The sequence below is a fragment of the Notamacropus eugenii genome, chromosome 1, assembly GCF_028372415.1.
Source record: "Notamacropus eugenii isolate mMacEug1 chromosome 1, mMacEug1.pri_v2, whole genome shotgun sequence".
Taxonomy (NCBI): Eukaryota; Metazoa; Chordata; class Mammalia; order Diprotodontia; family Macropodidae; genus Notamacropus; species Notamacropus eugenii.
This window is the reverse complement of record NC_092872.1, coordinates 345,479,155-345,767,512: the sequence shown is the minus strand read 5'-3', so window position 1 is coordinate 345,767,512 and position 288,358 is coordinate 345,479,155. Positions and strand designations below refer to the sequence as shown.

Below are 288,358 nucleotides of genomic sequence, written 5' to 3'. Positions count from 1 at the left end.
ACTAATACTGATGGGGAGAAGGAATAAAAGTGTTTGGCAAAAGAGCCAGTGACCCAGAGCACATACAGGAGCAAAGGTGATAGAATAACAGAGCATTATTATGGGGGAACAAATGCTTCTCTCTTTTGCTAGAGCCCTACTCAAGGTGACACTTTAAGTCACAGATGCTATGCACATCCCTGGAAGGATGGTGGTTCACTGGAGCAGGGCATATCTTGACTCTTTGTGAGATGCAAGTCTTTTTGGTATCCTTTGGTATCTGTAAATAAAACTAGGTTTTGAAGCTTACATGTAAGAGGTCCTCAAAGTATATGGAGGACTTTCATGTCAGGAAGAAGTCTGTGACATAAGAGTTACATATGGATAAAAAAAACACAGTAAAACATTAAAAATAAATAGAATAAATATATTTTAAAAAACACCAAGTTGGGCTTTGTTTTATTTTGTTTTACTAAAGATGTTGGTTCAATTCCCACAAATGCTCTCCCCCTCCCTTTTTTTACCACATGTAGATTTGAAAAGTAAGGACAAATTTGCAGTGTAAGGACAATGAGCTGACTGAATTACAACGTGTTTCTTATCGCCTCCTTGCGCAGAAAAGCCATCATCATACCTAGACCCACAGCACTTTGAATAGCCAGTCTAGGTACAAGGAACTTTAACATAGGAGATCTTAGGAAGCTCGGGGACACTTCGTCTTTCCTTTTTAACTCTTCTTTTTTCAGTACATCTAATGAACTCTCCTGAGTATTACTTCTGAATTTGTGTCTTCCTTTCCTCTTGTAAATAAACTCTTGAAAATTCACTCTGTGGTCTGGCATGGTGGAGATGAGAGTGAGAAGGGAAAGAAAGCAGCCCTGGGCATCCACTCAGGGGAATGGCAGTAGAAGGCAGAGAGTAATTAAGGGCGATATTTGGCAGATTCCAGAGCGCTTAGTAAATTCAGGGGTCAGAAATGACAGAGAACTTGGATGGGTATTCTTTATGGGATTTGGGGGCCAAAGAAATTTAGTAAAAGAGTCCAAAATAAAATAGTTTGGGGACTGAAGACAGATTAGGGCCAAAGGATTGGGATCAGTTAATCCTAAGGAACAGGGCTGTATTCTGTACCTTATGTGATTTACCCAATAAATAGTCATTGAATGGGAAAAGTATGTGTCACAAGCAGAAAGGCTTTAGGTGCTGGCCAAGAGTGGCCTCAGATATAGGGGCATGGGATATAAAAGTCTGCAGAAAAGGGAAGGGATTAGTAGCAGGTTCAGAACACAAATAGTTTGCTCCAAGTACGTCTCAGAAAGGTCCAAAATTAGAGAGGGTTTTGTTTGTTTGTTTGTTTTTACAATCACAGACTGCCATGAGAAAAAGAGATGAACTCTGGGCCTGGAGTCAGGAAGACCTGAGTTCAAATCTGGTCTCAGACACTTATCAGCTGTGTGACCCTGGGCAAGTCACTAAACCCTGTTTGCTTCAGTTTCCTCATCTGTAAAATAAAGGTAATAATAGCAGCTACCTCCCAATGTTGTTGTGAGGATCCAATGAGACAATAATTATAAAGTGTTTAACACAGTTTCTGGCACAAAATAAATGCTCCATAAAAAGCTATTATTATTATCATTATTTTTATACTTAGCTCCAGAGGGCAGAGCTAGGAACAATGAATAGAAGACAGATTTATGGTTGATGTGAAGGAAAAACTTAATAATTTTTCCAAAAGTGAAATGGGCCACCTAAGGAGGTAGTAAGTTCCCACTCACTGTATTATTGTTCGTCTTTACTTGAAGAGGACCAGTCGTGTCACAAGGCTGGGGTCCAGGTACAATGTGTTTAACTGTGACTGATCAGGCCAATACAAATTTGGAAGTCTCTAGGACAAGTTAGGCACAAACAGTCCATTTGAACATTTCAGGCAAATATATCTCTAGATTTGTGCATCTCAGGTTTCCTTTGTGCTACTATGATTTTGCTTTGACCATAGAGCACAGCGCTCTTTTTTATAAGGGCATGCCATGCTGGGCAGTCCTGTGCCAGCATCTCCCATGTCTCACAATTGATATTGTCAGAGAGACCTTGAGAATGTCCTTGTATCACTTCTTCTGACCTCTGTGTGAGCATTTACCTTGTGAGAGCTCTCTATAAAATAGTCTTTCAGGTAAACATACATTTGGCATTCCAACAATGTGGCCAGCCCATTAGAGGTACCTCTCTGCAGTACAGTTTGACTGCTTGGCAGTTCAGTTCAAGAGAAGACCTCAGTGTCTGGTAGCTTATCATACTGGGTGATCATCAGAATCTTCCTAAGACAGGAAAAATGAAAGCAGGTCAGTTTCCTGGCATGGCACTGGTAGATTGTCCAGGTTTCACAGACATTCAACAATGAGTTCTACACAAGAGCTCTGTAGGCCTTCAGTTTGATAGACAGCCAAATACCTCTTCTCTCCCACACTTTCTTTCTAAGTCTTTGTAACAGTAAGCACCCCAGCATACACAGGGGAGCCTGCTATCACAGGTTCTTAGATCTGCATTTATAAAAGGAAAGGCAACTTTTGAAGGGTTAACAATAATTTTAATCAAGCACATTTATCATTCAGTTATTTCAGAGGGGAAAGTCAGCACCCTGAACTTCAGAGAAAATACAGAGAAATCAAAATCAGAAGACAATGCTTCCAAACTAACAGTAAGCAATACATATATCACAATTCAACAGACATGTCCAACTGTCTGACCATAGTTACCAGAGTGGGAAGCACCAATATCTGGGTTTTCAAAGGGGGAAAGGGGAGTGAGGGGAGGGAGGGGGGCTCCTTAGCAGCTTCCCAGAGTGGCTTCCCATAGTCTCCTCTGGCACACGAAGCTTCTTCCAAAAACTAAGCTCCAAAGTAAAACCTCATCCTCAGACTATTTATACACTTTTCAGAGCCAGAGGGCATGACCCTCTGACCCACTGCCTCAATAGAAAAAACAAAAGGCACTTGGGACCCTCCTACAAAACAACTCCCCTAATAAGCTTCCCTCAATGGGCAGGCCCATGAATGGGTGGGAAAGGTCCTCCTTAATCACATTATTCAGAAGCATTACACTTCTTGATTATACTGAAACAAAAACAACAAAAGATCGTACTTTGCTTGGCCTCACAGCCTTCCAAACACTGAAATAACTGGCAATATGTTCATCAGCTTCAGCATCTGCACACATCCCTGGAAAGTATACTGCCAAGCTAAGTGAATTTATCCATAGCATTCAAAATGTCTCCATTTGCTATAACTGATGGTTCCATGTGTGGATGGTGCAGTGTTGGCTGGTGGAGAATCTCTGCTTCCTTGGTGCTGATTGTAAGACCAAAATTAGCAGAAGCCATGGAGAATGGATCCATACTCTGTTACATCTCAGCCTCAGCAGCTGCATTGAATACACAATTGTCTGTGAACAAAAAGTCTCACACCAACCCTCCTTCTGATGAGGGCTGGAAGTGGGGTATGAGACCCCCACAAGGACTGCAGTACCAGAAGCAGGTCGCCTGAAGAAGAAATCACAGACTCAAGCGTTGTTGAGGTCAAGGCAAAGATTTATTACGGTTTTCAGCAGGCAAGGGTTCTTAGGGAACCTGCAAGCTTAGAGGGGTACCAGGAAAGTTTATATATGATATTCTATAGTGAAGCATGACCCAAATATGCTAAGTAGGTGTTTTGGGGTGGGATTAGGGAATGGTTAAGGAGTGGTCAGTTCTTAAAGGAACATGCACTTTTGGTATCTACTGAGCAGGTATTTTACCCAAAATTCATAGGGAAATAGCCCAAGGTGGAGCCACCTGGAGGTGTGGTTTTAGGCCTGAAACATCACTAAGCTAACCAACTGTCAGGGCTGGCTGAGAAATACCAGTCTAACAAGAATATCTTGTTAGACAAGATAAATGTAAGAGAGTCTACGTATGTCTAAATCTAGGATGCATATGATTGGTTAGTGAGTAGTAAATGTCATTATGACCCAGTGCACAGCCAGTTCAGCCAGTACACAGCTGGTTCAAACTAATAAGTTCTATAGGTGCAGCTGGCTACTATATCAGGAAGGGAGATAACAGTTGTTGCTAGGGCAGGCTGTGTCCTTGGACTAGGGAGAAACTGCCTGAGAGGGTATTTTGAGGCTAGGGAGAAATGTGATTTTTAAAGAGAAATGTGATTTTAGAATTGGGGCCCAAGCACATGCACCCAAGCTCCCCATCACTTCTAATTTAGTCTTGGCTTTGTAGCCTTTTCAAGTTAAATAGTTTACTATCTGTGAAGTAAATGGCCTTAATGTGCTTTTCATTCTCATTGAAGATGTTTAACAACATCACAGAAAACATTATGCTGAAAAGTTTGGGAGTAGGCGCACAGCCCTACTTTACTCCATTGATGGCTGGGAAAGCATGAGAGCATCATTCTTTATCCAGAACTTGTACAAGTATGCCGCCATGAAACTTGTCTACAATTCTGATGAACCAAATTTCTCCATGATCTTGGATCCATGATTCTTGTCCTCACAACTGGCAGTATCAAAGGCCTTGGTCAGGTTGACAAACATTGTATAGACACCTCTTTTCTGCTCATGGCATTTCTTCTGGAGTTCTTGGGCAGCAAATTCCACGTCAACCATTTCTTCTAGGGGTAGGGAACCTGTGACCTCAAGGCTACATGTGGCCTTCTAGGTCCTTGGGTTCAGCCTTTTGACTGAGGCCAAGTTTTACAGAACAAATCCTTTGATTAAGGGGACTTGTTCTATGAAGTTTGGATTCAGTCAAATGGCCACACTTGAGGACCTAGAGGGTCACATGTGACTTTGAGATTACAGGTTCCTCACTCCTGTGGCCCTTTCTAAATTTTCAAAGAGCATGTTCCAGGTGAAGAGATAGCCAATCAAGGAAGACTCTGACAAGAATCTTGCCAGCAAAGACTAAGAGAGAGAAAGAAAGAGAGAGAGAGAGAGAGAGAGAGAGAGAGAGAGAGAGAGAGAGAGAGCCAGAGAGACAGACATCTTCCCCTCCTCCTTACCCTTCCCCCTCCCCATGATTGTCACAGGACAACCTGTTTCCTTTTCCTTTTTCTTTTTCTTCATCTTTACATGGACAATGCACGCATTCTTGATCTCCCAGGGGATAACCTCTTCTTGCCATATTTCAACCAGCTTCTATATGATCAGTGGACTCCCTGTCTTGCAGATCTCTACTGGGATGGAATTAGCATCAAGTGCTTTGCCACACAAGAGGAGCCTAATGGTATTCAACACCTCTTCTTCAGTTGGAAGTTTATCGAGAAAGGGATCAACTTCAACCTAAGGTTGAAGCACTGGTTGCTGCTGGTCTGTTGAGAACACTATGCAAGAGTTCATCCCATGTCTCCAAGATCATGTCCTTATCAATGATCAGTGTGGCTCCATCAGTGCTGAATAGTTAAAATACAACAGAGGTCTTTGGACCACAAATAGTCTTCTGCACACCATAGAAGTACTTTGCATTGTTGCTCTCAGCGCAAAACTGAACATCATCTGCTTCCTTAGTGAGCCAAGAGTCCTGCATCTCTCTCAGCTTCACTTGCACTTTACTTTTGATGGAGTTAAATGCTGCCTTCTTAGAGATCTACAAACTCTCCTGCTATTAAACCCTGCAGACTTCGTGCAGCTTCTGAATTTCCCCATCATTTTCATCAGACCAATTCTTTTGTTTACAAGTGTTCTAGCCAGACAAGCAAATGCAGTGCTGTACACCAAGTCTCTGAAAGCTGCTCACTCTTTCTCTGCTCTACTGTTGTTATTGCTGTTACTGACTCTCCAGGCCAACAATAAGCTGTTCACACACAGAGAAGCACTCTAATCTGTTGGTGTCGTCAGTCCTGACAGTTGTCTTTCCTGGGACCACAGCTTTTACTGAATGTAAATGTTTAGCTTGGAGGATAAGTCTATGATGCCTTTGTCACTTTCATATCCAGCCTGTCTCTTCTCCTTACAGTGACATAATCTATTAAATGCCATTTCTTGCTTCAAGAGCACATCCATGTTACATTTGGGTAAATAAAGACAGTGTTGGTGATGAGAGGGTCATGAGATCAACAAGTTTTGAATACTAAGTGACCATTGCTGTTGCTGTTTCTAACTCTTCTTCTAATGACTCCCTGTCATTTCTAATAGTCTGTGCCTACACTGGTATTAAAGTCATCCAGAATTCCAAGTTTTCTTCTTTGGACACACTGACGATGAAAGTCTCCAGGTCTTCATAAAATTTTTCTTTGACCTCATCAGGGTTAGTCACAGTGGAAATATAGGCACTGACAATGTTGGCATGGTACTTTACAGTAAGTTGCATTGTCATGAACATGTCATTCACTCCGTTTGGGAGGCATACAAGTGTGCTAACTAGATTAGATCTGGTTGCAAAACCTACACCAGCTCACCCTCTCATCACACTCCAGAAAAACATTTATCTGGCTTGGACTTCAGTAAGCTGGTCTTCATTTGCCAGCCTTGTTTCACTCATTCCTGCTCTTTGGTTGCTGTACCTACTGAGTTGTCTCACAACAGGAGCTGTTCATCATTCAGGTCTACTGAATTTCATGCTATTTATGAGAGTGCATATATTCCATGTACTAATCATAGGTTGGAATCACCTTTGCAAAACTTTTTGTACATTTTTTTGTGTTTGATTGCAGCATATAAACAAGCCAAGACAAGGTAAAGCAGACAATTTTTAGGGCACCTTTTCTGGCCCCTTCCTCACATCAGGAAGCGAGCAATTCAGTCCTTTAAAAAAAAGGTGCTCAGATACCCAGGGGACAACCCCCTGTTGTTTCAATTCAGTGAGAAGATGACCCTGTGACCTGGGCTGCCTATGTACTAGGTTGTGACTACAGTTCTCAGTGTATCTGCACCTGCTGCTTTGTTACTTGTCCATTACCGCAGGACTTCAAGGTAGGTAAAAATGTTAAATGGTACGGGCAATATCTTTCAATTCGAACATAGATTGAATTTATGTGAGGCAGAGTTGCAAAAAGTTGTCAGCCTCACTCTCTCTTTCAGAGTCATCAAAGTTCAGTGACAAGTCAAAAGACAAAATAACTGACAGTGGCTCAGGATGCAGTAGAGGACCCTGGTGTCTTCAATGTCTCACCAAGCTCTAAGCACTCCATAGCACCTGCTTCCACCACCTTCATGGCCCATAGGAACCAATTGTTCACATCTGCCTATCTGCCAGAAAAATATTCACATGTTTGGGGTAGATAACCCTCTAACTTATTGATGGGTTTATTCTCCCTACAGTGAACAAAATAATCTTCTCTAATTCATTCTTCATATAGAAGCTAAAAGTACAAGTTTGACCGAGTCAGTTCCCTACTTAAAAATGTTTGGGGGCTCCATCTTTACCCATAGGCTAAAATGCTTGACTTTTTAAACCCTTCTTAATCTGGCTCAGCCTGCCTTTCCTGGGTTATTTCACATTATTTCCCTCTGTGCACTAAGCCTAACTGCAACCTACTGGCTGTACCACCTCCTACACAAAGTCTTTCTTGATGCCCTTTGTTGTTAGCACATTCTCTCCCTTTAAAGAATCCAGCATACTCTTATCTGTTTACATGGCATATTTTCTCAGTAGGATACAAGCTAGTGTGAGATCTTTTTGTTGGTATTGTTTTGTCTTTGATTTCCTGGCACCCAGTACAATGTCTGACCTCTGCTTATTGGGTTGGGCTAGCACTGTCTTGGTCACAAACTCCTTCAGGCATCACCTAGTAAATCAGAACACAGCAAAAAAACGAATCAAGATTTCCCAGTATCACTTTCCTCAATTCTTCCCCTCCACTAAGAGCTTTACCCTGACTTTAAAGATAAAGGGATTGGTGGGAGTGAGAAGGAAAAGGAGGGCAAAGAGGCAGGTGACCATTAGACAGAGGCAGAGATGAAGGACTTTGCAAAGCCAAAGAGCTGAGTTCTCCAAGTGCTAGAGCACCCCCTGGTGGAGATTAGGAACCCTGCTGAGCAGCCTGTGATGCAAGGCTCAGGATAACTCAGGGAGCATTAATGTTAGTCATACCTAAGAGGGTCTGATGTTTGCTGGTGAGACTAGCAATGAATGAATGAATGAATGAATGAATGAATGAATGAATGAATGAATGAATGAATGAATGAATGAATGAATGAATGAATGAAATATTTATTAAGTATTTACTATGTGCACTAACCATTGCAATACAAATAGAAAAGACAGTCCCGCTCTCGAGGTGCTCTAAGGGGGGGGAATCATACATAGGAAGTTATAGCTACAAGTCAGACAGTAAAGCAGATGTTAATGCATCTTATTGAATGCCATGTCCTTTGGTAAAATCATATCAGTTTCTGATGTTGAACCATTTGACAGTGCCAAAGACTTTAATGACAAGAAGTTCATTTTCTAGGTCTTCAATAGATGAGGCTATGTGTAGAACCTTCAGGAGCAGTTGCCAGATTACCTCTCCACAGGGATTACTTCCAAAAATGAAGGCTGAGGGCACCAAGTTCAAAGCATTGACATTCCAAAGATTCCAGGGTTTGGGGTCCTAGGCTATCCCCATTAGCATCTTAGGAAAGATGGTGATCTAAGTGGTATAGTGGCTTGGTTTTCCTGGCATATACTGCCTCCTGTCTCTCCCTTACGGTGCTTTGCTGCCCCAGCAAAGCTGGTTCACCTTCCCTGTGTGTAGCAGTTGGTGGGCTATTGGTAATGGCTGACTTTCGTCCCTGGATGATGACTGTAAAGCCTGGGCTGAAAGCAGATCGGTGGTCTTCAGGGTACTGTCTCTCTCAGGGCTCCTCTGCTTGTGTGCCTGTTGATGGCAGCTGGTTAGCAATGACTGCATTGTTAGTGAAGACAGTATCTTTCTTATGACCTTCCGCCATCCATGCTCCTGCTGATAGATTATAACTGGTTTGGAAATAGCTGGTCTAAAGGCAGACCAGGTTCCTGAGGTGAAGGTTTTCTCCTTCTTGGGAGAGATCCTCTTCCCTCACTTATCTGTCCTAATCTACTCTTTGACTATGTGGCCAACATAAGCTTTTAAGGATTATTATCCCAATTCCTATTCTCACAGATGATTCTTGGATACTGAAGCAAGATTTTATGTCTCTCACAAGATTCTAGGGATACCCCTGAGGAGCCATCAGATTCTCTAATGCCATCAACTTGAGCACGTGTGAAACTCATCAAAATCATTAGATGATAATCATTTTAATCAGCCAGCCTTAAGTAGCTTTTAGAAAGAATTACTTATGAAGATAGTACAGTAAAAAACACTTAAAAGACAGTTAGAAATAGTACAGTAAGAACAAAGCCTCTCCACAAAAGTCTCTGACACACCCTCCCATCAGTACATACACATTTGCACACATTATAAAAGGGATAACCTCACAACTCCTGGTTGCTGGGAATCCTTTTCTCCCATTCTTGGGGGTTTGAAGAAGTTCCCCCTTAGATGTGGTATAGTTTCTTTGATGATCCTTTGTGGAGTTAATCCATATCCAGTATGGTCTTGGCTCCAAATACAGACACTGCTGTCAGCTGATCCAAGGATGCCACTAAGACACCAGTGAAAGGATGGGAAGCCCAACATCCTACGGACCCTCCAAAGCTTCCAAGGTCCTACTCTGACCAGAGGGGGAGGGAAAGGAGACCCAAGGCTGAAGTCAAAGCCTCCTCCCCTAGGCTATTCCTTCTCAGGGGTTCTACTACAATACTACACTTCCATTTTTAAAATGATTCTACTTCTAACTAATGTGATAATTTATAGATGACTCCTGAAAGATAACCAAGTTCATTTGGTCTTAAGTGAACATGATTTTTAGGCAAGTTTGAAGGACTTTTTCAACTTAGTATAAAACCTATGATTAGTTTTCCTATCCAAATGGGGTAACAGGACTGAGTTAATATCAGCTAACCCCACCCTTATACCTCCACCTAGCCTGACTCAGCAGAATAAAAAGTAATCCCTAGGCACAGCTTCTCCTTGCTCCTCTCCTCCTGGCTGCAGCCTAAGTAGTTGCAGATTACAGCTATTATCACTTTTGACAATACTATTTAAGATTTGTTGTGCTTTGGAGAAATACATTTAAAAAGGTGCCTCTTTTTCTCTGTGTCTGCTATATTTATATGAATATAGTTAGGAGATTAGGTATGAAGAGGGAAATCACAGAAGGAAACAAATCTAAAATATTGGGGTTTATTCCTATAAAATCCAAACTAGTGCTGTATGAGAATGATTTCTGACTGAAGGTTCAAGAGTCCAAGTATGAAGAGAAATGACAGTTTAGTTGAGAGAGAAAGACAGTAGTCCTCAGAACCAGACACTCTTAGGCTATGAGAACAGAGTTAGGTAAATAAGCAAAGCAGGTGCCATTTTTTTCTTTTGCCCAGAACATCCGAGTTGTTCTTGAAAAGGAAAACTTTAGTGTTGAAAGAGAGTGGCTGCTAGGGAAGTTTTATGTGAAGGTGAGAGAGCAGATTGGCCTAGCATATGCAGATTCTCTGACTCAGGGAATGATGGACAGTTCAATCTACCTTGCTTACCAGAAAATCTAATAAGTATTTATTGATATCTTTTGTATTTTTTGGCCTTAATTACCAAATAGCACTCTTCTCCTGCCTTCTCCAGAGAGTCATTCCCTTTAACAGTGCACACACAAAAAGAGAGGAAATAGTGTAAAGATTTTGATGCCTTTAGACTTCAACTAAGCAAGATGGGAAAATAGAGACATATTATTGATATCTTTGCTTTTATACTGCCAAATTTCCTCCCAATGTATTTCCCTTCCTCTCTCTCAGAGAACTATCTCATATAACATAAAATTGTTTAGAGTCACTCAGGGTTAAGTGACTTACCCAGGGTCATGCAGTAAGTGTCTACGGCCAGATATGAACTCAGGTCCTCTTGACTCCAGATCTGGTGTTCTAATCACTGTACCACCTAGTTTCCCCAACAAATAATATTTTAAAGAAAAGGAGACGGGGAGAAAAAACACAGCAAAACCATTAGCCAATAAATATTTATTAAGCGACTACTATGTCCCAGTTCTAGTGCTAAGCCCTGAGAATACAAAAAGAAGCAAAAGACAGTTTTTGTCCTCAAGAAGCTCATAATATAATGGAGACAAAAAGCAAACAAAATATATACAAACAAGCTATGTACAGGAAAAATAGAAAATAATCAAGAGGGGAAAGGTGCTAGAATTAAGAGGGATTGGGAAAGGCTTCCTGTAAATAATGGAATTTTTTGTTCAAACTATTTCAGTTGTGTCCAACTTCGTGATCCCATTTGGGGTTTTCTTGGCAAAGATACTGAAGTGGTTTATCATTTCCTTCTCAACTCATTTTATAGATGAGGAAACTGAGGCAAATGGGGTTAAATGACTTGCACAGGGTCACACAGTTAGTAAACATCTGAGGCCAGATTTGAACTCAGGAAGATGAGTCTTCCTGACTTTAGGGCCAGCACTCTATCCACCATGTCACCTAACTGCCCTATTCCATAAGTTATTCTCCTTTAAGAAAAATAATTGCACTGAAATTCTTTACTTCAAAACAAAACTAAAGATGTTTCTGATTCAGTCTTAATAATTAATAGAATAACAACTTGATTTCCATACACTATTGCAGCAATACCCAATTATTCTCATATCATTTTGAAATATTTAAAAACCTCATCTTATACACAAATACATAACTATAAACAGGCAGAAGACAAGGTCAAATATTCATTTACTTAGTTGTTCAAGATACGGTGTTGCAACAATCAGATTCATCATAAAATCAAAGCTCAACTTGCCCTGATTAAGAGATTTGCTATGAAAGGAAGAAGCATCCTGGGACTACAGCAGCATCAAGAATGGTCCTCCAAGCTGAAGCCCAAGAGCACAGGACGACTCAAAACATGTATGACAGAATAAAGCATCCTTTGTCCCATCTGATTTCAGGTATAAATAGCATAAGCAACCACATGTATGACAGGATACCACAGCCAGGCTCAGAATTAGCCACATGGGAAGATTTTTTGTATGGGAAACTAAGTGAAGACGCTCTGCCTTAGCCTTCCCAAGGTACACTCCCAACCACTTTCCCAGAGACAGATACCTACTGGCCTAGATCACAGACCTCACGCTCACTGAGCTACTGACATTTTTCTTGAAGTGGTGAAACACTGGCTAAAGAACACAACAAACCTGAAAACGTAGCTCAAGAAGAAAATTCAAGGTCCCAAAAGGTTTTACCTCAAATAGCAAAGTGTCATGAATCAGAATAGGGTTGGACATAACTGGCATCAATTTTCTCACATTGTTGCAATAAATTAGCTAGCAAATAAAAAATCATTAGGCCTTTAAAAAAATCACAATAAAATTACTTTACTTATTTTTTTCTTCTAATATTTCTCTTTATCAAATAAAGCTTAAAATTTATTCCAATATAAAAGATGATCATTAGAATTTAAGAGATTTTAAAGCAAAATAAAATTTTAAGACTAGAGTTTTAAGATTTTTCGTTGGACCTTAAAGGAAGCCAAGGAAGGCAATAGGCAGAGATGAGGGAGAACATTTTGGGAGAGGGGGAAGGGAGAGCCAGAAAAAGATGTTCAGAAAAGATGGAATGGCTTGTTCATGGAACAACAAGAAGTCCAGTGTCATTACCTTAAAGAATAAGTGGCAGGGAATAAAATGTAAGAAGACTAGAAAGGGAGCTAGGTTATGAAGGGCTTTGAACACTAAAAAAAGGACTTTGTATTTGTTCCTAGAGGTGACAGGGAGCCAATGGAGTTTATTGAGGAGGAGCATGATGATATAATATAGTCAAGTCTTCACTTTAGGAAAATCTCCTTGGTAGATGGAGGACTGATTGGAGTCAGACAGACCACTGGCAGAATATTGCAGTAGTCCAGGATTGACACGATAAGAGCCTGCACCAGTGTGGTGACAGAGTCAGAAGAGAGCAAGGAGGGATATTTGAGAAATGTTACAAAGGTGAAATTGACAGACCTTGGCAACAGACTGGATATGGTGGGTGAGAGACAGGGAGGAGTCAAAGATGTAAGCCTGAGGGGGGATAGGGAGAATGGCATTGCCCTTTACAGTAACAGGGAACGTGGTGGGATGGAGAGTCCAAGGGGAAAGAAAAAAGAGTTATGTTTGGGATATGCTGAGTTTAAGATGGATGTCTACTTGGATATTTAGTACAAGGTATCTGAAAGGTAGCTGGAGATGTAAAAACTGGAGGTCAACAGTTAAAGATCAGTTAGTGTAGGATGTGTGAATTTGAGAATCATCTGCATAGAGATGGTAACTAAATTCACAGGAGTTGATAAGATTACCAAGTGAAGTAGTTTAGAGAGAGAAGAGAAGAGGGTCTAGGATAGATCCCTAAGATAGTTAGAGGATATAATCTGAAGGAGGACCCAGCAAAGGAGATGGAGAAGGAACAGTCAAATAGGAGCAGTCAGGAGAGAGTGGTGTGTCCCATAAACCTTGAGGTAAGAGAGTATCAAGGAGAGGATGATTAATGGTGTCAAAGATTACAGAGAAGTCAAGAAGAATGAGGTCTGAGAAAAAGCCACTGGATTTTGCAACTAAAAGATCATTAATAACTCTAGAAAGACCAGTTTATGTGATATGATGAGGTCAGAAATCAGATTGTTAGGGATTAAGAAAAGAGTGAGATGAGAGAAAGTGGAAGCACCTACTATAGATGACCTTTCCAAGGAGTTTAGTCACAAAACGCAGAAGAAATGATCTTATAGGGCCATGAGGGATGGAAGAATCAATGAGAGTTTTTTGGGAAATGGAGGAGACATGGGTATGTCTATAAGCAGTAGGGAAGGAGCCAATTGAGAGGGAGACATTAAATGTAAGTGATAGAGTGGAGATGACAGAGGGGGAGATCTTTTGGAAAACTTGGGAAAGAATGGGAACAATTGAGCAGGTAGTGGGGTTAGCCTTGGTAAAGGAATAAGGTCAGTTCTTCATGTGAGTCAAAGGTGAAGGACAAAAGAGGCAGAAGGCATATGGAATGATAGGAGATGAAGAAGGGAGGAAGCTCGAGGCAAATGACCTCAATTTTCTCTGTAAAAGATGAGGAAAGGTTCTCAGCTGAGATAGTAGGAGGAAGGGGAGCCATAGGAGACTTAAGGATGGATGAAAAGGTTTGGAAGAGCTGCTGTGGAGAGTGAAATGGTGAGTGATAAAGGAGGTATAGAAGGATTGCCTAGCAGCAGTAGGGCCTCAGTTGAAATTATGTAACATAATCATAACAGTTACATGACTTTTTCCACTTCCATTCAGCAGTAGATTTGTAGGAGGGAAGGCAGTAGATGGTGGGAGTGATCCAATGCTAAGGTTGAGGAACCAAGTAGTTGGGGCATTTCAAGGAGGTTTAATAGTTGAAGTCTCCTAGTATGAAGGCAAGAGTTGGGGCGAAGAGAAAATTGTGAGTCATGGACCAAGCTCATTGAGGAAGGAAAGAAAGTGACCTGGAGGTCTGAAGACAACAGTTAACAAGATTGTGATTGGGTGGTAGAGATAAATCGACTAAATCTCAAAGGAGGAGAGATTATTGAGTGATGGAGGTAGGGAAAAAACTTAGAGGTGGTGATGGGAAACAAATAGTATTTCAATTCTTCCTCCTCTTCCAATCAGCTGAGGAAAATGAGTAAAGGCACAGCTAGGACTGGAAAAGGTGGCCAGAGATGCTCTGACATGGGGGAGAAAGGGAGGAGAAAGGGAGAACAATAGCCAATTTAAGTAATAGCTGAATGATAGGAGGAATGGGAGAGGAAAAGATTTGGGATGATGGGAAGTTAATTGACTAAAGAATAAGAATTCCATAGGATACAATGAAAGAGGAAAGTGCTATTTGATTGGAACTTGGAGTAAAAGGGCTGAAAGGATGGGGAAAAAATTGGGTAATAGGGGATACAGGATAGGGGATGAGGTTTGGATAATGACCTACAAAGGTTAAAAATCACTGGGATGTGTAGAATATGACTGGATGGGAGAATGATCATCACTGAGTGGAAGACACTACTCTTCCCAAAGGAATCTGGAAATCAAACTGGAGACAAGTACAGCACTAAATGAATCTGTTAAAAAGAAATCTGGATTCAGGTCTCACCTTGTGAATCAGTAAGCACCCCAACATACACAGGGGGGCCTGCTACCTGCTTCTCTAAAAGGAAAGGCAACTTTTGAGGGGTTAACAATCACTTTAATCAAGAACAAGTATCAGAGAAAATCAAAATCAAAATTTCAGAGAAATCAAAAATCAACAGACAGTACTTCCAAACTGCCTGACCATTAATATACATACATCCTTACCAGAGAGGGAAGCACCAACATGCGGGTTTTCAAAGGGGGGGGGGGGAGGGACATTCTTAGCAGCTTCCCACAGTGGCTTCCCAGAGTCTCCCCTGGCAAATCCCTTTAGTGTAGGCAGATCTCAATACTTGTACCTATGACTACACAGTGAGCTGTAGCCCTTTCAATGAAGGGTAACAGCAACAATGAGACAAGTCTGATTCATAGCAGGGCTTCATGACTGGAACATGGGTTCTTGTCCAAGCTCAGAGAACATCTGGTGCTAGTCAAAGCAACACAATGATTATATGATTTTGCCAGAGGGTGAGATCATCTAGAGGGTGAGCGCAAAGGATTGTTGTTATGCCAGGGCACAGTTTGCTGACTGGGCCTTAGCTTTAGAAAATAAGGTATCTCCTAATATTTTCATATTTTCCCCTTTTGACCAAAGGAGGGGGGTCTGAAAGAATCCCTACCCTTGGCCAATAGAGGAGAGACAGATATAAGCCAAGATGTCACAAGAGGTCAGGTGGACCAGGATGAGCATTTTTATCCCAGAAGGTCGGTTAAGTGTGTCCCAGGTATCATTGCTACACATTGTTCGGTTACAAGAAACAGAAAGGCGGTGGGTGTGGGGGAGCAAGAATGTACAGGGCATAAACACCAACATATGCTTGAATGAGACCTTGGGCCTATAGGCACATAACAAAAGGGAAGAGGAAAAAAAAACAAATAGGATACTGTTTCACAGATAACACACAGGAGGCCCTGGAGGTCTTGGTTTCCAGCTTCTAACACACTCTTGATCTGGTCAGACAAGAAGGACAAAGACAGTTTTGGAGGGGCTAATAGTCTTACTTTATTCTAGTCTAGTCTTCTCAAAGGGTTGCTGATAATGAGAGCACCAGCTCTTACAGCATTCCCTAATTATCCTGCTCACAGAGGCAGATGAGAAGGAAGGGACAACTATTCCAGCATCTCAATGGGGTCAGTCAAGACAGGCACAGCTTGTGCACTCCCCTAAGTCCCCTCAAGCCTAGATGGGGGCCGATCAAGGCACTCACAGATTCCCTTATGGGTTCCCCATGGTTTCTCCACTCACTGACCAGTGCCCTATCTTATGATTCTAGGAATTACTATCCAGGATCCTTGGGGCTATTCTGGGAATTATTATCTAACACCTGGAAACGACATTGCCATGGTCATGGATCCTGAGAAACTAAACTCTAAAGGGATAACAAAATTCTCCTTATACACAGATACTATACTTAGCCCTCACCTGGAATCTTGGGATAGCTGTCTCATCAGGAAGTCAGCTGCTTCTAGGTCTGTACTAGATGAACCTTGATATCCCTGAAGGGTTCTGCCATCCACTTAGGAGCAGGGTTTTTTGTTTTGTTTTTTTTCAGATGATCCAGGAGTCCACACCCACAAGTTAGGCAGTTATGGGAGTAGTAAGAAGTACTGGTTGGGGCCCTTAGAGAAAACGCCTTGCATCAGTCTTTGAATCTGACTTTCTGGTCAGCATAACATAGGTTCTTAGTTAAAAGTCTCTAAACAACATAGGTGATTCAGTTTCTCAGACACATAGGGCTAGGTTCAAACAACGCAATAAAGTTTTTCTCACAGTTCCCATAACTGCATAATTACATTAAGTTGGGTGCAGATCAAAATATTCAGAGGGCTTACAATGGACTAGTTCTGAGAAGGGAGATTTATATGTCACCAAGGTAACCAAGAAAACTTAAACATAAACATTTTGTAACAAAAGACCAAAGCAATACAATAGTCATCACCAATATTAACTGACATCAAATCTCTCTATATTCTAGTGACCCATTCTCAATATCCATTTAACCAATACATTTTGAGTCCCAGATGTCTCATGTAGTCATGCGGTCCCTAGATATCTTTTCTTGGACAATATACTATATATCCTCAAGACAATTCCAAAGGGAGTTCTGCTTCTCTGCTGCCAAATCTAGAGATTCTTAGACAATTCTGCTAGTAATATCATTTAAATTTGCTTCTCCAATTTTGCAACTTCAGAGAATTTCAGTTTATATACCATTTACTACTTCTATCCCTACCTAAATCCTGTACCTGATATAAGAATCTTTTTAAAATTTATGAGAATCCAACTACAATATGAACTCTTCTGCCTTTTAAAATTATCAGACAGATGCTTTAATAATAGGAAAATAAGTCACTTTTTTTATCATTATCCATACAACTTATGTGTAAAATCCAATTTTGAGAGCTTTACCAAAACATGCTCAATGTCAGAATTTCCATGACAGAAAAATTTGGAAGCCAATCATATAATCCTATTGCTTTCTCAAAATTTACTATTCCATTTATTTAGAAAACTTTTACATTATGTTTTTGCCTTATTACCTTATCTAATCATTTCCCCCTTAGAAGTATATTATTCCTATATTATGATTTGACCACAAATACAGGTTAAAATTGTAAGATGTTCATACTTGCAACCTATTATAGTAACTCAGAGATGTTCCAGTATCAACCTACTATTTAATAGATTTAGTATTGTACTTAACAAAACTTCTTGATTATAAAAATTTGCTATAAAAGGAAAAAGGGGAACTCAGTTATAACAATGTGATGAATCATAATAGAGGGAAAACTCCCTTAGCTCAGTTTGATTCTAGATATGAGTCATATCTGATAGCCAATCAAGTAGGCACAAGGTATTCAAAGCAAGGTTCATGATTAGCCAGATGGGGAAATTTTCTTGTCATAAAGGAAACAGCACAACGGGGAAATAGAATCAGGAGGATCCTAGACCATGCCATGGTGGTACCCAAAACTTTTCCCAGGCACAAACATTCACCTTTAATAGTTCCCAGACTGCAGCACATGCCATTTTCTACTATTGACTTCATGACAATTCAGACAACTATCTCTGTAATCAAAGCTCAACATGATAGTAAATTACAATCAGAAGAATTTTTACCTTGAATAGCAAAATTTCACTAACCACAGCTTAGGACTTGAATATCTTTTCTGATGTTTCCCTAACAATTAACATTTCCGTTACCCTTTACTTATATAAAACTATCCGTATTCTGTGGTTTCAGATATACAGCAAATACTTGATAACTGAGTCATCATTAATATGTTAAAGCTACATATTTAAACCACCTTGTACACTTTCATAATAGCCAAGATTTTTAAATAAATCTTGCTATTATATATTATAATTATTATCTGCTTCATAACAAAATATACCTCATTAAATATTTAACAACTTTCAAATACCTGTTTTTACCAAAAGCCCAATTCATGTGTAATTGCATCCAGATTAAAAAGTTGTTTTGTCTAACAGCATTTCTGTTACGATGGTCTCTCAAATTTCACAATATAAGAGAATTTAGAAATATAACACATAATACAATAATACTAATAATAAATACAACAATAACACAAACAATAAACTTCAGATGATATCAATTGCCTTTCCATATTATCACATATGAAAATCATTGATCATATGGCCTTTGACATTTTAAAACCACTTTAGGGTTATCAAGTATGGAACACTTACATTCAATTATGAAATAAGAATAATGTAGTGCTTAGCATATGCCAGTCACTGTGTTAAGCATTTTACAATCATTATATTATTTTGATCTTCATAACAACCCTGGGAGATGGGTGCCATTATTATTTTTCTCTTTATAGATCAGGAAACTGAGGTAAACAGAGATCAGATAACTTGCCTAAGATTACACAGCTAATAAATTTCTGTAACCAGAACGCAATTCAAGTTTCCCTACATTTTTCCAGCATTTTTTTCAACACTTATATTTGGGAATCTGATCTGGGATGAAAGGGGTTAACAAGGGAGAGGGTCTCTGACATGGGAGTGTCACAGGAGTCTCTTTGGTTTAAACAATCTTTTCTCTTATCATGTCAGAAATGTCAAGGAAGGATTAATAAGAGGCTTCTATAAGGTGCAAACTGTTCACCTTTTGTTTTTCTTTTTCTCCTTTGGGATTACTTCCAAACTAGCTGCCTTCCTTCATTGCATAGAACAATGAAGCTATTAATTTTGCCATTTGCTTTCAAAATTTTTATAAAATTTAATTCTTATTTTTCCTTTAAACAAATTTCACAGAGTGGTATCCCAAAACTTACAAAGATATTTCAGAAGGTAGTGGGTTCCTGGAATTGCCCCCAAAATCTCAGGAGTTCTCTCCTTCAAACTTAAAATGGTTAATCTCCAAACTCCTTAAATCTACCAAGATATTTTTAGCAGCTCTACAAACTTTGATTATCTGAATTTTTTTCTTTTCACCTTGTGGTTGTTTGTCCTTCGTTCTTGAAGAGGACCATGACGTCAAGGTGATGACATGGCTTGCAATTGACTTTGATTTGAGTGAGGGAGGGCTATGCAAGGTCACCAACCTCACTTTCTTCTCCTGAGCCATCTGGGTCCACGGGCCTGATATTTATCAGGAAGGCTGGAGATGGCCCAGGATGCAATGTGAGACCCTGACCCTTTCAGGCTAAAGTCCTATAGCATTTTCACTTTGAGTAAGATGCCTTCCTATTACCTAATCTCCCAAGGAAAGCCTAAAGAGGGAGTTAGTCCTGCTTCCTGGAACAATTGCTTCAAATAGTCATTCATCTTTCCCAGTGTTCCAAACTCTTTGTCTACAGCCCTTAGAAGTTTTTCTGACTGGGTACATTTTAAATCTTTCAAGGTAACAGAATCTACACAGACATTTTACATTTTACAAAGACACACAGACAAAACAATACAAACAGAACAAAGCACATAGTTAAAGTCTATAGCTGAACATGCATTTGCTGGTTTAACAGATGCCTGAGGCTAAGTGAACTTAGGGGTGCTGGGGGGTGAAGCCAGAAAACAGCAGGTAAGAGCCTCCTGGCCTCCAACAGGCAGGAACTTTTGGTTAGAGGAACAGAGTATGCAGAAAGGATATCCTTACCAGAGAGACCCAAAATGAATCAGGTCACCTGAGGGCCCTAGAATTTTCTTCACAAAGAATGGAGAGTTCAACCAAGGCATGAGCTCAGAGGTGGGAGCAGGAACAAGGGCAGAGGATACACCAGGCTGTGGTGGGGGTGGGGGTAGGGGAGGGTATCAGAAGAAATAATCTCTGGTGGCACCTAGTCCATTCTCACTGGTACCAGAGAATCCAATGGCCTGGATCTGTACCCAATTTCACTTCTTACATCAATTAATATCAACCAGACAGAACTGGTCTCAAACCTGTGGGTGGCCTTAGCCAGACACAGCAGGCTAGAGACAGGAGAGTTAGGAATCAATCAAAATCAAAGTTTAATTTCAAAGTGAGGGAAACACCTTGCAAGCAAGGACACATGCGCTGGAGTCCCACCCCTAGTGGGGCATAGGGGGAACTCCCTTTAGTGTAAGCAGATCTCAATATTTATACCTATGGCTACATAGTGTGCTGTAGCCCTGACAATGAGGGGTAACAGCAACAATGAGACAAGTCTGATTCATAGCAGGACTTCATGACTGGAACATGGGTATTTCTCCAAGCTTGTCCAGTGTTTGTACAAGCTCAGAGAATGATACAATATTTATGTGATTTTGCCAGAGGGTGAGTGTAAAGGATTGTTGTTATGCCAAGTTCAGGGCACAGCTTGCTTGATGGGCCTTAGCTCTGGAAAGCAAGTTGTCTCCTTATGTCTTGACAATTCTTTTTATGTACATGTTGTCCAAAACAACTTTTTCTTTCCCCTATAAAACCTCCCCTTTTCAAATTAATTTCCCTGTTAAAATACCGTCCTCCCAGTCATCCAGGTTCACAACCTAGAAGTCTTCCTTGATATCTCATTTTCTATGACCCTCCCACCCCTATATTGCCAAAGTCTATCAATTTTACATTAACATTTGGATTCTTTCAACAGTCTACTAGTTGGTCTCCTGCCTCAATTCTCTCCCCATTCAAGTCCATACTCCATTCAGCTGTCAAAGTGATCTTCCTAAATTGAAGGTCTGACCATGTCAATCCCCTAATCAATAAGCTCCAGTAGCTTCTGACCACCTCTAAGATCAAATAGAAAATACTCTGATGTTCAAAGCTCTTCATAACCCTCCCATAACACACACTGAAAAGGATAAATGAAAAATGAGAACTCTACAGGGTCTACTAGCAGGATAAATCCTCTGTCTCTTAAAAGGCAGCATTTAACTCCATCAAAAGTAAAGTACAAGCAAAGCTTAGAAAGGTCATTGCCTCAGACAAACTGAGACCTAGAAAAGTCACCCACTGTATCCTGGACCATCATCAGTTATCTTGACTTTAGTCTTGACCCTGGATAATTCTGGAGGAGACCAGAGGCTGATAACTTTGCAAAGCTTTGCCTCACTTAAATCTAATTCACCAGCAAGTTGCGATATCACCCTTGTGATATCATTGGTCCTCTTCTATGACAAAGAAACCTGTGCTTTGATACCTCTGTTGCAAAAAACATGGGGAAGAGTATAATGTAAGAAGCATAAGAAGTAAGAGTATATTAAAAAAAAAAAAAGTAGGAGTATAAGGTAAGAAGGTTCCAGGTTATAAAATGCTTTAAAGACTAAATGGAGGATTTTATATTTGTTCCTAGAGATGGTAGGGATCCATAGAAGTTTATGATTAGAGGGATGACATGGTTAGACCTGAGCTTTAGGAAGACCAATTTGATACCTAAGCAGAAAAATGGACTGAAGAGAAGAGAGACTTGAGGCAGTGAGATCAACCAACGGTCTATTGAAAATGTACAAGCACAAAGTGATACAAGCTTGCATCAGGGTGGTGACTGTGTCAGAAGAGAGAAGGAGGAATATACAAGAAATATCAAGGAGAAATCAAGAGAACTTTGCAACACTTTGGCTGGGGGTGGGGTGGGGAGGGAGAGGGAGGATGTAAGAATGAGGAGTCAAAGATGATACCTTAGCTTCAATCCTGGTTGATTGGGAGTGCAGTGGTCTCCTCTACCCAAACAGGAAGTTGGCAAGAGAAAAGGGTTTGAGGAGTAAGATAATAATTTCAGGTCTAGACATGTTAAGTTTAAGATATATCTATTAGAAATCCAGTTTCAGAACACCGATATGCAATATTTATATGTTTTATATACCTCTATATATGCGTGTGTGTAGATACATACACACATATACATGTACATACATACACATATATGTATATATGTACTTGTGTTTATAGATAGACAAGATAGTTTCTCCTGATGGAATATAAGCTCCTTGGGGGAAGGAAATGATTAATTTATGACAGTGATTGATACCTCTTGGGTAGTTAACCACATCCATAAATTCTCTTTGTAGCAGAAAAGCCATAAGGGAGCCCGTGAGTTCGGATCTTGCCTCAGACTTTTAACAGCTGTGCGACCCTGGGCAAGTCACTGAACCTCTCATCGTGTTTCTTCGTCCGTAATAATTACGATAACAGTGCCTCCTTCACAGGGTTGCTGTGAAGCTCAAATGAGTTAAATATATGTCCTTAAAGGGCTAAGTAAATGCTGCTTCGCAGTTCAAAATGCGATCTCCCCAGAGACTGTAACAGGAGAAAAGGAAGAAGGGAGAGAGGCTGCACCAAGAAGACGTAGCCCGCATGCGCAGTCTCCTTCCCTACCCCCCGCGCCCCCTCCCCCCGATGGACTCGCTGGCGTCAGCCACCCTGACGGGGGGGCGGGGGGGCGGCGTGACGTCACCCGGAGCCTGGACAGCGCCTGTCACAGTCAGCCGGCCGGGCCGGGGAGTCCGCGGGGCGGCCGCGCTCCATCCCTGGGGCAGCGGGCTCGGGGGCCGGCCCGCTGAGCATCCATTCCAGCCCGCCCCGCCCCGGCCCGGCCCGCCCCGGCCTGGCTCTCCCCTCGGCCCGTGGACCGGGAGCGACGGCGCAGCCGACGACGGTTAGTAACGGCCGTTGAGGACCGTTGACGCGGGGGCGCGGGACCCAGGAGCCTCAGCGCCACGGGGTCTTCGGGGGTCCCCTTCTCCTCCCCCTCCCCAGGGTTTGCTTCGCCGCCGGCAGCCGGGGTCGGCAGGTCCCGGGAAAGCCAACTCCCTCCTAGACAGAACCACGGAACGTCAGCCCCTTCGTTTTACCTTTGGGGAAACTGAGGCCCTGGGGCGAGGAAAGGACTTGCCCAAGGGCACACGGGCCACCTCCGGACGAGATTCGTATTCTGGGCCTGAAGTGGTTAAGATTTCCATCTGAAAGAAAGGGCTCCCCTCTCCGCGTCCTCCGGCCTCCGCCCTTCCCCCACCCCAGGTTGCCCTCCCCTCCCCCACCCCAGGTTCCCCCCCTCCCTCCCCCGCCAGCCCTCACCCCCGTGTCTGTGTCCGCCCGCTCTAACTCCGCCGTGTGTCCTCTGCCAGCTTTGTGCCCAGCCTGGAAGCGTGCCCCCGGGCAGATCCCTGAATGGAAAGGCCGAACTCCCGGAGCTGGGCAGCGACCGAGCCGCGGCGACGGCGGCTCCTTCCTTGGAGGCAGAGGAAGAAGTGAATGGCCCCCGGGACGGGCCCCTCTCTGCGTCCTTTGGCACCAGTTGGGCTCTTGTGGGGCTTTGTTGTTTTTAATTTCCCGTGAAGATTTCCGCGCTGAAAATGCAGGACCGGCGCCCCGAGATGAGAGATCCCCGAGGACCGGAGCTTGCCCCTGGTCTCTCCGTCGATGACCTGGTGGAGGCGGTGGAAAGGGCTTCGGTCAGCGAGCCCCCCGAAGGGGACGCGGGCGCTGAGGGCCCCGGGGGCCGGGGCAGCGAGGAGGGGACGGCGAAAAGAGCCCCCGAGAGGGAGGGCAGAGCTCGGAGGGCCGCGGCCTCGGAACCCAGCCCCTCTGACGGCGCCGGCTGGGCCGCTGCAGAGCACAACAACTCCTGGGGGGACTTTGAAGGTTTCAGCGAGGCTTCGGATCTGTCCGACACGTTCAGCAGCCTGGACGTTCTGGAGCGCTGGGCAGCCCCGGGGGCCGGGCCGAGGGATCCGGACTTAAGGGGAGGTGTCCCGACCTCTCGTGACTGTCTGCAGCCCGAGAGCTTCCCGGGTGTGACGGACACTGCTGCTGCTGCTGCTTCACCTGCGAAGGTATCTGCTTCCAACTTTGTTCATGCCGGTGAATGGCACTGTTGGAGGTGTTCAAGCAGAGGCTGGGTGACTTGTCTGGGATGCCGCGGGAGAGATTCCTGTTAGAATCACTACCTGCTCTGGGCTTTTGTGATGTATCCTTCATCTACCGGCTAGTTGGTTATTGAACTTATAATTCTCCCTTTTCTTTGACAGCAATTTTGAAAATCTCTGTAGAAAAAAAAAAAGATGTTGAGATTAGGAATTTTCAATATCTCCCCCATGACCTAAGTAGTTTTAGTAGAGGAGACAACAATGACGAATTATTAAAAAAGAAAAAAGTCAAAACATGTTCACACAAGTGGACTGCTCAACTTTGTGATGACCAGCTTAGCTGGCATTTCTTTACCTTTGTCCCTTGGATTCTTTTATCCTCTTGATAATCTCTTACGTTTTTTGTTCCCAAGTTAAATTTGTTCGACCCTTCCTGCCCCTTAAACCTTCTTTCTTTTCCCTACTCTTCATCTCCATTACACCTGGTCTTTGCCGTCTTTACCCTATCCGCTGACTGACTTTAATCTCTCCTTGCATCTCCTTCTCCTCTCTTCCAATCATCCCTTCACTTTCTAATGAAAGAAAGGGAGAAAGTGTAAGATATAGTATTTTTAAGTGAGAAAGGAAACCCATTCTGTTCCCTCCACGGTGTTAAGCTGGAGAGCTTGTTGATAAAGTACTTGCTAATAACTTGGATTTTGATACTTAAACCAAAATTATACAATTTAGGAGAATAGCTGGTAGCAGAAATAATATGTGTATACCTGGCTGGTATAGTTTTTCCTAAAAACACTATGGTTTGACTTTTGATTTTATTTTTCAGGCCAGTCTCAACTATGAAGACATTTTTAAACTTGTCTTTCAAGAAGTACCAGTACAACAAATGACTGAGGATATTTGCACCTTACACCATTTTCTAGAAAAACATAATGAAGAAAATACTAGCTGCAAACCTGTAAAGAAGCAGTTTTGGTAATTAATTTAAATTAGACATTTAGTTAACTTATTCAATGGTGTTTTTGGCAATAAAAGTAGAAAAACGGAATTTATAAAAAGTTTGATATTTATTTTGGAGTATTCTCTATTTCTTATCCAGTTCAGAGAAGCAGATGATTATTTCGTTGGTGCCAGCAATAGAGGAGAAAGTTTAAATCTATAAGTCATTTCAGTTCTAAGAGATTTATTAAGCAAGGATTACCTATCCAATCCTCACATCTCCTTCTCTTCAGTAGTCTCCAATGTACAGCCCTATTATCCATTGGATTAATAGAGAACAAAGATTAACCTGCCTTTTATTTCTTCTTTTATTCTCCTGCTATTTGCTCACATTAGAAGTGCTTCAGAACAATGCAAAGGACAAAAGACACAGCAATAGGGAAGAGGAGGCCCCAAAGTCGTAGTTAAACCACAGATTATCTAGTTACAAAACCTTACTTATACACAGTAGACATTTTATAAAAATTTGCTGTTGGTTTTATTTTTATTGGTACCTAAATAATAAGGTACTGACTATATAATATATTGCTTAAAATAGAACCATCTTTTCTGTAGGCAGAACTGCTGGAAGTGAGCTAAAAATGCTTATTAGCTTACCAGAATGACTTTTATCTACTTTGTTTGCCTTTGGAGTGTTTATTTAGCTCCTGGTACTGCATCTGATGCATAAAGGCCTGTTAATGCTAAGTCACGTTGGTGAGCTCTCTAAGGTTGTAGCTTATTCCTATGCATGTTTCCATTTGGTGAGGACAAACTTTACAGATTTTCCTGGGATGAATTTGATTATATAATAACAGTAAAGCTGGATCAAGTGGTCTCAGAGAGGGCAAGTTCAGGTCAAGGCAGGTTAATTTGGCTTTTTTCCCTTTCTTTGGTTTGCTAGAACAGATTTCCCATAAACTTGCTGTAAAGCCAGATCCAAATCTTAAAGCTGTTTACCAAATGTCCTAAGGCACTTTAAATCTGATACCATTTCAGGTCAGATCCAGTCCTGACCAGAATAATAGCAACTCCTGGGTAAACAGCTAAACCTCAGGCTCAGTGTGTCCTCTCCGCAGGGAGTGGGTGAATACAAATAGGAGGAAAAACCTTGAAGTAACTTGGTAGTGGTATCATCAGGTACTCTTTCACCTTCACTTTATTCTTTTTGCACAGATAGGCAGAACTCAAGTGGGCATTTGTAACTAAATCCTGGATTGTTTCTAAAAGGGCAGCGCTAACAAGTAGTAGATGCTTTGGGGGGGGAGAGGGAATAATGGTGAAGTGATTTTCAGGAGCAACATCATGGGGAAACTATAGGCCGGTCCTTTTGTCAGTTAGTGACAAAGAGCAGAACAAATGTGGAAAATTACAGTAGCACGAAGCCTTCTGGTACCGGCACAGGGGATTTCTTTTTTAAACGCTAGCTGACCCCTAGGTGTTTCAGCAAACCAAGTAGAGCACTTCCTTCAGCAATCTAGAACTAGGATCCTGGTAAAGTGGAAAAGGATGCTGAATTTGGAGTCCTAAGATTCACATGCTGGCCCCCTGCTACTGCTACTTACAATCTGTGATCCCTTGAACAAGAGACTGGGCCTCAGTTGTGCCATTTGTAAAATGAAGGGCTTGGACTTGATGTGATTTCAAAGGTCTCTTCTAACTAAAAAAATTCCTGTGATGCTAAAATCTCTGTGTTGGGGTGTTGCTTCAGGGATTTGGTCTGAAAGCTTTCTGGATAATATTTAAGGGATTGCATTTGTTTTTCAGCTCTGAGTCCCAAAAACTCTGGAGGATTCTCCAAGATGAAGATGGCACGTCAACTTCAAAATGCCTCTGGAGTAAATCTCATTGCCAAGACAATTTCTTACTTGTTCTTGGAATAGATGCTGCTCAAAAAGTAAAGTATTTAACACACTTTTAACTAAGATAATGCCACCAACCCATCATCAGAGCCTTGTGTTGTTTCTCTGAGTGGGAGGACGGGGTTGTACTCAGACATATACCTACTTTACTATAGGTATCATTGCCACTTGTGGGGCAGAAGTTTGTCAAACTTCTGGGAGTAGGGAGACCAGGGAGTGCAGCCTGTTGTCATGGAGCAGAGTTTCTTTCTCTATGCAAAGTTAATTGGTCTGTAAGTAATCAGAGCTGCCATTTCAGCCTCATTACTACCCATTAACCACCTGGTCAGACTGGCTCAAACTCAGCTGTCCTCTTTAAACATACTTAGAGGTTTTATGTACAAGCGTTGAATTAGGAAGAACAGACTATTTCTCAAACAATTTATTTTTACAAACCTGCCTTGCTATATATAGTATTCTCAGTATTCCTGAGAAATTGTCTATTCAATTCAATAAACATTTATTAAGTGCCTACTATGTACTAAGTGCCAGGGATTTGTTGTTCAGCTGAGTCCAGCTCTACATGACCCCACAGACTTAATCTCTGGACTTTTCTTGACAAACATTCTGGAGTGGTTTGCCAGTGTATTGCCATTTTACAGATGAGGAACTGAGGCAAATAGGGGTTAAGTGATTTGCCCAGGGTGATGCAACTGGTAAGTGTAGGAAGCAGTATTTGAACGTGGTTAATCTTGACTCCAAGCCCAGTATGCTATCCATTGTGCCCCCTAGCTGCCCCTAGGTGCTGGGGATACAAATAAGAAAAAGATAATTCCTGCTCACAAAGAGCTTGCTGAGGAGACACAAAAGGAAGAGACTGGGTGGTGGAAACACCAGGGAGTAGCTGAAACCAAGCAGAGCTGTAGATGGAGAGTAGAGTGAGCCAGAAGTCCAATTTCTGCCCTCTTTAAAGGAAGACTTTAGGAGAAGTTTAATACTCCATCTTTCAGCCCTCCAAAAAGAGGAGAAAGGATGCCTGAGGGAGGTGGGCAGGTGTCTGAGTATTCCAGACTGAGTTAGCAGCATAATAATGAAATTAGAAGTGATCAGTTTATCCTGGGAGGGGGTATCTTGTCTATATAGACTATAATCAACCAGACATTAATTTTCACAGTCTAGGGAGCTCATTAATTAAGCCTTATGGTGGACAGTTTTACAGCATGCAGTCTCTTAGAGTGCAGATAACAACCTAGCCCCTTGTCCACACCCTGCCAGGTTTAATATATCTAGTCTAATGGAAAGAGCCATGACTCAGTTCCTAGTTGAGGCTCTGAGATTGACCATTTGACCATGGAAAATCATTGAATTTGTCTGTACCTTAGTTTTCTCATCTGTCCCACAGGATAATACCACTTCCACTACCTACAACAGAGGGTTATTGATACTAAAATGAAATCATAGATTTGAAAAGTTAAAAGCACCATAAAAATGAGATGTATTACCAGTCTAGCAAGTGTCGATTTTTATGTTTACTTACAGAGTTGTGCACTTATGTTTCCTCTGGTACCATCTATAAATTACCTGTTTTAAAAAAAGAAAGAGAATGTAAGAATTTCTAATTGATAACAAATGTATTATGTTTTATTGAATAAGCTAGAAAACGCTAGAGATGATTCTGCCCTTTTGCATTTAGTTGTATAACCCTTGTCAAATTATCTGAGGCTCAGTTTCTTCATCTGTAAAAAGAAATAGAAGCAGCTGCTTCACAGGATTGTTGTAAGGATCAAATGTAACAAGACGTGAAGACATGAGTTCCCAAACCAAAAAAAACCACTGCACTATGCAAATAGCTCAATATATGCAAAGATTATATATAGCTCAATATGCAAAAATGCACAATAAAAAACAGCTTATGAGAAAAGTGGAATTAGGGGCACAATTCTCAGAAACGTTGTCAGTGGCACTTTGAAAAAAGATAAGAACCAAATGAAAAATGGTAGCCCAGTTGTATACATGTTAAATGGTTAAGAAATAATACAAATACTACAATAAATGGTAGCCACAAATGCAGCTTCAAGCTGCTGCCAGGTGCACACTGGGCAGGCTGAAACTTCAGGGCTGGAGGGCTGGAGGGGTGGTGAGAACCAGCCTTCCTCTGCCCACAGCTCTCTCTGCACCAAAAGATACAAAATAAATATGGCACTTTACTTTGACAGAGACCTAAAGTTTGCTTCTGGAAGGGGCATAAGGGTTGCAGTTTGTCAGTTGTTGTAAAGTGGTGCAGTTTTCTACATTCTCACTTTCTTGAGGAAAAACTGAGAAGCAAGATCCAAAATTTGAGTTATGCTCAAAATGTTCCCTAATGTATAAATTGAGTCAGAACAAATTTAAGTTTTTAAAATACACGCTAAAATAAAACTGAGTATAATGTATGGTTTTTGCAACAATTTAGCTCTATATAAATGTCAGCTATTATAATTTACTGCAGAATAAAATGGAGTCAATCAAGGAATGTTCATCTATTCCAAGGCCCACTTTTAAAATCTCACCATCTTTTTCAGCTTTCTTAAAGTACAATTTTGAGTCTTCAGGCACATTTCATACCTAATTGTAGAAGTGCTCAGAATGTCATAATACGTGCAGATTTTCACAAACAGGATTAGTATTTATCACCACTAGTTTTTTTTACCTTAAAATCTTATCCATAGGTTTTTCTTCTTTGTAAAGAAGGCATAGCACATAGAAGGCACAGAGTAAATGTGCATTAAATGATTGATTGAATATTTATGATTTTTTATAAGATTAGCCTTTTATTAGGAAACTTAAGAGATGCTTCAAAAGAACAGAAGAGAAATTGGTTCATTTCTCAGTGCCCCAGGACTGGCACATAATACTTATTTAATAAGTGTTTGTTGATTGCTGATGAGAGACAGCATAGAATTGTAGATAGAGTAGTCAACTTGAAGTCAGGAAAGACCTGGTTCAAATCTCACCTTGAATACTTACTCTGTGACCCTGTGCAAGTCACTTAAACTTTCTGAACCTCAGCTTCCTTTTCTCTAAAATGGGATTGTTAATAACACATACCTCAAAGAGTTTTGAGGTTCAAATGAGATGACTATAAAGCACTTTGTGAACCTTAAAGTGTTATGTGTCTACTATATTATTAATAAAGCAGACATACAATTCAAGTTACTGATTAGCTACTTGATTACTTTTTATTTTCTTAGGATCTTTCAGGAGGTAAGAATCATGTTCTAGAAGATTCTAACCTGAAAGAGACTGAAGAGTTAACAGAAGTAAATGGCTTTAATCTTAATAATTGCAAAGCACTAATTCAAACCAAGGTAAGAATCATAGAATTATTAAGCTTCTGAGCTGAAAAGGACTTTAATAGTCATGTATTCCAATTTGAAACAAGAATTCCTGCTACAATATCTTCAACTAGTAGTCATCCAGCCTCCGTGTAAATTTTCGGTACCTTGAAATTCATCATCTGACAGACCATTCCATTGTGGAACAGCTTTGATTTTTACAAGGGTCTTTCTTGGGGCAGTGATTTCCTCACTATGAATATTTCTTTGACACAAATCAATGTCCTTCCATGTGCTTTCATCCTGTGCAATACTTGTCCATGTTATCTCATGTCCTTCATAAAGCCTTTTTCATGTGGCATACTGTCCTTTTGTTATTTTTAGGTTTTCAAGGGCAGAACCCATAACTAGAATGGGATAATCAAGGTTTTTGACTCAGGGCCTCAAAATGGGATAGAGGCTCTTTCCCACTTACTGTTCCTAGTGCCTTGAGGTTTACTGTAGGCCTTTGCAGTGCCACAGGGGTCCCATCTTTTTCCTAGAGCCTTCCTTCTTCTGTGATAAACCTCTCCTACTGCCATGCTCCCAACCTGCTACCTTCCAACATGCCACCACTTCCTCCCTAGGGGTGCCTGCTGCAAATGCACCATAAAGGTGAACCAGAACTCCCCCGAACCACAATTCACCACCCAAAGAGAATCTCACTTTTCCAAAACTGACCTCTGGCTGCCCCCTCCTCCCAGGAATTTCCCAACAGCACTATATCCAGCTAGGGTATACTGTTTTCTGTGCATCCTCTGTCACCACTTTTTCTTCTTTCCCAGGAAGAATTGCACCATGAGATTCCACCCCTCTCCTTGGACTCATCTTCTTCCCCTCCTCCCAAAAACTGACCATTATGACTGTAGGACTTCACCAAGGGCTTCTCCTCCCCTTCTGCCTCACTTCAGGGCAGCCTGTTCACTGCACCTTTTCCATCACCCTTAATCCACACCGAATTTACTCCTGAACATTAATTCCTAGTTATGATTCTGCTCTGAGGATATCAATATGCCACTTGAGCTGCCCATCTGTTGTCTATCAGTCTTACCATGTGATCCACCACCTTTTCTAGCCATAGGTATCCTCAGTACTGTATAGTGTCTTTTACACAATTCTTTCTCACAAAGAAGCTATTCTGGGAATTCACTGTCTCTACAGTCAGTTCATCAACTGACAAGAAAATGGCCAAAGTGAAAAACCAAATTTGAAGAAAGGATTAATGTGAGAAGGTATTGTGAGAAGATATTTATGATTAGCAGTTCTAACCCAGCCTGTTTAAGTCATTGACTTGGTAAATGGACAAAATTAAAATTTTGTCATTGCTTCTCAGGGAAGTTTAGCCAATGTAAAATAGTCATCACAGTGAGGAGGCAAGAAGAACCCCACACTACCTCAGGCAGCAAATAGTTAATTCTCATGCCAAGCAGAGACACATGGTGGCTAAGGGCAGTAATACCAATTTCTTCCTTGAGCTGATATATCTTCTGATAACCTCTTCCCCATTAGTCCTGGAGGAGCAAACTTAATCTCCTTCCCCCATCATGACTTCCCCCAGCTGCCCCCAGATCCCCTTCCACCACTGCTACTCTGTTCAGGTAGTTTTTCCTGGCACTCAACTTTCATCCTGTGTTTATATTAGACTGTTAACAGCACATTTTTAAGGAGAAAGATAATATAAATATTCAAATATCACATCAGAATAAGGTAATTAGAAATATAGTTCAAATAAATTACTCATTTCTCAAATCAGAATGCCTTTGTAGAATTATAGAACTAGAAAGAAATGAGGTTATCTGGTCTAGCACCTTGCATTTAGGCAAATTAATGCCCAGACTATCCAAGACAGATGACTGTTGTTTTCCTACTTAAAGGCATATCAGCATAGGAAATACATTGTTCCATTATCCAGTCAACTGAATATTAAGGATTCTTCTATACAATTAAAAAAGAAAATATCTCATCTCAGACTGAGTGACACATAATTTTTTCTGAATTAACCTTTAATTAGAATTCCCAAGGCCTGTCCTGGTGTTGAATGCCATAAGGTCTACTGGCCCAAACAAGAATAAATTTGCATCCTCTATTCTCTGGATAGAGCTTGTTGGTCCTAATTTCTAAACTTCTGATCTCAGTTTTATTCTAAGAAAATGAAAGAAGCCTCTTGAAGCAAGAGTGGAGGGACTTTTATCAATACAATTATACTACTTAAACTACATAAATTAAAATACTTAAATAACTCCCACTTCTCCACTCCTCCCCCACCCTGAGGAAAAAAATATATATTTTTTAAGAACAGGGTTGTCATTACCTTGAAATCCTCAGAATCAAAGAAGATACCTCAAGGAAATGTATATCATTTATTCTACGTTTATATAATACCTGTTTATTTAGTGTTTGGGTACTTCACAGTATTTTTCTTTGAATCATTGTGAAGCTCTGAGAGTGCATTTTAATCGTTAAGCTAAAGAAAATATAAAATTGACCCTGGCAGAGCTTAGGCAAATCCTTATGCGTTTATAATTATAATGCTGAGGTTTCATCACACATCGCCTTCCATAACACCTCTTCTAGTGGTTTCCCTGAAACTGGCCAGATTTGACTAGGGAATGGTACTACTACTAATAATATAACTCATGCTCTGAAATTTATAAGCACTTTCCTCATAACAACCCTGTAAGATAGGTAGTAGTATTGGGAGTGATGTTAGCCTGACTTTGCAGATGAGGAAGAGTCTGAGAAATGAAGGGGCTTGCCCAAGGTCACATGACTAGGAAATTCTGGAGCTGATTTTCTAACCCATATATCCATCTTCCAAGCCTCCTTCCACTATATCAAATTCCTTAGCTCTCCCAGGAACCCTGAGTATAGAATCAGGTGCTCTAGCTTCAAATCTCACTCTGTGACTGTGCACAAGCTAGTTGCCTTCTCAAGGCCTTTTCTTGGTCTACAAAATGAGGGTGATACATTCTCTGATGGTACTTTCCAAATCTAATTCCTGTGATACTGATGCTTTATTTGCTCCATTTTGCCCTTTTGTCTGTGTTTCATGGAAGAGTGAACCCTGAGCATTTACATCCCACTACACACCGTAAGTTTTTGCAATTCTATTCATGGCAACAGTCTGCATTGCTTGGCTACAAAAATGTAATAAAAGGAACCGCTTTACCTTTAGCTGTAAATTGGCTGCGCCCTATTGACCATGAATGAGGCTTTCCTGATTACTGATAGGTATAGGTGGTGTTATACATTCTGTTTATGCCAGCTGGATTGCCAGTGACTACCAAAGCCCACTGTGCCCTTTTTCCACCTGCTAAGCTCATGACTCTGATCTTTTATACATTACTTTTTTCTCTCATGGTAGCATGGCCTTGAAGTCCACCTGAATTGCCTAATTGTTGCTTCTTTATGCTCTGCCAGACTCAGTTCAACCTCCTCCCTCATGTAACTGTTACTTCTCTCTAATGCCTACCCCTTCCCTAAACCCCCAATATCAGTAACAGCCAAGACAGATTATGCTTACTAGTACTGTAAGGGAAACCTGTAAACCCCTTCTTTCTGGCACTGAAGGGTAGAAGTAAGAGCAGTGGAGGAGTAGGGAAGAAGGAAGGATTTTACCTCAGTATAAAGACAAATATCCTAACAGCTATCTGATAGTATAGTTCGCCTACTTTTGAAATAATGAGTTTCCCATCACTGAAAATATTCAGGAACAAAATGGATGACCATTTGTGAGAATCTTGCCTTGGGCAGGAGATCTGACTATAGGATCTGTACTGTCTCATCTCGTATACTACCCAAAATAGGTGCTATTCCAAACTTTCTCTTATCTCTTCAACCCTGCACCTTCTCCCCTCACCCCCCACCACAAATACACACTATAAAACCTCTTTCTCCTGTGAGAAACTAGGTGTGAGCCAAAGACTTGATCTCCTACTTGACTAAGAAAATCAAGGCAGTCTGTGAATACACTCTACTCTCACCTCCTGTGCTTCTGTCTTTTAAAAAAGAAGTGGTCCTTGCCAAAGCCAACCCTTCTACTTATGCCTTTGATCCTGTTTCTCCAGGAGCTTACACTTTTTGATCATTCCCTTTTTCTCTCTCATCTTCAATCTTTCTTGATGTTAGGGTTTATGCTCTGCCCCTTATAAACATGTCTAGGTATCTGCAAACTCTTTTAAAAAAAACTTTCATTAAACCCCTTCAAAATATCATCTTCTATCTCTTTTCCCTTTCACAGGCAAATTTCTTTTTAAAAAAAGTGTTGGTAACCTTCACTTGCTCACTTTCCACTCACTCAACACATCCAGGCTTCTAACCCAGTCACTTGAGAAAATTTGCTGTCTCCAAGGTTATCAACAATCTATTAACTTTTAAAAACAATGGCCTTTTCTAACTCCTTATCTTATTTGGCCTCTCTTCAGCTTTTGACACTGATAGTTTTCCCTTCCACTTAGATAATTTATCCTCCCTTTGCTTCAGTGGCACTACCTTCTCACCACTCCTTCTCCTTTGTTGGAACATCATTTTATCACCTAAACAGAGGTGTTCCCAGGTTAGATCCTCTGTCTCTCTTCTTGATTTTGTCTACTCCCATGGTTTCATTTGTCATCTTAAACAGATAATTTTCAAATCTAAACGTCCCACTTCTATGTATCCTAAACTGTGAACTACATGCTAGACAATTTCTAACTGAATATCTCATTGTCATCTCAAATTCACCATATCCAAACAGAACACACTCACACCCTTCCTTCAGGCTTCCCTGTTCAAGGACACCATCATTCCAATCATTCAGGTTCAGAATCTCAATCATCCTTTTCACTCTTTCCTCTTCCCCACATTTCCATATCTAATCACTTGCCTTATTAATTCTTGCAAATTCTGCATTTCTCACAACCGTCCCTTTCTTCTCACCTACACAGTCAGTACCCTAGTTTGAGAACTTACTGCCTAAGACTATTATAGTTACCTTCTCAATGTGTTTTCTGCTTCCTCTCCCTCCCCTCTGCAGTCCATCCTCCTTAAAACAGCCAAAGTAATTGGTAAGGTACTAGTCATTTCCCTATAGGATAAAATTCCTACCTGGCATTTAAAGTGTTCCAAAGTCTTAACTCTGCCCTTATCTCACATCTCTCCTCATCCAGCCAAACTACCTATGAACTTTTACCTAAATTCAGCATTCTCTTCTATGACTTGGCCTCAAGGTAGCCTGTTGCTCATGCCTGAAATGCATGGCATCTGATTCAGAAGCAGATAAGTTACTTGGCATGGCAGACTGATGAATACCAGTCACAGGCTCCATACAGGCCACTGTGTTTAGAAATAAGATTCTCAGTCCTTTGGCTTTCTAGCTGGCAGATTTTATTGCAGCTGCCTGGGAAGATTTTCCTCCACAGTTGTTAACCCTCCACCTTCTTTACCTTTCACTTACCAACTTCCCTTTCCATCTCCACTCTTCCTTCTCCTTGAGTCTTTGCCCTTCTTTTCCTGTAGCTCAAGTCCTTCTCCAGTTTAAGTCATTCTCCTTTTCCTTCTTATTGAGCTAGAGTTCTGCAACTCAGATTATTCTTACTCTTCTCCATTCCTCTCAAATTTAATCTCTGGAATTCTTCATAGTTACTTCTCTTCTTCAGCTGGAGTCTTTCTCTTTCCCTTCACTTAACCCCTAAGTAAACGAAGTTTAATGAGGAAGCGGAAATGAATTAAGTGACTTTAAAAGGCAAGATTGGCAGTGCCATTCATGATGAGTGGATTTCCTGAGGTGGCAGAGAGTGATTCACCTTGAAAAGTCCCAGAAGAAAGTAGAGCCCTTAGAACAGTTCTTTGCAGCTCAAGTAATAGATTGGTTAAATAAATCAGTTTTCCACAGTCTGCCTTCCAGAGCCTCAGCCTAGCAATGATTAGTGGCATCAAGACCTGGAGTCCAGGTGGGAAGAGTAGGACATAGGGAAAAAGATTCAATCCTTTTTATTTGTAAGTTTTTAAGGAAGTAAAGACTTTTGGTTAATTATGTTGGCCACTGATTGTAAAATACTGCCTCAAAAAAGATTATCTAGTCCAACCTCTTCCTATTCTTCCCTCCTTCCCCACCCCACTCCCTGCCTCCACCAGCTTTCAAGGGGAAAACTATCTCTAAGGGAGAATAGGAGTCTAGCACTATCAGGGAAAAAGCAAAACAAAAACCTTACTCAGGCCTCAGTAGACATGCCCTGCATGATGTTAACTTGACAGATGTTGATCAGCACTGTAATTTTGAATCCTTGTCTCTAACTTCCTTTATTTTGCTCTGAAATTAATTACCCTTCCTTTCCTCCATTTTTAGCTCTCTGGATCCTCAGCTCCCCGACATAGCAGCCTGTTTATGTACAACTTGTTTTTGAAGAAGACTCCTTCCAGTGGAAATATGCAATACATAACAATTCCAAGAAAGAAAAAACTTTTTACTGCCCGGAATCTAAAAATGAAATTTTTTAATAGTGATGTTTGCTAAAAGAAAAATACTTTTTATCTTTAAGGAAAATCTTACATTTTGCTACTGATTTGGTACTGGAAACTGGAAATCATAGACATCTTTGAGGTGATAAACTAGAAATTCTCAGCTGTATTTTCCTATGGCTACCAGTTTGCAAATGAATTAGTCATGGGTAAAAATCAAGACTTTTCTTTGACGAGCTTGCTCTCCGTTTTTAAATGTACTATTTTCTGGCCATCCCCAATTTGCCACTAGCAAATGAAGGCTTCTTCTACAAACTTTGCTTTAATTTTCTAGTCAAATAAATACCCAGGCAAAGCCTTGAAAAGGAATGCACTGCCAATTTAAAGCTTAGGGATGCCATATATTTCTTTAACAAAGTTGCCGGACCCCTGCTCTCAGGTAGCTATTGGAGATGCAGGCTTTGGTAGCCTGCTTCTGGAACTCCTTCTGTGGTAACAGCATGACGTTAAAGATCACAGATGGCTGAGGGAAAAAAACCAGCTCTTCTTCCAATGGCTCCCCAATGTCTTAACTCATTTGTTGACCTTTTGTTGATGACTAGTAGAACTGAGCATTCTTAGGAAAGATTCCAGCTGTGACTAGATGTCCCAAAATGTGAATATTTTTGGTGTCAACCTGTTTTGCATAGTTATTTTCTTTATTTTCAGGTGACATACTGTGGCTAAGCCAGGATAATGTCCCTGTGGAGATGTCTGCTTAAATGCTATGATGCTTGTTTGGAATATGTTAAAATACTGTACATAGTAGGTTTAAAATATGTTCTAACTAAAAGATGAGGGAAAACCTAAAGGTATCTCCCCAAAGTATCTTAATCATAACTTAAGCTGTTTTTCCCTAAAATATTTGTTTTTAAGGGTCTTTCTGGAGACACCTCAATCTTCTGTGTAGACATAAAACTCAGTGCTGCGTGTTGTGCACTAAACCTGGGATAACTTGACATTTTCCTATGTAACTGCTGACCTTGACAAAGCAGCACTCATGGGCAACAGTTTTATTCCATTTTACACTTCGTTTTATGGAACATCCAAATGAAAACTTTCTCCATGTCTCCACTGAAAAATCACCCCTGTTAAAAATGGCAAGAGCCAACAAATTCACCCTGACTTTTGTAACATTTTATCAAATAAAGTTCCCTGAATAGATTTTCTTGATTGTCCTTTTTTCTCTTTCATTAAGTGGGGTGAAGTGTGCAATTAGGAAAAAACCTCTATCTTCTCTATTTGAATTCTGTTTTTAAGGCAGTTGGTCCACAGGCAGGGGTGGGGAAATATTAAAATTTGAGATAATTGGTTTGGGAAATAAATATTTCAATGGACTTGCAGTCAGAAAACATCCCAAATCCCTTGTCTTAGAGTCACACTTTAAAAATTAAAAGGAGACCATAGAGATCATATTTAAAACATTAGCTATGACATTTGGCAAGTTATTTCCTGACTGACATCTTTACCCATCTATAAAATGGGAGTAATCATAGATATAGAGCTGAAAGGAATCTTAGAGGCTATCTAATCCAATACTCTCGTATTACAGGTGAGGAAACTAAGAGTCAGGGAGGTCAAATGACTTACCCAAGGTTACACAGGGAAAGCCAGCTTCAATTGCATTCATGGTGAGCATTTTGCACAGTGTCCCACAAAACAATGCTTCTTGTTACCTCTGCATGCTTGATGAAATCAACTCCACCTACTCCTTAATTTCCATTCCCAAGGAGAAATTATAAACCATCCTTCCAGTTAAACTCAACTTCCTTTTGTCATCAGATTTGATTTGTAGTAAGAATTTCAGTATTGATAGAATTTAATTCCTCCAGCTGTAGGTTAACTCAATGGTCATTGGACCAACTCATTTTTACCATCTCATATTTAGAATGCCAACATATAACTGACATTTGCCTGGTGCTTTAGGGTTTGTAGAATGCCTACATGTGTTAACTCGTTTGAATCTCGAAAAACACCTTATAAGCTAAGTATAGCAAATATTAATATTAACAGATAACAAATAAGCTCAGTGTACATTAAGTGTATGTTGGTGTAATGCCCGTGATGCCCATAGTAGCTGCTATGAATATGCACGCATATTTCCAGGGTAAATTCACAAAATATAATAAATTCTTTTCAAAGGCAAAACCAAAATACTTATTTGGGACATCATTAGAATACCAGGGGGTAAGATTTAACAAGGTACTTATCACTTATCCAGGGAGTGCCATCTTAAATCTTTCTATCAGGCCTCCCCACAAAAACAAGTTCCCCTAGACAAATTCCTTCCTCTGCCCACTCATAGCTTGTTTTTCTCTCCCTGCTCCGCCTGCTCTCACTGCTCATTCTCTCTCTCTCTCTCTCTCTCTCTCTCTCTCTCTCTCTCTCTCTCTCTCTCTCTCTCTCTCTCTCTCTCTCCCTTTCTTTCTCTCTCTCCCTTCAGGCAAGCTCCTCCTACTCTGTGCTCCATGTGACCACAGGCTCCATGTCATCATAGGCTCCATGTAGTAAACCTATTAATGGGTAAGAAAGATCTTCCTATTCTATTAACATTACAGAAGGGTAAAAAGAAAGAAGCTCAGAGGGGCATAAGATAATACCAAAGGTAGAATTCAAACCCATTTATCTCCTGACCCCAAGTCCAGACTTCCTGACTCTATACCTATTTTTGTCTATTTTGTTATTAGGTCATTTTAAGTCATGTCCAACTCTTCATGACCCCACTTGGGGTTTTCTTGGCAGAGATACTAGAATCATTTGCTATTTCTTTCTCCAGCTCATTTTACAGATAAGGAAACTAAGGCACTTGCGCAGGGTCACACAACTATTAAGTGTTGTATTAAGATTGAACTCAGGAAGATGTCTTCCTGACTCCAAGCTCAGTGCTCTATCCACTTCAATGCCTACATGCCCTTATCACTGTCAAAAAAATTTTCTGTACTGTCCTAACACATAGTAAGGGTTTTAACAAATTCATTGACTGATTTTGCCACTATTATTGTAAAACTGGAAAGGTGTTGTATAAGACTAAGGGCCATTTGTTTCATGGGTGTGACAGTCCAAAAATTCTTTTTAAAAATTTTTTTATTTCATTTCATATTACATTAAAATTTTTAAACATTCTTTTTTAAAATTATTTTATTTGTTTTCAGTATTCTACAATTACTTCCATATGTCTTAGATTTTTTTCTCCTCCCTCCCCCTAAGCACAAAATTTCTTAGAGCCCATGGGCTTATAAAACCCATAGGGCTCCCCTGCAGCAATACCTCGGCTACAGACATGTATTTTTGCCCCCCACACAACCCACCCAAAACTTCTGACCTTTTCAGGAATCTTGCTGAGTCATTTCAGTCATGTCCAACTCTTTATGACACCATGTGGGATTTTCTTGACAAAGATACTGGAGTGATTTGCCTTTTCCTTTTCCAGCTAATTTTATAGGTGAAGAAGGCAAACACAGTTAAGTGACTTGCCCAGGGCCACATAGCTAGTAAGTATCCGCAGCTAGATTTGAACTCATGAAGATGAGTCTTCCTAATTCCAAACCCAGCAGTCTATACACTGCACCACCTTGCTGCCCATCAGGGATCTTACATAATCCATACTTCCATATCTCATACCTATTAGGTATAATGGAATTTCCTTGCATTCACCTATACAGTGTAGCTCTGTCTGATATTATCAAAGGTAGGAAACCAGAGATGTGTCTGAAAGAACCCATCCCTTCTTTACAAAGCCTTTGGTTGCCTCAGTGTACTGCCCTGGTGGGAGGGCAATTGTGACCCAAGGACCAAACACTGACTTGCACTAAAGGAAAGCTCAGTATTACCTGTTGTGCAAAGTCCATGTGCAGTATCCCCAAGCTGCCATCCTCAGGCCCTCACCTGAAGCGCAGCCCATAGTCTTGTAAATGTTTGTTTCTTCTTTTGTCACTTCAATATACATCCTCCATACAACCAACCATCAATGTGATTTTCCTTAACCACATATCTGGTCATGTCACTTCTGTATTCAATAAATATGACTTGCCAATAACAACTCTGATGTTTACAAACTTTTCGCACAAACTAATCCCCACAAACTATCTTTCCAGGCTCATACGTTTCTCTCCCTCCCATACTTCTAAGGGCCAGTCAAATTGACTTTCTCCCTATACCTGACACATAGTCCTCCATCTCCTGACTCTGAGATCTTGCACTGGTCATCTCCCATACTTGTAATGAACTCCCTCCTCACTTCTGCCTCATAGATTTCTTCTCCTCCTTCAAGATGCAGCTCAAGCCCCACCTTCTACAAAAAAAGTCTTTGTTCATCCTCCCAACTGCTAATGCCATGTTTCCTAAACTATATTGTATTTATCTTGGATTTATTTTATATTTACTTAGATACAATGTACATATTGCCTCCCCATCAATAAGTTCCTGGTGATGAACTGATGTAAGCAGCACCAACCAATCAGGAGTGGAATACATCTGTATAGTCACTATGCAAATGTTATAAAAGATTTGCTTGTCAGATACATCCTTGACTACCAAAGGGTCTTGGATCCAATTTTTTGCATTTGCTAGCCACGCTAATAAATTGATCATGCTCAGAATTTTGTGCCTCTGTTTCTCTTTATTGCAGGTTTTTATTGCAACATTAATAAATTACAGTTATCCCTTCCACATCATGACTTTCCCCATCACAGTTTTGACATATCACAGATTGGCATTAAAAATTAAATGGGAATTTTGAGGGGAGTTTTGTGGAAGATACAGGTAACGTGCAAAGGCCAGCAAATGTCACAGAAAAAGTTAAGAAATTCAGAAATGCATAAACATATATATATATACTATTGTAAAATGTCAACATATTTTGTCTTTTAATACCATAATAATTCAGACTTCTTTTTTGGTACAAAAGGGGGGCCAAAAATTTTTACATGAATTTTCCAGATCACAGGGACATCATGTCCCTAATCTCCACGATGTGGAAGGGATAACTGTAAATATTTTGTTAAAAAATTTTGAACATCAATTCAGCCAAATAAGCTTGCTTAGTAACTTTGCATTTGGATTATTTAATTTCAAAACATAACAATAACATAGTTTTTTAATCATTCACCCATCAGTCATTTGGGTCCATTCATTCTCAGTTATTTTCCTCTTAGAGGGTTCCAGTTGTTATGTTATATTGTTAGTTACATTCTCTCTTGCTTCTGTTTTTTTCACTGTCCATTATTTCATAAAAGTCTTTCCATATTTCTTTGAATTCCTGATACTTGCCCAGTTTAATTACATAATTATATTCCATTATGTTAATGCACCACAACTTTTTAACTATTCCCTATGATTAGCATGTAAATTACTTTCAGATTATTCCCCCGGTTATATATTACACTCCTATAAAAAAATATTGGAACAGATAACTCTTTTTGTCTTTTTGGTAAATCTTAGGGCATATTTCCCTGGTTACTAGTAGGATCTCTCTTTGCCTCCAAACCACTACCAAATTACCATGTATTCACTTTCTGTATATTTTGTATCAACTTTGTACATTCCCCACAATAGTGTCTAATCTCCTGGGGCAGCTAGGTGGTGCAGTGAATAGAGCACCAGTGCAGGAGTCAGGACCTGAGCTCAAATCTTACCTCAGACACTTGACACTCACTAGCTGTGTGACCTTGGGCAAGTCACTTAACCCCAATTGCCCCATCCTGGGTCATCTCCAATTATCCTGATGAATATCTGGTCACTGGATTCAGCTGACTCTGGAGGAGAAGTGAGGCTGGTGACCTGCACAGCCCTCCCTCACTCAAAACAAAGTCAAGTGCAAGTCATGTCATCTTTTCTCTGATGGCATGGTCTTCTTTAGCAATGAGGACAAGGATACACATCTAATCTCCTGAAAACCAGGGGTTGTTTCATATTTGCTTTGCATACACAGGGTCTGGTGCACAATAGATGCTTAATAAATTCTTGTTGATTGACTATTTTTATAGCTTTAACTTTAGCTTTAACTGCCAGATTTGTTGCCCAAAAGAATTCAAGAAATCCTTAATCCTTCCAGCAATAAAGAAAGCTAAATATATGTGATTCTGCCAGTATTGGTTCATTGTTTTTCATTATTTTGCTAGTTCATTGAACAGCATGTCAAAGGTGTTTTAATTTGTTTCTCTTTAATTATTAGTGAAGTTGAGTATGTTTTCAAGGGACTATTAATAAGCTGTGTTACATCCTTTGGAGAGTAAAATTATCTGTTCATGCTCTTTGACAATTAACCGTGTACTGTCAGTTACTTCTGTGGCTTTTAAAAAAGAGTTCCTTATGTGTTTTAGATGTCAAGTTTTTATCTACATTATTTATAATAAATATCTTTCCGAGCTGCTTTTACTCTTTGCTTTATTTACATTTTTGGTTGTATAACTGAAAAAAAATTTTCCATGTAGACAATGTCATCTATCTGTCATGTCACTGGGTATGTTTTTCAAGGACCAGAAGAACTTAACGATAAAAGGAGGAAAGAAAGGCATTCTTACGGCATTGATAATGTCCTGCCAAGATTTGGTCTGGGAAGAATGACCTTGAATACTTATTTGTTTCTTTCTGGGCAATTTCTGTTTACATACTGGGTGAAATATGGTTCCCAAATTATTCATTCACATATTATGTCTTCCTTCTATTCAAGGGGTATAATAGCCAAGCCTGTAGCTATTTTCCAGAGAGAAAAACGAGAGAGTCATTAGGAAAGACCCTCTTGTTGGAGAGTTGGTAATTAATCAACACTCCCATTATAGCAATAATCATTTTTAAGAACAATGTGGACTTTGAATTTACTAAGTCTCCTTATCACAGAGCTATGGCAAAGTAGATAGAAAGCCAATCTCAGAGACAGAAGACCTGGGTTCAAATCTCACCTCTAGTGTATACTCGTGATGTGACCCTAGGCAAATCACTTAACCTTTCATTGTTCTAGACAACTCTGTAAGACTCTTTCTGGCAGAGATGGTGCTGACATTCAATAGAGGGAGTTCCATCTCCTAGGATTTCCAATGAAATCATAGTTTCAGTTTCTATGCCTATTCCTCTCTTATGTGTAATAAAATCAAAACAGGGTCACAGATTGCAAGAGGTTACTACTGTCTCAATGGGTTGTACTGTACACAGTAACTTACAGTCATTATAAGACATGTTCAGCTGCTAGGTAGCACAGTGGATAGAGCACTGGGCTTGGAATCAGGAAGACATCTTCCTGACTTCAAATCTGGCCTCAGACATTTCCTAGCTGTGTAACCCTGAGCATGTCACTTAACCCTGTTTGCCTCAGTTTCCTCATCTATAAAATGAGCTGGAGAAGGAAATGGCAAACCACTCCAGTATCTCTGCTAAAAAAAAAGGAGGGAGGGGATTCTGAAGAGTTGGACGTGACTGAAACAACTGAACAACAAGAAGACATGATAATTGATCTTAATAAATAGTATGCAGTTGGTGAACTATAACTTTACATCAGTACTAGCAAATATCCAATTAGTTTATAGCTAAAATACAGCATGGAGCAATAATAAGTGATCTTGTCTTTATACCTATTAAACTCTTTACAAGACAGTCCAAAACTCCTAGATCTTCTCTTGCTCCTATATAACATATTATATAATCATCATAACATAATCCAAACAGAAACTAAACAGCAACATAGAATTGAACAACAGAAGTTTTTTTTGATAGCATTAAAGAATGAACTAGTATAGAGTGGATTCAATGGTTTTTCAGTCATTTCTGACTCTTTGTGACCCCACTTGGGGTTTTCTTGGCAAAGATAGTACATTGGCTTTGGCTTGGCATCTTCTTCTCCAGCTCATCTGACAGAGGAGGAAACTGAAGCCATCAGGGTTAAATGACTTTCCAAGAGTCACACAACTAGTAAGTTTCTGAGTCCAGATTTGAACTTGAATCTTCCTGACTCCAGGTCCAGTGCTCTATTCCCTGGGCCACCTAGCTACCTACAGAGTAGGTAGAAGAACTTAAAGTAAATCTAAATTAGTAGAGCAATAAGAGAGTTCACCCTTAAGACAATATTGTCCAAGCTCCTAAATGGCGCAGGTAACATTCATTTTGTGTTCAGGTTTCTAGAAAATAGGTCACCAAGTTCACCCTGGTTCACATTTTCATCTTTGGTGAAGTCAGATTCTTCTGCATAGAGGCAACCAGTTGGCACAATGGATAGCAGACAAAGAGACTCGAGACTCAGACTGTCACCAGCTTCATGACTCTGGGCAAGTCATTGGTCTGACTCAGTTTTCTTAACTCTAAGATGGGGATAATAACAGCATGTACCTCCCAGGGTTGTTGTGCAGATCAGATGAGATCTTAGCATAGTACCTGGCACACAGAAGAAATTTAATAATAATGTGTTCCCTCTGGATAACAAAATCACTATGGGTGACCACCACAGTTCAATTTTTGTGCACGTTTTGTGCAAATAATATTTGAGCACTGCAAAAACCAGCCCAATTTTACATTTTCATTGTATTCCATGTAGGTGTACTTCAAGGTAGCACTCAAGGTAGTCAATAGTCCTTAGACTCAAACTGTGAGCCCTTGCAGGGCATGACCACCCAAGTTTCATTGCAGATAATCAGTGGCTGAAGGGTCCTCTAGGCTTAAACATAAGGCTTGTAACACAACACTAATTAGAGAAATAGATATTCCTCCAAGTAAGAAAAAGATAAATACAAACCAGACAAATGATCACAATAATAGCAGTGACGATATAAAAAGTTCAGACATGGTTTCTGGGGAATTAATCATTTTATTAATCATGCTATAAATAATTAATAAAAGAGGTCAGTGGCACTCTCAAATGCCAAAGAGCTCTCATGGAACCCACTCAACACTTATTTGCCCATGGAAGAGTGGGAGTTCCTGAGGGTGGCCATCAAATTTGATTGGTTAACAAGTAATGAAATAATGAATATTATAATGAGAGATGGGCTTATTCTAATAAAGGTTTGGGGAACGAGTATCTGATCTCTCAATCTTGATCTAAGAGACTTTTCTCTTATTTGGAATACTCCCACCTAGGGCAATCTACACAAAAGGGGGTCCACCTCTGCTCAGAACTGGTTGAGGGGAACACAATGGGCTGGAATTCACCTTAGATTAAATTCTTTGTAAAGTTCTCTAGTTGGGTGGAGCATCAACTCCCACTCAGGATCAAAAGACTGTACCCCAGAGAGCTGGAGAATCTCGTCCATCAACAACATCCTTCAAATGCTGGCTTGACCTAGTAGAGAATGAGGATCTAGGAAGGGGGGACCTGGATCCCCCAATAATCAATTATTTAATAATCATTTCTCTCATAGCTGACATTGATAATACTGCTTTAGACTTTAATGAAACACTTTACACGTATCATAACATTCAATCTTCCCATAATTAGACTACCCCATCAACAGACATGAAATTGCCAGAGCACCAGGAGCACTGTCTTTTTTATTCCTCTTTTATAATATGGGAAAGGCATCTTCTTGCTGAGCATGGCACATAATCCTTTCTATTCTGTATACCATTACGACTATTTAATTTCTCTTCTCTTCTAATTTTGCTTTGCTGGTCAACCATAGTGATTAGATAACTCTGTGGTCAAAACTAGGCTCATGGTGTTAAATCACACATATCACAGACAGGCAGGGGAAAGAACATACATATAGTTAAGATTCATGATAGAGAGGAAACACACACAGAGAAACAGATTATTAGAAATAGGAGTGAAAGTTGCAACTTGTACTTAAATTCACTTTCAGGAAGACAGAAGAGAGAAATAGAGAACTTCCCCAGACCCCTGTTGGACTGTGCTTGCTGGGTGCTCCCAGTTAGGAAAAAAATGAAAAAGTCTTGGAATCCCTCAACCCTCAGAAATAGGGAAAAAAAGAGAGGGAGAGGACTAGTGGTCCCCGAGCTCTTCTCCAGACCAGGGAGAGGCCACAGCAACATGAAATTGTCCTTTCTGGAAAAGGAGCACCAAAATAAAGATGGCAAAAGAGAAGAATATACCCACACCCCTTCAGGAAAGTCTATTTCTGGAGATTTGGGAGTTTAGCTCAAGGAGTACAGTATGGGTACAAAGGTCTAAATTATTCAGTGTCTAGATTCCTATTTTAACAGTCCATGGTGGAGTACATCCAGAAACATACCCAAGAAGGAAAAAAAATCAGTTCCATGTACATGGAATGTCATAGATATTCTGGCATAAAGAAATTGAGAGAGAAGTTATCTAAGACCATAGAGGCCAGAATGTTCACCCCTCCCTATTACGTATTCACCTATAAGTTTGAACCAGTTCCAGTCATGGAGAAGCCTTATCTAATTAAGACTCCCCTTTCTCAAAATCATTTAGACTTTTGGTAAACTCCGTACCACACCGCATTACCAGGGGCAAATGTACTTGTAGCTCATGTCTAGGACCTCCTCAAATAGGAACTTTAGGAAAAGGAAAGAAGGTACCCAGTACACAATATTAATCAGTTATGGGACAGGTAGTTTATTCCTACACAGAAAGAAACGGTAAACAGACTCATAGCATGTGTTAATAGAACAATCTAAACAATATATACATATATATACACACACACATACACATATATGTACATATACATACATATATGTTTAATTAAATGTCATCAGAACATGTGGGTGTTTGTCTTTCATTGCCAAAGAAGACCATGCCATCAGAGAAATGATGACATGAGTTGCACTTGACCTTGTTTTGAGTGAGGGTGGGCTGTGCAGGTCACCAGCCTCACTTCTCCTCCAGAGCCATCTGAATCCAGTGTCCAGATATCCATCAGGATGACTGGAGATGACCCAGGATGAGGCAGTTGGGGTTAAGTGACTTGCCCAAGGTCACACAGAGTGCCAAGTGTCTGGGGTAAGATTCGAACTCGGGTCCTCCTGACTCCTGCAGTGGTGCTCTACCCACTGCACCACCTAGCTGCCCCCATGAGGGCATAAAACAGCTTGAAAGGCTACTAACTAGCTATTTTACATTTCACTGAAGCTTGACCCTATTCAATCAACTTCTGGTTCTAGTCTACTGGTGAAATAGCCAAGCTGGGCCAGCCACCTTCCCCTTGGTTGCTATTTCTAATATATAAGCTTCCCTTGCTACTGGTCCTCTCCTGCCACTGTTGTGAACATAACCACAACCAGCTACTCCAGTGGTGGTGGACTTTCACACTTTCAGGTCTCCTGGGACCTTTTGAACGTTTCAGAGTTCACAGGCCTAAAGTTAGACCTGAACATGTCCACCATGTAATATTCTTTTGCCTAAGATCAGGAAAGGACAAACACCATGTGCTCACAGTCATATGGAGGAGAGAGAAGAGAGAGAAAGAAACACACACAGAGAGAAGGGATAGGTGGGGGGAAAAGGGGATGGAAGAAAGAAAAAGGGGTAGAACAGCAGGAAAGAGAGAGGAAGAAAGGAGATCCCTATAGCTCCTTTTATATATTCCATGTGTTATCAGCTCTTCTGACTCAGAAATCAGAGTCGATTCTTCATCATCACCTCTTTTAAGCTCCTGAATCATCTATGACCAGAAGCAGGTCTTAGAGCTCAAATGTGGCCAGCTAGAATTCTTTCTCTAGTCAGGGTGATCTTCTTCCTTTGTCCTCCAATATTTTAAGGATATATCTTTTTATATATAAGCCATGTATCCATTTGGAGTTTATTATGATATGCAGCATGTTAGCCTAAAACCTAAAGGTGCTGCCAGGCAACTTTCCATTTTCCCTAGTAATTTTTGTAAAAAAAATAATAATAATAAAAAAAATTTCCTATAGCTGGTGTCTATAAGTTTATTAAATGTTGTTATAATCAGTTGCTTCTGGATCTTGTTTATCTAATCTAATCCACTGATCAACTTTTCCAGTTTTTAATCACTGCCAAATATTTTCAAAATGTACTGTTTTATAGTATAGTTTGAAATTTGGTACTGTTAAGCACTCCACATTTTTTTCACCGTATCTCCTGAGATTCTTGTCCTTTTCTTTCTCCAGATTAACTACTTTGTTATCATTTTGTCTTGATCTATAAAATAACCCCCTGATAGTATGATTAATATAACATTAAATCTGTAAGTTATTGTATTAATATTGTCTTCTTTTTTTGCTATATTGGCCTAACCTAACCTTGAGCAATTAACATAGCTCCAATTATTTGCCTCCAGCTAGGTGGTACAGGATATAGAGGTTAAAATTGCCCAACCTACAATAAAAAGAGACTGAGGCAGAGCTCTGAGCCTATGGAACTTTATTAAAGGGTCCATGGTCTAATAAAGTAGACCTCAGATCTTCCTCAGGATCTGAGATCCCTCCTTTTTCCAGGACTTTGTTTTTATAGAGTTTGATATTCAAATATGTCAAATAGGCATGATTAAATCATTGGTTGGTAGACCTTGTTCTAGAGGTCTAATGGCATATTAGCTGGGACATCTTGAGTTGGGTGAAGCATGGGGCATCGCCATTGACTAGTAGTCATAAGATGGTCACCTGTTCATGTTGGACGAGAGAATAGTCAGGAAGTACAAAAATAAATTGGTGGACTTCCCAAAGCAACAAGGTATCCCCCCCCACTGGGTTTGGGCATGGAATTTGAACAAAACAGGATGAAGATATCTTTGTCAATATTTTTGTGGCTGTGCAGGTAAGCTTCAAAACTTGGTAGCAAGTAGGGAACATTATATTAAAGTTTGAGGTCTACTATAAGAACCTATCTATCTAATTATCCCTACATGATTTGTGTAAAATATCAAACTGATTAATATGGATTGGAATTGAGTAGGGGGTTCAAATGAATTATCTCTCACAAGGGGAAAGAGCACTGGACCTAGAGTCAGAAAGACTACCCTTCCTGAGTTCAAATCTGGCCTCAGACACTTACTAGCTGTGTGACCCTGGGCAAGTCACTTAACAGTGTTTGCCTCAGTTTCCTCATCTGTAAAATGAGCTGGAGAAGGAAATGGCAAACCACTTCAGTATCTTTGCCACATGTCACAAAGTGTCAGACATGACTAAACACCATCAAAAAAGATTTTTCTGGTTGAATTCATTCACGTAAGTCTGGAATGTTTCTTGGTATATGGACTCCCAGAGATTTTATACATTCTGTAGTTATTTTGAATGGGCTTTTATTTTCCTATTTCTGCTGGGTTTTCTTAGTAATATTAAAGGAAAAAATTTTCTCACTGAGTTCATGTGATAGACCACTGCTGCCAAAAAAGAGTGTCACAATGCAGAGATTCCAAAAGCTTAAAATCTTGGTTTTGTAATACTTAAGCAAAGCTCAGAGCTCAGAAAAAGAGCTCTGAACTCCAAGTAGGGGCCTAACAAAGCTTTTATAGAGCAAAACTATGTCAGAGATAGAGAAATGTTTTAAAATACAGTAATTATACAATCTCTTATGCTGTAAAAGTCACACATAGACATCAAACAGAATTATTACCTCATACATCCTCTGAGAAAACAGACCCAGTCAAATAAACTTAGTTATAGATTAAAAAGTTAAGCTTTCAAGGTTCAGATTTGCAATGGTCTAGTTGAGAGGAGACATTTTCATGTCACAAAGGTAACCAAAGGTTCTGAAACAGTAGGATCCTTCCATAAATTAAAGCAAGTTAAATTACTTTAGGAAACTCTAATTCCTTTCTGGTTTCTTATCTCAGGAATGTAACCAGTTTAACCAGCCAAGCAAACTCTTAATCAGGAGAAATGACCTTGAAACCAAAATAATAAAGATTGATAAAAGGAAATCACAAATTCTCATATCAATAATATACAAAAAGACTGATGATTTTTGTTGATTTATTTTTAAAACTTTACTTGGTAAACCATCCGATCAACTGCAAATAAAAGTAATTGTTTCTCTAGTGCATACACTATTCCCTATATTTCTTTTCTTGTTTTGTTGCTAAAAACAGCATTTCTAGAACTATGTAACCAGATCTAGGACACAAATCTCTGCAAGCAGAAGGAAACCTTAACGGAGTACTTGAATGAATTTCTGGGAAACAGAGTACATTGTTGTTTCTCCCTGGTTAGGGAGGGTCTGAGTCAAGAATTGTGAGCCGGGCATGAATAGAGGCAGAGATGCTGAGTAAGATTCAAAAGGGAGCTAAGGGAAAAGGGACTCCAGGAGTTCTTTTGTGATGTAAATCCAGAGGCTGAGATGCTAAATTATAGGGGTCTGCAGCTGCCCTTGGGGCCATTGCCTGAGCCCCAGCAGATGCAACTACCTCCACTTTCAGTCTTTGGGATGGGACAGTTGGAGGCACCAAGGACTGGATATCTGGTCTACTAATGGGCAGCTAGATGGTGCAGTGCATTGAGTTCTGCCATTAGAATCAGAAAGAATCTTCTTCCTGAGTTCAAATCTGACCCCAGGCACCTCTTGGCTTTGTGACCCTGAGGAAGTTACTCAACCTTGTTTGCCTCAGTTTCCTCATCTGTAAAGTGAGCTAGAGAAGGAAATGGCAAACTGCTCCAGTATTTTTGTCAAGACAACCCCCAATGGAGTCACAACAGTCAAATATGACAGAAAACAACTGAACAACAAAAATCTGGCCTCCTGGGGGTTGCCAAGTTTCTGCCCAAGAAATCAGGTATCAGACTGTGAAACATAATCTTCCCTTTCCCCTAAGTCCCTCTGACTAAGTGGGGTTGGAAGCCAAATGCTGAAGTGAATTCTCTTTTGTGAAGTAACTTTTCTAATTTTCTATTTAGTTTAACATTTTTGCCAACTAGATAAAATCTGACCAATTCTAACTACTTGGATTTGTTTTTCTTTCATTGTGAACAGGGGACTGCAACAGAGCCAGTCACTGGTTGAGACAGGTTACAGAGATATAAAAATGGCCAAGGTTTGAACCTCTGATCAAAACTGCAGGCTTCCCTCTCATCTGAGGGCCTGCTCTAAATGAAGAAGACTAGAGAGGAACTCTGATTTATAAATAATTGCATAAGGTCCCTATAGCAGACGAACATTAAGCCATGTCAATCTAAACCATTAACCTTACCTAAAGTTAATGCCTAAGCTAGGGGAGAGCAGATCTAAGTGTTAGAAGGAAACAAACAGGAGGATTTTTCCCTTAGGAACAATCAGTTTCAGACATATTTTGCTGCTTCTACTGTTCTCTCCTAAGAGAGGAGGGGAGGGGAGGTTTCGATGTTCTGCTAGTGCTCCCTAAGTGTGGTCCTGGAAGTGCCCTTTCAGGGGGGTCTTTGAGGCCAAAACTATTTTCATAAAAATATTAAAACAATCAAACAAGGTCACATATGTAAAGCACTTTACAAATGGTAAGGTGTTGTCTAAATGCTAGCTTGTTATTAACAATAATATCTTCTATTATGATAATTATTGATTAAGTTTTTTTCCTTTTGTTCTGTTTATTCTTTCACAACATGACTAATGAGGAAATATGTTTTACATAATTGCGTATACATGTAAGAAGCAAGTGCCTTACCAAGAACTTCACATGGCCACGAGTCAGTTTGATGGGGTGCTTGAGTGGTTGTTGTTGTTGTGTTCATCATCCTTCGTTGCTGAAGAAGACCCTGCCATCACAGAAATAATGACAGGACTTGCACCTGACTTTGTTATAAGTGAGGGAGGGCTGTGCAGGTCACCAGCCTCACTTCTCCTCCAGAGCCATCTGAATCCAGTGACCTGATATTCATCAGGATGACTGGAGATGACCCACTATGCACTGGGAGACCTTGGGCCCTTTAGGCCAACATCTATGCAGATACTCACTTAGGGTGGGGTAATGCCCATTCGTTGAATAGGCCTGTTTAAGAAGTAACCAGGGGGTGGCCCCTTTAACAAGGCAAAGAAAAATGAAGATATCAGTTGGGAGAGAAACAGCAACAGTTACTATTGATAATCACTCTTAAGCCAGGAGGGTCCAGAAAAGAGCATTTAGGCAGGGGCCAAGTGTTGTCCTTACATGTGCTTGGACCCCAATTCTAAAATCACATTTCTCTCTAAAAATTACATTTCTCCCTAGCCCTCAAAACACTATCCCAGGCAGTTTCTCCCCAGCCCAAGGACGCAGCCTGCCCCAGCAACAACCGTTATCTCCCTGCCTGCTACAGTAGCCAGCTGCACCTATAGAACTTATTAGTCTGAACCAGCTGCGTACTGGCTGAGCTGGCTGTGCCCTGGGTCATAATGACATTTACTACTCACTGGCCAATCATATGCATCCTAGACTTGGACATACATAGACTCCCTGACATTTATCTTGTCTAACAAAAATTGATAACAGCAGCCTGGTATTCTTTAGTCAGACCTGACCCTTAGCTGACTTAGTGAAGTTTCAGCCCTAAAACCATACCTCCATGTAGCCCCCCTTGGGCTATTTCCCGATGAACTCTGGGTGAAACACCTGTTCAGTAGATACCAAAAGTGCATGTTTCTTTAAGAACTAACCACTCCCTAATCCCACCCTGAATCATCTAGTTAGCATATTTGGCACATGTTTTATTATAGAATATCCTATATAAACTTTACCTGTACCCTTCTGAGGTTGCAGGTTTCCTAAAAACTCCTACACTCTGAAAAGCGTAATAAATCTTTACCACCTTGACCTCAACAATGCTTGAGTCCCTGAATTCTTTTCCAGACAGCCCACACAGGGAACTCCAGTCTTGGAGTTCCTGTACCTCCATCTCTCCAGCCCTCATGAAATTTAGGAAGAACTTAGCTTTTATTTAACATTCTCAGGTGACCTAACAGGTAGGGACACCCTTGCAGAGCAAAAACTTACTCTTTTATTTTTGTCTCGAATGCAAATCTGTCCCCTGGTTCTCCATTTGTTCCAGAGTTTACAGCCTATCCAAAAAACACCTAAACCCACATGAGTCTCCACCCCAATTACATTTCCCACATTTCAAGCCTTAAATACTTTTTAGAACAATCCCAACTCAGGATGTCTGAATCACTCAGATTTATGATCTCCAAATATGTTTAACCACAGCATGAAAACAGGATTTTCTCAATTGATAAGGAAGTTGCAAAGTGTAAACTGAAAATACAACCCGGGATATCTGTATTTCCCCTACAATTAGCATAATAAAAGTCACATTATTCAAAACAGTGTTTTGGGTCAAAGTGCCTCATCCTTAATGGAGCCTCAGTTGCCGACATAGGAAAAGACATTCTCTCTGGGTTTACTGAGAGAACAAAGAAATGTGCTGATAAGTAGGCTCCCACATAAGTAACATCCCCAACTACATTTACAACCAGTTTATTTCCTGCATTATTCATAAATAACTAATAAGCGAGAGACTTTCTGACAAGTATGACTCCTTAGGGTTTGCAAATCATGTATCATATGATTTCTGTGGAAACAAAAGTTCAATCATTCCTTACACCATGGAGAAGTACTTTCCCTCTCTCCTAAATATCAATCAGTTACCAAGTCCTACCTCCAAAATCGATCAATGAACCCTGGGAAAGTTACTTAACCCTGTTTGCCTTGGTTTCCTCATCTGTAAAAATGAACTGGAGAAGTGTGGGAAAGAAATTTCATTGTTCTGCTTCTGCAGCACTATGGAGGAAACACTGGTACCCTTAGGCTTCCCCTTATTCAATCTTTGGTTAGGACCAGTTACATCCTGTCTGCAACAGGGACTAGAGACTGAGATGGACAACCCCTCAAACACTGGGAGTTCAACCAAGAGGCAATATCCTTCCATTTTTTGAACATGGGATCCATGATGGAGGAGGAGGAACACGTTAAGGAGCAATATGTAGTGGGTAGGTTGGAAAGATTGTAATCCGGACTCTGAAGGGAGAGATCAGGAATGATTAATACCATAAAAAGCTCAGTTTGGCTTCTGTATGGTATTGTGGGTCCCTATGGGTTACTATCCACCCACTTCTTGTGTGAATTGTAATAAAGCTTTCCTTCACTCACTCTGGTTTAAGTTTTGTTTCTAAGGGAGTTTACTGAACCCTGTTTCTAACAAGAAGGCAATGGCAAGCTCCTCCAGTCAAAAAAATCCCTTAGAAAGGAATCACCAAGTGTTAGACACAACTGGAAAAAAAGCAATAGAATTTGTTGATTAGGAGAGTAATATGGTCAGACCTCTGTATAAAGAAAATCACACTGGCAACTATGTGGAGATGTAGGGAGACAGGAAACAAGGAGAGCAATCAGACCATTGAAGCAAGCCAGGCCAGAGGTGATGAGGTCCTTACCTAAGGTGATGGCCATGAGAGTCAAGAGAATAATGACCCTTTGTAGGGTCCGTGTCCAACTTTATTTTGAACCCTGTGAATGTTTGAACCACCCCAGACTTAATTTTAACTCACATTGAAACATTGTGTTAGTTAGTAATAGCTCATTTCAATTAACATTTGCTGATTGAGCACATTCTCATTTTAAAAAATTAATCTAGAAGCATCTAGGTGGTTCAGTGAATAGAGCACCAGTTGTGAAGTCAGGAGACCTGAGTTCAAATCCAGCCTCAGACACTTGACATTTACTAGCTGTGTGACCTTGGACAAGTCACTTAACCCCAATTGCCTTGCCTTCCCTCTTCCAAAAAAAATTATTTATACATTCTCTACCTCCTTTCCCCCACTGAACAATTTTTTAAAAAAATCAGAAATCCTTCTTTCTCCCACACAAATAAACCCCTCAACACATAATTACATAATCCAGCAAATTGGCCATGTCCAAAAATGTATCTATGAGAAAAATATTCCTGTATTTTAAATTCTTTACCTCTCTTTCAGGAGGGGTGTCATGCATGTTTCATCTTCACTCCTGTGGACTTGTGATATATCGTTGCATCGATCAGCATTCTATGATCTTTCAGAGTTGTTTCTCCACATTGTTGTTGTCGTTGAAAAAATTGTTCTAATTCTCCTCACTTCCCTGTGAGTCATCAATTCATAGAGGTCTCCTGGTTTCCTTTCAAATTATCCATTTCATTATTTTTGTGGCAGAATAGTATTCTATTTTTATACAACAACCACCACCACAATGTGCTTAGCCATTCTAACATCCCCTTAGTTTCTAATTTCTGGATACCACAAAAAGAGATGCTATTCATATTTTTGTACATATAGAACCTTCTTCTCTTTTTTGATTTCTTTAGGGGTCACAGGACAGAGGTGTAGCTGAGTCAGAGTATACAGAGCTTGGTGCTATCCAATGTGGAGGATGCCCTAAGTCTTTTAACTCTAGTTTCTCCAGCAATTTTTTGAGTTCCATATTTTCCCTTTTGTTTATCTTTCTGTTAGATTTATCCAAAATTAAGAGGGATATTGAAGTCTCTTTTCACTATTGTGTTAACTTTCTAGGTCTTCTTCCAGCTTAGATAATGTTTCCTTTATGCAATTAGATGCTAAAGGCATTTGGAGCATATTATGCTTTGTTTGTTATCTATTGTTCCTTTCAGAATAACATAGTTTCCTTTTTTAATTTCTTTTTATTTTTTGAATGTCTGTTTTTCTTTTGTCTGATAGTGTGTTTGCAACTCCTGCTTTTTTTGGATTCATTTAATTCTAGTAAATTGTTCCTTTCCCTTCAGTTTTGTGTGTGTCCTTGTTTTTAAAATGTTTCTTGTAAACAGCAGAGTGTATGGTTTTATTTTCTTATCTAATCTTATTCTTTTTCATTTTACTGATTTAATCCATTCACAATTAAAGTTATGAGAGTTAGACTTATATTTTCTGCCATCTGACTCTAATACTTTTTCTAAGTAATGACTTTTCCCCTCTTCTGCTGTAACCACAGTACTATGTTCTTTCGATGACTTCATTTTATCTTTTTTAAGATGGCCCTCTTCCCACTGGCTCACTTCAATCCTGATCCCCTTCTCTTGTTTATTACCCTTTCCCTTTTGAGTTTTGTATAGTAGTTCTTTTTTCTCTGCTGCTTTTATCTGGTTATGCGATCCCCCCCCTTTTCTTTTTCCTCTGTTAGTCTACTAGATGCTGCCTTCCTGCCTCTCCTTCAATTAGTCCTATTCATAAGTTTTTAAAATTTCATTTTTTGTGCCCCTGTCCGAAAAGAATTTCTCTCATTCTCTTCATTATTCATTCTCTCTGTCTACTCTAGATTCCCATTCTCTGATTCATGAACCCTATGATACCTTGTCTCTCTCTTTTCTTATATTCCTTATGGAATCAAAACTTCCAAGGTATCCCTTTTGGGCTCTCCCCTTTAGACCATTTCTGTCTCTGTCTTGTAAGCTTGCCCCATGGATTCTCTTATATTAATGCATTAACTATTTCTGCCTTTTTACATTCATTCGCAATATCTCTGTGCCCTAGTATATGGTCAATTTTTGTAAAAGTTCCAAGTGGTTCATAGAAATATGTATATTTCTTTGCTGTCCCATTTAGAGGATACAATAAATCTTTTAATGATAGTTTCTACAGCAATTTCTTTTCATCTTTTTTTTCCGTGTAAAAACTGCATTCTCTTTATTCTGCATACTTTAATTTCAGAACAAAATAAACATTAACAGCCCACAATACACAACATTCTACTCCTCAGATCAGGAGAGGGGGAACAGGGACCCTGTAAGCTCTGCCTTAATACACTGGAAAACAGGAGGAAAAAAAACCCACTACACATAGGCAGATGGAGCCAAGCAGGTACAGGGCCTCTACTGATGCTGTGGGAAAACACAGGGAACTATACAGGGGCGGGGGGGGGGGGGGGGGGGGGGTCTGATGCAGAGGTTTGTATAATCCACCTCCTCCATGTGGGATGCATCTTCATCTCCTTCAAGACGGGGGAATCTCATTAGGAACAGCAGCACTGGGTTCTTCTGCTGTCACCTCATCCTCATCAATGCCAGGACCTAGCTTAATCATGTGGTAAATTCCACTTGAGTGAGTCTGAGGATCTTCAAGGGAGAAACCTGAAGACAGCAGAGCTGTCTCAAAAAGCAGTGCTACCAGGTTTTTCACAGCCTTGTCATTCTTGTCAGCCTCAGCCTTCTGCCTGAGAGTCTCCACAATGGGGTGATCTGGGTTTATTTCCAGGTGCTTCTTGGCCATCATGTAACTCATTGTGGAGTTGTCTCTCAGTGCCTGGGCCTTCATGATGCATTCCATGTTGGCTGTCCAGCCATATGTGCTAGTCAAAATGCAACAGGGTGAAGATACCAGCCGACTGGAGATTGTCACTTTCTCAACCTTCTTATCTAGAATTTCCTTCATTAGCTTGCATAAACTCTCAAACTTTGCCTTGCTCTCCTCCATTTTTTTCTTTTCTTCTTCATCCTCTGGAAGTTCTAACCCTTCCTTAGTAACAGAGGCAAGGGTCTTCCCATCAAATTCCTTTAGCTGCTGCACACAGTACTCATCAATGGGCTCTGTCACGTATACTACTTCAAAACCACGTTTCCGTACCCGTTCCACAAAAGCAGAGTTGGCCACTTGTTCTTTGCTCTCACCAGTGACATAGTAGATGCATTTCTGGGTTTCCTTTGTTCTGGAAACATATTCACACAAGGAAGTCATCTCATATCCTGACTGAGAAGTGTGATAACGCAACAGTTCAGATAAATGGCGTCTGTTGGTTGAGTCCTCATGGATTCCAAGCTTCAGGTTTTTCGAGAAGGCCTCATAAACTTTTTGTAATTCTTTGTCTTCTGCCGGTTCAGAGAAGAGCTCTAGGCACTTCTTGACTGTGTTCTTACAGAAGACCTTCAAGATCTTACTCTGCTGCAGCATCTCTCTGGAAATGTTGAGGGGCAAATCCTCAGATCCACCACACCTCAGATAAAATTAAGACACTCAGGAATAAGCTCATCACAACCATCCATGATGAACACACACCGTACATACAGCTTAATGTTATTCTTCTTTTTGTTTTCAAAGAGATCAAAAGGAGCCTGGTGGGGGATGAAGAGCAGAGCTCTGAATTCCAGCTGACCTTCCATGGAGAAATGCTTTACTGCCAAGTGATCTTCCCAATCATTGGTGAGGCTCTTATAAAACTCGCCATACTTCTCTTGGCTGATGTCATCAGGGTTCCGTGTCCAGATGGGCTTAGTCTTGTTCAGCTCTTCCTGATCAATGTATTTCTCCTTGATCTTGTTGGTTTTCTTCTTGTCCTTGCCTTCATCTTCTTCATCAGATCCCACATCTTCAGTCTTGGGCTTCTCCTCATCTTTGACTGGTTCTTCCTCCTCCTTCTCTTTGTCTTCCTCTGTCTCATCATTACTGATCTCCTTCTCTCGTTCATTCTCCAAATAAAGTGTGATGGGATAGCCAATGAATTGAGAGTGCTTCTTTACAACCTCCTTGACCCACCTTTCTTCCAGATACTCTGTCTGGTCTTCTTTCAGGTGTAAGATCACCTTGGTGCCCCTGCCTATAGGCTCACCATGGTCAGCACGGACTGTGAAAGAGCCACCAGCAGAAGATTCCCAGGCATACTGTTCATCATCATTGTGCTTGGTGATAACAACTACCTTCTCTACCACCAAATAAGTAGAACAGAAACCCACACCAAATTGACCAATCATGGATATGTCTGCTCCAACCGGCAAAGCCTCCATGAAAGCTTTGGTGCCAGATCTGGCAATGGTTCCCAAGTTATTGATCAAATAAGCTTTTGTCATGCCAATGCCAGTGTCTAATAAAGTCAGAGTATGCTCCTGAGGGTTTGGGATGATGTTAATCTTTAGCTCTTTACCACTGTCCAATTTGGAAGGATCTGTCAGACTCTCATAGAGGATTTTGTCCAGCGCATCAGAGGCATTGGAAATAATCTCTCAAAGGAAGATTTCCTTATTAGAATAAAAGGTGTTGATAATCAAGGACATAAACTGGGCAAACTCTGCCTTGAAGGCAAAGGTCTCCACCTCCTCCTCTCCATGTTGTACTTCCTCAGGCATCTTGAGCGATTGCGGATAAGAAGGCCGGTTCAGAGAAGGGCTGAGTCCAGCGACTCTGAAGACCAGGCACCGTGAGAAGCTTGGCACAAGAGTTCTTTTTATCTTTCTGTTAAACTTATCCAAAACTAAGAATGAGATATTGAAGACTCATCACTATTTCATTAAGTGTCTATGTTGGGCCTCCCTCCCAGAACAATGCCAATTATCACAGGTGTTAGAGAGGATACTGCCCTATAATAGGGCCCCTCACCATCATATTTCCTATTCTGCAAGCTGTCTCTGATTAATACCCTCCCCAGTTACCTTTTTTTCCATTTGCTTCAAAATCACCTCTTTGGATCTATGTTTTCCCACTCCTCCAGGTGCCTATTGCCCTGAGGAGTTCTAACTCTCCCCACTCCCATCTCCACCCCCCAAGGTAGGACCAATAGATTTTCAAGCACGAAATCCTCCAGGCCACACTCATCACAAGGTCACCATTTCTTTTAACCCACAGGAACAGTCAGCAATGGAATCCCCTCCTATCACCAAAGCAATATTTTCCCCTCTTTTCCCTTCTTTTTCCACCTTTCCTCCCTCCACCTGACCTATTCTTCTGCAGGTATCATTCTTTCTGAGACCACAGGAATCACCTTCCCTTCATTTCTAAGCTCTTGATTTGACCTGGGCACATCTCATATTCCTTTTTATATTTTTCCTTTCCCTGCCCCTCCTTTACGTACCCTTCCATATTGTAACATAGTACCATAAAAAACAAACAAACATTGATTTATCTGTAGGCAGAGTACCAGGTTTTTTCCTTACTGTCTCTGGCCCACCTTTTTATTGCTATCTGTGTGACTTTCACCGGAACTCTTGTCTCCTTGTATACATTTAGAAACAATTTTCTTACTGGCCTCTCTACCTTCATTCTGCTGCAGTTGCTGCATTTATTCCCTCCTCTTGCATTTCTATTTTGAGGCATGTTCAAAAGCAAAAAAAAAAAAAATCTTTTCAGTTTCTCATTTTCTTTCTAAAAAAAATACCTTTTTATTATTAAGCATCCATCTTTTTTTCATTTTTTGGCTAAAATCAGATTTGTAGAGTAGGTAATCCCATGTCTCAACCTGAACTCCATTGCTCTTCAGAACATTTTCCAATCCTTCTTATATTTCCTGGTGGGTGCAGAATAGTCTTGAATAATTTAAACTTCCTTTTCTTTGTATTTGAAAATTTTCCTCCTAATCACTTGCAGAATTTGTAGTTTCTGAATTGAACTATTAAATTTAACCCCTATCTGTGTCTTGGAGTTTGCAGTCTTATTTTTTTTTCCAGAGGTGATAGGTGAATTCTTTCAACTGGTATTTCACTTTCTATGTCTAGAAGTTCTGGGCAACTCTCTTGTATTCTTTCCTCCATTGTGATGTTAAGGTTTTTTACCCTGTCGTATTTTTCTGGGAGACTTACAATCCTTAGGTTGTCTTTATGCATCCTGTCTTTGAAGATCAGAATGTTTTGCTTAGTGAGAAGATTTTCTTTTAATGTTATTGGCTTATGCTTCTCTTCTTTAGATTGTCCTTCACCTTTCTATATTTACACTCCCAATTTGTTTTTTCTGTTTCATTTTTTTGATTATATTTGCTAACACAGATTCCAGTTTTTTTATCCCACCCATTATTTTTGCTATGTAGACCATATCTTCTGTTCTAATAATTCTCATTTCTCTTTAGGACCACTCAGGAACAGTATATTATGTTCCATGCTCTCCTCAAATTCCATAGGGTCTGTCTCTTTAAGTGTTGAATCATTTTCCTTTGCTTTGCAGTATTTATTCATAGTTACCTGAATTTGTTTAGTAAGTCTAGAGGTCATACTACCTCCCGTTATTAATATTTCCCTGTTGGTTTATCTGTTTATGTTCAAGGTCTTTGAGATTTCTTCCACCTGAGATCTTTGGTAATTTCAGTCCTTTTCCACCTCTGATTTTCTCCTATTTACTTTCTGACTCCATCCCTCTTCTGGGAGTTTCCTTCAAGGCTGGATCTCACTGTCTCAGCCTTCTGAATAAACATTGTTTACCAGTCTAAGTTCTGACTCTGACTAGTTCACCAGTTTAGGTCTGGGCCCCAGGAAACTTTTCAGTAACAAAACTGTACCTAGCTGGACGATCCCCCCAAGCTAAGTATACTTAGAGTACTGAATAACCTTAGTTTTCTGGCCAGGCAGATGATGGTGTCATGAAGTTGTCTGCCCCAGCACTGGAAGTTCAGAGCTTTGAAAGTAAACTGCAGCTGGGATCTCCATAGCACTAGAAAGAGGGAGGAATGAAAACAACCTTCCTCACATCCTAAACCAAGTATCAGGCTAGTGAAATCTAACTGTAGACAATATGGGAGTTGAGAGATGGGAGCTGAGGGAGCTCAGGATAAGTGAATTCATGGATTTTTAGGTTTGGGGTTTTTTAATTTCTTTTAGATTATAGGTGTCTTAGACCATAAAGACAGCTGAAATTGTTTTATCTCTGATGCATATTTCCGTTTTGGAGAGGCTTGAGAGGTCATGGGAATCAAAGAAATATCTAGTCTTCCATCTTCTTGCTCACATCACTTAGAAATCTAATTTTGCTAATATGTTGTTGTAGCCTACTTGTTAATATTTTATTTTGATTTTTTTGCATCAATGTTAATTAGAGTTTAATCTACAGTTTTCTTTCTCTTCTTTATGTCTCTCTGCTTTAGGTATCACAACCATATTTATATTGTAAGAAGAGATTGGAAGGGTGCTTTATTCTAATTATTACAAATAGTTTATGTACCATATAATGGAATTCATTGTTCTTTGAATGTTTGATAGAATTCACTTGTAAATCCATCTGGTTCTGAGGTTTTTTCTTTAGGAATTCATTATGGCTTATTCAATTTCTTTTTCTGATATTGGGTTATTTAAACTGTGTTATCTTCTTTTAAGCTGGGTATTTTTAAAATTTCAGAATATCCATCTATTTCCTTAAGCTATCAGTTTTGTTATGCAAAATAATTTCTATAATTTCCTTTATTTCCTCTTTAATGATTGTTACATGAACACTTTTCTTTTTCTTTTCTTTAAAAAAATTGTTAGCTAGCTGTTTATCTTATTTTTCTTTCTCAAAAACAACTCCTAGTTTTATTTATTTATTTTTTGTTTCTTTGTGATGAGGAATGTCAAAAATTTTAAATGTAGAAGTGAAAAACTTGTAGTTATTGGTGACATTTAAATTTTGACCAAAGTAGGTCATGAGATTTGAGAAGACTGAGGAAGTGGGAAGTTAAGGTATTTTGGGGTATCCCAGCATGTGTTGTCACCTAGTATGAAAACAGGAGTTGAAGAGGAGAGGAAGACTGTAAAATAGGTACTGAACTCTTTGGGAAAGGAGAAAGGATGACATAGGAATTGATAGGTAGCAACAGATATAATGATATGAAAAGAGAGATAATTTCATAAAGAGTAAACTTGAAAGAAGGAGAAGTTGTTGAGTGATAGTGACAAAGTGAGAGACTGGAAGTGGCAAGGGGAAAGAAGGAGTATTCTACCTTCCCCTCCTATACGTGTAATGGTTATGAGAGAAGGTATAGTCAGGTCTGGAGACAATGGTCAGGCACATAATTTTATCTAGGGAAATCCAGGTGACAATATGAGCAAGAAAACAGAAAGTGGATAAAGTTGAATATGAAGAAAAACATGTTACTTATAGGACAGAAATTTCAGAGGGCACAATGGAAGGGGAACGTAGAGTTGGATTGGGATAAGGAAGGGATAGGCTTAAGGAGAATGGGAATTGGAAAAAGGGAGGTAGAGGTTGAAGAAGGAATTGGTTTATTCTTTTCTGCATGAAACTTAAGATCTATATTGTCTATAGCTTGCTTTTCTTTTTAAGTATATGTAACCAATGGCTCAAGGCTTATTTTCATGGTACTCTTCTCACTGGTAGAGACTGATTATTCAAAGCTCCTTCATAAGGGACAAAGTGAGAATTTGATAATGAGAGATGCGGTCTTCTGGATTTTAGTTTCAAGAGAGAAGACATGTTTTCAGTTTCTTTTTATATCCTTCAAGGGCGAAAAAGACCCTGGGAGGAAGTTAACATGTAGAGGAGCAGGAACCTCCATCATATCCCTATCCCCAGCTTACTATATTAGGGACTTTAGGGAACCAAAGTTGACTTGGACTCTTAGTTATCTCACTCTCAATGGGAAAATATTCACTCTGTACCATCTGATATATTTTCATATCTTGTGATTTTTGTTTTCTGTTCACTTGGATAAATGAGTTTATTTGCTGTTTACTACAGGTGTTACCATAGAATTGTCATTTGATAGGAAGGAAGTCAAGCCTTTGCTATACAGCTTGGGAACACTTCTTCCCTATTAAAGGTTAGCAATTAGGAACTCAGCGTAAACCTAAAAACTCTTTTCCCCAGACTAACAATATTTAAAGGAATAGATGGATATAGCCCCTCTAAGGAAGGCTGAGTGATCAGTCTCTGGCTCTAACCTCCTGTTTCTCCTCCTGGCAGTAATCAAAATCTCCCTTGAAAAAGGCTGGGGGAGGCAGGACTAGAGATATTTGTTCATGCCTCCCTGAAAAATTACATTTAGACAGTCTCATGTAGACACCCATGACCTACATGGACAGCACAATACATTCCTTCCATGCATAATAACTTCAACTTGTAGCTTTCATAGCTGTCCTGCTTGCTTTGTGTTTCTTTGAGTTTCCTTCTGTTCCTTCTCTGTATTTTTAAAACAGATACTTCATTAGACCCTCTTTCTTTTACTTTTAGGAAGCTGATGGTTCTGTGTCACAAAAACTGGGAGTAACAGGTTGTAGTGGGAGTTTGCTAGCTACAGCTAGTAGCAGCTCCACTCAAAGGGATAGGTCATTATTTTATCACTGCTTCTATGACTTCAGTTCTTTGTTTCACAGCTGTTTGCTCCTAAACAGAGATCTGTGGGGCAGGGGGAAGTGAGTAGCAGTGGGACAAAATGGGGACTGGGAATGGTGATCAGGGCAGGCCCACAGGTGTATAGTCTGAGCATTCAGTCTTCTGTACTAGTTGGAATGTTCTGGGCAGGTCACAGAGAAAGAATCCTAACAGCAAATGTCCAAATCTTCTCAGTTTTAAGATTAAACATTAGGAGGCATCTAAGCATATTTTCCCATATCTACCCCACCAGTGCCAGTCATCAGGAATAGAATCATGACTGGAAGACACCCTGGACTATTCCCAATACGACTATTCCTCCCATGATTCTCACAATTTTGGAGACAATTTTCCTAGGCCCAATTGAAAAATGATTGCTCTTATGAAGGCAAATTTATAAGCTTTGGTGAAACTTCTGCCATCCTCTCTCCCTGAACCACCCAAACCTTTAAACTATTCAAAGGAATTCCTGGGATCATGATGAGGTGTGTCCACTGAAATAAAAGTTGTTGGTGAAGAATTGCCTTTGACCTCAGGCACTGGATAGAAGTCCCTTGTTTATTTTTTAAAATAAATTCTCATTGGTATCTTCTTATTACATTGCATACGTTTCCTCCTGTATCCCTCCTCTCCCCCAACATAAACATTTCCATATATAAGGAACAGAAAATTATATATGAAATCATGAATCTCTTTTATATACAGCTTGTTTTTTTCAAGTATTTAGCAAGTTTAAAACATTTTTAACATTTATTTAACTAATTCAACACATTAGTTCCCCATTCCACCACCAGAAAAGAAAAACAAATCCCCTGTAACAAATATGCCAAGTCAAACAAAACAATTTCTTGCTTTGTCCATGTCCAATAAATGTATACCTCAATCCGTACTAAGTCCATCGTTTCTAGGTCAGGAGATGGGTAGCAAGTTTCACTGTGGGTCCTCTGAAATCATGATTGGTCATTGTGTTGATCAGTTACTAAATCTATTTGTACTACTAAATTTGTTTACCTTTTAAATGTTGTTGTATAAATTAATTGTTCTCTGCTGATTCTCTTTTCCTCACTTTGCATCAGTTCATGCAAGTCTTCATAGGTTTCACTGAAACCATCACTTGCATCATTTCTTATAGAACAATACTATCCCATTATATTCATCTCATAATGTATTCAGTACACTTCCTTAGTTTCTAACTTACCCTCAATAAAAGCTGCTGAAATTATTTTTAGATATATAGGTTTTTTTTCTTTAGTCTCTGGCGTATAAACCTAGTAGTGCTATCACTGGGTCTTAGTGCATGCAGTTTACTAACTTTTGGGGCACAGTTCCAAATTGTCTTCAAGAATGGCAGAAGCAATTTATAGCTCTATGAATAATGCATTAATGTATCTGTTTTCCAAATGCTTCTCCAACAATATTCATTTACTTTTATCGTCAACTTTGCTAATTTGACAGTCATAAGCTAGAACCTCAGAGTTGCTTTAATTTACATTTCTCTAATTATTAGTAATTCAGAGCTTCTCCCTCCTCTCATCTGACTAATTGATAGCTTGGATTTCTTTCTTTGAAAACAGCCTGGTCCTAGCCTTTGATTATTTATCGGGAAAAAACTTTTGTTCTTATAAATTTGAACCAGTTCCCTGGAAATCTGAAATGAGATATTTATCAGAGAAAGATTTTTCTCAAGTTATCTGCATCTTTTCTAATCTTAGCTGTACTGGTTCTGTGCAAAAATTTTAAATAATCAAAACTGTCCATTTTGTGTCATCCTTTGGTCTTGAACTTTTACCCTTTTCATTATCTGAAAATTAATTTATTTCTTATCCCTTTAATTTGTTTTTTGATGTCACTCTAAGTAATGTACTCATTTGGAGCTTACCTTGGGACATAGTGTGAAGTTTCTGCCAAACTGCTTTCTAGTTTTCCCAGGATTTTTTTTTTAATCAAAGTTTTCATCCTAATAAATGGGATTTTGGGGTTTATCAAATACTATGCTACTGTGCCAATTTCCTTCTTTATACTGTGTACCTAATCTGTTCCACTGGTCAACCTCTTTTTTTAAAACCATTTTCCTAAAAATGCTTTGCAGTATAGTTTGAGAGCTGGTACTTCTAAACTTCCTCCCTTCCCCCTTTTTTCTTCCATTATTTCCCTTGAGATTCTTGACCTTCTGGTTCTCTAAGTGATCATCATTTTTTTCTAGCTCTATGAAGCAATTATTTGGTAGTTAGGTAGTAATGTCATTTTTCCTATATTGTCTGAGTTTACACACAAGCAATTAATATTTCTGCATTTAGATGTTTTGTGTAAAAAATGTTTTTATTTGTATACTTCCTTTGTCTCAGCATAGATTCCCAAAGTATTTTTTGTTATTTTCAAAGACACTTCTCTACCTCTTTCTGCTAAGTTTTGTTGGAAAATATAAAAATGATTTATGAGTTTATTTTCTATCTTGCAATTTTGCTGGGTTTTAGTTGACTTTCTAGAGCTTGCTAAATAAGCCCTCAAATTTCATAAGTATGATCACTTTATTTCCTCTTTTCTTGTTTTGTGGCTATGCTTATATTTTTGCAACGTGTGAAATGGTAAAAAGGAATAATGGATATTCTTGCTTTATCCTTTAACTTTTCTCCACTACTTGTCTGTTCTTGGATTTAGAGAAATACTATTTACTGTATTAAGGAAAGGCCCATTTGCTCCTATTATCTCTAATTTTTATTATCTCTAACATTAAGTGCTTTTATCAGAAGCCCTTTTAGTGTCTATGGATATAATGCTATGGCTTTGTTGGTTTATGTTAACCTTTTTCCTAATATTGAACCAACTCTGCATTCTAGCCATAAATCCAACCTGCTCATCTGTGTACAATCTTTCTATGTTGTAATCTCTTTAACATTTTAAATTCTTACATCAATGACCTTTAGGGATTTCGGTCTATGGCTTTCTTTCTTTGCTCTTATATCTCCCTGGCTTAGGTATCAAAACCTTTTTATCACAGAAGAAATTTGGTAGTACCTGTTTTCTATAAAAAAAGCTAACATAATTATCCTTTGAATGTTTGGTATAATTCTCTAGTAAATGCATCTGGTCTGGTTTCATTTGAGAGCTCATTTATGGCTTGTTCTATTTTACAGGGGTTGTCCTCTATTTTCTGTTAACCTAAGCATTTATATTTTTTTGTAAATATTGACCCATTTCACTTATACTGTCAGTCTTATTGGCATATAATAGTGCAAGTTTCCATAACTTAACTGCTTTATCTTGACCTGAAAGGGGTACATTGAATTCCTCCATTGTTGGAGTTTGAATATAAATTTTTCCTAATAACTTTCCTTTTAGGCATTTAGATACTTTGCCATTCAGTGTATACAGGTTAAGGATTTATATTGTACCTTTCAGGACAATGTCATTTGCTATCTGTTTTATGCAGGTCTGATTTTATCGTTGATTTTGTCTAAGACCACAATGGTTACCCTTGCAATTTTTTTTTAAACTTCAAGTGGAGCAAAACACATTTTGATCAAGACCCAAATTTTAATTCTATGTGCATTCAGTTTCAAGTTTTTTGTTTTTTAATGAACAGATTTTTGGATTCTGCTTTCTAATCCATTTGGCTTTCTTTTCTTTAATAAGGTTGAGTTCATCCCATTCAATTATAACTGTTAATTGTACATTCCCTTCTACTGTACGTTCTCATACTTTTCAAGACACATCTCTCTAAAATGGTGACTTTGTGTCTCTTTTGTGAGCTATACCCACCCCCCAAATTGCTGGCTCTGTCAATCTCCCATCCCTAAGCATTTGTCTATCATACCAAATCAGATAGCCTCTCCTCTGAGGCAGCTTAGGTGGCACAGTGAACAGAGTACTAGGAGTCAAGAAAACCTGAGTTTAAATCAAGCCCCAGACACTTACTAGTTGGGTGACCCTGGACAAGTCACTTAACTTGATCACCTGTTTCTTCAGCTGTAAAATGAGAGTAGCACCTGCCTCACAGGGTGATTGTGAGGATCAAATGAGATATGTGCAACGTGCTTAGCACAGTGCCTTGTACATTAAGTGCCTAGGAACTTAATAAATACTTATTCCCTCCCCCCTTGCACAATGGCCTATCAGGCAAGTTTTTAAACAAGCCCACTTCCCCACCATCTGAAAGATATTGCCACCAACCCCCGTTCTGGATTCATCCCACAAAATGCCTCAACATTCTAAACAGCTATTTACTCCCCAAACTAAGCACAATGAACCATGACCTCCTAATTGTTAGATTAGCTGACTAATAAAACTCCTTCATGCTTTAGATCTGTGATCCTATAAACTAAGCTTAAACTGAACAAGGAACAGAGCAGCCCACGCTACACATTCTACTTCCTTAGAATGGGAATGGACAAGTAATCCAGATATTTGAGCCCCACGTGATGCAGGATAAAACTAATGGGATTTAAAGACATAAGGGCTACATTGTTTGGACTAGATGACCTTTGAGGATCCCTTCTAACTATAAGGCTATATTCTATGATGACTTCACTTTCCTATTATGCTGTGGCATGATATGTAATAAGCAGCATATCATTCACACACATACATAAAAACTATCTGTGATATACATGAATTAAGGTTTGCCTTATAAATCTTCAAATTCTATTATGTGGTATTACTCACTAAGAGGGATCTTAGTTTCATCACACACAAAAAAGCTATTGATGACGGCTCCCATGGTTTCCCACATGCTAAATACAACCACTATTTTCTCACTGGGTACATAAAAAGGTAACAAAGACTATTGGCCAAGGATCCCTCAAAGTTACTGAAAGGTGTCCATTTCATTAAACAGGCCTAAGCAATAACAATATTGTCTGTAGAGTGAATGTCTCATATGTACATGTATTCTTAATTTGTGAATACATCCAGATTAAGTCACTGAATTCATAGTAGTTTTAAGCTATTTTTTTTCAATCCACAATATAAGTTGGGATGAGGCTGGGGAAGGGGCAGATGAGGTCCATGAATTTTTTTTAATGAGCACTACATAGCATAAAAGTTGGAAATCACTGCTTTAGTGCAAAATTCTGAAGTCCAACACCAACAAAATATCCAAGGTTTCCATTGTATCTATTCTACACCAATTTAAAACTCATGCAGTATAATCCAGTGTATTTATTTCTTGTTAACTTTTTGTATAGTTTTGCATCTATTTGATTCAAAACACACAAATGAGTTATTTGCAGGTTCATCAGATATTCTATAGTAATAGCCAGTGTGTGTCTGAGTTTAAGAAATTTGCAACCCTTATTAGGAAATTATTCCCTCGACCCTCAAGGCTAAGCAGCACCTCCAAAGACAGACAAAACATTCCAATTAGAGTAACCATCTAAGAGTGCAACTCAATCTGAACAGTGACCAAAAATGTACATTTCTTGGTTGTGTTTACCTTGATACACACCCTACTTCATATCTACTAAATTCAGGAAAACATCTTACCCATGATATCATACATCCATTAACGATCTGCTTAAACTTTGGTGACTGGGATATACAACATAGCTTATGAAGCATCCTTCAGGCCTAAAAACCTGATTAAAATATGTGCCCACTCACTTAATTTGTACTCCAAATAGGTTAACATATATGGCACTTATTATGAGGGAATCTGTTCATTTAGAGTGTCTTAATATACAAGCAAATAAAGAATTAGGGCACCATCATTTTCTCTGCTACAGAAAAACCTCAGAAAATCATGCCTTTCTTGTTTCCCTCCTTCCCACCCCCAACAATATTTAAAATATAGTTGCACCTGCAAGCCTGTGGCCAGATCATCCTAACAAGCTTGATCTCCAGCTAATTACAAATCTCTGGCCTAGATCCCCACAATCAACTTCTTCCTCAATCTGATCAAACATAAAAAATAAAAAAGGAAGGAACTGCTGCTTCAATAAGTTCAAAGTAAACAGATATAACATAAGAACTATGGAGAAAACAGATAACATATTGGATGGTGTATTGAAGCGTTTTGCAGTTTTCATATGCAATACATAGATTTCCCTTCAAGAGAAAAAAACTAGAAAGCAAACTCTAAATAACTTGCAACGTTAATCTGCTTTCTTTGCTATTTAGAACAAAGTTGACAACTTAAAGCTTTATGATAAGTGGGCTTTAATATAAACAAATGCTGGAATTAATCAATGTCCATTTCGGGAAGTTTCTTCTCAGAATCTGGTGAGGTGCTTGGATCTATATTCTGTTCAGTGGACTGAGCCCCTCCATGGTTGTCATCTTGTCCTTCTACTGGTCCATTCTGTTCCACAGGTTCATCGTCTTTTGGAAGCTCCACTTTAGGTCTAGGTTTTGTAACTATAGGATTACAAATGCTTATAAGCTCCTAAAACAGAAACAAAATCATTGGGATTTTTTGGCAAATGGCCAAGAAACAATTTACATATTTTATTTGAGTCCCACCTCTGATGCTTACTACAGGTGTTCCTAGGCAAGTTATGTAATTTACTCATCTGTAAAATGAGGGAGTCAAGATTAACGACCTCTACTGGTTCACTGAAGTCTAGAGCAACAATCTGAAGTGGCAACTGGTCCCTTTTATCCCAAGTTCTATACACTAAGATGACTTAATGCTGCTCTCTAAATGACACTTAAGAAATACACTGAGTCATGTAATTAAAGCTAACTAAATGGGAATAAGGTCATAAACAAGTAAGACAATTACTTTAGTTTTTGCTTCAATATCCCTTGTCTTTACTATTGGATCCACAGTGAGGCTCTGCTTGTTCTGAAGATTCAGCTTGTTGTTCATCCATTCCATCGCTTCGTTAGCGCTCTTCTCAACCTTCACCACATCAGCGGCATCCAGATGGTCATACTGCTCTTCCTGTGACAGGAGGAAAAACTCATCAGTGAGTCAGGCCAGCAGCCTAAAGATGTTACCCCTCCCAAGACAGAGACAACAACAACCTTATTCCAAAATAGAGCTCAGATCATACACTCTCTTTAAAGAAGAAATAATTCCCTGATACTGTTTTATTGGGAGAGAGGTTTTAAACTCCAAGAGCATCTGAAGAGAGTATTAATTTAAAAGATTTCATTAAGATTTAAGTCACTTTCCGTATTTTAAAAAAAGTTGGTAATATAAGGAGTTGAAGAGAAAAACCAAATGTGTTAAAAATCAACTTTTATTCTTGTAAAAGCCATTCACTAGGACAATCCAGGAAGGTGCCAGCTTTATTGTATAAGTAGTAGAAAGTAATAAATATCATTAAGCTATTAAAAAATTAATGAATATTATAAATAAAAATGAGAAATTAAGGGTTTGTACATCCAATTTGTGAAGGCAGGGAGATGGGGCAGCGGACAGAGTCCAGGTTGGACCCAGAGTCAGAAAGATCTGAATTCAAATCCAGCCTCTGACACTTATTAGCTGTGTGATCCTGGGCAAGGTGCTTAACCTTTGTTTGCCTCAGTTTCTTTAACTATAAAATGGGGATAATAAAAGCACTTACCTTGCAGGTACGTTGTGAGGCTCCTATGAGAACTATACAGAGCTTGGCACAGTGCCTGGCATGGAGTAGTTTATTATTATTAGTATACCGTGTTGTCTACAAACGGGTGGAGGGAACACTAAAATATCCAGCAATCAGAGCCTACGTTGGGCAATAAGTGGAAAGAGCAATGAGACTCAGCGGCAGAACTGGTGCCAGAAGACTCTGCCTGGAGTTCAAGTTCTTGACATGCACTAGCCATGTGATCCAGATCAAGTGTGTCTGCACTTCCTTCTCTTTTTATGTAAAAATGGGCAAAATACTAGAAAATATTATTATGTTGTGATAATTCCTTTGGAGTATTCTAAGAAATGTCTTAAAAAAGAACAATGATTATCAGCAACCTGGGCGTCACATTTGTGATAGGAAGACTATTCTTTAAAAAGAACAAGAGGAAAAAAATAAACTCCTCAAAACTACCCTTTGCAAAAGGAAAAGGAAAAAAATACCTTGTTTCGGAAAGCGTCAATAACTTTCATGAACATTTGGATTTGTTTCCCCAGTTCTTCAAAGGCCTTTGGTCTTTCTTCAGATTCCTGGAACCGATTTTTAATAGGCTGACCCAGATTCTTGGTGAAAAAGAAATATACAATGCATTGTTAGGGCAGTTTCAGGATAGCTGGAATTTTATTTTTTTTTTACTGTTATATAAAACACTTGAAATGCAGAAATTATTATATATTTGAAATAAGTATATTCAATTCCCACGTATGACACGGATAATCAATTCCAAGTCTAAGCAATATGAGTCAGTTTCTAGGTTGCTCCCCTCCAGAACCTCAGCACTGCTTCCCCACTCTGTGGCCCTCTTTGCCAAGTATAGCAGTCATGCTACGGAATGCCCAAGTCAAATGCCACAACACTTATTCATGCCAAAAAGGAGAAAGGCAGGAAACAAAGCTGCAGGTCAGTCAGACCAATCCTTCCCAGTAAAACACGGTGCCTAGCACACAGTAAATGCTTTATGAAGTGCTTATTGACTAAACATTGTTTTCTCCTTATTACATGTTATGTTAAAATTCTATTCTCTTCAATGCATGAAATGCTAATTTAACTCTTTAAATTTCTAAACCTCCCAATAACATTAACAGCCTGATTCTTTCAGCATCAAGTCAGGAAATCTTTTCTATCATTCAATTACATGAGCAAAAGTTTTCAGTGATACACTTTGCTGATATCAAACATATCTGTTACATTGAATTTCCTGATGTTATAACATGTAACTTACTATTTACAAATGAGAATAAGTAGGCTACAACTGTAATAACATGAAATCACCAACTTATTGCATTTCTTCTTCCATTATAAAGGCAGTACAGTGGATAGAACTCTGGGCCTGAAGTCAGGAAGACTCAAGTTCAAACCCACATGAGATACTTCCTAGCCATGTGATCGTGGATGAGTCATGTAACAATGTTTGCCTTGGTTTCCTCATCTGTAAAATCCCTTCTGTCCTGCCTCTCAGGGTTGTTGTATATCAAATGGGATAACATTTTGTAAATCACTTTGCAAACCTTAAAGTGTTACCACTGCTGGTATTATTATATCCTATCCAGACAAGAAATCACAAATTACTGTACAACAAATCACTATATCACTATACCTTGTAGGTAAAACTATCTTGTAATAGGTAGATATTTTAGGAAGCCTCCAAACCCTCTGGGAATGAGGTCCAAGATGGATCTAACCTCTACTGATTTTTTCCTACTTGGGATAACAGGACTGCAGGAAATTTTAGTTCAAAGTTTATTATAGTTTCATTATGTCATAATAAAACATCATTTTAGCATTACTGTACTAATCAAATAGCAGTTACCTTCAATTCTGTTAATTTATCAATATAAACATGCTTGGGCTGGTCTTCTCCATCTTCATACAACCAATTTTCAGTATCTTCCAATTTCAAAGTAAAACTGTTACGATCCTAAAAGTTAAAAAAAATTAAAACTTATAACCCAGAAAAAAAAATTAGCTTATAACACCCCCACCTGCCATCCCACACCGGCTGCCTCCACTCCTCTCCTCTCCCTCATCTGACAACTCTCTGCAATCTGGCTTCTGATGCATCCCTAACATGAAGCTGCTATCTCCAGTGGGTCAAACAGGATGGCATCTTAAGTCCTCATTCTTCTTACTTCAACACAGCATTTGATACTACTGACCAATAAAGTTTGTTGATTACTCTCTCCACCCCCCTCTCTCTTGACTTTGGTGATACTGCTCCTTTGCTGTACCATCATTCATCTCTAATGGCCCTACCAAGGAAGTCCGAGAGTCTTCTTTTCTCTCAGTAGCCTCATCAGCTCTCATGGGTTCACGTATCTCAATGCAGATGACTCTCACATCAATGTATTCAGCCCTACTCTATTTCCTGGGTCGTAGTCCTACATTCCAAAAGGATGTCCTGGAAGCATCTTACACTCAGCATGCCCCAAACACAACCCATTACTTTTTTTTCCCAAATCCATCCCTTTTCCTAGCTTTCCTCTTTCTAGTGATAATACCACACTCCTCCTAGTCACTCTCTTTCCAATAAGTCTTGCTGCCCCCTTTCTCTACTCAGAGCCACAAACTTTTCTACTAACTAATCTCTCCTCTCTCCAATCTATCCAAACCAGGTCCAACAACATCAAAGCCTTGCTCAAGAAACCTCAGCGAACTCCTACTGTCTCCAGGATAAAGCACAAACTGCACTGCTGGGCTTTTTATGAGCTTTGCAATCTAAATCCAGCCTATCTTTATAGATGAACTTCATACATTTCTCCTCGTATGTCCTCTGTTCCAGACAAAAAGGCCAAAACGATGTACTTACTTCCAACCTTCCTGCTTCTGCACAGGAAGGTTGTGTGGTTCCCATTCTCTCTTATCCCCACATTCCCAAGCCTGGAATAAACTCTGTTCTTATGTATACCTCTTAGAGTAACTAGCTTCCCTCATGGAAACTAGAGAGAACTGGTGATGCAATGGATAGCTGAGCCTGGAATCAGGAAGTTCTGAGTTCAAAGTTGCCCTCAGATACTTACCAGCTGTGTGACTGGGGCAAGTCACATGACCGCTGTCTATCTTAGCTTCTTCACTGGCAAAATGGCTATTATATAGCACCAACCTCCCACAGTGCCTAGCACGTGGTCAGTATTATATAAATGTTAGCTATTATCATCACGGTTACTACTATGAATATTCAAGACTCAGCTCAAGTGCTATTGTCTACAGGATTTCTTCCTGATTTAATTATATAACTTTTGTATTGACTTATCCATATACATGTTGTATTTACTGCCTCAACTCTCATACCCCATTCAAACATAAACTCCTTGAGGATTTCTACAGTCCATTCTATTTTTATGTTATTATCCTAACTAAATAAAAGTTTGTTGAATCTATGAAATTCTAGACTGATCAACCTCAATCACTGCTCTCTACACATTCAAATAATTATTCTTTAGTTCATTCTGAACTAACTCTATGACCTTGCAGAACCCTACATGGATCTTCAAAGGGCACAAATTTTTAATTTCCCAACCAGTACTTACATCCTCACTAACAAACTTCTCATACAGGCCATTTAGTTTGTCTCTCATTTCATAAACGTATTCTTCCACTGCATTCTTGGCATCATTTCTTTCCTTCTCCAGCTTATCCTGCATGATCATCTTACCCTGAGAAAAAGAAAAATTAGTAAGACACTGGCTAAAGATGCTAAATTATGAATGTGAGAATGTTACGAATGTTGGAGTCCTACAATTTACAAGAGCAGAAGAGGGAAAATAACAAAAGCTTCCCACAACTCTCCCAACCAAATCCTTCCAAATAAAATGATTTTATTGTGGATGAAAAAAATGCATTTTCATTTCAATACTGAATTCTTTAAAAATAAAACAAAATTTCAAAGATTTTATGCAAATACTATTTCAGTACATGTGGGAGGGGAAGCAAATGTTATAGAGAACTAGAAACATCGGCAGAGAATACTGTAGCTGAATAAGAAAATTTGAAAATGGAAGGACTAATTAGTGGCCTATGGTGATACTACTCCATAATAAAACACACTGCACTGAATGCTGTTTATAACACATTTAATACAACAGAATAATGCAGAATAAATGCTTCCTCTGGAAGCATCTGAATTGGAAGGAGGGGAACAAACCTCAAGAGCTCATCCAACAGTACACTTCAAAGGACAGCTATAAATCTCTGAATTCTACAAATTATTCCTCAGAACAAAACAATTTGTAATGACCCAAAAGATTTTGCTGAGCTATATTAGCTACTATATCTCAAATCAAAATATACTTCATTCACTAAACTCGAAACATCTCTAGGTTGCAAAGTATTAAGTCATTAGTTCGCAATTGAGAAAATATAAAAAAATTACCTCATTCTCAATATATAAGTTCAACATTTCTCTTCCTATCTGCCATAACAACTGATTTTCAATAGGGAGATCCACAGTGGTGGTTTTAACTTTTGCCTTCTTGGCTTGAGGTGGCTGATCCATTTTTTTATCTTTGGACCCAGGCTGAGAAGTCTACAAAACAGAAAACAATAACAACCAAACATGTAAGGACAGATTGTTTTCAGCTTTCATTCGGGTTATGAAGCAGTTTGATCTAAATCAGTTTGAAACTGGAATGCATTCTTCACCTAGAAATAATGTGATAAATTACGAGTAGTTAGGTTCCAAATTAAGCCTGCAAAAGCCTTTTAATCTCACACTGCAGTATATTGTTTAAAAAAAAAATCTGCTTTACGTAGGCTTTAAAACTAGATGACTCCTAAGGTCCTAGGAACCTGGAACTCACTCTATGACCTAGAATACTACTCTAGTTTCACCTTAATATTTATGGAAAATTTTCTGGGAAACTGTGAAGTCCACAAAAAATGCAGAACCTTAAGAAAAAAATTATCTTCCCCACTGCATGTGGCAAACGGCTTCTCTTTTATTTTTACTTCCTGGGTACAGAGTACTACTTTCTTTGACTTGCCTTAATCCCTGGCAAAGATAGAAAAAGAGGAGATCACATCTAAGTAGATGTGACAGCCAACACTCCTTGTTGCTGCTTACTAAATTGTTCACATGTAAACTAAGTGTTCATGTAATAAGCCACCTGGACAAAGATCAAATTATCCCTTATAAGCTCTTTTACCAATACAATTTAGATTTGAAAGTAGATTAGTATACCTAAAGAAATCCATCCACCAAAACTGTTCATTAACTTATCAAACTGGATAAGGTAAGGCCCTTTCCTAAAGTAAGGTCAATACTTTGACAACTCCTTCCAAACTATTTTAAAAAGTTAAGATGATGTAAAATTAAAACAAGAAGCAAACAGCATTTCAAAGGACTTTCACAGGTACCACTTGGATTATTAAATTAAACCTAGTTACATTATTGTTTAAACAGATGCTATCCTTATATGTAAATCTAAATCATGTAAATTTTAAAAAATAAAATATCAAAATGAACTCCAAAATTCAGACTTTTATTGAAAAATCAGTTTAAAACACAAATACACAGTGTCTGTGGGGCACTTTAATTACTTAAGAGCATTCTAACCAGTCATTTGAATTAGTTACTACCCTAATAATGTTGAAATTTCCTGATGGCTTATAGTGTGACCAAGTGCTGAGGAATAAGACTGTAAATTCATGGTTAATGTAAACTACAAAATCTATAAGAAATTCTTCAGCATTAAAACAAACACAAAAGAATTCCTATTTCCACTTATTTTGGAGAATCAAATGCAATCTATACCTCCATTTCTTCAGATTCTGTCTTATTTTCGCCTTGTATTGGATGTTGATTTTCCTCAGTTTTCTGTTCATCTTGGTCTACCTGCATCTTCTGTGAAAAGATGAGATCAGATTTTCTATTATAGTGAAGCCAGAAATATTCATACTTTAAATAAAAAATGTAATTGGGAAATGTTTAACAAAACAACACGACACAGATATTAATCTGTGGTCAATATGCACGCTGTAGGCACATCACTGCTTTATACTATATTCCACAAAAGATTATAAATGGAGGCACAACTAATATTAAAGATTACATCATAAAAATTAGAAGACAAGCAAGCACATCATCTACTTTTCACATGTATGGATAAGTGATATATTCTTTATCAAACAAGGGAAAATAGCAATTACAAATGACAAAACAGATAATTGATTATACAAAATGAAAAAGCTGCTCTGATATTCCCCAATAATACAAGTAATAATAGCTAGAAATAAGTAAAATGAGCATTATTATAGCACTTTAAGTTTGCAGAGTGCTTTAAAAAATTATTTCATTTTCTCCTTAAAAAACCCTAGGAAATAAATACCTCCATTTTACAGACAAAGAAACCAAGGCAGAGGTTAAGTAACTTGCCCAAGGTCACAAAACTAAAAAAAAGTCAGGCAGGACTTGAACGAAGGTCTTCCTGAATCCAGGTATAACAGTTTATTCAACACACAAAGGACATAAACCAACAGTTCTCAAAAGAAGAAATGCACACTATAAAGAACCATATAAAGGAAGGTTCCTAATCTCTCCTAATAATGAGAGAAATACAAATCATAACCCTGAGGTTTCACCTCACATCCTGAAAATTGGCAGAGATGACAAAAGACAGGATTAGTTGACGTTGGAGTGGTTGTGGGGAGATAGTGCATCTTTGCACCACTGCATTGCTGATGGAGGAACTAGTGTTGAAAGCAAGACAGAATTAAGCAGAGCCAAGAAAACAATATATGCAAGGACTACAAGAATGTAAACATAAAGAACCATTAAAAAAAAATGCTACCAATTTATGAAGAACAAGCAAGGCTAGAGAGAAGAGATATGAGAAGCTGTCCCCAAGTCACTCCTTTGCAGAGGTGAAAGGTACATAAAATGTAGAACACTGCACATATTTTCAGACGCTTCTCAATGCCTAAGTTTTGCTCATTTTCCCCATCTTCATTTTCTTTTTTATTATTAAAAATGTTACTTTCTAGGAAGGGGATGGCTTTCTAGGAAGAATATTATGGGAATTTTTGATGATGTTAAAAGCCGTCAATAAAAATGTTATCTAAAAAACCCACAGAAAGAGGTATACTTGTATGTGAATGAACTAACTACTTTTAATATTAACTTGAAGATACTCTTTTCAAACCTCAATCAGAACCACTACACACAACACAAAGTTTTGTTTTGTTTTTTAAATGAAGTCCAAATTCAATTTGAGCACTTTTCAGATTAAAAGTTTCACTTTCTAATAGTATTAGTGGAGAGTTGAGGAAATAACTACCTCCCTATTCTTTTATAATAAAATTATATCAACTCAAACATTTATTTACATATTTATCTGCTACATGCAAGGTACAGAGTCCTGATTCTCAAACAACTTTTTCAGGTCATCTAAGTTTGGCTTTTTTGTTTGGAGGCTGGGCCCAGAAGAGCAAATGACAGCAGAGCAGAATAATAATGATACAGGAGTTGATGGGAGGTGTTTACACTATATACACTACACACACACACATACACACACACACACACACACACACACACACACACACACACTCAATCACTCAACAAATAAACATTATTGAGCACCTACTATATGCCAAGAATTGGTGAGAGGAGACACAAAAGTAAACAACGAAACCATCTTTACTTGAGTTTATATTTCAACTAAAAAAAACAACACTCTCTCTCTCCAAGTTGGGGTGGGTACTAGCTGTTGGTGGGGGAACTAGAGGTAACACATAATCTTGATGAAAAGGCAGGTTAGAGGCAGGCTGCGAAGAGCATGAAACATCATGGAAGAGAAGAATTTATACATGAACCCAGTTCCAAGACGAAAGCCAAGGAGTTTACCGAGTATGGAAATGACATGGTCAGACCAGTGTTAATGGGAGAAATAGCTCCTGTTTATGTTCATATGGAAGTTAACTGCCACCAAAACAGTTGTGCTATGATGCAGAAATCAGAGAGGTAAAAGTCTAGGTTTTATTATGCTTAAGCATAGGTTCAGAAGAATAGAAAAATAACCCCTGAACAAAACCAGGATTCTAACAAGGTTTCTTACAGACAAAATTATGTCAAAACAACGGAGAAAGAATTCTTTTATATAATGCAATGTGTCATACATTCTTTCAGGCTATAAAAATTAAAACATTCCTAATTCCACACATCAATATCATAAAAGCTGAATAAATTTAGCTTAGCAGAATCGTATTCACACATATCCCCTAAGTAAAACAAACCTAATTAAACAGATATATTATAAACTAAGTCAAGTTACATATTAAACTACAGTTAGGGGGTGCATAATAGGCTGATTCAGAAAGATTTACATGTCTATGAATCAGCATCAGATTTACCTGCCTATAGAATCAGTGTCAATAGAATCTCTTCATCAAATCAAATTATTTGGGAAGCCCTGACTCCCTCTTTGATTTATCTGAGGAAAGCTTGAGGCCTTAAGTAAATTTTCACATCTCTTGGGACAGGTTTCAGCCATCTCAATAACCTCCTAACTAGGAGAAACAGCTCTGACCACCTCCTCCTCCTCAACAATAAAAATTAATAAAAGGAAATAAAAAATAATAAATTCCCATAAAATCAGCACATCATAGTTTCAGCAAGACATAACTGAATTTATTATAAAGAGAAATAAGCAGAAATGAGTGATTCAAAATGTTCTAAAGCCTTCCAACACATCAAACTAAGAAACAGAATAACAATCAAATTGCCCATCACAATCATTTATATTCTTTGTGATACCAACAGTATTCATTTATATTTTGATTTGGGGGGGGGCATGAGGGAGAAGACGAGGAGGCAATCAGGATTATATGACTTGCCCAGGATCACACATCTAGTCTGAGGCCACATTTGAACTCAGGTCCTCCTGACTCCAGGGTTAGCACTCTACCCAATATGCCAACTAGCTGCCCCCACCAACTGTATTTAACATCCAAAGATTATCCTAGTCAAGGAGTCCAATCTGTCAAGTACTAACCATCTAGCCAGCTAGTTACTACTTTTGTACTGGGTTCAGAGTGTACAGGCTTTTGGGGCTTGAGATTACCTCTTCCTCTTTTGCATGCTGATCTGTTTCCATAGGCTCTTCACACTCATCAGACTTGTGTACTTCCACAAGGGATGCACTAGACACACTAAAAATACCATGCACATTGACTCGAACTTTTACTTTCACTTTTGAACTGGATCCATCAGTCTGAGGAGTCACCTTCTGAACCAAAAAGTGGGCTAAACATGTCAGAGACAAAGAAGAACAATAATTAATAAAACAAACTGTAACTGTAAAATAAGCAAAAAGAAGGAACGAGAAGAAGCTACAAATGGAGACTGAGATTAAAACCAAGCACTAATACAATTAGTTTCCTATGATGCCTGCAGACAATTTTCAATGATCACTTTAAGTAATATAAAACTTAGGAGTACTCTCAAAATCATTGTCAGTAATCTTTAATTTTTTCCTTTTATACCTAGATAATAAGCTTTAATTCTTTCCTCTACAGCACTCTATTGCAGTCATCCTAATACAGGCCAGCTAATATGCGTCTGAATTAACATAAAAGCATCTAAAATGATCAAAATGGCTCCACTGTCTCTTAACACTTCAAATTCATCTTTCATGCCACTATTAAATTGTCTTACCACACAACCTGAAGTCACACTGTCATGGTCATACACATACAACTTACCTTAATAATTTTTAGTTACTTACTCTAGCAAAAATTCAAATGCCTAGCACTCAGGAACCCTACAACCTACCCCCAACATTATCTCCTACTTCTACATAAGAACTTCACTGCCACTTCTATACCTGTCTTTGGGCTATCCTTCTAGTATGTTTTCCTACCTCTTACCACCAATACAAATCTATCCATTATTCTTCATCAAAGCCTTCCCTAACCAGAATAGCTTGTCGATGATCTCTTCATTCTCTATAACGAGATAGTCCCTATCATTCCTTTGGTATTTAACATAAACTGAATTGCAGTATTTCTTGTATTGTTTCCTTATTTTCCATTTCTTTCTAATCAATTAGGTGTACATCAATGTATACATATTATAAATATTTTCTGATTTAACCAGTTTACTAGGATCAGGGCTGAAAAGAATACCTGAGAAGTCATCCCCCGTATTTTATGGATGAGTAAACTGAAATCCAGAGAAATTAAGTGAACACAGGTACTGACTCTAAATTTTGCATTCTTTCCATTGTACCAATTTTGGAATTTTTACTGATCTCCAAATATTTCTGATCCCTCAATTCTCCAAGTATACAGGAACATTTCCAAGAATATCCACCACTTTATTTCTAACCCCTTTCATATACCTATAGCAGGATCTGGGTAAGGTAAATCCTTAGGAGAACTGTAATAGGCCTCAAGATTAAATGGTTCCCTTCTATAAAATGTGAGAACTTTAGAGAAAGGGGCCGCATGATTCTTCGGGAAGACTTCACAATCACTAAAAAGAAAAGAAAGATGAACATTTAGAATAATCATAGTATTTTAAAGTACATTCTAACTTTAATCTATTCTTTGCTTTTATCAATTCCCATTTTCTAGAAAACATTTTACTATAGTCTATTAAAAAAATACATAAAGATACAAATGACCATAAATTCAGCAGGGGAATAGGCCGTCATCTAATATTTTAACACCTCAACTACCCCTAGGACAGTGCTAAACAATGTACATAAAATATTCTGATAACTTTTCTGGTGATAAACCTGCCTTATTTAAATCTATGTTATAGACAACTGAATATAATTGTGAAAGATGCTACAAAGAACATGGATGTAAGTATTAAATTATTGGGAGATCTTATTACCTTATTCCTTCTTCTGCTGGGGAATTCCATCGAAGAGATATTGGATATGGTACTACATCAGTGGTAGAAAATTCTCGTACTTTGAAAGCAGGAGACAATATTGCACACTAAAACAATAAACTAATCTATTACTATTTTACAAGTATAGACAGTCAAAATACTACTACAAATCCAATATCAACATATTTATAATTTATTGATTCTGACAAATCTTCATTGGTCTACCTTAAAAGTGAATTCATATATCTGAATTCACATTCTTATTATACTGTATCAGAAACAGTATTTGCTAAGTAAGTTTTATAAGCCTATCTTCTGAAAAATTACTTATCTGTATGGCATGGTCCATCCAGAGCTTACCAAGCCAACAAAAGAAAACTTTACTGACAAAGGAATATAATCTAACACTGTCTGATTTTAGTTCCTCCTCTCTTTCTGCCAACCAGCACAATATAATTTGTCAAAATTCTACTAATCTCCCAATGGTCTTCTTAGGCAAAATGCCTTCCACATCCAGAGAAAGAACTATGGAATTCAATCATAGAATGTAACAGGGGTGTGTGGGGGTGTGTGTGTGTGGGTGTGTGTGTGTGTGTGTGTGTGTGTGTGTGTGTGTGTGTGTGTGTGTGTGTATTATGTTTTGGTTTATTATATGATTTCTCCCATTTATTTCAGTTCTTCTACACAGCATGACTATAGTGAAAATGTATTCAATAGAAACGTATGTGTAGATCCTATGTAGAATGATATGCCATCTTAGGGAGGGAGGGGGGTGGTGGGGGCTAGGTAGAGGGAAAAAAAATCTAAGTTTTATGGTAGTGATTGTAGAACATTAAAAATAAATAAAATGAATATAAAAAAATTCTACTAGTCACCTAGCTTTAGTTTTAGAATACATATATTTTGCTATTTTTGTAGCCAAATTTATCTTAAATTTTTTAGTATGTGCAATTAAGTATTATTTCATTCCAGCAATGTTACTTTCCATTTTAAGAAGTTATGAAAACATTTCAAAATCTAATCTGAAGAACAATCAATATCACTTATAACACCAAATTATAATCAATTAGTTGGCAGAAGTCACTATCCTATAATGCCCCACAAAACAATCTACCTATGGACTTGTGTGACATTAACTGAAAGCTGTTAGTAATCCATGAAATCAACTCACCTGCAAAGCACACCCTCGTGTGACTGCTTCATCTGCATTTAATGTTGTACTAAGTTCTTTACCAAAGAATTTGCTGATCTTCTCTTTCACTGCAGGGATCCTAGTGGCACCACCAACTATCTCTACTGCATAAATATCCTCTTTCTTTAACTCTATTTAAAAGAATAAGAAGTATTCAACACTGCCTAAAATATTTCCTTGAATTATAAGCTTTTGACAAACTATAAAGACACTATGATTTCACTGCATTTAAATTTTCATTCCCAACTATCTTTTTCATCATTAGCCGTATTGAGTAGACAATGAAGGCCTAGAGTTTAGTTAAAAATATAAAATATAAATTGGGTCAGAAGCAAAAGAATTATATGAATGACAATGACAGAAATACATCTAGAATATACATAATATGGCAATCTCTGGATAAGTGATTTTGTTTTCTAACTAGAGGTACCCCAAGATAAGAGTGTGTTAGAGAAACTGGTTATCACAGTCCCCCATTCCGAATCTATATGCATTTGGGTAGTAAAATAAAATTTCCTATGGAACAGGAGCATCTCAGGTTACCAGGTTGGATGGTACTATCAATCTGACAAGGAAAAGAATAGGTTTTGTTTTTTTGTTAAAAAAAAAAAAAAAAGAAAGAAAAAGAAAGAAAATAGACTTAAGCCAAGATGATATGAATGGTTGTAGCCAAGGCATCCTGGGTGAAGAAGGAAGCTTGTTCTGGGATCTGTCCATCTTCAAAGTTTTCACATGAGTCTATTGTAACATCTTAATCCCTCTTTCAAGATATCTTTTTTTCTATTCATTAAACAATTATTTATTGCCTTTATATCTATTACCTATTATGTGTAAAGCAATCATGTCTATATCTAACCTCAACTCCTCTCTCTGCAACTGAATCCATTTTCGCTTGTTCTGGCCTTCCTGGTGATAACGGTTGATCACCATCTTCCATAGAAAAGCCTTTCGTATGTATACCTAAGGACAATTATTAGGGAACACTCAGCTTCTCTTCTCCAATCTAAATACAGCTTATGTAACTATGATGAGTATAAGACTTAATCTTTTAGGGTTTTATTCACAAAACTGGGATCTAGGCAGCACATAAAAAACACAGAATTTATATTTTTAAAAAATGGTCAAAGTTAGTATCACATTGTCAAACTTAAAAGACATTCTTCCTGTTAAAAAAAAAAAATGGGTAATTCCAACTTTTCTAGTGAATGTACTTTTGTAAGAGAATTTGTTGGGAAAAGCCAGTCTATTTCAAAACAAAATGTTAACATTTTTAATTAAAAAAAATTTTTTTAGAAAGTCAGTGACATTTAGAATTAGCTTGTCCAACAAAATGCTCAACACTAATAAAACACCATAATTCCCACAGGCAATCAGATAATCATTATTAGCAGTTAAAAAAATAGAAAGCAAAACTCTCAATTCAGAATATCAATAAAATTTTAATAAAAAAAGGGGCCAACATTTTACTTAAAAGTATCTGAATTATAGTTATTAAGGCTTTATCAGGATACTCTGTTGTTTGAATTTTCCTAAATATTACAAAAAGAAAAGCTAGGAAGAAGGGGGAAGGGGCAAAAATCATACTTAGAAAATCAATCAAAGAGCTCCTATTATGGAATTTTTAAGGGCAACTGCAGGAAATGGTACTTAAAATGTCTTAAGTCCCCACTGAAGCAGTTAAATGTTTGGCTTTGAGATATATTTACTTATTCCCAAACAATAAAGAACTTACTGGCTTGTTCCAAAACACTTCGAAGTGGTGGCTCCACTCTAGCTAAGAGATCATCACACATCTCCAAAAATTTGCTCCTATTTCAAGAAATGACAAGTTAAATTACATTCTCTTTTTAACAAAGCAGGATTTTAAAAAAATATTTACTTAGCCCCTTAATATCCTAAGACTTCAGAACTGTGCTGTTTTAAATAGATCTTTGACCACCCAACACACAAGTGTTAATTAGTAGTCTCAGTAAAAACTGTTAAATTCTCCCTTCTATAGCCAAGAAAATAACATTCCTTTAATAAAGTTAACAACTGTAAAGTACTATCTTTAATTGCTCCTAACTTCTACTTCATACCTTTGAAGGAGTTAGATCATGCTTTTCCAAACTTATCAATCAAGTATCTATTAAGCACCTACTAAGTACTGGGCACTCTACTTGCCAGTCACTGAAGTTGTAAAACAAATACAAAGAATGAAACAATCTGCATCTCAACTTTGTCAAAAAGGTTCTGGTGGCCAAGGGTGGGCTCTGAGTTCTTGACAACTAGGTCAAATAAACATGAGCTCCGTCAGAGTCTATATAGACCAAGCAAGAAAGGCCTGGAAGCAGACCGCTGTCAAGAGCTAACTCAAAGAAATTTGAAGAGGCTTATAAAAAAAGCCATCAAGGAATGATTCCTTCCTGAAGGAAAAATTAAATAAGCAACTATTTTAAATTAGAAGTATTTGTTTGGAATTACCTGAAAATTTCTAGTTTATACAGGTTATTTATGGAAATGCTCAGCAAACTCAAATATAACGCAAAACTTGAGAATGAATAATAGCTTATTTTATTAAAAATTCATTTCTCAGTCACAGGGAAAAAAGTCAGTTTGAGGTTTCAGTTTTGCTACTCACAAAAATTAGCCTTTTTAACCATCTCAAATAAGAATCACTAACTATATTCAAATTTCAGGTTTATGGTTAAGAATACAGTAAAAATCTAAGCTTTAAAAAGTCATTTTTAACCCTCATTTTGAATTCCTAAGAGATACCTGTTCATAATTCCAGATACATCAACATCATTCATGAAACATTCTATGTTCATAGGGAGATCTGAAGCATTGGCACTCATCAGCTTTTTGAGTTTTTCACACTCCTGAGAAAGTCGCAACAATGCACGAATTTTGGACTTGATGTCTAGTTTGTATTTCTTCCCAAATTCTTCACAGAAGTGATTTACTAACATCTCATCAAATTTTCTACCTCCCAAGGTTGGATCAAATGCAGTGGCAAGAACCTAAGGAAGAATGTGATTAGATAACTCCAATTAGCCATCAACTGAAAAATGTGTTATTACTGATAAGCATTAGCTCTTCTACATTGACATAGTGCTTCAATGCTGGCAGAGCACTTTCTTTACACGTCTACAAAGAGGGGAGAGTATCCGCTTAAGTTAGTACCCAAAGAGGGTAGAAACAAAAACTGGAAAAATCAAACACACATTGTCTTTAAGTGACAGGTACAATCTCCTAAATGAAAGGAAGTTTGGCCCTTTTAATACTGATCATTCTAAGAATCTCAGTGCTGTTCCAAGGTCTTGGAAACTTCCCATCTCCACTGATTGACAAGGGGTTTAAAAAACCCCTTGACATAAGTGACTGGGTGAGTTTGCTCTTTTCAGTGCTCCTTCCCCTAAAGGCTTAATACTTGAAAAAAGCACTGTGAAATGGGTTTTAAACATCATCTATTTTCATTTGAGTACATTAAATACATGAATTTTATCATAAAATGTACTGGATACACATAAAACTTACTGGTCAGTTACTGTGTCATCTTCTTTTTGTCTATTTATTGCTATATGTCCACAAACATGTAAGTTGTTGGTATGAAAGCCAGTCTTACCTTCCAGCTTCTTTTTTCCTCACATTTTTATAGATCTTTCTGTAAATACTTACATCCCCAAGCTTATCTATACAGAATCAAAGAATTTCTGAGCTTAAAGAAATTTAAGAGTCCACTGAGTCACACACAGACCTGAAAAACAATTCCCTCTAATCAACAGAATTAAGTGCCACACAGCCATTTCCTAAAAATATTCTTCATCATGAAGAATCTATCACCTCCACCACCCATTCACAGAATCATAGAATAAACAGGAAGGACTCTCATTTTACAGAGGTAAAGTAACTTTCTTCCCAGGATCAGAAAGGCAGTAAGATTCAGATGTAAGATCTGAATACAGGTCCCCTAATTCCAAATCCAATTATCTTTTTCACTTAACTATACTGCTCTCCTACAATGCACTGTGGAAAGGCTGTTTTTGCTTGAATGAAGCTTAAATTTAACCTTTGTGATTTCTACCTCAATGCTTCCTGAACAAAAAGAACCATACAATCCTCCTCCAACATGACCACTCTATCAAAATTCAAAACGCTTAACAGTCCTGACTCCCCATCCCACCCCCCAAAAATCTCTTTTCCAGATTGAACATCCTCAGTTCCTTAAACTGATCTCATGACAATGCATCAAGGCCCTCCACTGCCCTGGCTTCTCATCTCTTTATGGCTCTCCAATATATCAACTGTTGTTGACACTCAAAAGGCAGCAGCTACAACTCAACACAGAACTGCAAGACAGAATAGCCATCATCTAACACCTTATTCCAGTCTGCATTAAGTTGCGGGGCGGGGGCAGGGGGGTTTGGTTACTGCTATCTTATGATGATCTTGATTTTTGCCCCAGTGAAGCTCCTAGATCTTTTTCACACAAACTACTATCTAATCATGCCTCCCTTCATCTTATACTTAAGTTAAATTTTTAAGCACAAGAGTAAAGATGTTACATTTATCACTATTGAATTTCATCTTACCAGACTGAAATCACTGTTATAGCCTGTCTAGATTTTCAGAGATGTATCATATCAGCTATCCCTTCTATTTTCAAATATCTGTGAAGGATGGCATCTATCCATCAATCCAAGTCACTGATAAAAATTGTAAATACTATAAGGCCAACTAGAGAGTCTCTGGAGACCATCTTTCAAAGCAGATACTGAACCAATTAAAAAAAAATAATCTTTGGATCTGGCTATTTAACCAGCTTGAAATCCACTTAACCATACAATTGTCTAGCCCGCATCAATGAATCTTTTCCACAAAATATCATGAAACATAAATGCTATACCAAAAAACTAGGCAAATCATATCTAAAATAGTAATCCTGTTGACAGGCCAGTTTTGCAAATTTGTTTTAAAACAAAAGAAATCGAATTAGACTGGCATGACTTGTTCTTGCTGAAGCCATGCTTGTTTTCTGATTATTACTTCCTTTTCTAATTGCTAACCACTTTTATACTAGAATATTTTAGAATTCTGACAGGTGAAGTCAAACTCACTATAATTTGCAGGTTCCACACACCTACCTTTTCTAAAAATCAGAATAATGTTTGACCTTCTTTAGCCCTAAAAATTTTTTTTACTTACCACAATCTTTCACAGATAAGAGTGGCAGAGCAAAACTTGCAAATTCTGGAATAATGTAATTAAATTACACTATTCCCATTACGCCGACACACTACAATTTAGTCATCCTTTTCCCAACAATAGGACACTTCAGTTTCCAGGTTTTTGCAATATTTTTTTCTGATAAATACTCTCCAAGTAAATTCCTTCAGTAATAAGATAACTGGGGTATATTTTAAATAGCTTATATGATTTTCTTTCAATTTTTTTCTCCTCAAAGATTCCACTATTTTGAAAATAACTGCAGCAGTTACTTGTTTTACCACAGGTCTACAAAGCACTGAGTTATGGCATTTAAACTAATTTAGCCCTTTTGATGGGTGTAAAGCGGTATCACAAAGTAGTTTTAATTTGGCTTTTTGAAGTGAAATCAAATCTCTTTCGCAAAGATCAACTAAGAGTTAATTTTTATTTTTATTTATTTATTTATTACGAAATATTACTCTTCTCTGACCATTTATCCAGTGGACACTGGATTTTATCCTTCAATATTTTAGTTAATTCCTCTTAAGTTTAAAAAAGAATTTTATGTTTTAAAATGTCTTAATTGTACAGTTTACTGTACAAGAATTTTATTATTTTAATAAAAACCAGCACTTCAACCTAATTCTTAATAAATTCTACTTATATTTTTAACCTTTAAGCTCTCAATAATTAGAATATAAGATTCTACCTTCTTCCATCTTTTCAAAAATAGGCCCTTTTGTTTAAAGTCTATAATCCAATTAGAATTTTAATGTGGTAACAGGAAGTCTTTCTTCAGTTTTTGTTTTCAAACATCCAATTTTACTATTGGGAAACTCTATTCTATTAAGAAAATAATGAGGTAAGAAGTCAAGGTTGTTGTTTTCAAAAAGGACTAATGACATCACAAGGTGATGTACTGACTCGTGTGACTTGGATTTAAGTGAGGCAGAGCTGAATAGAGTGATCAGTCTTACTCTACCCTTCTGAGTTGTCAAAGTCCAGTGACAAGACAAAAGTCAGGACAAGATTGGCAACAGCCAAGGATGCAGTGGATGACCTTAAGAGTTTTCAATGTCTGGACCAAGCTCTAAGAGCTCCACAGAGCCTGCTTCAGACGCATTTGTGGCAGGGGGAAGATTTTCACATGCTTGGGGATAGACAACCCCCCAACTCACTGACAGGTTTGTGGCCCATCAGTCATTCTCAACGTGATTAGGCCTGTATGCCAAGACAGCTTACCAGGATGTGACTGCTGTGCATGCTACAGCTTCCTGGAGCCACAGATGAGATGTGGGTGAAGGTGGGCACCAAAAGTAGACAAGTAGGCCTGAAAAGGGTTTGGCAAGTGCTCATACCAGAAATGCTAGTCCTCCTGGAACACCCCGTATACCCCCACAGTGTCAAGGTAGTCTCTGTGAAAAAAGGGTGAGAATCTACCCATCAGCTGGAGGGAATCCCTATAAGCACTGAGCACGGTCTGGGGAAGACCAGCCCATAGACTTAAGGTATAATCTGCCACTAAGGAGGGGCTGAATATGCAGAACCTACATGCAGGTCCTGTCTTTGCTAGGCCCTACCTATAAGATGTAGGACAGGGAAGGTGGAAGGTTCTTACTTTGGGGGTTCAGGAGTAGCTGAGCAAAATGCAGTAATAGTGATTGGCAATCACCTCTCACAAACCATCTGGAGCCCTCCAATCACTCCCTAGGGACCTCCAACTAGATTTTTTCTTCTTTCCTTCTGTTTTTAAAAGGTTATATGTGGGGCCTTTGGTTTTGCCTTTCAGAAGGTTAAGGCTCCTTCGTTCCTTATTATTTCACTGTCTTACTATGATGTGAACTACAGGGAGAGTAACAGGTATAAGTTTACAATTAAAGAAGCAAAGTGTACTACTCAGATGTCACTGTTACTAAGCTATTACCTAAAAAAGTATTGCTACTTAAGTGTGCTAAGTACTGAAAGCTTTACTTTTTTAAATAACATTTTTTAGTGGATCACTCAGTCAATGAAGATTTATAAAGTGCCTTTTACACTGTGCTAAGTGCTGAGTATACAAAAAGAAGCAAAAAATAGTCCCTGCCCACCAAGGGGCTCACAATCCGATGGAGACAACATGCAAACAAAGCAAGCTATATAAAGAATAAATAGGAAATAATTAACAGAGTAAAAGCACTGGAATTAAGAGAGGTTGGGGAAAGCTTCCTGTAGAAGATGGGATTTGAGACTTAAAAGAAGCCAAGGAAGTCAGTAGTTAGACTGGAGAACACTCTCTGAGTGTTCCAAGGCATGGGAGACAGCAAGAAAGAACACTTGGAGCTGAGAGACAGAATATCTTGTTTGGATTGAGGAATACATGTCAGGTGGTAAGGTGTAAGAGTACTGGACAGGCAGGAGAGGGCTAGGTTATGAAGGGCTCTGAATGCTAAACAAAGCATTTTTTATTTGCTCCTACAAGCAATAGGGAGCCACTGGAGTTGATTGAGCAGGGGGAGTAACATGATCAAACATGTTTTAGGAAAATCATTATAAACAATTTTTAGGCAATCATGATCATGCAAACAAATACTGGTACCTAACCTTTCCTACTTAATAAAAATGAAAGGCTCCAATTAATTTTCAAATTAGCAAGAAAAAATAGTAATAGCTTTAAGCTGTTCAAAGTGTTTTACATGTTATTTTATCCTGACAGCTTTTGATGTAGATGCTATTATTAGCACCATTTAATAGATGAAGAAACTGAGGTTGAGATAAAAGTGACTTGTCCAGGGTCAAACAGCTAGCTACTATGTGTCTGAGGCTGAACTTGAACTTGAGTCTTCTTGACTCCATGCTGCAACTCATTTTAGAAAGGTTTAATGTGTGCATTATCTTCAGCATTAAAACTGAACTCATGGAAGATGGTGAGTTTACCAAGAGAGTGCAAAGAAGAGAAATGTCCAGAACAAAGTCCTGGGGTACACACACAGTTGGGTGAAATGTAGATGATGATCCAACAAACAATGAGAAGGAATAGACGTGGGGAGGAGAATCTATCATCTAGAATGTGTTTATCACTGTCAAATGTAGCACAGAGTTCAGGAAGGATGAGAATCATTGGTAACTTTGGAGAGCACAGTTTGATTTGAGTGATGGAAGTCAGAAGCCAGACTAAAATAGGCTAAGTAAGAAAAAGAAAGTAGAGGAAGTGCAGGCATTGAATTTAGAGAACTTTTCTAGCAATTTGGCTCTGGAAAAGTAATAAAATAAAAGAGAAGAGTTGAGCAGTGGTAAAGTCAAGAGAGGATTTTGTTCTGGTTTTTCCTCCTAAGAATGGGGAAGACATAGATATGTCTGTTGGAGCAGGGAAAGTGTCTGTGGACTACAATAAGATGAAGATAAAACAAAGGAGAGACTGAAAATAAGTCAGGAGAGAGACTGAGGAAGAGGAAAGAAACTGATGATAAAAGAAGAAAAAAAAGGAGAGACTGAAGGTGAGAGAAGAGAGAGATGATTGCAGGGGCAACCTACCAGAGGAGACAGTAGGGAATGAAAGGTACATTTAAAGGGGTTGGTCTCAGAGAGAAAGAAAATGGAAGAAGACAGAATGGGGGAATGATGTAGGGAATTTTAAGATACAGAGTAGTAGCCATTATCAGGCATAACAGCTGACATCTACATAATACATTAAAGTTTTCATTTGGTTATCTGGTATATATCTCATTTGGTATTTAGCATATCTCAACAACCCTGTGAGGTGCTGTTATTACCCCCATTTTGCAAAGGATAAAACTAAGGTTCAAAGAAATTAACTGGGAATAAAAAGAAAGGAAAGGAATAAGTATTTATATAGAATCTGCTTTGTGTCAAGCACTATGCTAAGAGCCTTTACATAAACTGCCTTTAGAGTTAATTGATTTGTTCAAAGTCATAGGATTATAATCAATGCCTGAGGCAGAATTAGAACTCAGACATTCCTGAATCCAAGTTCAATGTTCAATCCACTATGCTAATGTGCCTGTAGTACCTATCTTAAATTTAGGGCAGCTAGGTGGTGCAGTGGATAGAGAGCATCAGTGCAGGAGTCAGGAGGACCTGAGTTCAAATCTCACCTCAGATACTAGACACTCACTAGCTGTGTGACCTTGGGCAAGTCACTTAACCCCAGCTGCCTCATCCTGGGTCATCTCCAGTCATCCTGATGAATATCTGGTTACTGGATTCAGATGGCTCTGGAGGAGAAAGGCTGGTGACCTGCATAGCCCTCCCTCACTCAAAACAAAGTCAAGTGCAAGTCATGTCATCATTTCTCTGATGGCATGGTCTTCTTTGGCAATGACAAAAAAACACACATAAATTTTAAAAGACTTATAAGAACAACAGTTTATGACACTATACTATTTTAGCACACAAAGCATAAAACCCTAAAGCCAATTTTAATTAGTGGGTACACATAATTTAAGAACTACTTAGACCATCTTAAAATCCATTCCCTCCCCTACCCAAATACCACAATCACATTATCCCTGATACAAAAGGGATATTTACTTTGAGTTTTGCTTTGTTGAATGCACACACAGACACCTGGTAGGCAGAATGCCCCATGTCAACAAACACAACATTTCTTGGTTTCTCTTCCAGGGCAGGCAGATCCTGTTTATAGATTCCATATGCAAGGGCAACTGAAGAGAAGAGAAAATGTTCTAAGTTTACTATAACATACTATTGTTCAATGACAGGCAATATTTCACAACAGTAAAATTAGACGCAATAAAATGGATTTCCTATATTTATATTACATTTAAATGGGAACACTGAGCTATAAAGGAAAAATTTCACACTTACATTTTATATTTAAGAGAAATATTTTCTTACATAGTTGAAATTAAGACTTTTTTTGAGAGCTGGCCTTGATCTTAACTAGTTATGTGACCAAGGGCAGTTACAATCCCTTCAGCTTCAGGTGCCTCGTGTAAAATGCAGGTACTTGTACTAAAAGTATTAACAAACAGGGTTATCTTGAGGAAAGTGCCCTGTACACATCTTAGAACATTTTACATAAATGTAAATACTTTGAGGCTCTGTTTATTTCACTTACATTCCCATCACAAGTGGCTGGAAAATGTGAATCACCACAATTATTCTTAAAAGCAAAGTTTCTTAAAATTTGGACAGGTGTATATGACTTATACTTCTTGAAGCATCAAAAGCCAAAATCAGAGCCCTTTCTTTATACAGTATCACTACCAAACTGTCATTTTTGCTTTATGATACCCTCTCATTATGTATTCCCCCTCCCTTTTCCTCCAATGCCTTCACCTGGGAATCCTGACCCCAAGCTGTCCCTGTACCTCCCTAGCCTATCTACCTGTCAAGTTCTACTGAGTCCCTCCCTACCCAGCTCTTCTGCTACAGAGACCCTACACAATTAATGAACCAAACAATGGTTTTTCACTGACTTGTGATGGTATACCACAGAATTTTTCAATTTTTTTTATTTTAATAATTTAATTTTAGCTTTCAACATTCACTTCCATAAGATTTTGAGTTTTAAATCCCCCTTCCCAAGACAGTGCACAATCTGGTCAAGGTTCTACATATATATTTATATTAAACAAATTTTCACATTAGTCAGGATATAAAGAAGAATTAGAACCAATGGGAGGAACCACGAAAAAGAAAAAACAAAATTAATGAAGAGAACATTAGTATGCTTTCATCTGTATTCAGATTCCAAAGTTCTCTCTCTGGATATAGATAGCAATTTCTATCATAAGTCTTTTGAAGGTATTAGATCCTTGAATTGTTGAGAAGAGCCAAGTCTATCAAAGTTGGTCATCACACAAGGTGGCTGTAACTATGTACAATGTTCTCCTGGTTCTGTTCCCCTCACTCAGTATCAGTTCATGTAAGTCTTTCCAGGATTTTCTGAAATCTGCCTGTTCATCATTTCTTACAACACATTAGTATTCCATTACATTCATATCCCACAACTTGTGAAGCCATTCCACAATTGATGGACATCCCCTCAATTTCCAATTCATTGCCAATTCAGAGCTGCTATGAATTGAATTTTCTAAAATGAAAACAAAATGTTAATAATAAACAAAAAAAATATTTTTTAGCTGCTTTAGGACTTCGTTGTGTTTACAAATAATGATATTTCAAGAATTCCACTTTTAAAATTAAGGCACTAACACCAAAGCTCTATGAGTTCATATTTTTTACATTAAGACTCATGATTTCAGTGATCGTAAGGAAGCTCTTCCTGAGCTCACTCCTTCTATTGACCCAAGGGAGTCAATTGCTCTAAAATATTAGTCTTGCCATCCTGGGGCACTGAGAAGTTGAATGACCAAATCAGAATCACACAGTATGTGATGTAACAGAGGCAGACTTGAGCCCAGGCCTTCTAGATTCCAAAGCCAGCTCTATTTGCTAATGCCACAAGACATCTAAATAACAGAAGACAACTTGACATTACTAATAGGGCTGGGCTTAAAGTTACGGGACCATTATGTATCCCACTGAAAGGCATTTAGTAATTATGTAACCAAGGGCAAGTTATAACCCCATAAAGCTTCAATTTACTTATGAATAAAATGGAAATATTAGTGCTCACATTATCTACACTGTACAACACCGTTGCAAGGAGAGCACTCTGCAAATCTCAAAGCACTATATAAATGCATCTTATTACTTACTGCCTACAAGTAGGTAGCAGAGAAAAAGAAAAACTAGGAAAAAAAGATATACTATTCAACAATTATCAGAATACTTCATATCTTAACTTGCTTTTGTTGTTACTAATCTACAGTTTTCACCAAAACCCCAGATGAAATGTCATATCCTATTTTGTTACAGGTAACCTAATATATTGCTTTATGAATTACCTAGAATGCCAAAAAGCTTGAAGCTTTCCAAATAAAATTAAATCAGTTTGTATAGTAAACCACTATGTAACTAAGTGACTGGAAAATGAGGGTAGAAACAAGAAAGAACAAGACTGAAGAAAAAGTAGCAATAAGAAAAAACAGGTTCACATCACTGATTCACTCAAAAGAGCAACTTAAATGCTACAACACATCCAGTCCACCTCCTATACCTTCTATACCTGCGTAACTCAAACACTATTCCCAAAAGCAAAACAAAAATAAGGCTAAGAATCAATTGCCTTTTGTAATAAAATATGACCCAATCTGGCAAACTCTAGGTATTATACAATCCTTATGAAGTTAAATTATGCTCAATGTGGTCTATTTTGTAAGACAGGAATGCAGACTAATATAAACCAATACCAAAAATATCTGCACAGCATTTTTACCCAATTAAGCAGAACATTCCAATTAAAAGATTTTTACTATGGCTCAAGTTCAGAAAATTGTAATTTAGCAGGATGCCTTGAAAATGTGAACACTGTCAGCTTTAATAATATAAACACACAAATAAATATATCATCCTTATCACCATTCAAACCACAGGCATTTTTTACTAAAGAGTGCTGTTTCTGTGCTTTGTGTTATAAGATTAAAGCAGGTACAAAAATAATTCTTCACCTCAAGGAGTTTACAACTAACTAGAGGGATAAGACAAATGACAATTAATGTGCAAGGGCAGAAGGGGCCAGAGTGAATGGTAAAAATATAAGTGTTCAAAAAACAGCCTGATGAAAAGAGGAAACCTGAGTTGAAACCAAGGATCTGGAGGAGTTAAGATGGAGGAAAGTAAAGCATTCTAAATGCAGGAAAGAGAACAAAACAGTAGTTTCACCATTTGATGACTTTATTTACGTTAGTCAAGTCATGTATTCTCTTTACCTGCAGTAGTTTCATTCATCAATCGCAGACAATTAAGACCAGCTATCTGTGTTGCATCCAGCACTGATCTTCTCTCAGCATCTGTATAGAAGCAAGGGACCTACAAAAGATATTAAAATTATAACAAGAACAAAAATCCTTGCAATAAGATAAAATACTGTGTTTTGCAAATCTTAAGCTATATAAATAATGGCTGTTTTTGTTACTAGGCTTAAACTACAATGCCATGTCATGGGTATAATCATATGCCTTCCAGCTCTAACTGCCCAAATGACTTTTCATACAAACTTTAATCCGCAAAAATAGTTCCCTGAAAACATTAGCACAAAAAAGCCTGAAGCCTCCCACCCCCACATGAGCAGAGCCCAAATTTAACAAAGTTCATAATGAAGAAACAGACAGGGAAAATGAGTAAAACAACAATAAAGTAGAACTTCAGAGGTGGCAAGGAAGATAAGACCAAGACATAAACTTAGAAGACAACAATGTGAAAACAACTACAAGCAAAACCTTAAGAAAATACTAACTGGAAACAAGTCCACCAAAAATTCCTGGAAGAGTTAAAGAAACAAATAAGCCTGGAAGAGAAAAAATTGGGAAAAAAAATGAGTGATGCAAGAAAATTATGAAAGGAGAACTAATTAACAGCTTGGTAAACGAGGCACAAAAAAAGCTTAAGAAAATGACACTGTAAAAAATGGAATTGGCCTAATGGTAAGAGAGACACAAAAATTCACTGAAGGAAAGATCTCCTTAAGAGCAGAACCAAGACAGCAGAATGAGAGTTCATATTCACCTAAGCTCTAAGATAAACTCTACCTCTAAAAAGAGAATATGAACAAATTTTAGAGTGCCAGAATATAATAGCAGACAGAGTCTGTCCAGGACAGACTGGAAGGTCGATGGGAAGGATCTGTTGCACGGGGCTGGAGGAGCGCAGAGCACATAGTGCACAGGCTGTACCAGCACCAATCCTACCATAGCAAAGCCGAGCAGGAAGCCCAGAGTGGACTGAATCAGAAGCAGCAGTGCAGATTCGCAAACATATCAGCTCAGGATGGGAGTCTAGTGGAAGTGAGCGAGAAAGAATCACAGAACCCCAGGTAACTGCAGCAGCTGCTCCTGAGACTATCAGCCCACAAAGTAAATGTCACCTACTTGAACTTCTGGGAGCCAAGACAGTGGAGTGATCTGTATATGTTATCTCCTTGCCCTTGCTGACCTTGAAAAACCGAGAGTACCTCCCCAGGAAAAATCCTGGAAAAGTAGGATCAGCCAAAGGGGTAAACAGTCTCTTAACCTGTGAGGCCAGGAAAATCGCAAAGGTGGGTGGGGGGAGGGTCCCTATTGCTGTAGCTGAAGGGGACCAGTGCAGGACCAGAGTTGTCCCAGACAGCCCCACCTCAGCGAACCAGGAGAAGATCCAGAGTCCCAGGGAGGTGGAGCCCACAATCACCAACACCAGGGTAATCGAAAAGACACTAGCACAAACGGGGCTCACCAACCACTGAGCTTGCCTGTGCTCTAGCTCAGCAGAGGAGACCTCCTGTGGACTGACCCCCTCTCTCCCACATTTAACGTAGCTAGCTCCAGGGTAACCCGGAAAGACTTCACCTGGCCTCTGCTTTCACACACCAGTCAGATCAGCTGCAGCATTTAGCTTCTAGCTGAAAGAACCAGAGGCCACAACACACAAAGCCTCAAATTCTAAGCACAAGAACCATGGGACAGAGCCCCCTGTGCCCCAGAAGCAGAGATCCACTTTAAAAGACAGGAAAAGGGTAGTCATCATGAGCAAGAAGCAAACCAGAAAACAAAAGACCATAGAATCTTTCTATGGGGACATCTGAAATTTCAGAAGGGAATATGAACTGGTCTCAAGCCCAAAGAACATTCTTGAAGAGCTGAAGGAGGATTTTAAAAGCCAAATTAGAGAAATAGAAGAAAAACTGGCCAATGATTTTAAAAAATATGAAAAGATCTCCTTAAAAAGCAGAATTGGTCAAATGGAAAAAGAAGTACAAAAGCTCACTGAAGAAAATAATTCCTTAAAACTATAATTGGGCAAGTGGAAGCTAATGATTCCATTAGACTTTAAGAAACAAAGTCAAAAGAATGGGGAAAAAAAGTAAATGTGAATTATCTCCTTGGAAAAACAACTGACTTAGAAAACAGATAAAGGAGAGATAACTTAGGAATTATTGGGACTTGAAGGCCGTGATTAAAATAAGAGCCTAAACATCATTTTCCAAGAAATTATCAAAGAACGCTGCCCTGAAATTCTACAAACAGGGTAAAATAGTAATTGAAAGAATCTACTGATCCCCTCCTGCAAGGTGTCCCAAATGAAAACTCCTAGCAATATTATTGCCCAAATTCCAGAGCTCCAGGTCAAGAAGAAAATATTGTAAGCAGCCATAAAGAAACAATTCAAATATCGTGGAGCCACAGTCAGGATCACACTTTCACATTCTGGAAAGCAAAAGATTACAAGCAAAAATAATCTAACCAGCAAAACTGAGTATAATCCTTGAGGGAAAATATACATACATATATGTATATGTGTAAGCACACACACATATATCTTTATTTAGAGGGCTTCCAAGCATTCCTGATAAAAAGAGCAGAGCTGAACAGAAAATGTGATCTTCAAAGACTCAAGAAAACTTAAAAAAGGAAAACATCAGTTATTATAAGAAATCCAATAAAGTTAAACTGTTTACATCCCTATATGGGAATATGACATGTTAACTCCTAAAAACTTTATTATTATTAAGGTAAAGGAAGTCTTCATAGACAGAGTGCACAGGTTCAAGTAGATTATGTTGGGATGATCTCCACACTCCGTCTCTCCTCCTCAAAATAGCAGGGGTGAAAAAGAGAAAGGGGAAGAGAGGTAGAATGGGGAAAATTTCCTCACATAAAAGAGGTATGTGAATAAGCTTTTATGTGTTGAGGGAAATGGAGCAGGGAGGGGTGGCAGGTAACGATTGAATCTCACCATCAGAATTGGCTCAAAGATGGAAGACTGTATATACACACATTCAATTGGGTATAGAAATCTATCATAACCAATAGGGAAATAGGAGGGGAAGTGTATAATAGATACTGGGTTGGGGGGAGGGGAATGAGAAAAGGGGAGGTGGATTAAAGAAGGCAATGTCCAGAAGCAAAACAAGCTTTGGAGGAAGGACAGGATGAAAAAAAGAAAAAAGGGTGAACAGAAGAAACAGCATGGATAGAAATGAAATGATAAATGCTGGAGGGGAGGAGGGAAAATAGGTACATCAATTGGTAGAGTAGTGAACTGATCCAACCATTCTGGAAAACAATGCCCAAAGGGCTATAAAATTACACATAGCCTTTGATACAGGGTTTGTACCCCAAAGAGATCAAAGAAAAGGGATCTATATATTCAAAAATATTTATTGTAGTTCTTTTTGTGGTGGCAAAGAAATGGAGAGGATGCTCATCAAATAAGGAATGACTGAACAAGCTGTACCATATGACTGTGATGGAGTACTAAGTACTACTATGCTGTAAGATATGATGAGGGATGATGTTTCAGAAAAGAAAAATGGCATGACCTCTATGAACTGACATGAAGTGAAAAGAACCAGGAAATTTATTGGGCACAGTAATAGCAATATTGTAATGATAATCAACTGTAGAAGACTTGGCTACACTGATCATTACAGTGATCGAAGACAATTCCAAAGGATTCAAGATAAAAAAAATGCTATCTCACTCCAGAGAGAGAAGTGATGAATTCTGAGTGCAACCTGACGTATACTTTTCTCACTTTATTTTACAATACAGATAATATGGAAATATGTTCAGCATGATTTTACATGTATAATTGATATTATATTGTCTGCCTTCTTGACTTGTGGGAGAAGGGTTGGAGGGAGAGAATCTGAAACTCAAAATTTCAAAAGAATACCATAAATAAATGAATGAGAAGAGGTGGGGTGTGGGTGTGGGTGTGGGTATGTGTGTCTGTGTCTGTGTCGGTTTCAGAGAAATCTAGGAACACCTGTATGAACTGAAGTGGATTGAAGTGAACAGAGTAAAGAAAACAAATTATATAATAACACAAAACTGTAAAGACAAACAACTTGAAAAGACTGAAGAACTCTTCAATGCAGTGGCCAACCATGAACCGTGCTATCTACACTTCCTGACAGAGGAGTAGTGGACTCAAAGTGCAGAATAAAACATAGATTTTTTGATATGACAGTGTGAGAATTTGTCTTTGCTTAGCTATGCACAATTGTTCCAAGCAATTTCTTTTTCTTTTTTCCAGTGGAAGGAGAAGATGAGGGGGAGAAAATAAAGGCCTGTCAATTGAAAAAGAGAGACAGTGGAATAATCATGTTTGAGATACTCATAAGACATAAAGTTTTAAATGTCTAGCAGACAGATGTATGAAATTGGAAATTAAGAGAATTTAGAGATTTATGTAGTTTCTGGAATCATCTGCTCAAATGAGAGATAAAAGCATAGGAATGCACTGAAACCCACAACGAAACAGAAAAGTTCTAAGAATTGATAACTGCCCTGAATGATCCAAAAAAAGTCAGATTATATTCCATATTACAGTTTATGAAGTTATAGAAATGTGCTACATGTCATAAAGATTTTCATCAAAAGTTACTGGAGGAAGGAATGGATTGTGTTAGTCCTGAACACTTTCAAAGTCAGTTACCTGATAAATTCACTTAACTGAAAACATCTCAATCTCTAACCATGAAGGAGTTACTTTTTATCTAGGAACTAATCAAGATCTGTTACAAAATAAAAATTCTCTACAATAAAAATTTCCACTGTAAGTCCATCTAAAAAAAATAGCTAAGAAATAAGAATGATGGCTATGCAAGTAAGCACTAAAATCAGATATTCTAAGACCTAAAGAAAAATTAGAGGTAGTGCAGTATTAGGAATAAAGTGCTGGGTTCTAATTCCAGTTCTATCATTAGTCAGCTATTAGGCAGATCACTTCAACTCTCTGGACCTTGATTTTCCCTATCAATAAAATGAGGCACCTTAACTAATTTTTAGCATTCTCTTCCAAGCTTTAAAATCCTTGGGAGTCTATAATTTAATTTCCTTTGTAAGCACCAGTTTTCAAACAAACGCTTCTTTACAATGAATCCCTGTTAACTTACTGAAACTACACAGTCAACAACAGGTTTCTTCAGGGCATTTTCTGCAGTCTCCTTTAGTTTGGACAAGAGCATTCCCGTGACCTGCTCAATGGTAAAATTCCGCTCTTCCTCCATATATGTTACCTACAGGAAAAACATGAAAGATAGTTATATTGACTAGCTATAGCTACAACTTAAAATTATTTAAACCAAATTTATCATCTTATAGGTAAATCAAGTGCGCATTCATTCCATTTACTCAATAATGTGTCCCATCTACTCAATGTGTGTTTTAGTACCTACTAGGCTGGTGGTTTTAACACTGCAGCAAACAATTAAAATGGGAAAGAAATAATTTTGCTTAGGAAAAACCTTGGAAATAAGTAATTTCTGATTTGTCTTCAAAGATCCTTGCTCATCTCCTGTTAACCGCTATGTGCATGGCACTAAGACTTGGGATCACTAAGAAAATGGAAACGTTAAGGGACAAAAAGGAAGGACTGTGGAATTATTACCTACTACTCCCAAGTTTTAAAAATTAGAAATGAATTAATTGCAATCCTGCTTTCCCAATACTCTCAAGGCTTCTCTAATAATCAAAGAGGGAGAAAAAAAAAATCAAGAATTTCTAAAACAGAAAATAACTTATTCCAGTGCTTCATGAAAGTCAGCATGGGTTCAAGAAGGCTAGGACAGTGAAGCAGGTCCTACAAAAGCAGGAGTATAAATTCAATCACATCCTTAGATAAAAGTTAAAAAGCTTCATCACCACAAGGCTGGCCAACCAGTAGGAAATGTAACGGATACAGAAAATCATGAAAGGTTTCTGTTAAGGTGTAAACAATTCATAACCCTCCATCAGTAAAGGCAGTATATTCACTGGAAATACAATACTGTTCACATAGTGCTGCTGGAGAGGCTCAACCAAGTTTGGGAAGCTATAACCTGGATGTCCTGGAGTCAGCAGTATGGGTTGCTTTCATCACAACACTCCATGAATGGAGAGAATACATTTGTTGAACCCACTAGTGGTACTTTTTCAGGGCTACAGGGCTGCCACTGTCAGAACACTGTTCTGACTAATTTTCTTGCGTTTAACTTAACAGAATCCATCCACAGTACCAGCTTCTCAAAAGGCAGGTGTGGGCTGAAGATAACAAAAAACTTTCTAACAGGTAGAGCTATTCATAAGTGGAAAAGGCTAACTTGGGAACAAAAGGTTCCCCCTTAACTAGGTCTTCCAGAAAAAATTAGCTGAGTATTTGCTGGAAATGTTACAAAATGGATTCCAATGTCGGTCAGACCAAATGGCTTCTTAGATCCTTTTTAACTGATATTCTGTAAAATTTTTCTCTCAAACAATCCATTTATTATTTATTCAGCTTCATTTTTATCTCTGTATTCCTGCTCATTTCTAACAAGTCCCTAACATTTAGTAGGCATTTAAATGTTTACTGATTGATTTCTACCTTTTAACTACAACTGCTACAACCTTCTCTTTCAATGCTCATCACTCCTCAAAGGTTCTTCCATGGCTTCCACCATCACTTCTACATAGGTCATTCATATATATAAATTTCTCTAGCTACCTAGACAATACATGAAATGTCCAAAACCAAAACCAAAATGCCTAAAAGTAAAATTAAATTCTTCTATTAAAAGTCAGTCCCTCTTTCCAAAGAACAATTTATATGGTCAGCAAGGGGCATCACTGACCAATACTCCTTTTACTCATCCCATCTAGTCACTAAGCCAAGTAATCAAAGTCCTCCTCCCTCCAAAACAAATCTGCCATTTCCCCCTTCCTTTCCATGGAAATTACCTTACTCTCTAGACCCCTGACTATTCCTGCAATAGCTTAACTATCTTATCTGACTCTAAAGTCTACCTACTTCATGACACACAGGATAAAGTTGCAAAGAAAAGTCCCACAATTACTAATTATTTACTAATACTGCTATTATCCCACCAGCTGTTCCCTATCAAATCTAAAATTCAAGTTGAGGACTCATCCTCCAGGAATTCTTCCTCACAAAGAAGATCCCCAAACAGCTCATACAGGTCTGTCCACTTGTTAGATGAACATTGACTATGTCAATGATTCTCTGAATACCAGCTAGCTACCGAACAGGCAGCTATACTGGTTGAGGGGATAGAGTGGGAAGTCAAATAGCTAAATTTAATCTCCACTTATACTAGGAGTTATTCAATATTATCACCAAATTTAAAAATTGATTCAATTTGCTTTAAACAAAAAAAACTTAGTCCTACAGAATGCCTTTCCCATCCTACTTTTAATTCTGGGATATTAAATAGATATGTAATCTCAAAGGACTGTTCCTTATGAACCAATAAAATATATTTTATATCAATACATGCTATACTGAATCCATAATTTTATGATAAAATTTTGTCTTAAGTTTACCTTGATACCAGCTGAACCTGTTGGTAACTGCACAACTTCATATGCAAGGTGAGACTTCTCTTCTTGAACAAATGGATCTGAGAATGCTCTGCCATGAAATCTCTTAAAACCTTGAACTGTATTCTTTGCATTTGAAATAACCTAAAAGAAACAAACCTAGAATTAAACAACGAAGACTAGCTATTCATAAATGTCAAAGAAAAAACACTATATGACCTCAATTTTATATCTTTCCTTCGAGAAGAAATTAAAAAATTTGGAAATCAAAATCTTATAAAAGTGAATGTTGAAAACCATTTTCACATGTACATGGAAAAAATAAAAAATTATTAAGTGGGGAAAAAAAATAAAACTTTCCCTCAGATCTGTTTTGGCTGGAACTCCTAAGTTTTATATGGTGCTTCACGTTATTGTAATTTTCTTTGATAAAATTTTCTGTTGCTTCTATAATTCATTCATTGTTGCAATAGTTCTTTAGAATTGTTAGTCTCATTGCACTTTATTGCGACCAGTAAAAAAAAAAAAAAAACCCCTTTCCTTCTTAAAGCTTTAGCTTCTTAGAGGGCTCTACTGAAAATGATCCTAGAGACTTAACTTTAATCTTTCATTTTATAGATAAAGAAGATGAATCCCATAGGGTAACAAAGGGACTTGCAGAACTAGTCTTGCAAAATTCTAGTCTAGTTTTCTTTTCCCAACATACTCATCATTCCCTAATAACTGTTCAATACTACCTTCAACTTTTAACAAACATGAATATGTGTGTGTGTGTGTGTGTGTGTGTGCGCGCGTAAATTGCAAAGATCATACTTTTACAAAGTCTTCTGACTTTAATTTCACACAACACTGGATACCTGAGAGACTCTATTATGAGTGACATGGTCTTTATTACCTCTACCAGGAGGGTTATTCTTCCATGCTAACTTGGAAGGAAACAACAGAGAATCCTTAAAGGAGTTATAGTTGTGTAGGGAAAGGAGTGAGAGGAAAAATTTCTACCTGACTTTTAGCTGCAGCTCCAATTGAACGATTCTTAGGACCAAAAGAAACACAAGCCCTAGAACAAAAAACATTTAGACATTTTTAGAAAAATTTTTGGAATTTAAAGTGCAATAAAAATGCTATAAGACCAAATCTTATTGCAAAGAGCACTACAGAAATGCCAGAACAAAAGTATTCCAAGTCCTAAGGAAAGGTATTTATTTCCAGCTATATTTGATGAAGGCAGAATTTCTGAATAAAGTAATGATGCATTATAATGGGATTTACCACACATTTCATCCAAAATAATAAAGGGGAGGAGGGAAAGGACCTTTTTTTCAAAAGAAACAACTCATAACCACAATATAGTTCAGACACACAAAGTTCCCTGTAACTAAATTTTCCTAGCTACCAGTAGCATACTTTTTTCTAGTGCCCCTCTTCTTCAGATACATAACTTCTCTCTATCATACCTCCTGGGTACATCCCATAAGGGCTGGGGACAGCAGAGATTCAGTTCTCTAATTCCCTATTTTTTCCATTCTATTAAATCACCACCTCCCAGTAGCTTTCAGCTAGATTCACATGCTTCTTTTGCTAGGGGTAAATAAACAGCCAACTGTTACAGAGCTACAAAGACTAAGGAGTCAATGGTTATATGAAAGCAAGTGTGTATAACTGTCAAATCTAGTACCAGGGCTGAATGAATGAAAAAATCATTTAAGTGTTTACCATGCACCAAGTATTATATTAAATGCCAAAGATATAACAGAAAAAAGCAAGATAGTCTCTGTTCTCAAGCAACCTACATTCTACAGAGACAACAGATTTCAACTACAAATCAGATGGAAGAGACCAGAGGCTTTTAGGGTACAAAGCATATGGCAATGCCTTTATAACAGTAACTAGCACTATGTTCAAGATGCTATGCTAAGTACAATTATTATCATTTGATCCTCACAGTAGCTTTGAGAGGTGGGTGTTATTATTATCCCCATACATATTTACAGATGAGGAAAACAAAAGCAAACAGCAGTTATCTGTTTTGAATATCTGAGACTGGATTTAAATTCAGGTCTTCCTGACTCCAGGTTGGACACTCTATATGTAGACTATACTACCCAGAATCTGTATTAACCATACTTATTTCTGATGGTGAACCATTTGACACTGCTGCTCTGGCATTTTCAGTGGCATCAGACTCTTCATGACATTTGGGGTTTTCTTGGCAAAGATACTGGAGTAGTTTGCCATTTTCTTCTCCAGCTCATTTTACTGAGGCAAAGATGAAGAACTGAGGCAAAGAGGGTTAAGTGATTTGCAAAGGGCTAGACAACTACACAGTGAGGTAACATTCAAACTCAGGAGAATGAGTCTTCCTGACTTCGGGCCCAGAACTCTTATCCACTGTATGACCCAGATGCCCACTAAGTTTACTTCTACATATACAAATTACCAGCATGTTGCCAAGATATATCCTATTCTCATTTTTTTTCCAAACTTAGAGCATACCAGGCAGAGTTGCCAAGTCCTCCTTTACAAAATATTCTGAGATCAATGAAGAAACCTCACTGGCTTCTTTTCAAAACTCTTTCCAGGTTATACACCAAGAACATGAGCATAACTCTTCCTACTATACTTGGCTCACTTTACAACAAGCACACTCAAAAAACTGACAATACCATTAACCCTATAATTTAAAATTTTTTAAAATGATTAACATCAATAAAGATTAAGAACCGTAAGAACAAGACATTATTTCTATTATCAATTCAATGGCCCATTATCTCAGTGAGGTAAAACATGGTATTAGTAAGGACAGACATTGTTTGAACTCATGGGTTTGATCCTAAACAAATATGCTGTAACAACAGGAACAGTGGCTCAACCTGAAGAGGTCCTGAAGGAGTACACAACTCTAAGGTCATGTATTTCTGCTTTCCAACAAATCTAGATACATTCTGTATGTCAAACAAACAAACAAAAAAAGGCACATGAAAGAAAATTACTCTACTCTACAAAGTGGACCCCAAGCAAGTGTCTTGGAGGTGTGAGTGCAAAATAAAAACAGTTGATACTGTTCTATTTTTAAGGTTTGTAAAGCATCCTTATATACATTGTTTAACTGGATCCTAACATCCCTATAAATGAATGCTACAGGTTAATAATAACTCCCATCTTACAAATGAGGAAATGAAAAAATACAACTCATTCAGAGTGGCATAGCCGGTAACATCAGGGATGAGATTCAAGCTCAGGTGCTGCCTGACTCCAAGACCAATGTTTTTCTCAATACATTCCAATGCCTCTCACCAACAACTTATTAAAGGGTTTGAGACACTGACTCCCAGATAGTGTAAGGATGAGAAAACTTCAAAAGAACAGACACCACACTGAAATTTCTATGAACCTGTATAACAGCAGTGGTCCTTATTGCTATGAAATGGTGATCTCAGAGCCAATATGCTGTAAAACTGAAGTTAGACTTACACCACACCGAAATTAACTAGGAAAAAAAAAACCATTTTGGTCACATTTGCCAAACCAACCAGAAGATTTTATGCAAATGAGGAATGTTTCTTTCCCACCCACTACCACCCTGTCAAGAATGAATTCAAGTGCTAATGGCACTTCTTCCATGGACTTGTCTGATTTCCTCCTCTCAACCTTCCCCAACCTACAAGTGATTGACATAACTTTTCATCTCACAGGATTTCTCTTACTCATTTTTAAAATATACTAAAAATTAAGAGTATTTTTCCAGCTATCAAGACATCTCCCTTAAGAGACTGTAAGTAAGGTCACTGAGGAACAGGATTATATCTTACTTTATCTTTGTAACTACTCTAGCACCAAGCAAAGCATTACACACTGTCAAGTACATAAATATGGAACAGAATTCTCAAATGTGGGGAAAAAAAAGTGAATGGATAGCCCTGAAAAACCCATGGTTATGAGAAATCTTTATTCAGGCTTTTGGCAGAGGAGAAATACGATAAAAGTAACGTATAGAACATATAACTACCTTCCGTGGCTTTTTATTTCTCATCCAAACAAGCTTAAACTACTTGGCCAAGACTTTAAAAACTTCCCACTATCCAAAACAGTAATAGCTAACATTTATACAGCACTTACTATGTCCGAGGAAGTGTGCTACTAAGCACTTTATAATTGCCATCTCATTTGCTCTTCCCAACAACCCTAGGAACTAAGTGCTATTATCACCCCCATTTTACAGATGAAGAAATTTAGGCAAATAGAGGTTGTAACTTGTCCGGAGTCATATGTATGAGACAGTAAATGTATGAGATTGGATTTGAATTGAGGTCTTCCTGACTCTAGGATAGGCACTCAATCCACTGTGCCATCTAACTGTCCTCCACTGAGGAAACAGAGAAAAACTAGTAACTGAAGTGGCCACAGGGAACTTAGGAGATGAGCTTTGAAGAATGAAAGGGTTCTAGAAGGAGATGAGGAAAAAACAGTCCACACATGGGCAACAGCTTAGGTGAGTGTACAGAAATGGAAGATGGTATGTTTAATTTGGAAAGTAATATATAAGACTACCAAGGAAATCTGGAACTAAAGTGTAGAGTTTTGTGGCATTTTTTTCTCAGAAGTAATAGGAAGTTAAGTTTTTGTTTTTATCAAAATGTGGATTATGAAGCTATTTTGGTAGTGGCATGGACAGACTGAAAGAGGGAAACATCAGAACCAGGAAAACCAATTAGACTATTACAAGAGATCAATCCAAAAGCAAATGAGGACCTAAATTAGGGTGGCAGCTGTGTAAAGATAGGTGTACATGACATACATTGTGGCAATAGAACCAACAGGGCTTAGCAACAGATTGGCTGAGGGGGGAGAAGGATGGGGAGGAGGGGAGAGGGAGAAAGAGAAATCAAAAATGATTTTATATAACAGGGAAAAGAAAAGCTGGATTTTGAGTAAGTATCTTGGGTTCTTATCTTGGCTCTGACCCTTACTACCTATGAAACTATTAAGGCAAATCACTTGTCTCTGTGTCTCAGTTTTCTTATTTATAAAATGAAGTTTGACTAGATGACCTCTGAGACACCTTCAAATCCTAGATGTATGATACTAGGATTTCCAGGTTACAAATCTACATGATTGGGAGGAAGGTAGTGCCCTCAACAAATAGAAATTTAGTAGGCAAACCTGGGAAGATACTGATATCCACTTTGGGTTTGAGATGGTACAACATACAGTGGGGATTTTAAGATGCTTAAATGAGGAGAGAGTATATTCCGAGCACGGGTACAAGTCTACACAAAGGCACAGAGGTAGGAAATAGAAGATGGAATGTGAAATTCAGTTAACAGCCAATAACAATTTCACTAGAATGAGCAAGAGGGAAACTTCACTTTACAAGGGTAATGACAATCTCAATGGGTAATATAGCTTAACGAACTCAATGTAAAATGAGAAGAGGTGCTACAAGTAAAGGTGGTAGAAGAAATCTGCTAAAGCCCATCTCCCAGCCATGGTCCAGGGATGTGACAGAATGGGGATCTCTAAAAGAGTGACAAGGGATAAGGTATCTTTAAAAGAAAGACAGATTTTCATGAACACCAGAAGATGGAAAGAATTTAGGAGGAAGAAATTGAGAATGAAGTGTACACTAGTACACAATAGAAGGGGGCATAAGAAGAGGATAGGAAGTAGGAAGGGGTAAGACTGAGTTGGACAGAGATCAAAGAACAAGGTTGTGTACAGAACAAAATAGTTTTTAACCTCATGGGATACAAAAATGAATCATGGCAAATGAGAGACGGGAATTAGCTAGTCAGAGGAAAGAAATAAAAAGCATGAAGAAGCTTTTGGGTAAAACTGGTCTCAAGGTTTTAATTAGAAATCTTGTGTAAAAATGTCGGTTAATGATGGTGTCTCTTTAGTTCCAGGAGCAAGACAAGAGCCTTGCATCTGGAAAAAACATGTGGTAAAGGAGGTCCCTCTTCCATACCTTCCAACCATAATCCTTAGGAGAAATCGGAGCTGGCAGGGCATACAGTGTAGCAATAGCAAGGACTAACACTACCCTCAAAGAACAGAACAATGTTAAAGGCTGAATAAAAACAAGAGAATCTTGAAAGTTACATGTTTAATTACATTTTTAAAAGTAAATCAAATTATTCCTAATAAAGATTTGCAGTCTGGTATATAATCCTCTTTTTCTGTTCTATGTATATGGTCATTTTATTTGATGCTTGTTAAGTTCAGAATAAAAATGAATTGTGTAAAAAAAAAATTCTACAGTTTTCTAGCAAAAATTAAAATGAGAAACAAAGACTAATGTATTTTCATCTTATTTCAACATTCTATGATTATATTTTGATACTAAGCACATTCTAACCTGAACCTTTCTTGAGAATTTGGAAGAGTGCTTGAATGAGAATGATCATCCATTTGTTTTATGTTACAAATCTACTGGCTCCTTATGAAGTTAAACCCAAAGCTTGAAGCATTTTTAAATGAGTCATCTTTACTCTAGTTTTTATTTTGAAATATGCCCCAGTTCCTAGCAGCTTACCTTTTCCACTGTTTCAATCACACTTTTTAAAACAAAACAAACAAACAAAAAAAACCGCAACCTCATTTTCAAAGAGCAGGGAACTATCAGCTATTCTCAAGTCTATAAAGTCTAACCCTTCCTTTATCATCAATAAGGAGAATCCTTTTTAACTCAAATATCCAACTTTTTCTGAGCTTCCAATAGAGAAATTAATTGACCAGATGCAAATTCAAGAGCAAAGTAATACTGAATTACTTTTTCTTTTTTTAATTAGACAAACTATCTCTGTGACCTTGGGAAAATTAAACTTTCCAGCCCTCATTTTCCTGATCTATAAAATGAGGAAGGGAGCTATGGTCACGTCAAAGAAGTAGGAGAGCTGGGATTCAAACCCAGGTCCTCTGACTACAAATTCAGTACTCTTTCCACTATACTATATACTATTATCCTCCATTACACTCTAGTACCATGGCAATGATTCAACACTCATCAAGTCCAACAAGCTGGAAATGTTTTAAATGGTCAAAGTCAACTAAGCCTAGAAGCTTATTCCCAGAAGTTTAGACAGCAAGTGATTTTTTTTTTTGGACTACAGCAATCCATGAAACTATACTAAAACATGGGAAGGTGGTGATCTGCATCCATGGGAATACCGAATTCAATGTAGCAATGCTTTTTTTCAACCACTGGAGAAATATTCTATCTGAAGGGTCAGTAGGCTAATACAGCAACATTTTCATATCATCATAATTATGCTGTGGTTCAGGTCACTTATTATCCCCAACCTTAAGATTCTCACTTTGAATTACTCAAAGTTATCTGTATGCTACAGCGCCCACAAGTTTCCACTTGATACTACAATTATACCTATTCCATGTTAAAGCAAAGTCATAACTTTTGATTTTGAATTTTGGAGAGTTGATGATTTGTAAATAATTTTAAGTGAAGATTTACTTTTAAGTGACTATTTGGGAGGAAAGTACCTTTCCTTTTCTGGTTCTTTCAAGGTTCCTTCAGTGTTTAAACACTGTTGATCCCAAGGAAAGAATCAGGAAGCTGTCAAAGCCCTACTTCACAGCCTCCCCAAAGTACTGGAGGTACACCACTGGTCCTGTAGCCTAGGCAACCCTAGCTAAGAAGTAAAGGAAAGGAATGATGACTCAGAGCCTTTCCCACCCCAGCCTCCCACATCGGTTTCTTTAGTGTAATTCTGTGTACATCAAGGCAAGGACAAAACACTTTTCTGTTCAGAGAATCCTCTGCTGGCAGCTTTCTTGCTATTTCCCTGGGGCTCCTCTCCACCCATATATCCAATTAAATCATCAGCTCCTCCTCTCAGCCCTTTTCACATATTAGTTTAATTTTTACTTATTAAGGCAGCATGACATAGCAGACAGATTGGTGGACTTGGGAATCATTAAGAAAATCAATCTGAATCTTGCCACTAATTTACCAGCTGTGTGACCATAGGCAAGTCACGTTAACTTCTATAACCCAATTATTCAGCTCATGGCTATAATACCTAACTCTGGGGGTGTTGTGAGAATTAAACTAGATAATATTTGTAAGGTAAGTACAAAGTGCTATATAAATCAGTTATTCTTATTACTTGCCTTTAAATTTATTTCTCCACTGCTCTGGGATACTGCAACAGCAAAAAACCAGGGTGTGCTCAACTGTATAGATGAGTAACCCCATTTCAGGTGTAATTATAAAGGTTTTTCTGGAGAATTATTTTGATTCTATACACAAAAGCAGATTTGTCCTAATATTTTCTAAGTACTAGTAAATTATAATAATTCCTCATTCTAAAGTGGAAAGTTAAGTTTAGGAACTGTCTATCCATGGTATATCTTCAGTTCATATTCCAGATAATTCCTAAGTGATTTGATGGAAGAACCTTCCTTTTCTTCTGGATCAATTTTCAAAGTATGAGTCATTATGTTTTAAGTTTAGTAACTTGGGATAACCAACTATTTGCTCTAAGAATTGGGGTATTAAGTTTATTTTTTTAATATAATCAAACTTTGTTTTACATGAGTTTCTTTAATTTTATTGTAAGCCTCAAACAAGTTTTTTTCTCAAATATGGAGACCTCTGATGTGTTTTAAGAACTCCAGTAACCGTTCACTCCAAATCTTTTCCAGTCAAGGTGACAAAGAAACATTTAAAGCGCATCTGAAACCCCAGTCATGTGATTCTTATTCAGAACTGCACATCCAGATGCAAAATGGCATCAGGCTTTAATGACCTGTAGGCCATTTCCTATTTTCCTCATTTAGGAATATGCTAAGTAGTATGTGATTGCTGTCACTACTAGTTCTTTATCATTTTTTTTTCAAAACTAATTTTTCCTATTAGCTAAAAATGTTCAGAACTATACTAAAGGGTAGTACAGCTATGACCCCAGATTCATTTAATGTTCCAATCAAGGCTATCCCCAAAACACTGGAGAAACCATTCATATTTTCTTTTCCATCCTTCAAATCTGTATTAAACATCCTCCACATTTGACTGTTACTTCCATCCTCATCTCTCACCTCCCATTTCCATGCTGTTGCCAAGGCCTGTCAATTTCACCTTGGCAACAATTCTCAAATATGCCTTGCCTTTGATAGCACCACAACTCTAATGCCTGCCTTCTTCATCTTACACTTGGATTACTGCAACAGACTGCAGCTGGATTCGATTCCTCAAACTTTGTTATGACTCCAACTCATCCTTCATTCAGTCACTGATTAAGTGATTTTCCTAAAGTGCAGGTCCCATCATGTAACGTCCCTACTCCATAAACTTCTGTGGCTCCCTGTTATTTTCAAGAACAAATATAAAATGTTATGTTAGAATTCAAAGCTCCTTCATAACCCTGCCTTCTCCTACTTTTCCAGTCTTCTTACATCTTACCCCCTGCCACTTATTCTTTGTACAGTGACACACTGGTCTAGCTGTTTCATAAACAAGTCATTCCATCTCTTGGCCCTGGGCATTCTCTCTGACTTTCCCTCCTGCCTGGAAAATTCTCCCACGGGGTTCTAACTACTGACTACCCTAGCTTCCTCTAAATCCCAAATAAAACCCAGTCTTCTGGGCTTTGGGAAGCCTTGAGGAAGCCTTCCCCAATCCCTTTTTTCCTCGGAGGCAATAGGGTTAAGTGACTTGCCCAGGGTCACATAGCAAGTAAGTGTCAAGTGTCTGAGGCTGGATTTGAACTCAGGTCCTCCTGACTCCAGGACTAGTGATTTATCCACTTCAGGACACCTAGCTGCCTCAATCCTAATCCCTCCTAATTCTACTGCCTTCTCTCTCTTAATTATTTCCTACTTATCCTGTATATATTTATTTATATGTAGTCTTCCATTATACTTCAAGTGACTTGAGAACAGGGACTGCCTTTTGCCTCTTTGTACCCCTAGATCTTAACACAGTGTCTAGCACATAGTAGACGATATATATTTACTGACTGATTGATAATTTATGTGTGACCAATTTACATTTTGCAAACTTTTAATCTCACTCAACTAAGAAGGGAAGTGTTTGAAGTGGAGGGCATACCACCTCATCTTCCAAACTAGAGCAAATCACATTTTAAGTTAAACCATCCCAATCCTTAAGAAACTTATAATATTGTTGGAGAGACAAAATACACATAAAAGAGTTGGGACTACAGCATAATACCATGCATTACACCTAGTTAAGTGTAGCAATCTCCCCTCCAACAACATGAGAGTATCTGGATTTTATTCCCTGGAATAAAATCCCTGAAAAAAGAAGTCATCACATGCTAGTCAACCTGCAATGCATCTATTCTGTGTAGAAAATGATATCAATATTACAGAGTTAATGTTATTTTTGAAACACTTGGAAGGCTAAGAGAAAAGGTTCATGCTACAGTGGAAAGACGTGGTCTGCCTTGCTGTGCTACTTTTGTGACCCTGAGCAAGTTAAAACCTCCCAAGCCTCAGTTTACTCATTTGTAACTTGACACTGGATTAGATTAGGGGTTCTTAACCCTTGAGTCAATGGAATCCATGGATAAATTTCAGGGTTTTTTGTCTTTTTTTCTTTAGTATTTTTATAATTATATTTTGACTTTAATTGCTTTCCTTTACAATCCCTATGCATTTTAAGTATTCAAAAACATTATTCTAAGAAGTTCATGGACTTCACCAGAGTACAAAAGGGTGCACAACCCCAAAAAGGATAATGCTAAATGAACCAAGGTCCTTTCCAGCACTAGATTCTAGAGTAAGTATGTTACAGTGAATTGAAGGGGGGTGAGAGGGTGGTTCCAGATTAGAAATCTAGCCATGCTACTTTCTCACTGTATGTCCCAGGGGAAGTTTCACTTTCTCAGGTCCTCACTTTCCTCAACTGTTAAATAAGAGGCCTGTACTAGATCTTAAGGCTGAAGTCATTTCTAAGCTTTATGATCTTATGATTTGAAAAATGGTGTTCTCCTAAACAAAATGATGAGCTGCTTTTATAAAAATTCATTAGGACTAGACCTTTATGACTTACTTTAAAATGTGGAATCTTTTAATGAAGTTACCAATAAAAGTACTTCATTTGTTAATTGGGGGGAAATATTCCAGAGAACCCATGATGAAACACCTTCAGACAGAAATGAAAGACGCAGGATGTAGACTGAGACATTCTTTGCACATAGCCAATGCAGATATTTGTTTCGCTTACCTAAGCATATGTGTTACAGTATCCTTTTTATCAAAGGCTAAGAAGGGAGATTTTTTAAGTAAAGAAAAAAACTGGGGGAAATATCCTTGATATTTCTAATTCAGCAGGAAAGTTGAACAATAGAGGGGTCTAGTCTAAACCTGAAGACAAGCCAGAAGTGGGGACTGTTAAGGATAAACCATCACTAAAGATAAATATCAATTCCTTCTCGGATTATCAAGTATACCATTGGACCTCTAAACGCTGAGATCATATCCTCTGAAGTCAAGAGGGCCCAGGTTCAAACCCAAGCTTTGCCAGCTCCAACCTGTGTGACCCGGGGCAAATCGCTTACAAACTCTCTGGGCCGCAGTTCCTCATCTATAAAATGAGATAGGCTTGGATGAACATTAAAGTCCCTTCCAGCTCTAAATATACGGTCCTATGACCCCCCCTAGCTCGATCTGGACATCTCCAAGGTGAAGTGGTCTCCTTGCCCTCTCCAAAATCCCACCCTGTCTCAATAACCCTCCTCCTCCCAGGCAATGAAAAACCACTCCAGTCTCCTCCTTCCCTCGCAGATGCAGTGATTTCTAGGGGCCTTTCTAGGTCCCCCAGACCTCCTCGCAAGAGTCCTCTTCTCTTCCTTCCCCCACGCTCTGTCCTGGGACCCTATTTTTGGCACGAGACCCTGTTATCCTTAGACCCCGCAACTCCCTTCCTTTGGGGCTCGGTGCTTGGTAGAGGCTAGGTGCTTAATGAATGCTATTTAACTGACTCATCCTCTGGTTCTCTGCTCCCCAACCCCACACACACACAGCCCGACCACGTCCTTCTAGACCAGCCCCGAATTCCATGCCCTCCCTCGGCCTCCGTCCTCGTGGCGGGAAGGGGGATGGTAGTGAAGAACCCTGGACTCGGGCAAATGCCCCAGCCCGCCTGAGCCTCCGTTTCCTCGTCTGTAGAATGGGTAGTCTCTAGCGAGTTGTCAGCAAAGCACGAGGGCTCTGTCGGCCACTCCGTGCCGGCCGGAGCCCCCGAGTCGTCGGCCCAGGACCCGGACTCGGACCCGCTCGGCCCCCGGCTCCCCCTGCCCTCGCCCTCGCCCTCACTCACGGGGTGCAGCGGTCGCTGTACTCGTTGGCGATCGTCTCGATGCCGCCGGCCCGGGCCACGGCAACGTAGCAGCTTTGGAAGCCCAGGTCTATGCCCACCACCGACATGGCCCCGGGCTGGGACGGGAGCCCGGCGGCCCCAAGCGGAACCGGGGGAGGGGCTGGGGAGAGCGCGAGGCGCACGCACGAGGCCCCGCGTGGCTGCCCAGGAGCGCGCGCCACCCGCCGCCGCCGGGCCTGAGGACTGACGGACGGACCGACCCGCGGACGGACTGAGGAAGGGAGGGAGGGAAGGAAGGAAGGAGAGAATGAGAGAGAAAGAAAGGAAGGGAGGGAGAGAGGGAGGGCGCGAGGTAGCGCGAGCGAGGCGGGCGCACGAGCTCCGAGCCGGCTCGGCTGCCGGGACACAGGCGGCCGAGAGGGCTGCGGGGGCGGGGGCGGGGGCGGGCCAGGGAAGGGGCCGAAGAAGCTCTCGAAGGATCTCGTCGCGTCTGGAGGAGGGCGGGGTCAGGGAGACCGGAGAAAGAAGGGCGCTTCTCGCGACGTTTCCCTACTTGTGCTCTCCCCAGCCCCCCGCCCCCTCCTGCCCGGGGCTCCTCCCCCTACGCTGCCTACGTCACACATTGGTCCGGGGCGAGGAAAGGGGACAAGGCGAGGAAGGCTTTCATTTTGCGACAGTGCGCCTGCGCCGCCCGGGGTGTCGTCCTCTCTGCTATTAACTCGAACAATGAATGGGGACGGGGCCAAAAAAATTCTGTCTTAGGGGCATATTCTCCAAGCTGAACGTGCTGTCGTCATCCCGCTCTGTCCACCCCACGTCGGTTCTGCTGAGTGGGAGAGCGCGGGATCTGAATCCATGCCGCACCTGGGGGATCTAGGGGACCTGGGGCGAGTGTCCGGCCCAAACTCTTTCTCCTTAATGTCTCCTGTTAAAATGAGCCCGTTGGGCTCGACGACCTTCCAGCTTACAAGTTATTATTATTATGGAAAACAATAAGGGCTAGTGCGTCTGCAGCGATTTAAGGGGTGCAGCTCTCTCGTATTCACAACAGCCCGGAGGGGTCGGGGCTCTGCTTATCCCCATTTTACAGGGGAGGAAACTGAGGCTGAGAGGTTGCACAGACTTAGTATGACTATTGTTTGAGACTGAATTGGAAGCACTTTCCACCCTTAGTTGCCTCTGTTTCCCCATTTGTAAAATGAGCTGGGAGAGGAAAGGGCAAACCACTGCAGTATCTTTGCCAAAAAATCCCAGCGGAGTCCCAAAGAGTTAGCATTGCTGAAAAGACTGAACAGCCTCCTAACTCCAGGCCCAGCATTCTATCCACTGGGCCATGTATCTGCCTCCAAGGACACAGAGGAAGCACTTAATTTATGTTGTTGACTCATCTTTATGAGGGCAGGGAGTTTCCTCAACTCTAGGTCTCTTTCACCTATAAAATCAAAACCTAAAGTCCTTTCCCCCTTATCTTGAACCTGTACCAAAAGAATTGCTTTGTGTCACTTATCCTGTGTTCCCCGAGTCTTTTAATTTTTAACTGTATCCTCCTACCCTGTCCTTAAATCCTTAAATTGTAAAGAATTCCCTTTGTCTCCCTCGTCCTATGTCATCCTGTCCTGTCTTTCATCTTTAACCTCCATAAAAACCTCTAAAACATCATCATTCTGAAACCTGTATATAAGCGTAACTCCCCCAAATATTGGATTCTTACTTAGCTTTCTTGCTAGGGAGACCTGTGATACTTTTTCACCTAAAATAAAACGCTCCCATTGGCTAAAAGAGAAAGTCTAATTGACTTCTTTCACACCTGAACCAACTCTCCCAACTTTAAACCTCAACACTGCCACTGGATTTTAATGACTTTGGAAGAGTGAGGCTGATAATATCATACATTGCCTCGCTTCAATCTCTCCCCTTCCCCCAAGATTGGTCTTCTTCAAAAACTGAAGGACTAACAACAATTAAGTGCCTATTCTGTGCCAGACTGTATGTCAGACCCTGGGGTCAAAGCTAGGTGGCACAGCAGATAGAGTACTGAGACCAAGACAGTCTGAGTTGAAGTCCTGCCTCAGATACTAATAGTGTGATCTTGGGCAGTTCATTTAATTTGTCATAGCCTTTGTTTTCTCATCTGTAAAATAAAGGGGGCTGGACTCCATGGTCTCTCTAGTTTCTTCTAGCACAATTTCTTTTTTCTTGTTTGTCTTCCCTGTTAGAATGTAAGTTCCTTGAGAAAAACTATAGTTTTGCTTATATTTGTATTTCCAGGGTTTAACCCAGTGCCTGACACTTAGCAGTCACTTAATGAACACTCATTGATAGTTTACTATGGAAATAGGAAAGGGAAGAAGGGAAAGAAATAAGCAGTTATATACAGGCTACTTTTATCAGGCACTATGCTCAGCGTTAAGGATACAAAGAAAGGTAAAAGACAGTTTCTGCCCTTGAGGAGCTCACAGTCTGAAGGGAGAGGCAACATGCACGTAACTATATACAGATAAGCTAAAGACAAGATAAGGAGAGCTGGCTGTGTGGGACAAGTGAGTGTATCTGAAAAAGCAGAGAAACACCAGCCAGAGGATTGAATTAGAGGTAGGCCCCATCCTTCTCACCAAACCAGATCTTTCAACAGTTACAAAGTAATGAGGAAGTGGTAACATCTGACAATTTTTTCAAGAAATTTAGCAAGAGATGACCGTAGTCTATATCAAATTGTTTGCCTTCTCAAGGAGGAGGGAAAGGAGAGAATTTGGAACCTAAAATTAAAAAAAAAACAAATATTTGTTTATATTGTAACTGAGAAAAAAATTAAATAGAAAAAATTGACAAGAAAAGGGAATATAAGGCAAGAGACAGGACTGTAGAAGGGTGACAGACATTTTTTTCCTTAGGACTGAGGAGGCTAAAATGTGGTTGTAGGCAAATGGGAACAGGTAGTAATTGAGAGATCAATAATAATACATGAGAAAAAGAGCACAGAACCCACTGCTTGGTATGTATCCCAAGGATACCAACGACAGAATGAAAGGTTCCAAATACAGCAAAATACACTGTGGTAGCAAAAACTGGAAATGCCTTAGAAGACACTAAGCCTAGCTAGAAACACACTAAATAAACTTTTTAAAAAAATTATACTAACCTTAGAGGAAAGGAAACCCACAAGGAAACTTCTACTAAAAATTCTTCTACTCTAAAAAGAATAGACAGAGGTAATGAGCAGTTAAAGAAAAATTTCCAGTTATGAAGAAACAGTACAGGGTAAAAGAATACCAAAACTTCAGAAGAGGAGAATAACACTGAAATAACTACAACTAGAACCACATAAAAGAAAACCGAAGGAGATGGCCACTAGAACCACTAACGAAGAGCGGTTAGTAGGCTTAATAAGAGAACAGAGGGAAGGAAATTAGAACTCGATAAAAAAGTTCAAAAGGAAAGTCACCTGCTTAGAATAGACAATGGAAAACTTCAGCAAAGCAGTAACCTGAAGAAAAGAAAAAGAAACCAAACTCAAAAAGTTCAAAGAGGAAATTATTAGAATTATTATTTGAGGAAAATTATTAGAGGAAAATCAAAAGAGCAAACTTGAAAGTGTGTGAGAGATAAGTATGATTTTTTAATAAATGACCTAGAAATAAAGGTACAAGAGAGAATCTAAGAATCATTATCCTCATAGAAAAACATGATGAGAAAAAAATCAACCCTGAATATCAGTTGTAATCTGGAAAAATCTCTTTTTTTCTGGTTTTTCTGGCCTAGTCTTCTTCTGTCCAATAGGATGTATCTATTCCCTAGGCATGATCCTTCCTCCTGCCTGGGACCCTCTTCCTTCTGCTCTGTCCCTTTTCTGCCCCCAGTATCTTGGAACAGATAGGAATTTCTGGCTACAGCAATAAGAGGAAAAACTAGTGGCAGCAGCAAAAGTAAGATGTGTCTGGGGTTCGTAAGCCAAGCCAGAAGCTCCAAAAGCCATGACAATCTATCAATACCATATAGAACACTGCACAACTGTAGACCTAACAGCTGAGAGAGAAGAGATACCAAGCACAAGAAAGCAGGAGTATAGGAGTAAGCTGATACTCTAGAGAGAAGAGGGAAAAAAGAGGCACTGACAGCTCTGCAATATGGTCTTCACCTCCAATTACACTGCTAGGATTTCTCCCTGTGAGATTATTTTGCAGGGTCTGTGATAGAATTCTTGGGAGGTTGGAGGAAGGAAAGAGGGGGAGGAAAGAATGACACTCACCAGAAGGTGAATTTTGATAAAACCTACTCTCTAGTCATTACCTTGTTAGTGTGATGCTTTCAGAAGAACTTAATATCCTAGAAGAGAGTTAGAAAAAAGTCAGACTCTCATGTTCCCAGAGAGGTTTCTGAGTATCAACAAAATGAGTCACAGAGTCATTATTTGAAAATCTTCAGGGTTGATCTCAATCTATGTGAACCTAAAGATATGGTTCTGAGCTAAACTAATACAAATAGTCACTACTTCCCTGCTGTGGTATATCCTTTCCTACCCACCTCAACTCAGTCTTTCAAAAAGCTTCTTTCTTTTGCATGTATAAATTCTATTTCAAAAGGCTCTCCTACTGAGGTTATAGTTACTTTTACTATAGTTTTAAGAGCCAAATAATATGCTTACAATTTGGCCCTTGAGGCTGGCAGTGTTTCAGAAAACTGAAAAGAAAGTTAATACAGACTGGCTTAAGAAAAACAATGGAAAAGACAGAGAAAGATGAGAAAAAACTTTTTTTCATGGGAACATTGTTTTAGCTATTATTTTATGGAGAAACATTATAAGATAATTTTATGATTAAGTTTTGAGAAAGGTTTCACATGATGCCTTGAGAAAAGATGAATAAACTTTTCCTGTAATGGATGGAATGAGTTAGAAAAGACAGAGAGAAAGAAGATGGAGAGACTTTCTTTTTAAAATTCACTTTCTTTAACATTCTTTTCTTTTTAAATTTTAATTTCCAGATTTTCTCCCTTGCTCCATTCTTTCCCCATCTACTGAGAAAACAAACAATATACCAATTATGCAAGTGAAATCCTGGAAAATATATTTTTGTATCAGTCATTTTGCAAATAAATAAAGCAAGCAGAAAAATTATACTTCAATTTGAACTCAGAGTTCATCAGTTCTCTCTCTCTCTGGAGTTGGCTTTTTTTCATCATAAGTCCTTGGAATTATTTTGGATCACTGTATTGATCAAAGTAGTCAAGTCTTTCGCAGTTGATGATCATTACAACATTGCTGTTACCATGCACAACGATCTCACAGTTCTTCTCACTTCACTTTGCATCAGTTCATATAGGTCTCACCATGTTTTTTTCTGAAACCACCCTCCTTGTCATTTCTTATAGCACAATAGTACTTCATCACTATCACATATCACAACTTGTTCAGCTGTTCCTCAGTTGTTGGACAACTCCTCAATTTCCAATTCTTTGCCACCACAAAAAGAGCTGTTAGAAATATTTTTTTACATATAGGTCCTTTTCCTTTTCTTTGATCTTTTTGGGGTATAGACCTAGTAGTGGTTTTGCTGGACCAAAAGTTACACACAGTTGTAACTGTGGACGTAGTTTATATCCTTTGGATGTAGTTTCAGATTTTTCTCCAGAATGATTGAATCAGCTCATCACTCCACCAACAATTCATTAATATACCTCTTTTCCCTCAACCCTTCCAGCATTCATAATTTCTAATAGGTTGAGGGGCAGCTAGGTGGTGCAGTAGATAGAGCACCAGTGCAGAAGTCAGGAGAATCTGAGTTCAAATCTCACCTCAGACATGACACTCACTAGCTGTGTGACCTTAGGCAAGTCACTTAACCCCAATTGCCTCATCCTGGGTCATCTCCAGTCATCCTGATGAATATCTGGTCACTGGATTCAGATGACTCTGGAGAAGTGAGGCTGGTGACCTGCACAGCCCTCCCTCACTCAAAACAAAATCAAGTGCAAGTCATGTCATCATTTCTCTGATAGCATGGTCTTCTTCAGCAACCAAGGACAAACATACACATTTCTGATAGGTATGGAGTAGTACCTCAGAGTTGTTTTAATTGGCCTTTCTCTAATCAATAGTGATTTAGAGCATTTTTTCATACGACTATATATAGCTTTGATTTCTTCTTCTAAAAACTGTCTGTTCATATCCTTTGATCATTGGGGAGTGGTTCTTATTTTTATAAATTTGACTCAGTTCCCTATATATTTGAGAAGTGAGGCCTTTATCAGAGAAACTTGCTATAATTTTTAAATATTATTTCATAGTCTATGGTACCTTTTCTAGCAAAATGTAGTTTTCCTGATTATCTCTTTCAATTAGGTCTATTTTTGACTTTGCTTTATCTGAGATCATGTTTGCTACCCCTTCCCTCTTCAGTTGAGGTATCATAGACTCTGCTCCAGACTTTCATTTCAACTTTGTGTGCCTTTCTATCCCAAGTGTATCTTATACACATGTTAGATTTAGTTTCTAATCCATTCTACTATCCACTTCCATTCTATGAGTTAGCTCATCCCATTTATATTCATAGTTACCATTACATTTCCCTTCAACCCATTTTCCTCTGTTTATTCTCCTCTCTTTTTTTTATCTTGTTTCTCCTCAAAGTCTGTCTTGGTTCCAAACGCTATTTCCCCCAATCCACTCTTATCATCACTCCCTATCACGTCTTTTATCCCCTTCCCCTCCTATCGCCCTATTAGATAAAATAGATTTCTGTACCCAAATGAGTGTGTGTGTATACATACACACTTTAAACCAATTCCCTCTTTCAATCAATTCCAATGCGCATGAGGTTCAAGCATTGCCTGCCACCCTCCTCCTCCATTTTCTCTCCACTATAAAAGCTCCTCCTTGTGCTGCGCCTCCTTATGTAAGAAAAATTTCCTCATTCTAACTGAAGAGTCCTTTCTTGATGGATTTTTTTTAACCCTCATCTTTCATAGAAGGCTAAAAGAATTCTTGGGAAGACTTTGTGTATTTTTAGTGAACTGAATGATAGAACTGTGCTTCCAAAAGTAAGAAGTCATTTGCAATTCCAGAGATAGTTAGAGATGACTCTGGCTGTCCTCTTTCTCATAGCTAAAATATCTAAAAGGTGATTTTTATGTTTTCAAAACTTTTAGGGGATTTTCCTGTGTCCATACAGGTAGCAAGAATCGGAGAAGTAGAAGCCAGATCTCTCCTGAATTCAAGATCTGAACTCCATTTTGCCCTGTACCTATAACAAACTCTACCCTCCACCTGATGAAATCTTACCCATCCTTAAAAGGCCAGCTAAAATGATGCCTTCTCTGATCCTCCACTCAGAAATTATCTTGACTTCTTCAGACTTTATATAATTGCTTGCATCTTTCTTATAAATCACAGAATTTGAGAGTTGGAAAGAACCTCAGCAGCCATTTTTTGTTCAGTTATTTTTCAGTTGTATTCAACTCTTTGTGACCTCATTTGAGGTTTTCTTGGCAAAAATCCTGCAGTGGTCTGCCATTTCCTTCTCCAGCTCATTTTACAGATGGGGAAACTGAGGCAAATGAGGTTAAGTGACTTACCCAGGGTCACACAGCTAGTAAGTGTGTGAGGTTTCAGCAGTCAACTAATCCAACTGAAACCTGAAAAGAATCCCTACTATAATGTACCTGACAAATAATCATTCAACCTCTGCTTGAACATCTCCAACAAAGGGATCTTGCCTTATTATTGATAGTTATATATAGTTATTTTATAATTATTTAATTTGTATGTATGATATCATAAGATCAAGATTTAGAATTTGAAGGAAACTTGGAGATTATCAAATCCAACCTCTTCATTTTATAGGTTAGGAAGCTGATAGCCAAAGAGGTTAATTCACCTAGTATTACACCATTAGTAAATGATGGAGCTGGGATTTGAACCTAGGTGCTCTGACTCCAAATTCACTGCACTTTCCCCTGAAGAACATTGCTTTTGCACTGTGAATTTCATCAGAGAAGTTTTCATCTTATTAATAGTTTTTATTTCCCCAGTGCCTAGCATAGTATTTTGTACCTAGCAATAGCATAATAAATAAATAATACCAGTGATTGTTGAGTGAATGACTGAATAAGCAAATACATATCTATCCAGGAATAATAAGCACCACACATATACAGCATAGCCTGCTGTGGCCTGGAATGTACAGCAATCTCATCAATCCCAATAAATAGGATCTCCTTTCTCTGTAGACCTCAACAATAAGAAGTGTATCACTGACACAGCACAAGTGAACAGAGCAGACAGCTGTCTCAGTTTATTCAGCATAGGCCTTACACTCGTGGTTTTCTTTGGCACAATACCCAGCAACCTAACCCATCATCCTCACTGAGATGTTCCCTTCTAAAAATAAGCTGCAACCAACATCAGCTCCAAAATCCTTGTCCTGCTATAAATAGTTCTCTGTATCATCAAACATATGGTTCATGAGGCTATTCTGGGACATTTGAGCATCAATGAATCAGATCAACAGAGTTCAGAACTATGGCAAGTCTAAAGTATCACATTTCCAGGAATTCTGTTGTAGAATAAACCATTTACAATATGGTTCTCAAATAAACCATTTACAATATGATTCTCAAAACATACTTTTGCCTTCAATAAAAGCTTCTCAAATATCATAAGGGCATGACATTGTTAAATTCTTTATTCTGTTAAAATGATTAAATGTAGATCAAGCCAATACGGATTTGTTGAGCAACTTGCGGGAGTCTGCTGTAGGGTCCAAGAAAAGGAGGTCTGAGACATAGCAAAGAAATCATTAGTGGACACCTATACTACTGAGAGGTGTTCCTGCCTGGCTTCTTAGGAGATACAGAGAAAAGCACAGGATCCCATAGTTAGAGCTGGAAGAAACCTCAGTGGTAATCAAATCTAACTCCCTCATTTTAAAGAGGAGAGAATTGAGGTTAAAAAAAAGTTAAGTTAAACTCAATCAAGTATTTTAAAAAAACTCAATCAATGTCACAGAAGTAATAAGTGGCAGAACCAAAATTCGAAGCCACTTCTCTAACTCTATTAAATCCACAATTCTTTCCACTGTGGCATGGATTATATGACCTCTAAATTCCCTTCTGTCTCCAGGATTCTCTAATTCTGTGACTGACACTACATCCACATTGCCTTATATGGCATAGAGGATATCCTCTTCCGAGAAGAGAGAATGAGCTAAAAAAGGTAAACAGTTTAACCTTGTCTTAGTAGCAGAGCTTGGGGGAGGGGGGAGAGAGGTAACGGGGGGTTTGAGAGAGAGAGGAATTTAAAGTCTGTGCCAATATGCTTACTATTTCTCCAATATGCTTGTAAATATGACATCCATACATCCTGAATTTTATATGACGGTCTCAATTTCAATAAAAGGAAGTATGCTTCCTTCCTTCATTGTAAAGGTTAAGGACTATGAATGTGGAACATTGTAAATAAATTCTGTTAGACTCAGTTGCTGTGTTGTTTTGCAATGGCTTTTTCCACTTTTTTCTTATTCTCTTTTTTATTCTTTGTGATAGGGATGGTACTCTGAGGAGGAGAGAGGAGGTGATGTAAAAACAAAAGATATTAATTCTGATACCCCCAACCCCTTCTTGAGTTGATGACGCTGCATACACGCAGTCTTTGTCCTGCAATGTTGAATTTGGAGTGTTCAGCCTGGTTTCTAGGAAGCCTTTTTCCTTAACTTTAGAGATTCCTTTGGTCTAGTAACCTGGATTAATCAAGGTGTCTGGAGGTACCATGTGCTTGTCTATCATAAGGAAAGACCCTAAGCTTTCTTGCAAAAGAAACGGCCCTGAAATTGGAGTCAGAAGACCTGGGTCTAGTTCTGCTCTGCCACTTACTGTCTTGGGGAAGTCAATTTCCCCTACTGACTTCTCTACTTCCTCATGTCTAACTGGGAATCATAATATTTGCACTATACACCTAAGGGGGCTGTTATAAAACAATATGGAAATTAGAAAAATCCACATAAAAGTGAGTTGTCATCATTATTATAATAGCTTTCAAAATTGATGTTGAACATTTTAATCCATAGAAATGAATTCAGACTACTGTGTATAGATTTGGAGCATCCAAGGTCAGAACATACTTTGCTTCTTCCTGCAGGATCCAAACATATGTTGTGGATGTTCAATAAATGATCAATGGACTATGCGCCATATGGTTCCAGTGATCAGGGAAATCCTAGATTTGCTAGACTGAAGCATCTCTTATATAGCTGGACACATATAAGGCTTCATGCTAGGTTACATTGGCCTTGCTTGAATGACATAGCAATTCCTCATTGGTCCTAGTCATAGCCTCTGCCTGACTTAAGTTGATACCTTGGTAGTTTAGATCTTATATTGAAATGAAAATGATTTTTACTTGGCCATAGCAGGGGGAAAATATTCAACAAGAATATTCAGTAAAGACATCACATTGACTCAACTGAGCACAGCTTCCTAGTGTCAATCTGCATTACAGAGGAACTGACCCTTTGGTAGGACTTTCAGAAAAACTATCCCAGAACACATAACAGGATACCGGGAAATATTGCTCTTATCACAGTTCCCATGGTTGTTTTAAGAGAACTGGCCCCTGAGAGTCAGGAGGATGAACCCTTGTGAGTCATAAGAATAGACTCTAGTCAGATAATAAGAGCCGTAGAAACAGCCCCACCTGTACTCTTTGGAGACTCTTCTAGTGCTTTCTCTCCACTGGAATTCTAGCAAAAAAAGGAGGAAATTTTGTTTCCCTCCCATTTCTCCCAGGGGCATTTTATAATAGGAACACATGGGAGCAGAGACCCATCATTACCTATGCAAGGTTAAGGAAGAACCCCGAGTCCTTAGCTACCTTCTGCTTTCTATTTTATCATGTTTTTTTGTTTGGTTTGGTTTTTTACTAGATAAAAGAAGCCATTCTCTCCCTCATTTCTTACCTAGCCTGAATCACTAAATGGGCATTGCCTCAGTCAAACTGAGACCTGGGAAAGACTTGACTTTAAAAAACCAAGGTCTCTCACTGCATCCAGGGCCATCTCCAGTTGTCCTGATCTGTATCTTTCCTCTGGACCCAGATGGGTCCAGAGGAGAAAAAGAAACTGGTGACTGCACAGCCCTCCCTCACTTAAATCCAATTCACTGGCATGTCATGGCATCACCTCCCTGATGTCATGGTCGTCTTCAAGAATGATGGACGAATAGCAACAACAGTTTTTTCTCTGAGCATGCCTTGGCAACAAGTAGTCTTGAGAAATGGATAGTTCTACCCTTGTCGGCTTCCTTGTGAGTTTATGAGGTCCTGATTTGGGTGCTGACTGCCTAGACGGAAATGAGAGCAGTAAGAGCATACTTCTCCTAGGAGAAAAAGCAGCACCTCCAGGAGTAGCCTGTGTCTAAAAACTAATGAGACCTGTCTTTGCTTGCCAGGAGATATGGATCTTGGACAGAGGTCCAAAGTGAATATAAGTGTAAATTATCTGTCAACTGCCCATAAAATTGTCTTTACCTTTCTTGAGAGTATAAGAAATGAAATGAGCTATTTGAGATGTGTTGTGTTTTTGTGTTTGCTATGAGTCTTTTATAGGGGTGCGCTAGCTAGTAAATGTTTAGCAACTGGGTCTCAAAAAAAAAGGAAGGTACACAGTGACCCACTTTGAAGTTTATTAACATTTTTCTCCATCACCTTCTTAAATCTCAACAATCAGCAAAGCAATAAATTAAGGCCTGATCTGTAGTGTCTATCCATTTCTGAGGTATAAATGCTAACACTGAAGACTCAACACTTTGCTCCCCTGAGCTTGTTTGAACTAGCTTTAGTGCATTCTGGGCATTCTGTGGCATCTTCAGCTTTTTTTGCTGTGGAAGAAATTAATGGATGTTCTGTACCTGATATTCATGTGATATATAGAGTGTCTTTTCTAAAAGAGCCCCTGATGCATTTTTTTTTTTAAGATCCTACCTTTATTTTAAAAATATATCTCTGAATTTAAAGGGGCAGAGCCAAGATAAAGGAGTAAAAGCATGGACTTGTTAGAACTCTCCCCACAAACTCAGCCAAATACCTGTAAAAAATGACTCTAAACAAATTCTGGAGCTGCAGAACCCACAGGATGATGGAATGAAGCAAATCTCCAGACGAAGACAGCCTGGAAAGTTGACAAAATGTGTCTATTGAGATGCGTTGGAAGCAGAGTGTATTCCAGCATGGGCCAAGTCACCATAGACAGGTCTTGAATAGGCCTGGGGGTGGGTAGAACTGAATCTCTGGCATGTGGCGGTTTCCAGACTTCACAACCCCAAGACATCAAGGACAAATTGGAAAGTCAGTGGGAAAACCTGTTGGATCTGTGTGAGAGAGTAGAAGTCTGACTCCAGCCCCAGGATGGTGGAGGGGGTAGAGGAGCCTGTGGCAGCCACAGCAAGGGCAGTGACCAGCAGCTGCTTCTGGAGCTCTAGGCCCATAGATTGTGGAAGGATCAAGCAACTGACAGTGCACTCCCTCACCCCCGCTGGAAGCAGAGAACTACCTTGACAAAGAGCTCAAAAGTCAAGTAAATGGCTAGGGAAACAAGCAAAAGCTGGAAAAATAATCAAACTATAGAATCTTACTTTGACGACAAGGAAGATCAAAATATACAAACAGAAGAAGACAACAGAGTCAAAATTCCTACATCCAAAGCCTCCAAGAAAAATATGAGTCTCAGGCTATGGAAGAGCTTAAAAAAGAGTTTGAAAAACTCCTAGGAATATTGTAGCCAAATTCCAGAGCTCACAGGTCAAGGAGAAAATATTGCAAGCAGTCAGAAAGAAATAATTCAGGTATTGTGGAACACAATCAAGATAGCATAAGATCTAGCAGCTTCTACCTTAAGGGTTTGGAGGACTTAGAATATAATATTCCAGAGGTCAAAAGAGCTAGTATTAAAACCAAGAATCATCTACCCAGAAAAATTGAATATTTTTATTTTATTTTATTTCTTCAGGGGAAAAAAATGATCATTCAATGAAACAGAGGACTTTCAAGCATTCTTGAGGAAAAGATAAGAGCTGAATAGAAAATTTGACTTTCAAACACAAGATTCAAGAGAAGCATGAAAAGGTAAATAGGAAAGAAATCATAAGGGGCTTACTAAAGTTGAACTGTTTACATTCCTACATGGAAAAATAATATCTGTAACTCTTCAGACTTTTCTCAGTATTAGGGTAGTTGGAGGGATTACATACATATAGACAAAGGGCACAGAGAGAGTTGAATATGAAGGGATGATATCTAAAAAAAAAATTAAGAGATGAGAGAGGAATATACTGGGAGAAGGAGAAAGGGAGAAATAGAATGGGGCAAATTGTCTCTCATAAAAAATGAGGCAAGAAAAAGCTTTTTCAATGGCGGGAAAGAGGTGAGAGGAAAAGAATGAACCTTGCTCTCATCAGATTTGCCTTAAAGAGGGAATAACATGCACATTCAATTTGGTATGAAAATCTGTCTTACACTACAAGAAAGTAAGGGAGAAGGGATAACCTGGGAGGTGGGGGAGGGATGATAAAAGGGAGGGCAAATGGGAGGAAGGGGTAATTAGAAGTAAATGCTTTTGAGGAGGGACAGGGTCAAAAGAGAGAATAGAATAAATGAGGGGGCAGGATAGAATGGAGGGAAATATAAAATATAGTTAGTCTTTCACAACATGACTGTTAATAGAAGTGTTTTGTATGACTATACATGTATAACCTATATCAAACTGCTTGCCTTCTCAGTGTGCATGGGTGGGGAGAGAGGAAGGGAGAGAAGTTGGAACTCAAAGTTTTAAAAACAAATGTTAAAAATTGTTTTTACATCCAACTGGGAAATAAGACATACAAGGGTTATAGAAATCTATCTTGCCGTTCAAGAAAATAGAGGGGATGGGGATAAGAAAAGGGAGGGGTGTGTGATAGAAGGGAGGGCAGATTGGGGGAAGGGGTAATCAGAATGCACACTATCTTGGGGTGGGCAGAGGGGAGAGATGGGGAGAAAATATGAAACTCAAAATCTTATGGAAGTGAATGTTGAAAATTAAAAATAAATTTAAAAGAATAAATTTAAAAATATATATCTCTGAAATTTTAGTCTGTCATGGGGGCTGACCCAGAGAGGAGACAGAAAAGCTTGATCTCCATGTAAGCCTATGATCTCCTTCTCTAGTTGCAGTTCCCAAGGTCACAGGGTATAATCACTCCAAATTGTATGCTTTATGTTCACAGATAACATTTCTTCCTATATTTCTTCCCAATAATTTCCTCCTCATAACAAAAAAAAAGAAGTTCAACAAAATTTTCCAAAACAGTGGCCACACCTGACAGGCACAATAATCTAGATATGAAAGTTGTCATCATCGATAATAATAATAATAGCTATAATTTATGTAATCCTTTCAGATTTGCAGAGCACTTTACATATATTATCTTGTCTGATTGTTACAATAACCCTGGAAGATAGTTGCTTTTTGCTATCCCCATTTCACAGATGAGGAAACTAAGGCTAAAAGAGATTAAACTATTTACCCAGGGTCAGACAACTAGTAAGTATCTGAGGCAGGATTTGAACTCAGGTCTTCTTGACTCTAAGTCCAAGGTTCTATCTGCTGTGCCACCTGGCTAAAGACAAAGGACAGGAGTGGGTTTTATCATCTCTTCTCTGGGACTAAGACTGATCATTACAATCACTTAGCATTCAACTTCCTTTTAGCTTTCTTTTTTTTATATTTATGTTATCATAGTCATTATGTATATGGTTCTGGTTCTGCCTAGTTCACTCTGATATTCGAGTCTTCCCACACCTCTCTGAATTCCTCATATTCGTCATTTCTTATAGCGTAATAGTATTTAATTATATCCCAATTTTTCAACTGTTTTCCTACCAATGGGCATCTACTTTATTTTCAGTTTTTTTATTACTACAAAAAGTGATGCTATGAGTGTTTTGGTACCCCCAATAATCTTGTTTTCAGGCTTCTTATCTGAAGAAGACTGTAGTTAATCCTAGGATTTGATGAACAACCAAAGTCAGAAGGCTTCAAGTTCATGCAGCATCTTGGCCAAAAATGGCTTCATGTCCCAAAGGGGACCATTTATTAGTCGTTGACAAGCAGTTATATTTAATGTTCAAATGAAATGTGAGTTCAAAATCTAAAAATATCCCAGATGATTAGAGATGATTTGACACTTGGAATGCCCACTACAAAAGCACTAACCAGGAGAATGGGTAGGACCTTGGTAACTAACAACATGTTTTCCTGGGAACAGCACAGAGATATGGAGTTCCCCATGACCAAATGGAGTGTCAAATTCCCAGGAGTGAAAACACTGCACTTTGAAAGTAGAATCATAGTATCATGGGTTTGAAGTTCAAAGGACTTTAGAGCTTATCTAGTCCCCTCTCACCTTTGTTTTACAGATGACTTGTCCAAGGTCACTGAACTAGTAAATATTAAAGACAAGATTTGAGTACAGGTCTTCCTGACTCCAAATCTAGCACTGTAGCCACTGTAGCACACTGCCTCTCGAATTGGAATAAAGTTCTTCCAAATAAAAGTCAGTTTCATACCTGACTCAGGGAAGGTCTGGTGGTTCAAGATTGGTACTGGAATGAAGTCAGACCATCTAACATTTAACAACAACAAAACAAAAAAAGAAAAAAGAAAAGAAAGTTTATTTAGCAGTAGCATGCAAAGGATATTTGCCAAAGATATAATCCTGGTTCAGGTAAACATAGTCTTTCTTATTGCCATATGGAAATACCTATTGTCTGGAGGGTATATTGGCTCATTTGGTAGTAGATAACACACTGGTGCTAGCAAATACCTAACAACCAGCTCTCAGGTGGGGGAGAGGAAGGAAATGTACTCATGACACACTTTTAAGTTTAATCTGCGATATTAACATTGCCTCCATAATTTTCTTAAGTATAGACAACCAACAAAATAATAAATCAAACCCTGACTTACAGTGTTTGCTGATTATGAATATAAGTGATAATTTAACAATCAGCTTTTGCAGGCAGGTTTGAGTAGGCTCTAACATACCCCTGAAAATAAGTTAAGTTTGAGGGGGGCACCAGCTTCTTTTTATGGCTTAGGCAGAGAAGAAGTCATATCAATGGCTCAGGCTCTAGTTGCCTTTGTGTCAGTCATCTTCCCTGACTTCTAGGAGAAAACTAGCCCACCCTACATGGAAGGGATTCTGATATATTTTGTTCCCACCATACCCCATCCCTTGATGACAGTCTTAAAGGTTTTCTAAGTGACTTTTTACCACTCTGCTGGCCCAAGGGCCCAGAATATGAAGGCAAATGAAGACCCAAAATCCCAAGTTTCACATCTACACTATGGGAGGACCAAGTCCAGGACCTTCACAATGTGGTGCATATGGTGTGTGATGCCAAATCTTTGGAGTTCAAAGGGAGTGTCTTGATGTAAAGTGGTGACAATAAGGAGAAACAGTACCGGGAATATGAGGACCATAGCACAAATGATGATAATTGCAGCACATTAGGACATGATGACAATTTCACCCTCCATTAATATCCATTGGGTTAATCCCAGGAGCTCAGGGCAGGCCACATCTCTATTCTACTGAGAGGATTCTCCATATGAAACCAGAAGCACCGTGGCTACAGGGTGTCAGGTTACCATTTCTGGCCATAGGTTTTCCCTGATTATTCTACTCTACTTTATCCTCTGCATCATTCTCCCCATACTTAAACCATAAGGTCACACCATAAGGTCAACTATTAGGTCATTCCAATCAAATACTGCTGACTAGCATCAAAAGTGGGAGACTTTAATATATCCCTAGACAAAACTAACCAAAGGATAAACAAGAAAGAATTTAAGGAATTAAGTAGAGTTTTAGAAAAATTAGAGATGATAGATGGTTGGCAATTACTCTATGAGAATAAAAAGGCATTTACATTCATCTCTACTGTATATGAGTCCTTTACAAAAATTGAACCATGTATTGAGGCACAAAACCTCACCAAAAACATAAAAAACCCAGAATATCTACCACATAATTTACTTATTACAATGAAATAAACATTATATTAAATAAATAATCATTAAAGAAAGAACTAAAAAGTAATTGGAGACTAAATACCATAATTCTAAAGAACTGGAAGGTCAATAGAAACAACAGAAAATTTCAACAAGGAAAATGGCAATAATTAGACAAATGTCAAAACTTATGAGATACATAGAAAGTAATTCTGAGTGTAAAATTTATATCTCTAAACACGTTCATTAACACAAGAAAGGAAAAAAAATCAATGAATTGGGACAGGTAATTTAAAAAACTTAAACAAAAGTGAAAAATCACAAATTCAATAAGAAGGGAAACATCCTGAAAATTAAAAAAGAGATTAAAACAGTGGAAAGCAAAAAAGATCATTAAATTGATAAAGAAAACTAGGAGCTGTTTAAAAAAAAACTAATAAAGCAGACAACAGTTAGCCAACCTGATTTTTTTTAAGCAGAAGAAAAACAAATTGTTCATCTCAGAAAGAAAAAATAGAATTTAGAACAATTGAAGATGAAATAAGGGAAACTTTTAGAAACTATTTTACCATTTGAATGCTAGTAAAACTGATAGTTTAGAGAAAATAAATGAATTCTTATGAAAATATAAAATGCCTAGATTAATAAGAGAAGAAATAGACTATTTAAATAGCACAGTATCAGAAAAAGAAATTTAACAAGCATATATTAACCCCCAAAGAAAAAATCCAGGATTAGATTCATTCACAAATAAATTATATAAAGAATTCAAGAAACAATTTTATAACATTACATAAACTGTTAGCGATAAGAAAAGAAGACATTCTTCTGATCTCTCTCTATGATACTAATATAGTTTTGATACCAAAAGCAGGGAGAAACAAAGAAGAGAAATACAACTACAGACCAATATCCCTGGTGAACATTGATATAGACTGAAACAACATCTTAGAAAGATTATATACATTATGATCAGGCTGGGTTTATATCAGGAATGTTGGGTTGATTCAACATAAGAAAGACTATAAAAATAATTAACCATGTTAATAAAAATAAATAAAAACATATGATCACATCAGTAGATGCTGAAAAAGATTTTGACAAAATCCAAATGCCTCTACTAAAACCTCTAAAATTCAGGCAATTAACTAGCATTTATTTAGTGTTTATTATGTGCCAGTCACTGTGTTAACTGGGTATATGAAGAAAGGCAAAAGACATTCTCTGCACTCATGGAACATACAGAATAATAGAAAGTATTAGGAATAAATCAGTCTTTCCTTAATATAATAAAGAATATTTATCTAAATCCAAGAGCAAACATTATATGTAATGGAGAAACATTATAGGCCTTTCCAGAAAGACCAAAATAAAAGCAAGAGTGCCCATTATTACAACTGTTATTTAATCGAATGCTAGAAATTCTGGCTATAACAATTAGACCAAAAAGAAAGAAGAAAAGACAGGAAAGAAAAAGAAAAGAAACTAAGAGAATAATCATAGGTGAGATAAAAACAAAATTATCATTTTTATAGAAATGATATTGTATTTAGAAAACCCTAGAGAATCAACTGAAAATTAGTTGAAATAAAGACTTTAGCACATGCGCAGGATATAAGATAAATCCACACTAATCATCAGGATTCCTACATGTAAACAACAAAATCCAGAAAGAGGAGGTAGAAAGAAAAATTGCATTTAAAATAATTACAGAAACTATAACATTCTTGGGAACTTACCTTCCATGATTCTCCCAGGGACTATGATATATGAATCCAAGTATAATGACTCTCTGCAGAAATAAAGACAGAACTAAAAAATAGGAAAAACATTTGTTGCTCATAGGCAGGTTGAGAATACAATAAAAAATGACAATACAATAAAAATGGCAATCTATTCAAATTAATTTACTTATTCAAATCAAAATTCATATCATGAAATTCATATCAAAATATTTTGTGGAATTAGAAAAAATAATAATGAAATTCATATGGGAGGGGAAAAAAAGATTAAGAATTGCAAAGGCAATAATGAAAAAAGTAGGAAGGAAGAGGATTTATCGGTACCAAATCTCAAACTGTATTATAAGGTATTATTAAAATGATTAAATACTGCTGGGAAAATTGGACAATCATCTGGTAGAAAATAGATTTAGACAAATATATCACTTCATTCACCAGGCTCCAAATGGACCCATGATCTACATATAAAAAGGCACATCATAAGGAAATTAGATGAGCAAGAAAAAAATTATCTTTCAGTTATGGATAAGGAAAAGGTTGATGATTAAACAAGTGATAGAAAAAATTCACAGAAGGTAAAAGATAAAATAAAAATATTAATAACATAAAATTAACCTAAATTATTTTTGCAAGCATATTTAATGTAGTAAAACTTATGACGGAAACAAGTATATGGCGGGAAAAAAATCTCTGCCACAAATTGCTCTGATAAAGTTTTCATTTCCAAGCTATATAAGGAACTAGATATTTATCAGACAATACAGGCAGTTCTTAAAGGAGAAATCCAAAATATCAGCAACAACGATGAAAATGTGTTATTTGAAAAATAAAAATAATAAACTATTAAAATTTTTAAAAGATATGTGGGCTTTCATGGCAATAGGGCATGTAATAAGTCCAAGAGGAATCAACTCCTCATGGGCTGGATACTATAAATGGCTGGGGAACAACCTCAGTGACTTGAGTCTTTGTCACTTAGGCCAACTAAACCTTGGGAGGTCTTCCCTACCCGTCAGGAGAAAATTAGACTACATGTTTAGAAAATTAAACTTATTAGCCCCTGCTAGATTTTGGCTGTACCAAAAACTAAAACTACAACAAACAAAAACCCTTAAAACTAAAGAAGATATTTAGTTACTGGAGGAATATTTGGAAACAATACAACCTAACAAAAATTCCTTCTACCTCTTGAAGTGTTTTGGAAGAAAAAGTTTTTCAGGAGGAAAAAAAATGCTACTTACACAAAGCAGACAACTGTTGTTTTTATATATAAAGGAGAACTGGCCAAGCTTTTATAAACATGTGCAGTACTTATAAGCCTACTTCCAGGAGGGCTTGATGATATGTTATAGAAGGACTCTGCTCCTTGATATAGAGAGTGCATAGGTATTGTTTCTGGTCTGCTTGCCACGTGAAGAAGAGAAGCCTTTCAAGTCTTTCAAGAAGAGCCATACTAGAACTGAAACTGAGAGTGTGAACAAGAGGCACTAACCAGGAAAAGCATTTTCTCTTTCCTGCCTGACTGTGATCAAGGGAAGACATCCTATAGCTATAAGCTTCTGGGTGGGGAGAAAGACCTGAAACTTCGTTTTCTTTGCCTGTGCCCACATGTGGCCATAAATATGCATGTTTGTTCTTTCTTGCTATTAGGTGAAGGATAATAAAGGTGGTTAGGAACATGTGAGTCTTTATAGGTTAGGGGAGTAAGCCACTCAAAGTCTAAAAATGGATGGCCAGGACAGACTGGACTATTGGCCATTAGGCAAAACACCAAAGCAGCCCCAAAGAATGGGAGTCAAGTCTAACAATAACTGAGATGGAGATTTATTTAGAGGGTCAGAAGTGAATTTGGTAGAGCTCTGTAAAAACTAAAATTCTCTTAAAGGAATCAAGGGTGTATAGGGGACAGTATTGCCCTATTAAGAGCAATTAGTTAAGGAAACTTCTGTTCTTGCTCTATTTTCCTAAGAAATATTCCTCTTTAAAAAATTAATTGATATTAGTTGGTTACATGAAACTGGGGCACTAATCACTGGTGATTGATATTGGGAAGAATGCTGGAGTGGAGGCACGAACTAGCATTGAAGCCAATAACCAATCCTCAGGGCTACCTGTATAGAGCTGGATATGTAGCCTTGCTCTTGGGGATCCAACCAATCTGTGAGAATGAGAGTTGAAATGAGGATACTCAGAGTTCATATAAGGGGATATAATGCCTAATGTGTGTCTGTTCTATTGATGTGATCAAAGGCAAAATTTTGGTTTTTATTCAACAATAAAACTATAAATCATGTTCGAAATAGCTTGAATTTTCTCTGTTTTCTTTCCCATTGCATCTTTCTGAAAGCACTAAAATGACAGGAAGAATGTGGCTCTTATAAGCTCAGAGAATTAAAGCAAAAGGAGTTGCCAAAAAGATCACGTAATGTTGTGTCACAGCAGAATATTTTTAAAATGATTTGTTTGCTTTATGGAAAATATGCCAAAAGAGACTCAGGGGAGAAAGCATGGAAACAAATCAGACATACCATTGATAGCACAGCCAGCCAGTAAGCTTATAGCATGAATTTGTGGGTTCTTGAGCCTTGCAAAGGGTGATGTCAGACTCCAAATTCTATTAGGCAGTTATTCAGGAAGTGAATGCTATCTGCACAGGAATAGAGGGGACATTGCTATATGGTGAGGTGGTTCCTTTTGCCAGTTCATGACTATGATAGAAGTATTTGGAAATACTTGGAAGTATTTTTCTACTAAAGTTTCAAGGTAAGATGCCTCCCCTTCCCCAGTAAGAATCCCAAGGCAAATCCACATCCAAAGAAAGAACTAAGGAGTCAGAACGCAGAATGAAGCAGACTATTGTCTCTTGTTCTGCTCTGTTTTGTTTATTTTTCTCATGGTTTCTCCCATTTTCTAAAATTCTTCTATGCAACATGACTTATGTGAAAATGTGTTTAATAGGAATGTATGTTAGAGTGCATATAAGATTGCATGCCATCTTAGGGAGAGAGGGAAGAAGGAGGGGGAGAAAATTTAAAACTTATGGAAATGAATGTTGAAAACTGAAAAAAAAATAAATTAATGAATTTGGGGGGCAAAGAATCACAAGAATCACAAAGAAGAAGGCAGGGAAAATTATAGAAAGTGTAGTTTTTAGACTCTTCTAGGAATGACTAGATCAGTTGCTGGGAGCTTTTAAATTTAATATCTATTTAGTGCATGTACTCTAATCTATAATGTAAGCATGTATAAAGTTTTAAGGCCTATAAAACACTCTATATAAATGACCTCATTTGATCCACTCAACAACATTTTGACATAGGTACTATAAAAATTCTCGTTATTTTGTAGAAAACTAGAGGCCTTGAGAGTATAAGAGTCTTGACTGAACATTACGTAAGTGTTTGGGTCATGTAAAGTAGGGAAGGAGATTTGAATTTTAAAGGGAATGAGGGCACAAATCTTGTAATCCATGATAATTTATTTTCTCCCTTAGACTAAAGGAAATGAGAGATTAGTAATAATTATTATGGTATTTATATTTATTATAGACTTTAATAAAATCTTACTGCAAACTTTAATTTATTTATTGTATTTTTATATATTATCTTACTTGATTCCCACAAAAACCTCCTGAGGTAGGTGTTGTTATTAACCCCACTGTACAGATGAGAAAACTAAGGTAGACAGGGCTTAAGTGACTTGCTCAGGGTCACCCAGCTATTAAACGTCTAAGGAAACATGAACTCAGGTCTTCCATTTACTATTTACTGGCTGCCATTGAAAAAAATTGAAAAAAGGTTGGGAGGTGGGAAACACAGACACTGGACTTAGAGTCAGAAAGACCTGGGTTCAGATTCCACTTCTGAATATTACTAGCTGAGAAACCTTCCCAATAGATGTGAGTTGAAACAAGGATGCCCATTATCACCACTATCATTCAATATAGTACTAGAAAAGTTAGCTTTAGCAAAAAGAGAAGAAAAAGAAATTGAAGGAATTAGCATAGTCAACGAGGAAACAAAACTATCACTGTTTGCATGATGGTATACTTAGAGAGTCCTAGAGAAGCAACTTTAAAACTACTTGAAATAATTAACAACTTTAGCAAAATTTCAGAATATAAAATAAACCCTCATAAATCATTAGCATTTCCACATATTATCAACAAAGCTCAGCAAGAAGAGACAGAAAAAGAAATTCCATTGAAGATTACTGTAGACAATATAAAATATTTGGGAGTCTATTTGCCAAGATAAATTCAGAAACTATATGAACACAATTACAAAACACTTTTCACACAAATAAAGTCAGATCTAAACAATTTGAAAAATATTAGTTGCTCATGGATAGACTGAGCTAATATAATAAAAATGACAATTCTTCCTAAATTAATTTACTTATTCAGTGCCATACCAATCAAATTACCAAAAAATTGTTTTATACAGCTAGAAAAAATAAGAACAAAATTGATCTAGAAGAACAATAAGTCAAGAATATCAAGGGAATTGATGGGAAAAAATGCAAAGGAAGGTGACCAAGTCATACCGGATCTTAAGCTATATTATAAAGCAGTAATCGTCAAAACTCTTTGTTACTGGCTAAAAAAATAGAGGTCTTTGAAATAGATTAGGTATACAAGACATAGTAGTAAATGACAATAAGTAATCTACTATTTGATAAACCCAAAGACTCCAGCTTCTGCGATGGAAACTCACTATTAGACAAAAACTACTGGGAAAATTATATGGCAGAAACTAGGCCTAGACCAACATTTCACAACCATACCAAGATAAGGTCAAAATGGGTACATGATTTAGATATAAATGGTGATACCATAAGCAAATTAGGAGAGTAAGGAATAGTTTACCTGTCAGGTCTATGGAAAAGGGAAGAACTTATGACCAACACAAGAGAAGAGAACATTATAAAATACAAAATGGATTATTTTGATTACATTAAATTGAAAAGGTTTTACATGAATAAAGCCAATGAAACCAAGATTAAAAGGAAAGTGGAAAGATGGAAAACAAATTTTTACAGCTAGTGTTTCTGATAAAGGCCTTGTCTCAAATATATAGAGAACTGAATCAAATTTATAAGAATACAAATCATTCCCCAATTGGTCAAAGGATATGAATAGGCAGTTTGTAGATGAAGAAATTAAAACTATCTACAGTCATATAAAATGCTTTAAATCACTATTAATTAGAGAAAAGCAAATTAAACAACTCTGAGATACTGCCTCATACCTATAAGATTGGCTAAAACAACAGAGGAAAAAAATAATAAATGTTGGAGAAGTTGTAGGAAAATTGGGACACTAATGCATTGTTGGTAGAGCTGTGAACCAATTCAACCATTCTAGAGAACAATATGGAATAACAGCCAAAGAGCAATCAAAGTGTGTGAATACCCTTTGATTCAGCAATACCACTGATAGTTCTGTATCCCAGAGATCGTACGAAAGGGAAAAGGGCCTACACGTACAAAAATATTTATAGTAGATCTTTTTATGTTGACAAAGAATTAGAAATTAAGGGAATGCCCATCAATTGGAGAATGGCTAAACAAGTTGTGGTGTGTGAATGTAATGGATTACTATTGTGCTATAAAAATGATGAGCAGGCAGATTTCAGAAAAACCTAGACTTACATGAACTGATTCTGAGTGAAGTGAGCAGAACCAGGAGAACATTGTACACAGTAACAGCAGCAATATGCACTGATCAACTATGATTGACTTAGCTTCTCTCAGCAATGCAATGATCTAAGACAATTCCCTAAGACTCATGATGGGAAATGCAGTTCACATTGAGAGAAAGACCTATAGAGTCTGAATGCAGATTGAAGCATATTATTTTCACTTTTTTGTTGTGTTTTTCTTTCTTGTGATTTTCCCCATTTGTTCTGATTCTTCTTTCACAACATGACTAGTATGGAAATATGTTTACATGATTGCACATATATGACATGTCAGATTGCTTGTTGTCAAGGGGTGGGGGAAGGGAGAGAGGGAGAAAATATTTGGAACTCAAAATCTTATAAAAAGTGAATGTTGAAAACGGTCTTTCCATGTAATTGGAAAAAATAAAACACTATTTAAAAATAATAACTTCATCAAGCTTTCCTTGAAATAAAAAAAGAAAATTACTAGCTGTGTCACTAGCTGGGCAAATTACTTAACCTCTGGTCTCAGTTTCTTTATCTGTAAAATGAGAGTGTTGGAGTTGATAACTTCTAAGGTCTCTTCCTTCTCTAAATCTGTGATCTTATGGCTATCTTTGCATGTACATGAAGGCCTGAAAAGGGACTGAAATGAGTTCCTACCACCATGTTCAAGCTTATGCAAAAAGATTTTAATATTAGTCCAAGCTTGGCTCTCACTTGGTAGTTTGTGTAGAACTCATATCCTGAGGCATACCCCTTATAGCAAAAGATCATTGCCTGCTCATTCACCTACCTTTAAACCTCTACTACCATTGTAAGGCAGATACTCCTGTAGAGTGTAGAAACTCCTGCACCTTATAGAACTAATCTAAATTGCTCTGCTCAAAAGTCCATATATTAGATCTAGGAGATGATATTTAAACCCAAGAGTTCTTTATTTAAATTTTTAAAATTGTTCTGTGGTTTGATAGAATTTGCAAGACCTTGTAATGTTAGGAAGAAATACATCAATTGTGGGCTTCTTATTTTAGCTCAAATTAAGCTTAATGCCCATGAAGTAATATTTTAGAGGTCCAAGAAGGATTTGTTCAGTTGTTTTTCAGTCATTCTGACTCTTCATGAACCCACTTGGGGTTCTCTTGGTAAATCTCCTAGAGTGGTTTGCCATTAACTTCTCTAGTTCATTTTACAGATGAAGAAACTGAAGCAGCGTTAAATGACTTGCCCAGGGACACACAGCTAGTAAGGTATCTGAGGCTGAATTTGAACTCAGGAAAATGAGTCTTCCTTATTCCAAGGCCAGTGCTCTATTGACTGCACCACCTAGCTACCCAAGAAAGACTTGAACCTACTCAAAATATTTCCTGTAAATGTCTACCACGAGTCTGACATAAGAGATTTAAAAAAAAAATTATTAAATATCCTTTTTCCTGGATGCACTAAAATATAGATATCCCTGACCAAGCAAAACATATTGAGCCTCCAATACCTTTGTGTACCTGGGTGAGCAGAAGCAAAGGAATAAGCACAGAGAGGAGGAAAAGCAAATACTAACTTCTCCCACTAGGGCCCTGCTTATCATGACCTGTTTTACATTTAGCAAATTAATTCAGCCTTTAGGAACTGATCTCTACAATGAAAATTAAGGTATATAATTAGAAGCTCTTTGAAGAACAGAGGAATAGCACTCTCTGAAAAGGAATCTTACTGAGGATACAACCATTCTTTCAAATCCTCCAGATGCAGCAGGGGATATAATGGACTATCCTTAGGAATTTTCTCTGATATCATTAAGGGAAAACAGGATATAAGCTCAACCATTCTTCTCTACAGGCTGACCTATAAGGGATAAAGTAGCATAGCAGTTCTCATTTTTTTTTTTTTTTGATATCAGGATCCCTTTCTATTCTTAGAAATTATTGGAGACACTCCCCCACCATGATGAGTTTTTTGTTTATGTGGGTTTTATCTACCAAAATTTGCTATATTAGAAATTAAAATGTCTTAATATTTTTATAAAAATAGTTTTGACCTCATGGACCCCTTGAAAGGGTCTTGGGGACATGGAAGGGTCCTAGGACCACACTTTGAGAATCATGAATGTAATAATGTGATAAAAGTGATAAAAGAAAAGAAACAAGTATTTATTTTTTAATTCAATAATACTTTATTTCCCCCCCCAATTACATGTAAAAATGATTTTTAACATTTGTTTTTGTTTTTTTCAAATTTTCCAAATTCTCCCTCTCCAGAATGGTAACAATCTGATATAGGTTATTCCTGTTTAGCCACATAAAACATTTTGTGTAAGAAGGAAGGAAAAAAGGAAGGGAGAAAAACAGGAAGGAAGGAAGTATACATCAGTTTGTATTCAGACAACACCAGTTCTTTCTTTGGAGGTAAAATGCCATTTTCCATCATGAGTCTTTTGGAATTGTCTTGAATTGTTGCATTGCCGAGAAGAGCAACATATTGATCCTGACACAATGTTGCTGCTACTATGTACAATGTTCTCCTGGTTCTGTTTACTTCACTTTGTATCAGTTCATGTAACTCTTTCCATGTTTTTCTGAAATCATCCTGCTTGTCATTTCTTATAGCACAATAATATTCCATTACAACCATATGCCATAGCTTTTTCAGCCTTTTCTTAATTGATGGGCATCCCCTCAATGTCCAACTCTTAGTCACCACAAAAATGGCTTCTATAAATATTTTTGTACAAATAGGTTCTCTCCCCCCTTAAAAAAAATCTCTTTGGGATTGTAGTGCCAATGCAATATTCACAGCGTCAAGGGCAGCCATAAATATCCTAGCACAATTCTGCAAAATACGACAGACTCTTCACATGGAAGACAAGACCAAAAAATTTATTCAGATACCATAAAGCCAAATTCATCATAGTAACAAAATCTATACACAATAACAATGCATCATCTGTGCACAATAACAATGCTTCCCACAAACTAGGTCCCTTAAACAAATCATAAACAAGCTCTTCATTTACACTAGCCAGCTGCCTGCTTGCCTGCATCCTTCCTAGCTCTGACTGCTCTCATGAGCAAATATCCTCTCAGCTCTGCTCTAGCTCCTCCTCTTCCTGTTCCATCTTTCCTATTCCATGTCTTCCTATTCTATGTGACTTAGACTCGTGTGACTCAGGCTTCCATGTAACCCAGGCCTATTAATGAATGGGAAAGATCTTCCCATTTAAATTGCCATTACAAGGTTAGAGATCTAGCAGTGGTATTACTGGATCAAAGGGATGCACAGTTTTATAGCCCATTGGACATAGTTACACATTGCTCTCCAGAATAGTTGGATCAGTTCACAACTTTACCAACAGTGCATTAGTATCCCAGGGAAACAAGCAATTTTAAGGATCTACTATGTGCTAAGCACTTTACAAATTTCTTATTTAATCCTCAAAACAACTTTGGCAAGGTAAGTACTATTTTGATTCACATTTTACAGCTGAGGAAACTGAGGCAACAGAGCTTAAGTGACTTGCTATGAGTCACACAGCTGGCAAGTGTCTGAGGTAAGATTTGAACTCAAGTCCAGTGCTATATCCACTAAATAGAAGCATCATGACATAATAATAGGAAGAGCTCTGACTCTTGCCGGCTGTGTGATCTTGGTCAAACTTTCTCCTGTGTAAAATGGTCATAATACATAACACTATCTACTTTAAAAGGTTGTTGAGTCTTTATATATAATTGGGGAAAAATAAAACACTAGCTTAAAAAAAGGTTGTTGAGTAGATTAAATGAAATAATTGATGAATGTAAATTACTTTGCAAATCTTAAACCTATATATAAATTTAAGCTAATATCATTTATTTCTTCTCTTTTCTTATTTCACTTCTTGGTTATTTTCCTGTGTTGGTGCAGGAAGCAAGGGCTGAATTAAGTTTTCATTCTGGTAAACTATCCTAAGGAAATTAAAGGAAAAATTAACCCAGTATAACTGAGGGAAGATTGTTTAGATCTTTGTTGTTGTTTGGTTGTTTCCAATTCCCTGTGACTCCATTTGGGGTTTTCTTGGCAAAGATACTGGAATGGGTTGCCATTTTCTTCTTCAGCTCACTTTACAGATGAGGAAACTGAGGGTTAAGTGATTTACCCAGGATCACCCTGCTAGTAAGGGTCTGAGCCTGGATTTGAACTCAGAAAGCTGAGTCTTCCTGGTTCACATTCCAGAGCTCCATCCACTGTAGCACCTAATTGCCCTATTTTATTTATGTATTTTAAATTTTATTTTATTTTTAATTTATGGAATAAAATAAGAATTTCCGTAACATAGTATAATTTTTAAAAGATAATTTGCACATGAAATTGCAAATCTATTATGTACAACTTGCTATTCCTATTAAATATGTAATAAAGTTATCATATAAGTTTCTCTTTTTTTTCCTATTTTTCTCCTGACACCTCCTGCCCTGAGATGGCTACCCATTAGACACAAATATGTATGTATATGTGTGTATATATACATATGTACATGTGTGTAGAGTCATTCTATATATATTTCAGTTCTTTCTCTGGATGCAGATAGCATCTTCTTTCATATATTCTTTGTAGTTAATTTGGGAAAAAGAAAAAGAACCTATATGTTCTAGAATATTTATAACTGCCCTATTTAGATCCTTAGAAAGTGCATAAAAATGAAGTGAAGGAACCATATTATTTCATTCTCAATGGGATTGAAAGAGAGAAGATAGACAGAGGAGAGAGGGAGAGAAGAAAAAGGGGGGAGAGAGAGAGGGAGGAGGGAGAGAAAGAGAGAGAGAGAGAAAGAGAGAGAGAGAGGAAGGGAGAAAGGAGGGAAAAGGGGGGGACTAAGACAATTGAAAGTAGAGACCCAGAGAAAAGTAGAAAAAAATAGACTGGGGAATGACTGGATACATTGTGGAATGTGAATGGCAGAATATCACTAAGGTATAGGAAATGATGAATGGAAAGAATTGAGGATGACTGTATGGAGCTATACAGAATGAAATAAATGAACCAAGAGAACAATTCACAGAATGATTATGATAATGTAAAGAAAAACAAGCCCAAAAGATTTTAAGACTCTTGGGTCAATGAAGTAATCTATTATAATTGCAAAGGACTGACCATGAGTGACCCCAGTGTCTCAGACATGGTCAATAAGTTCATTTGTTTAACTTAATTGTACTTTTTCATGAGGAAAGAGAACAAGCATGAATCGAAGGGACACAAGCTCTTGACTCAGTTATGATAAAACAGTTTAGATGATTCTAAGCTCTTGTCCCCCCCCAAGACAGAGGCGAAGTCCAAGGCCTTGAAAGTCAAGAAGGTGGTGTTGAAGGGTGTCCGTGGCCACAAAAAAAAGATCTGAACATCTCCCACCTTCCACAACCCAAGACACTAAGACTTTGGAGACAGTCCAATTACCCTCAGAAAAGTGCCCCTCAGAGAAACAAGCTTGATCACTATGCAATCATTAAGTTTCCCTTGACCACTGAGTCTGCTATGAAGAAGATTGAGGACAACAGCATTCTAGTCTTCATTGTGGAAGTCAAGGCCAACAATCATCATCAGATCAGCAGGCAGTAAAGGAGCTGTATGACACTAGATGTATGGGAAATCGAATCAATGCCTGAAGCCAAATCAGACAAAACTTCCACTAAGCTGCTTTGCTTCACTTACTCTATACCTGGGTTTAAAGTCATTTAATCTCTTCTCTGCTTTGGGAGAGCTTAATAATATCTTTTCAACAAAATTTCCTTGGTTTCTGGATTCCTGAATCTCCATTTGGCTTTTACAGTCATTTTGGAATGCATCCTCATGCTCTCCTGATAGCTGATCATATAACCTCCCAAGCAACTGACTTAGAGCAAATGAAATGCATATAAGCCAAAAGCTTTGGTTTTTGGTTTGGTTTTACCAACACCATCATGTAGAGAATAACACATCCGTGTAAAATAAAACTTTATTTTTTTAAAAATTATTTTATTTGTTTTCAGTGTTCTACAATCAGTTCCATATAACTTAGATTTTTTTCTCCCTCCCTCCTCCTCCTTCTTCCCTCTCTCTCCCCTCCCTCCCTGAGACAGCATACAATTTTATATAGGTTCTACACATGCATTCCTATTAAATACATTTTCACCTTAGTCATGTTGCATAGAAGAATTAAAATGAATGGGAGAAATCATAAAACAAACCAAAACATAATACAAATTTCTCTGCTACATTCTGTGGTCAAATTCCATAGTTCTTTCTATGAATTTGGGAGGCATTTTGCCTTAGAGACCTTTGGGGATTTTTTAAGTCCTTGCATTGCAATGAAATTCTAAGTCTACCAGAAAAAAATCCCCACAACAACATTGTAGTTGTTGTTGTGTATATAGTTCTCCTGGTTCTGCTCCTTTCACTCAGCATCAGTTCATATAAGTCTTTCCAGACCTCTCTGAAGTCTTCCTGTTCATCATAAAATGAAACTTTAAAGAAACAGAGGTTTATTGAGCTCATACCAGCTCAAGAGAGCTGACTGTTGTATTTTCAGTGAGAACATTTACACCTTGGAAATCAGCAAACACTACAAATCAGGAGCAACATTTATTGTTTTGTTGATTGTTTAGACTTTTAAAAAATGATAGGGAAAATGTCAATAATGCGGATGAAACTTAAAAGTGTGTTGTGCATTTTCAGAGAGTCAGTTGTTACTAGCATGCCTCTGGGAAAGGGGACAAGAAGAGATGGGAGACTTAATCTCTCCATTATTGAATGGGGCAGGATAGAGAAGGTAATCCCAGTTCAATTAATAATTAATTTATGAAAATATGAAATATGAGTAGGCACACTCAGTTCTTTGGGTACTTGCCAGAAAAGATCATGATTGGTAACAGGAAACAGGGCAGTAATCACACTTTAAAAACCACAATAGGTATAAGAGCAAACAGCACAGGAAATAGAGACAAGCAATGAAAAGTGGGGATACAGAGGCAGATGACTCTGGGACAGGGAAGGTGGGGAGAGAGGATGGTGAAGAGAGGCAGGCAAAGTGAAGAAGAGGGACAGAGAGGTGATGAGTCACTTATGTGATGCCAAAGGAGTTGGGAGCACTCAAACAGCATGGACCCTCAGGAGATGGAGGAGAGCTGGCTCAGGAGTTCAAGGGTTCATTTTTTAAAAGGAATTTTTAGGGAAATAGATTGTGCTTGTCTGTGTCATCTTGGGGTTGTCATCTCAAAGTTATTGGTAAAACTTCAAAGTTACATCTCAAAGTTATCAGCACCTTTTTAATGTTTGTCTGGTTTAGAACTGTGGAGGAAGCAAAACCTTGACAATCACCATCTACATGGCTTCCTCTGATTCACCACATATTATCAGGATATGAATTTTGGTTAGTATATTGTATAATTTGTAAATTGTGTTCCTTTGGTCTCTGGGTTTGTCCATGACTTCCAGTTTCCCCTTTGCAATCTTACTTCCTGGGTTGCTTCTTTATACTGGCTCCTCATAAACTTGCTCTACTGACCAGAAGGGGGGTAGGGTGGGAGTAGATGGTCAAGAAAACCAGAATAAGATGTAGTTTTAACACAGTATTGTGGTATCAGCAACAACTATGATAATGTTGGATTTTAGATGTCCTCTCTGTCTCTCTCACTCTCCAACAACTCTAGAACTGTCTTTTTTTCAAGCAAACTACTCCAATCTCATGGCCTAATAGAGACATTTTGAGACCCCTAAATTCATTTTAACAGAAAAACTTAAGTAGCATCAGTAATATAATGTAAGGAGATTATGGATAAGAACATATGTGCTCAATGAATCATGAGTCACATAGATTATTAGTTATAGGCATGTAAGCATGGGGGTCCCCATTTCTAGAGTCCAGTGGGCTCTAGGCATACAGTAGGATGCATATCCTGTTGGAGAGCTCAGATGTCCGACTCTCTGCCCTTATATCTGGTTATTGTTGCTGGGTAGATTCACAGGGACTGAATGGGAAGAGGAACTTAGGACCAGTCAATCAGCAGATCATCTGGACTGTCCCTCCCCTGTCCCCCAATCACTGTATACAACAAGGACATTAGGATTAGGAAAGTTTATTAAGCTTGAACATATAAAGTTTGCTTTACTGATAGTTTGCTAACCTTGCATTCTTTGCCTGAATGTAACTGACAAAGCCAGTTGTTGGGTCCATAAGGAACTTCCTGGTACGTAAGCAGCTCAGTCAGTGATCAAATGTACAGTCATTTGTCTCAGGTGAGGCCTAGAAATAGGCTAACTTTATGTGTAACTACTGTTATACTTTCACAGGAGGTTGATACTTAAAACATCAAGAAAAGTTTCAGTATATAGGACTGCTGAATAGGCATTTTACATTTCACCTTAGCTCTGTAACATCCCCAAAATTCCATGTTCATGTGTTTTGGCAAGCCAAGGCAGGGATTGCCTTCTCCTCAGAAATGTGCTTTAATGAATGCTGAGAAGGTACCTCTCACACTGAAGCTGGTACAGACTGAAAACCCAGTATTTCCCAACCTCTCAAAGGAAGGAGAGAAAAGAAAATCTTTTTTTTTTTTATTTTGGGTTAACCTCCTCCTCGGTCTTGAACTCTATATTTAAAGACTTTGGACATACACTTTAGAAAGTGAGTATATAATTTAATAGCTGCTTCAAGTCACACAAAAAATCAAATAAGCATTTAAAAGAGTAGACTTCCAATTACAAAGTCCAAAGTACTCCAGCAAAGGGTATTGAGTCCCTTTTACTTTCTTTCTTTCTAGGAAAAAAGTGTTTGAATAGGCAAATGGTAACTACTGGGCAGTAGTTTCTCCAGCTATGCTCCTGGAAGGAGAGGGAAAAGCAAAGAGGGAATGGAACTGATTTCTAGGTATTTCATTGACCCTACTTCCTTCTGCATGATTTAATCTTGAAAGTCTTTGGTCCTTGGCTGACATTCGCTGCTTCAAGTCTACACCAGTCTTCTCCGCCCATGTCAGGCCAAGTGGTAATCTAGAGCAATGATTTGGCTTTTCTAGTGAAGTCTCTCTCAAAGCCACCAGAACTCTAAAATAGCTGCAGCTTCCTGAGGACTGTGCCTTTTCAAGTCTTTTTGGTTCTTCTGTACCTCAGTCTGGTGGACAGGGAAGGGTTGAGCATTTCACACAAAACAAACACACACAAAAATGGGGTGAGAGGGAAGAGACTAACAACTGGGTGAATCAGGAAAGATTTCCTTTAGGAAGTGGCATTTGAGCTAAACTTTGAAGAAGGCTAGTGGGATTTGCCTTTCTGTGCTGTTAATTGTTGTTCAGTTGTGTCCTACTCTTTGTGACCCCATTTGGGGTTTTCCTGGCAAAGATACTGGAGTGGTTTGCCATTTCCTTTTCCAGTTCATTTTACAGATGAGGAAACTGATGCAAAGAGGGTTAAGTGACTTGCTCAGGGTCACATAGCTAGTAAGTGTCTGAAGCCAGATTTAAACTCACAAAGATGAGTCTTTCTGATTCCAAGCCTGGTGCTCTATCCATTGTACCACCTAGCTGTCTCCAGCCCTTCTGCTAGTTGTACAACAGTAAGTTTTAAAATGTTTATCCCAACTGAGAGGCAAAGACCTAAGAGATGTGGAAGAGGACCAGCTGCAGAATAAAGTGTTCTTAACTGTTAACTACATAAATGGAACTTGCAATATCTAATCAGAACCATTAAGGAGTATTTGAAAATTTGCATTTTTGTTGTTTGATTAAGAAGTTGCCACCTTCCACATTGCCATCATCACCAATAAACCATTCCCTTTGTTTGATGCCAAAGGGAATGATGAAACATTAAATAAGCAAAAATAGCAAAAGATTAAAGAATGAACTAAGTATATTTAAGAAATCTCAGGATACAACAAAGATGAAACTCAATAGCTGTGAAATGTTCTTGGAAAATTCAAGTGAAATAAGACACCAAAGAGAAACAGAATTATTTCATGTGAGGACAGAATCTCAGAGACAGAGGAAATACAAAGTAAAAACAAGGCAATTATGGGGGAGAGACACCAGCAGTTTGGTATATTGGAAAAGGCCTCATTTTGGAGGTTCTGCTTGAGCTGAGCTTTTAAGTACCACAGTGTACATAGTACATAGTAGACACTTGATAAACATTTATTGAATTGAATATGTTAAGCTTGAGATGCCTATGATACATCCAATTTAAAATTTCTAATAGACAGTTACCAATGTGGAATTGGAGTTGAGGAGAAAGTGTAGAAAAGACCTGAGAGACATCTGCATGACATGATAATTGAACCTAAATGAGATCACCAAGGAAGACTGTAGAAAAACAAGGCTTAGTACACCCTCAGTGGTCATATCTCATTCTTATCATATGACCAGACCATTTTTTCCCTACTTATATATCTGTGCCTGTGGGAAATTAACTATAGGACAGAAGACATTATAGAAGAAAGATGGCTGTAATTTAGTGGCCTTTTTGGAACTTCCATGCAGGAATACGTAGAGTTTGCTGAGGACTTCAAGCTACAGTAAATCTTTCTTCTGGATCAGACTGGATGAATCAGTAAAAGTTTTTACTTCCCACCTGTCTTCCTTTGTCACTGAGGAACCTTGCTAAGATTGCTTCCCCTCGCCTGATAGTCTTTGTACCACAGGAATGCTTGAGGAATTTCCTGGACAAAAGAGCACATGGAGTATAAGGAAGGAAAGAAAGAGACAGGTTTTGCCTCACTGAGGAATTGCAAAGTATGGCTATCACCTTCACTTTAATTTCACATGTTAAAACTAAAGCGATCTATATTCTGCCTATCTGAATTCTTTGAGAGAGACAAAGAAGAGAAACAAGTGGAGACAAAGCCAAGACAATCGTAGCAATTAGTATTTTAAATATTTTTGTTCCCTAGATATGAACATGAAAAGCAGGAGCATGCAGAGTGGGAAGGCCTCTTTCACGAGGGCACGAAAGTGATTGGAGGGAATATAACAGTTTGCAGAAAAGTTGAGTCCAGGAAGGCAACAGTTTACATTAAGCAACCCCCTGCTGGCTCACGTAGATAATGCAGTCTGAATTATTTCAGTCCTTGGCACTGGATTTTAACCTATGAGACAGAAGTCTCCCTGGATGGTAAAAGGAGGTAGTATAAACCAACCTAACAAAAATACTATATATTTCTTTGCTGGCATCCTTTAAACCACTCATTCATAGTTCCTTTTCTGTATTCTGTTGCAGCTTGGTCATACTTACTATGGTCACTTGGTCACATCCACTTGGTCATACCCACTCTCCATCGTCCTCTGAGTAATCCGCAATATCAATGCTTCAGAGACTGTAGTGCTCTAAACACCAGCTCCAACAATATTAGTACTAAATAAATGGATTTTTCTTTCAGAAAGAAGCTTGCTATTATTACAAGATCTTTGAAATTCCCAAAGGCAATCCATCCCATTCATTTGCAGTGTAATATATTATGTATATGTGTGTGCATATACATACAAACATACATACACTTTTGCTTGTCCTCTCTCACCATATATGTATACATACATACATATATACATATATATACATATATGTGTGTGTGTATATATATATATGTGCATATATATATATATGAAGAGAGAGAGAGAGGGAAAGTTAGGTAGTTCAGTGAATAGAATGTTAGGCCTGGAATCAGGAAGACCTGAGTTCAAATATGGCCTCAGACACTTACTAGTTGAGTGACCCTGAGTAAGTCATTTAACTTCGATTTGCTTTAATCCACTGGAGAAGAAGATTACAAAGCACTCTAGTATCTTTACTCATGATCAATGTGATCCACAGGGTCATGAAGAGTCAGATATGACTGAATGACTAAACAACAATTATATATATCTATATATAGACATATAGATATGGATGTAGATAGATATACGCACATACATATACATATGAATGAATCTATACATTTTTCCATTTAACTGCATAGCATGGACTGTATAATAGACATTCTTCATTCAGCTGACTTTTCTTATATAGCCAATTAATCCAATTTTTTTTGAGTGATTATGGATCTCACTTAGTAGGCTCTATAATATTCCAAGGCATAATGCAATCAATACAATGTCATCTGAAAAGAGGAGCATCTCTTAGAACTCACTCCTTCACTTCGACTTCATACTGGATCTCCTTCATGACAGTTGTGAACACCTTTAAAAGCACTAAGGGCTTGATTCTTAAGGCCTCTAAAGGGAAGGGATGATGCTAATGATGTGGCAGTGAAAATCTCAGACTTTAGGTAACAAAGAAAACATTCCCACATGCTCACGTTCCCATTTATACATATAATAATAATATGCATTTGCTTCAAGGGCATCATTGATGAGAGCATTAATAATTCTTAGTCATTCAATAAATGAAAGAAATTTTAAGAAACAAAATAAATGGAATGTATTATATGGAAATAAAAGTTTTATATGACAAAAAGCAAGATGTCCAGAATGAAATGGAAACCAACAGAGACTGGGAAATAAAAACCTTTGCAAGACATATTTCTGATATGTTTGGTTCCCAGTAAGGAACTGACACAAATCTTTAAGAGTAAGAGCCATTCTTCAATATGAGAATGGTCAAAAGATATAATCAATCAGTATTCTAAAGAAGAATATATATATATGAAATTATTCAAACTAATTCTGGTTATTCAAATAACCAGAGAGATACAAAATTAAAACAACTCTGAGATGTCCTTTATCTCCCTTAAACTGATCAGAATATTTCTAAACTCTAAAATTCAAAGTAGAAAGGGAAGGGAACAAATACTAAGTGCTTACTATGTGCTAGGCATTGTGCTAAGCACTTCACTGATTTTATCTTAGTAGGCATAATATTATGCAATCTGTGGAGCTAGGAATTGTTGCAATCCTTTTGGAAAATAATACAGTAAGGAATTATGCTGTAAGAGTCGTGAAATCATTCATATCCACTCACATTTTCTGGGCTTGGCCTGACTCATTCCAGTCCCCTTGTAATTTAGCTTTGCTACTAGAACAAAATGAGACTGATAAATCAGTCAACAGTTAACAAAAAGATTTATTTAGTCTTAGCAAAGAGAAGAATATTCAGTAAGGATAGGCACTGACACTTTGAGTTTGTTCATCTTTCCCTGAGTTACCCTTTGCCATCCACCAGCCAAGCATAAGATTGACCTTGTCACTCCTTGTGGCCACTTTGTTGGTTGGTTGCCCTTCGTTCTTGAAGAGGATCAAAATGACGTTACTATATAGAAGTCAAGGTACAGTGTGTCCAACTGTGGCCAATCAGACCAATATGAGCTCAGAAGACTCTACCCCAAGTTGAGTACAAATAGCCCGTATGAACATCTGGAGTGAAGATGTCTTTACATTTGTGCATCTTATTTCTTTTGAACTATTGCAATTTTGCTTTGATCATAGAGAACAGTGCCTTCTTTGGTGTGGGCATACTATGGTAGGTAGTCATGTGCCTGTGTCTCCCATGGCTCACAATCAATTCCAAAATTCTTCAGAGAGATCTTTAAAGGGTCCTTGTGTTGCTTCTTCTGTCCACCATGTGAGCATTTGCCTTGTGTGGGTTCTCTGCAAAAACATAAGTTTGACATTTAAACAACATGGTCAGCCCACAAGAATTGTGCTCTCTGTAGCAGAGTTTGAATGCTTAGTAGTTCAGCTCAAGAAAAGACCTCAGTGTTCTGTACTTTATCTTGCGAGATGATCTTCAGAATCCTCCTAAGACTATTTAAATGGAAGGGATTCAATTTCCTGGCATGGTGCTGATAGATTGTCCAGGTTTCACAGGCATACAGCAATGGGGTCAGCATAACAGCTCTGTAGACCTTCAGTTTGGTAGGCAGTCTAAGACCTCTTTTCATCACCCTTGCCTTCAGAGCCTCCCATACACCGAGCTAGCTCTGGCAGTGCATGTGTCAACCTCATCACCTATCCCTGAAAATGCCAAGGTAAGTAAACTTATTCACAGCATTTAAAATTTCTCCATTTGCTATAACTGATGGTTCCATGTATAGATGGTGTGGTGCAGGCTGGTGGGGAACCTTGGTTTTCTTGGTGTTAATTGGTAGGCCAAAATTAACACAAACTGGTAAACCCTGTGGAGTTCATGTTTTTTATTTAGCAGTTTCTGAATTTCTCTATCATTTTCATCAAACCGTTCTTGATGTTTATGAGTGTTCTGGCCCAGATGAGTAAAACTGATTCTGTACACCAAATCTCTGAAAGCTGTTCACTCCTTTTCTGCTCCACTGTTACCAGCAATATGTTGGTTCAGCTTTCCCTCCAAGTTAGCAACAAATAGTTCACCAAAGTTTTCTAGTAGATATCTTGCCTTCAGCTGCCACTTTTGTTGAATGGGAATGTTCAGCTTGGAAATACACAAGAATGAGGCTTAAGCCAATGGCATTAGAGAAAGACATCCCCAGCTTCTACCCTAGAACCTTGAGAGGAGAGATACTTTGGGAGGAGTCCCAAGTATTGCTGTTCTTATAAGAAATACAGAATGAAAAAATTAGAACCAATGTATATATACTGACTATAGCTATGTAAAAGCAACAAACCTGGAGAAAAAGAAAAGGTTCACGGGAATAATAGGATGATATTGTCATTATATCGTAAACTTTCTAGACAAACTTTAGATGCCTTCATGTAAATCATTTTAAAGTCATTTGATTATTTGAATGTTACTGTTTCTTAATATTTACTAAATTTACAATTCTCTTTTAGCCATTTTTTAATTTTATTTTTAATGCTCATTTAAAAAAATTTTGAGTTCCAAATTCTCTCCCTCTCTGCCACCTCTTTCCCCATTAAAAAGGCAAGAAATGTGGTATCAACTATACATGTGAAATCATGTAAAACCTATTTCCATATTAGCCATGTTGCAAAAAAAAAAAGGCAAGAAAAAATAAAGTGAAAATATGATGCTTCAATCCACATTCAGACTCCATTAGTTCTTCCTCTGGAGGTGTATATCATTTTTCATCATAAGTCCTTCCAAATAGTCTTGGATCATTGTCTTGCTCAGAGTAGCCAAGTCATTCACAGTTCTTCATTGTACAATGTTGCTGTTACTGTGTAGCTTGTTCTCCTGGTTTTGTTCATTTTTCATTATCTCGTTTAAGTTTTCCCAGATTTTTTTCTAAAAATATCCTGCTTGTCATTTCTTATAGCACAATAATATTCCATCGCAAAACTATGCCACAACTTGTTCAGCCATTCCCCCATTGATGAGCATCCCCTCAATTTCCAATTCTTTGCCACCACTGAAAGAGCTGCTACAAATATTTTTGTACATTTAGTTCCTTTTCCTTTTCTTTTGATCTCTTTGGGATACGGATCTAATAGTGGTATTGCTGGGTTAAAGGGTATACATGTGAACTTACAATTTTCTAAAAAGAAATAGCAAGTGACAATGTTGAAGAAGCAAATGGGGGAAAAATTATGTTTTTATTTTCACCAACCTCTAACTGAAAAATAGCATTTCCTTGGATTGTAAATTTAAAAAAAAAACTATTCCAGGAGTCCACAGGCTTCATCAAAAGAAGTCAAAGAAGTCCAGGATAAAAAGCAAAACAAAAAATAGCCAAACAAAGGTAAAGAAACTCTATTGTTTCTCTGTAAAAGAATCTACAGGTCCCTTTGAAATCTTTGCTTGTTTTAAAAAGGATTAATTACACAGTTTTGCAACAAGTTTGTCAGTTATTGAGATTGCTTTTCATTTTCAACTGTACTTTCCTTTTCTGTTTCATTGTAAGCTCTGATGATCTTTGAAACATTTGATTCCCCAATAGCCGCTACAATGTTTCCAGTGGTCATGGAAACGAACTTTCTTTCTAAGAGTTACTCTTTTGTACATTTCCTTGGAGTAATATCTATTCTTTAAAACCACAGAATTAAAAACACAGCAAAAAAAAGAACAATGAAACACTAGTGTATCCAACAGTCAACTGATAAAGAAATAAGTAAAGGTTTTGGAAACCAGATCAATCTAGTTTCATCTGGTCAAGGTCATATATTCCGAGTCAGTCTGGTATCAGAGAAAGAATACAAGCATTACTAGTACTGTCAAAAAGTGAAACCATATCAAAATTCACTTACCACTGTTTATGTTTGTCTATACATATAGATGTATTCTGTACATGCCTGCATGTGTATAACTTATCTCCCCTTAGAATGTAAATTATTTGAATTCTGGGACAGCTTGCTTTTGTCTCTGAATACCAGCACTTAACCTTGTGCTTGACGCATAGCAAGGCTTAATAAATGCTTTCTAATGTAGAGGAAATGTACAAAACCTATGTGCTGTATTGGGAAAATATCTCCCCAGAAATACCCTTAGAGTTCAAAGAACATACTCTGAAGAGTTGTATAAAGACAGACCCTCATTCTGATTTCTTCTCAAAGGAAAGACTTCACTAACCATAGATCTTCAGTCTCATCTAGATTTTCCGATGATCTGATGAGATTAACTACAGGAAAACACCCCTACCTAAAACAAATCTGATTTGGGGCTACACCAAGGTTACTGAAAAATTAAGACATTACCTATACCTGTTGAGGTTTATGGATGCTCAGGATCCCCAAATACCGACATGCCAGGTCCTGTCCAAATGAGTTCAACTCAAGCCTTCTTTCAGCCAAAGAAAAACTAAGTTTAATATCTGCCATATTGGGTAGATTTAAGGAATCTGAGTATTTGTGACGCTTGTATTGATAAGCAAGTCTGACAGAATCTGGGTTAGATTGAATATGAGCGCCTTCATGGAGGCAAAATGCATCTTATATACAAAAAGATTGTGAGTGGAATCTAGGGTTGTCCAAGTAGTCTGGGGGAACTAGAGTAAGGATTTAGGGAGGGTTTTGAAGAAGAGTCTAAGGAGGAGCTTGATAGAACTGGGGTGACTAGAGGTCAGAATCAAGAGAATGGGATTTTGATAGGATCAAGGCTGGGAGGTAGCCAGAGACAATCTGGAGGTAACAGACAATGGAGGGCTAGCCTATGTTAAGGGTAACAGATTTGGGCATGAAAAGCCAGATCAAGTGGAAAGATTCAAGGAGAATTCAAGGGGGTTCCCAGAGTCTATACCCCATCACACCCAGAAACAAATTACCTAACTTCCTGTCCCTATTACTCAACCTCAGAAATAGGGAAAGTGACTGAGCAGCCTCACCTAATAGACTCCTTTTGCTACCTGCCCTAAAGTTGTGTAAAACTGTGTAAAGTTGTGTGTAAAAAAAATGTGTGTATCTTCCTCTATTCTTAGGAGTTGTTGGTCACTTGGCAACTACCCATCAGCTAATGCTAATTAAACTCTATCCTCTAACCTTGCCTCTAGATGTATTGACTTTCAGTCAAATGGATTTAGGTAGGAGAAATTATTCTCCAGGATGAATTTAGGATCCCTGGGCTAATACGTTTGATTTAAGGTTGGATTAGAGGCCATGATGGTGCATGTGAAAAACTTAAAAAACATCCTGGGATGCTTTCCTCTTTCTTTTTACCCCAGACACTGGAAAGAATTACAATTTTCGGTTCAAGTCATGGGGAGGGGAGTAGGGGAAGAGATATGTGGGGACATGCCCATTCTGTCTGGAGTTTAATAACTTACACTAATAATAGGATAAGTTGGAACGCTAGGAGTGTGGAGGGTGGAGAGGGCAACACACCCCAATAAGGGAGGAGCAGTGGTTACAAGATACACCCCATGGGAGGGAGGAGGAGAAATAGAAAGAGGGTAGAGAAGAGGAAGAAGGCAACACTGGACGCCCAACTGCCCCACCACTAGATTGTCGGTACGTAGCCTCGGTCTAGGAAGGCAGAGAAGAGGGATCAGAGAGAAGGGAAGGTTAAGTAGGATTGAGCTCCTCCCTTTTGCTACCAATTACGCGGTTTTTGGATTTGTGTGGAACTCCCCATCACTCTCGGAAGCCCGGGACACGCCCCTACAGAGGAGGGAGGGAGAGAAGACCGGCCAGGGGTGGAGGATGGACAGTGACAATGGAGTGAATAGAGCAGAGGGAGGGACATATAGGACACGCCCCCTGAGGGGAGGGAAAGAAGATAGGACACGCCCCTTGTCCCAGGAGCTCTGCCCCCTTCCCCTCCCTTCTGGGACCAAACTGACAGGTTTGAGTTTCCACTTCCAGAACCCATTAAGTGTCTTCCCAGTTTTCATTTCCCCCAAAGCACGGCAACGATGCCCAGGATTCTGGGTCTGGAAGCCAGGGTTGGCCGTCTGTCTCCCCAAGGAGGGCTCAGGCGGATAATATCCCCGGTGTCTACTTCAAGTCCTCCCAGGCCCCGGAGGAAGACTGCGTCCACCAATGCGAGGCCTGGCTGCCCCTCTAGCCACAGCTAGTCCCGTCTCTATGACGTCTAATGAGTTCTAGTTCCACCTAGGGGGAACTTCCCAGGATGCATCGCGGCGGTCCCCGGTTCTCGCTGACATGGCGACTCCCATGCATCGACTTATCGCTCGGAGGCAGGCGTAAGTGAGCACCCCCGGCGGCGTAGGGATTTTTCCATTCTATTTCCCGTAGCCAACCTAACTTTCTTTGAGGACCCTCAACGGCCCTGGGAAGTGGGGTTCCCTCTCTTGGGGGGGCATTGAATGGGGTGAGCCAAGGGGGTGGAAAGGGAGACAACCTAGATGTTGTGGGCCCCGGGAAGAGGGAGAGTGGCCTACGTCGGAGAGCCCCCGGTAGGCAGCTTGGGGAGGTGGAGCGCGGGAGGCCTCCCTTTAGCAAGGGAAGGAACGTCCGAGTTTTTCCAGATAAGAGTGACGTGAGCAGATCTTCGGTGGTTACTGAAACAAATGTCTTTGTACACCCCTGTCAACACTACTGTTGGCTCCAGTCCGCGGCTTTACAACTTGTCATTATTTTCTTTTCATCTTCTCTCACTTTATAGAGGATGATGGAAAAAAATCCCTAATTTAGAGCTTTTTTAAAGCAGGGAAAATTACATGAGGAATGTGCTTGTTAGCTTCAGTTGCCCTATTTATGATTCACAAAGCAAATGTACTATTGAGGATTCTAATATTTAACAGTAGGTAAAGGATAAGGGCTCACGAAGAGTCGAACACGACTGAAAATCGACTAAACAGCAACAAAGGATGTGATCGTGGGAAATAAATATCAGTTCGGTAAACCCAGAAAAAATAATTTGTAGATCCTTGGAGTCTCATTCTAAAAGAATAGAACTTGAAGAAGCTGTAAGATTCTTAAAAAGTTAGTATCGCTTTTTAAAAACAAATATGAGTATTCTGATCATTATGTAAATTGTAGACTTAGGAAGTTTTATTATTATTATACACATAAATCTTGTATGAAAGAAGTAAACATAACTATTTTCCTTTATCATATTTTGACAAATGTAAATAGTCTCATTAAATTTATTTTGGGGAGCTTTTTGTTTTTTGTTTTTCATTGTGTAAGTACGACAAAATATGCGCAAGTATAAAGTTGTACCTGTTGAATAAGTGGGCAGAAAGTTTACAAATAACACTTATTTGGAATTGAAATAAGTTAAAATGTAGTCATACTTTATTTACTGTCACTGTACTTCCAGAACTTGAATTGGAACTTTAACTTGAAAAAATACTCCTCTTTTTTGTATTTAAAGGACGCATTATAAGTCATAAAGGTCAAGTCAACAAGCATTTATTAAGGGAAGGGTTAAGAAATCCTGAATGGTAACACTATTTTTTGGGGGGGTTGGTTTGTTTTCAGTTCTGTCTGACTCTTCCTGACCCCACTTGAAGTTTTCTTGGCAAAGATCCTGGAGTGGTTTGTCATTTTCTTCTCCACTTTATTTTACAGATGAGGATTGAGGCAAACAGGGTTAAGTGACATGCCATGTTAAGTGTCACACAGCTAGTGAGGTTGAATTTGAACTCAGGAAGATGAGTCATCTTGACTCCAAGCCCAATGCTCTATCCATTGCACCCCTAGCTGCCATAAACCTTAGTCTTTTCAGGACTATCATTCCTAAAACTAGGATATTATTCAGTGTTCTTTTAGCTCATATTGTTCTAGCTCACACAGGCTCACACTATATTATCACAGTTACTTGAAAAGAAGCTCAAAATTTCCAATAACATGATATAGGGCAGGCAACAGTAGGGACCAGCTTGGGCCCTAATCTTGGCTACCACCAAACCTATTCCAACTTCAGCTTAAATATAGAAAAATTTTTCTGGCTTTTTTAGGGTTAGCTTCTAGACTCAAACCAAGTTTGTTGGGCCGTGTAATTAAACTGTTATATGCTAAGTTCAATTTTATATACTATAACGTGAAGGACAAAAAAAAAATACAGGGTATAGTCCTTATTCTTTAGGTATTTACCATATCAAAAATTTTTAAGCAAATAATATGTATTAATAATTAGTAATATATTATCAGATGTTTGTGTAGTTCAGATATGCACTCTAGGAATTCAGGAAATTAAAAGATTTAGCTAGTATAAAAACATTGGGCTCTCAACTGAGCTTTGGGTGAGAAATGGAATTTAGATTGGTAGAGATGGGAAGGTAAGCCATACAGGAACAACAGTTTGAATAAATGAAAACACATGTGAACTTGGCTTGTATGGGAACCAGTAATTGGATTAGCCTGATAAGAATGATGGGAAATGGAGTTTTCTAAGTTAAATGGGTTCCACTGTTAAAGGCTGTTTCAGAGGAAGAAGGGATGAAATTTTAGAAAACTGTATGAAAACTCCAAAACTTAAAAATTTACTCATTTTGATAGCTGGATAGATCAATAGATCTCATTTATGTTGGTATTCCCTTCACCAGTGCAGATTGCATACCTTCTTTTCCTAAATAATTCTTTCCTGTACTTTAATACTTCAGTGAATTTGTATTCTGCTTGATGCGGGTAACCCTCCAGAATGCAGATCATAACTGTTAATGCCCTCTCATTATGTGTAACTCTTATCCATGTCATCCCACAAATCTTCTATAGGAGTTCCATGAAATGTTTAGGGGCTTTCCCTTAAATCTCCTGTTGATTCATGGATACCAATGCCGTACATCAGTCATCCATCCCTTGCTCTCTTGACATGACTTGCCCATCTTTTCTTTCTAATGGCTTCTTTTAAAGATCCTCATCCATGTCTTCCACAGGTGTTCTTTTGAGGGTCTGCCTAATGTAATGAAAGCTTTTTTCTAGATCTTTTAATATTTCATGAATATCATTATAGTGCATAGTGTCCGTTATTTCTCACTCTCCCAACATTAGTAGCTTTATTCCTTCTAAATCATACATTTACTTGATAATCTTTCATGACATTTTTGTGTGCAAGTCATCATTGGCAATATCCTACTATCTATTTCAGAAAAATCTTTTTCAATTAAATATTTATTAATGCCAGCAACATGAAAGGGATTATTCTTAGTATCAGATATTTTAAAAAAACAGCCCTTACCTTCATGGAGCTTACCTTCTTCTGGAGGAAGATACAAGATAATTTGATAAGGGAAAGGCATAAACAGCTGGGGGAGTCAGGGAATATTTTACTGATGAGGTGCCATCTGAGATAAATCTTGAAGGAAGACAAAGATTCTGAGAAGTGGAGATAAGGGAGTGACTTTCCAAAGAGTGGAATATGTTTTTTACAATATACCTGGTCAGAAAATGGAACATCAAGTTCAGGGAAGTCTAATTTGGCTAAAACATAGGTTGTGAAGAGGAGTAATGTTGAAAGTATGAAAAAGTAATTTGGAGAAAGGTTGTAGTAAGGCTTAAATGCCAGGCTGAGAAATTTTTATTTTGAAGGCAGGGAGGAGTGTTTTTGAGCAGGAGAATGACATGGTCAGAATTATGCCTTAGATTATTTTGACAGTTGTGTGAAGATTGGATGGAAGAGAGTAAAGATTGGAGGAAGGGACACCAATTAGTATGCTACAATAGTCCTTATCAGAGGGCTTGAACTAGTTTGGTGGCTGTATGAGTGAAGATAAGGGAGTAGATAAGAGAGGTACTGTTGAGGTATCAACTGATTGAATGAGAGGAATGAGAATGAGGAAAGGATGAGACCATGGTCATAAAACTGGGTGTCTGGGAGGACAGTGCCCTGAATAGAAATGGAATTTGTCAGAGGGAAGAGATTTCCTGTTAGGTAGGGCATGTTATGTTTTAGACATATTGAGTCTAAGATGTCAGTATGACATTCAAAAGATGTTCACCAGAGAGATTAGGTTTGATGGTTATATAGATTTAGGAATCAGTTGTACAGAGATGATTGAACTCTTAGGAAGTAATGGATTTACTAAGGGAGAGAGTATAGAGAGCAGAGAAGACGGCTCTGTGTAGAGTCTTGGGGTCAGGAGATAATTAACTAGCAAAGGAAACTAAGAAGGAGAGGTCAAAGAGGGGAGAGAGAAGTTCTGGGGATGGATGGTATGCTGGAGGAGGAGCTGGTTAACAGTGTCAAAAACAGTAGAGGTCAAGGAGAATGAGGACTGAGAAGAGGAACATTGGATTTGGCAATTTTTGATTCCATAGAATTGATAATGAAACTTACCTCTTTCTTCTCCTGTAGAGAGATGGTAGACAGATTAGGAGTATAGAAGGAGGCATACTGTTTCAAACTTGGCCAATGTGTAGATTTGTTTTGCTTAACTGTACTTTGTTACAAGAGGGAGTTCTGTTGTGTAGGGTGGGGATTACTGGGAAATGAAAAAACATCAGTAGAACTTTTTTTCTAAGCTCATTGGTAACCTTGAAGAGAGCAAATTTTGTCAAGTGTTATGTAAGTAGTTGGGAAACTAGGTGGGAAGGAAGTGAAAGTATTGAATATATATGACTTTTTCTAGGAGTATGGCAATGAAAGAGGAAGAGATCTAGAGGATAGCTTAAGAGCATGGCAGGATCAAATGAAAGTTGTTTTAAGGATGGCAGAAATCTGAACAGGTTTGAGCACCTCTGTACTTGAGTCCATCTCACATCTATTTCCCTTTGGATCACTTATGTTTTGATTTTCCAGACTAGTAGAATTTTGTGGCTTATAATTCTGAAATATCATCTAGAAGATATTGGAGTTAAAAGGATGAGGTCAGGAAATAGATTGAAACCAGAAAGCTCTGCATAATTTAGATATTAAAAAAGTTTTCTCCATCAAAAGAAATTCACTACCACCTTTTTTTAAAAAGCTGCATCCATTCAGTCAGTATTATAATTATTCAAAAGTGGACAAAACAAAAGTACACTGTACCTGGGTTCTTCAGTAAAATATTAGGATCAGTGAGAAGGAGCTCCCCCCCTTTTTAAATGTTTTTGATAACTTCTGTTTCTGCATTATCATTTTCAAATATATTCTTGTCCTCCCCCCTTGCCATTTTCAGAGAGGTTCCTTTATAACAAAGTAATTTAAAAAGAGAGGAATAAAAAGGGAAAAAACCCCAAGTTCAGCAAAACTAACCAGTATGTCAACAAGATCTAATAGTATATGCAATGATCACTCTTACTCCCTTCTGAAAAAAAAGGTGGCGAATTTTCTTCAAAGCCAAACTCTATTATAATATCTGAGCATTCAGTTTTAGGGTTGTGTTTTTTATTGGTTTGTTTGGTTCTCTTCATTTATACTGTTCCTGTGAGTCTATATATCATTTTGTTTTGCTTATCAATTAGTAATGCCTTTCTGTGATTTTCATATTCATTGTTTCTTATGGCAAAGTACCAAAATTTGTTTAGCCATTCCCTGATTGATGGGGATCCATTTTGTTTCTAGTTCTTTGCTGTTTCTAAAGGGACTATTATAAATATTTAGGTATGTATAGAATCTATCTTTCTTTTACCTCCTTGGTGTAGATTACTTTCCATTTAGGACACTACCGGGTCAGTATGGACATTTTAGTCATGTTTATAGCATTTGTTTTCCAGAATGACTAGACTAATTCACATTTCACCAACAGCATATCGATTTTTGGTTTTGGCCTAGAGAAGTTTTTAAGATAGTTTTTTTTTTTTGTCTATTTAATTTTCTGGCTACTTTTTAATACTTTGCAATTCTATTCTATTTTAAAAAATCATTGGGAATCTGTAAGAAAAAAGAAATTGATTTGCAGATTTCTTTTGACCCCATGCCATTAAATAATGAATTTGTGTTAGTTGGGAAGAGAAATTTTTTATTGACTTAAAGCATCTTAGGAGTGAGAGATGGATTTTGCATTTTTTAAAAAGGTTGTCAAGTCTAACAAAAAGATTTCATGGTTATCAGTGCAACATGCAGGCTATCCCATCTGCTTTCCATGTATTCCTTACCTACCTCCTTTTCCAGTCATTACTACTTGCTCTTGATGACATCTTTTATGCTCTTCTTGCATACAAGCCATCTAGAATTCTCACAATTGATTAGATAAGGACAATGTTATTTGTAAACAAGGAGAACCTGGGGAAAAACTGTCCCGTCAGTTGGGACTTCATTATAAATTTTTTTCTGCTGAGGATTTCCTCCATGATCATCAATAAATTTGATACTTCTCTTTGTGGTAGCATCTATTAAGGAATCTTGTTTTCTTCACAGATGGACAAGAGTTGCCTTTTTACAGAAGAGCCTTAAAGGCTCATTCAAGTTCATATGCATGTATATGTGTGTGTGTATATATTTAGTTCTGTCTTTATACACATATATGCAATCAATAAAAAATAAACATGTGCTGTTGTATTCTTCATGTTTTTTCCACCTCAACTCTACATTTCTCTGAATCTTTATCTCCCCTTAAACCTCATCTCAGGTTCTGCTTCCTCCCTGAAGCATATACATATACGTGTGTGTGTGTGTATGTGTGTGTGTGTGTGTGTGTGTGTGTAGATCTTCTTTGTATGTAGTTGTATGCAAGCTGCCTCCTTCATTAGACTGTGAGCTCCTTGAGAGTCGGAACGGATTTTATTTTTGTTTTTTGCCTTTCTTTGTGTCCCCAGTGCTTAGCACAGTGCCTGGCATAGTAGTAGGCACTTAATGAATGCTTGTTGACTGACTTGACTGAAGCCTTTCCTAATCTTCCCCCTTTGGATGTTAGTGCTCCCCCCCCCCAATTAACCCTGTATTATACTTATTTGTACACATGGTATATATTTCTAATAGACTCTTTGAACATAGGTAGCATTCTTTTACTTTATTTTCGGTCTTTGTATCCCTGTCTCCTGACACAGTGTTTGCAGTGTAGGTATTTAATGAATGATGGTGGTTGTTAGATGTATGGCTGTGAAAATGTGATCTGCTGTAAAGAATCATCTGGGAAATCACTCATCATGTTTTGTTTCATCAAGTACAACTTAGACGCATGTGTACATTAGCCATACTCATCAATATCTTATAGAAATAAGAAGACATGTGAATCAGTAGTTAATGATGTAGTGGAAAGAGTGCTGGATTTGTAGACAAGAACACTTATGTTCCAATCCTGGCTATGCCACTTGGCATTTGTATGACCTTGCATAAGTCACATAAGCTCTCTAATTCTTAGTTTCTTCATCTATAAAATGAAGGACTAGATAACCTCTGAATTCTCTTGTAGCTGTAGGTCTATGATCTTATGACATCTCTTCAGTCAACTTTTTTTTTTTATAATGATCTTTTTCCTTCATAGGGAATATCCCACTTTGAAATATCTTAAAAGCCAGTCTCTTAATGCCTTTAAAGCTATGTTTCTTCTGGAATAGATTTTCCCATATGCATTTGGCCAAATGTAGCCATTCTTCCCAATTTTTTTTACTGCAATTTCCACTATATCAAGTAGTGCGGTATTAACCATCCAAATGTGATATTCTCATTGATAAGTATAGAGATGTAAAAATGTAAGCAGATCTGTTTTATTTCCTCTTTGTTGTCTATTTAGTATTACCTATAAATGCTTAGTTGGAAGCCAGACTTTGGCAAGCTTATCTTGCTTTCCATTATTGTCTTACAAAACAGTGTTAGAAACTTGTAATCTTCCTTTATTATGTTTTACAAATAAGCTTGTACTTTAAGTTAGTGTTGCCATATAATATAGTTCTTCTACAATAAAAAATAAGAATTTGTCAGTTCAAGTGTTTCTTACATTCTTTTTACATTGGCTAAATTTTCAAAGAATTTTGAAAATCACAAGGCCATCTTTTGTCCATTTTTATTCTTTTTTGGAATCAACAGCTTATGTATGTCAGGCTAGAGTCATTATAATTGGATTTTCTTCTCATCTTAATCCTTTGTTCTACTTTGGTTGTGTTTTTTTTTTTTACCTATTCCCTAACCAGCCTGCCTATAGACGGCTTATTCTGAACTGATTCTCTTGTGACAACCTTTGAGATGTTAGCCTTTCTAAAATATGATAGTGTCCATTGTTTCCCATTTCCCATACTTTTTGGTTCTCTTCTTGAAGAAATTCATGATGTACTGGCACAAGGCTTCTAAATATTTCAAAAACCTGTGACCACTTTGATTTTTTAATCCTAAACTATGTTTTCTGACATTTCTCCATCCCTCCATGCCCATGTTAATATCAAAGTCACTGAGTATCAAATTATATGTGGATTTGGTTAGAGGATCACATCAAGTTCCTCAGAGAATTTAACTATTTCATCCTCTGCAACAGATGTTGGTACATAAACTACAGTTATCTTCATGGTGGTCTTTTTTGCTTATAATTAATCATAAGCACTATACGGTGAGTTGATCAGAATTGATGTTTCTTGTTGCCTGTGGGCACATGATGAAACCAACTCCACAAACTCCTTTATTTGTCTCCAAGGAAAACCTGTGAGCCATCCTTCCATTTAGCTGCAACTTATTTTTTGTCTTCTGGTTTCATTTATAGTGAGAATGTCAATATGAATATGAACCAGATAAAAGGTAGGTTTTCCTTTAGTATTTATGAATAATGTGTCACATTTAACTGTTTTGCTCATTGCTCATCACCTGAGGCAGTCTTTAACTTGGGATTCACATGTAAGCTTTTGGAAGTCTGACCAGCCTGGGAGAAATTAATAAACTAAATCCCACCATATACCATCTATGCTTCATTAATCTAGCGCCATAGGTAATGTAATGGTCTTTTTCTCCTAGAATATTTCAGTAGAAATGAAGATCAAGTATCTCATATTGGAATGTTTCCCCCTTTCCAAAAAAATTGTACTTGAAAATTATTCCTGGCCTTGTTGGGACAGCACAAATGATTGAATCCAAGAGGAAACTTAGAATTAGTTAGATTCTTAAAAAAATGTCCCTTAAAATTTCTTACTGCTTATGTTTAAGGGCAGGTTATGTCTCATTTGTAAGTCTTATCTTATTGTTGTCTAATATGTATTGCTCTTGTAGGGAAGCAAATAAGCAACATGTGAGATGTCAGAAATGTTTAGAATTTGGACATTGGACATATGAATGCACAGGGAAAAGAAAATACTTACATAGACCTTCAAGAACAGCAGAACTTAAGAAAGCTTTAAAAGAGAAAGAAAACAGATTCTTATTACAACAAAGGTAAGCTCACCCAATCAGTTATATGATATTAAAAAGAAAAAATATATTTTCTTGTATATTTATTAAAGAGCTAAATGTTTAATATACTTTCTCTAGATTGAACATTCCTATGAAATAAAGAATGTATAGAGAAGCTAAGATACAAAGTAAAGTCCTCTTTTCTCTACTTAGTGAAGATTGTGAGTGGGATACTTGTGAACTCTTTACAATAGCAAAATGTTATTGACTTCTAGGCTCAGATTTTAAAGAATAAAGCAGTAGGTCGTTAATCAGGCTCACTTGTTGACATTTTTTCTATAGCATAAAATAAAAATGCCATAAAAGAAATACTATCTCAAGAAACATAAGGGGTACCTTTTTATATTTGGGTTCAATAGACAGTGGTTACAATTACTGATAAAATATGTATCTATCTTGGATCTGGTAAATGCATGTGGATTGATCTAGGGCATGTAGTTTTGAGTCTCATTTCACCCTGAATATGGCACTTAAACAAATAATATATTTCATTTAGTTACCATAATTGATCTTGACTTTCTTTAAAAGATCTTAAGCTCACTGAGTAGAATAAGTTAGAGGAATTATGTAGTAGTTGTATAAACCAGGATAAAATTCTTAAACTATAGCACAATACTACTACAGTACTAGAAGTACTTATTTAACTTGCAAACCTCATCTTTGTGGATATGGTAGGAAAGATATAGATCATTTGTTATTTCTTTTAAATTTTACCTTATTGTATGTGCAGTGTAATTTGGTAAAAAGACATAGCAGAAGAACCTGGCATATCAAGTTTCTGGTTTTAAAACTAAGTGATTATGCAGGCCTGTGGAGATATCTTTTTCATTTACATGTATTTATAGATAGTTGCAACCCATAGAAAATGTATGGATGATTTTAACCCAAAGTTGGCATCTTTTCTCTTTAAGTTTTGTATTGTTTTAACAATAAGCGAATGCAGACTCAAAAATTGCTGTCTTGTTTTAACATGCTTATGGGCTGCTATTATAGTAAAGAGTTTACTTAGGCTGTATCTGTTAAAAAGGGTCTGTTTGCCTAACTTAGTCACTATCTTGTACAACACACACCAACATAAAGAATTTGGCTATTCATATGACAAAGCCAATCTACTGTAATGTTGAATAGGTGATATTATTTGTAGCCTTAATTCAAGACTTCAGTGTGATTTCACTGATTTAGGTATTCTTTCTATCTGTGCAAATTATAATCTATGCATACTTTCTCATCCTGGGCAATTCTTATCCATGTTATCCCATAAATCCTTAACAAGCTATCCACCCAGTATAATAGAGACCTTTTTGTAGGTTTTGTTTTTACATTTTGAGGGGATTATTCATCCCTTGCACTATCCACTGCTTATCCTTCACTCTCATTCTATGACAGACTCATCTCTTTTTTCTATTCATAAATTTTTTTCTGGTATTACTTCTTTCCACAATCTACAGTAGAAAATTGTTGCTGAATTATGACAAAATACCTTTGTTTTCTGACTGCAGAACTGTTTTTCTCTAATGTAAATCCCAGTTCTTGGGGTAGTAGGGGAATGTTTGTATATGTTATTGTAAACATTTATTAATGAGAATTTTTCTCTCTCCTCTCCAACCCCCATGTTTATTATTAGCATTGGAGAAACTAATACAGAAAAAAAGACCAAGAAAAAAAGGTATGTGTGGATTTAGGAACATTGTACAGGAGATATTTATTATAGTGGCTGGAGGAAGAGAGAGCAAATGACTAGAAATAGTAGTCACATTTAAATGTTTAAGAGACTATGATTAAGCACTTGAACATCTTTCTTATCATCTTTTTTTCTGTATACTTCTTCCTTTTCTTTTTCTCTTTTTTTTCTGTTCCTCTATACCAGAAAAGAATAGAAATTTTTAGCTTGAAATAGAAAGCTTTTATCAATCCTGAGAAGAAGCATAAAATAGTTCATGACTAGCCCCCTTGTGTTCTGAAGTGGCTAAACTTAAGAATGTTAAATATTAAATAAATAAGTAAATAAATTTAATGAATTTAATTTAAAAAATTAATTAAATATTAGATATTAAGTAATGTTAAATAAGGTTTAGACACAAAATAATCCTACTTGGTACAGGGGAACATTAACTTTTAACTATAGGATGGAATTCATTATGAGGTAAGCCTGTCTTGGATCCATAAAAGCTTAACTATTTAAGTACCAAGAGGCACTTAGCTCTAAAGGATAAAATAATCCTGTATAAAGTAATCCCAAAACATGGAACCCAGGGATAACATCCCAGTAAGGCTCTACTGTACTTAAGAAGACTTCTTTGTCTTTAACATATGAGAAACTACTCTTTTAAATATTTAAATAATAACAGCTTCTTCCCATTCTATTAGGTCTAAGAGTGTTACCAGTTCCAGCAGCAGTAGCAGTGGGAGTACAGCCAGTGATTCTTCATCAGAGAGTGAAGACTCATCTACTTCTTCTTCCTCTGATGATAGTGATACTGAGGAAAGCTCTTCTACTTCATCATCATCACCTTCCTCAACTAGTTCTTCTTCTTCCTCTGATTCTGAGTCAGATTCCAGCTCTTCCTCTAGCACCAGCTCTAGCACAGAGAGCAGCTCTGATGATGAGCCACCAAAGAAGAAGAAAAAGAAATAGAATTGCTTTAAGTACCTCTAATCTTTTAGGACTGAAAAATTGACAAATGCTAATGTATTCCTCAAAAGAGGAGTTGGAATATGTTATGGCCAAATGGATTAACTGGTCAAGATTTCTGTAATTCAAAAGCTTTCTAAATGTTTCACATTTTAAGGGCATAAAGGTTATTAACAAAGTATATATGTAAAAAGCATTTTTTTTTATTTTAAGGAGAATTTTGTTTCATTTTTTTATCTTAAAAACATGTCTTTAAAATTTAATCAAAGCTGAAATCCAGTAAATCTGGTATTTATGTATTGAAACATGTAAACTTTTTCTCTTTGTGAAATAAATGTCATACCTTGTTTATACGTTGATATTGTACATGCTAACACTGGTTTCACTTGTTTTCAGGATAATCCTGTAAAATAACTGGGAACAATGAATTTCTAATGGTTTTGGCTAAATATTACTATATTAGTCAGGTTGAATACAGTGTTACTATTATGAAGGCGTCATCCCATTGTTAACAATGTTATATTTCTAAATTTATCCTTAGAGGGTTTGTTGTTTCTGTGATACAGGTTTGTTTCTTTTTTTAACTTAATGTCAGAAATGAAATGTAATGAGATCTGTACTAACCTACTAGATATTTTTATTTGTGGGCAACAATTTTCAACTTGTTGGGGTTTCTTATTTTATTTTCTTCTGGTTCCCTAAATGCTCAGAGCCATACTGTTTTGGAGATAGAATGTCTGATAGGAAAACAATCATCTTGAGTAAACTAAAGGGAGAAGAAAAAGAAAACTGAAATTACTGAGTTTAATCTTGGTGCCTTTTGATAAAAATATATGATAATAGAAGCGAGTGGCTGCATGAAAGGTTGAATTAAATGTTGTGGTTTTTTGGCACTTAAATGAACATATATATATATATATATATATATATACAGACACACACACGTTATATAAGTTGAATATATTCATTGGTTGAGTGAGTGAGAGTGTGTGTGTGTGTGTGTGTGTGTGTGTGTGTGTGTGTGTGTGTGTGTGAAATCTGCAATAAGATACTAACAAAGTTACCATTCCAGAAGAATGGCAGATAAGGGGTGGGAGGCTGGGGAATGAAATAAAGGATTTTTTTTTTTTTACAAAGTTGAGACAAAACAAGTTGCCTTTTAATTTCAAAGTACCCAAAAGAAAATTGTTTCCCTTTACTATTTTTGCAGTTACTGTGTTGCGCAATTCCCATGGTACATAACGGAGAGTGTATATTGGATATGTCCAGTTTACATATGTTTACATAGACAGAATGTATACATTAGTTGAAATCCAGCATGAAAGATGCAGGTTAAAAATAAAATGTTATAGAGTTATACTTTTTAGTAGATAACAATTTGTTGTGATGAGTTTAATCAGTTGACAGTCATTTTTATCCTGTGATGTAGTCTTTTAAGTTGATAATTGATGGTATTTCCTTTTTTGGGGCAAGGATGCAACATTAGTGGGAAAAGTTTCAAATATCCTGATTTTTGTTTCAATATAGTGTAAACTATGGATATATTCAACTATTTTTATATTTTTTATGAGAAAGTAGCGTAGAATTACTTTTAAATAAAACGTCCTATTTAAATGTTGAAAAAATAAGAATCTTGTCAGTCTTAATGAGTCTGTAATTATTTGTATGTTTTACAGAATCACTTGGAAAGATTGTAAATAAATTACTTATTTGAAAGATTGGTGTTAAAGAATGTACCAGTTAACAGGGAAACAATAAATTATCAAACAAGCACAATTTACTAAGCTGATGTTCTTTGTAAATGTATTTGTTAATGTTAGAAGCTACGAATCTAAAAAAAGAGTTGATAGCTTGTAACATTTGAAATGAAGTTCACAGCTTTTAAATACATTCTAAACAATTAGCTTTTGGTGGGAGTAGGTTTGAGATATGGTATGAGATATATCTTGAGGGCTACAGCTTTTAAAATTAGGTCTAGGAAGGATAATTTGGGTGATATAAGTTTATTAGGAGGTGGTTTTTAGCTCCAGTCTGGAGAGTCAAAGGCATGAATTAACAGACGATTCTTAAAAAAATCAGGAAGTTGGATTACATGATTTCTTAAGCGCCTTCCAACTCAGTATCTTCAGGAGTCTGTAAGACTATGAATAGTAATGATAGGGTAAAAATGTTCTTTTTAAGCACATTACTGAATACTAAAACCAAAGAGGGACACCTGAAAGATGTAAACTTAGGATAAATTAACAGCAAATAATTCACACAGCAGATAGTCAAATTATGGAACTCATTGCTTGCCCCCTCCTGGCCAAGCATGATACAAACTGAACAGGTTCAAAAAGGGTTTTTTAGGTAAATCTCCTGGATAAAAGATCTATAATGTGTTACTAAGGGAAATTAGCATTAGTTAGAAGGACAGTCTGAGCAGGAAGAAGGCTCATCAAGAATACACTTCTAGGTTTGATGCATCTTAGATGTTATTTATCAACCAAAAATTCTTAACCAATAGTATTTATTGAAAGTGCATCAAAAGCCTGCTTTGGAGTCAGTTAATCATGGGTTCAAGTCTTACTTCTGACACAGGCTGACTGGGTGGCCCTAGGCAAGTCACTTAACTTCACAATATTCCAGGCATCTCTGAAGACTAAATTGTTGAGAAGGTGCAAATATGCATTGGTTAAAGGAAATTCCTTCCTGAGGAGCGTCTTGCTCAGTATTTACTCTCCATTGATCACTTTGCTATGTGTTGAACAGGTTTTAGAGGAAACATAAGGTGGTCTGGGCTAAAGGAGCTAACAACTTAGTTGAAGATATAAAATGTACATATGAAACAATTAGTGAAAAATACTTGGATCTGTATATAGGATGTCAGAGATTGAAGGAAATATAGAGGTTGTCTCCTTCAATTCCTTTTTATAATGTGAGGAAAGCCTGGAAGAAGTTAATTGTTTTCCTAATGTCACTACTAGTGACAGAAGTGGAACTTGAGCTGAGGTCTGACTCCCTTGTCCAATACTCCTTCAAAAGAGATAGGTTTGTGAGCTCTGGAGGAGTACAGGGGAAAGACAGAGCCATGTAGGAAGAAGTGACCTGTATGCCATTGCTGTTCAGACACGGACTATCCTGTTCATGGGATTTTCTTGGTAAAGATAACTGGAGTATCTTCTCCAGTGGACTGAGGCAGGCAGAGGTTAAGTGATTTGTCCAGAGTCACACAGCTAGTAAGTGTCTTAGGTTGCATTTGAACTCAGGTCTTCCAGACTAGGCCCAGCACTCTATCCACTGAGCCATCTAGCTGCCTCAGTATATGCCATTACTACTAGCTAAACTGCAAGCACTCTCTGATGTCCTTGAAGCTGTAATTCTTGAATTTCTACATGGCAACACCCATGTTTTCCAAGTGCATACAAATGAGTCAGGTCGGCCTTCAAAAAGAAGGCTGAAAATTTGTCTATCACAAAGCTAAAGGACAAATATATTAAAGACTAAAACTTGAGGGCTGTGACTGCCTTTGAATTTCATGGTATGCTCAGCACTTAATATAGTACCTGGCACAGGTTATAAATGTTAATTGATTGAGAAAGTTACTCTTTTAAAAATTATTTGTAAGTGGTGCTTTCTAACATTAAAGGGGAAAACATCAGTTGGAAGAATAGCACTGAAGGGCCACCATTTGGACACAAGATGTATTTCTTTTTCTGTGTCCTCTGATGATGATTCTATCCAACAGTGCAGATCATGACCTATCTGTGCTCTCATCCTGTATAGTTCTTTTATCTAAGCCCCTCTATCTGAGAGTTCACTCAATGTGCTTGGGACCTTTCCCCAGAATCTCATATTACATGGATAGCAATAGTGTACACAGACTATCCATCAATAATTCCTCTTTTTATAAATGGCTGGTATTCCTTTTCTAGTCATATATTTCTAGAATGACAAGCCTTACTCAACTTCTCGAGCAACTCTTCATTGGTAAAGTGTTATACGTTCCTCATACATAGAAGCACTTCTCCATTGATTTTAGGGTGGCTTTAAACTTTAATTCTTTGGAAACTTTTTCCATGACTTGCAGCCCGCAGCACCACTAGAAAAAATAATGTTCAAAAAATGGGTCTCTGTTTCAGAGAAAAGGTTCAGGTGATTTAAAAGTACAGTAGAGGGCAATATCCCAAAGGCAATCTAACCCTGTTTCAATTTAATTCTTATCCCATCACTATTCAAGAGCTATGAATTGAAGGAATTGTCTGAACAATAGATATTCATCTCTGTGATTTTTTTTTTTCCTGTATGGATACTGAGGTTTGAACCCTCCTGAATGGTGATGAATCATCTCTTTTATTAGTAGGGTTCCATTCCAGGTCTTGTGCAATGATGTATGTATGTATGATGATATGATGATGATATGTGCAAGCAAGAGCCTCTGGAGAACTTCATTAGGGGAACCTTTTTGCTGCTTGTAGGCCTTTCATTTTCATCCTAGAACGCCCTTGGGATGACTGCTTAGTTAAATATCTTGTCATATGTTCTTTAAACTAGTTGTTGGAAGGAACTCCAGAATTGATTAACAGAAATACACACAGGGGAGATATGTACTAGAGCTGAGACAATTTAAGTGCTATTGAGATAGCAATTCTCCAGGTATTTTAAAGAGGAGATGATACCAAAGACTTGCAAAAAAAAAAATATTACGTAAATCTTTTAAAAATCTAAGTTGGTTGATGAGTTCCCTTTGTATCCACATTGGTCTCTTTGGGCAACTCCCCTTTTTCTTCCCCGCTGGAATTGCTTCCTTGTGTGTGATCAAAAATTTCATTCTTGAGAGTTTCTCATTCCTCTTTGACTAATGACCCCTGCAGAAATTTAATGCAGGATCCTACCTATCCTTTCTCCTGAACTATTTGAATCTGGTGTGCATGTCAAACCATGTCCAACTTTTTCTGTCCTCTATAACAGACTAGAAAGGAGTGATTCCTTCTGTAGAAACCTCAGGGTTCTCATAATTTTTACTCTTGCAACCAGTTCCATCCTATTAGTGAGAAGCAGATCCACTAACAAAATTTTCCCTTGCTGATTCCTTCATCTTTTAAAGGATGAAATTAGCAAGACAACAACATTTTTCCTAGTATTTCTTTCCTAGTATATTCCATTCCTGGCCAGTTTGTCATTCCTGTATTTTAAGCTGTGGTCAAAAAATTCTCCTACATCACCTTCTTATCCAGATAGTCACCTCCCAAATCAAATTTTCTCTTCTGTATCCCTATCTTTAGAGGAGCAGAGAGGAAAACACAACTTGCACCCTTACAGAGTTCAATTTTTTGTGCAAAATTACATAATCTTTGGCAATACTTTCTAGATTTTTTCCTGCAATAGCCTTTGTGCCTATATGCAGCACCAGAAGTGGTTAATAGTCATTGAAATCTTCTGACAAGTCTTGGGAGGTTCTTTGTTATACCTTGGATCTATACCTTGAGAAGAAAACAGACCTCACTAGTTCAGTAACTTACTACTGCTCTTCCACTCACCCTTGATGAATGATCTCTCACCTGATAGTTTTTGTGTTTCTACTATATCATTTATTCAACCACATTTATTTATTTATTTAACTTTGATAATATTTATTCCTCCCTCAATTACATGTTCTTTTTTTTTTGACATTTTTAAGTTCCAAATTCTATCCCTTCCTCCCCTCCCTGAGACAATATGCAATCATGTTATATACATGCAATAATGTAAAACATTTCCATATTAGTCATTTTGTACAAGAAGACTGGAAAAAAAAGAAAGTGAAAAATAGCATGCTTCAGTCTATATTTAGACTGTATCAGTTTTTTCTCTAGAGGTGGAGAGCATGCTTCATCATAGGTCCTTTGGGATTGTCTTATTTAACCACATTTATTAATTGCCTTCTACACAATAGACACTGCATTAAGACACTAGGAATGCAAAGATAAAAAAAGGAAGTAAATCATGTCTTCAAGGAGCTTAGTGGAAAATGACATGTACCCAGAAATTAAGAAACAAAATAATTTCTAGGGGAGTATTAATAACTGGAAGATCAGGAAGGGTCAGCTGAGTAAATTTTGAAAGGAGTTTATTCTAGCAGGGAGAGGTGAGGAGAGAGTACATCTGTTATAGGAGACAACTCATGCAAATACTTGAATGGGGAAGATGGAATGTCAGGCACAGAAAACAAATAGATCAGTTTGGCTAGAACACAGAGTGTATAAGGAGAAGTAATGTGAAATCAGTATACAAAGGTAAGTTGAAGTGAGATTGTAAAGTGTTTTAAATGCCAAACAGGAGTTTGTATTTTATATACACTGGAGCTTCTCGAGCAGAGGAGTGATATAATCAGATCTGTGCTTTAGGAATATTAATTTGGCAGTTGTGTGTAGAAAGGGTTGAAAACTAGACTCAAGCTGATCAATCAACAGGTTACTGCAATAATCCTGGTAACAAGTGATAAGAACCCAAACTGGGGTGGTGGCTGTGTGAATAGAAAGAAGGAGAGCAGGAGATATATTGTGGAGGTACAACTGATAAGACTTGACAACTGCTTAGATATAGGAAAGTGAAGATTTGAGAAATGATTCCTAAAAGTTTTATACTTGGTGGTGCTTTGTACAGATATAGGGAAAACAGGAAAGAGAGCACACGCGGCATTTTCTATTTAGTGTGTCTAGCTCCTTCCTTTTTAGGATGAGTCCCAAATTTGTTTACTTCCAGGTTTCAATTATTCTTTCCTCCTCTTCCTCTCCTCTGTATAACATCTTAATGCACTACAGATTTCCTTCAAAGTTTGTTTCTTCTCTTCTACTTCAGATACTTTTTTTTCCATTGAAGTTCCACTTTGCGGTTTGTTGTTCAGTCATTTTCAGTCGTGTCCAACCCTTTGTATTTCTGCATCAAAATTTTGGTTTGTATGTGTGAGTATAGCTATATTTTATGTATTTCAGATAAAAGTGAAGTTCACCTAATGCCTACTCCCTCCACTACTACTTCCATGTTTGTATAACTTTTCTTCTCATGCACTCTAATTATAAGAAATAGCAAGTTCTACCCATTTCTTTCTCCTTTAAAGACTAGTGTATTCTTCCTTTTACTCTCCTTTCTAATCCCTCTTCAAACCCTAAGAACAGAATCCATCCTGATTACCTTAAATTTTCACAACTCCCTCAATGCCCTTTAAAAACATTAAGGTTCTCATGCTTCTGTCTCACTTATTAGAATGTTAACACATCACCATACAGTTCCTTCTAATTGCCCAAATAAAGTTACCTTTCTTAGTTTCTCTAGACTCTTTTGTTTGTATTCCCAAGTTCCTCCTCAGCTCTGGTCTTTTCATTAGGAACACTTGAAAATCCTCCATTAAAAGTCCTTTTCCTCCTTGTAGAATTATACTCAGCTTGCCGAGTAAATCATTCTTAAGTCTATCTTTTGTCTTTCGGAATATTGTATTCCAAGATCTCCTCTCATTTAGAAGTTTCCAGGTCTTTTGTGATATTGACTGAAGTTCTTTGGAACTCAAACTTCTGAATGCTTATAGTAATTTTCCATTGATGAGGCAGTGTTGGATTTTACCTATGACTTTCCTGGGAATTTTCCTTTTTAGGGTTCATTTCAGGAGCTGATCAATGGATTGCTTCTATCTTTACCTTCCAGTTCTAATACATTGGGCAGTTTTCTCTTGATTTCTTGAAACTCAGTGTTCAGGCTTTTTTTTGTTAATCATGGTTTTTAGGGAATCTGATGAAATTCTCTCTTCTTGACTTTTTTCCCCAGGTCACTTGTTTTTGATACCACTTATTCTACTAAACTACTTATTCTCCTTTCAATTCTTTCCTCCAGTTATTTTATTTTTTATTTCTTGCATTATTTTTTTTAGGTATTTATTCTTTTCTTTTTAGTTTCTGCTTGCAGTTGTAAGAAGATATTCACTCATTTGATGAGATTTCTAGATGTATAATAATTGTTATATATTTAACACATGCAGATATATGAAAATCAGGGGAAATTATTTTGCTTTATTTGCATAGTTTCAAATTGCTTTCCGAAATAGTTGTACTGATTTACAGCTCCAATAACAATGTACTAGTCTTCATTATTGCACACTATTCCTCCTTCAATTCTCCAACATTAACAATTCCTTTTTTTTGTCATATCTGTTAATTCTCAGAGTATGAGCAAAATATCATGGTTGTTTTGATTTGTATTTCTCTTATTATCAGTAATTTGGAGCATTCCTTTGTGTGGTTATTAATAGTTTGTGAGTTTTGTTTTGAAAACATTTCATATTTTTGAGCACTTATCTATTTGGGAATTAATATATACTAGTTGATTGACTGATTGATTTATACTCAGTACCTAAGCACCAATTTAAGACTTTTGTAGCCTTTTATTACCTCTTAATAACATGTTCAAAGCACATTCAATTTCCTTTTCCTTATTTCAAAAACAGAGTTAGACTAACCTCTTATTTGTTTTAACAGCTAGTTTTACTTACCAGTTAATTTTACTTACCTTTTTCACTTTGCCAACTACCTTTTCCTCCATGTTGAACAAGTTTAATTTGAAGTGCTGACCCAGATAGAGATATCCATCAAGCATTTGGTGATTCAGAAACTTGCAGTTGAGGAGAAAGATTAGGGTTGAATATATAAATTTATTGTTATTATTATCAATAATTATTGTTGTTACAAATGCTAATAATAATAGCTAGCATTCATATGGTACTTTAAAATTTACAAAGTGCTTTATATATGTTACCTCTTTTGATCCCCAGAACAACTCTGCAAATTAGGTGCTACTATTACCCCCTTTTTACAGAGGAGTAAACTGAGGCTGAAAGAGGTCAAGTGACTTGCCCAATGTTACAAAACTAGTGTTTGAGGCTGGATTTGAACTCATGTCTTTTTCTTCCACCCTCCCCCCATTTAACAGTATTTATTTTTTCCAATTACATGTAAAGATAGTTTTCAACATTCACTTTTATAAGATTTTAAGTTCCAAATTTTTTTCTTTCTCTTTCCCTTCCCTCTCCCCTCCCCAAGAAAGCAAGCAATCTGATATAGGCTATACACATACAATCGTATTAAACATATTTCCACATTAATCACATTGTGAAAGGAGAATCAGAACAAAAGTGAAAAACCACAAGAAAGAAAAAAAGAAACTAGTATGCTTTGGTTCACATTCAGACTCCATAGTTCTTTCTCTGGATGTAGATAGCATATTCCATCATGAGTCTTTTGTAATTGTTTTAGATCAATGCATTGTTGGTGGAGTTGTGAACTTATCCAACCCTTCTGGAGAGCAATTTGAAACTATGCCCAAAGGACTGTAAAACTGTGCATACCCTTTGACCCAGTACTATTTAGTCTGTATCTCAAAGAGATCATAATAAAGGGAAAAGGATCCACAGGTACGAAAATATTTATTACAGCTCTTTTTGCAGTGACAAAGAATTGGAAATTGAAGGGACGTCCCTCAGTTGGGGAATGGCTGAACAAATTGAGGTATATGAATGTTATGGAATTTTTTTTTGTAACATTTTTCCATAAGAACTGTTGAACAGGAGATTTAGAAAAACCTACAAAGATTTGCACGAACTGATGCTAAGTGAAGTGAACAGAACCAAGAGAACATTGTACACAGTAAAAGCAGCATTTGCTCAAAGATGAATTTTGTTAGACTTAGCTCTTCTCAGCAATGCAATGATCTAAGATAGTTTCAAAAGACTCATGATGGAAAATGCTATCCACATCCAGAGAAAGACTATGGAGTCTGAATACAAAAGGGAGGGGAAAGGGAAAGGAGGGGGAAAACTTAGAACTCAAAATTTTATAAAAGTGAATGTTGAAAACTAAAAATAAATTAATTGAAAAAAGAAATTGTCTCAGGTCATTGTATTGCTGAGAAGAGCTAAGTCAATCATAGTTGATCCTCATACAATGTTGCTATTACTATGTACAATGTTTTCCTGGTTCTAACTCACTTCACTCAGCATCAGTTCATTCAAATCTTTCCGGGTTTTTATGAAATCATCATTTCTTATAGCACAATAGTATTCCATTACATTCATATACCACAACTTGTTTAGCCATTCCCCAATTGATGGGCATCCCCTCAAATTCCAATTCTTTACCACCACAAAAAGAGCTGCTATAAATATTTTTGTACATGTGGACCCTTTTCCATTTTTTATGATTGCTTTGGGATACAGACCTAGTAGTAGTATTGTTGGATCAAAGGGTATGCACAGTTTTATAGCCCTTTGGGTATATAAACTCACATCTTTCTTGATTCCAGGTCTAACACTACGCACTATACCACCTTGCTGCCTTAAAAGTGATCTGCAAAGACAGAATAGTTAATGAAAGTTAATGAAAACATCAAAGGAGAAAGCATAAAAAGTGATGAGGGCCTCACATGGGAAATGAATAATAAGCTAGGAAAGAAGATCACACAGGCAGGAGAAGAATGAAGAGAGCACAGCACCATAAAAACCAAGGGATGACAGTATCAAGAAGAATGGGTTAAAGGTGCCAAAAGAGATGTGACACCAGAGGCAATAGCACTCACTGCTATCAGCAGTCAGTAATTAATGCTGAAGGAACTGGAGGCAATATGGGGCTGCCTGACTCTCAAAAGTCATGGCCTAAAATGACAGATGTGAAATAGGGTTATCCAACCTGATACCTGCTCCAGAAAGTTTGTAGCAAAGAAAACAGAACAAGACCATGTAATCTAATCTGAAGACTGCAAGCTCTGAAAAAAGACCTATTCCTGGGAAAATGAGTAAATAGAAGAAAATGTCAAACACAATGAATATGATAGATTAAGAGAAATTTCAGAGGTAATCCCCAGAGAAAAGATGCTGAGAGAAAAAACTGGCTTGGCCATAGGTACTATAAGTATGAATGGAAAAAATAAAGCAAGAGATAAAAATGAAATTGGAATGGAAACACGAGATCCAAAGGGAAAAAATTGGAAAGAGGATAAATAAGAGAAGGTAGAAAAGTTTACCCAGGTAAAGCACTCCTTCAAAAATAGAATGGAACCAATGACTGACTCTATGAGACAATAAGAAATATCAGAATATGTATTGGGGGATCAGGAAGTAGGGATAAGTAATGACAAACAAGGAAGAAAAGGCTGTTAATGAAACAAAAAAATACACCAAAGAAAAGAAGTTGAGAAAGAGACACAGACAAGCATTGTGGAAACTACTGTGTAAAATTTAATATATTGTTGTTTGTTCTTTGTTTTCGAAGAAGGCAGCCTCTTGACCTGTTTGTGAATTGGATTTAAGTGAGGCAGAGTTGAACAAAGTCATCAGCCTCACTCTCTCTTCCAGAGTCAGTGAAGACCAGTGGCAAGACAAAAGTTAGGATGACTGGTGATGGGCCAGGATACGGTGGATGACCTTGGTATCTTCAGTATCTGACCAAGCTCTAAGTGTTCCACAGTGCCTATTTCAGCCACCTTCATGGCCATTGGAACAAATTGTTCTCCTCCACCCATTCTGTTGGGGGAAGTCTTCAGATTCTTGGGATAGACATCCTCCTAACTTACCAATGGATTTGAAGCTTGCTGGTTACCCTCAGCGTGATTTATCTCCATCTGCCCAGACAGTTTTACCAGGGGGTGGGTGCTGAACATGCTGTGGGAGCCACAGGTCAGAGTTGGGTAAAAGTGGACACCAAAGGTGGATAAGTAGCCCTGAAAATGGCTTGGTAAGCCCTCACATGAGATGCCAGTCCTACCTTAACACCCCATATGCCCCAAAACTTAATATATACTAAAAATTAAGGTATATAAAATAAAGTTTGTGTCATAGACAAACCCCTTTTTCTGTTCTTTGTACATGGAAATGTTCAGGTTTATTACAATCATCACAATTAATTTTTTAAATTAAAAAATAAAGTCAGAAAAAAAGCAGCAGAGAAGTCAAAAACAATGAGGACAGAGAAAATGTAATTAGATTTAACATTTCAGAAATAATTAGTAACCTAGAATAGAACAGTTTTAACAGAACTGTAGAGTCAAAAAGTCAAAACTGAGTTGTGGAATTAGTGGAAATAAAGAACTGGACTCCAGGCATTTAGAAGTTTAAAGAAGAAGAAATACAGAATAGTAGCTTGAAGATTGGAAAGGTGGAGTAAAAGTTAAGAACTGGGAAAAAAATTGTGAACATATTTATAAGTAGGGAAGGAGCCTGTGGATAAGGAAAGATTAAACAGGTAGAGGATAGAAGCAATGATTCATGGAGCCAGCACGCAGAAGAAATGGATAGAATTAAAAGTACAATTAAAGGAATTGATTTTGACCAGGATTACTTCTTTCTTAGAGACTGAGTCAAAGGAGAGAATAGGTGGAAATGTATCTGACTTTTGTTCTCCACTGTAGGAAAGATGAAAGAATTCACAATGAATAGTCTTTTTAAGAGAAGTCTTTTTCTCAGAAAAATTTAAAAAATACTGTCCTTTAGGGTACAGTGTTCACTTCTATCAAAATAATAATTTTGATGATGATGGCAAATTTATGAACATTTTAGAGACTCGTAAAATATTTAGTGGTTAAATGTACAACGTAAAATTATTTAGGTCATTAAAGGCTGCTAAACTCATGGAACACGTGTATTTTAAACTAGAATTTTTGAAATGTCTGTTATTAAATTAGCAAATAGAAAATCAGAGAGAGGTCAGGAATGAAAAACTCTTAGAAAACGGGCTTGTGTGCCATGTGTATCGTTGTATCTCTAGCACCTAGAACTATATCTTGAATAAGAGATGCAAATGAAATGAGTCAATATTTCATTAAAGGTGAGCTGACTGGAGAAATTATATAACAAGAAAAAAAGATATGACTGAAGATGAGAGAAGAATCATTTATTAGTTAATATGAACAGTTAGTGGAAATTGAGTTTTGGGAATTAGGAAGGTCTAGATTCAAATGGTGACTCAGTGATCCTGAGTGTCATTTAATCTCTCCTTGTCATAGACAACTCTAAGAATAAAAGACAAAGTAGGTGCAGACATGCACTTCTCATGGAGGGAGTTTCCTCCTTTTGGAGTTCCTGTTACCAATGAAATCACAGGTCTGCTAAAACAACTATAGATTTCTATTTGTTCCTTTCAGTGGGTCTGATCTCAGCCTCTCTATGACTGGCTGTCCTGTCCTCCCTTAAATTCCTTGCAATGAATTCATCCAATCTACTGGGGCAGGAAACGAGATTTCTCAATGTCTTCTTAAACCAATGGAGTTCTTAGGCTATCCATATGTCAATCACTCTTCTAATTTAATAAGACATTTAAAAGATTCTGGTTTATGATCTATATATTTCATAAGCATAGGAACATTTGAAAAAAGAAATTTAGATCTCCAGGCATAGTTTTTAAACTTTATTTTTAGTATTCATTTTTAAAAATTTTGAATTCTAAATTCTCTTCCTACCACCATCCAGGGAGACAAGAATGATAGCTAATATACATGAGCAGTCATGCAAAACATATTTCCATATTACCAATGTTGCAAAAAATGCAAGAAAAATAAGAAAGTGAAAAAGTATGCTTCAATCTGTATTAGTTCTCTCTCTGGAGGGGGGTAGGTAGCATTTTTCTTAGATCACTATTAAGCATAGCAGCTTAGTCTTTAACAGTTGATCACCGCTACAATGTTGCTATTATTGTGAATAATGTTCTAGTTCTGCTCACTTAAATTTGCATCAGTTCATATTCCCAGATTTTTTTGAAAACATCCCTCTCATCATTTCTTATAGCACAATAGTATTAGGAGCATCTTTTAATCACCAAAAATGGCCCTTTTCTCACCACCTTATTACTACTTCCTTACCTCAGCCAAGACTTTTGCTGCTGAAGGGCATCTGTAAGGGGTGTTAAATTTGGCTGTGGAAGAAAAATTTCCTAAATGACATCGAAGAAAATTATATAAGGAAGTTCAAAATCTTCCATCCACCACTGTGCTTCCTCTTTACATCATGTGTGTTCGTCCTTCCTTGCCAAAGAAGACCCTGCCATCAGAGAAATGACGACATGACTTGCACTTGACTTTGAGTGAGGGAGGGCTGTGCAGGTCACCAGCCTCACTTCTCCTCCAGAGCCATCTGAATCCAGTGACCAGATATTCATCAGGATGACTGGAGATGACCCAGGATGAGGCAACTGGGGTTAAGTGACTTGCCCAAGGTCACACAGCTAGTGAGTGTCAAGTATCTGAGGTGAGATTTGAACTCAGGTCCTCCTGACTCCTGCTCTATCCGCTGTACCACCTAGCTGCCCTTCTATACATCATGGGGTGATATTGAAAGAGGGATGCAAGGCTGATTTCTGTAGTTAATTTTTTCTGTAAAGATGACTGTAGGCTTAATAATAGTTCATTTATACAGCTTTACGTTTTGCTAAGTCCTTTATAAATATGACTTGGTTCTCACAACCCTGGGAGGTAAAGGTGCTCTTATTACCTGCATTTCACAGATGAAAAAACAGAAGCTAAGTGATTTGCCCAGGGTCAAGGGCTAGTTAAATATCTGAGGCCAAATCTGAAATCAAGTCTTCCTCAAAACCAGCTCCAGGTCTTGGGCTCAAACATGGGGCTCCAGGGCAGTGGGGAACACAACCCTCGTTTTGTTTCGAGGTTTTTTTGGGGTGAGGCTGCGTAGCCCTTTAGCCACAGTTCAGTGCTGGGGGGTCTGTGTGCCCTAGGGTCCCGGGCTGAGGTGGAGGCCCGGTGGGGCCTCGCAAGGGCGCCTGTCGCTCGTGCCAAGCCCGTGACGAAGGAAGGCCTTCCTACCAGGCATGCCATCCCTCCAGGCAAAGAACAAACAGGTCCATCAGGCCGGGTCTCGTCAGCAACCTCCATCCTGCCCCAAGGAATGGAGGGCGGGCAGAAGGAAGAAGGCCGGCTGGAAGGACAGAAACTCGGAGGCCTCCCTGGAGATCCGCTAAAGCTGTGACCACTCAGGGTCGGACGACGGCTCAAGTTACACTTTACACATGCGCAGAGAGCCCCGCCCTCGGGCGCCCTCAGGCAGAGGGCCGTGCGCAGCGTGCGGGAGGCCGCAAGCCCGGCGGGCCCCGAGTTAGAGCCCCGGCCGCAGCGATCTGGGACAGCGCGCAGTTCGCAGCTTTCCTCCTCCACCCTTTTCTCCCGGAGGGGCGGGGCGGAGTCACGTGATGCACCCCTCCGGGCCAGAGCCTGAGCTGCTCTCCCCCCTCCCCGCACCGGTGGGAGGGTCACGTGGGCGGTGCTGCTGCTAGGGTAAGTCACTGTTCCCGACTGCGGGGAAGGAGAGTCTCCGCCGCCGTCGCCGCCGCAGCCGCAGCCTCTACCGCCGCCGGCCTGGGCGGGGGTGGGGATTCCGGTGCTGCGGCCTCCGCCATCACCTTCCTGCCTGCGTCTTCACAGCTCTCGCTCCGACCGCCATGGAGCCGGGCTGGGCCCCCAAGACAACAGCCGCTGCCTCCACCTTGTGAGGCGTAGCCGCTGCCATCGTCGCCTCCTCCGAGGACCTCTGGAGCTTCCTGGGCCTCGCTTCTCGGCGCCGCCGCCGCCCGTCGGCTCCTCGCCTTCTGGGCCGCTCCTCCATCCTCCTGCTCGGCCCCTCGGGGCCAGGCCTCGATGCGTGCTCCGTGAGAGGCCCAGGCCGAATCGAAGGCCCGCGGCCCGGGACGCCGCTACCGCCAACGCCACCGTCACCGGGACATGGTTTGGGCCTAGCGGAGCCGGGACAGGAGGTGAGAGGCTCTTAGGACCGCGGGGCTGCCCGGGCCTAGCTGGGCCGGCGGCTCAGCCGAGCGTCGCGAGCCGGGCGGGGGGCTCGGGGCTACCACTCCCCGCGGGGTCCCCTCCTCCCCTCCCCCCAACAAAACCTATTTTCTGCTTCTCTGCATCTCGGCACTTGCCCCTAGTCGCTTACTTGGTCGGTCTCGTACTTTTTGGGTTTTTTTTTAAATGTCCAGGTCGTCTCTAGTTTGACCAAGTTCTCTTTAGCTAAAAAAAAAATGGGTCCCGATTCCCAACATTTTTTTGCCCCAGTAGTTCTTGTTTTCCCTCTAGGGTCCCCAGACCCTCCACCGCCATTATTTTTTTAAACCTGTAATGAATTAATCTTGTAAAAATAGCACTTATGGGGGAGGGTGTGTACTTGCAATACGTAATTGGAAGCCCCCCCCAGGTATCCACATATGATCATGAAAGTATACCCCCCGCACCCCCAATAGCAGTTTCCACGTTTCACTTCAGTTGCCTATAGTGGGATATTAATGTTAGGCTTTTCACTTGCTGCCACTCGCGGGGGTTAATCTCCTCCAGTAATTGACGTCAGTGCTTTGTTCCTTCCACTTTGCTGTGTTTCAGGCTCTAAGGATGGATTATGGGCGAGATGATTTTGAGAAGAGCCTCCTTTGCTCTTTCACAAAAGACATTTATAGGGGAATAGAGTTGGCAAGCGTGAACTTCCAATTTCTGGGTGGGAGAAGTGTGAAGGGCAAGACTTAGTATTGTTTCTGTTAAGGGTGTATGTGACTTTTTTCCCTGTTTAGGAAAATTTAGGCCTATTTAAAATACTCAAAAGGAAAATTGAGTTTTACTTTACAGATTCCAAGCCTATGGGTAGACCCCACCTCCACCCCTATTATGTTTGTTTTTAGGGTTAGATTGCCTAAAATATTTGTTCTTATATTTTGCTAATGGAATTGTTTATTCAGGTGCCGTTCAGTGTACTTAAGGTGAAACTTTTTAGCTTTTCTAATTTTGTAAATTCACAAATTGAGGAAAAACTTTTGTGTTTGAGTGACTGCTTAGAATCATTTCTGGTTATTTATAGGCTTAAAAGAACTCTGCAGAAGTGAGCACTTGGCTTCTTGAAAAGCTGATCCCTTTAAATTTCTCTCTTCCACCTCTGACCATAAAAATGTCTAGCTATATCGACAAATTATTCCTACCATCTTTTTCAGTGTCAACTTTTATCCAGTATTCAAAACAAGTTAAAACATTCTTTCACAAAGAAAGTTTCATATAGCTTCTGGGGTTTGCTGCCCAAAGACTTAGGTATTGTTAATTCTATAGGGAGCAGTAGGTTACTCTTCATAAAAGTAAGAATTTGCTGGATTGCTTGGAACTTTTCTTCTCCTAGCCACTCTTTTGGGTGCTGAAAACACTGAACTGGGTTAATTACCCAGTGGTTTTATTTCTTTTGTCGAGCACTGTAATTAATGGAACATAACAGAGATACTGAAAGATGTGCAGCAAACATCAAATAATATTGTTTGACTTCATGAAGAATAATTTTTGCCTCCTGTTTAGTAGGGTTTTAAATATTGAAGAGAATATTAACTTTCTTCAGGTTAACTTGGCAGCAAATCTGGTAGTAATGTGAAATTGTGAGGGAGATATAAATTTCATAGGATAGGAATTTGGGGAGAGGAATTCTCGAGAATGGGGAGGTAATATAGTTAGGCATCATCATTCTTTGTAATTTATTCTCTCAGGGCATAGAATGCTTCTGACAATTGCATTTCTTATACTCGTCGAAGCTTTAAGGAAATTTTTGTAGTTTATGTGTATGTCAGATTATAAAGAAAGTGGGAATTTTTCATAATTTTATGAAGTTACTATTCAGACTCAATTCAAAACTTGATTCTCGCAAGTTCTGTGGCTCTGCTGTCCTCAAAACCTGAGCAATTTGATGGCGTTGTTTTTGGAGGGGGTGACTGTTTAGGGAGCAGAGAACCCTAAATAACCATGTTGAAATGGTTGTGTGTTTAAAGCTGAAATAGCTCAGTATTAGGGTTATATATTGGGGTTATTTCCCTCATAAAGCAGGCATAATCTTATGGTGAAAAATGTTTTCTAAAGCTTATGAAAGTATCCTAGTTTTTGAATCCCTTCTAAGTTTTAAGTTTCACCTGCTCTCTTTTTCATTTCCTCTGATAAATGAGAGGAATCACTTGGTCACTTGAAATTTGTTGACCAGATTTGGAGTTATTGTGAAATTGGGTGTAGTCAGTGACTAAAGGGTGTACTAGGAGCTAGCCTGACCAGTTACCCTGCTACCTTTTTCCTCTTGTGGGATATTCTTCCCCACTTTCGGTAAGTGAAAACTTCACATATCCACCTTTATTGGATGTTCAAAATGTATCTAAAGGGTTGTAGGTCTATGGAAGACTAGCTGAAGGTTTATATATAGTTAAACAAATACAAATAACATAGAAATTTATTTTCCTCTCACAGATCTCATTTTGTGACTGAGCTACACATTCACCCTGCTTTTATACTATAGAAATAATACAGCCTGCAGAAACTTTAAAAAGTACTGAAGGAAGGTATTTGTTGGTTCACAGATAAGGATTTGTAGGCTAGTTTTCTGCCCCTTGAATTATTTCATGAGCCATCAGTGTTTGAAAAGAAATGACCTTAACCAACATCTAATTTTCCTAAATCTAATGTATGCTAAACTGTGATGGCCTATAAACTGATTTTCATGGAGTCATTTTCTAAAATAGAATAAAACAACCTTGTGGGCATTTTTAGAGCCTGGTAGAAAAGAACCAGGGTTTGATAGTTTGCATAGGAGATAAATTACATTGGGCTCTTTATCCTTGGAGACTAGTCTTGTTGTGACTGAGCTCTCTAAGACTTGTTTAAGGTCTCTAGGCCTAAGTAGACCACTTACTTGACAGGGATCTGTAACCCTGAACTGAGCTTGACCTTGACTGTTCTAAATCAAACCGAGGCTAGCACTTTTTGGGGTACAGTGAAAGAGATCCTTAAAAAGTCAGAATAAAAAATACTGACTGTGATGTGTGATTGGTGAGAAATGCAGTAAAATGTAAAAGTCTACAGAAGTTCATCATGGCAATGGATAAATAAGCATGAACAGTATCACTAATATTTCATACTGTATGAGATTGTTCGAGAAGAGACTATGGCATAGAACTCAAAGAGTTTGCCTCAGAGTCCAATCCTGTTTCTTAACAGTAAACCTTGGCAAGTTATTTAACCTGTCAAGGCAATTTAAGATTATATATTGCAGAGAAAGTGCTGACTGACCTACATTGGTAGATGGAAATTTCTTCATTTAGGGGTTCCCTATATGAGTGAAATCAATGGTCCAGTCCCTGTCTTTATCCTATTAGATTCTTTAGCAGAAACTATTTATCACACAGTCTATATCCTTGAGTCTAGATTTTCATGGAATGGCAGTCACAGAAAGACATCTCTCTCTTCTTATTCTCCTTATCTTAGTTGTGGTGATCCATCTTTGGTCAGTCTTAGCCTTGTGCTTTGTGTGTCATGTTGTCTGAAGAAACAGATTTGAAAGCATAGTGTGGTAACTAATCCTCTTTAATCCTTAATAATCTTAGGGGATGAAGGCAGACAGGTCAATTTGAATTATTGGCAGATCTAAATTATAAAATCCCTTGAAAGAAATGAACATGTTCACATAGTTGCTTTATTTAGTGTACTTTAATAAATGCTTTGAATTTGTCAGAAAAATGATAATTTTAGCTTAGCCTAGTCTTCCCCCTCCCCCTTTAATATTTCATTTATCTTTTGGGGACAGGTTGTTGCATGAGAATATTTTTAAATTGAATCATAGAATTTCAGAGTTGAAAGGGACCTTGACAGCCATTTGGTCTAGTTAATATTTTTAAAAAAAGAGTGCCCACTGTAGTAACAAACAAGTAGTCATGTAGTTTTTATTTGAAGAACTTTTGAGGTAGCCCACTTTACTTTTGAAGGCTTTAATTGCTTGGGAATTATTTTCTAAGCCTAAATTTTTTTTAAGCCTAAATTTTCATCTTTGCAAATTCCACTCATTGCTCCTAATTCTGCCCATTGAGGCAAGCAAAATACATCTAATCTCTCTTTTCACATGACAGCCCGTCCACTACTTGAAAATAGCTGTTATTTACCCATTCGTCTTTTCTATTCCAGGATAAACACCCCATTTTCTTCAGCTAGTCCTCTCATTTGACCTGGACCAGAAGTACTTCACCATTCTTGTTGCCCTCCCCTGGGCAATCTCCAACTTTTCAGCTTTCTTCCTAAAATGTGGTACCAGTAGGTACATAACATAGACAGATGGACCCTGACCAGGATAGAGTAGAACTGCTATCATGTCTTAATTCCTGCAAGGTTTTCCTCTCTTAATGCAGCTTAAATTTATATAAACTTATTTAGCCGCCATATTACATTGTTGGCTTACTGAGCCTGCAGGGCACCAAAATTCCCAGATCTTTTCATCTACACGCTGTCTCCCCTGGATTCAGCATAAGAGAGGATAGGGACTTAGAACTGCAAATAAGTTAGTTGTGTCCATGATTACATAACAAGTTAGTGGTGGAGCCAAGAGTGAAAAAAACCAGTTCACTTGACTCCTAACTCAGCTCTCTTTCTACTATATTGTGATTTTGGTTGTAGTATCTTTGGATCATCAATGAAGTAGTAATTCTGTGCTTAGTGATAGCAGTGAAACCTGCTGAACTTTATATTAGTTATGTAGACAAAATAGATGTTTTAAGTTTCTGTTGTATCAGTTCTAAATTTTAACTTTGAAACAACTTCATAATGCTTATTTGCTTGGTGCTCTGAAAGAATAAGCTAAACTTTTTACATTCCCATATTGTTGCTGGGTCAAGGAATATTTATTAAGAAATTTCTGTGTGCTAGGCACTGTCCTAAATGCTGGGAATACAAGATAAGCAAAAGCAGTTCTTGCCTTTAGGAGCTCACATTCTAATAGGAAAGACAATATCATGAAAATAGCTAGGTACATGCAAGTCACACACACATATGGACTAGGACACATTAATTTGAATACATGATTGTGTGCACCTACATAGTAAGATGGGTTTGTACATTCAAATTAAACCTTGTGATTTGCGTTAAGAAGTCTCAGATTGTCCAGAAAAGCAATACAGTGTAGTTGAAAGAGCATTGGATTTGGAGTCAAAGGATCTGAGTTTGAACCTTGGACAAGTCACCTATCTGGTATGAAATTTCTTCACATGTAGAATGAGAGCTACACCATTTAATGTTCTTTAATTAGTGTTTTTAATTTGTAGGAAAAATATTTTAGCTTAGCATAGTTCTTCTCTTTCGCTCTCCCCCTTAATATTTCATTTATTTTTTGGGAACAGGTTGTTGCATGAAAATAATTAAATTGGACCACAGAATTTAAGACTTGGAGGGGACCCTGGCAACCAGTTGGTCAGTCCCATATTAAAAAAGAGTATACTACCCAACAGTAGTTGTGCAGTCTTTGTTTGAAGACTTTCTGAGTAGCACATTTCACATGACTTAGATGTAAAATCCCATCATAAACGAATTAGAATACCATGGAGAAATTTATCTATGAATGACAGAAAAGCTTGTGATTAATATAAACAATAGAGAGGATCACAGAAAATAAAATGGATAATTTGAATTACATCAAATTTAAAAGTTTTTGCACAGACAAATCTGCTACATCTAAGATTAAAAGGGAAACAGTTAACTGAGGGGAAAAAATCTTTATAGCAAATTTCTTGAATAAAGGTCTCATCTCTAAGACATATAAGGAACTGAATTAAATTTATAAGAATAGGAGCCATTCTCCAGTTGATAAATGGTTAAAAGATATGGTCAGTTCTCAAAGAAGGAAATCCAAACTATTTTAGCCCTATGGAATAACGCTCCAAATTACAAGAAATAAAAATTAAAGCAACTTTGAAGTTCCATCTCACACACTGATTGGTTTGGCAAAGTTGTTGTTTTTATTTCATTTATTTATTTTATTTTTTGGGGGGGGTCTACGCATAAATTCTTAATAAACACATTTTCACATTAGTCATGTTGCATGGAAGAATTAAAATGAATGGGAGAAAGAAACCATGAGAAAAACCCAAGCAAAAAAATTACACTAGAGAGAGTTTTGTTGTTGTTTTTAAAGGAAAATGACAGATACTGGAAAGGCTGTAGGAAAACAGGCACATTGATAGGTTGTTGATAGAGCTGTGAATTGTCCTAGCCATTTTGGAAAATACTTTGGAACTATGCCCCAAAAGTTTCTACCTCCCTGCTTTGACCTAGCAATACTGTTAGGAGGTCTGTACCCCAAGGAGATCAAAAAAGGGGAACAGATTCAGCATGTACAAAATAAAATTTATAGCAGCTCTTTTTGTGTTAATGAAGAACTGGAAACTAAGGGGATGCTCATTTGTTGGAGATTGGCTGTTTGTATTGTCATATGTTAATGTAATGTAATATGTTAATGTAATGTAATAAAATACTATTGTGCTGTAAGAAATGGAGAAACCTTGTATGGACTGATACAGAATGACGTAAGAAGAATGAGGAAAACATCAGCATTGTAAAAATGAACAATTTTTAAGGACTTAAGAACTTTAACCAATACTACCTACCCAAATCATTTTACCTTTTGAATGGAGAATAGATTGGACTGGAGACCTGAGGCTGGGAGATCAATAATCAGTCAGTAAACGTACTATATGCCAGCTTATTGTGCTAAGTACTGAGGATACAGAAAGAAGCAAAAGACTGTGCCCTCACAGAACCTTCAGTCCAGTGGGTGAGACAACATGAAAACAAATATGTACAAACGTACTCTATGCAGGATAACTGGGAATTTAGAGAGGGAAGGTGCTAGAATTAAGAGTGGCTAGGAAAGGCTTCCAGTAGATGAGTTTTAGTTAGGATTTAAATGAAGCAGAGGCAGAGATGAGGAGAGAACATTCTAGATATGGGCAGCCAGAGAAAATATCTGGAGCTGAGATATGAAGTGTCTTGTTTATGGAACTACATGGAGGGTCAGTGTTTCTGTACCAAAGAATAAATGGTGGAGTGTAAGATGAGAGAAGACTGGAAATATAGAACGGGGCAAGGTTAGGAAGGGCTTTTGAACTGTATTATAACATTTTGTATTTGATCCTGGAAGTGATAGGGAGCCTCTGAAATTTATTCAATGGAGGGTTCCATGGCACTTTAGGGAAATCACTTTGGTGACTGAGTGGAAGATGGATTGAAGGAGGAAGAGACTTGAGGCAGGCTGACCCGTTTGCAGGATATTTAAGTATTTCAGGTATGAGGTGATGAGGGCTCATAATGCGTGGTGGCAGTGTCTGGGGACGGACAGGGATGTATACAAGAAATGTGAAGATTAAAAATGTAAAAATTTGGCAGCAGATTGGATATGTGGAGTGATAAAGTGGAATCACGGATGACATTGACATTGGGAAACTGGCTGACTAGGAAAATGACAGACATAGTAAAGTTAGGAAGAGGAGAGGATTTGGTGGGGAAATGAGTTCTGTTTTGGACATGTTGGGTTTGAGGAGTCTATTCGATATTCGCTTCAAAGTGTCCAATTGAAGTTTGTTGATAACTTAGCACTGGAGCTGGAGAGGCTTGGGCTAGAAGATCTTGGAATCATCTGCATAGAGATAATTAATTGAATTGGTGTGAGCTGATTAGATCACTAAGTTAGAGACAATGAAGAGAAAAGTAGAGAGGACCTAGGTTGCAGTCTTGGGAAGACACCCAAAGTTAGTGGATATTACACATCCAGCAAAGGAGACTGAAAAGGGATAGGTCAGACAGCTAAGAGAAGTAAGAGAAAGCAGTCACAAAAGCCAACAGAGGAGAGTATCCAGAAAGAGAACGTGTTCAGCAGTGTCATGGAATAAAGAGGTCAAGAAAACCTTTGGAGAGAGCAGTTTCAGTAGAAAGATGGATGAATGAATAAAAAATATTTAATAAATGCTTACTATGTGTAAAGCATCGTGGCAAGTTCTGGGTATACAAATAGAAAAGCAATAGGGCAACTAGGTGGCACAGTGGATAGAACACCAACCCTGAAGTCAGGAGGACCTGAGTCCTCCTCAAATCCAGTCTCTGACAATTGACACTACTATGTGCAAGTCACATAACCCCAATTGTCTCACCAAAAAAAAAAGGGGGGGAAGAAAAAAAGCAAAATAAGACAGTTCTTGCTCTCAAGGAATTCACATTCTAATGGGAGAGAGAACACATAAAGAGAATACAGCTCTAAATTAGATATGGTCCTTGGGATAGAGCAACAAAGCCGATGGTAATGCATCTTTTTAAATGTAATTTCTCCCGAATTAAAAAAAAATCCATTTCTGATGTTGAATCACTTGGCAGTGTATTGAGAACTTTGTTTTTTGTGTCTTCAATAGGTTTTGCCTGCTGAGGAGTTGAGACTGCTGCTTGAGATGATGGCTGAGGGGGTGGGCCTAGGCTGGAAGCAAGATCCAGTGATTAGGGGGAGTTTGGGCTCTTTGGCTTATATACCAGTTGGTAACAGTTGTTGTTAATGAATAGAGTGGACCCCTTATCCACAGTGATTATTTTCCTTAGTGATGGCTAGAGATGGAAACAGGGCAAGTAGTCTTCTAGGGCATTGCCTTATTCAAGGCTCTTCAGGATCCTGGGCTATCTCCATCAGAGATTTTAGTAGTATAACTTGCCTGGCACATCCTAGTTCTTGTTTCTCCTGGGTGCCTTTTTGTTTCAAGTAGACTGACTTGTTTGCCCTGTAATCCATATTTAAATAAGCTTTATTTTTCTTTCTAAATTTGAGCCTTGTTCCAGTCTAGGTGGTAGATATATGATTATTTCTTATATTATTTTTCCCCCAGCCTGATACTTTTTACTAAAGTTTCTTGGAATAAAAATGGAAAATTTTAAAGAACTAATTAAAATAGTTCTTTAAAAAAATTTTGTTGATGTCATTTGTTTATACATGTTATTTTCTTATAAGTTGTCTCCATGCAGAATTTTCTTTCCTATCAAAGAAAAGCCATTTAGTAAAATTGGTCAAAGCAGCTGTGCCAGAGGGTGTTTGTAATAGTTTGAATCTATAGCCTCCTACCTCTCTGAGAAGAGTGAAGTTTGTTTTATCACATTATATGACACTAAAATTAGCATTGAAATTAATTTGCATTTAGCTTCTTTTTAGTTTTCTTTTATGTTATTATAAAGAATAGTTTTGATGACATCAAGATACAAGTAAAAATATGTCATCTTTTAAAGTTACTGAAATGAATTTAAGATACAAATAAATAAAATTTGAAGGTAAAACTGTTGAACTACCCTTTAAATGAAAAATGACTTATTTGTTTTTGGACAGGTACTTGCTTAATGGATATGATATAATAAGTCATTTTTTTTTTGAAAATTTAATTTGTTTCAAAATAAGTTTAAAAACTTGGTACAAAGTCAAAATTTGTTTGAAAAAGTTTTTTTTTTTCTTGATCATAGTCACTGGATAAGTCAGAGCAAACCATATTGGGTAGTAAAGAAAGGTAAAGAGTTCTGTCATGGTATGTTGTATATATTTTTTTCCTTTTTCTTAAATGTTCACTTAAAAATTTTTGAGTTCCAAGCTCTCTCTTTCTTCCTAGTCCCTCCACCTATTGAGAAAGCTTTCAGACCTGTGGTTTTCATTGGTGTAGGGAACACCAGTTGTGATCTTTGGTAATGTACATTCTTAGTTGTTGGAGCACTGAGGGATTAAGTGATTTGCCTGAGTTGTCGAAGCTACTAAGTGTCAAAGAGTGGAGGAACCCAGGACCTCCTACTGCAGGGTTAGTGTAGCATTGTATCCACTGCAAGGAATTGCTTGTCAATCCACAAGCCTTATGAACTTTCTATTATGTGCCAGGCACTGAGGATACATAGACAAAAAAAATTTATGAGGTAATTTTAGTGGCTGGTACTATTAGCTGGGGAAATTGGGAAAGGTCTCATAGAAAAAGTCGCATTTGAACTGAATTTTGTTGCTGCAGCACCATCTGGTGCAGTGGATTTCCTACTGGAGGAGGAAAGACCTGATTTTAAACCTGGCATCAGATACTTACTAGTTGTGTGATCCTGGGCAAGTCACTTAGTCACTATTTCCTTCAGTTTCCTTAACTATAAAATGGGGATGATACCTGGCAGGGTTGTTGTGAGGATCAAATGAGATAATATTTGTAAAGCATAATGCTTGGCACATAGTAGGTGCTGTATATAAATGCTTATTCTCTTCCCTTCCTCTTTTGAAGAAAATGAAAAGTTGTAATTTAAGATGTGAGGAGAAAATGTATTCCAGGCTTAGGGGGACAACTCCTGCCCAGCCCCAGAGAAGAAAGATGTGTGTAACAGCAAGGTCATTTTGACTTGACCAACTCCAGAATGCATGAAGGAAAGTGACGTATAATGGGATAGGAACCACATAGTAAGGGGTTTTAAATACCAAAGAGAGGAGTTTATATATTATCTTTGAGGTAATAAGGAGGTTGGTATTGGAATTTTATTGATAAGGGGAGTGAGTGACAAGGTCAGACTTTTGCTTTTTGAGAAAATAACTTCAGCAGCCCTGTGGAGGATGAGTTTGGAGCAGTTAGAAACTGGTTTCAGGAAAATAAATCAGGAAGTTACTCTACTATCTGCCCTTGAGGACTACTGTTGGATTATTTTGAAGTTTGTTTAATTGTATCCAGTTTTCTTTCAAAAATTATACTTTGTGCAGAAACTCTGGAGAGTAAAAGTTGATATTTTTTAAAAATTCTTTCATTTACTTTATCAGTCTTACAGACCTATGTGCAAATACTGAAACCCTTGATGAAGTATTTAACTTGGTGGAATTAATATTATATGAAATTGAGTCATGTAAGAACATAACACTGGAAATAATGGAATTAATTTTATTAATATATCAATTACTCTCTGGGTAAACAAATGTATACAAAACTATCCTAATAGGCTAGGCAAGTTCTGGAAAATCAGCATGTGTTTGTGCTGGTAGATCATCATCAATCCTTCATTCTGTAGACATTGAGTACTTGACTATGCGCCAGATGCTGCAGAGTGCTGGAGAATACAAAAAACAACCTCCTGGAGCTTGAGGTTGATTTTTTTGTTGGGGAGGGGATGGAGGAGGGCACAAACAGAGATGTGGGGAACAACGAATACAGATAAGTAAACACAAAATCTATACAAGGTAATTCTGAAGGAACTTCTATTACATGCTATAATTTTTTCCACCTGTGAAGAATCCAAGTAAGCTCAGACCCCTAGGAAAGTTATTTGCTTTTAATACAATCTATATGGTGTTTTGTCTCCTTGTTGAAATATGATGCTTTTTCTTTTCTTTTTTGACTGATTAACAATGATAAACCAGTACAGTTACATTTGTGATTAGAGCTGTTATTGGCATTTTTGTGCACTGTTAACAAGTGGAAAAGATTTTGTTTCCTTTTGACTGAGAGGATGAGACATATTAGTGGGGAAAAAAGAATGATTTGCAGAAAGAGCTTCTGTTATCTAGTATATGATTACTTAGTTGAATATTAGAAGGTTGGCATAACACTATGTAGTGAATCTGTGTTGGACCCTATCTGAGAATGTTTAGTAACTGAGAAGATAAAAAATTCATAGAGCATGTATGGTTTCTTAAATGTTACAGTGAGGTGTTATTGTTGTAGTGTCACGAAGTGTAATGAATAAAAAAGCTAAATATAAAATCAAAGGTTCATTACTGAGGATGATTGTTAGTATGGATTTCCATACTAATGCTTCAGTACTTAAAATAGTGACTTTATAGTTGTTGGTACTGTCTCCAACAATAACAAACATTTAAGTATTTTTTGTGTACAAAATTTTTTACTGGATGTTGGAGGAATTACCGTCTAGTAGGGGAATTAGATAATATTGCATTGGAAGTGTATTAGAATTACCAAAGTACTTTGTGAGGACCCAGTGTGAGGGTTATTATTAATGGAGATAGATGAACAATGAGGTACAGAAGCGGCATTTGAGGTGAATTTTAAAGGATGGGTTAGAACTGAAAAGCAAGAAGAGGGAGGATGTCCTAGAAAAGAGGAACAATAAAGCACTGTATGTTGGTGTTTGAGAGAGGAGGCTAAAGATAAGTACTGTAGCATTGAATACTGAATCAAGTTGACTCCCATTTTGTATCATCACTGACATTTTGTGTAGTTGCCCAAGTTAAGTTCTGTATCCTTGAGCTAAATTTAGTTTTTTTTCTGTAAATCATGTCATTTCAAGGAAATCAGCTGTTATTGTATCTCTAACTGACTTGTGAGATGCAAGTAGATACAACCAACCAACATCCAGCATCCCTAAGCACTAGAAAGCCCTTAAATCTAAAAATAGAAATTCAAACTAGTAACTGTAGTTTACTCTAAAACTCTTGTAACCCTCTCTTCAGAGTTCGTCCCTACTTAGGAGGCCTTGGACCCAATTTGCTTTGTAACTGCATACTTTGCCAATAAATTGCCTAGCTTGGACTTGTTTTCTCAGTATACTTAGTTCAGTTGCTTCTGTGAGCAGCCACAGAGTGATTTCGAGGAGTCCCTGACCCCTCTGGTGAACTCCTTAGAGTGCTGTAATTGACTCCTCCTTGAGGACTGCCCCTGAGGTCTGACTCCCCCTTGATTTCAGCTCTGCCTAGATAAGATGAGCCCCCATATTGTTGGGGAATGATATCCTGTAGAGCATTTCTCTAAGGCAATAATAAGAATCATGTGCATACCAAAGACCTAGCCAAGGTAATCCTCCACTTTGTTGGGGAAGGTTCCCCTTAAGGGAATAATGGAATTGAGTAATAGCATACCAATGGATACCTCCCTGGAGAAACTTCTTGTAGTTTCGGACTAGAGGAAGCTCCTGTTGTAGCTGGGAAAGACCAAAAGATACACTATTAGATTGTGTCAAAGCCTGTTCTAGGACACCCCTTGTGGAAGTTCTTATTGGCCTAAGATCTGAAGGAAGCTTACCATCCAAAATGGGATGACTAAGAATAAGAACTCTCAAATAATGCAAAGATTGGCTAAAATAAATAAGCATTTCAATAGGTCTTGAATTTAGCCTGAAGAAAGGATTTGCAATTTCTGCAATTAAAGGCTTTGAAAGTACTTTTAGAAAATTGTGTGGACTCATTTTTTTTATTATTCAATTTTTAGTGGAAGAGAAGGAAAGACTTTTCTAGTGAGCAATTCTATGTGTCTGTCTTGTATTAGCTATGTTCTTGTTTCTCCTGGGACTTGGTCTTCAGCAGAAAAGAGTGAAAACTTTTTTTTTTTTTTCAGATTTTAAAAAACCTACAGAAAGTCTCTCTCAGTCCCTTTAGTGAACAAGCTGGGAAGACAGACAAGACACACAGATAAGAAGGAAGGGAATCTTTCTTCCCAGTCTGTCGGAATTTATGGCATTGTAAACTAATTAGAGACTAAATCTGTAACTGAAATGTAAGTTCTCTGCTGTAAAATTTTTGCATTTGGTTTGAATATTGGAATGTTATAGTGAGTTTTGGGGTAACACTGTAGAATTTATTTTAAGGAAAAGCAAAAATAAAGATGGAGTTACATAGAAATCACAGCAATCTTTATCACTTTTCCCTTGAAGAATGTAATGACAGGGAAGAAGGTAATTGAGCTATTTATTTTCCCTGATCATGAAAGAGAGCAGCTTTTTTAAAATAGGGAACAACTAAAGAGGACATAAAATTTGGAAGAATATTTTGGTGTTATCTCTGCATTTTCTTCTGTAAATGATATAATAGAATTTAGTTGTTTAGGTAAGTCAGAAATAAAGTCTTTCTAAAACCACAAAGGTAACAATATTATAATTAATTAGTATTCTGTAATAAACTTGTGCTTAACTATAAAGGGAAAATTCAGAGGTGTGAAGATAAGTTCTATAGGTAGTCTATATCTATAGATATCTATATCTAGATATTTATCTATAGATAGATATGATATATGTGATTGGGAAATAAAAAGTAGAGAATTAAGAAAGTAAGAGAAGCATTGGATGAGAATATAGAAAGAAAACAAGAAAGGTTCAATTTTGAAGAGCTTTAATCAAAGTTTACTGGAGGACAGAATAAGGTACCAGACACTAAAGTCCTTGCTCAAGCTAAACTGCCAAGTATTCAAACTATGCTTCAGAGAGTGCAACTCTGATGCTGGCCACTGTTGTTCAAATGCAAAATGTATGCTTGCCAAAAAAGACTTTTATGGAGAACTTGCATGGGGCAGGCGATCACATGGTGGCCAGAAAAACTGATACAAGGACACTCTCAAGGTCTCTCTCAAGAACTTTGGATTTGACTGTGCAACATGGGAGAGACTAGCACAGAACTGCTCAGCATGGCATGCCCACATCAGAAAGGGTGCTGTGCGCTTTGAGCAAAGCAGAATTGAGACAGCACAAAGTAAATACAGGATGCGCAAATTTGGGATATCCACCCCAAATATTCACACAGACTATCTGTGCCCAACCTGTGGTAGAGCATTCCGAGCTCATATTGGTCTGATCAGCCACAGTCGGCCACACTGAAATTTCATTTTATTATGGTGATGTTATTTTGGTCCTCTTTGAAGACAAAGGACAGCAACCAACCAACCAACCAACTGGAGGACAATCTAGAGAAAGGAACAGAGAAAGTTTAAGGAAGTAAGGTTTGGAAGTAAAAGGGTTTTGGAAAGAGGTTTGAGGGAGGTTTTGGTTTCTTGTGCTAAGAAGGATATGAGAAATGTTATGTGGTTATTCTTTATCATATGGAAACTGTAGTAATAAATTTACAGCATGGCCTTATTTGAAGATAGTATAATATTAAAATTCTGCCCTTGAAGGACTGTTAGAAGGGTATATTTTAGTCCTTACGTAGGGAATGTACATTTGTAATTTCATTACTACATTACAGAGGTTATATTTGAAGTTTTCATGAAATTCCAAGAAAAGCTTTATGGATCTTAAAAGAAAGGTGATGATATAAGACTGTCATTTTAAATCTTTGGCGGTAGACTAACTGAAAGTAGTGGACCCTATAATGTGAGGTGCTAGCAGTAAATAGCCCTTGGGAAAAGTGAGGTTCTGTATGCTACCATTTGTACAAGTAGATGTGATTGAATTTATTCTAGTCTTATTTTAAGTGAAATGTGTTCTTCTTTTGGGATAATTGTGATATTTGACTCTTTACAAGTAAGTCAGAACTTAATGATTTCACCTCGGTTTACCCCTCTTTCCTAATCTGTAAAGGAGATAAATTATAGCACCCATCTTCTAGGTTGTTGTGAGGATATAATAATGATATAATAATTGTGTGGGTGCTTAGCACAGTGCCTAGTACATGGTAGGCAATATATAAATGTTGCATTGTTATTTCTTTACTTAAAATATAGCAGCAACAATTACTTCATAACTATACAGTGTTTTGGATATGATTAGTATAAAATGCCAAAGGTGATAAAGTAAATAATATTTCTATATAATATAATTTGGAAATGCATTCTACTGAATTGATGTCATCTGATTTGTAATAAGTTTAGTTTAACTGCAAGATATTGTGTATGTTATTATTGTGCTTCTCAAGTTTTTTCTCATGTTGCGGAATTTGGTAAACTTTTTTATTGGAAATACTGTTAGAAAGCTAACTTCCCTTTAAATCCAAAGCTTGTTAAAAGAATGTGGTCAGAGGGAGGTAGGTGGCATAATAGATAGAGCATCTGCCCTGAAATCAGGAGGACCCGAGTTCAAATCTAGCCTCAGACACATTCTAGCTAGATGACCCATAGCAAGACACTTAACCCTAATTGCTTCCACAATATGAAAAATAAAAGAATGTGATCAAAATATTTTAAATTTTAAATATTTAATTGGATATATTTTGCTTTAAAATGGAAAATAATTACTGTTGGGAGAAAAAATAGCAAAGTCTTTTAATTTTATCCTTACCTGTGAGATTCCTTTGGGCTTTCCACTTTGGCAAGGTCATAAAATCTTACCAGCCCTGTAAAAGGACCTGCTAAATGTTGTGAAATTCTCAATGACGAGTTGGCTTCCTAAGACAATGGGATCCTCTTTTCCATCCCAAACATTCCTTGCCAGAAAGAGGAATTTATGAATTTGCTTTTGATGTAGAAGTGATTTATGTAATAATTTGTGATTATAAAAATTTTAAAATTATACCTGGAAGTAGTCAATGTTTTTCTATTATGTACTCAGTATCTCTGTGGAATTCTAGAATATGATTATTTTCTTAATTTCTAATGAATGATTTTTTATACCATGATGAATTTAAGCTAGAAAAAAGAGAAAGCAAAGGATGGTGAGTGAAATTTTTTTCAAAATTCTAGGGAAACTTTTATTGCTAATTGTTATGGCAATATAATGATATCCTAGGTCTAAGCTGTGACTAGTAAAATTTTGTGTGACTAGTAAAATTTTGTTATTTGAGGTAAAATCTCTTGGGATTGTAATTTGATATTCTCAGTTTTGATTTCAGGTATGATTACATAAAGCTAATAGTCAATTCAAGGGAAATGCCATGTGATTCCTGAGAACTACTTACAGGTAGATGGGAAGAGTTGAGGGGATGCTATGTGGTAGGATCCTTTTGACTCAGTTTTCTCTATCATACTATTTTCTTTACGAATAGGAAATTTTCCCACTTGGCTAATTCTGAGCCTGACTGTGATAACCTGTGAATAATGTGAAACTTTGCTATGTGAGCCTGGAATCAAACAGAGCTAAGGGAATTTTCCAAACCTATTATGACTTAATATTAGTCTGGGCTCTTAAGGTGATAGTCTTGATATTGTCATAACCATGTCCCTCATTTTTCCTTTCATAGCAAATTTCTGTCATTGGGGCAAGTGGTCAGTGGCAGTTGTTGCAATACTAACTCTATTAAGTAACTGATTATTACCAAAAAAATCTGAATTACCATAATAGGATGCAAGTATGAAAGATCTTACTATTTTTTAAAGTAGAATTTATAGTCCGTTTCCGTATGACAAGCAACTGAATAAAATAAGTTTTGGGGCTTGCTAATAGTTATATATTCGTGTGTGTGTGCAATACTTTTTGCAATAGCAATATCAGGTGGATAGAAACTGGAACCTAGTTGGGTTGATGCTAGTGAGAACAGAGAGGAGGAGGCAGATACAAGAGATGTTGGAGAGGTGAAATCTCTAGGACTTAAATACTGGCTCTAGAAGTGAGTCAAAGATAACCCCAAAGGTTCAAAAATGACCACCTCAATGAACAGTAGTACCCAAAGAAATTGAAGTTAGAAGGGGAGAACAAGTTTGGGATTAAAATGCCAGTTTTGAACAGGTTGAGTTTGAAGTGCCAGTCATATATCCATGCTAGGCAGTTGGAGGTATATTTCCTGAGCTAAGAACAGAGATTAGAACTGAAGATAAAGAGTTAGGAATCAGCTTCATGGAAGTGGCAGCTAAGACTGCCAAGGAAGAGAATAAAGAGAGGAAAAAGGGGGATGAAAGAGAGACTCTTGGGAACACTCAAATGAACAAATTAGGAGGAGGGTGAGTAGTTAGGAGAACAAAGAGAGTGGCAGTGAAGCCAAAGTAGAAATATTCCTTTTGGAAATTGGGGTTGGCCAGCAGTGTTGAAAGCTTAAAGAAGGAAGTTAAGGAGAATCAAGACTCAGAAAAGGCTATTGGAGGTCAAGGAAAATGAAGACTGAAAAAAAAAAAGACCTCTGACTTTGGCTGTTTTAGGAGGTCATTTGCCCCGAGGAATAGTTTCACTGGAATTGTAGAAGGAGCAGCTAGGTGGTGCAGTGAATGCAGTGCTAAGCCTGGAATTCAAATCTAACTTTAGATACTTAGAAGCTGTGTGACCCTGGGCAAGTCAATTACCCCTGTTTGCCTCAGTTTCCTCATCTGTGAAATGAGCCGGAGAAGGAAGTGGCAAACTACTGCAGTATCTCTGCCAAGAAAACACCGAATGTGGTCATGAAGAGTCAGACATGACTGAATAGTGGAATGGGAACCAGATTTGCAAGGCTTTAAAGTCAGTCGTGAGGAAATGAAAAGTTTGGATATAGATAACTTCTAGAAAGTTAGCAGTGAGAGGGAAAAGAGAAGAGATGGATCTATGAATGGAAAAGGTAAAAGGGACTAAGGAAGACTTTAAAAACTAAAGAAATTTGACTGTGAACAAATGAGAGAAACCAGTGACAAGGTGATAGGTTGAAGAGAAATGAGAGGGAGGGACTGCAAGAAGGTCCTAAAGGAGACAGTAGGAAATGGAATCTAAGGTACTAGTGAGATGGGCAACTCTGAGTGAGGAGCAGGGATAACTTTATTTTCTATGACCGATGGGAAAGAGGCAAGAGTCTATGCTTTTTGCTTGCTGAATAAATTATAAATGCCTGATTCAAGGCCATCTACAACCTATCTTTCCAACCATATCTTATAGCCATTTTCTTCTGGTATTTTTTCTTCCATCTAAACTGAACTATTTTTATCCTGTTTCTGTTTTGCCTTCTCTTGCCCTGCTATAAATCTAGCATTTCCTCTTACCTTGATACCCCTCTCTCCACTATTTACTGTAAAATGATATGCTGAATTTTGCTTGAACTCAGTTACTGGATCTGATTTTTCAGAAAAAAGTTTTATTAGTGCTTTTTAAAAATATCTCAATCATTTCCAGATGTATTTCCTCAGCAAACCTTCCCTTATAACAACAACAACAACAAAAATCAAGCAAAACTGATTGGCAAAATTACCTGTCTGCTAGTGTATATTTCATGTTATCTGTCCTCTGCAATTCATCTGAATTTATGTGTCTTCTAACATTTTCATTTATGTTATTGTAGCATGACTGTGATATTTTTGGTATACTTTAATTCCATCTAGAAAACACTTAAACAAATTACCTTGCAAAATTCATTCCCTGAAAAAGTTTACTTATAACTAACAAAAAGGAGATAATGTCTTTTAACTTGGATGGTATGAAACTAATGCTGACCATTGCATTTGACCAGAGTTTTGTAGCCTTTCCATGTTGTTTTTATTTACATTGTTTTAGTTCTTGTATATATCTTGGTTTTGGTCTTGTTTTTTTAATCTCTTATTCCTTCCTAACAGTCATCTCATGTTTCTATGAATTTCAAGGATAATAGGATCATAGAAATAGAGCTAGAAAGGACTTTAGAGTCCATTAGTTCAGTCTTCTCATTTAACAGTTGAGCAAATTAAGGAATAAGGAAGTTAAGTTATTTGATCAGGATAACATCAGAAGTGGGATTTGAATCCAAGTCATCTGATTCCAGAGCCAGTGTACTATACTAGGCTGCCTCTTAACAGTCATCATTCTTTAAGGTTCAGTAGTATTCCATTACATTCTGGACCCTCCTGGATTAAGAGTGATTATTAATAGTAACTGTTGCTGTTTCCCTCCCAGCTTGATTTAGTTATTTTTCTTTGGTTCATTATAGAGGCCATCCCTTGACTACTTCTTAAACTGGCCTGTTCACTGAATGGGTGCTACCTCACGCTAAGTGAGTACCTGATGAATAGGCCTTGGCCTAAAGGGGCCAAGGTCTCCCATTGCATCCTGGGCCATCTCCAGTCATCCTGATGAATGTCTGGTCACTGGAACTAAATGACTCAGGAGGAGAAAGTGAAGCTGATGACCTTGCAAAGCCCTCCCTCAATCAAAACAAAGTCAAGTGCAAGTGATGTCATCATTTCTCTGATGGCATGGTCTTCTTTGGCAACAACATTTGTATACCATAATTTGCTCAAACGTTTTCTTTTTATCTTTTTAGTATTTCAAATCATGAACATTTTTTATATATAGATCTTGCTTTTAATAACCTCCTTTGAACATACTGGAATCTATAAGTCAAAAGGTGTGAGTAGTAACTTTTCTATCATAGGTCCAAATTCTTTTCCAGAAAGGTTGAAGCAATTCTCATCTCCACAGCAATATAAAATCTTGTGCCAACTAAAGCTGACAGGCCAGGATAAAAAGTTTTTTTTCTCTACAAATGTGCAATAAAATAGTATTAGAAATTGTGGCTAATAATTTGAGATCTCATAATGTATGTAGGAATCCAAAATCTAAAGTCAGGGTCAAATTATGTGAGTGTCTTATATATAGCTCTTTTGTTACAGCATTAGTAAAGTAACATTTAGGTCATGTTTCAGTCACAGTATTCTGGTATCAATGACCTGATTAAAAGTATAATAATCAGTATGGACTCTTAAATATTTCAATACTTTCCACAATGATGGGGAACACATGTGTGTTAGCTTTAGTCACATACTAATCAAGGGTCATGTGAGAAGTTTTCAAATAATGGCCAGAGGAAGAAAAGTAAAGCACTACTGTGAGTTTCCTGAGAGCAGGAACTGGCTGGTTTTTGTTTTCTTATTTTCTTTGATTCTACTTACCTGGCACATAGGCTTTTATTAAATGTTTCTGGTTAATGATGATATTGGGAATGACAGTGACAATGATGACGACTTTTTGACTTGATTTCAACAACAGAAAGACCTTCTGGCTTTCTGGAAGATGTGTATGGGATTACAGAGAGATCCCCCATTTAGAATTTTCAAATCTTTCAATCATTATCCACTTCCAGTGATTGCTGTAGACACAAATAGCATTGCAGATGATCACAACAGCATTATAGGGGTAGAGAGTGTCTACTTCAATCCTTGTATTTCATAAGAGCTTAAGGTTCTGGGAAGTTGAATGATTTGCTCAAGGTCACACAGCAAGACAAAGGGTAAAATTTGAACCTAGAACCACTAACTTCAGAATCATTGCTCTTTCTACTGCATCTTAATTAGAAAGGTGATGTGGTTCAATGGAAAGCATGGTGATTTTGGAATCAGGGGACCCAAGTTCAGGTCTGTGCACTATGTTGTTAGGTAAATCCATTAACTGGGCAATAATTTCCTTACCTGTAAAGGGACCATGTTAGCCTAGTGGACGTTAAGGTTTCTTAAAGCTCTAGATCAGTGATAATTATGAAGTCTTGGGTAATAAGTCAATTATCTTGAGACCACAGATGATGTACTTCATCATTTTAGTCAGTTGAAGGTAGTAGATACAGAAGAGAGGCAGATTTGAGCAGTGAACAGCTGACCAAGAAGATGGTGTCTGGGAATGGGGCTTGGATTTCTAGACCTCATCTTAGCAATTACAAGATCTTGGCAGGGGATGTGGAGCAGCTTTAACAAGAATCATTGAAAACATATATATTGTGAATGTAATGAAGAGGGCTTTAGCTCAGAAGGGAGGGAGAAAACTGTCTGCATAGATTTAACAAGCTCAATACTACAAAAAAATGGGTACTGCATAGGAAAACCAATAGCAGAAGAGCAATAGTGTTTCACAGGAGACAGCCAAAAAGGAAGTAATTTATAAAATCCATGGCTTCATACCTATATGTTCAAAGCATGGGTAATAAACAGAGTAAACCAGTGATTCTGTTGCAAGGAAGCAATAGGAATATCACTGAGACTTGGTGGGATTTGGAATCAAAGAATTTGGATTCAAATCTCAGTCTGTTACTGCCTGTAATCTTAGGCAGGGCACTTCTCTGTGCCTCGTTCTTCATGTGTAAAATGATGGGTTGGACTAGGTAGTGACCTACAAGCTCCGTTCCAACTCTGAGTCTATTGATCTATCCCTCCCTTTCATACTTATGAAGTTGATTTATTTCATTTAAATTCCATCTTAATCAGTTTTGCCCAATGTTCTGATCCTTTTAAGTCCTGTGTTTGTCATCAGATGTCAGCTTTTTCTCCTATCTCATGTCATTTGCAAACTTTAAAATTGTACCATTTAGTCTTCATGTTATTGATGAAAAATGTTACATCACAGGGCCAAGCACAGATTCTTGACACATTCCACTGGGTACTTTCCAAGATGCTATCAAACTCTTTTGAATTTAAATCTCTTTGAGGCTGGATGTTCAGTCACTTCCAAGTTTATCTAATTATGCTATTATGTGGCCAGCATCTTTCTATCCTTTCCATGTGAATATCACAAGAGACTTTATCAGATTATTATGAAGCTATAGACTAGATGACTTAAATAGAATGAAGGAATTAGCTGTGTAGTTCAGGAAGCAGTTGACAAAGTTTTTACCAGAAGCATGATAGTGTAGTAATGGTGGACTAATTAATTTTGATGTTGACTGTAGCTCTTTGTCAAAAGCAGAGCAAGTGATAAACTTTTGACTTGTTTAAGTGATAGTTTCATACTTCTGAGGATGGGGCAAATGACAGAGAAATTTTAATTCTGTACCTGATTCTTACCCATGAAGAGGAAAACTGGCCACTGAATAAAAAATAGAAAGGTAGGACTTTGGAGCAGGTGGTTACTCAATTATAAATTGTACAGAGAAAATTCAGAGCTGGTTCTGGTTTGACTTGGCGCTGACTTGGAAACTAGGAGGCACAGAGATTATAGTGCCAGAGTTGAAGTTAAGAAAGACCTGAGTTTGAATGTGACTTCAGATACTTAATGGCTGTGTGACTACTGACAAGTCACCTAACCTCTCTCAATCTTAGTTTCTTTGTCATTAAAACAGATACCTCAAAATACCCAACTACCTGAGTTATGATGAGGATCAAGTGATATAATAGGTGTAAAGTACTTTGCAAACCCTAAAGTGCAATGTAATTATTAGTTAGCATTATTATTCCTAGATTTTGGTGGCATAAACTTCAGAAGATTCAGATAAACTAGTCTGGATCCAGTTTTTGTAGGGGAAGTCACTCCAGTAGGAATAAGAAATTTGACAAAACAGGCAGAAATGAGGCGGGAAGAAAATCTGTCTGAAGACCACCAATGTGGGTACCCAGGGAACTCACCCACAAATTCAGGTTTTAAAAATCTGGAAGCAAGGAATTGAAAATGAATACAAAAGAATTGTGCAATCCTATAAAAATTCTTAGGAGTGCTAAAACCCAAAGTGAGCTTCAAGCTGGCGGTTAATGTTAAGAACAAGAAAAAAGAGTTTTTTAGCTACTCAATAGATATGAGAATCAAATATAAACTTTTCTGACATCTAAAGCTCTTTACAACCTGCCCCCTTACTGAATTTCCAGTTCTTACACATTATTCTTCTCTAAGAATCCTACAGTCCCACCATACTAACCTAGTTGTTTGAACTTCAGTATCATGACTCTTGTCTCCATGTCTTTTCACCAACAGCTCCACATGCTTGAAATACTGTCCATCCTCCATTCTGTATTGCCCTGTTAGTGCCTTCCCTTCTAATTTTACTTTGTATCTTCTTTTTATATATCTAAATATGTATGTGTAGGTACATATCTTCTTTATTATTAGAATGTAAGCTTCTTGAGGGCAGGGACACTTTGTGCTTTTTCCGTGTATCTCCAGCACTTAGCATAGTGCATGGCACATAGTAAGTGCTTAATAAATTTGCTTGGTTGAAAAAAGGGGTATGACCACTCAACTCAGCTCTTTGTTTTTTCTTCTCTTTTTTCTTCCAAAGGGAATGATCTTTGGAACTTAAGTAAACATTTTTTTAAGTTCCTGTCATCTGCCAAGTACTTTGCTTGGCACTGGGGGTACGAAGACAAAACCAAACATCTCCCTGGCATAACATCCTGCTTGGGGTTGAGAGGAGCCACATATGCGTGTATAAGTCAGTACAAAAAGAAAATATATGCAACATATGTGTTCTTTGGAGGGGAACTAAATCCTCGCCTCATATAACAAGTGACACCTGAGCTAATCTTGGAAGGAAACAGGGTTCTAAGAGATGGAGAAGATAAGAGGGAATACATACAAAGCACAGGTTATAGCTTGTACAAGGGCTTAGGGGTAAGAGATGGACATCTATAGGAAACAACAGTTAGGCCATTTTGGTTGATAGAAACAAGTAAGGAATAAAAACTCGAGATAAGAAGGAGTGGTTGAATATTACCTTGCTGTCTTCAGTGAGTTGTTTGTCAAGCCTGAATGAAGTATGTCCTAGAACATTAATTGCTGAGACAATTTCTGTGCTCTTGGAACGGGGACTTCATTAAGCCCCATTTTCCTAAAAGGGAAGGAGATGAAGCCTATAAACTATAAATAAGAATCTAGATCATTTTATAATTTGTGAGTACCTAGAAAAGGAAGCTGTTTTTCTTTATAAAATAATAATAATAATCAGGCATGACAGTGCATGCCTATAATCCATAGAGACCATGGCTGACAGATTTTCTTGAGGTTCAGTATTTTGAGCTACATTGGCCAAACCCATTGGATATAATCAGCATGAGTATGGGGAGCCTCTGGGAGGACTATCTGAAGAGGGGAGAACTAATCCAAGTCTCACAGCAAGCGTGTCAAAGCTCCTGTGTCCAATAGCCCCTATCCTCTTAGACTAGGCAAAATATGGAGGCCTGATATTAAAAATAAAAATTAAAAATTAAAAAGTTTTATGAACCTAACAACCATCAACAAACATTAACATTTTCATATGTAAAAAAAATAGGGATTATATGTGATACTGTAAAACTTTTATACATTTTATCTTTTATTTCATTGTGAAGCTTATTTTTCTTTTATATTATTCAAATTTAACATGGAAGTTGCACCACCTTGCTTGTCTGTGAACTTCCTTTTGTGCCTATTTTTTTAAATGATTGACATTCTTTCTTTTTTTCTAAAATTAATGATTATCATTACACTACCTCTCTCCCTCCCAAGAAAAGAGAAGTAAAACATCAAAATTGAAAGAAATCATGAGAGTTTTGCAATGACCTGCAAAATACGTATTAGTTTTATAAAATGTACATTTTACTGAGAATGAAATAAACTATATGAAATTGTTTTTCCTTCCCCAAAATAGCAGTAATATCTTTCACATTACTCCTAGAAGAATCACAAAATGCTTATTTGCAAGTTTACCAGTTAGGTTTACAAATCAAGATATAGGGTATGTTGAATGATGTAATAAATACCAAGAGATCTATTCTCACTCTTTGTGGAATTGACTTCAAGACCTTAAAGGAATATATGATGTAAGCCTATGAAAAGTTCCTGATACAGTTATTGTATAGCTGCAGTAAACCACCACCAGCACATAGTGATGGAGAACCAGGTGTGGACTGTCATTTAAAATTTAAGTATACTTACTCAGTTTGCATTCATTTGATACAAAGTCTAGCCTTTGCAGTGTTGGTATTTCTGCCACAGCCACATGCCTTTATTTATATTGAAAATATAGACTACATTCAGTGTTTCCCTTCTTGAAGAGAAGGTAAAGTGTCTCAAGGAACATCTCTTTACTTAGGGTTATACAGGCAAATTGAGCCCAAAAAGTGGAAGAAAGACTTTATTGTGAAAATAAAGAAGAAAAAGTATCTGAAGAGGCAGAAGGAAAACCTGATTTGTATCAGGAAATCGGAGGATGGAATTAATGTGATATGGAGGAGAAATAGGAAGAAAACATCTGAATACTAGGGCTAAGCAACAGTTTTGAGGCTTTTTTTGAGGAAGAAGCAGTAGTTTGCTTCACTGGTAGTGAAGCACAGTGCTACACTGGTAGAGGGAGTTTCCTTATTAGTAGTTCTTAATATCAAAGAAATCACAGTTCTGTTTCCTCTCAAAATCAATGATATAACTACGTCAGGTTTTCAGATTAATGGGGAGGGAAGGAGAGAGAGAGAGAACACATTAGATAGAGCTAGTGGGTTCTCTCACTGGAATGCTTCATACAAAGTGTGTCTGACTGGGGTAGGGCTGCATATTGTAGAGGGGATTCTTGTCAAAGAAGAGGTTGTACTAAATGGCCTTTTGAGGTCCCTTCTATTACATAAATGCGTGTGTATAAATTGGTGCACATTTTTTTTTCCTTATGGTTAACTTCTGATTTTACACCATAGTCATTTTCAATTCATTCCTCCTTCTCCCATTCCCATTGAACCCTTCCTTGTGTCAGAGAAAAATAGTAAAACCAGCCAAAACAGACTGTCCATCTGACAGTGTGTAATTGCTTTCCACATTCCTAGTCTTTGCTTCCTAATTGAGAGGAGGAAGGTGTGACAAGTAGTTTTCATTTTCCTTAGATAGTTCCAAAATGATTTTCAGAGTGGTTGAAACAATTCACAGGTTACCCAACATTGTAATAATGGCAATGAGCTTTTTAGAGAATAATTTGGCTACATTTATACAGGAATTTCATGTATATGACACCATTACTAGGATTAGTTGAAAAATATTATTAACAAGAAAAGAAAGAGCTATACCAAAATAACCATAGATTTTACTGGTAATTTATTGTTTTTTTTATTGGCAATGTTTATTGGTAACTTATTGGTAAGAGCATAAATCTGGAAAGAATATGTCCACTTGTTAGGTAGCAGCTGAATAAATTGTGATATGGCATTGTAATACAACGTTTTCAATTCAACACAGTTATTAAGCACTTTCCATGTAGAAGGCACTCTCCTTGGGCCTCAAGGAACTTATGATTTACTAGGGAAGAAGGGATATACATAAATGAGTAAAGATAGTACAGAGTAATTTGGGGAGGGAGAAAACATTTAACGGAATCAGAAAGACTTTGTTTAAGGGTAGCACCTATGTTGAACCTTGAGGAAAACAAGGATATTCATGAAGGGGAGGTGAGGTAGATGTCTGTGCAGAATCACAGGTAGAAGATAAAATGTAGAGTTTGGGGAACAGTTAACTGTCTGGTTTGGCTAGAACACAAAATATATGGAAAGTTGTAATAAAATTTCTTAGTTGAGGAATTGTATTTTGTCATACTAGCAAAAAAGATTTTTGATGAGAGCATTGATGTAGTCCAGAATAGTGCTTTTTAATTTTTTTATTTAAAAATATATATATATTTGTTTTTAGTTTTCAACATTCAGTTCCACAAGCTTATGAGTTTTAAATTTTCTCCACCTCCCTCCTCTCTCCCATCCCCAAGACAGTGTGTAATCTGATATAGGTTTTGCATATACATTCATACTAAACATATTTTCACATTAGTCATGCTGTAAAGAAGAATTAAAACCAGTGGAATGAATCATGAAAAAGAAGAAACAAAACAGAGAGAGAGAGAGAACGAGAATGAGAACGAAAAAATAGTGTGCTTCAATCTTCATTCATACTCCACAGTTCTCTCTCTGGGTATAGATAGCATTTTCCATCATGAGTCTTTTGGAGTTAGAACCTTGCATTGCTTGAGAAGAACTAAGTCTTATAAAGTTAGTCATTGAACAATGTGGCAATAATTGTGTACAGTGTTCTCCTGGTTCTGTTCAACTTACTCAACATCAATTCATATAAATCCAGGTTTTTCTGAAGCCTTCTCATCATTTCTTATAGCACGGTAGTATTTCATTACATTCATATACCACAGTTTGTTCAGCCATGCCCCGCATTTTCCAATTCTTTGCCACCATTAAAAGGGCTGCTATAAATATTTTGGTACATGTGGGTCCTTTTTCCCATTTTTATGATCTCTTTGGGGTACAGTCCTAGAAGTGGTATTGCTGGGTCCAAGGGTGTGCGCATTTTTATAGCCCTTTGGGCATAGTTCCAAATTGCTCTCCAAAATGGTTGGATCAGTTCATAATCCACAAACAATACATTAGTGTTCCAATATTCCCACATCTTCTCCAACATTTATCATTTTTCTGTTTTGTCAAGCCAATCTGATAGGTGTGATGTGGTACCTAAGAGTTGTTTTGATTTGCATTTCTCTAATCAAGAGTGATTTAGAGCACTTTTTCATATGTCTATAGATAATTTTAATTTCTTCCTCTGAAAATTGCCTGTTCATGTAATTTGACCATTTATCATTTGGGGAATGACTTGTATTCTTATAAATTTGACTCAGTTCTCTATATGTTTTAGAAATGAAGCCTTTATCAGAGATATTGGTTGTAAAAATTCTTTCCAAGTTTTCTGCTTCCTTCTAACCTTGTTTGCTTTGGCTTTATGCAAAAACTTTTCAATTTAATGTAATCAAAATGATCCGTTTTACATTTCATAATATTCTTGTTTGATCATAAATTCTTCCATTCTCCATAAATCTGATAGGTAAACTATTCCTTGCTTTCCCAGTTTGCTTATAGTATCAGCCTTTATATCTAAATTGTGTACCCATTTTGTCTTTATTTTGGTTTATGATGTAAGATATTGGTCTTTGTCTAGTTTCGGTCATACTATTTTCCAGTTTTCCCAGCAGTTTTTGTCTAATAGTGTGTTCTTATCCCAGTAGCTGGAGTCTTTAGGTTTATCAAACAGTGGGTTACTATAGTCATTAACTACTGTGTCTTGTGTACCTAACCTGTTCCACTGATCCACCACTCTATTGCTTAGCCTGTACCAAGTAGTTTTGATGATTGCTGCTTTCTAATACAATGTAAAATACCAGTGCTTTTTAAAAAATTAATTTTTTAATACATGAATTAACAATAAATAAAATTAGTGTTTCCATATACAAAGCAAAACAGATTTTGCACAAAGCTCCCTGTTATGCATAACTTTTCCTTTTAAGTATGTAATAAAAGTCAACATGTACCTTTCAAAGCTGTTCCCCTTGGCTTTGTTTCTTTCTGTCCTGTTCATTTCTGTGTTTAAAAAAAAAATACTTTAATGACCCTATTTTTTTTCCCCTCCAACCCTATCCCTCCTAGTTTCGTTCTCTGGGGTTTAACAAAACCTATCTAAATCTCCCTTCTAATACTTGAAAACTATTACTGTGAGTCTTCTCTTCAGGGTAAGCATCTCTTGTTCCTCCAGTAAATTTTCATATGACTTGGATTTAAGGTCCTTTTTCAGGACTTGATTGCCCTCTTCAGGACACTAGTTTGTCATTGTCTTTCTAAAATAATGTTGCCTAAAACTAAATAACATAGATAGAATTTGACTAGGGCAAAATACAGTGAGACTCTTTACTAATTACTCAAAACTTTTGCCCCTCTTTTTTATGTCTGTTTTAAAAAATATTTGATTTAAACAGCTAAAATCTGCCTTCATTCTCCTACCCCAATCGAGAACACAAGAAGAGCAAAACCTATTACAAACCTGTATAATTAACCAAAGCAAATTTCCACGTTGACCATGTCCAAAAAGATTTATCTCATTCTGAATTCTGAGTCCTTCGCTTTTCTCTCAGGAGGTGGATAGAATGAATGTTTCATCTTTAGATCTTAGGAATTCTGGTTGATCATTACACTTAAGAGTTTTAGCATAATAGTAGTATTATATCACATTTATATACTCTAACTTATTAATCAGTTCCTCAATTTCCCCTTCAGTTTCCATTTCTTTGCTACTTGAAACAATTCTATAAATATTTTTGTACATCTTTAGAGTTTTTTTTGCTTAGGATTAATCCCTCCCTTAGTCTACCTTCCCTCTGATTCATTCTTCTCCCTCCACTCTTTTGTCTTCCTGTTGAATAAAATTTATTTCTTTACTGACTTTAGTTCAGATGAGAGTGAAGTTCAAGGGCTTCCTTTTTTGTTTGTAGAGATGTTTACTTTCATACCCCAATTATATGAGATAATTTTCCCCAAATTTTCTTTGTTTTCCTTCTCCAATATATTCCTTTTTCCATTCTTAGGATCATCAAAACATAAAAGAACCACTCACAGATCTTGTCTGATTGTACTCTTGTGACAACTAATGGTGATACGGTTCAGAGGGGACATATGTAGCATTTCCACATTTTTTATATAATATTTTATTTTTCCCCAGTTATATGTTAAAAATAAATTTTTAACTTTTTTGTTTTGAGTTCTAAATTCTATTCTTTATTCCCTCCTTCTCTTGCCTCCTTCCTGAGATGGTAAGCAGTCTGTTATAGGATATGCATATGTAGTCATGTAAAACATTTCCGTATTAGTCATTTTGTACAAGACTCAAGAAGGAAGGAAGGAAGGAGGAAAGAGTGAAAAATAGCATACTTCAGTCTGTAGTCAGACATAATCAGTTCTTTCTTTGGAGGCATATAGTATATTTCATCATTAATCCTTTGGAATTATCTTGGATCATTGTATTGCTGAAAATAGCTAAGTCATTCACAGTTCTTCATCATACAAGTTGTTAACTGTGTACAATGTTATTCTGATTCTGCTCACTTCACTTTGCATCAGTTAATGTAAGTCTTTCCAGGTTTTTCTGAAATAAATCATCCTGCTTGTCCTTTCTCATGGCACAATAATATTCCATCACAATCATATACCATAGCTTGTTTAGTCTTTCCCCACTTGATGGATATCTCCTCAATTTCCAGTTCTTAGTCACCAGAAAAATAGCTTCTATAAATATTTTTGTACAAATAGGTTCTTCTCCCCCTTTTTAAAAAATATCTTTGGGATATAGAACTAACAGTAATATTGCTGGATCAGCGATTCATATATATATGTGTATGTGTATACACAGACACAAACATACATACAACTTTATAGATAGCTCTTTGGACATAGTTCCAAATTGCTCTCCAGAATGGTTAGATCAGTTCACAACTCCACCAACAATATGTTAGTGCCCCAGTTTTCCCACATTCCCTTCAACATTTATCCTTTTCCTGTTTTGTGATATTAGCCAATCTGATAGGTGTGAGGTGGTACCTCAGAGTTCTTTTAATTTGCATTTTTTGCTCTATAGAGATTTAGAGAATTTTTTTCATATGATTATAGCTTTGGTTTCTTTGTTTGAAAATTCTCTGTTCATATTCTTTGAGCATTTATTAATTGAGGAATAACTGGTATTTTTATAAATTTCAATTAGTTCTTTATATATCTGAGAAATGAGACTTTTATTATAGTTATTGCAAAGATTTTTCTCAGTTTTCCACTTTCCTTTTATTTTTGATGGTATTGGTTTTGTTTGTGCAAAAGCTTTTTAATTTTATATAATTAAAATTATTTTAAATTTTGTAATGCTCTCTGTATTTTCTTTGGTCGTAAATTCTTTCCTTATTCATAGATCTGAGCAATAAACTATCCCATGCTCTCCTAATTTGCTTATAGTATTACCTTTTATGTGTAAATCATGTACCCATTTTGGCCTTATTTTGGTATACAGTGTGATATATTGGTCTGTATGTAGTTTCTGTCATACTGTTTTCCAGTTTTGTCAGCAGTTTTCATCTCTCCATATTTAAATGCAAGCAGTTTATCCTTGTTTAGTTTATCAGTGTTTATTCATGTTTGTCTTTTTATGTTTCTCTTCACTCCTGTGTTTGATATTCAGAGTTTCTCCACAGATTTTTCTTTCTGTCTTTCTTTTTACATTACGACATTCATTTCCACAAAATTTTGAGTTCCAATTTTTCTCCCCATCTTTCCCCTCCCTCCACCCATAACACCTTGAATTCTGATTACTCCTTCCCTCACTGTGCCCTCCCTTCTATCACATCCCACCCTTCCCTTATCCCCATCTTCTCTTTTTTCTTATAGGGTAAGATAGATTTCTATACCCCATTACCTGTATTTGTTATTTCCCAGTTATATGCAATAACAATTCTCACCATTCATTTCTAATACTTTGAATTCCAACTTCTCTCCCTTTCTCCCTTCCCCACCCATCCCCACTGAGAAGGCAAGCAATTCAATATAGGTTATATATGTGTCATTTTGCAAAAGATTTCCATAATAGTCATTGTGTAAGACTAACTATATTTTCCTCCATCCTACCCTGTCCCCCCTTGATTCTATTCTCTCATTTGACCTTGTCCCTTCCCAAAAGTGCTTACTTCTAGTTACCTCCTTTCCTCATTTGCCCTCCCTTCTGTCATCCCCCTCACCCTACTTGTCCCCTTCTCCCTTACTTTCCTGTAGTGTAAGATAGATTTTCATACCAAATTTATTGAGCATGTTCTTCCCTCCTTAAGCCATATGTGAAGAAAGTAAGCTTCACTTTTCCTCTCACTTCCTCCCTTTTCTCCTCCATTGAAAAAGAGTTTTCTTATCTCTTTTATGAGTGATAATTTGCCCCATTCCATTGCTCCCTTTCTTTTCCCAATATATGCCTCTCTCACCCATTAAGTTTATTTTTTTATAGATATCATCCCTTCTGAATCAAATCAACCTGTGCTCTGTGTGTGCATGTGTGTGTGTGTGTGTGTGTGTGTGTGTGTGTGTGTGTGTGTGTGTGTATTCCCTCCACCTATCCAAATACTGAGAAAAGTCTCAAGAGTTACAAATACCATCTTTCCATGTAGGAATGTAAACAGTTCAGCTTTAGAAAGTCCTTTATGATTTTTCTTTCCTGTTTACCTTTTCATGCTTCTCTTGGTTCTTGTGTTTGAAAGTCAAATTTTCTCTTCAGTTCTGGTCTTTTCATCAAGAATGCTTGAAAGTCCTCTATATCATTGAATGACCATTTTTTCCCTTGAAGTATTATATTCAGTTTTGCTGGGTAGGTGATTTTTCATTTCAATCCCAGTTCCTTTGACTTCTTGAATATCCTGTTCCGAGAGTTTTGATCCCTTAATGTAGAAGCTGCCAGATCCTGTGTTATCCTGATTGTTTTTCCATAGTACTTGAATTGGTTCTTTCTGACTGCTTGCAATATTTTCTGCTTCACCTGGGAACTCTGAAATTTGGCCACAATATTCCTAGGAATTTCTCTTTTTGGGTCTCTTTCAGGAGGTGATCTGTGAATTCTTTCAATATTTATTTTGCCCTCTGGTTCTAGAATATGAGGGCAGTTTTCCTTGATAATCTCATGAAAGATAATGTCTAAGCTCTGTTTTTGAACATGGCTTTCAGGTAGTCCCATAATTTTTAAATTGTCTCTCCTGGATCTATTTTCCAGGTCAGTTGTTTTTCCAGTAAGATATTTCACATTATCTTCTATTTTTTCATTCTTTTGGTTTTGATTTGTAATTTCTTGGTTTATCATAAAGTCATTAGTTTCCCTCAGCCACACTCTCATTTTAAAGAACTATTTTCTTCAGTGAGCTTTTGAACCTCCTTTTCCATATGTTTAATTCTACTTTTTAAAGCCTTCCCATTGGCTTTTTGGACCTCTTTTTTCAATTGAATTAGCTTATTTTTAAAGGTGTTATTTTCTTCAGCATTTTTTTGAGTCTCCTTTAGGAAGCTGTTGACTTGCTTTTCAAGCTCTTCCATGGCTTGAGCCCATTGCATATACATTTTGGAGGTACTAGATGCAGAAGCCTTGACTTCTTCTGACTATGCATTGTTCTTCCTCATCTTAAAGGATGGAAGGAAATATCTGTTCACCAAGAAAGTAACCTTCTGTGGTCTTATTTTTTTTCCCTTTTTTGGGGCATTTTCCCAGCCACTTACTTGACTTCTGAATCCTTTGTCAGGAGGAGGGTCCTAGTGCTCCTCCTTACCCTAGGACCGTGCTCAGGGCTGAGGGTCATATCAGCTGCTCAATTCCCCTAGGGGCTTTAGGCCGAGTGCTTCACAGATGGAAGTAGCTGCTGCAGCTACAGGGGCAACCATCTGGGGCCTGAGCTGGGAGGGACCTGCTCCCCTCTTGCCCAGCTGGGAAAGCCCTCTCACTGACCTTTGAAACTCTCTTTGGCAGTTGTGGGTTGAGGGATCCGAGACCCTACCTGCTGGGGATTCTGCCCCAGAGGCTTGTTCTAGTTCTGTTCCTCCTGGTGCCACGTGGCCAGGGCTGGGCTCTGCTCCACTCAGTGTCCCGTGGAATAGATAGACCTTTCCTGTTGGCCTTCCAGGTTGCCTTTGGCTGGAAATTTCTTTCACTTTGTTGTTCTGTGGCTTCTGCTGTTTTAGAATTTTTTGAGAGTCATTTTTTACAGGTATTTTATGGGCTGTGGGGGAAGAATGAGAGTATGTGTGTCTTTCTACTCCACCATCTTGACTCCACCCCCCTCTATAGCTTTTTCATGAGGTACATTTGCAAGTCCTTTATTTCATCATTTCGTTAAAGGTTCATATTTTTTCTCTTCTATAACATTATACTCATTTTTCCTGAGTAAGTTATTCTAGGCTATAAGCCTTTGCCTTCTGGAATATATTTCAAATTCTTCATTCCTTTATAATGGTAGCTACTAAATCATGGATGATCCTGACTAGTTCCTTGGTACTTGAAATTTTTCTGGCTGCTTGCAGTATTTTTTCTTGTACTTGAAAACTCTGGATTTGGGCTATAATGTTTCTGGGAGTTTTCATTTCAGAATTTCAGGAAGTAACTGGTGGATTCTTTCTCTTTCTGCTTTGTCCTCTGATTCTAAGAGATCTGGGCAATTTTTTTTTTAAGATTTCTTGAAAGAGGTCTATGTTCTTTTTTTTGGTTGTGTTGTTTGGCTAGTTGAGTAACTTAAATATTTTTCTTCTCACTCTGTTTTTCAGGTCATTTATTTTTGCTGTGAGAAACCTTACATTTTCTTCTGTATTTTAACTTCATTTTAATAATTTTTTTTTTTTGCCTCATATAGTCATTGCCTGATCTTTAGTCCATTCTCATTTTCATGGTGTTTGTTACTTGAGCAAGGTTTATTGTACCTCTTAAACCAAGCTTTTGATTCCTGTTCCAATTCTTCTATAGCTCTCTCTTTTTTTTCCTTTATATGCTCTCATTTAATTTATAAAAGCTTTTTAAAAACTCTTGTTTCATCTTTTCCAGGAATTCTACTTCACTTTGTGTCTAAGCTGTGTTTTTCTCTAAGGCTTTGTAGGTATTTTGAAGTCATTCTTTTCTTCTAGGTTTGAGTCTTGAGGTTCCCTGCCACCACATAATGGTTCTGTTTTTTTGTTTGCTCATTCTTCCAGCCTATTTACTGGTTTGGGGCTCAGTGATAGGTGTAGGTTTTGCAAGACTTCTGGAAGGAAGATTTGGGCTAGTCCTGTTGCTGCTTTCTTGGGGTATTAAATGTTGTGTTATTCCAAGATCTCAGGGATAGGCTGGGAACTTGCAAGCTTTCACTGTATCCAAAGTGGTAAAATCTTGATTGCAGTCCCCCTGCTCTGAGTTCTACAGGTTCTTGACCTAGGTTTGGGTCTCTGCAACAGAAGACTGCTTTTGGGTTTAGCTCCTATTGGCTAGCTGAAAAGCTTTGGTGGTTCTGAGTGGTAGCATTGTAGGCTCTGCTTTGGTCTGGAATTCCTGCCCTAGTTATTCCTCTTCAGGCTAAGGTTAGGTGCTAGAAATGAGCACTTACTTAGTTTTCTCCTGCTGCTTCTGCTGACTTATAAGGGCCTCCCCACCCTGGAATGTCACCCTCTGTACAGGTCCTCTCCGCAGTTTGCACTAGCTCTGTGATCTGGAATTAGGTAATAGAGTGATAAAGGTACCAGTTTGCACCTGTCCTCATGGCAGTACCTTGTATGCTTGTATGGTTCTGGAACCTCCGCTTGCCCTAGTATGCAGCTTTTTCCTGGGCACAGGAGTGCTTGAATTTCGTGTGCTCCTGACCTGACCTGTTCCCAGTGTCTAGAGACTTCTTTTTATGTCTCCCTATGCTGATGTACACTGGACAAATAACTAACTTGTGACTTTCTCAGGATTTTGCTCATCAAGATTCAGTATGGTGCATTTTCTTTTCCTAATTTTTTCATTTATTTATGACATTTTCTTAAAATTATGATTCTAAATTCTTTCTCCTGACATTCCCCCACCCATCGAAAAGGCAAGTAATATATCAGTTATATGTATCAAGTAATGCAAAACTTTTTCACATCTGTGTGGTGCATTTTCCTGATCACTTTGAAGGAATTTTAACTGTACTAGTTCATACCAGTCTGCCACCTAAGCTCTTCAGCTTTGTTTCTCTTAATATTGTTCATGATTACATTAATTTTTTTGAATGCCGTATTTTGCTGTTGACTAATTGAGATTGTAATTCATTAACCCCCTCGGATCTTTTTCATACAAATTGCTGTCTATTTACACCACCCCCAGATTCAAAGTAGAAGGAAATGAAATCTGGAGGAGTGAAATGACTTTACCTTTTGCCCGATTACTCAGCTCAGCTCAGTAAGTTAGTGGCATAACTGAGAGTAGAATCGGTTTATTTGACTCCCAGCCCTGGGTCTTTCTAACTGCACCAAGATTTTTGTTGATTTATCTTTGTAACCTTGACTGAAATAGGGAAATTTGGAGGAGGAGCAGGTTTAGTTTGGAAATAATTATTTGGTTTTGGATATGTTGCGTTTCAAATATGCTTGAACATCTAGTTCAAGCATTTGGCTATGTGACACTGAGATATAAGAGAGAGAATTTATGACTGAGTATGTATTACAGAATCATTAATTCATGAGAACTGATGAGATTCACCAAGAGATTATAGAAAGAGGAGGGTCCAGGATAGAAGATTAGGAAAATTTGTGTCCTATACTTCATGGATTGGAGTTGTAGGATGATCTATTAAAACACTCTGAAGGAAGTAGTCAGATAAGTAGAGAAGATAATGGCTAGAGGATGAAAGGATAATCTGAAATGTCCAGAGTTGCAGAGATATCTTAGTAGAATGAGATAAAGCCTTTGGATTTAGCAGTTTATAGAGAAGTTTTATTAAATTGTTGGGGTTGGAAATCAGCCAGGGGTTGAGAAATGAGTGACAAGAGGAAATGTAGGAAATGAGGATAGCAACTTTCTAGGAGTTTGTCCATGAAAGTGATAGTAGAACTACGTAAATATTGACTTAAAATGTGTTAAAAACAAGGGCAACAAAAATTTAAAGGTACATAAAGGGAAAATATATCACGGGGAGACAGGATGTCCTAGATAACTTTTTAAAAAAAGATTATCTCTGTCTCCTTTTAAAAACCTTGGTTTAGTTTTGTTTTATTTGGGCCTTTCCCCCCATATTTTTTTACTTGTATTTATTGAGAATATTATTTGTAATAATTTCTTGAATTTTTTTTCTTAAAATCATCCTGAAGACAGTGAATATTTGGGGTGTAGTAATAAAAGACATCAACTGGTTGCAAACATTAGAACTTTCTCCAACTTTGAGGTCTGATAGACCTGCGAGTTGTCCATGAAAAAGTGAAAGTACCTGACTCAAAATCCTATTCTAGTAGACTGAACTTTTTTAAAACATTTTTTACCAGTTAGACTGGTCTATTGAAAAGATGATTTTTCAAAATGTATTTTGGTCTTACAGAACTTAATATAATTGATGATTTAACTTTGTGCCAATAAGTTCTTGAAAAACTAGGCTTTCAAGTAATTACTTTTATTTTTATTTCTATTTTTTATCTTTTATTTTCAACACAGTTTATAACAGATAAAGCAATTCAAACTTTTGGTCAGGTAATACTTCTTTTTAAAGCATTTACAATATGGACTGCAAAAGAATTTTTTTTTTAAAACATCATCCAACTGAGACACAAATAATATTTATGTTGTTAACTTCACAAGCTCTTGACCTAATTTTCTCCACAGTATTACTAAGAATTAAAGGACCCTAATTTATTGTTGTTGGTCTAAAGTCCTATGCCTAATAGCTTAATTTTAGACTTAACCTCAGATGTTCCCCTACCAATAATCTATAATTGAATAGATCTGGTATTAAGCTTACAAATCTTTTGACTATAGGAAATTGCCACCAAGAGTAGGGACGTTGCAGGGGTACAGTATCTCCCCAACTTCATGTCAATTCCAGGCAGGATTAGATTATCCACTTGCATTCAGTCAGGCTTAAAGTCTGCCAGGTGTCAGTGGGGAAATTGAGTCAAGAGAATCCCACCTCAGTCGAGTCTGAACAGCCACTCTCCCACCCTTCCCATGAGATCACCTTAAGCAGTTCATACCAGCATCTCACCAGCTTGCTGGCATCATGGATTGGAGGCTCAGATTGCCTTTCTTGCTACCCATACCTGGAGTTAGACTCAGTAGAACAGTCAGTTAATAGTCCCATAGCATCTAAAAATGGCAAGTTCCAATAACCAGGTTTCAAATATGATTATAATTTCACTTTGGCTAAGGAACATCTTTTGAGGCAAGTCTTAAATGGCTGACATGGCTTTCTATACATGTGCTAGTTCCTGATTAAATAGCGATCATAAAATCAAATTTACCATTAAAACCTTAACTTTTCCATCAATGCCAACTTTTGCCCGAGATTACCTTCCTCTAGGGAATTTAGACTGAAATTCTTTTCCCCAAACTAAAGATGTCATTGGTTTATCCTCAGTAATTAATTCAGTCAATTGTTTTAATACTAATTGCTTTTATCTCACTTTATAACATGTCCAGTTTTTCTCCCCATCGCTCCCCTCCCCCCACTTCCTAATACCTTGCATTCTGATTATTCCTTCCGTCAATGTATCTTCCCTTCTGTCACACCCCACCCTTCCCTTATCCCCATCCTCCCTCTTTTCTTGTAGGGCAAGATAAATTTCTGTACCCCATTCCCTGTAGTTCTATTTCACGATTATATGCAATAAAAATTCTCAACATTTGTTTCTAATACTTTGAATTCCAACTTCTTTCCCTCCCCCCCACCAGCCCCACTGAGAAGGGAAACAATTCAGCACAGACTAAATATGTGTTCTTTTGCAAAAGGCTTCCATAATAATCATGTTGTGTAATACTAATTATATTGTCCTCTGTCCTACTCTATCCCCCCTTATTTTGTTCCCCTACAATTGACCTTGTCTCTTCTCAAAAGTGTTTATTTCTAGTGACTGCTTTCTCCCATTTACCCTCCCTTCTAACATTCCCCTCACCCTACTTGTTGCCTCCTCTCTTACTTTCCGGTGGTGTGATATAAATTTTCATATCACATTTAGTGAGCATGTTATTCCCTCCTTCAGCCACATGTGGAGAGAGTAGCTTTATTTTACCCCTCTTCCCTTCTCCCTTATCTCCTCCATTGAATAAGATTTTTCTTATCTCTTTTATGAGTTATAGCCTGCCCTGTTCCATTACTCCCATTCTCTTTCTGGACTTTTCCTCCTTCACCCCTTAATTTTTATTTTACTTTATTTATTTATTTGTGTGTGTGTGTGTGTGTGTGTGTGTGTGTGTGTGTGTGTGTATATCATCTCTTCTGATATAACACACCGTGTACTCTCTATGTGTATGTGTGTGTGTGTATGTACAATCTCTCCAACTACCCAAATACTGAGAAAAGATTCAAGAGTTAAAAATATTTTCTTTCCATGTAGTAATGTAAACAGTTCAGCTTTAGAGAGTATTTTATGATTTTTCTTTCCTGTTTGCCTTTTTATATTTCTCTTGATTCTTGTCTTGGGAAGTCAAATTTTTATATACAGATCTGGTCTTTTCTTCAACATGAATGATTGAATGTCATCTATATCATTGAATGACCATTTTTTCCCTTGAAGTATTATACTCAGATTTGCTGGGTAGGTGATTCTTGGTTTTAATCCCAGTTCCTTTGACCTCTGAAATATCCCATTCCAAGCCCTTCAGTCCCTTAATGTTGAAGCTGCCAGATCCTGTGTTACCCTGATTGTATTTCCACAGTGCTCAAATTGTTTCTTTCTAGCTGCTTGCAGTATTTTCTCCTTGATCTGGGAACTCTGAAATTTGGCCACAATATTCCTAGGAGTTTCTCTTTTTGGGTCTCTTTCAGGAGGTGATTGGTGAATTCTTTCAATATTTATTTTGCCCTCTGATTCTATAACATTAGGGCAGTTTTCCTTGATAATTTCATGGAAAATAATGTCTAGGCTCTTTTTTTGATCGTAGCTTTCAAGTAGTCCAATAATTTTTAAATTATTTCTCCTGGATCTATTTTCCAGGTCAGTTGTTTTTCCAGTGAGATGTTTCACATTATTTTCTATTTTTTCAAATTTTTGGATTTGTTTATTAACTGCTTGGTTTAACTCAAAGTCATTTGTTTCCCTGCACTCAATTTTCTCTTTCAAGAAATTATTTTGTTCAGTGAGCTTTTGAACCTTCTCCATTTAGCTAATTCTGCTTTTTAAAAACTCCTCCTCATTGACTTTTTGGACCTCTTTTTCCAATTGAGTTAGCCTCTTTTTAAAGCTGTTATTTTCCTCAGCATTTTTTTGGTTCTTCTTTAGTAAGCTGCTAACTTGTTTTTTAAGGTCTTCTATTGCCTGAGCCCTGTTTAAGTTCCCTTTGGAGGCAGAGGCCTTGTCTTCCTCTGACAGTATGCCTTGTTCTTCCTCATCTGAAAGGATGGGAGGAGACACCTCTTCCCCAAGAAAGTAACCTTCTATGGTCATATTTTTCTTCCCTTTTCTGGGCATTTTCCCAGCCAGTTACTTGACTTCTGAGTTTCCTCTCCACAACTACCTCGCCTCCAGTTCCACCAAGCCAGCACTGGGGGCTGAGATTCAGATGAGCTACTCCAAAACCTCAGGGGCTTTAGTCAGGGGTAGGGCTGCTATTCAGTGTGAGATTAAGATCAGCTGCTCAGGATGGGGCCAGCCTACCACACAGGGCTCAGTTCCCTCAGGGGGTTTACGATGAGACCTTCAGCAGTGGATGCGGGCTAATGCCTGCTTTGGGAGCCAGGTCTGCTGCTGCCTCTACTGCTACTGCCTCTACTGCTACTGCCTCTACTGCTGCCACCTGAGGAGTCCCGAGTTATGGGGACACCCTGCTCCCCTCTCGACCAGCCAAAAAGACCCTCTCACTGACCTTTGGCACTTGTGGGTTGAGGGATCTGCACTGCTGCTGGAGATTCTGTCCCTGAAGCCTGCTCAGATCTGCTCCTTTCTGGTGCCATGTGGCCAAGGCAGGGCTGGGCTCTGCTCTGCGTCAGGTGCGCAACAGATCTTTCCCGACCTTTCCCGGTGGTTTTTCTGGTCTCTCTGGGATAGAAATCTCCTCCACTCTGTTGTTCTGTGGTGTCTGCTTCTCTAGAATTTGTTGAGAGTTCTTCTTTACAGGTATTTTATGGACTGTGGGGTAAGAGCTAAGCATATGTGTATCTTTCTACTCCGCTATCTTGGCTCCTTCCCCTCAAGTAATTACTTTTGTAGGAAATTATGATAACAAAGTCAGTCATTTAAGTAAGATCCGATTTGTATATTAGGATGAACTAATAATTAATGTAATGAGATAATTACTCAGAATGTCTTCTCTGAGCATTTGTAGAATACTGAGAACTCATCTTACATTCATTAGAAATTCATGTTGAGATAGCCAGCAGTAGCTGGTTAGTCTAGGTGCTTTGTCCTTGAAGTCACACACAATGTGTGTGGCACATTATTGCTTTTCTTTTTAATTAGTGCCCTTGTAGTTTGCAGAAATGTATTATTTTCCACACTTCTTGGTGTAGCATGAAAAAATATACCTCTCAGGGTGGACCTTGCATTTTGACCTCCAAGAAGATAGCTTTAGTAGACTCTCTTCCCATTAGCAGAGGTACTACAGAGAAATGGCTTAAGAGGGAAATCTTGCTTGCATCCTTACCTTTCTCTTTGTACCCCTCTGGTCTTTCCCTGCTCCTTATAAAAAATAATGTTGATGGATTTATGCCCTTTTATTACTGTGGTCTCATTTTTACTCTTGATTTGATCAGTAGGGGAACAAGGGGTATATTTTTAAAAAGTGGCTATTTGGGATTAGAGATGTACATGGAGTTGAGGGGAACTGTGCATAAGAAGATAGGACCAAACACTTAAGTCTTAGAAACTCTGACATCAGAATTTTTGACAAATCCCTACATAGAATCTCCTCAAAAAAGAACTGTTTTTTGTGCTAATGTATAAATAGCCTTACTAGACAGTGCACCTGTAAATGTCTGATGAAATTTTCAACTGAAAGAAGTTACTTCAAACTTTTGAATTTTAATTCTTGAAGTTAAAGTATCTCATCTCCCAAACTGACATGATAAAATCGGTTAGCTCTAAGCATCTTAAAATTAAAAATAGGAAATGTTAGATTAGTAGTGGCAGAGTGAGGTGAAGGGAACAAACCTTCATTAGGCTTCTACTATGTGCCAGACAGACACTGTGCTAAATAATTATCTCATTTGATCTTTATAAACAACCACTTTACAGTTGAAGAAACTGAGGCAGACAAGTTTAGTACCTTTCCTAGGGCTATGCAGGAAGACTCAGGTCTTTCTATTTCCAGGCCCAGTGTTGTCAACTGTGCCATCTAGCTGCCTAAAAATCCTTTTCTATCGTCTTACCTTATATATAGCAACCAAATTGGGCATTGTGCACCCTGACTTTCTGTCAAATATTAGGTTTAATTCTTGAGTCTTGTATTAAGTGCAGTCAAGTAAGAATTGCTCAGTGTCAGTGTTTTCCACTGATTTGCTGTTTTCATGCATTATTTTTGTCATTGGTAATAATCAAGAGAGCACCTTCATCTTTGCATGTCAAAATCTTCCATGAGGCTTAGGTCAGGAGCTAGCTCCATGAAGCTTTCCCTGGTTCTCCTAAATATTGTCTTAAATTTTCTTACAGTCCTTTATTTAGTTCACTGTTTTGCCCCTACTACATCCTAATTTTGTACATGACTTATCTCTCTTTACTTGTAGATTGTAAACCTTGAGATGAGGGATATGGTTTTTGACTTCCTTTTGTGTCTCAGTACCTAGCACAAGTGCTTTCCATTTAGTAGGCACCTTAATCTTTTATTGAGTTGAATTGAACCTAAATTTTTAGCATAGGGTTTCCCTAGTCCCTCCTACTTCATAGAGGGAATTGTTAAAGGAGCAAGAAACTAAACTTCATGTTTCCTTTTATTATTTTCAAAATTGTCTTTTAAAAACTTCACCATAAATTTAAAAGGGAATAGTAGAGCTTGAAGGTTCCTGAAGATTCATAGGTGGCCTAAAAGCCAGAGTAACTAACTACACAGTGTATAACTAATTTAAAATTACTCTGTTGGGATGGTTGTTTAGTTGAAATGAGGAATAATAATAGCCTCTTGTAAAAGTGCGAGCTATATGGGAAATGGAGGTGGCAGCTCAGTGTAATAGAGCATTGACCTTGAAGCACCAGCCAAGACACTTTGCCCTTTTGAATCTCAGGTTTCTCATATATATAAACTGAGGCTTATTTATGTCTCTTCTGTAAAAGTTATATCTTTCTGGTTAGTCAAAGAAGTTATAATCTTAATATATGTACTCTTTTAAGTGCCTCTATTGATTAGACTAGGGAAAATGAATGGTAAGCATTATGTGAGCTCTTTATAATTATTTTTGTTTTGTCAAGTAGGTACTATACTTCTACTTCTTACCACTTCAGACATCTTAAAGACCTCAAAACAAACTCACCTCAACTTCTAAATCACTCACAAAAACGTCAGAAGAAAATTCAGAAGCTGGGATAAAGACAGGATATATGTAGGGCATGAGACACAAGGAGTATGTATGTATGTGTGTGTGTGTGTGTGTGTGTGTGTGTGTGTGTGTGTGTGTGTGTGTATTTTGACTAATTGCTTTTACTTGCTCATTCCAAAGACAAGCTATTTTATGTCTAGACTCAGTGGGTTCAGATTGTAATTTCCATCAGATATGGTAATTTTTACATAAATTATTACTACCCAACACAGTTTCTGTGGAATTTGTTATCAAGGAATTTTTTTTTTCTGCAGTACTTAAGTAAGCTTTAGTCCAGTTTCTACTGGAATTACTCTAGATTTTAGTTCAAATTTAATTTAAATTAATTAGGTAATAAACATATTGACGTTTTAAGAGAGGAGGGAAAAAGTTTAGTTGTTTTATTGAAATAACTATTTTCATGTTTAGTTAAAGAAGCAGCTGGACTTCAAAAAATGGCAAATTAGCCTCTTCTTACTAATTTTTTAAATAGCAGTGATTCTCTCATTCTCTCCTCCAAAAGAAGATGGTGAAATTTTTCACAAATGACTTTGATAAAACTTTTAAAACTAAATTTAATGTAAGCAAAATGTTGAATTGCACAGTAGCATACATTTCAACAAAACAATGTTTCTTATACTTAGAAACTTTTCTTTTGTAATGACCAAAAGCAAATTAAGATAAATCATAGTCTTTTAATTTTTCTTCCTACTCATCTGCTATTTTAAGAAAGTTATAGAAGGTAGGAATTTTTTTTAAAAATTTGACAAGACAGCTTTTAGTAAAGCTTAAGAACCTAAAGGAATCAAATAATCAGCAAGCATTAATTAATGCTCGTCTGCTTGGCATTGTTCGAGGCACTGGGGAGACCAAAGAAGTAATAATATCTCTCCCTTCAAGGAGTTTATAAACTTATTTTTGTACAATATCCCAGTGCTGTGTTAATATTTTTGGCTTAAGTATTCATGCAGAAGCTTTTTTAAAAGGGCTTTCTTAATAAAAGATTACATGAAATGTCTGTATTTGGACAGGACCAAATATTGTGAAATTAATATTTTTGTTCTCATATACTGACCTTCTCATACTAAGCGTTCAAATGAATGCTCTTAACTCCCCTATTTTTAGTTTCTTACTTAAATCTTAATGTATTTCTTTTAATTAAACACGAGTCATAATTTTCCTACTAGATTAAATTATGTAGCACAAGACTAGAAGAAATGCCTAGTCTATATCTTTGCCCTTAGCAGGACTGTTCCTAATAAAACCAGGATAAATGGTTCAGGATTTTCAGGGAAGTAGGTTGTGTACAGCCTTCCTTGGTAACCCATTACTCTTTTAATTATCTTTTACCTAAATCCTTTCTCACCTCAGACACTTGACACTCACTAGCTGTGTGACCTTGGGCAAGTCACATAACCCCAATTGCCTCATCCTGGGTCATCTCTAGTCATCCTGATGAATATCTGGTCACTGGATTCAGATAGCTGTGGAGGAGAAGTGAGGCTGGTGACCCCCCTCAAGTTCAAGTTCAAGTCATGTCATCATTTCCCTGATGGCATGGTCTTCTTCAGCAATGAAGGACAAACACACATAAATCCTTTCTGCTGACTCCCATTGTTTTGTTCTTAGTAGCAGAACATTTCAGACAGTCAAAGAAATAAAAATATCCCTTTCCCCTTTAAAGTAAAATTTTCTGTTTTTCAGTAGAATCTAATGATCTTAATATGAGATAACTTTGGATAAATTTGCTAAATGGTCTCCCAACCCTACAACCCACCCCCCAAAAACCTGGATTAGATACTCCAGTTTTGCCGTTTATTGAAATATTGATGTATTTAGAGCAGAAATGTCATTTTTTAGGGAATCTAGAACAACAGCAAAGCTGAGGTCAAACTGCCATACAGGATGGACACCAAGGAAGCTGTATTGGGAACAAAAAGAAATCAAAATAAGGTAGATGAAAAATAGAGAACAAGCACTGGCCTATGGGGATATGGGAAAAAGGGAAGGGGGAGGAGGGAAGAGTGTGAATTCAGTTAGTAGAAAATAAAAGTTAGGAGATTTCTTAAGAAGAACACCTAGAAGCATAATAATTGTAAGTAGTGGTAAGTTGGGTTTCAGTGATGCCTTTCAGAATTTAGAGAAATCAACATTTACAAATTTTCCTTGCTGATTTGTACCAAACTCCCTTTAACAGATTTACTTATATAAAGTGAAAAGTGTGTTGGTGGAAGGATTGGACAGTTCTGGGTTATGATTTCATGTGTAAAATGTATAAAACTCACCAGTGAAACATGTTTCAGTAGACTAGATAGAAACAACTTTAGGTAGTGTCAATTTGTCATTACACTTAGGTAGTGTTCTTTCTTGTTTGGGAGAGAGGCTGTGATAAGGAACTCTCCAGTTTTTAATACTGAATGGGCATATTGAATATGACAGATGTTATTTTATATTCCCTTCCCCTTCCTTTTCTGTCCATGATAGAATATTATGTTTTTGTTCTCAGCAACATGAACCGTGAAGACCGGAATGTGCTTCGTATGAAAGAAAGGGAAAGGCGAAATCAGGAAATTCATCAGGGTGAAGAAGCCTTCCCACCTAACTCTCCTCTCTTTGCTGAACCATACAAAGTTGTGAGTTTACCTAATTTTAAACTTGCATAAAAATAAAATGTAATGGTTCTGTATTATTATGGTTATTATTTTTTAAATTGAAAATTTGGTTCATGTTGTATTTTCTAACTGGCTGTGTGATCTTTAAAAAATCCCTTAACTGCTGTGGAACTGATCTTCCTTATCTGTAAAATGTTTTAGTTGGACTAGGATAGTGATCCTTAATAGCCTTTATCACTCTGAAATTTCCAACTTCTGTGCTTCTAGTAGCCTTAAGATGCAGTTTTATTTTAATTCGCAACTGCATTTTAGTGCTATATTTTTTTAATTGCACACAGTAAATGTGGTATTGTACCAAGCTAATTTTGGTCAAAATAGACAAAACAAGTTGCATAGATGTCAGTGTTTCCATTGATGTCTATAGTATATTGCTTATTGAAACACAAGTTTTAGTCATTGCATCTTAAGGTTTTCTGATTTCTAAACTGGTTTTCTAAATCATAAGGTGCAGTGACTAATGAAATTTACTAATGAAACAGTAAATTTAAGCAATATACTACAGGCATCAATGAAAACGTGACAAATGTTAATCTTATTCAACTTCACCTTTTAGTTTTTTGGCTGAATTTCTTGTAACAAAATTAAGAATACTTTCTGGTATTTGATTTATACTTACATACAACACTGACCTTACTAAACTTTTGACTTTTAAAAATTTTGAGAAACTTGAAATATTCTTTATCATTGGTTACTTATTGGAGTTCCTTTAATTGCTTCTGCTCTTGATTTCAAATCTATTTTGTGTATCATGAATTAGTAATACTGAGAGTATATAATAATGACAAGCACCTTCTCTTGACCTTTATAGCAAACAAATCAGAAAATTTGGCACTTAAAAATCTAAAAACTTGACGCAGGAGATTTTTTGAAGGTTTTTCTAAATTTCATCTAGGCCTATTGGCATAGCCATTTATATTGCATACATTTTTTTTTAAGTGTTGTATGTGGGCAGGAGCCAGGGAGAGGAAAAGGTCAAAGGAGGATAATTTTGACTGAATTTTTTTAAAGTACTCAGCTAAAATGAAGCCTGAGATAGCAATTTATAGTAGATTCTGAATTCTATGACACAATGTAAAAGAGCTACGTATGTGTTTCTCTCACATATTACTAGCAATTACTTTTTAAGAACTCATTACTGATGAGTACTTGCCTATATAAGTACTTTTATGTTGCTTTTGGTGGCGAGATAGTATTAATTCTCTTTAGACAGTAACCAAGAAAATTTCCTCAAATTTTGTGAAGCATATGAGAAGTGCAAATATAGTAGACTGGCCAAGTCCCTTTTGTTACTACCTAAGTACATTTTTACATTGGTACATTATTGATATTAAAACTTCAGAGCATTTTTGTAAAGATAAATTTAGGATTACCTGAATTTAGTATTTCGATATACTTTCTTAAATTTGTAGTTTTTCAAGATCCCTATTGCTATTGCTGTGAGTGGAGAGGAAAAATGTTTAGTGTTTGGATATGAAGCACAGACTGATTCCATTGAATTTTTAATCATAGTTTTAACCATAATTGGTTAATTGCCAGCAAACATTACATTCTTAGGGATGTTTGGCAGTCAAAATATGAACATTGACTAACTGACTAAGATAAAGCTTTGTTTAGGGAAATATTCCAGTTTTAAATTGAACCATAATATTGAATATTAAGGAACATCATATCATGTTGCTTGGGAATGTTTTCCTAAACTGTCAGAATATGAGCATGGGCCTTTTGATTGGCTTAGAGTTTTGATAAGGAATATCAAAGTTTGATATTTCTGGCCCCCTGGTGTATGTTTTTTTCCCAACTACTTTGCCAGCAAATTGATTAGAGGAAGAAATCAAGCTAGAATGCATTTGGAAAATCATACAATGTTTTCATTGATTTTTCAAACTGCTTGCTGCCACCAAAATCACCTGTTTAACCACTAGGATTTTCAGTCCCAGCAAAAAAGAGGTTTCATAGCCGTGAAATTATTTTTGTCCTCTTCTGATCTTCCTCTCTTGAATTTTCACATATTAAGTTTTAGAGCTTTTAAAGTCTTTAGTGACACAAAATATTTGAATGTAAATAATGTGTTCTTAGAAGAGAGTGGATTTTTCTTTAATGAAGTTGAGGTTTCCTTATTTATTATCCTTGGCTGTTGTCAAACTTGGATTAGTCAGGTATCAAATTTTCCTGCTTAGTTGAAAAACAATATTAATTATATGCTTTATTTGTAATTTCATGTCATTTTATTTTTTGTATAGACTAGCAAAGAAGACAAATTATCTAGTCGTATTCAGAGCATGCTTGGAAACTACGATGACTCCTACGAAATGAAGGATTTTATAGGAGACAGATCCCTACAAAAGCTTGTTGCAATTCCCAAACCTACCATACCATCAACAACAGATGAAAAACCAAATCCAAGTTTCTTTAGTGAACACAGACATGGTAGCTCTCATCAGAGCAACAAATGGACTCCTGTAGGACCAGCACCCAGCACTTCTTCCCAGTCACAGAAACGGTCTTCAGGTTTACAGAGTGGACACGCTAGCCAACGGACCAGTGGAAGTGGCAGTAACAGCACTAGTAGTGTTGGTCAGAGGCATGACCGTGAATCATACAGTAGTAGTGGCAGTGGTGGTAGTAGCCGTAAAAAAAGCCAGCACGGATCAGAACACTCCAAATCTCGTTCTTCCAGTCCTGGAAAACCACCTGCTGTTTCTTCATTAAGCTCTAGTCATTCCAGAGCTCATGGGAATGATCACCACAGCAAGGAGCAGCGTTCTAAGTCACCACGGGACCCTGATGCAAATTGGGACTCACCTTCTCGTGTTCCTTCATTTTCAAGTGGACAGCACTCTAGCCAGTCCTTTCCACCTTCATTGATGTCAAAGTCAAACTCAATGTTACAAAAACCTACTGCCTATGTAAGGCCCATGGATGGACAGGAGTCCATGGAACCAAAGCTAACCTCTGAGCACTACAGCAGCCAATCCCATAGCAACAACATGAGTGAGCTGAAGCCTAGTAGCAAAGCACATCTAACCAAACTGAAAATACCTTCCCAACCATTAGATGTAAGTTGATTGTTTACTTGTAAGAACCTGAATTTAAGGTAGCTATAGAAGTATATATTTAGAACTGAAAGGAACTGGAGAGGCTATCCTCATCCATACCTTTCATTTTAGGGTTAAGGAAAATGAGGCCCTGAAAGTTTAGCTATTTGTTTTGTAAATATTACTGACCCTAGACTAGCTGCTTTTTGGCAGTAAGAAGTCTTCGTGCTAATGTAGAAAACAGTATTTTGTGATTGATTTTTTTACTTCTATGAAAACATGAAGACATCAGTATCCTCTGTTGTTGAACTGTGTATAGGAGATGGCCCTCTTCAGCTAGAAAATTGTGATGAAGTGGTATCCATGGTTCATTAATAAAAAATCTTTTTTCCCTTTTTGGGTTATGTAGAGTATACATTATATTTGTACCTGTGCCTGATATTTATGTACCAGATCCATATATTCTGGTGATAAATGTCAGGCTTTCACTATGTACTTTGAAGGTATTGAGACAACATTTTTAATTCAAAGTTGTTTGAAATATATTGTTTGTGTACTAATGACAATTCCAAGATGTTCTTCAAAGTAGTCAAAAGGATGAGCCATAATATTAGTAAAATGGGCAATTTTCAGGTTTTTAGGAAAGGAAAGTTTCAGTACCCAGAAATCCATAGTATCAAAATTAATTAAATTTGTGTTTGAGTCACTTGTTTGTTTACTAAGTAATTTCAGTGACTAAGGTCAAAAAGAAAGAATGAGAATGCCTCTCCCTCTTGTTATAAGAGAGGTGAGTTACTGTGAGTGTGGAACATTTCATATAAAAAGGATTCCCCCAGAAAAGGCTTTTGGAACATCCTGTATTATCAGACTCAGTTGATTTGTTGGTTAGTTTTTTTCTGAATAACATTTCCCCTTCTTTTGTTGCAAGAGATGATTCTCTGGGTAAAGGGAATGCAAAGGGAAGGTATTCAGAACTGAAGGTGATGTTAAAACAAAAGATAGCAGTTTTTTGAAAAAACCAGTTTGTTCATTAAACACTACTTTAAAAGCAAAACTCCATTTATAATCTTAGCATTCTCTTTCCTAATTGGTACCATTTATTTTTCATCTTCCATTTTTGCTGTTCTATAGAACAGTGTTTGTTGGTTCACATGTTTACATGGTTTGCAATTTTAAAAAATTGTATGGAGTTAAAATTGTTTTTCTTTTGTAATCTGTATCTCTTGCTAGTTATGAATTTTTTCCCAAACCATAGATCTGAAAGATACTTCTTCTATTCTGTGAGGTTTTTTGGTTTTTTTAGTGATGTGCCTTTTTATATTAAGATCAGCTTTCATTTTGGAGTTTATTTTGCTTATTCTGTACATGGTGGTTTTTTAAATCTTGTTATAAAAAAAAAGTATTTTCCCCATGATGATAATGTTAAATGTTGTTTTGCTTGAATATGCTTTTGCCTTGTTACTTTCCTCATTTATTTAGTATGATTTCATGTGTTGACCTGAAAAATCATCAGCAGTCTTACCTTTTTTTAGGCATCTGCATCTGGTGATGTGAGCTGTGTGGATGAAATTCTTAAAGTAAGTTGTCTGGTTATTTTGGCTTATGAAAATGTGTGTGTGTTTGACTAAAATCCATCAGAGTAATAAATTTTTGTCAGAGTTGACATTTTTGTTCTCCCTCAATGGTTTAACTACTCTCCGTTTGAAGTACTTCCAAGACAGTGTTTAAAAAACAAATAGCAGAAACTTCCAAATTGACAGTTAGCTTTGAGAGCAGGAATTAACACAAATGATCACTTACCAGGCATAGCAAACAATGTTTTTGAGGTGTGGATCTGTTCTTAATGAAGTCTGCTAATCATTTAGGTTGAGAATAACATCGGAATCTAGATAAATTCATTACCAGGTATTACATCCCTAGTCATTTAGTACTAGAAAGAGAATAGAGCTGTTACCTGGCTTCTTTCATGAATTGGCAAGCAAATGTCTTTCTTAACTAGCCATTAACTAGCCAAATGACTTAACAGTCATTTTGTAGGAGGACTTTTTACCTATACTACTCATTTTGTATTGGACTTATAAATATACATTAGTCTTATTTAAAATCTTGAGTTGCTTGACCTCTTCAGTTAGGCTGTAAGTATGAAATTATGGGCTTCATTATTCATATTTGTAATAATATGCTTTGCACATAGTAAAGACTTAGATATTTGTTGGCTGTTTAGATGCATTTTCTAGCTTGGGCATGTACAAGTACAGGCAACAATTATGAAAAAAGTTATGGCAAATAAAATATGACTTTTGGCATAGTTTGTTTTTTTATATTTGGGTTGTAAACTAATTGTAGTAATTTATTTCAGGAGATGACCCATTCATGGCCTCCCCCCTTAACTGCAATTCACACACCATGCAAAACAGAACCTTCTAAATTTCCTTTTCCAACTAAAGTGAGTAAACAAAATTACTTTCATACTGTAAGCAAACTCTAAATGGCCTTAGTAAAGTTATACATATATTTAAATGTGGCATTTAATTTCCGAAGTGAGTTTTGGACTCATAAGTTGTCATTAATGATTGTACAGCATGCTTAGTAATCACCTGGCTATCTTATCTCCTTTGTCTTTCCACCTTGACAATGCTTTGTCTTCACTTCAGTCTGAAGGATTTGTAGCCATTTTTTATCTGTTCCAGTTTTTTGTCCTCTTCTGAAACTTAAAGTACTAAATCATACTTACTAAATAAAGCATTGTTTCTACACTGCTAACATTGCCTTATCTGCCCCAAGTACATTTATTTAGATATCTATATTCTCCTGATAATTTAATGTTTGGGAGCACTTTGAGGCATCAGAAATAAAATATAAACAAAATTCAATACAACACATTAACTTTTCTGAAATGTATATTGATACATTGACATTTCAAATTCATTAGTTTGAATGGGCACAGACTAGGCAGGGAGAGATGAGAAACGAGAGTAGGATATTGGGTAAGAGCCAGGCTTTGGACATGGATTTATGCACTAAGCTGAGGAGTTTTGTATTTTATCCTCGTGGCAGAGAAGAGCTAGAGGTACTGAAGGTTTCTGAGCAGGTGAGTACTATGGATCCATTTTTTTCAAGATTATTTTGGCAGCTATAACTAGAATCAGGGCAACCAATGGGTTGTAGAAAGGAAGGGAAAAAGTATTTATTAAACCTCTACTACATGCCAGGCACTGTGCTCAGCACTTTACAAATGTTATCTTATGTGATTTTCACAATAACGCATATTGTTATGATCCCCGTTTTACACTAGAGGAAACTGAAGAAAACAGAGATTAAATTACTTTCCCAGGATTACACAGCTAGTGTCTGAGGTTAAATTTGAATTCAGGTCTTCTAGGCCCAGGGCCCTATCCACTTTGCCTCCTGTCAGCCACTATGAGAAGAGATGAGGGACAGGAAAATATGATGTTGGATGGTAATAAGGTTATAAGCGTGGGGGTGGCAGTGGGGGAATATTGCCCTCTACAAAAGAGTTGTTTTAAAAGGAAAAGGTGGTGGTGGAGGAAGGAGTTTAATTTTTGACATGTAGAGTTTGAGATTCTAAAAGGATGCCCAGCAAGCAGTTAGAGATTCAAGTTCAGCAGAGAGATTTAGGACTTTACATACATAACTTTCACCTCAGACACCTGACTCTCACTAGCTGTGTGACCTTGGGCAATTCACTTAACCCCAATTGCCTCATCCTGGGTCATCTCCAGTCATCTTGATGAATATCTGGTCACTGGATTCAGATGGCTCTGGAGAAGAAGTGAGGCTGGTGACCTGCACAGCCCTCCCTCACTCAAAACAAAGTCAAGTGCAAGTCATGTCATCATTTCTCTGATGTCATGGTCTTCTTCAGCAATGAAGGAGGAACACACACAACATAACTTTAGAAATCAGTTAACTGAAGTTGAAAAATACTGGCTACTGATGAGAAAGAAAAAATAGAGAAAAGAAGTCCCAGAATTGAGCCTTTGGGTACACTCATGCTTTTAAGGAGCAAGAGAGATGGATGATTGTCCAGCAAAGGAGATTAAGAAGAGCAGTCATAAAGCTGAGAGAGAGAGAGAGCAGTGTTTAAGGCAATGAAGGAGAAAGCAGGCTGGAGGGAGGAGGTGATTAGCAGTGTCAAAAACTGCTTAGGGATGAAGACTAAGAAAGGACCATGGGATTTAGCAGTTTCTGTAGACCAAGATTGTAAGGGGTTGATAAGTTAATGAGTAATGAGGCAGTCAGAGCAGAAGTCTATTAATTTGGCAATGAAAAAGGAGACTCATGACAATACTTAGAAAATTTTTTAAGACTGGGAGAGTAAAGAAAAAAGAACCCAGGAGACAAGAACAAGGAGAGGAAAATAATTAATGCAGCAAGTTGTTATAGACATGGGACCCCTTTGGCCGTCTGGTGAAACCTATGTTTTATTATTAAAAATAATATTTTAAATGCATAAAACAGAATGCATAGACCTGCAAGAAAACTAAAAATTAGTGAAAATAAAGGTATAATTTTTTTCCCATCCTGGTTTATAGTTCAGTTACCGCTCACCTGCACTTCCTCCCAAAAATTGGGGATCTGTAGTCTGCAGTCTAAGAACTTTCACTTGTAGACCATAACCCAGTGTTTTTTGGTAACGGAAATTGCCATTAGATAACACTGCTTGAGAGAAGGGACAAGTTTTTGGTTTTTTGCCTTTTTTTGTATTCTCAGTATTTAGTAGAGTGCATGGAATTTAGTAGTAGGTGCACTTAATAGTTGCCAGTTGACTTGGGAACATGAACAAAAAAATTATATGCATACAGACTAAGAAATTTTTCGTTACTGTAACAAACAGAACCAACAAAGCAGTGTGCATGAGATCTAGAACTTAAAAGAACAAAAACAAATTGAAACTACATGCCATGTAATGATAATGACCAAGTTTGCCCCCAAAGAAGAGAAATAAGAGAGTGTGCTTCACTCTGTTATTTACAAAGGTGAGGTAATAAAAGATTGTGAAACACTGCATGTACTGTAAGCTTGGTTGATGTGTTGGTTAGTTTTACTGAACTCCTTTTTTCTCCTTTAAGGGACAGATATCTAAAGGGTGGAAGAATACATTAGGAAAAAAAGATGATGTGAAAACAAAGACAATTTAGATTAAAAAAAAATATTTGCCAAATATTGAGAGCGAAGACCAACTGAGAGAAAAACTTATAAAAATTACATTACAGATAATGAAGGCAGTAAAATAACATGTTTTGCTTGCGGCTAAAATAGTTGTCAGTGGCAGATTTGTATCATTGTACACTTATATTAATGAAAGAGAAGACTAATGAATAAAAAAATTGGGCTAAAAAGGAAAATCAACTAATAAGCCCCAAATAAAGGGTAAAATTTGAAAATTAAAATTTAAAGTAAACAGATTTGAAATTTTAAAAATTGAAATAATGAAACAAATTGTTTTTGAAAATATAATAAATTGATTAAACTAGTTAAATTAATCAAGAGAAAAGTTGTAAAAGTAATAATGAGAAGAGATAAAATTAGAATAATTGGAGAATATATAAAATTATAAACTATTACTGAAAATCTAAGTGATATAGATTATTACCTATAGGAATATAAAATTAAAACAACATTTAAAAACACAACTCAAATGACCCAGTCTAGGATGCAGGGAAAAAAGCACTATATTCAGAGGGTCTTTCTTCAGATCCTTAACTCTGCCACTTTATTATTTGATCATGACAAATCACTTAACTTTTCTAGACCTTCACTCTGTCATCCGTAAATTAAAGGAATTGGACTACCTGCTTTGAAGGTCCTTTCCAAGACTAATACTGCAAATAAGCTATAAATTAACTGTTAGAGAAAAAACTGCTAGGAGCAGTGGTGTTGGACTTGCTACTAAATTCTGTCAGACATTTAAAGGACAAAAATTAATTAAAAAAAACTATATTCAAAAATAGAAAAAAGCAGGACTTTAAGAAATTTCTTCTATGGAACATATACGATCCTGCTCAAACCAGAGTATCAAATGAAAAGTACTTTACAGTAATATCACTAATAAACATTGATTCAAAAGTTATCAAATAGAATATTGGCAGATTTTATCAATCTGTCCTAAAACTTATTCTTTATAATCAATTTGAATGTATACTGGAAGTGTGAGCATAGATCAGCCATAATTAGGAAAGCAGCTAACAGAATAACCCAAACATTTAAGACTATTTAAAATTGAAACCTTTTGTTTTTGTGTCATTTGTTTCTCAAGATTTCCCTTCCTGTCTATTGAGCTTTATAACAAAGATTTAAAATTGATGGGATATCCCATAGAACCAGTCATTATATCAGCTATGCCTGTCAGTATGTGCAGTATTTCTCTCCCATAGATACTTCCAAAATGAAGCAGGGAAGGAAATACAGTTACTCAGTTCTTTTCAGAGACAAAGTTTGGACCTTAAAATTAGACTGTTCAGTTTTATTTTTAAAAATAAATTTTATTTATTTTTTTTAATCTCACTTTAGCTTTCCCCATATTCACTTACAAATTACGCTCTTTGTGAGCCATCTCATATAACAAATAGTATTTTTTAAAGACAAGAAAAGAAAAAAGAATAACTGATGAATACATCAAAAAATCTGAAAATATGCATTACACAGTACTTGTGGATCCTGGTGGGAGTAGCCTTTTATAAATAGTCTTCTTTCCACCTATGTAGCATTAACGCTTGTAATCTTTTGTTATTTTTTGCCAATTTTCCGGGTATGAGTTGTTCAGAACTGTTTTCATTTGTCTTTCCCTTCTTTTGGTGATTTGGAGTATTCTTTCATATGGTTCCATAGTTTACAGTTCTTTTGAGCATTGTTTGTTTGTATTCATTGACCACTTATGGCTTGGATATGGAATCTTTATCAGAGCTAATTGATGAAAAGATATATTTTTCTGCCAAACTTTGTTGCATTGATTTTTGTTTGTGAAAATTTTTTTGTTTCATATAGTTAAAGTTATCTCTATCCTTTCAATCTGTTGATTCCGTGCTAGAAATGCACACAACCAACCATTTCTATTTTGTATTATACTTTTTTGGTTGTTATCTTGCATTGCTTTTCAGTAACTAAATTGTGTTGAATGTGCATGTGCAGTGCATTTTGACTGGTGACTTTGTGGCAATGCTAATTTGGGGGATTTAATGTGATACCTAGAGCCACAGAATTGACTATAGGAAAATTTATACTTATGCATTATCTGACATAGTTGAGGTATAAAATAACCTACTTGGATTAGGATGCTGAAGTGGTAACCTTAGTTTGGAAGCCAATGTCTGATACTGACTGCCTTTCGTATTCCTTAACTCTGTCCCTTCATCCCTCAAATGATGTTATGTGGAGATGAGTTTATGGAGCTACAGGGATTTGGAGGGGACCCTTGACACTACAAAAGCTGTGCTATATGTTGGTATATACAAGCTATACAAACTCATTCTTGGTTGGTAGGGAACAGATAAACAGGATGCAGAACAACATGGGAAATCCTTGTTGGTGACAACAATCACATTTCTTTCTAAGAGAGTTTAAGCAAATTAATTCTCTAAATGCTTTAACCAACATACTTTTCCCATAATTATGGTTTTATGAGTTGCAGGCATATTAAGAATAATTGAAGCCATTCATTTTCCACTGAGGATAGTGAGTTAAGAGAGGAACAGTGTTATAATATGGAATGTTAGTGACTGGTAAAGAGGAGCATGTTTAAATGATTGGAGGTTGCTGTTTGGCACAGGGAAAGTCCATCATTGATCATGAAGTTGCATTGGCTAATAATCTATAATAGATGGGTGAACAGAATGCTAAATTATGTATAAATGATTAACTTTTTTACCTTGTCATCTAGCTATAAAAACCATAACAATACTCTGAAATAAGTTAGCTGGAACTAGGCAGTTTGATATGAAGTCAGCTTCTCAAATGATATTTCAGTTTTCTCTTGAGATCACTATAACCTAACTTTTTCCCCCGTTTTTAGGAATCTCAGTCAAATTTTGGCCCTGGAGAACAAAGTAAGTATTTCTGTTACTTTGGTTCTTAAATTAAACAAATATCAAGTTTGTATTTTGTGCAGTACATTGGGCTTGGAGTTGGTGACACATCCATGAAAAAAAAAATAAGACCTGGGCTTTCCCTTAATAAGTTTGTAATATTGTTAAGAGTGATAGACATGTACACAGAAAAATATAGTGCAAGTTAAATGATAATGGAATTACAGAATAGTGTGAGAGATATGGATTGGGGATGTCATGACTTATTTCTGAGGGATCAAGAATGACTGTCTTCTAGAAAGTTTCCTCTTAAATAACCTGTCCAGTTCCCTTTTCAAAGCAGGTACCCTTTAAGATATGCCTGCTTTATTATCTATTAGTGATGATGAGTTACTTTATATGAAGACATTTGGAATAATTATTTTTACTTTTAAAGCTAAATTTCTTAGTTCACTATAGACCAAATTAATATATCTATCATACTATAATAAATTTCTGGCCCATAAATGATTTCCAAGTTATGCTTAACAGAAAGTACATAAATGAATTTTTTATATCTCTAAACATCTTTTCCTGGCTATAAAAACAAGATAAGATTTTGATGGAAAACTCCTGGAAGGTTTTAGTTTACTTCCCTCTTCCCCCTTTCATCTCTAGTTTTTTCCTAGCCTTTTCCCATATTTTTCCCAAGTTTCAAAACTATTCTCAGGATTCTGAATTTCACTAGCAGTTGCCACTTCCATCCTTAGACTTTTAACTGCACTTAGGGAAAATAGAGACTTATCCACACCTAGACCAAGTACCCTAAGAAACCATTGCATGATGATGACATTTGCTAGGCACAATAGGTAAAAATATGCAACTGAGGATACGGTGGATAAATGAGGATTTTGGATCACAAAATCTCAGAACTAGAAGGAATCTTGATCATCTAGTCTGGTCTCTTTCATTTTCCAAATGAGAAAACTGAATCCCAGCCTGATGAAGTGACTTGCTCATGGTCACTAAGCTAATAAGTGGAAGAATAGGGCCTTGAACCTTGGTGTTCTGATTCTAAGTTTAGTGAGTTCCCTAAACTGAACTGCCTTCTAGTTACTGATCTTTTAGTTTGAGATTGTCTCTCACAAGAGCAAAACATTGAATTGGTGTGAATGACTAGGTTTTGGCTAAATGAATTCCATTGTGGCTTGATACATGACTATGAGGAGTAACTGTTCTGCTTTGTACAACTGTTGATTAGTTTGAGATTTGTATTTTGGGGGATGGAAACACATAACTATAACACTCTGATTCAAGCTTAATTTTTGTCATCTTCAATAGTCATTACAGGCATACCAGTTAAATATTGCAAATTAACCTCACTTATAACTGATGTTCATAGTTACTGTTGATATTCACTTCTGTTGCAACAGACAGGGTAGTTGATTATTTCTCATAAGAAAACTGAGTTTGCCTCAAGTCAGCTGTACCATACCTGAATCTTCTCCGCTATTCTCAGTAAATGTTACTACAGTTTGACTGTTTCGCAAACTGAGTTACTCACTTGAGCACTCTCTTCATTCTAGAAAGATACAATCCTTCATCTAAAACTTCAAATGGGCATCAGTCCAAATCGTAAGTTAATTGCTTAATTTTTAGAGTTCCTTTGCTTAGAGCTTGTTAATCTGTATGGTTTGGTAATTGGGGACAGAATTTAGAAATGTCCTCTTTTTATGTCTGGAATTATTTTTCTTGATTTCATTTGTGAATGTATAGTGAATATTAAATTAAAATGTCTTTTAAATGCTAATAAGCATTGAAGTCAGTGCTTATAAGACCTATAGGCCAACCAGTAGTATTACAGTATACAACAATTATACTATCCCTAAATCTCAGTGATTTATTTGTCAGGCAGTGAAAAGGGGGAGGGAGGGGAGGTACAGAGAGAAAGAGGAGAAAGGAAAGGAGGGAGGAGGTGGTGCTATTATAATAGTACCTGTGAAATTCCTATGTGATTTGAGTATTTATCTAGTAGACCCAAGTCCATGGCCCCTTACCTCAGTAAATAGAACTTTTGTACCAGTGGTCTCAAATACATGGGTTTGATAGCCATTTGGTGCCTTTAATGTTCCTGTATTTTGTGGCCATACATTCTACTCTTACTCTCAGCCTAAAAATGTGTTCTGTGGCTTATTTGTTGAACGTGATAACAGAGGATGAATAAATGAATGTAATTTATCATTGATGCTGAAGAATAGCTCAAATCACATTTGTGTTGATCATAGGTTTTGTTAATTACCTTCATGTACAGAGAGAGCTTTGAGTTCTATCATATACACTACACTTTAGCATATGTGTTAAGGGATATAAAAACAGCAAGATTTTTAATAGTCTAGTCAAGGAAGTGTTAAAACATTTGGTATACATTCATGGAGAAATAGACGCTGAATATAATTATATAACATGCTATATATCAAATGTTTAGGGAACTTGAATAAGGAAACCAGGAAATTTTCTTAAAGCAGTCATGGGACCCAAAGCATATAGTGTGCTAAGGAGAAAATAATTTTATTTTTTATACCCAGAGACAAATCGTCTCATTTTTATGCTCAAAACTAACCATCAGAGAAGTACTTTTTAGTTGGCATGATGAATAAGACCCTGAACTCAGATCACGTTTACCACTTGGGTGTGAAGGAAAGTGTAAGTAATCATAATAAAAAGAATTCTTTTCCAGTTGACTGGATATTGGAATATAATCTATCAAGCAGAAAACATTACAAAATGAGGATTCTGGTAACTGAAGAACTGTGCTAGATGACAGGGATGCAAAAACATAAATGAAATGTGAGGTCAGAGTCAAGATGGCAGAGTAAAGGCAGGAATTCTCCTGAGCTCTCCCACAAAACCCTCCAAACACCTTTAAAAAAATTACTCTAAACAAATTCTAGAGCAGCAGATACTTCACAAAGACAGAGTGAAACAATTTTCCAGCCCAAGGCAACTTGGAAAGTCATCAGGAAGGGTCTGTTGCACTAGGGTAAGAAAGGAGTGCAGGCCATGCCAACACAGGCCAGGCCCCAGCAAACCAAGAGCAGGCCTTAGGGGAGCTGAATCTCTGGCAGCAGTGGTGGGTTCCAGACCTCTCACAGACACCGAAACAACTTAAAAGGTGAGCAGGAAGGGTCTGTCACACCTGGGTGAGAGTAGAACACAGTCTAGCGCAGGCTGCACCAGCATAGCCCCAGGAAACAAGGAACAGGCCTTGGAGGTGATTGAATCAGCAGCGGCACCTGCTTCTGGAGTTCCCATTCCACTTGATGGTAAGGGGGTTGAACAGTTGGTCAGAAGGAGATTACAAGAGGGACTTTTTACTAACACTGAGGCAGGACTCTGTTGCTTTGCTCATTCTTGGGTCTGGGTCTCAGTCCTGGGTGGTGGTCCCAGGTTGAGGAGGAGCACTGCATAGCAGAGCTTGGAGCCATAGTGGAAGGGGGACCCTCCCCACAGTTACAGGACAGAAAAGAGTACTTGTTGGTTGTTCACAGACTAGAGCACGTACCAGGAGAGTAGTAAACACCTCTCCTTACATCATACCACCTTGGAAGAACTGAAAATTTATAGGTCTTTAGGAACATCTCCGAAAACATCTGCACAAAACCACTGAAGCTTGGGATAGTGCGTCCTCTACCCTGGAAGCAGAGCCTTACTTTAACAACAGTTAAAAATCATGTAATAGGCTGAGGAAATGAGCAAATACGAGAAAAAAACTCTGACTATAGAAAGTTTCTATGGTGATAAGGAAGACCAAAACATACTCCCAAAAGACAGCGAAGCCAAAGCTCCTGCGTCCAAAGCTTCCAAGAAAAATAACTATTGGTCTCAGGAAATACTCAAAAAGAATTTTGAAAATCAAGTAAGAGAAGTAGAGGGAAGATTGGGACAAGAAATGAGAGTGATGCAAGAAAATCATGAAAACAAGTCTCAAAACTAGGCATCAAAAAAGAGCATACATATTGTCTTTCAAAAAATTAAAAAGGAAAACTACCCTGATATTCTAGAACTAGGGGTTAAAATAGAAATTGAAGAATCCACTCATCATCTTCTGAAAGAGATCCCAAAATGAAAACTGCCAGGAATATTATAACCAAATTCCTGAGTTCCTAGGTCAAGGAGAAAATACAGGAAACAGCCAGAAACAATTCACGTATTATGGAGCCAGAGTCAGGATAACACAAGATTTAGCAGCTTCTGCATTAAAGGATTGGAGGGCTTAGAAAATGATATTCTGGAGGGCAAAGGAGCTAGGATTATAACTAAGAATCACCTACCCACCAAAACTAAGTATAATCTTTCAGGGGAAAAAATGAATATTCAGTGAAATTAAGGAGGACTTTCAAACATTCTTTTTTTTGTGTGTGTTCTACAGTCACTTCCGTATAACTTAGATTTTTTTCCCTCTTTCCCTCTCCTTCCTCCCTCCATCCTTCCCCGAGATGGCATACAATTTTATATAGGTTCTACATATACATTCCTATTAAATACATTTTCACCATAGTCAGTCATGTTGCATAGAAGAATTAAAATGAATGGGAGAAATCATAAAACAAACCAAAACATAATACAAAGGAAAATGATCTGCTATGTTCTGGGATCGAATTCCATAGTTCTTTCTCTGGATGTGGAAGGCATTTTGCCTTAAAAGACCATTGGGAATTTTTTAAGTCCTTGCATTGCAATGAAGTTCTAAGTCTACCAGAAACTTTCAAGCATTCTTGATGAAAAGACCAGAGCTGAATAGAAAATTTGACTTTCAAATGCAAGACTCAAGAGAAGCATAAAAAGTTAAACAGGAAAGGGGAATCATAAGGGACTTAATAGGATTAAACTCTTTACTTTCCTACGTGGGAAAATGATGTTTGCAACTCATAAGATCTTTTTCTTTATTAGGGTAGTTAGAAGGAGTATATCTAGACAGAGGGTATAGGGTATAGGTGTGAGTTAAATATAAAGGGATGATACCTAAAAAAATAAAATTAAGGGGTGAGAGAGAGCAATGTACTGGGAGAAAGAGAAAGTGAGAGGTAGAATGGGATAAATTATCTCACATAAAAGAGGCAAGAAAAAGCTTTTACAGTGGAGGAGGAGAGAGAGGGGAAGGTAAGGGAAAATGAATGAACCTTTCATCAAAATTGCCTCAAAGAGGGAATAACATACATACTCATTTGTGTATAGAAATCTGTCTTACAATACAGGAAAATAAGAGAAAGATATAAAAGAAAGGGGAGTGGCAGGTGAATAGGAGGGAGGGCAGATTGGGGAATGGTTAGTCAGAAGCAAAACTTTAGAGGAGGGACAGGGTGAAAGAAGAAAGAGAACAGAATAAATAGGGGTTAGGATAGAGGGAAATACAGTTAGCAATAGTAACTGAAAAAATTTTGAAGCAAGTCCCTGTGATAATGGCTTCATTTCTCAAACATAGAGAGAACTTAGTCAAATTTATAAAAAGAAGAGCCATTCCCCAATTGATAAATGATCAAAAGATATGGTCAGTTTTTATATGAAGTAATCAAAGCTATCTGTAGCCATATGAAAAAATACTCTAATTCACTATTGATTGACAAAATGCAAATTAAAACAGTTCTGAGGTACCACCTCATACCTATTAGATTGGCTAATAGGACAGAAAAGATAAATGACAAATGTTGGAGGGTATGTGGGAAAAATGAGACATCAGTGCTCTGTTGATGGAGTTGTGAACTGATTCAATCATTCTTTGGAGCAATTTGGAACTAGGCCCAAAGGGTATAAAACTATGCAAACCCTTTGACCTAGCAGTACTACTACTAGGTCTGTATCTCAAAAGAAATTTTTTTAAAAGTCATAAAGGAAAAGGATCTATATATACAAAAATGTTCATAGCAGCTCATTTCTAGGGGTAAAAGAATTAGAAATTGAGGGGATGCCCATCAGTTTGGGAATGGCTGAACAAATTATGGTATGCAATTATGATGAAATACTATTGTACTATAAGAAATGATGAGTAGGATGCCTTAGAAAAATCTGAAAAGACTTGCATAGACTGATGCCAAGTGACATGTACTGTGTACGAAGTAACAGCAATATTATAAGATGATCAGCTATGAATGATTTAGCTATTCTCAGCAATACAGTGAGCCAAGACAACTCTGAAGGACTCAGGATGAAAGATGCTACCCATTCCCAGAGTAAAAACTGATGATGTTTAAATTTAACTTTATTTTTCTTGAGTTTTTTGTCTATGCTTTCTTTCATAGTATGACTGTTATGCATATGTTTTGCATGAGTACATATGTATAACCTATATCAAGTTGCTTGCCTTCTCAATGAGGCTGGGATGGGAAGGTAGGAAGGTAGAGAGTTTGGAACTCAAGAGTTTTAAAACAAATGTTAAAAATTGTTTTTGCATGTAAATAGGCAGGGGATTTAAAAATAAACAAGGACTCAAAAAATAAATGAAATGTGAGTGAGAGAGATCAGAAACAACTGGGGTTAGTTAGAGGTGAAAGAGAAGGAACATTTCACATGTGTAGGACCGCTCATGTAAAGACATGGAGGCGTGAGATGCATTATTGTATACCAAGAACTGCAAGTATGTGTTATATTGGAACATAAAATACCTGATTAGAAAGTAATAGGAAATCAATTTGGAAAGATAGACTGAAGCCATACTATGAAGTACTTTAAATACCAAAGAGAAGAAGTTATATTTTATTTTACGGATGTATTGCTGAAGCTTCCTGAGCCAAGTATATAATATGACCAGACTTAGGCTTTAGAAATATCACTTTGGCAGCTGTGAGAGGACAAACTGGGGAGGGATATACAGAGAGACCAGGTAGGAGGCTGTTGCAGTAGTCCAGGTGAGAAATTGTGAAGACCTGAACTAGGAACATGAATATATGAGAGAAAAGAAAGGGATAGATATAAAATTGGAGATAGAATCTAGAGGACTTGATAACAGATTGATTATGAGTGGTGAAGGAGAGAGAAGAGTTGACAGCCATTCTCATGGTTGCCAACTTGAGTGATTAAAAACAATTATTTGAGAATCCCTGAGTTTTAGAATCACCTTACCCTATTCTTCACAACTGCAGAGACCACTGTGATGCTCTAAATATTTGATCTTTGGCAAACACCCAATATCCATTTTTTTTTACTATATTATTACTATATTCTTTTTTTTACTGTTTTACTATATTACGATAGCTACTATATTCTTACTATAAATGAAACCAGAAAATATAAGAATGTTACAGCTAACCAGAAAGATAACTCACATGTTCTCCTCGAAGAAACACTGTTAAAAAAAACCTTTGTTATTTTTATTAATTGTTAAAGGAAAACTACCCAAGCATATTAGAACAAGAAGGCAATGTGAAAAATGAAGTCCATTGTTCTCTTCTTGAAAGAAACGCCAGAATGTAAACTTCCAAGAAGGTCATTTCTAAAATACAAACCTCATTTCTAAAATACAAACCTATCAGGCAAAATTTAAAAATAATACAAGCATCCAGAAGAAGGATTTATCAAAGAACCATGATCAGGATCACTCGAGATTTATCAGCTATCACTTTAGTGGAGTAGAGAACATGGAATTAGATGCTGCAAAAGACAAAGGTCTATAACCAAGAATAACATCCATGAAAATTTAGTTATTCTACAAAGAAAAAAAGGGCCTTCAGTAAAATAGAGGAATTTTTTCAAATATTCCTGATGGGAAAGGAATAAAAACCTAGAGCTGAAAATAAAGTTGAAAGTGTAAAATATGGAAGTCAGGAGAAAAAAAGGTAGCTTATAAGTAAACAATCATAAGTCACTTTATAAGGACCATTTACATTCTAGATGTTAAAAAAGATTCTTTAAGAATCTTAATATCAAAAGGGGCCACAGAGGTAGTCATCTGAGGCAAACCACCTACAAATAGTTAATATTTTGAAGATGCCATGAGACAAAAAAGAAGAGAACCACTTCCCTGACTCAGGCCCTCATCACTTTTTGCCTAGACTCTTGATCATCTTCAACACTACTGCCTGCCAGAGTGGTTTTCCTAAGTGCAGATCTAACCATGTCCCTCTTGTACTCATTTAACTCCATGGCTCCATACTGACTCTAGGATAAAGTATTGTTGCATCTTTATCTCATTCCTTTTAAAATTTCTTTTCATATGTGTTTTATATGCACTCTTAGTATAGTAGTACATGTATATAATTTATAAAGATAGGGACTGGACCTGTGATTTCAGTGGTATGGAGAAATGGTATTTCAGAATTATGGAGAAGAAACTCCTCACAGTGCAGGTACCATTTTATCAAGAAGTAAATATATTCATTTTAGGGGTTCTGGCTCAGAATTTTTTTACTGACTCCAGCCACTGCTCTAAATCGTATGAGTATATGTTTAGAGCTGCAAAGAACCTAAGATGAAATTGAGTCTAGTGTGGGCAGGTCACCTCACCCTCTGGATATCAGTTTAAAAAATTTAAAGAGGTTAGGTAACATCCCAGAGGTTACACACTTGCCTGGCAGAGCCTCTGTTGACATAGACATGGATTCTCAAGGATTTCAGTGTAATATATGGGAGGAGAGTGAAAAGTACATGGGGAAATTTAGTTTAGAAAGAAGAAAAAGAGTGTAAGACTAGTTACTTACATGCTTCTTGCCTGGAGTTACTAAATGCTTTTTTTCAGGAAGAGTCAATAACATGGACGTGAACACAGATGATCACAAAAGAGTGAAATTGTGATTGAATTTTACCATGTAGGAAATTATTGATTTAAGATGTGTGTCATTTCTGAACCACTTGTCCATATGCAGTGATATCATCAAGTAGTTAGACCAAAAATCAACACCAGTGCCAAGATAAAAGAAAAAATAAAAGAGAGTAAAACACTTAGTGGAGTCTGAACTTTTGAAACAATCTCTTGATAACAATAAATAGGAAATGAACTGATTATCATAATTTCCTAAAGAAGCATGATCCAGTGTAATAAAATATTGTGAATAGGAGAGGACAGAAAAGCCCAGAGAAACTCCCTTAACCAGAAAATTCCTCTCCTTTGTAAAAAATACTCCAGGTATGGACAACTTTCCTTTATAATTATAGACTTATGAAATGAAAAATCACAAATAGTGTATCACATCACAAAGCAAAATACTTTCTCAGCATTCAGTAAGGAAGAAGAAATGAGACAAGAAAATGAAGTCAAGAAGAGATACTAGCACATACCAACCACCATGGAAGAAGTCTCTTTTGGATACAACATAATTTTGAAAGCCTTGTCAAAACTGAAAGACTTGTGACCAAAATGATGGGGAAAAATAGTCACTGATAATATCATCTAAAAAAATTCCTCCTTCAGGAGATTCATGACTACTCAAAAGCCTTATAACTCTTATAGGAAAATGAAATAACAATAATTGTAGTAATTGTTATTAACGTAATAGTTTATATGTAATTGAAGGAAAAGAAAATACTAAAATAGTAGTAGCTAGCACTTCCATAGCACTGATGGACAGATGGGCGATCAACTAGGCTCAGAATTGAACAGAAGAAATAAAATGGGCTGTATTGCAGAGCTTTAACCATTCCAGACTACCCCTTGACATATCCGTCTTTTAACACCAGCAGTCCCCCAGGGTTGCTATATGGTTGTAAAGCGCAGAATACCGATATCCAAAAAATCATTTTTGCAATGGAGAGATCATGGATATCACTATGGCATATTGCCAACAATGATTTGTCCTTAATAAGTAACATAAGAGATATTTTCCAGGAAATAAATGTCTGACCAGAAAAGGAGTTGGGCTGGTCATATAGCAGGAATGAAGAATGGTAGATAATAATAGTAAATAATAGTAGAAGTACTGTACTTGGTACCCTGTAGACGTTAATAAGACCTGTAGGAAAAGCTGTACTACGTGGAAGAAGGTGGGATGGGTGCTTGATAGTGTACTTATAGCGTGTGGACAAAAATTACACAGAATGAGGTGCTGTTTGATGGATTACATATGGTCTTTACGGTTAGAGGAAAATATTGAGGCAATATATTGAAGTTTAAACTATTCAGGAGAATAATTATCAGCTACTGAATACACAACTCTGGCTAAATAGGGATTTTTGCAATCACATGTAATTCATCTACAGGATAGGACAAAAGTCTTTGTTCTTTGTAATGGGTTAGACAAATTAGAATGTTGACTGAAATTAGAGTGTGATTTATCATATGTAATTGTTTTGGGAAGGACTTACAATGAGCATTTGTGTATGATTCTTGCAATTTGTGGGTGTAATAACTTAAAGGTTATGTCAGATGCCAAGTCTGTGAATTTATAAATATTGTTTATGTGTTAGTAGAAAAAAATTACTCTTAATGATTTTATTTATTTGATATTAAGATGAGTAATTGTAGAAAAAAAATTAGTGGTCACGAAAATGGTTAAAATTATTCCTTCTTTCTTAGTTCTTTACTCCAGATATGAAACAAACCAGCCATAGTAAGACTTGGTTTCATCATTGGTTTTATCAGTGATTACTTCTAGTATTATTGGTAGCTATTAAACGTCTGGCATGCTTATTATAGAGTGTTGTGAAAAATGCTAATCTCTTCAACTTCTCTCTCTAGTATGTTAAAAGATGATTTAAAACTTAGCAGCAGTGAAGATAGTGATGGAGAACAGGTGGGTAATTTAAGATGTTGCAAATACTGAAAAGCTAAGAAGTGTAGTCTTCTACTGTCTGTGTAGCACCATGTATCAGTTAGTAAGCATTTTTTAAGCACTTTCTATGGGGAGGAAGGCAGAAAATAAGCATTTATATAGTGCCTACTGTATGCCTGGCACTGTGTATTGCTCTCACTCTTGACTGTGTAGTGTTACCACTCTGTACTGGGGGCTTTTGTAAGAGCTTTACAAATATTACCTCATTTGACCTACTATGTGGCAGGCAACTGTGCTAGGCACTTGAGATATAAAGACAAAAATGAAATATTCTGTGCCCTAAAAGAACTTGTATAACAGTTAATTCTTAATCGTTAAAATAAAGATTCATATTTTCAAAGAAATCTTAACTATGTTTTGACTGAGGGAACTTCTGGTTTCTTGTCAGTTAACCAGACAAGATCGGCTTGTCTTAAAATAAAACATGGTTTGTTGTTATACTCAAAAATAATATGTGAAAATGTATCAATTAGAATTTTGAGGAAAGAATATAGTGGCCTCTCTTTGATGCTTTATGATTGAAGACTTAGCTGTTTTTTTATTCTTTGGGTTATGGCAGTATTGGGACAAATGTCTTCTGGAATTTCTTCCCTATTCTTCCCACCAACACCCCCCAAAACATGGAGAGCTTAGGATAATTTGGTCATCCCTTTACTTCATTAGTACATTTGGGTCTTTTATCTTAAAGTTTTCTGTATGGTAAGAGCTACTGTAACTTTTTTTTTCTTAGGTTGAGACAAGTCTACCCTGAAGAGTTGGTGATAGCACTTTTATCATCTAACAAAAAATGGCAATTCATGCTTATTAAACCTAAAATTCATCATTTATTTTAGAGGTTAAAACAGCCCAAGTGTTCACTGTCATATGCCTGTTTTTATTTCATTTAAGACCAGTGGATCACAGCTTCTTCTCTTTATGATAGTTCTCAGCATGAAAAGTACACTATTACATTTATGGCAAAATATTCATATAGATAAGTTAAAGTATGAAAGTAACTTTTTGAAGATGCCTTTTTTACACTTAATCTGTACCAATCAGGAAGATGATAAGTATGATACAGATTCCTCAGTGAAAGGAAGCATTGGGAAATATTGCAAAGGCAAATTGACAATGCATTTAGTTATGGTTTAGGATGTTGATCACATTTAGTACGTAGAGTAATAAATGTGATTCATGAACTTACTGTACTTTAATTATAGGACTGTGATAAAACTGTGCCAAGGAGTACACCAGGAAGGTAAGCATGGATGTATGTTTGGGGCAAAAGTGTGATGTGATATGATAATCCATATGTGTTAGTATGTGTGTATGTGTGTGTGTGTGTAGACATAATAGCTTCAGAAACCTTTGGTTATAAGGAAATAAATTATGATGAAGTAGTTTTGGATCTTGATAGCTTTGCACAAAAATGTTTAATATTTTTTAGGCAAAAATACCTTACAAAGTAGTTAATGGTTAGAAGTTTTCAGAGTAGAAAAAATTGTGCTAGTTTAAGAAAGCAGCCATATTAATTTATTCATTGAGATAAAGTTTTAAGTTTTATCTTATCTTTTTTTTTTTTTAAAGTAATTCTGAACCTTCACACCACAATAGCGAAGGAGCAGATAATTCCAGGGATGACTCCAGTAGCCATAGTGGATCTGAAAGCAGCTCTGGATCTGACTCGGAGAGTGAAAGTAGTTCCAGTGACAGTGAAGCCAATGAGCCATCACAGAGTGCATCTCCTGAGGTAGGGTGAAGGCAGTTCTTTTTTCTGAGCTGATCTTCATAAGCTGTTGAGAGTTAGGATTAATTGGAAAAAGTGATTCTGAATGTGAGGGTGTGAAGAGAAATATTTTGTGCATTTCTTGACCATCTAAGCTGAACTTGCCTACATTTCATACTTATGGGGAAGCTGCATGGTGTAGGGAATGGGAGAACTTTGTTGATAAACCACCTAATTACTTTTCCTCTGTTTCGTTGCTGTCTAAGTTTCTGATCTCATTTACTTTGTCTAAAATCTTCTTGTTGCTTTGAGGTGATATCATAAATCATTTTTAAAGTAGTTTTTCTTTAGGCTTATTTTTGTATAACTTGAGTTTAAAGACTTCAGGGATATTAGGGCAGGAAATAAGAAAACCTAAGTAGGTATAGTTTTATTACTAAAGTTTGTTGAATATGCAGGTGAAATGTCACCCAGTGTGTGTAAATTTTATCCTTGGATTTTCCACTACTTAAGGCTGTTAAATAATAACTATGTTTTCAGAATATTGCTTTTGGACTTGGAGTACAAAATATTGGAATATTGGCCACTTAGAAGCCATATTGTAGCATTCAGCTTTTTAGCAAAGTTATCACAATTCCAAACCACGGTTCTGAATTGTTAGAACCTGGATTGGGGGTGTGTACATTTAAGTGTCCTCCCTGGAAATTGGCAACTAATTTCTGAGTGGGATTGGGTATTTATATCATACTCTTAATTTATATCTAATCTCTTTAGGAAGATAGAGGAGAAATAAATTTGTACTGTCTTCTTTTACAGCCTGAACCACCACCAACAAATAAATGGCAACTTGACAATTGGTTGAATAAAGTGAATCCACATAAAGTGTCACCAGCTTCTTCTGTAGATAGTAATATCCAGTCTTCTCAAGGTTATAAAAAGGAAGGTCGGGAACAAGGGCCAGGAAGTGGCTACGCTGAGCAAAATGGACCTAAAGAGTCCAATTCTTCTACTCCTGGACGAGATTCCAAAACTATTCAAAAAGGATCAGAGAGTGGTCGTGGGAGACAAAAGTCCCCAGCACAGAGTGATAACACTACACAGCGAAGAACTGTAGGAAAAAAACAACCCAAAAAAACAGAGAAGGCAGGTGTAGAAGAGCCTCGAGGGGGCCTAAAAATAGAAAGTGAAACCCCTGTAGACATGACAACAAGTATGCCCTCCAATAGACACAAGGCAGCCACAAAAGGCTCAAGAAAACCCAATATCAAGAAGGAGCCCAAATCTTCCCCTAGATCTACAACAGAAAAAAAGAAGTATAAATCAACAAATAAACCTTCACAAAAATCTAGGGAAATCATAGAAACAGATACTTCATCTTCTGATTCTGATGAAAGTGAGGGCCTTTTTCCTTCTTCACAAACTCCTAAGTATCCTGAGAGCAACAGAACTCCTGTTAAACCCTCCTCAGTAGAGGAGGAGGACAGCTTTTTTCGGCAAAGAATGTTCTCTCCTATGGAAGAGAAGGAACTCCTTTCCCCACTTAGTGATCCTGATGACAGGTATCCACTTATTGTGAAGATTGATCTGAATCTCTTGTCAAGAATACCAGGAAAGCCTTACAAAGAAATGGAGCCCCCCAAGGTAGAAAAGAAAAATGTGCCTGAGAAGCACACAAGAGAGCCCCAGAAACAAGTCCCAGAAAAAGGTTCCACCAAAGGCAAGAGGAAACATAAGGTTTGTAAACTTACAAGAAAAGCCTTTTCGATTTCAGATAGTCAAAATTAACATGCAGCATCAATGGCTGAGCTAACATCTATAGTGATACATGTAGTAACTTGTGAGTTTCAATAGAAAGAGATTCCAAGAGCCAAACTTTGCTGTTAGGCATGGTATTCATGACTTGTCCCTGAAAGTTCATTCATATTTGCCTGTGCTATATTTGGAGGGACAGATAAAGGAAGGGTAGATGGAATTATTAGTTATTATTAGTTGCAAGCACATGTTTTTTAGGTTCCCAGGACTTCTTTGCTTATAAGTATTCAGTAAATGTTAAATCAATTTTCACGAGACTGTTCTTTTTTCACTTATATATACATCTACCTTTTAAACTTTCTGCTTTGCCATCCTATCAATAATATATTTGAAACACAGGAAGAGCCTTCAGCTATATGCCCTGAATTTGTTCATATAAATGGAAACGGAAGATCATTAAGCTCCTACAGCAGCTTAGAAAGCTTCGTTCAGTCATTTTCAGTCATGGCTGACTCTTCATGACCGCATTTGACATTTTCTTGGCACAGATACTGGAGTGGTTTGCCATTTCCTTCTCCACTTCATTTTACAGATGAGGAAACTGAGGCAAATAAAGTTACATGATTTGCCCAGTGTCACACAAACTAGAAAGTGTCAGAGGTAAGATTTGAACTCAGGAAGGTGAATCTTCTGATTTCAGACTTGATATTCTATCCAGTGTGCCACCTAGCTCCCTCAGCTTAGAAGACTAGAGAACTGTACTTGGAAGACTCAACCAAGCTCGTGATTTGGGGGATCCAGTGTATATTTTTTGCTGATGTCTTCTAAGTATAAACCACTTCAGAGATACTAGAAAACTGAAATTAAAGGGAGCATGAGTGAGTTTAACACCAAAAGGTTTTATGTTCTTGTTTCATCTAGAATGATGATGATAACCGAGCCGCTGAAATCAAGAAACCTAAGATTGAGGAGAAGAGTTCGTCAGGCCATAAGACATCCAGCAGTAGAGAGTGAGTCTCACTGAACGTTGAACATTGATGTAGTTAATATACGATATTTGTTATTGCATACAACTGCTGATTTTAGACTCTGCCTAACATGTGATTCAGGCAGTAAATAAATATTACAATATAAGGAAAATATACAGTGTTTCTCCATAGTGTATTTCCAAGGCAATATATTTTGTTTTGTACTTGAAACTAGATTTTTAGTTCCTGTTGTCATTTTGATACCAATTTTACTACTTTTTTTGAAGTCTTTGACATAGGTGAAAAGTAAATGAAGGTAAAGATACTGTCATTTCTTTTTTTCTGCATTGTAGTAGAACTATTCCATAGGCCACGCAAAGAATACAATAACATTATATAAGAATCTGCAGATAAAAGCCACATGCCATCCTTTTCTTCCTGGATTATAAACTCATAATTAGAAAGTGAAGAAATTGTTTCCAAATATGTACGCAACCTAAATATAAAATGCCACTTAATTATTTCAAGGAGACTGGAAGGGAGAGAAACCTTTCACAGATGTGAGTAGGGGGAGAATTCTTAATCAAACGAGATAGAGATCATCATAAAAGAACAAATAAAATTTTTGACTACATAAAATTAGAAAAGCTTTTTGCATACAAATTGCAGATAAGATAAAAGAAACTTTGAATAGGATAATCTTTGCAAAAAATTCTTATATTAAATATTATTAAAGGTCTATATTTACTGTCCCTGGAATCAGGAGGACCTGAGTTCAAAACCATCCTTGGATACTTATTAACTGTGTGAGCATGGGCAAGTCACTTTTCCAAAACTGTATTTGCTGATAGGTAAATACTGGGTTACAGGGTTTAAAATTTTTCTAAAAAATTGTAAACTCTCCAGAACAATACGCAAAAGTGCTTTAACTGAACAATAATAAGAGAAATGAAGATTGACTCAGCTTTTACCTCATACTCTAAAAATTGTTTAAGATGACAAAAAAAAAACTGAGATGATATAGGGATGGGTTTTTGAAAAAACCAATAATCCACTTAATATACTATTCATGGAGATGTGCATTGGTCCAACCATTCTGGAAAACAGATTTGGAATTATGTAAAAAAAGTAGTACAAGAATTCATGCTTTTGGACCCAGAAATCCTACTACCAAGTCCATGCTGCTAGGAGCCAAAAATGAACATGGCCAATATGTTTATGAAAATATTCATTAAGAGCACTTGTAATGATATGAAAGAATTGGAAATAAAGTGAGTGCCTATTCATTGGGGAATGAATCTGTGGTCTTATATCTTGAATAACAGGTATAGCGGAGTGATAATAGCTAGCACTTATATAATGGTTTAAAGTTTGCAAAACACTTTACAAATATTAATTCATTTTATCTTACAGCAACCCTGGGAGGTAAGTGGTATTACTGTCCCTATTTTACGGATGAGGAAACTGACATAGGCAATGGTTAAGTGCAGTTTAGGATTACACAGCAATTAAGCACTTAAGGCCGAATTTGAACTCAGGTCTTCTTGATTCCAGACCCAACCCCTATGCCACCTAGCTGCCTCTGGTAATAGGAATGTAGTGAAATTTTGCACATTAAGAAATTGCAAATATGAGGAATTCAGAGAAACATGGGAATATTTATATTAACTCATATGGAGTTAAAATAAGCAGAACAGTATGCATAGATGACAAGTCAAAATGAAAGGATTAATAAAAAGGAAGCCAAACTCTGAGTACTTGACAAAATCAGTAGTGAATCTGGAGAACAGATAATGAAACATACATAATTCCTTTCCCCCTCATGGCAAAGAAACTGGGGTACTACAAAGGTAGATTAGTGCCTTTATTGTCAGATGCAGTCAGGCTATTATTTATTTTTGCTTAGTTGTTTTTCTTTGTTACAAAAAAGAATTACATTGGGGAAGGGGAGAGACAAAGCAGTATATTCAGAATTGATGTTGATGTAGAAACAAATGGCATCAATAAAACTTTTTTAATGAAAAAAATGTTTGTTGATGACCAGTGAGCCTCAATCTGTCATTAGGCAGAAATAATTTATTATATGCCTTTTTAAAAAATTTTTTTTACTAATAGCTTTTGTTTTTGTATCCTCTTCATATCTGAAGGTATCCCTCCCCATTAAGCCATCTCTTATAACAAAGCTTTATAAAATAGGAAAAACTCAGCACAACGAACCAACACATTGACTATGGCTGACAGTATATCAACCCACATAGTCCTCCACTTCTACAAGAAAGGGGGAACATTTTCTTTACAGTTCTTTGGAGCCAAGCTTGGTCATTATTATTCTTATAATTTTAGTGACTTCATTATTGCACACTTAAACAAACCCTGATCATCAAATGCTAAGAGTAAGGTTAATTTTCCTTGAAAACTAAGAGATAAAAAATATGCAAGTCTTCTGTATTCTGACTATTCCTTTCTCCATTTAGAGAGCTAAATTGCATTTCTTTGATTTGGCAGGTCATCCAAACAAAGTGCTGTGAAAGAGAAGGATCCGTTGCCTTCTCCTGCTGGACCTATTCCCCTAAAAGACTTAAAAACTGAGCATGGATCCAGGAAGAGAACAGTCAGCCAGTCGTCTTCCTTAAAATCTACTAATAGCAGCAACAAGGAGAGCAGTGGTAAAAATAGTTCTTCCACTTCCAAACAGAAAAAGACAGAAGGGAAAGTTTTTAGTGGTTCCAAGGAAGCCAAGGTAAGAATTTGGAGGCCTTTGAAGATATATTTGCTTGTTGCTTTAAATTATGATTTCCATGTAACTTTCCGATTGAGATTTTTCTGATTGGCATTTAAAAATCTTGTTAAAATATTCTTTATTTTAAAAAAATCATCAGTAACAAAACCCATCATCTTGATAGTAAACTACAGATAACTGAGAATTACCTTTCAGCAGACAGGAATCTGAATAGTGCCTATTCTTTCAGATTCACTTTGTATCTATCGATTTTGCTTAACTGTTTTTCTTTGTTATAGGAGGGAGAGAGAGAGAGAGTGTGTGTGTGTGGGGGGGGGGGTTGGAGGTTGCTGGGAAGATAACAGGAAGTAGTTATAATATCAAAACAAAAGTCATCAATAAAGCATTAAAAAAAGAGAGACTATGAAAACAGTTTAGTAAGTGGTTAACTGCATGTTGATTAAGATTAGCCCCCATGGTTAAAAACACTTAATTGACTAAAAGTTAGTCTGTTAAATAAAAACTGGCTCTAATTCAAATAGTACCACTTGTTTAGAGTGAGTTTTTGGTATATGATTTGAGGGTTAGGTTTTTTTTGGATTTCAAGTTGAATAATAAGGTGACATATATAAAGTGAGCCTAATTAGTCATTCAGCTTTGTTAGAGGCAAGGAAACTTTTAGCTGAGGCAGAACTGATTAACTTCAAGATAATATAAATGTAAAGAGATACCGGTCAAAGCTTTCATGTAATTTGTAAGCAAGACATTTTGAAAAAGAATTTTTTTGAAGATTAAATTTTACTAAGTAAAAAATTTTAACCTTTTGTATGAATCTTCCTTCAAACTATCATGGTATTTGAGGAAACTCCTTAAAGAAAATAGAAAAAATAGAATTGAACTACTTCCTAGGATACTGGAACATGGTGTTAATGTTTTTGAGTTTAGATTCCATAAGTTAGCAAAGATTTGAAGAGAGGAAGAATTTCCATGTAAGGCAGCAAAATTAATGAATTAAATACTAATTTATGAATGCTAATCGTAGATGTAAGTTTTAAATGTAGCTGGGCTCTATTAGGTAGTAGCTAAGTAACTAACTACCAGGCTATACTCAGTAGATAATCAGAATGAAGGAGCAGACATAAATAAAGCTTTAGAAGTTGTAGTGATAGATACAGTGAATGAAAATGGAACATTCATGGCCTCGAGGTTTCGGGATAGGTGTGGTTACATTGGACTTTGGTCTGCTTGGCAATTTGAGGTGAAAAGTCCTTAGGCAACTACAACCATGAGGTAGTAACAATTTCTTTCAAATTAGTATTCTAGAATATCATTAGATGTACTGTGCTGTGTCTTATGCTACTTTTGACAAGTTGTACAGTTGAAACCTAGGCTGACAGATAAATATGTTGGGAGTTAGGTACAAAGGTCTAGGGACAGGGTCAAGCAAGTAAGATGCAGCACAGAATTGACCAGCATAGTGTACTAGAGCAAGAAGAAGTCCCAGATCGAGCACAGAGTGTTCCGAACCCTATACTGGGAGCAGGAACAGGTGTGACCTGGTGATTCTGTCACTCATTCCTTAGAGCTGGGTTCTCCTCTAGTTAGCGTGTACTGAGGAGGGGACCTGTTGCTACGGGTGGTGATCTAGGGAAAAGAGCAGTCATGACCCAAGACTGAGTACTCTAAAACTGAACAGCAGCTATGTGACTCTGACTGTTCAACTGGAGTGAGTAGGATCTTAGATGCAGCCCACAGCTTGTTCTGAAACCTGCAGCAGAATAACAAGTTCAGGGAGCTTAGACCAAAGGGGAGCCTCCAGTTCTGTCATTCAGAACCCTTAGAGCCTTCTTATTAGCTGACAGTGGTTGGGTCGAACAGCTCTCCAGTAGAGCTTCAGCAAGGGGTAAGCCCATAGTTGTGTTATTCAGATCTAAATCCAGGTCAGAAGCTTGTAGAGTTTAGACCTGCAAGGCAGAAAGTGAACTTTTCCCTTCTCAGAGTGTTTTGAGCTCTCTTGGATCTTAAGCTGTTTCTGAGATCCTTGAAGAACACAATACTTATTATCTGGAGAAAGTAGCAGGACCCAAGAGAATATAAAATAGGACCAAGCTTGCCCAAACATTCAATTCAGAAATGGTATGAGTCTAGCCTTAATGAGAAGTCCAAACTTAGGAAGTAAGACAGGAAAAATGAGTGAACAAAGAATCTAGCATTAAAGAACTATTACGGTGACAGGGATGTCCAGGTCACCCATATAGGAGAGAATGGCAGCAAAGGCATGATCAGCTTCTCTTAGGATTTTTTTATGATATAATATTCAGGTTCCATAGCCATTTTGAGTTTACTGTAGAATATGTAGGTCAACCCTCAAACATCAATTACTTAGAACTAGGAAAACTAGAAAGCAATTGACTTGGGTAAAGTAGCAAGCTTTCTTCTTACCTCCAGATCCACATCTCAAACTGCCCATAGCGTAATCTCCCCTGAGATGTCCTGTTGGCAATTCAGAGTCACCATTTTCAAGACCACACTTCTTGTCTTTCTTGCTCCACTTCTTCCTCTTTGTTCCTTTTTGTGGTACCATGTTGTCCACCATGTTATCAGAGACACCTTCCTCTTTCATCTCTCAGGATCAGTTTTTAAGTCTTTTCTGTTCTATAACATTTCTTGAATTAATCCTCTGTTTGTATTGTCACCACGCGGGTACATAGATTCTTATCATCACCTGCCTAAACTGTTGTTAAGAATCCTCTTAATAGGTATCTCCACCTTCTAATCTATCTGCCTGTACTCCATTCCTTGTGTCCTTACCCTGAATGGTCTATTTTATGCATACCTCTGATCATGTCAATCCTTTGCTCAGAAATCATTAATTAGTAACTTCCTCTTACCTACTAAAAAAGCCCTCTGTCCTGGAATGCAAGGACCTCCACAATGTGCTGCTGCACTACATTTTTTATAACACTGCCTTCTGCCTCAGGCTGTTTTGTGATTGTTTTGAGGACTGGATCTCCTTATGTCGCCCAGGGTGGAGGTACAGCAGCCAGTCACAGTCCCAATCCCAATACTGATCATCATGGAAACTTTAAATTGCTCCATTTTTCTGACCTGTTCCATTTTGTACCTCCTTAGGTAGCCTTGTGTTTCTCCCCTGCCAGGAGCTCACCATACTGTTGCTAGACTTAAACTTTAACTTTAACCCACTGTCACTCAGAACTCTACACTTCAAGCAATCCTTCAGCCTCAGACTCCTAGCAGCAGAATTATAATTGTGTGCCTCCAGACCTGGCCATACTATTAACTATGCTTGCCTGTTGAAGTCTCACCTGTCCTTCAGAACGTAACTCAGTGGCATCTTATAAAAATCATAGTTTAGAGCTAGAAGGAACTTGAGCCCACTCTCCTTATTTTTCATATATGAAAATTGAAGTCCATAAAGAGGAAATTATTTGGCTAAGTACATACAGTAATATAGCCAGAATTTGAACCTATGCCTTCTCACTCTAAATCTAGTGCTTTCTTCTACACCACTTTCCCTTGTCAGTAACAACCTCCTCCCACAGACCTTATACAATACTGTTTTGCCGACCTCTAAAGTAGCGAGGTATTGTGTATGTTTGTCTTATTCCATCACCTGGAATGCCAGCCCCATCAAGGTGGGGACCATGTCTGAACTCTGTGCCCCCAGCACCTTGAATAGACTTCATAGAAGTATATAATTTAGGGGAATGAATGAAAAATGAAGGAACTTGATGTTGTGAACAGAGTATTGCTAATCCATGCATGAAAATAATGCTGAACAGATTAGTCTGTTCTGGTTGATTGATTTAGCATATAATTTACTAGTGATTTTAAGAAGTAATGTGATTTTGACAATAGGGCCACGTGTTCCTTATGTTTTCGTTAACCAACATTGATTGAATAAAATGAACTGTGTTCATGTAAAATGGAAGGTAACTTTTTCTAAGTATTTTGAGTTCTTAAATCATAGTATTTTATAGCTCATAAATCATGTGGTTTATAAAACATCATCAATTAAAATGAATTGCAGAAGAGTAAGGAGTTGATTCATTTGTATCTTGAAGTAGAAAGTAATTTTTTTATTGTTTACAAATCTGATTAACTCTTTAGCTTGCAGCTGTTTATTTCAAATTGCTAATACTTTTTTCAGGAAAAGGTTCCAAGTAGTTCTTCAAACTATCCTCCAGCTACACAAATTCCTGATGGCTCTAAAGCACGCAGAGCAAAGCTTGCCTTTGATGACAGGTAAAACAAATGGAAATGTGTCTGTGTACACTAGTGATGAATTTCAAATGTGAAAGTCTTATCATGATTAGAGGGCATTGACACTATGTGTGCAAAAAATAATAAAAAATTTTAAGAACATGCATAATTATCCTTCCTTGTGACAGAATATTATCAGTACAAAGCCCACCTCAAGTTGTTAAAAGTGCACTCCAAATTATATGTCCATTCTTACTAACAGAATACTAGCCAGAACAAATGGCTTTTTCTGAGATTAGCCATGCGGATAGTTTCCTTCTAATTTCTATCACAGCTATGTTCAAAGTTATCTCTTGGATTTTTACTGAATCTTAGGAGTCAATTAGTTACTAAGTGCTTTGTACTGGAAAGTTTAGTATTATCCTGAGTGTCTCATTTTGCTTTCTGAAATTTTCAATATATTCATTTGGCTAAATCTGATCCAACAAGCAATTACTCAGTGACTACTATAGTCATGGTACTGTGTCTACGTGCTGGGATGTAAAAACAAAACAAAAAAGCTTATATTTTATTGGGAGAAATGTAACATATAAACAGAAAAGTGTGTACCAGATAATATGAAGAAGAAAACACTAAAAAACAAAGAACATTAGAAAAATCTTCTATAGGATATGACTCGTGAGATGAACCTTAAAAGAAGTAGGGCTTCTAAGAAGTAAATGTGAGGAGGGAATGCATTCCAGGCATAGGGAATAGCTTATGTAGCATTATGAAAGTGACAGATAGAATGTTGAGTTTACAAGTAGATCAGTTGAAAGGTAACAAATTTCATGAAAGGGGAGTAATATAGTTAACTTGGAAATAGATGCTGGCGCCATAATTGCAAAGGGTTTTAAATGCCAAATTTAGGCATTTGCAGTTTATCCTAAGGGCATTAGGAAACTTTATGAAATAATCAACTGTATCTGATTTAAATTTTGCTTGTATAAACCAGTATGCTTGCTACATAAAGTAACTTTTGATTGCATACATTATTTCCTATAACTGAACACTGAACAAATTGAACTACAACAGAGACAAATTAGAATGTGATCTTATGAAAAAATTTTCCATTTCTGTTACAGGAGTTATTCAGCAGACCATTATTTACAAGAAGCTAAAAAGCTTAAGCACAATGCGGATGCGTTGGTATGTTGGGTTTCATGTGTAGCTTTTTGGAATTAGCTGGCAGTTTTTACTTTGATTTTAGCTACCTTTGCGGTACTTCACAACTCTCATTTTCACTAATAACTACCTTCTTTTTAGTCTGATAGGTTTGAGAAAGCTGTCTATTATCTTGATGCTGTGGTATCCTTCATTGAATGTGGGAATGCTTTGGAGAAAAATGCTCAGGAATCCAAGTCTCCATTCCCTATGTATTCAGAAACTGTGGAGCTAATTAAGTGAGTACATGGAGATATCTACATCAGCACGGCCAGCATTGCTGATTCACTGCCCTCGATGTGAAGAATATAGTTGACAATAAAATTTAATCATGGATTGGCAGTGGGGCAACTAATTAAATGACTTCTAAACTAAATGATTTCCTAGGCCTTTTTCTTTGAATTTGTTTGATTCTAATATGTTGGAGGTCGGGAGGAAAGAAGTAACTAGATAAAATAAAGTACTTGGTTTTGCTTACATTTTGTGGTCGTTGATCTGTGTACTTAATGTTACAGATACACTATGAAGCTGAAGAATTACTTGGCACCAGACGCTACGGCTGCAGATAAAAGACTGGCAGTTCTTTGGTGTGTAGAATTGTAAAGTGCCACTTTTGGACCAGGTTGTTCTAGACACAGAAATACTTTCTAACTCAGATACACGCTACATCTGTGTTTTTTGTTTTGTTCTGTTTAGCATTCCATGATCTTGATTGGCATTCCAGGATCTGTGTTATAAGACATAAGTGAAGAAAAGTATAAAACAAATAGATTTTTGTCTTGCTTTTAAATTGCAAGGCTCTATGGAAGAAGGTTGTCTTCTCCCTACCAGACAGACCCCTTCGTCTTGCTTTGGTGGGGTACAGGAGGGTGTGTCGTAATCAAAGTTTTTAACCTCATCTCTCACATTGTCTTTTCTTGGGGATCTAGTAGTGTGCACATGGATTCATTCTCTTCCTTGCTGCTTTTTACCCCATTTATAAGAAGAGAATAAAAATAGAAATATATCTGTTATCTAAAGTGTGGGGGCAGTATAGTGGGCCTGCTTATTATACTTCTCTGGGCTGTTTGGGGGTAGGAAGTCATAGAAAGAGCCAGTTTCAGAATTAGGGGCTTAAGATTGATAATCTTGATGATAACACACTGTTCACTTAGCTAGCTTTCACTCAGCTTTCTGGAATGCTTAAAGAGTAATAATATTACTCCTTAATTCTATTTTAGTATTAATAGTAATCTGTTAAGATTGTGAACTCCTTGAGGGCAGGAACTGTCTCCAGCATTTAGCACAGTGCCTGGCACGTAGTAGGCTCTTAATAAATACTTATTGATAGTAATTTTATCTCAATTTGTAGTATTAGTAGTTGAGTCCTTTTACCTACAAATTAAAAAGCTAATGTCATTGTCAACTTAGTGATAACAGTTTCTTCTTTGTCCTGTGTTGGCATTGTAAACAAGTCTTTCTTCTCTCTCTCTTTTTTTTTTCCAAGCCTTCGATGTCAGTCCTTATTGTACCTGAGGTTATTTAAGCTGAAGAAGGAGAATGCTTTGAAGTACTCAAAAACATTAACTGAACATTTAAAGGTAAATGTAGCTGATAGAAATATAAATTTTGGTTCTCAAACCTAATTTTGCAAAAGGGCCTCCTTCCATTATCCCTAGAAATATCCTTACAGTGTTTTTCAGTATTGGGAGAGGGAAGCATTATAAGCCTCTGAATATCGGGGGATTGAGGAGGAGGAGGTAGCTAATGACTATGGCGAATGTTCATTTTGACGATTGTTGGGATTTAGGTAGGTTTTCCAACAAGACAGTTTTTGGCAAGCTGCTCTTTCAAATCCCATTTTGACCATCTTTGACAGTTTATTTAGCCATGTATAAATAATATTTCAATATATAAATCCATTTTCATTAAGCTTTAGAATAATCTCTTAACTCCTCCTTGCATGTCTCTCTTTTCTGTTCATACTTCTTTTATTAGCATTTAGGACCATCCACAATCCACCCCCCACCCTTGCTTTTTTGAGCTTTCTCCAGCAAGGCTACCCACCGTCCATGAACAAGCTCTGTACATTCCCACTTCTGTACCTTTATTTATATTGTAGCCTTTGCCTTAGATGCCCTTCAGAGTCTTTCTAAATTCTTCCAGGCACAGCTTTTCCATAAACTCATTTCTCAGATGCCACTCAACTACCTTTCCTCAGCTCACAGTAATGTCTCCCTCTTTTGTATTCATATATTTCTTTATTGTCTCTATCACCTGTGCCATGTACATATATGTCTTCTCTCCCTAAAAAGATTGTAAGCTCTTTCTGAGGGCAAAAACCATGCTTTATGCTTGTTTTGGAGAGTACAAAGCTCATATGTAGTAGACATTCAGTATTCATTGATTTGATTGACAAGTAAATTGTGGTTTTTTTGTTTGTTTTGTTTTTGGTTTTGTGTTTGTGTGTGTGTTTTGTCTCTAGAATTCCTATAATAATTCTCAAGCTCCATCACCTGGCATGGGAAGGTAGGTAATGTTATTCTTATCCTGTGAAATAAAAATTATTCCCTAATAGTTATTTTAGTACTTCTTGAATATATAAATTTGTGTCAAAGTGGACAATAAGGACAGTTTGTATGTGCCATACTTCCTCATCATTCAGAATGATGTTCCACACAGCAACATTTGAAAATTTTATGAATTGAATCTAAAGAATTGCCATACTTTTATTCTTAATATTTGGGACAGTCTCAACTAAATTATTAGATACATTTTGCTTCCTTTGAGACTGGAAGGAACTTTTCTGGTATTTGAGTTTGAAACTGTTATTCAGAAACCCTAGAGGCAAATGAGAGAGGTCTGGTTCTTCTCTACTGCATAAAGACTGCTGCTGCCGCCAGCCACACTGTAGCACAGTATCTAGGGAGAAAAGTTTTGGGGGGTGGACTCCTACCCCAAAATACCAGCACCCAAATTGGTACTTAGGGCCACTTCCAGTGATTAATTTGGTTTCAGACCTATTAAATTTGAGGAGGTTACCTAAGTAGAGATATCAAAAAGTACTTGGAAATATAAGTGGAGCTTGAGAGAAATCAGAGCTGCAGATAGAGATTTGGGAATCCAGTGAAGTGAAAGGTCAAGAGAGAGAGGAATCAACAGAATGCTGAGGAACACTGATCTAGGAGAGACGTTTCAGAAGAATAAGTGTATTTGTATCCCCAGAATGCTTAGATGCATTTTCATTCATTCATACCAACACCTGACTACAGTTAATTCCTGCTACATCGCAGTTTTCCCCATCATGATTTTAATATATTGAGGGTTGATACAACAAATTAAATGAGAATTTGATGGGTTTTGTGGAAGCCAACAGTGATAGAAAAAGTTTAGAAACTCAGAAATGCATAAAACATATATATAGTATTGTATAGTATCAACCCAGATTTTACAACAAGGTACTCTCAGTAACCCCATAAGAGAAAAAGAAAAAAGTCAGACCTTTTCTCTGCTACGAAGGGAGGGCCATATAATTTTACCCGGATTTTCCAGATTGTAGGGGTGTCATCCCCTAATCTCCAAGATGTGGAAGTGATAACTATAATAATCCTATGAGTAAAAAGGAATAGAAGAGAGAAGGAACCTATAGTAATATTTCTGTTTGATTTATCCATACTATGTGTAGATTTTATTATTATGGGCTTTTTTATTCCAGTTTTGGTTTTAAAAAATATATCCCAAAGTTAGGACATTAGTATTTTTAACAGTTCAGTTTGGAATTAAAATGCCTATATCTTATCAGTTCTTTCATTCATTTGGTTTGAGATTTAGTTTCAGACTGATCTAGTCTCAGATGTATTTTTATGTACATTCTACATGTATAATCACACATATATAATTACATCTATAATATTTTTTTTTCCTAAATGGATGTCTTACATTACTTAGTATGTCACCATACACTAATATCCATTGATAAGATAACAGTGAATTTTGGAACTTCATCTGAATTAGTCTTACAGAAGCCAAAGGAACATGTAGCTCACATTATGTGTCCATAGGAAACACTGCACTGTTAGAGAACTGAGGATAATTGAAAGCTGTGCCTGCCAACAGTGAATAATCTTGTTAAATAATTTGTGTAACAAAATTACAGTGGTTCAGAACATTGTACTCTTTCATTGTCTATTTTAAGAAACAGTTCTACATTATATGCTTATGGTGAAAAACAGAAAACCAGTTCTTTATTCTGCTAGTTTATGAAAGTCATGAAATCCTCAATCAGTTGCTAACAGTTTAAATTTTGTTATGTTCTGCACATCATATCACAATCAAAGTTGTTGCTTTTTCTTTCTTGTACATACAGCAAAGCTGTTGGGATGCCTTCCCCAGTTTCTCCAAAGCTCTCTCCTGGCAATTCAGGAAATTATACTTCAGGGGCAAGCAGCACTTCAGGAAGCAGTTCTTCAGTAACTATTCCACAGAAAATCCACCAGATGGCAGCCAGCTATGTTCAGGTTACATCCAACTTCCTTTATGCCACTGAAATCTGGGACCAAGCTGAACAGCTTTCTAAGGAGCAAAAAGGTAGATTTTAGGAAATCGGTACATTTAGAGGATAGTGGATGAATTAAAAAAAGCCAAACAAGTTAATTTTTGGTGTAAATAATTCATTATAAGTATTGGTATTTTTAAAGTATTGATATTCATTTTGTGTAATCTATTTTAGGGTTAATGACATTAATTTGAAGATTTTGGGCTTTTAACAAACAAGCTATACAGTTAATACTCTGGTAAACCATACCTGGTATAGACATTTGTTCTCCTAATAGCCTTTTCTGTTGCTTCATTGTGATAGAGAATTAAGCTCCGAATGTACATGCCTGCAGAGAATAAGATGTGATAGCTCCTACCAAGATGGAAAGGAAAGGTTTTGGTTATAGGCCTGGTAAGGGACAATATGTGTGTATGTATGGTCCTATTCAGTGAGAATCAGCCTGGCTGAATCATTATCAGGTTGACCAGAAGGTGTTTAAATTTTTAACTGTCGCAACTTTCAAAGACTTACTAAATTATAGAGAGTGCAATCTCTGTTGGTAACATAATTATAGATCTTTAGGAGGGAGAAAAAAAAAGTTTTTTAAGTTAACCAGTCTCAGTGGTCTGTCATGATAAGGGTGATACTTTTTAAGCTCTTCTAAAAGAAATTTGTGCTCACTCTTCTAGTATTTAAAATATAATGTAAAAATGTATCTTTAATTCACTTTAATTTACTTTTTTTGTAGTGAAAACCAACTAGTCACAGGAATATATCCCAATATCTCCAAAACATCTAATTTTCATGAAAATAACAACAAGATTTGTAGACAAAAAATATCTTCTAAAATTGTCTTATTTCATCTTAATTTAATTCACTAAGAACCCTCTATGTGCTAAATACCAATCTTTATATTTCAAATAAAAGGGAAAAGATAACAATGCCAGATTGAATTGGAAAGTGGAAAATTTCCTAAAGTACCATAGTGCAGAAGAAAGAGTATTAGATTTGGGGCAGTTAGGTGGTACAGTGAATAGCACACCAGCTCTGGAGTCAGGAGGACCTAAGTTCAAACCTGCCCTCAGACTTTTGACATTTACTAGCTGTGTGACCTTGGGCAAATCACCCAACCCCTACTGCCTTGCTTTCCCCCTTCCAAAAGAAAAAAAAGAGTACTAGATTTATTGTTGTGTCAAGTTCATTAAATTGTAATTTTGCTTGTAAATGTAACTCTGGCAGCAAATTCTGGTTAAAAAAAAAATCCATAAGAGGAATGCTTTTGGAGAGAGTGGATTCCTCTTCTACCAAAGATCTTCATCTAGAAGTTTTGGTGATCCCTTCTCTAGGATGTTGTAGAAAGTGTTTTTCGGTACAGGTAAGGTTTAGGTTAGATAACCTCGAGGTTTCTTCTGATGCTGAGATTTAGTGAGTCTATACCTGAGGTAGAATGTTCCCCAGGAAAAGAGTTATTCTAAATATACATTGCTTAATATTTCTCCAAGGAGAGAGGAAAAAAACTTACTTCCATTCTTCCCATGAATTATGGATTTTTTACTGCACTGTCTGCCAGATGACACAACAGTCACATAGGAGACTGTACATGATTTAATTAATGTTTTTGCTCATTTTAGAGTTCTTTGCTGAACTGGATAAAGTTATGGGCCCTCTCATCTTTAATTCAAGCATCATGACAGACCTAGTTCGCTATACCCGGCAGGGACTTCACTGGCTTCGTTTGGATGCCAAGTTGATATCTTGAACCGAAGGATTCTTACCCAGAACATATTCTCGTTGCCTCTGATTTTTCTCCACAACACTGTGTCATATCAATAAGGAAGACTGCCATAACACTGCTTAGTCAACACTAAGAGCACGGAATGCTTCTGCCTCACTGTCTCATGTCAAAGTTGTGTTTTTGGTTTGTTTTATTGTCGTTATTTTTAAACCCAAAGCCATCATGTTAATGGACTTCTAAGGTACTCCCTATTTGGAAAGTTATTTAAGCATTTTTACATCTGCAGCGTATTAATAAGATGCAGTTTTAACTAATCTGAAATGGGATTGAAATTCTAGTTGTGATGCATAAGTAATCAATTTAAGTCATATTTATTTTAATTTTTAGCTGTCCATTTTGGTAGGGCTATTTTAATGATGATTTCTACCTATAAGTTTGTCCTACCAAACGCTTAGCAGGAATTTCATGCAGACTCTTTTATTTATGTACTTTAAACTTTGTTCTCAGTGATGTCTCCATGTGGTGACGCTTATAAAAGAGGGTCATTATATTCTCAAATGTAGAAACATGTATTTAACATGTCTGCCACCTCCTATTCAAATCTTAAATGACAACTACAGTTTAAGTATTGCAGAATTTGTACTTAATGTTAAGGAAAAGGACCCAGAAAGGTTCTTAAACATGTGAGAAGAAATTTAAATATTAGAATATAGCATTCTAGATCAGGGGAAGATCATGTTTGATTCAAGATGGGTTATTATTTTAAAAATCATTATCACACTTAACAATACCATAGCAGTCTCACAGTGTTACAGTTACTAAAATTTAATGAGTTATAAGAGATCAGGTAAGAACATAAACTCTGGGAGATATGCATCATACAGAATTTTTTTTTTTAAATGAAAGGACAATCTTGAACCTTTTTAATTTTGTTGAAACTTTATTTTCTTTGTTTTTGTCAGTTGATACTGCATTGAAACAGTATCATTTACCATTGGAAAAATGGGTTAGAGAACTCCTTAGAGTCATTACCTCTGTCTCTTCCAATGACTGAGAAATTAGAAATTTTGTTTTAACATCACACCCATCTTCAGAATTCTCTTTATTTTATCTTTGTCGACTCATTTGTCATATTCTGAAATGCACGTACAATGACTGCTGTGGAAATGGGCTGGAGTTTGGGTGTGTCCTATTTTACCTTACAACTTAGAGCAAAGTTGTAAAACTGTTCTAATCTGGAGACGTAGAACTTATTTTAATCATGTGTTTACCCCATTGTATTATGAAGGCCCCCAACGAGTGATGATTGTGTCAGTTGGGAGCAGAATATTCACTTTAGAGAAGTTATCTTTCTGATGTAAAAGGAGAGCCCTCCACGGGTTTGAAGTGGCTGCTTTTGTAAAAGTTGTGCACCAAAGTACCTTTCCATACAAGGTGCTTGTTGGAATACAAGGTGAGGACTGTACTGTTTGTACTTTGCTTAGTGCCCCTATCATGTCTGGTGTGCCTTAAATCTTACATTTAGATGAAGACTTTATGGACTGTTTACAGACGAAGCGTCACAGGAGGACCAGGTCTACTGTGTGCAGCTGGTTTTGTGCAGTAGTTAGGTAAAATTTCATTTCCTTTTAAATGTTTCTTTAGGACTAACCGTGTAAAAATAATTGCTTTTATAAATGGTAACCCTTTAGTATAATGTTTAGTCTAAATCTAGTGAGCCTGGATTGTATAAGGCCGCTGAAATAAGCAGATTTTCCTCTCAGTACCAGAAATGAACATATGCTTTCAGGAAAAAAAAAGATTGCACTCAATGTCTGGATCATCATCACGTGCCAAAAGGATGGCAAGTGCAAAAAAAAGGAATTGAATGTTGAGTTGTAAACGTTGTACAACATTGAACATTGCAGTTTGTCCTCTGGGTTTTGGTCTTTTAAATTCACATTTTACAAACTAGCAAGCTTTTATTGTATTATAATTGCGTATTTGTAGGGCTTCCTTGATTGTTTTGTACTTCCAAAAAAAAAGATGGTTTTCTACTGTCGGAGAGGAGGAAGTTAGCAGACCAATGTTGTTTTGAAAACTTTCCTCTGGTGTAGATTTCTGTCAGTTTAGCACCCTTCTGAATTTTAATCTGTGTGAGTGTGTGTGAGAAAGAGAAAGAGAGAGAGAGAGAGAGAGAGAAACTGTTAGGGGCTATATTCAAAGGATAACCTTCTTGTAGAGTCTATAATGATTTTTTAGTAAGAAGATTTTCAACTAGTATCAAAGCAGATTCATTCTTTCTCTTTCAGCTCCATGGTATCTTAGGGGGACCGTAAGGCCTACTGTATTTTATATATGTATGACCTTGTATGACCTGATGGTCAGCAGAAATTTCATGTGTGTGTGCATGCAGATGTGTGTTGGGTGAATGGAAATTCTCATGTGTGGTGAATGGTGCTGCACTAAAATATTCTCCTTAAAATGTATTCATACTGGGATGGTGAATTCTTTTCAGTTGAAGAACATTTCCTTCCAGTAAGTAATGGGCAATAGAAGGTTTGGGTCTGAGTAATTATATTTCAAATGCCATGGTTTCTGGCAGAAACCCTAATAGCAATGGGTAGAATATGGCCTCCCTGCCTCTGTCTACAGTCATCTGGATATTTGGCTCTGTTGTAGGTGACCATTCCACCTCAAGTTTCTTGTGACTTTTTTATTTAACTTTTAAATTGAATACAACTAATGACAAAAGGCTGATCTAACTTTTAATGTACTGATCATTTTTTAAATACAGCTCTTTAATCAGATCACATAGTTCATTAAAGACTAATTTTGTCTGCCTTCTGTCTTACATACATGATTTAGCTAACATTTTACCCTTTATATACAACCAAAGTATGGAACATTGTCATGTCCAACAGTGCTTTTTTCATCCTGGGAGCCTCAACATAGCCTGGCTGAGCTAGGTCCTAGGGACCCCAACCTCATGAGATGGAACCTTTCTTCACAGCCACTGCCTTCACCTGTCAAGATCTTTTTTCTTCCACCCCCTTCAATCCTGCTCCAAGAAGCAGAGCTGTGGCTTCCGCCTAGTGAGGTAGCTCAACCATGATTGTTGTTGACAGCACCAGTACTGCCTCCTTTAAAGCAAAACTTGAAGATGGTGACCTTTTTAGGAGTTCTATGCTGTGATACAAGATGAGATTTGTACATATGTCTGCCAAAGAAGGTGTTTGAAAAACTCTGGCCTAAGCCAACGATGCAAACCAGTCCCAAATAATGTACATTTGGGGAAAAGGCCACTCCTTGTTGTACCAAGAGGGTTCCTATTATTGTGGATGGATATATATATATATATATTTATATATCAGTGTTGCACTTTGAACCACTTGTAGTTTGACTAAATCCTTTTCCTCACATCTATTTCTTCTTTTAATTAAAGAAACATAGTAATCAGACCAGGCTGGCTCAGACAGCTTAATTCTATATTGGCTGATAGAAAGTTTATAATGTTATGGAATTTATTTGATTTATAACAGCTGGGTTTCTCTTTGTGAAGCAAGATTACAGAAAACAAACTTTTCGAAGTTCAAGGCTTTGGCATTCATATTTAATGGATTAAAATAATAATAATAATCCATGGGAATCCAGTGTAACCCCAGGGGTTTTGGTTGAAGATGATTTAGCCATAAAAGGAGTACATTCTGCACTCTTCTTGGTGTGATAGTGAGCAGTTTGAATCTTTAGAATTATGTACACATACTCACTTTATATATAATGTATTTTTTAAAAACCATGAAATCAGTTTGTCTAAAGTATATATGTGTAGTATTTTAGCTTAGTGCACCCATTTCCACATTATTTATTAAATCGATCTAAGTCACTTTCTCAGTGACACTTCTGTCACTTATTCAGTGACATTTGTTGCATAGTAATGTACAAGAGTGCAATGTGTATTCCTTTAGATTAAGAGTTTATTTGCAGTAAGCTCATTCTAAAATGTATCTGTGCCCTTTATTAATATGTTAGGGCTTTGTAGGGGGGGGGGGTGGGATCGGGTGGAGAGGAGTCTTAATTTTCCAATTGCTATTTGGATAAAAATGGCCTCATTGTGTGTTTTATTTATATAATATTTTGCTTTGTCACAGGTGCACTTAGTGGGATTTTTGTATGAAGTAGGATATGTTAAGCCTAAGCAAGTCCAAGTTTTGAATGAACTCACCCCACTGGGGAGTAACTATTGTACAACCTTATAGAGTCTATGACTAGAATTCCTCAATTCTTTGAAACACAGATTTCATTATCTTTAGCTTTAGTATAAAGTATGGTGGAGAAGTGGGTTTTCCCCCCTAGTAATAGGTTATATAGACCCAGACTAATTCTGCATTAAAGTAAATGCTACATGAATTAACTCCCAGATGACTTGAGAGTAAACTGTGACCAACAGTTTACATTAGTTGCCAGGGTTTGGTGATTTCTAAAAGTCTCAGCTAATGGAGAGCCTATTTGGCTCTCTAGAGACCAGAGCTAAACAGTTAGTTGTAAGAGCAGAAGTCAGTTGTCAAAAGATCATTGTTAAAGGCAGATTTTAAAGGTAAAGTACTTCTTACTAAGCTGCATTAGATCTTTAGACCAGCAGTTCAGTTGAAGGAACTTGATGCTTCCACCACAAGTGGTTAAGTTGGGAGTTAGGGCTAGATGTAAATATAGACTTTGCCCTGTGAAAACCTTAAAGTTGCAGACTGGTTCTCATGCTTTTATTAGCCTTTGGAGGATAAGCCCATTAATCTTCCCTATGCCATTATTCAGCATGTCTTAAAATGAGCAAGAAAAGGCTGCCCAGAAATATAGTTGAATTATAACTGTTCACCTTTGAAATTATCTGCCTGTTTTATTTCATCAGAAAAAAGTGACTGGAAATGCTGCCTTTCAAGTCTATGCCATGAGGGCCCATATTTATTCCACTAGCTGGTGATGTAGACTTTCAAAAAATGTCCTTGTTTGTGTGACTTTATGCATAACCCTAGCAAATTATTCAGTTGAGCATTCATCAGTATTGTGGCACTCACTAATTGAGTTGACTGCATTGATACGAATGCCTAAAAGTTCACCTTCTCAGACCAGACATGGTGTTAGCAAGCACAGCTCCTAGAATTTGTATCTGGTCTCCCTTTTGAATGATTTGTATATGGAGGATGAAGTGCTTATATATTTATTGAAAATCCTTTATCTTATTTGAAATTATAATTATTTGGTAAGGGTTTGAGGGTTTTTTTTGTTGTTTCATTTTTGTTTTGTTTGAGGGAGGGATGTTGATGAAGAGAAGCTGGGGTGGGTAGCTAACTTATAAGCCCTGGTTGATCCTAAAGAAAAGATATTGTTAGTGACTGACAAGATGTCTTTATTTGTACATGATTCAAGTCCCTGTTTGACATTTGTTTTATCCAAATTATTTAGGCATCTGGTATTTTCAGCCAAAACTTAAAGTACATACTGTGAGTTTTATTTGTTGCAATACACTTAAATTTCAAGGGATAGTTTGGGGCTCAGAAGTTAGGATTTTTAAGTCAATATGTGCATTTCACGTAATAAAGCTGTTAATGGTGAGCAAAGTATTATATACTAACTAGATTTTTCCACATCTGTATAGTATATTCTATGTATTTTGTGGTATTGAGATTATAGAAAGTTTAGAGTGTCTGAAACATGCATTTAATGTGTATTTTTAAACAAATTTATGGCAATTAAAATATTTGGAGAAAAGGGTATCACATTTCAATTTGTAAAGATCTTTTTAACTACTGTGTCATTAAATGCTTTGTATAATGCAAAACCATAACTGGAAAAACTTAAGTTTAATAAATATCAAATAGATTTTTCTGTATTAAACTTTATAAATGCTATGCTGTTTATACTTCTTTTTTTTCCTCCTAATTTGGATTCTCATTTTGTATTTTTGCACTGGGTTCAGGAATCCAGGTCCTTTGAAAACATGTTTTGGTGGGTATAATTTTTACCTTATCACAACTTACATCGGCTTCTTGAGTGGTCCAGTAGGACTATTGTATGATCCACGTGCATGAAAATCAAATTATCGAAATGATGTTTTACCAAAGTCTTCGCTTTCTTTCTGAGTTTGTCCTTAGAGTAGGAATTGTTCCAATGATAAATTTACAAGATTTTTGAGTTCCTTCTTGGGGATAATTCAGAGCATGGATGTATTTCTTTGATGGTAGTGGGTGCGTAGGTACCAGAATTATTGGCCATGGCTTTGTCACTGGAAAGATAAGTGAAAGACCAGTGCTACGTACACAAGTTTTGAAATTATAGACTTTTGCCTTAAATTTTAACATTCTACCATATTATTCCTATTCTTTAGTGACCCCTTTCCCCAATTTTGCAGACTGAAAATTTTTCTAGTCTTTTACCATAAAATAATAGATTTATTTTTCTATATTCCATATCCCAAAAGCTTGAATTACAGATTTGTCTCATTAAGATTTTTTAGAAATTTTAATTTTTCAAATTTTAACAATAATACATGCTTATAAAAATACACTCTTAAGTTCAAAAGTTTAAATGTCATTTTCCACATGTCCATACTCTTAAGAATGGGGGTATGTTGTGGGGAGAATAGAGTGTCCAAGTTAAAGTATGCATCTTGCCTTTAAATATTAAATGGTAAAACAACTTCACAGATAATTCCAGTAGTTATGCTGCTAATAGTCAATATTCCATAGAACGGAGCATTGGAAGCAGCTGCTTTCTTCTCTTTTCTTAAGTAAATATATTATTCCTGGGTCCCATTGAGGGAACAGCGTCTTTTCCTAGGTGAATAAAAAGATATGTTACAAGGCAGAGGCAGGGCTCTGACTATTCATACATAGATACATATACATATATCTGTGGATAGACATATATATGTATATATATGCACGCATATACACATGTATATGTAAACATATGCATGTATGCATATATGTATACACATATATACACTCACACAGAGATACATATGTATGTAAGTAAAAACCTCTTTATTGTCTTGCCTAGTTTTGGAATCTCGTAAGGTAGAAAGTGGAATTTGTCTTTCTAAAAGGTCCTGATCACCTGAATTGCTAAGCTGTTAGTGAAAGAGAAAAGAAGCAAGCTTTGGTCCTTGGACCCTTCTGAAGGTCTGCCAACCACCCCAGACTACAGTCCCAATTTTGTCCCAGTCATGAAGAACCAAGAATATGATACATGCTCCCTTTCCTCTTGTCCTCCCACAATCTAGGCTAGTGTTTCCAGATTATCCCTGTGACTTAAAAAACTTTGATCTCCTGAGCCTGACAGGCATTCTTTTCCCTCTGTGCCAGCTTTGGCAGCTAGGTGGTACAGTGGCTAGAATGTGGGGCCTGAGGAACTCAGGAAGACCTGAGTTCAAAATCAGCCTCAGACACTAGCTGTGTGACCCCGAGCAAGTCCATTAATTTCCTGTTTTCTCATCTGTAAAATGGAAGTAATCATACCGCCTACCAATTATGGTTGTGTAAGGATTAAATAAGATAATACTAAGTTGCTTAGCACAGGGCCTACCACATACTACATGCTATACAAATGTTAGCCATTATTATTAGCTATTATTATCTCTTCTCCATTCATACCCTCCCTTTCCATTCCCCCCCTCCCCACCCCCAAACACACACATATATACACATAGCCTCAGAATTGTGGGTACCTGCATAGTCTTGTGATGCATTCGGAGTTATCACGACAAGATGCCCCAATAGGCCTGAGGGAGACACTTCGCCAGAAGGGGGTCATCCTTCTTAGTCTTCTCTGCACTGAGCTCTGCTGGGGCAAGGGAGATGACCCCACCTAAGGAATAGGGTGGAAGATGACAGTCATTACAGATACACTTTAAGTCATGTCTCCAGCATTCCTCACAACATCCCTGTGAGATTAGGACAAGAATAAGGTAAGCCTTTGTTTAGCCCAACCTCAGAGGCATCTAGATGGCCCAGCATGCCAATCTTCCTGAGTCCAAATCTGACCTCAGAGCAGCTTTGTGGTCCTGGGCACATCACTTAACTGTTTGCCTCCATTTCTTCATCTGTAAAATGATCTGGAGAAGGAAATGACAAAACAGTCTTTTCCAAGAAAACCCCAGATGAGGTCGGAAAGAGTCTGAACAACTGAACAGCAACAAAAAGACCTAGGCTTAGGGAGAAAGGTTTCTCTAAGAGGGAAGAGAGTGAGGGTGGAGCAGCCAAGTCATTTCTCAGGTGGACGTAGGTCCACTTTCCCTCAGGAATCTTACCATCTGCCCACAAGGCCCAGAGTGGTGGGTCAGGGCTTACCCCTTCTGCTTACCTGTCTCAGGAGCAGCAGGCACACCATGAACAGGGCTAACAGCTTAAGGGGTCCCATAGCAGTGTGTAGGAAGCTGGAGATCTGAGTGCCAACACAGACCTCTTGTCTTTTATAGGTTGAAATCAGCCCAGTGATTAATGTTCCAGGGGGCAAAGGTTGGAGCAGAGATCAGGGAAACTTTAATAAGTTAATGTCTACTAGAGCAATCTGCTCAAGGTCTGCCTCTTAGGCTAATTCTGTTGGCTGATTCCTCAGTTGACCTTTGAAGTGGTTGTTAACTGGCCTAGTTTAGATTTTACCCCTTTAAGAAAAATTACATCTTGACTCCCACCTTTTTTTCCCCTTTTGACGTCCAAGTTAGGAACCTGATCGTAAGCAATTGATATCACTAATCAAAATGTTCCAGTAATTAGCTCTTAAAAATAACATTAATAGTTGCATCTCTGTTTAGGGAAGGACAAGTGTGTGTGTGTGTGTGTTTGTGTTTTAAAGTGGGGGTCATTGGAGCTACCATTTGTCATAAGTGCATTTTCTAGTCTCAAACTCTGTGTGGATAGCTGCCTATTTTAGCAAAATATGTTTTGTTGATTTTTTAAAATAATGCGATCAATTCCCAATGACTTCCTCACCTGTTCTCAAAAGGTCCCTCCTTCAGAATAAAGTAGATACACAAATAATTCAAGTCAACACACTGGCCATATCTAATGATCTATCCCTCATCATCTCTGTATGCTGCTAGCATATACTTCTTATTTCATTTGGTGTTCGTTTTATGTGTAATTGTGTTGTGAATTGTTCTAGTGTTCATCTCTCACTTAACACAACAGATAATATTAAGAAAATTAATTGTAACAATTTATACAGAAGACTGTTGACAAACCATAACATTCATCTTTGCTTATAAAATGAATAGATCTTTCCTTAATATGATCAATGGTATCTAAAAACAAGAGCTAGTATCTGTAAATGGAGAAATGTTTAAAGTCTTTTCAATAAGATTAGGGGTAAGGATGTTCATTATCAATACTATTATTGATACAGTGATAGAAATGTTAGCTAAATGGTCATAAGACAAGAAAAAGGAATGAATGAAATAAATGGGCAAAGGGAAAACACATCTTTTGCATTTTAGGTTCAACTAAAATTAATTGAAACAATAATATCAAAATAGCAAGATATGAAATAAGCCTACCAACTCACTAACCTTTCCCGCATATTGCTGACAAGTAGAGAAATTTCATTTAGAGTAACAAGAATGCATGAAATGTTTGGGAGTCTACCAAGCCACACAAGAATTTTATGAAGACAAACATTAAAATATCTGAGTAATTGGAAAGATAAAAATTACACATGGTTGAACCAGGTTAATATAATGAGAATGACTGCTACTAAAATTCACTTATTTGGGGGTCAAGAAGTAGAAAAAATTATAACAAAATTCATCTAGAAGAACAAAAGTTTGAGTCTCAAAAATTCTCAAAAAGAAAAAGTGGGAAGGAAGGGGACCTACAGTACCAGATACTAACTTGTTCTACAATCATCATCAAATCTATTTTGTACTGCTTAAAAAATAGACAGGATGATCAATGAATATATGAGAAACAAAAGGCTTTGCAAAAAAACAGAATAGCATATATTCTGTAAACCCGTAGACTCCAACTAGTAAGGATTCACTAATAACTACTAGGAAAACTGGAATGCTCTATGGTAGAAAAAGAGCAAGGGTTCTTAACTATTTTTGTAGCATAGATACCCTTAGCAGTCTGGTGAAATCCCTCAGAATAAAGTTTTTAAATGCATAAAATGAAATACAAAGGATTACAAAGGAAATCCAATTGTATCAAACTAGTTGTCAAAATAATCATTTTAAAAAGTTAATGGACCTCAGGTTAAGAACATTTCACACTGTGTACCCCCACTAAGCTACAAATGGATATGTGGCGCAGATTTAAAAGGTCACATCATAAGAGGAGGAAGAAAGGAAGTACCTTTCATAATTATAAGTAGGGGAAACCCTTCACCAAACAAATGGGACAAAGATGGTAACAGGAAATAAGATGAAAAATTGTGATAAAAAAAATTGAAAAAGTTTTGCACAACAGAAGACAATGCAGATTGAATTAGAAAGGAATCTTACCAGTTAGAAACAGTTGGAGAAAGTTTCACTGGTAAAGATAGGATATCCAAGATATAGAAGGAACTTTAAGATATGAAGAACAAGAGGCATTATAGATAAATGGCTAAAGGATATAGCCAATTCTCAAAAGAAGAAAAGCAGTGTGTGTGTGTGTGTGTGTGTGTGTGTGTGTGATGGGGGAAGGGGAGGGATGTGTCCCAAATCACTGATAACAGATGAAATTTCAGACGGCTTTGAGTTTCAACATTACACACATTAGATTGGCAGATGACAAAGGAAAATGTTGAGGCTGTGGATGGACCAGTATAAAATGCAGAGCTCTGAATTGGTCTGCTCATTCTGGAAAGTAATTTGGAACTTTCCCCTCAAAGTCACAAAGCCATGTGCATATGTATGTGTGTATGTTGTGTATCTATGTGTATATATATGTATACATATATATACACATATACATACACATATTAACGCAGCAATATCAGTAGTAGGCACATACCTCAAAGAGATAGAGTAAGAGAGAAAAAGGACACTTATGTACAAAAATATTCATAGCATGTTTTTGTAGTAAAAACAGGAATCTAAGGAAGCACTCATTAACTGGAGAATGACTGAACAAGTCCTAGCACTATAAGAAATGGTGAAAAGGACACATTCAGAGAAATCTGTGAAGTATGTATGCACTGATGTAGAGTGAAGTAAGCAGAATCAAAACAACTTAGATATAATCATTAAACTTTAAAGAAAAACAGCTTTGAAAGACCTAGCAACTCTGGTTAATGCGATGAGTAACCGGAATACAGAGGACCAATGATGAAGCATACATCCCATCCATTAACAGGTAATAGAGTAGAAGTGTATAGTGAGACATTCATTCTTGGACAAAGTCTATGTGTGGATTTGTTTTGCTTGACTTTTTTTCTTAATTGCTACAAAGGAGGGTGGTAGGATTTCCCCACCCCACCTCCAGGTGGTGTAAGAGTAGGTTTAGTGATAAAGATGCCAAAAACAAAAGTAGAAAAGAAAATGGCATTGCAGTTTTTCAGGAAAAATGATCATGTGACCAGCAATATAGAGAATTAGACATTTTCTTAATTCCTCACAACCTTTCAAACATCTATAAAATAGGAATTGTGTACCATGGAAATAGCAATTTCAGCAGTGTTCAGTTGTCTCCACAATCTAAGACATCAAGAACCTAGGCAAGGTAAAAATTTGATGAACAGAGAAAGCTGATAATCCATAAATCATAACAAGGTGCTTATCAATATCATCCACACTATGCACTCAGTAGTGGGGCTACATAATATGCTCTTGGCAACAGAACTCCATCTCAAATATCCTGCCCCCCCCCATCTCCCACCTCATTCCCAAGTGCTGTGTATAGATAGCCAAACTGAAGAAATGGCCTGAGGCTTTGATAGAATGACAGTGCTCTGTGCTGCTGGAGCAGAGAACTGAGGAATGAGGGAACAGAAAGAGGACACATGAGTGACTGTGTGGCAGATCACCAGCCTAGGGGAAAGTGCCTAGCATCCATCCAGGGTCACTTCTGTCCCCTGCCAGAAGTTACTCATGGCAATGACCAAGGCTGGTGAACCATGAGTTACCCAGCATAGAAGCTGAAACTCTGAGATTCAGCCCTCAAGGACACCAACGTCAAAGGGGAAGGTGTAAAAAAGTAAGCAATAAAGAAAAATAAGGAAAAAGAGATTGAAATGACGAAAGATGTTGGGAGGAAGAAAACCTTGAGCGTAAGCAGATAAACCAACTGGTATTTATTAATATTAGAAGGCAATCTGACTTCCAGATCAAGGAAAATAGTTCAGGCATTTATAAATAAGTATTGCAAAACAAAGGGAATTAACGCCTGATGAGGCAGAGGATTCTGTGATTTCCCAAGACAGAATAGAATCATAGTAGGATGTGGCTGAATAATTTAGAAGAGAAAAGAAATGTGAAAACAAAATTTATTACCTGTACTACAGAAATAATTAGTAGAATAGAAAATTTGAATTGATGGTGGCAAATCTCACCAAAGAAACCAAAGAGAGGATAATTATTGGGAATGTAAATGCACCAAAGTGAAGCACAATCTGGAAGAAAAGCAAGAAGCCATAATATTGAAAGTATGTTTTCTTAACAAGGAAAGCCTATTCATCTTGAGGATAGACTGTATAAAAACAACTTAAGAATTTTAAGGATCCCAGAAGAACGTGAAATGTCAAAAACCCTGTACACCCTAATGCAAGATATAACTCAAGAAAACTGCCACTTTCAAACACAGAAAACAAAGCATTAATTCAAAGAATTCTCAGATCTCAAAAAACAAAAGCAAACACCCTATGCTCCAAACTCTAAGACAGGTAATGGCTGAATTTAATAGTTCCACTGACCAACCAATTCTACAAGCAACCAGAATAAAGACATTCAATATAGAGGAAAGGAAATTAGAATGAAACAAGACTATTCTGCACCAAAAACCAAAGGAGAGAATGGAATAATATGTTCCAAAAAGCAAAGGAGGTCAAGATGCAGCTCAAGGTGTCATACCTTGCAAATCTGAGTCAAACCATGAATGAAAAAAGATAGATGTCCAATATTAAAAAGACATTCAAAACATTTCTGGACAGAAAACTAGACCTGAAGGAATTATTTGTTTCTTGAACACTAGATAACAGAAACAGGTAACAGGAAAGGTAAATAAATACAGTAGTATTTTTCCCTTTATCCAAATCACTGATAAATGTGATAAATAGCAGAGAACCAAACAAAAATCTTAGGCACACTCTCTCCGTTAAAAACTTTCCTTTAAGACCAGTAAATCAGTTCCAAAAACCAAAACCACCATTATTGACCTAGCCCATGTTTCTCCATCTTTTCTACAGGAATGACATATAAGACTTTGTCATACTTTGCTAAAATCTAGGTAAACCAGAGCTACAGAATTTCCTTGAGCTACTAGTTTAAAAGTCTTGTCAAATAATGAATTAAGGTTACTTTGACATTTTCAGCACTCCATGAAATCATGCCAGCCTTTTGTAATCACTGCTTCCTTTTCTAAATGTTTACTCACCATCTCTTTAATAACATATTATGGAATTTGACCAGGAACCGAAGTCAAATGTCTTAACTTATAGTTTTCAGATTTTATACTCTTGTTTTAAACTAAGAAAATAGTTCTTTTTTCCTTTTCCAATCTTGTGGTATATTCTCCATTCTCATGCTCCCAGTTGTAACTGTCAGTTCTTTCCATACTGTAGAATGTAGTTCATTTTATCAGGTGACATGAGTTCATTGAGAGCAACTATGTACCACTCTTTTACTATCTCCTTACTTACCTTCGGTTTCAGCTTCCTATCAGCTATTTTTGCTTTGTCCTTTAAAATCCAAACATTATCTTTATTGGCAAGAAAAAAAAACAAATTAAAAGTTAAATAACTCCACCTTCTCTAGGTTTTCAGTTACCATTTCATCCAACTTGAGTAGCAGCCCTAGTGCTGCTTTCTTCATCTTTACACATTTGCTTCTGCATACCAAAGGAGGAAGTCACACATCTTTGCTGAATCCACTGTAAATTTACATA

The 288,358-nt window shown here is 37.3% G+C and overlaps 5 protein-coding genes, 2 long non-coding RNA genes and 1 pseudogene across 10 annotated transcripts; 3 read left to right on the top strand and 5 right to left on the bottom strand.

Annotated features, from left to right (window-relative positions):
- Positions 1-8,157: 8,157 nt before the first annotated feature.
- LOC140518162 (uncharacterized) lies at positions 8,158-23,611 on the bottom strand. Its single transcript, XR_011971840.1, has 3 exons — positions 23,453-23,611; positions 10,871-10,955; positions 8,158-8,822 (listed from the first exon to the last, which is right to left on the bottom strand). It is a non-coding gene; the product is annotated as an uncharacterized lncRNA (long non-coding RNA).
- Positions 23,000-38,276, top strand: CLBA1 (clathrin binding box of aftiphilin containing 1). 2 transcript variants are annotated; one of them, XM_072630037.1, is made up of 6 exons: positions 23,000-23,256; positions 23,726-24,433; positions 25,290-25,438; positions 27,209-27,338; positions 30,513-30,629; positions 36,961-38,276. In XM_072630037.1, the coding sequence occupies exons 2-6, from the start codon at positions 23,954-23,956 to the stop codon at positions 37,126-37,128; spliced, it is 1,044 nt and encodes a 347-aa protein (XP_072486138.1). In that variant the 5' UTR covers positions 23,000-23,256; positions 23,726-23,953; the 3' UTR covers positions 37,129-38,276. The 2 variants fall into 2 exon arrangements, with proteins under 2 accessions (XP_072486138.1, XP_072486139.1); XM_072630038.1 differs by lacking the exons at positions 23,000-23,256; positions 36,961-38,276 and adding an exon at positions 33,692-36,954 and having other exon boundaries at positions 23,586-24,433.
- A 19,500-nt stretch (positions 38,277-57,776) lies between these two features.
- On the bottom strand, positions 57,777-60,024 carry LOC140517550 (heat shock protein HSP 90-beta pseudogene; annotated as a pseudogene).
- A 10,077-nt stretch (positions 60,025-70,101) lies between these two features.
- Positions 70,102-117,925, bottom strand: HSPA4 (heat shock protein family A (Hsp70) member 4). The gene is made up of 19 exons (XM_072630036.1): positions 117,398-117,925; positions 106,096-106,153; positions 105,097-105,237; positions 102,693-102,815; positions 97,525-97,624; positions 94,256-94,389; positions 87,296-87,540; positions 86,271-86,347; positions 84,518-84,669; positions 83,347-83,453; positions 82,847-82,980; positions 81,569-81,750; positions 78,262-78,351; positions 76,882-77,034; positions 76,040-76,165; positions 74,323-74,430; positions 72,956-73,075; positions 71,678-71,839; positions 70,102-71,338 (listed from the first exon to the last, which is right to left on the bottom strand). The coding sequence occupies exons 1-19, from the start codon at positions 117,502-117,504 to the stop codon at positions 71,135-71,137; spliced, it is 2,523 nt and encodes an 840-aa protein (XP_072486137.1). The 5' UTR covers positions 117,505-117,925; the 3' UTR covers positions 70,102-71,134.
- A 41,644-nt stretch (positions 117,926-159,569) lies between these two features.
- Positions 159,570-173,739, top strand: ZCCHC10 (zinc finger CCHC-type containing 10). The gene is made up of 5 exons (XM_072630034.1): positions 159,570-159,639; positions 160,247-160,334; positions 169,148-169,309; positions 170,952-170,993; positions 171,695-173,739. The coding sequence occupies exons 2-5, from the start codon at positions 160,294-160,296 to the stop codon at positions 171,960-171,962; spliced, it is 513 nt and encodes a 170-aa protein (XP_072486135.1). The 5' UTR covers positions 159,570-159,639; positions 160,247-160,293; the 3' UTR covers positions 171,963-173,739.
- LOC140518159 (uncharacterized) lies at positions 173,057-186,377 on the bottom strand. Its single transcript, XR_011971839.1, has 2 exons — positions 185,811-186,377; positions 173,057-180,578 (listed from the first exon to the last, which is right to left on the bottom strand). It is a non-coding gene; the product is annotated as an uncharacterized lncRNA (long non-coding RNA).
- Positions 186,378-187,572: 1,195 nt separating this feature from the next.
- AFF4 (ALF transcription elongation factor 4) lies at positions 187,573-280,189 on the top strand. Of its 3 annotated transcripts, XM_072630032.1 has the most exons (22): positions 187,622-187,711; positions 232,855-232,947; positions 233,501-233,627; positions 235,907-236,722; positions 238,234-238,278; positions 239,061-239,147; positions 244,734-244,767; positions 246,312-246,360; positions 255,389-255,443; positions 256,682-256,719; positions 257,049-257,211; positions 258,004-258,921; positions 259,861-259,949; positions 262,413-262,647; positions 266,798-266,892; positions 267,975-268,038; positions 268,156-268,292; positions 268,569-268,640; positions 269,540-269,633; positions 270,518-270,561; positions 272,399-272,619; positions 274,201-280,189. In XM_072630032.1, exons 3-22 carry the CDS (start codon positions 233,505-233,507, stop codon positions 274,326-274,328), a joined length of 3,507 nt encoding a protein of 1,168 aa, XP_072486133.1. In that variant the 5' UTR covers positions 187,622-187,711; positions 232,855-232,947; positions 233,501-233,504; the 3' UTR covers positions 274,329-280,189. The 3 variants fall into 3 exon arrangements, with proteins under 3 accessions (XP_072486132.1, XP_072486133.1, XP_072486134.1); XM_072630031.1 differs by lacking the exon at positions 232,855-232,947 and having other exon boundaries at positions 187,573-187,711; XM_072630033.1 differs by lacking the exons at positions 187,622-187,711; positions 232,855-232,947 and adding an exon at positions 201,148-201,253.
- On the bottom strand, positions 279,612-282,748 carry LEAP2 (liver enriched antimicrobial peptide 2). Its single transcript, XM_072630035.1, has 3 exons — positions 282,642-282,748; positions 282,007-282,146; positions 279,612-281,113 (listed from the first exon to the last, which is right to left on the bottom strand). The coding sequence occupies exons 1-3, from the start codon at positions 282,696-282,698 to the stop codon at positions 281,077-281,079; spliced, it is 234 nt and encodes a 77-aa protein (XP_072486136.1). The 5' UTR covers positions 282,699-282,748; the 3' UTR covers positions 279,612-281,076.
- Between the last annotated feature and the right edge of the window lie 5,610 nt (positions 282,749-288,358).

Excerpts from the sequence above, each read along its gene's own strand:
- CLBA1 (XM_072630037.1), top strand. The coding sequence starts at position 23,954 with ATGCAGGACCGGCGCCCCGAGATGAGAGATCCCCGAGGACCGGAGCTT. Across the intron at positions 25,439-27,208 it reads CCTGTAAAGAAGCAGTTTTG|CTCTGAGTCCCAAAAACTCT; the intron begins GTAATTAATTTA and ends TTTGTTTTTCAG. Across the intron at positions 30,630-36,960 it reads AAGCACTAATTCAAACCAAG|CTCTCTGGATCCTCAGCTCC; the intron begins GTAAGAATCATA and ends CTCCATTTTTAG.
- HSPA4 (XM_072630036.1), bottom strand. The coding sequence starts at position 117,504 with ATGTCGGTGGTGGGCATAGACCTGGGCTTCCAAAGCTGCTACGTTGCC. Across the intron at positions 106,154-117,397 it reads TACAGCGACCGCTGCACCCC|GGCTTGTGTTTCTTTTGGTC; the intron begins GTGAGTGAGGGC and ends TTTTTGTTCTAG. Across the intron at positions 71,840-72,955 it reads TTGACGCTTTCCGAAACAAG|GAAGAGCAGTATGACCATCT; the intron begins GTATTTTTTTCC and ends CTCCTGTCACAG.
- ZCCHC10 (XM_072630034.1), top strand. The coding sequence starts at position 160,294 with ATGGCGACTCCCATGCATCGACTTATCGCTCGGAGGCAGGC. Across the intron at positions 160,335-169,147 it reads CTTATCGCTCGGAGGCAGGC|GGAAGCAAATAAGCAACATG; the intron begins GTAAGTGAGCAC and ends TTGCTCTTGTAG. Across the intron at positions 169,310-170,951 it reads AGATTCTTATTACAACAAAG|CATTGGAGAAACTAATACAG; the intron begins GTAAGCTCACCC and ends GTTTATTATTAG.
- AFF4 (XM_072630031.1), top strand. The coding sequence starts at position 233,505 with ATGAACCGTGAAGACCGGAATGTGCTTCGTATGAAAGAAAGGGAAAGG. Across the intron at positions 244,768-246,311 it reads TTTTGGCCCTGGAGAACAAA|AAAGATACAATCCTTCATCT; the intron begins GTAAGTATTTCT and ends TCTTCATTCTAG. Across the intron at positions 268,293-268,568 it reads GAAACTGTGGAGCTAATTAA|ATACACTATGAAGCTGAAGA; the intron begins GTGAGTACATGG and ends TTAATGTTACAG.
- LEAP2 (XM_072630035.1), bottom strand. The coding sequence starts at position 282,698 with ATGGGACCCCTTAAGCTGTTAGCCCTGTTCATGGTGTGCCTGCTGCTC. Across the intron at positions 282,147-282,641 it reads GCCTGCTGCTCCTGAGACAG|GTGGGGTCATCTCCCTTGCC; the intron begins GTAAGCAGAAGG and ends CCTATTCCTTAG. Across the intron at positions 281,114-282,006 it reads TGCATCACAAGACTATGCAG|GAAAAGACGCTGTTCCCTCA; the intron begins GTACCCACAATT and ends TTATTCACCTAG.